Raw genomic sequence first — 288358 nt, 5'->3', positions numbered from 1 at the left:
TGGTGCCCATTGGCAAGGGTTTGTATCTCTGGAGGAGTACTACACATAGGCACCTGAACAATTTCAGGAAACTACATTTCCATTGAAGCCACAGAGCACTCACAATGTCTGAACTACTGCCTTTTTGAAGATATCAAATATAAGCTTTGTCCTGGTCCATGGTGTCCTCACTAGGCAATGAAGAAGCTGTTGGTGACAAAGCACGTTACCAGGCCTTAGCAATACCCAGGAGATTGTATTATTTCTATTTGCAAGCATGCAAGGAACTTAATCATATTTCGGGAAGAAATTGTAATCGTTTAAAGTACTGTTTCAGAGATAACCTTATATGTTTTATTGTATTCGGATAGAAGCTACATGAGGACTGAAATGTATTTTATATCCTTGAAAGACCATTGATATTTACATGATGCATATATTTGGCCTCATTTATGAGGCTGTGCGTCACTTTTACGCTGCTGGTGCGTCACTGTTTGTGACGCACCAGTGGCGTAAAAAATGCGCCTTTTGCGCCATATTTAGAAAGTGACGCATCTAGCTAGATGCGTCACTTTGTAAACCCCTGCGCCACATTGTACCTGTGCCAGGTATAATGTATGCACGGGGGGGCGTATTGGCGCAAGGAAGGGTCGTAGAAGTGACGCAGTGAAATCTATGAGATTTCACTGCGTCACTTTTAGGACACCATTGCGTCAAAATCTTGCGCCTGCCTCACAGCAGGCGTAAGACTGACGCAGGCCCTTTCACATGGGGCTTGCCCCATGTGAAAGGAAGCATTGCTGGAGTAGCGTCACTTTTGTGACACACTCCAGCAATGCGCCACTTTTGCACTTACAGATACGTCAGAAATACTGATGTATCTGTAACTCCTTGCCACATGATGCGTCATACATTAAATATGACGCATCAGGAATGTCGCAAGGAGTGCGCACTGAGAAGTGACGCATCGCTGCTTTCACGCAGCGATGCGTCATTTCCTATAAATGAGGCCCATTGTATTTACGGTACTTGCATGTGCTTAGACAAGTGATTCATTGATAACTGAGTGAACTATATATTCCTGATGAATGTCTGCTTGTATTTCAATTTAAAAAAACCTTGAATGTATCTCAGAACCAGATAGCGTCTACTCACAAAAAACAGAAAGTGATGCCTTATCAAAAATGTGGGTGCAGTTACAGCAAAACTTAAGCAATATCGATCACATATATATTACCTATGTTTTCAGTTTCAGTAAACCAGAGAGTCTAAGGCAATAAGATACTTTAGAGGTAGATTGTTTGTTATAGCAAGTGTTAAATGATTCTCAACAAGAGAAAATATATTTAAGTTGTCAGTCTGTAGATGTCTAATACGCTCTCTCAAACACCAGCACCCACCAGAGTGACAAGCCAGTAACTCTCTTTTCTCTCATATCCCACTCCTCTTTCCCTGGGTCTACTTGCTAACCAACATGTTCAGTTCCTTTTGTATATGGCTAGTTGAGTATATGGAGAAGTGCAGCAAATGTCATCACTCCTGATAGAGCAGAAATTGCATTTACAAGAAAAGCTGAACATGACACTTTCTGAGAAAAAAGTAATAAACGTGCACCAACTACAGGTTCACAAAAACATGATCAAGAAAATAATTTTTAGTCACTGCATCATAAAAGCATACATAAAGAGATACAGATTAGATGATACATTTGTTTATAATATAGATTGTGATTTATTAAACTGACAAAGTATTTTGTTTTATTAATGCGTGCTAACAGAAAAGAATAACTAAAAGAATAACTAATGAGATGTATTAAATATTATGATTAATCTTGATTTTGATAATTAATTTTTAAATTTACCATTCGTGTGTGAAAATGTGTTTACCTAAAATGACAAAAGATGCATTTGTGAAACCTTTAGAGACTGTTCTTCACAAATGTGCCAATATTTGTTTTTGAAATGAAAATTTAAATATACTATATTAATGTTTACTTCTTAATGCAATCTATTGATGCACTTATTTTTCTAAAGATTTGATAAACTAATTTATATTAACCAAATTGACTTCATGATTTATCCCAATCAAGGTGAATAAGCATTCTCGATTCAAAGTTTTCTAATGACCAAAGAAGATCGGTTTAGAGAAGTTTCAGAATATCAGATACTAATGTTATCAATCTATATTGCTTTATTTGAACTCTTGGTGTGCATAATTTTAGATTGCTTACGTTTCTTCAGGAGATTTAGGCCTGCAGTGATAATTCTTTACTTTTACATGATTGTGTTCAGAGTAATTAACATGGGTTTGATTTCACATTTGTAGTCCAGTTATCCAATTCCTGGTCCTCATTGGATGACTTGGAATCCTTTTTATCCGAAGCCTCTCAGCACACAGCAAGGTCCATCTGAGGCCCAAGAGAGTGGAATGACAAAATTTTACAGATCATCCTAGTTCATTTTCTTGTTTCGGGGCACAGCAAATGTTAAAGCACTCCAGTGGGATCCGAAATTCAGGTTAGTGCATTCTGACATTAATTTGGAAATAGTTGAGACACATGGTGCCCCAGTCGAAGTCATGAACCAATGGCTGCCTGGAGCAGGATGTATCATTTTGCATCATAGTACACGCAGTGCACAATTTGTATTCCCCTCTGTGTTGACTGTAGTGTCAACACTACAGTCAACACTAAGGGGATCGCCCTAAGGGTTGACTGTAGTGTTAGCACTACAGTCAATACTGAGGGGAGCACAAATTGTAACAGGATGCAAAGGAGCAAACGTTTCTGGGATAAGATGTAGTGTCCGGTCACACCCTTTTCCCTGCCCAAACTGATTTTGATGACCTCCTCTACCATTTATCACACATTCCCAATGTTCCCTGAGGTCAAAATTGTATTCTGGCCCATTGATTACACTTCATCCGTGTAAGCCGATGAGTACGGCCCAGGTGCAGAGATTCCGGTCCGACTGTGGATGTAAAGATACGACTCGAAAATGATCTCTGTGAATACCAAAAGTCGTAAAGTTAGACCTTTGTGAATCGGTTCCCATGTGTTTGGATTTCTTTCTAGTCTTTTCTTCTGAGTTCTAGTTAGAATTTTTGCATTACATTTTACTTTGGTTGCCTTCCTATTTTAGATTGTGTTTTTTCTTAGAGTTTTGTTTCCACGTCTTTTTTGCTTTTTCATCTCTTAGCCAGCTCTATTTTGTCTCTGCCATCCTACATAGCTTTCTTAGTGAATTGCTTGGAGTCTCTTCACCTTCCTCTCAGTGAATCTGGAGGACAGTGGTGAGATTTATGAGGGGGGGTCGTCTTTTTTATTCCTTTCTCAAGAAGGAGGAGAAGGCGAAAGAAGTGTTACATGCCATTCACAGTAATACACTTTAAATACAATTTTCAAAAAAATTATTCTCCACTTGAGAATGTACCATTGCCATGCTGAAGCATATGGGTGATAATTCAGCCAGAGGATGATCTTTTGCTGAAAATTGTGGCAATTTCTGTGTCAGAGAATCCTCTGGTGGAAATTACACTTAGAAAGGAAATGATAGTGCTACTGTGTTCTGTTGTATTATAACTAGCCATCTTTCTTTAAATCAGACCCTAGGTTTTAATGTGTATTTATCCATGTATATACTGTATCAAAAGCACAAAGGAATAGAGCTGTGAGTCCGTTTATGCAACTACATGCTTCACATAAATAAGTAAATTATACAATGAGCAAAAAAACTGTTTCAAGCGAAAACAAAGAAAACAAAAAATAAAGACCCGTGGACACCATAGATGAGAATCCCAATGAGGTCTATGGGCCTCATTTATGAGAAATGACGCATCGCTGCGTGAAAGCAGCGATTCGTCACTTCTCAGTGCGCACTCCTTGCGACATGATTGATGCATCATATTTATAATATGGTGCATCATGTCGCAAGAACTTACAGATACTTCAGTATTTCTGACGTATCTGTAGGCGCAAAAGTGACGCATTGCTGGAGTGTGTCACAAAAGTGACGCAACTCCAGCAATGTGTACTTTCACATGGGCAAGTCCCATGTCGTTAGTGCCTGCATCAGTCTTACGCCTGCCATGAAGCAGGCATAAGAATTTGAGGCATTAGCGGCCAAGGATTGGCGCAGTGAAATCTCACTGCTTCACTTCCATGACCCTTTCTTGCGTCAGAACGCCCTCCTTGCATATATTATACCTGGTGCAGGTATAATGTGGCGCAGGGGTTTACAAAGTGACGCATCTACCTAGATGCGTCACTTTGTAAATATGGCGCAACAAGGCACATTTTTCACGCCACTGGTGCATCACAAAAAGTGACGCACCGGTGGCGTAAAAGTGATGCATAGCCTCATAAATGAGGCCCTATATACTTTTGAATCTTTTCTTTTACTTTACACAGTATAACATAACGGATGCACAACCAGCAAAAAAAGTAATAGGGAAATAAATGCATTTTTACATATATTTATATTTGCATTAAACATATAACCATGGTTTCATCATACATTACATTAACAATGTCAGTGCACATCACATTTTGAAAGATGGCACAAAGACTGTGTTATCTTGTTCAGAGCCTTGTACACAACTCTTGAAAACTTATGGCTGGCTCTAAGCTCAGGGTCATGGTCGAGTTTCAACTTTAAATGCCTCCTTCGCCTCCAAGCATCACCTTTTTAAAGACCATTAAAATTAATAGCATCGGTAAAGGCTGTTCTTTGTCTACATGCTCAGCAGACAGCAAAGATGAAAAATTCAGAGCAGCTCGCCCCATGCTGCATCTGCCCCCACTAATTGGGGATTTGAGGAGGCCCCCCTAAGGAGTGAGACAGTAGGCCCTGTCTCCGTGTCCATTTAATCTCAGCCTCCTCTACTCTGAGCGCCCACCGGCGTGCCAATTACTGACAATTATATGAGTGGAGATAGCAACATGTTACCTGCACTATGGGAATTGCACTGACACTACTAATTTATTTTACACACTGTACAACACCGAATAGACAGCAGATAATAATGAACACGTCTTTTGTTTCACATTTTTACAGCACAATGGAATACATGGCTGCTCCGTGCCCGGCCGCGGTAGAGTTCATGCGCGTGCCTACAGTCCGGTGATTTGCCCGGGTTGCCATCAAGAGCAAGCATGGTATTATTTGCTATAAAAATGGAAATCTTCGGCATTCCCTAGCCACTAACCTCACTAAAGCGCCGTCTCATTTTCAGGATTTATTAAATCTACGGACCCCATTACAAGTTCCCCGTTATCCGTGGAGTGGTGTGGCTTACTGGTTAGAGGCAGCAGACCCAGAAGCAGAGAACGGCCCGGGACCAGGGTTCAATTCCTTACGCGGCAGGGTCGTGGACCAGGGTCAACGGACGCGATAATTCTCGCCTCGCCTCGGGGCCTACTCTAACCAGGGATCACACTCTACAACTCTGGGCATTAGCTTGCCTCATCTCCACAACGGCCCCCCACATACGCCGGAGAGGCCTGGTTTCACCTTGGAGATACCCAGTAGGGACCATCTCACAGGGATAGCCAGGACGGGTTCCCCAGTGGTCTACAGCGCCACGACGCCTCAGGGCAGCAGTACGCTTTACAAGACACATTACATTACATCTCCATGGCTGGAGGCCGGGACCGGAATTAACAATACTGGGCGGTATCTCCCTGTGGGTTATGAGTGTTTACATGTAATTTCCCCTAGAATGGGGAATAATCTGCAGACCTGGTAATATAACACCCATTTCACGTGTTCTCCTAACCTGGGAAAATTAATGCTTGAAGCTGGTGTAAATGCCACTTACTAGGAGCAGGTGGTGAATGTTGTGGGGGCTTTTTCTGTTGTTTGTGGAAGAGAGATCGTGGGGGGCGCAGGAGGGCAGGTTCCTTTTTACTTCAGTTTAGGAGAGCTCTTCTATTACCCAGAGCTGAAGGATGTGGGTGTGCGGGGATTGGGTGGGTCCCACAACCCCTGCAGCTTCTAAGGGAAGTATGGTCCAAGAGACTAGGGGGCATTTTTACGAGCCGACTGCACTGCCTAAGGGTCGCAGAACGAACCACCAAATCATATTAATGGGGCAGGTTGTGTGGCTTTGAATTGCCTCATTGACAGGGAGTAAGGCAAGGCAGCCTCTCTTCATTGTTTTACTCTGCACTACGGTGGCATTCCGTGGGCGATGCCGTGGGTGTTCCCACACAACACCCATGGATTTTGACATTTCCCCAGATTTACAGGATCATGTAAACCTCATTCTGCAGCACACGTAGAAAGAGGAACAAGCCCCCTAAGATTGTTTTTGTGCAGGAAGGGGCCCATTCCTAAACGAAAAAAAATCCTGCATTCAACGCAGGCACCCTTGCACCGTGGTCCTGCATTGGCACTGGGCTGCCAGCAAAGTGGGAAAGGACAGGAATGTGTCGTATAACTTAGATACTTAGGGGCCCATTAGGATGGCGAGCGGATTGTCCCCGCCAGGCTGGCGGTAGCCACTGCCGGCCTGGTGGGGCAATCCACCTGCCATCCTCACCTAAATGCCCCCCCACCATAATATTATGGCGGAGGGACCGCGGTGGATGGAAAGACAGTCTGCCGCTTTGACGGAAAAGGTCTAACATGGTGGCGGTGTCTATTAGACACCACCAGCCTTATTAGGATGGGCCAGAACAGATGCCTTTCCGGGGCGGCATCGCGGCCACAGAAAGGCATGCGGTCTTTACTTCGGGGGCCCCCCTGCGGGACCCCGGAGTGAAGGAGAGGAGGGGGGTTTACACTGTGTGGCCATTTGCATTAACAAAGCGGCAGGCACTGCGTGGTGCCTGCCTCTTTGGTAATGCAAATGCATTTGTGCATTGTTAGCATTGTGGCGGGCGATGCTGAGAGCACCGCCCGCCACAATGCTAACAATGCAGGATGTGCTCGCCGCAGTGGCGGGCGCATCCTAATATCCCCCACGGGACCGCGCCCTTGTGGCGGACGGTCTCAATGACCGATAGGATGGCGGGTGGACTTTGTCCACCCGCCATCCTAATGGACCCCTTAGAGTTATGAGGTCCCTTGCAGCGTCAGAACATCACTTTTTGTGACATTCTGTGGCGCAGGAGCCTGCTCCATATTTACAAGGCACAACTAAGCCACTTTTTTGGCTGAATATTGCCGTGTAAATATTGTCCCCGTTAACGCACTATTCTGTGTTAAAGTGACTTGCAATGGGTGTTGCTGGGGGCGTTCCCAGCAACATCCATGGCATTTTGACACTGCCCCAGATTTATGAGAACTCGTAAATCAGGGGAGGCGTAAAGGAGATACAACGAGGAGAAATATCTTTGTTTCTCTTTATTTCTCCTTGTTTTTCCTTTACCTATGTGTGCAGCACACATAGAAAAAGGAAAAAACCTCTTGTAATTGTTTTTGTGCAGGGAGATTCCCCTTACTGCACAAAAATAATTATTTCCTCAATGTAGGCACCCTTGCACCATGGTGCAAAGGCGCCCGCATTGGTGCATGACAACCCATTGTGCGTCCGGTCAAAGGACAGGAATGCACTGTATCTCATAGATACAGCGCATTCCTGCTCTTTTCGTTTCCTGTAGGGCAGCGCAGCAGGGAGGCCTGCGGTGCTGGCCTACGGTAAAACTTCATAAATTAGGCCCCCTGTATTTCTGCCCTTCCACTTCAACGCAGCGCAGCAAGGTAAATCCCCCTAAATATTTCCCTAGTTGCTCAGAGTGGTATCGCGTAAAGGGATAATGCTCCATGCAACTCATAATGGAACCCTAAGAGGGTGGCCTTTGCTATAGTGTTTAACCGCATCATTGCTACAGCAATTCCCGTGCTGTGCTGCAATTTTAAAAATCCCTTGTTATGTGACAAGGTCAACTCGTCAAACGCACAGCGCAGGTAACACCCATGACGAGTTGACCTTGTCACAAGCATCAAAGGGGTTAAAAAAATTAAGGGGCATATTATCAAGGGGGTTTATCTCCGCTTTTTTGGCTTTAAAAGCCAAGAAAGCGGAGATAAAATGATGGGGCATATTATCAAGGGGGTTTATCTCCTCTTTTTTGGCTTTAAAAGCCAAGAAAGCGGAGATAAAATTATGTCCCTATTACCTAGCTGTCGCTAACACCAGTTAGCGACAGCTTTTAGGAGATAGCGACCATCTTGGGCCCCACTTTGCATGTCAGTGATATTTATCACTAATGACATGCAAAGTGGGCGTGCCAAGATGTTAGCGACTGGAAACAGTCGCTAACATCGCTATCTCCTATTACCAACTTTTGGAGATATTCGCGCTAAGCGCGAATATCTCCAAAAGCTAACACCTGCCATGAGCAGTTCTTAGCCATGTTATCCAATGGGAGGTGGATAACATGGCTAAGAGCATTAGCTCGGTAATGCATGAATATCGCTGACTTCTCAGCGATATTCATGCATTTCGGCCGATTTTTATCGCATTTGCGATACACCTTGTTAATACCAAGGTTTATCTGTGATAAAAATCGCTGCAGCTCAGCTGTAAATTTTTGTCTCTAACCAAGCAATAGCGATAATTATCGCTATTGCTTGGTAATATGCCCCTTAATCATGTAGGATAAAAGGACCTCATTCATAATCTAAATTTACTTATATAATTGTGTGTTATTTATAATTGCAGCTTAGAATCGTTTTTTAAACACTATTAGGGAACTTGCATTATACTCTCTGGTCCACGAAGCTGCAGAGAGAGTCTTCTCTACACTGTCTTTAAACACCGAAAAGACTGAAGTTTTCGTTTTTTGGAAAATCAGTTGTATTGTCCTCTAGCTGGTGGCAAAGCTCTTTTGACACTCTTTTTACATCAACTCAGCACGAAATTTGATTTTCAACTCAAATCTTTCTTTCTGACCGCATATCCTCAAACTTTCAGCAGCATTCTTTATGCTGAAAGTACGTGAAAAAATCAATTTACTCTTAATATTTTACTCTAGAATTTATTTTTTGTTCAGTCAATACTACTACTGTAACTCTCTACACATTGGCTTCCCTGTTACATTGGATAGGAGCTTCAACTTATACAAAATGCTTCTGCAAGTCTTGTTTACAGTGCACCACAATTTCCACAAGTAATGCCGCTGCTTCTAACCTTACATTGGCTTCCAATCTTTAAACGAATCACCTTCAAAGCCCTCTGCAGCTGTCCTAAGGCCTTGTTCACAACTCAAACCCAAATCTTACAGGACAACTTTGTTTGGTTTCTATAAACCCACCCGCAATCTTAGAAATTTTAATTCCATTTTAGTTACCGTCCCATGTTTTAAAAAATCTTGCACGGGATTTTCAGAAGGAAATGAGACAAAACGTATAGAATCAACTTTACCACATCCAAATTCTTCGAATATTCCCTGATTCTGACCAGAGTTTCCTTATCCTTCTAGGTAACACGATGTCAGCCATGGGGTCTAGTAGTTTCTTTCATCTGTCATTATGAATGATGGTTGTATGAAAAAACAGCATTGAACAATTTAAACAACTTGAACAATTTATATGTATCCACCACAGCGCTCAGCGCAGCCCCCGTGTGAATCTGTGAAGGATCCGTGGATTCAGATGCCAATTAAAAATAGGCCCACTTACACACTCACTCACACACCAATTTACACACCCACACACCCACTCACACATCCTTACAGCCACTTAAACACCCACACAAAGACCCAGAACACCACTCACACACCCAGTCACACACCAATACAGCCACTTACACAACCACTCAGAGACCCAGAGAACCAGGTACACACCCACTCACAGTCCCAGACACTCACACACCCACACAACCACTCACACATCTGTGCAGCCACTCAGACAGCCACGCAGAGACCCACAAAACCACTCACACACCCACTCACTGACCTGTAGTCAGTCACACACACACACACACACATTCATACACCGACTCACACAGTCACACACCCATACAGCCACTCGCACACCTACTCACAGACCCACACAGCCAGTCACGCATGCACTGGAACACCCACCAAACACTCACACACCCATTTACACACCCACACAACCACTCACATACCCACTCATACACCAAGGTTACAGGAACGTTATAGTTATGAAATAATATTAAAAAAACATAGAATTTCACTGAAGAAAACAAAGGTTACAGGGACATTATAGTTATAAAATAGAATTTTAAAAATCCTTAGAAATTCACTAAAAACCAAAGTTTACTGGGACGTTATAATTAGGTTAACATTTTACACACACAAAGCCATATAAATCAGCAGTTATAGTTATCTCAAGCAACTATAACTCATGCTCTAAGGTAACTATAACTCATGCCCTCGCCATGCACTGCTAATTATCCCACGTGTTACATCACTCATGACATCTTCTATGACATCCTTGAAAAAAATCACTGCAACATTTGTATTGAAATTATTGATGAGAAAACTGTGTTATAGTTACTTCAGATAACTTTAACTGTTGAATATCTATGGTTTTGTTAAATCTGAACCTAACTTTAACGTCTCTGTAACCTTTGTATTTTTAGTGTATAGACATTTTTCACTGATGCTGCATCCTTGGATAAAAAGGCGACTGACAGAGCCACACCAACCGACTTGGGAGACAAGGATTTTATTTTCAGCGGGTCGGTCCATTATTATTCAATTCATTTCATGACGCATTTCAGCCTCTTGCACGTCTTGTTCGTATGATTCTACCCATAGTCAGTTACTTTTGAGATTTGAATATATAACCAACATCAATGACGGACAACTTCGTAAGAACCCACCTGGTCGTAAAGTCACAGCGGTGATATTCACATACAATACCATAATGCCCGTATTGATAACAGAAATCAATGTAATTTGTGTTCCTGAATAGTTACTATTGTATGTTCTTCATTAAAAATACAGGCACAGTGATTCTTCCTCAGATCGTCACAACTGTGTTACATAGTTCACTACAATAACCACAAACCTTTGTGATTATGGCACTCGCTGTTTCCTTTCCATTTCAAATACCGTTATCATAGTTTGACTGAAAAGAGATGCAACACTTTTCATAAAGGAGGCCCGTAGTGTGCTCCCTGTAACACACAGCTGGCACAGTGATGAGCGAGACATCATTGCTACAATAAAAGGGCGTAAAGCAGGTTTGAGTGTCAGTCTGGAGCAATTACTTGATGTGGTTGGATCACTGACATCATATCGACTACAACAATATTGACCTACCAGAATATTGTGTCAAGAATATTGATGCACAAAATATCGACATCCTATCTCTACAAAGGTAAATACAAAAATATCAAAATCAAAATATCGTTGTTCCAAATATCTTTTTTTAATTGTCTTAAAAATAATACAAAATAAAATAAATCATGAATATAATTAATAAAAACATAGTTAGAATTATTTAAACATGTTAAAAAGTATAAATAATAAATGTAATATAAAAATGAATGAAACATACATATAAAAAAAAATATATAAATATTCACGTAATAATATTAATAAATAATTATTTTATTAAATTATAACACGTTACCAACGTATTAAACATTATAAATACAGATATATATATATATATACATAAACCTGTAAGATAAATATAAAAAGAAATGATATATATAATAAAATAAAATATTAAAATAAACATTTATCTTTAAAACAAAATGTTACACTACATTAAGTAATACAGTAGGGAAAATATTAGATAGCGCAGGGCATAAAATTACTATTGCCACTCCAAGGAATGCAAAGCAGAGAGGAATAATTTACTACTCCCACTCCAGCAAGTGCAACAGTAGGGAAAGTGTTGGAAAGCGGAGGGGAATAATTTATTAATCCCACTCCACAGTGTGCAACAGTAGGGAAAGTGTTGGATAGCGGAGGGAAATAATTTACTCTGCCCACTCCAGGGAATGTAACAGTAGGAAAACTATTGGATAGCAGAGGGGAATAATTTACTATTCCAACTCCAGGGAGTGCAACAGTAGGGAAAGTGTGGATAGCGTAAGGGATAAAATTACTATTCCCACTCCACTGAGTGCAATAGTCGGAAAAGTGTTGGATAGCGGAGGGGAATAGTTTACTATTCCCACTCCACAGAGTGCAACAGTAGGGAAAGTGTTGGATAGTGGAGGGGATAATATTACTATCGTCACTCCAACAATTGCAAAAATAGGGAAAGTGTTGGATAGCGGAGGTGAATAGTTTACTATTCCCAATCCAGCAAAATAATACACATTAATTAATAAATACTTTAATACTAAAAAATATGTTACCTCTCACCAAATACCACTATAAATAACACCACCACTACTGTAAAACATGACAAAATTAACATAAGTGCTTAACAATTAATTAACTAACTAATAACAATAATATTAAAAACAATTAGTAATACATTAATTCATGCTAAGACTATAAAATAGCAATAAATAAATATTATCTGAAAAAAATGAAAAATATATTAATGTTTAATTACTTGCCAAACTACTCCCCTCTAAATACACAACTTGCTTATAAAAAATTGACGCAATTTACATATTTACCAATTAATAATAAATAACCAATTAAAATTAATACATAACACATTATTTAACACAAGTAACAATATGAATTATTAAATACACACATATGAATTATTAAACATTATTAATTAATGAATTATAGTTAAATTACTTCCCACTCTACTCCCCTTCAAACCCACAACCCCTTCTTTAAAAAATAACACAATTAAAATATTTACCAATTAATTATTAATGATTAATATCCAATTAATAACTAATTATTAACAACATATTTAACACAATTACCAACATAAGATAAAAAATACATAAATATTAATTAATACAATTATTATTCAATTAATCATAATTAAATTACTGCCCACCCTACTCCCCTATAAACCCACAACCCGCTCCTGAAAAAGGACACAATTAACATATTTACCAATTAATAATTAATAATTAATAACCAATTAATAACGAATTAATAACTAATTCATTAACACAATTAACAATATAAATATTAACTACAAAAATATTAATTAACATTATGAATTACTTCCCACACTATTACCCTATAATCCCACAATCCACTACGAACTAAAATACACAAAAATTACTCAACATAAAATTAATTACTTCTAAAAATTTCAAACATAGATTAGAAAAATAAACTATACATATACTAAAATACAGAACACTAAGATATTGACTAACAATATGACTAACTTTGATATTAACAAAATCGATATTTCTTACCTGCATATTGATATTCTGGCTAACGATATTCTTGCAGGTCGATATTGTGTCTCATCGATATTTAAACATCAATATTAAGGCTTACCGATATTTAAACATCAATATTATGACTTTATACCGGTGTGGTTGTCGTTTCCCTGTGCCTCTGACCTGTGGCTCCACAGAGAGACAGCCAAGTAGCCCCATATGTACCATGCCTTCTAATGTTTTTCAGCTGACCTTTTCATTTGACCACCCTTCAGCTTTCATATTATCTACACTCACTCCTGTATACTCAAACCTGCATGGGACCTAGAGTCCAAGGGCTGGATGACTTTTTGTCTGTTTTTTTTTTCTGGAGTTTTATATAGCGCCAACTTAACCTGAAGATATCAGACCACTTCACATGAGCACCAGTTGCATCACAGATATACATATTCTTTTTTTGTTTTTTTGTTAGGCACAGGGAGATTAAGTGATTTGGCCATCATCACTGGATGTTGAGTGTCCCTGCCGAGACTCGAATCCGGTTCCCCATCGTTGGGGTCGATCGCTCTAGCCATAAGGCTACATCCTCGACCTGTTGTTAATAAAGTCCATGGTGGTAAGTAAGGCATTCCTAGGTTCAAACACCATTTTATGTCACATTATGAAATGTAGGTTCGTGGAGGAGGTAACATGTGACCAGATTGCTTGCGCTCATTTGTTGTGTTGCATGTTGTTGTGATGAATATGTTGCATATTTTTTTGTGCCACTGTGTTTTTGTGTTGATTTATTTCATCATGCCGCATTATTGCATTGTTTTGTTGTGCTATGTCGTGTTATTATTTTATTGTGTTGCCATTTTGATTTGTATTTTTGTATTGTGCTGTGTTCTGTTGTTTTCCTTTGAAGAAACTGCATATGCTGCTACATTAGAGGCAAAAGAAGCACATTCATTTAAAATGATATTGACAAATAATTATTTACCACTCTCTAAGTTGAATATTTACAGCTACTTGAGTTCAGGGGGCCCATTAGGATGGCGGGCGGATTGCCCCCGCCGGGCCGGCAGTGGTACCCCCCGGCCCCGCGTGGGCAATCCGCCTGCCATCCCTGTAGGAAAGACCCCCAGCCATAATATTATGGCTGGGGGGTCCGCGTCGGATGGAAAGACCGTCCGCCGAATTTCAGCCCCGGTCGACTTGCAACCGGGCCGAAAAGGCTGCAATATGGTGGCGGTGTCTGTTTGACACCGCCAGCCATATTACAATGTGGTTTGAGGAATGTCTTTCTGTGGCGGCATTGCTGCCATGGAAAGGCATGCAGAGTCTTCTAAGGGGGGCCCATTGCCTGCCCCCAGGGACTCCGGGGGGGTGGGGGGTGCACATGGGGGGTACCTATGGTACCCCCCAGCATTTCCATGCACAACATGGCAGGCACTGCGCGGTGCCTGCCATGTTGGGCATGGAAGTGCAAAACATGCCTCCCTAACATTGTGGTGGGCGGTGCTGAGTGCACCGCCCGCCACAATGTTAGGGATGCAGGATGCGCCCGCCACTGTGGCGGGCGCATCCTAATGGCACCCATGGGACCCCTGCCCTTATGGCAGGCGGTCCATTTACACGACAGGATGGCGGGCGGACAAAGTTCGCCCGCCACCCTTATGAGCCCCCAAGTATTTAAGGGACAGGTAATCCTTAAACTGTGGTTAATATTTGTTTTAAAATGAGCACTTTCAGTGCTCACTTTATGCGACATGGCCCTTGTCTCTCACCCCCATCCCATTTGACTGCCCTGTTGCAGCACCAAACTTTGCTACTTCAGCTCAGTGTAGAAGAAGGGATGTCTGGGAAGAGGAGAGTGGGATTGAATGTGAGTCAGGAGATTGGGCAATTTGGATCGAAGCTGGTATGTGTAATACTTTTTTGGTTGAAAGTGTATACCAACGATGTCCATCAAGGTGTCATTTGTCTGAATATTTAGTCCTTTGAGTGGTAGAATTGATACATCATAAAGCATTCAATGGTTGTAAATGACCACGAAGACAAAAATAATCTGGAAACACTTATTTTAAAAGTTTGTTTTAAAAGACATAGGCAGTCAAAAACACACGAGGGTCCCTGAAAATAACTGCTATGGGGAGGAGGCAGGGACAGAAGACATAGGGCCATATGTATCAAAAAAGAGTTTTGCGATTCTTAAATTGCGATTTTTAGCGAATCGCAATTAGAGAATCGCAAAATGCAATGTATGTAGGATTTGCTCAAAATGTTGCGAATCCTACATATTCCTTATTTGCGAATCGCAAATTGAGATTCGCAATTAAGAAAAACTGTCTCATTCATTCTTATGGGCTAGGAGCCCCATAGGAATGAATAGGAAGACATTATCAATTTGCAATTACCAATTATAGAATCGCAAATTGCGAATGCAATTTCAAGGTTTCAAGGATGTCAAAAGGACACCCTGTTGCACCCCAGAAATATGCATGTGTGCACATTTTGCACACATACATGCCCTAAGGGCATGTATGTAAGACATATGGCACTTTTAAAAAATCAAAAATTCGCTTTTTTAAAGAAAATCGCAAATTACCACTAACTTGAAGTTGGTGGAAATTTGCAATTCCTTAAGGCCAAATTGCAAATTTCTGGTGCTTCCAGAATTGCATTTAAGGAATCGCAATTTGCAATTCCTTAATTGCATTCACAAAATAGAGAATTCCAAATTTTGCAAATCTCTATTTTGCCATGGCGTTTTGGATTTTTCATCCCAAAAGGCTTTTCCAATACGCAAACGGGCCGATTCTGAGAATCGCCCGTTTGGAAACGGGAAAAAGGCTTGATACATATGGCCAATAGACAAATATCAAACAATTGTCAATTAGACATATATGTGCTCAGTGCAAGAGGACGACACACAGTGCTGGTTAAAAACAAACATAGGCCAAAATGTAATCAAGCAAGAAGGATGATGACCAATTGCATATATATTACTTGAAGCACGTTCAATAGTTTATACTCTACTTATTTCAGTTTCCATATTATACATTAAGAAATTCCAAAATGTTTCTCTGACCTTATATATTGACAGGTTTCCATCCCTTGCAATTGTTTAAAGGGTCATCAACAGGATAAGAAAATTGAGCTTAGCACAGGTGATGTCTATGGGCCAGATGTATGGAACTATTTTGCGTTTGCAGACGGTGCGTATCGCAAAATTCTGTAGTTTGTGAATGCAAAATGGCCTTTCCTTATGTTTGAAAGGCTTTTTATTTGCAATTTGGTAATCACAATTTTTTGCAATTATCTAAATTGCAAATGCAAATAGGGAATCGCAATTTGGGAATCCCTAATGCACATGTAAGAAGCCTTTCCTAAATGCGAACTGTGCTTTTAGAAAATGCTAATTACAATCAACTTAAAGTTGATGGCAACCATGTGCAAACTTTGAAAAATGCCTAAAACAGTATTTTTCAAAGTGCCATGTGGCGAAGTGTGCTTTACATATGCACACTTCTTTTTTTGGGGTGCATCAGGGGAGCCTTTCGCCCCAAGGCACTCTTGGCTTTGCCATTAGCTAATTTTCTTTTACCAATTAGGTAATCACAAATTATCTAATGCAAAACCTTCCGCACCTATGGGCCTTACGGCTCTTAGAAATGACTGGAGTAAAATTACCTAAGGCTGACAGTCAATGGAAGACTGATATGGGTTTTTTAAGTCTGCATTAGCGAAGACTTTTGATTTCACTAAAACTATATGTATAAAAAGTTGCCTATAAGGGTTTTCAAACAGACTTTCTCCATTAGTCTGTGGTTCTGTCATTCATATTTTTCTAATACCCACTCTAGAATGCTTCAAGGAGCAATGTGTAAACCCACTTCAGCCGTTGTCTGACTTCACTGTGAGTAACGTCTTGCTGCCCTTTCACAAGGAGCACATCAACACACAAAGGGCCTGATTCTGATGCGGGTTGGAAAGCTTCCCAACCGAATCGGTTTGGAAATGGTTTCCACCCGACTAGGATAGGGAGAGTCCGACCTACGGAGTATGATGCACCCGGATGCTTCCAGATACGATTTGGTTGGACTCCCACTGACTTCAATTGGAGCATATGTTCCTAATCGCATTATAATTGGGCCTTGGGTCAGGAAGACACGTTCCCGATCTGATCTGGAAGGAGCAAATGCTATTAGGAGGCCTTCCTAACCACATCAGAATCAGGTCCTAGGTGGGAATGCTTACCTAACCGCATCAGAATGAGGCCCTTAGTAGTTTCATTCAGTGCCAGGGAATACTATGGCAATGTGTGCTTTTTTGAAACCGAAACTAAATTTTTGCCTTTAGCCAATGTTTTTATTTAGATGATAAGGGCCCAAAAGTTTCCCAAGCAATAAAGTTTTGCAAAAGCCATGGCAAAACAAAAGAAGAATTGCCAAAAGGCTGGTGGCCAAAGTCAGACCTATTGGCTTTGCCAATGCATGTTTTACTTTATTTCAGAGTTTTTTATTTTTAGTTACTGAAGTTATATTGTCCCCTACACCAGTTTGTCATTTTGAGAACCACATACTTGATCCAGGTTAATCATTTTTTTAATCAAGTTTACAAATTAACATCAGCTTTTCATTTTCTACAAAAATACACATATTTTGTCTCCAAATACTTCCTTTTTTATTTAGGATTCTAACTTACCATTGTGTCACATGCCCATATGCAGCCTCGTGTTCTCATTAACTGTCTGATATGCCAGAAAAAAACTATATTCAACTTGATTCTTACATGCCTATTTACGGATTCATTTCCCCACTTTTCTTCCTATAAGCCCATGAACAACAGTTACATGAAAAGAAAAGCTTAATGTTCCAAAATTACACCTCCCGTTCCCACGTACAGTCTAAAAAGCCCAAGTAATTTATTTTCACTTGCCCGAGTAGTCTTATTACATGCAGAGAATAATCATATGGCACATTTACAGCTTGACTTGCGCACACGTCACCGTGTATATCCAATACCACCTCATAAGCCAGGAGAATATTCAAATGCTCATCATTATCTTCCTATGCCTAAAATCAGTCTCTATTGTTATACGCTCGGATACCAAAAATATGCCTTGGACCACTATCTTATGCCATGAACCGTTAAAAATGTAAAGTTAAGAATCAATGTGTGTCTTGTCGCATGAAGCTGACGATGATGCTCTGGTACTCAACACAGAGGAGGTACCACAGTGCTCTTCTAATTTAGGGGCCCATTAGCATGGCGGGCGAATCGCCACCGCCCAACCGCCGTGGCGATCCACCGGCCAAAACACCCCGCCGGACGCCCATTTACCCCGCCACATTAGCATGGCGGAAGGTACCGTGGCGGACAGAAAGACCGTCCACCGCTTTTCCGCTGGTAGGCAATCGTCATGATTGCCTATCGAGCGGAAGGCCCATAATATGGTGGCGGTACCTTGCAGGTACCCATGGGAACCCCCTACATTGTCATTCACAAGGTGGCAGGCACCGCGCAGTGCCTGACACGTTGTGCATGCCAATGCACAACATGCATTTTCAACATTGTGTTGGGTGCTGCTTACAGCACCGCCCGCCACAATGTTGAAAATGCAGGATGCGACCGCCACCTAGTTGGCATTGCGGGACAGCCGCACCACTGGCGACCGGTCCCAGCACCACTTGCGTGGCGGGTGAACTGAAGTCCGCCCGCCATCCTAATTGGGGCCCTAGTCAGGATAAAAATCTGCAGGTGGCAACAGCACATACAGGTAAATGCAAAAGGGCAGAGAATCATTCATAGAACTTTGAGACAGACTGAAGGACTGGGTTCTGTAGGACCCAGCGGTGCCAGGGCACAACACCTGAAACCTTCGTGGGTAACCTGCTCCGGCGTACGAATCACAGAGACACGGGACACTTCCTTCGACGTCAAAGATTCAAGGTTTATTTACTGCAGGGAACACAGAAGTCACGACAAGTACACCACGTGCAGCTTGGGGAGACTGCTTCAAATTGGTTCTGTGGATCGCTCCTTTTATACAGTTTTTACCCATAGGACAACATGGTACACAAAAGTTTACAACCCGGTTCTCACCATCATCCCCCAGAGGGGTCGCTTTGGTCACTTTGAAACACATAAGGTCCGGAACATAAGTGCGGAAACATTTGGCGGTTCCCAACTGTAAAAACCCATCTTCCCACCATTAGCAAATTCCAATCAGCAGTAAAACAGATCGAAGTAGGAACAAAGACAGGTGCGGGGGAAGACGGAGACAATGGGGAGATCGGAAAGGGTGTAAAAGGGGAGGTATCGGGAAACACGAGATACAGGCATCAAAGGGACGTGCCTAATGAGATGCACGGCTGAGACAATAAGTCCGTGCGGCAAGATGAGCCTCGAGCGGCGCCATCTGCCTTACAGTAGTAACCCCCTCGTCATAAAGACACTTACAAAGAACATGTGTCTTCCGCAAATATCTTGGGAGTCCCAGGGTCGCGAAGCGGACAGCGTCCGTTCGCTGGCTACTTGAGGGCAAGAGACAAAATGGATGCCGTATCTAAGATGGAACCCGTGGGTACAGATAAAAAAAACCACATAACAAACGAACGGTTTAAGCTAGCACAGCAAAACTGCGCACACTTACTAAACTCGTCATTTGCGGTTCATAGATACCAGACTCGACCATATTCGTGCGAGTCGAAAGCGCCACTTACGATTGTCACGGAACCTCAGACGCTCCTTTTGCCCTCATGTAGGCAAGCACTAGTCGGAATCATATTCGATATTCATCAAACCATCGAGATGTTGCTGTAGCATAGCTCTGTCCAATCGAGTCCCCTTGGTAACAGGTGGTTGTCTTATACACGTTGTAGCACAGAGGCCACATAAGGCAGGACCACACTGCACACAAAGGCAACACGTGAACAGAAACACTACAACGACTCCGATGATCATCAGAATTTTCCAACCCCAAGTCGACATCAGGCCCCAAAACCATCCAAGTAACGTCCAATCCCCTACATCCACGTGTATGGATTCGGAGATCTTATGCAACCTCGAGATGGCTTGATAGACAGTAGGAGCATTATCTGGAATAAAAATGCAGCAGCTCGAATGGATCACCTTACATACCCCACCTCGATCTGCTAAGATGACATCTAAAACCATACGGTTTTGTAACGTCATAAGTCTCTCCGCCTGAAGTTCAGTGGTGATATTACCAAGAGCACTGGCAGTAATATTAGCTGTTGATTCCACCACTCGAGTCAACTGTCTCAGGTTCCTACTATTAACCATAGGTCCCCAAAACGGGAGGAAACCCTTGAAAAAGTCTCCTGCCTCTTGACCGGCAGTATCCTCTTCGCTAATTACGCCTCTCACAACTCTAGTCTTATGATAATCGGCATCTACGGTAAACGTCGGAGGCAACAGATTTGCAATGAAACATGAGCCCATGAAGTCGGCGGGCAACCATGCATATGCACGATCATAGCAGATAAAGTATGTACCCTTGGCAGCCAGGAACACAGGGGACGAGAACATTGGCAGAATGTAATTTTCAGTGCAAGCACTTGCTCCAAGTCGGGCTTGCGATCGTCGGCCACGACCCATGAGACAAAAATTACCAGTGTGGGGTACGACCCATATCGGAGGCGAGCTTTTAAGCTGCTTTTCGCTAGTGAACGCACTATATTCACCTCTACTTAGGACCCTATAGGCTTGTATCTCTTCTTCAGGAATAAGCGAGGGATCATAGATATCACTATCTAAATCCTCTATTGCTATCGACAAAGGTTTTTGATACGAGGTAGGACCAGAGTAGGGGGAACGTGGTTCTCGAATGGGGTGGAAACCCAGTGCGCTTCGAAACATTGTTTGAAATGCTCGAGCTGACCCTTGGGAACTATACGGTAACACCAGATATGGAATTCCCTTATCCGTAGTATGTGGCATCAACCCACACACCCAACAATTAGTAGTGTTAACCACTAACTGATGCTGATGAAGGAGCTGAATAAAGGAATTGTTGCGGAATTCTACACGTCTAGCCTGCTCGTGTTCCGGTAACATATGAAAGGAATGGGGAGAAACAGTAGAGGTAAGATTAGGGTCAGGAGTAGGAGTAGGTGTAGCAGGTAAGAAGTAAGACATCGTGTAATACACCCCACCCGCCAATAATGCTGAAACAGTCAAAAACAATACAAACAGTTGGAATATGAAACATTTGGTACGACTGAGTTGCTGCAGCTTGAATCGATGAACCTGAGCTCCCTCCAAATCATTCAGCTTCGAGAATGCCATTCCCTACGACCGTCCGCAACGTTTCTTGACGCACTTCGTTCTGTGTAGCAATAGTCAATCCCTAGGAGTTCCCAGGAACCGACGGCCTTTAACCTAGCGTCAAGACCTACTATCCAGAAGGAAGTACGCGCGCGGCCCTACGGCCTTCAATACACAATATGTATGTATGCAAAAACAAAGTCTCTCAGCTGTGGAAGCAAAAAGTACAAGGAATGAAGCTCAATATATATACATACAGGAATAATTACAGTAATACGAATGTTCAAAACCGATCACGGAAAACGGGATAATGCAGTTGTCAATTCAGCAAAGCAAAATATTTTATTTGTCCTTAGTGCGAGATCGCAAAAAGTATCGGGTTTTCCCAGGACGTGTCTGCTCGTCAAACAAAGGATCCGTTGAAGAGACAGCGTCCTGCTGATCAGTTGGGTGTTCTGGTCTTGAGTCCTTTGATGCTAATTGTTCGTCAGTGTCTTTCTGCTGCGCCGAGGATTCTCCAACAGGCTGTGCGTCGCTAAAAGGTACAAACGCCGGCAATGTTTCTGTTTCCGTTGACGCAATGCCTCTCCTTACCCACGGGTCTGCCGGCAAAGGAATAGGGACTCGTTTAGTGTGGGTGGCATGCACCCAATTCTTACGTCCCTCGAGACGAACGGCAGTCCTCGTGGCCAGGAGTACTTGATAGGGTCCGGTGAACCTCGGGTCTAGGTTGTTTTTGCGTGAAAAATTTCTCGTCACCACCCAGTCTCCGGGCTGGAGCTGGTGGCCTGGACCCTCTGTCTGCGTCGGCAGTGCGTCGTAAACCTGTTGGTGAATTAACCTCAGTTTAGCAGTCAAGTCATGTAGATAATCGATCAACATTGGGTACTCAAGATCAGAAAACATTCCTGGCCTAGGAACCCCCCACACATTAGCAGGACGGCCGAACACTATTTCATAGGGACTAAGCCCTACTCGGGAGTGTACAGTCGCCCTAGTTGACAGTAATGCTAAAGGTAAAGCGTCAGGCCACGAAAGACCAGTCGTAGCCTGAATCTTCGCTAGCTTTAGTTTAAGGGTGCCGTTGTACCCCTCAACCAATCCAGCTGACTGGGGATGATTGGCGCTATGGAATTTCTGATTAATTCCAAGGCCCTTACACACACTCTTCATTACACTACCCACAAACTCACTTCCGTTATCTGACCACACGACTCTAGGCATTCCATACCGAGGAAAATATTCCTTCAGTAGGATTTTCGCAGTAGACAAAGCAGTATTGTCTTTGAGAGGATAGGCCTCGATCCATCGAGAGAATGCGCAAACCACCACTAAAACGTATTTCAGGTTGTTGCATCTCTCCATATGGATGAAGTCCAATTGAATCACCTCAAAGGGATACGAAGGGGGAGCAAAACTGCCAGGGGGAGTTGGGGTTCCTTTGCCAGGATTGTACATCATGCACACCATACAATTCTTCACCAAACGTTCAGCACATTTCGTAATGCCATCATTCTTCCACACCGGAGACAACAATTTACAAATACCTTTCACGCTGATATGTGCTAACCCATGCGCCATTGTCACAACGGCCAGCACATACGCATCAGGCAACAACCATCTTTTCTGATCCGACAAATCAATCCAACAACCATTCGCATCCAACTTTCCCGTGCTTTCTTTCCACTTCGCCTTTTCAGTCTCGGTGGCCTCGTTCTGAATTTCTTTCACACTTTCGATAGTGTCCTCACACATGCTCGATTCTGTAGGCCACCTAACCGAACTCGTCACATACATTCGAGTGCTAAGGTTTCGGGCAGTCTCCTTAGCGATCTCGTCTGCAAACGCATTACCACGACCAACATCATCCGTCACCTTACGATGCGCACTACATTTAACAATCGCTACTTGCTTAGGCAACGTCAATGCATCCAAAAGATCATTCACGAGCTGGCCATGCTGAATCTTCGTACCATGCGACGTCAAGAAACCTCTCTCTCTCCACAATCGTCCAAAGCTGTGAGCAACTCCAAACGCGTACTGGCTGTCAGTAAACACATTCACACGTTTCCCTTTCGCTAACACACATGCTCTAGTAAGAGCAATCAATTCTGCAGCTTGGGCAGAATTTTGATTCAACCTCGCGGTCTCAACAACAGTATTCAACGTTACAACAGCATAAGCAGTAGTCACATCGCCATTCGGCAATTTAAAACATGACCCATCCACATACAATGTGGCATCCGGATCTTCCAATGGGGTGTTTTTAAGGTCCACTCGACCTTTTGTTTCCTCTTCAGTCCTCAAGTAGCAATCATGTTCTGCTACTTCATCTGACTCTGTGCTAATTGGTAACAAAGTTGCCGGGTTCAGAACATTACAACGTTTTATCTGAATGTGGCTTGCCAACAACGTCAACTCGTACCCAGACAACCTCGCACTCGTCAAGTGCTGAGTTTTCGTTCGATTCAAAAGGGTATCGACTGCATGCGGAACCATCACCGTAAGCATATTATCCATGACCAATCCTGCTGATTGTCGGATGGAGACCGCAGCTGCCGCAGTTGCTCTTAAACAACTCGGCAATGCTCTAGCTACTGGGTCCAAGGTCGAGGAAAAATATGCGCATGGACGCTGCTTACCACCAAAAGGTTGCGTCAAGACACTCAAAGCACAACCTTCCCTCTCGTGAACATATAATGTAAACGGCTTACTGTAGTCAGGAGTACCTAACACAGGAGCCGAACACAATGAATCACGCAGTTCAGAAAAACTTTTCTGACATTCTTCCGTCCATGGTAAAGGAGTTGAAACATCCTTGCACGTAAGAGCCACCAATGGTTTCGCTAGCAATGAAAAATTAGGAATCCATTGCCTGCAATACGACGTGATACCTAGAAAGGCACGCACATCTCTTTGGGTTGTTGGCACAGTCATTCGTGCAATCGCTGCAATTCTCTCTGGGGTCAACCTCCTTCCCTCCTTTGACAATAAGTGACCTAGATAGGTTACTTCTTGACAACAATATTGGAGTTTAGTAGGTGACACCTTGTGATTCAACTCACAGAGATGTTGCAGCAACGACACCGTAGCAATTTTGCAAATGTCCTGAGTATCGGCCGCCACCAATAAGTCGTCGACGTATTGGATTAAGGCCGCACCGACCGGCAATTGAAACGCATCCAGTTGACCCTTCAAGGCTTGACTGTAAATCGATGGACTTTCACAGTAGCCCTGAGGAGCGCGTTTGAACCGGAAGCTACGTCCACCGAGAGAGAAACCGAAAAGGTCCCTGCTCTCTTCGGCAATCGGGATGCTGAAAAACGCATTTTTCAAATCAATCACCGAAAACCACGATGCAGAAGCCGGAATCAGAGTCAGTAGCGCCGTGATGTCAGGCACAACAGGGAATTGAGGTACCACAATTTTATTCACCTCCCGTAAATCGATAACAAAACGATAAACAGGTGGTTTTGAAGGATCAGTACGTTTAAGAATAGGCAGCACAGGGCTGTTGCACACGTTACCCCGAGTCTCTTCAATAACATCTTTCTCAATCAGATCATAGATGATCGCTAACAATGCTCGTTCACCATCAAGGGAGATACGATACTGGGGAATACGTGGCAAACGCACATTAGATTTCAACTGAACAACATAGGGCGAGATATCAAGTAGGCCCACGTCATTCGGACCCGTTGCCCACAAAGACGCAGGAAGAGAACTCAATTCCGGTGGGAGCTTGTCGAGAGACAAGTACATGGGAGAGACAACCCTTTCTCCTAACGTAAGCTGTACACCTGCAGGAGAACAATACAAAGTTGCGTACAAACGTTTAAGCAAATCCAGGCCCAAAAGATTTTCACCACAACCTGTGGTTAGAATCAATGGAGCTTTTAGCTCACGTGGCCCAATTTTAAGGGGCAAAGGGCGTGAAACTGGATTGCTAACGGGGGCGCCAGAGAATCCTACGGAAACATTTGTTAAGCCAGACAAAGGTGCGCCAGGGAGTTTCGAATGCTGAATAGAACTTTTCGCTGCACCAGTGTCCAACAGAAAAGGCTCAACGACGCCCGATGTAGCAACTGCGACGTAAGGCCCTCTCTGATCAACCGGAACTGATACCACTCCCTCTCCTTGTCTTTGGCTGTCCTAGTAATTACTGTCGTCAGTCCCCTGATCGACGTAATAATCGTCTACATTGTACTGCGCAGATCGCCCTTGCGAGGATCCACGTTGATCGAAACAATTATTATTATTAGAGGAGTTATCAGAACGATCGTTCTGAGTACCACGACCTCTACCACGTGATGCCTGCTGCGAACCACCACGACCTCCTCTAGAGGAGTTACCACTATTACGTTCATTCAAAACAGGGCAATTGAATTTAATATGTCCCTCCTGTCTACAATAAGCACATTGATTGTACCCCAACGATGATCTTTGGGAGGAGGAATCATTACGCGGCTGCGATCGATTCGATTGCGGCTGCGATCTATTCTGCTGGGGTGCATTCTGATTTGAACGCGGGGGATATGCTTGTTGAAGCAACACTTTAGTTTTTAGCTCTTTCGTCTTTTTATCAGCACGGTCGTTCTCTTCTTTCTCTCTATTCTCATAATATTGTGCCGTAGCCAATATCTGAGCAGAGGTAGAAACGGCCCATGCACTTTCCGAATTCTTTAATTTATTGCTCAAATCGGGCAGTAAGTTCGAAACAAATTTATCCACAAACAATCGCTGACCACCCTCGGTACCCATATCCTGTCCGCTATGGTCAATGAATGCTTCCTCGAACCTCGTAAAGAAGTCGGAAACACTCTCATCTTTCTTTTGCTTGCAAGCTGACAATTTGTCCCAGTTTACTCTCATAGCTGGCATAAGCGTTTTCATGAATGTAATTATTCTTTGGGGAAGAGCAGCAATCAACTGTTCAGGCTTAGCACCACCAACTTGCAACCCATCTGCCGCTACGATGGCCGTCCAATCACCACCTACTTCAGTCGCGTGATTTTCCTGACGAATCTTAGCCCATACCGGTTGCGGTACAACATTGCCAAACAACATATCGATATCGGCAAGATTCATTACCGTAGCATCTACGAGCTGCGATAATTCTTTGTAATACCCTGCAGGATTTTTGCGAGGGTCAGGCAAAGATTGCTTCACCTGTAACACTTCCGATCTTTTCCATGGGAGATGTATCCATACTCTCTGGAAATGCGGGGGAATAACAGGATTAGCTGTAGCATCACCTGGCATCCACACTGGTGGAACTTCACGCATGGGAAACTGACCAGACTCATCTGGCAGTCTTTCAATATCCTCGATAAACAATGCATGAGGGATCGGAGCGGGGCGAAGAGATAGCAACCGCTCAATAGCACGTCGAACGTTAGTATCTACTATCAGTCCATTTGCGAACTGAAGCTGAAGCTCAGACAGGGCGGTCAGCACCTCGTCAGGCGCATCGGCCACTATCTGATCATGAAGGAACTTGCACATTTCATTAAACACATATCTCTGGGTTGGTATATTAAACTGACAGAACGTTTCAAGGACAACACGAGGTGGATTTCTAAGAGGGTTTACCATCCAACCCATCGCCATATTATATAGCGCAACACGTTCTCTGTTTCCAGGAAGCTGACTACGTCTCTGAGGACCATCAGAACCAGCGGACCCATGAACAGGTCTGAGCGAATGAAAGAAGCTTGCCGCAAGAGGAGAATTTCGAGAACGAGTAGAAGGAGAAGCATACGATACAGGACTAACAAGAGAAGGAGTAGAAACAGTAGCAACAGCAGGAGTTAACAAAACAGGAGCAGCAGCGGGAGCAGGAGTATGTGGAAGTGGAGGAGCAGTAGGGATAGAAACAGGCAAAGGAGCAGGAACAGTCGGAAGAGCGGGTGCAGGCTGAGGAACAGGCTGAGGAAGAATAGGCGGAAGAATAGGTACGGCAGGAACCACAGGAGCTGCAACTGCGGTACCCTGTACGTACGGAGGTGGCGACTTCATGAGATAAGACATTAAAGGATCCTCGACTGGCTCTTCCTTCTTTTCTGACTCCGTAGGCAAAGCGGGATAACATTTATCTACGGTCATACGCTGTAGTCTGTCAAACACTTCCTTATCCTTAACCTCCTTATCATGCTGAAATTGCTCTGCTTTCTTTACTATAGTAGCAACATTATCTCGATAATTACGTTTATTTTGTCTGATTTCTTTCTGTCGGGCTTCTTTGCGCCACAACCGGAAGGCATCAAACATGGCCGGCCTTGATTTTCGTTCAAACAATTTAATCTCTAGATTATCTAAGATCGGGGCCTCGAAGCTACCATGAGGTGGCCAACGAAGGTCGCCGTCCTTCTTTGTATATTTAATCCAATAATCATTAAAGGTAATCGGACCTAGTCCATGTTTACTATATAGTTCATAAGTGGGAGTTCCAACCGGAGGTATCGGACACGAGTCCTCCAGTCGGGAATCCATACCACAAGGTCTGAAACAACTAAACAAAGTACTACGAGCAGGCATCTTGCACACTAGCCGAGTTTCACAAACTTCAAGGGTTACGGGATTTACCAAGTCCCAGCAAAGAACAAAACCCTCGGTCTTTGGCGGCTGCAGTCGTCAAACAACACAACAAAGTACGCTAGCAAAGTGTCACCGACAAAAACACTCACACAGCGTTAATAACAAAAACACTCGCTAAAGTGTCAACAACCAAGAACTCTGGGAGCGACCCACAAATACTTAACTCAAAGATCAATGGCGTCACCAGGAAGGCCCGTCTATCGTCTCGCTATACCAAGGTCTACGCCAGGCGCCAAAACAGGTCTACAGTCAGGGCAGCAGTCCGTCGCAGCCGTCCGGAGGCGGGAATCTTCGCGGGAAAAGTCTTCGGGCCACTTATTTCGACAACTGGATCGATGAAGCGGAGTGCACCTTCCCTCGGAGATTTCACACGAAGTTCCTCACGATCGTCGGGCTTGGACCGGTACCACTGATGCAGCCCCACGTTGGGCGCCAACTGAAGGACTGGGTTCTGTAGGACCCAGCGGTGCCAGGGCACAACACCTGAAACCTTCGTGGGTAACCTGCTCCGGCGTACGAATCACAGAGACACGGGACACTTCCTTCGACGTCAAAGATTCAAGGTTTATTTACTGCAGGGAACACAGAAGTCACGACAAGTACACCACGTGCAGCTTGGGGAGACTGCTTCAAATTGGTTCTGTGGATCGCTCCTTTTATACAGTTTTTACCCATAGGACAACATGGTACACAAAAGTTTACAACCCGGTTCTCACCATCATCCCCCAGAGGGGTCGCTTTGGTCACTTTGAAACACATAAGGTCCGGAACATAAGTGCGGAAACATTTGGCGGTTCCCAACTGTAAAAACCCATCTTCCCACCATTAGCAAATTCCAATCAGCAGTAAAACAGATCGAAGTAGGAACAAAGACAGGTGCGGGGGAAGACGGAGACAATGGGGAGATCGGAAAGGGTGTAAAAGGGGAGGTATCGGGAAACACGAGATACAGGCATCAAAGGGACGTGCCTAATGAGATGCACGGCTGAGACAATAAGTCCGTGCGGCAAGATGAGCCTCGAGCGGCGCCATCTGCCTTACAGTAGTAACCCCCTCGTCATAAAGACACTTACAAAGAACATGTGTCTTCCGCAAATATCTTGGGAGTCCCAGGGTCGCGAAGCGGACAGCGTCCGTTCGCTGGCTACTTGAGGGCAAGAGACAAAATGGATGCCGTATCTAAGATGGAACCCGTGGGTACAGATAAAAAAACCCACATAACAAACGAACGGTTTAAGCTAGCACAGCAAAACTGCGCACACTTACTAAACTCGTCATTTGCGGTTCATAGATACCAGACTCGACCATATTCGTGCGAGTCGAAAGCGCCACTTACGATTGTCACGGAACCTCAAGCCCCTCAGGAGACGTTTTAGCTACCTTACTGATAACTAGTAGTAAAAACCATTGGTTGAGTAAAAATGGAATTTGAAAAATAGGGCTACGCGAATGTTGTTTTATTCAGTCTGAAAGATTGGAATTGTGGATAAATTTAAAATCTGAGACATCTGTCGATTTACCACACTGCAATTTAGTACAGTTTACAGATTTTAAATGTGCGAATTGTAAACTCATTCTTGAAGCAATTAATTGTTTTGTGGAATCAATTGGTTTTGTTTAAAAATCATGTTGTTTTGTTACAGATCTACTAGAATTTCTTATGGAATCACAGATGTAGGGCCAGCTTTAGCACAGATTGTGACCAGTGTGACAATATTTTAGGGCGCCACCTACTGACCTGTTTCTCCATGGATTCTCTCACTGCCACGCTCCAACAGTGCCTCTCATCTCTCCATAGCCCCTCTCTGACATGTATTATATTTATTTGATGGTGCTACTCATACCAGTGCAGGGTATCAGATGAGCACTTTACATCAAATGCACACACACACATTAAAGAGAGCCAATGGATCATACGCATGTAAATCAGCCTATAGGAAATGTTAAATAAGGCAATAAGGATTACATAGTGTAGAAATCCCATTTCATCCAGACTAGTGGCAGTATATTTTAAACGTACCACAGTGGTTAGGGTTGGCTTTACAAATAAGAATGTATTTCTACCCAAATTCATGCTTTTTAGCAACATTAGGATAATGAAAAACTGGGGCGGGACTCAGAAAATTTATCAAAGCTCCTCTGAACTGCCGTTTGTTTCTCCTCATTGTGCCCGTGACCAAAAACACAGGAGTGTTTGAAATGCGTAGGGCTATGTATTTGCTGAGGGGGAGTATGCAGGCTTGCTGAACTGTGTTTGCCTCAAATAAAAGGTGCTAATCTCCCGTCTTCTGGCGTCTCCTCTGAGGGCAACCTTCTTATGTTGGATGTAATGTGGCCGAGCCTAGGTCGCGGAGATGCCCTGCTGCAACCAATGCGGATCTGGTGTCTTGAAATTTCTAACACCGAGGAACAGGAGGGTCAAGTTGAGTGTCTGGTGAAAAACAGTATGGCATGATGTGCAGCTCCCGCCCAACCCACTTGGGGAACAATTTTTAATTAATTTTTGTGGAAGAATGCGGCACCCACTTGGGATATTAATTGAAGGGAACCACGAGCACCAGCATGCCGTTAGGCACACGCCCACTGGGGCGGGACTCAGAATATTTATCAAGGCTCCTCTGAACTGCCGTTTGTTTCTCTTCATTGTGCCCGTGACCCAGAACACAGGAGTGTTCGAAACGCGTAGGGCTATGTATTTGCTGAGGGGGAGTATGCAGGCTTGCTGAACAGTGTTTGCCTCAAATAATAGGTGCTAACCTCCTGTCTAGTGGCGTCTCCTCTGAGGGCAACCTTGTTTTGTTGGATATATATATATATATATATATATATATATATATATATATATATATATATATATATATATATATATATATATATATATATATATATATACATATATATCTATACTACTATTATAAAGAGAGAACACAAACCTTTGAGCCAGGTAAACTCGAAAAGTACACCACCAATCAAAACACCCAAGACATCTTTGAAAACCTCAGGGCAAGCAGAAGGACATAGGCTATTAAAAATAAAAAATATATGTTGTTTAAAAAATTTCAAAATAAAAATAAAGTAGTCACTTGCAAGTAGCGCCGGCCGTGACGTCTGCGTGATGACATCATTTGCGTTTGCGCTCCCTGGCAACACTTCCGGAAATGGTGCCGAAGATCGCGACCTGCTGGGAGGACTGCCGCGGCCCTGCTTGCTGCTGGGCGAAGTGGCGGCCTGTGCGGGCGGGGCGCATGGAGAGTGGCGGCCTGTGCGGGCGGGGCGCCTCGAGAGTGGCGGCCTGTGCGGGCGGGGCGCCTGGAGAGTGGCGGCCTGTGCGGGTGGGGCGCCTGGAGAGTGGCAGCCTGTGCAGGTGGGGCGCCTGGAGCGGGACCGGCGGCTCAGGTAAGGATCAGGTGGGAGGGGGGGCTGGGACGGGGCAGGAGTGGGCCGGGGGCAGAAGTGCATGCAAGCCTCAAATGCTGCCCCCAGCCCCTTTCTGCCCCAGTCAACGCTGGGGCGGGCTGCTAGTATATATATATATATATACTAATATAATAAAGAGAGAGCCCAAACCTTTGAGGCGGGTAATCTCAGGAACCAAAGTACCAATCACAACACCCAATACAGCGTTGGAATGGGCAGTTGCAGCAGAAGGACATAGGCTATGCAGACACCCACCATATACATTTAAAAGGTAAAAGAACCGTGCCAGCAAAGTAGTCCCTTGTGGGCATGTCTGCGTGTGCTGTGGGCGTGTGCTGGGCGTGACAAACACTGGGGGCGTGTGGTACGTTCCGCCCTTCATGCCAGGTCTCAAATCGTGTGCTGTGGGCGTGTGCTGGGGGCGTGGCCGTGTGCGGGGCACGGGATTACGGAAAAAAGCGAGCTTTGTGCCCAATATTTCATTGTTTTTTCTTCCCAGGTTCTGTACATTCCAGCTCCGGGTGTCCACCCTGATCCCTTTAAATACCCATGCACCCCATATTCATAACCCACCCTTACTCCTTAAGATACCCCAACACCCTTAAACACTAACCCATCTTAACCATATAAATATACCCTGTACCCCAAAACCCAAACCTATCCCTAAACCCTAAAAATACCCCTGTACCCCAAAACCCAAACCTAGCCCTGAACCCTATAAATACCCCTGTACCTCAAAACCCAAACCTACCCCATAACCCTAAAAATACCCCTGCACCCCAAAACCCAAACCTAGCCCTGAACCCTAAAAATACCCCTGTACCCCAAAACCCAAACCTACCCCTGAACCCTAAAACACCCCTGTACCCCAAAACACACACCTAGCCCTGAACCCTTAAAATACCCCTGAACCCCAAAACCCAAACCTACCCCTGAACCCTAAAAATACCCCGTTCCCCAAACCCCAAACCTAGCCCTGAACCATAAAAATAACCCTGTAGCCCAAAACCCAAACCTAGCCCTGAACCCTAAAAATACCCCTGTACCCCAAAACCCAAACCTAGCCCTGAACCCTAAAATACCCCTGTACCCCAAAACCCAAACCTAGCCATGAACCCTAAAAATACCACTGTACCCAAAAAACCAAACCTAGCCCTGAACCCTTAAAATACCCCTGTACCCCAAAACCCAAACCTACCCCTGAACCCTAAAAATACCCCTATACCCCAGAACCCAAACCTAGCCTTGAACCCTAAAAATACCCCTATACCCTAAAACCCAAACCTAGCCCTAAAACTACCCCTGTACCCCATAACCCAAAACGATATATGGACCCTTAAAATACCCAAACACCCCAAAACATATACCTCAGTACCCCAAAACATATACCCCTATACACATACTTACCTTATCCAAACATGCTTTTACCATTCATGCATTTACAACGAATTTCGTTGTAAATGTATGCGTGGTAAAAGCATATAAAATGTAATGCCATGTGTTATAATGGCATTGCAGAGTCATGGTACTTTCGTAATGAAATCATGCGGAGTGATGGTATGCGGAAAGAAAGTTGCGGAATAATGGGTGTTTACCCTCCCCGGTCAGTACATTGGTGGCACGGCGGCCCACATCTCCAGCAACATACTCTTATTTTTTCACCACCTATTTGAAAAATGCACAGGTCTCTCTCATTGATGGCCAGCACCGACATACACTTTTAGACAAACCTCCCGCCACAAGTTCTAGAATTGCAAACTTTAGAGCTGGGGAGCTACGTTCGAATCTTAGCATCAGCTCAACATCCTGTGATTCCAGGCAAATCGCTTTGTCTCCCAGTGCCTACCACAAATGAATGTGTTCTTCTGTAATGCAAATTGTGCTCATGCCATGTTGTCGAGTTCGCGCTATATAATATTGCAAGGAAAAATAAAGTAGGGAAACTCGAGTCCATACACTACTGAACGTGCACTCTTAAGTGCATCAGCAGTGCACTGCGAATCGGAGCGTTTCACAGGCATGTCACAGATAAGAAATGCTATCAAAACGAAATCCTACAAAACAATATACTACTGGCCGGCAGCAATTCATTCCCGGACAATGTCGGGACGGGCTGCTAGTATATATATATATATATATATATATATATATATGTATATATATATATATGGACGCTCCTTCTTCGCCCGTTTGGGTGAATAAAGCACTCACAGGGGTATTGGCGTTTCAGCAAATTTTATTTCTCAGATCCTAGCAGCCACAACATGACGCGTTGCAGCTACTGCCTTACTCAAATGTTGTTCAGTTCTCTAGCGCGCAAAGCGCCATTTTTAAAAACCAATGTCATAAGGTCACATGTTGCACTTAGTTACAGAAAACTAAGGAAGGACTGTAGGTTCACCACATCGTGGGCGCCATCTTAACATGTCTCAATACAGTTCATTTATATACTTTCAATAGTGAAATGAAAAATCGTTTGACATATCAGCATTCAATCAAACATTAAATCATTAAATCACATTTCCTAAACTCCATATGTATGTTTTTTACACAACAGAGTCTAAAGTCTAATAGTTATACAAATTAATATAGAACTGTGTAATCATGAAGCCGTGTATCGGCATGACTTCAAATTTCTGAGTTAATCTGGCCGTGTATCGGCTGAACCAGTCTATTCCTCAAAGTGCTTTTGTGACCACAAAAATACATGTTTATATAAACTAGGCATGTTCCCCAAATATCTTAACAGAAATTTCATCATTTACAATTATGAATTGTCCAGTATTTTTAGTCTCCCAGATGTTTTGACAATTCTTCCCCCATATTAATCCCCCTGGGGGCCTTAGTCCCAAGGTCGATGATGTATCTTGACTCAAGCCTGCGTAATTTCCTTATCCTGTCTCCTCCTCTGGTATCCACAGGTACTGTGTCAATACCATAATACCTTAGGTGCTCCCTGTTACTGTCGTGTTGTTCTGCAAAATGCCTCGCGACCGGGTAGGTCGGGTCCTTCTTGGCTATAGCTCTAAGATGTTCCAGGACTCTCATTTTGATGCAATTAATCGTGCTTCCTATGTATTTTAACCCACAGGGGCACTCCAAGCAATAAACCACATAAGTAGTACTGCACGTGATGAACTTCTTTATGAGCCGGGGTTCCTTAAGTCCTATGACTTCATATTTGAGAGTTCGCCTGCTGCCTGCACAAGCCTTGCATTTCCCGCAAGGATAAAACCCTCTAAGGTCCCTTAGAGTGTTACTTGTGATAGGAATTGCTTCAAAATGGCTCTGGACTAGGTTATCCCTAAGCGATCTAGCTTTTCTATATGTAATAGAAGGGACCACCGGTATATCCGAACCAATGATTTCATCGGCTTTTAGGATATTCCAATGCTTTCTCATGATCTTATTAATTGCATTGGCATCCTTGGAGTATGTGGTTATCATCCTGAATTTGTTATCAATATCCTTAGTTTTCTCCTTAGTCCTCTCTCTTAAGAGACCTTCTCGTGGAATTCTTTCTACCCTTTTAAGGGTTGTTTCCAGAAAGTCTTGGTTGTACCCTCTATTCTCAAACCTTCCCAGGCTGGCTATGGCTGCGGTCTTAAAGTCAGCCTCTAGTGTACAATTACGTTTTAATCGTAAAAGTTCCCCATACGGGATGCTCTTAACCAATTTGGGTGGATGATTACTGTCCGCATGGAGTACCGAATTTCCAGCCGTGGGTTTACGGTACAATGACACACTGGGTTTGTTGTCAATAACACTCACTTTCAAATCCAGATAGTTCACTGAGCTAGAGCTAACCTTCCTCCTCAAGATACATCATCGACCTTGGGACTAAGGCCCCCAGGGGGATGAATATGGGGGAAGAATTGTCAATACATCTGGGAGACTAAAAATACTGGACAATTCATAATTGTAAATGATGAAATTTCTGTTAAGATATTTGGGGAACATGCCTAGTTTATATAAAGATATGTATTTTTGTGGTCACAAAAGCACTTTGAGGAATAGACTGGTTCAGCCGATACACGGCCAGATTAACTCAGAAATTTGAGGTCATGCCGATACACGGCTTCATGATTACACAGTTCTATACTAATTTATATAACTATTAGACTTTAGACTCTGTTGTGTAAAAAACATACATATGGAGTTTAGGAAATGTGATTTAATGATTTAATGTTTGATTGAATGCTGATATGTCAAACGATTTTTCATTTCACTATTGAAAGTATATAAATGAACTGTATTGAGACATGTTAAGATGGCGCCCACGATGTGGTGAGCTTACAGTCCTTCCTTAGTTTTCTGTAACTAAGTGCAACATGTGACCTTATGACATTAGTTTTTAAAAATGGCGCTTTGCGCGCTAGAGAACTGAACAACATTTGAGTAAGGCAGTAGCCGAAACGCGTCATGTTGTGGCTGCTAGCATCTGAGAAATAAAATTTGCTGAAACGCCAATACCCCTGTGAGTGCTTTATTCACCCAAACGGGTGAAGAAGGAGCGTCAATTTTACAGCGGTTTGCATTTCCACGTCCCAAAGCACCCGTTCGTGAACGCACAGCGAAGCAAATGCAAGTGGAGCTTTTATATATATATATATATATATATATATATATATATATATATATATATATATATATATATATATATATATATATATTACCTACTGGCGGTCGCCAGTAGGTATATATAGTTAGGATTTTTTCCCTATGGGATTTCTGAAAATTCTATGTCTAATAACTTTGGCGTTTGTGGACAGAATCGGCTGAAATTTTCAGGAAAATGGCACATTTTGTTTCTGAGCAGCTCCTGGAAATTTGGGGGGGGTTCGTCAAGGGGGGGCCGAGAAAAAAGGGGGGTCCCAAAACGCGTTTTTCCCATGTTAATTTCCATAGGGCGGTTGGACTCACTTTTAGCCCGAACGGCTGAATGGATTTTCACGAAACTTGGCAAAATTGTAGGGACTGTTAGCCCGATGTGCCTTTGCTAGGTCTCAATATATGTGCTTCAGTGGATTTTGAGAAATTAACGTTTAAATCAAGATATATATCTGTAACAGCGCTCCGGGCAGCGATCCGGTTAGCGAACCTTTCGCGTATCGGAACTTTGCGATGCGAAGCTGATTGGCCCTCCGGTGTCTGTCAACATTCTAAACAGTCCGGAGCGGCCGCCATCTTGTCTCTCGGTAGGATCGAGAGACAAGAGGAGGCCAAAACAAAGGGGGAAATTACCATAAGGGGGCATAGTAGATCCTCGTCGACCCCCTAGGTTTTATGTGGAGGTTTTAAAAGGGCCTAGGAGGGTCCAAAAAAAAAAAAAAAAAAAATTTTTTTTTTGCGTGGTAAGCGCCAAGTTCGCGAACCGGAAAGCGTTCTGGGCAGCGAACTTTATGGATAAAAGAATGAAAGACTTTTCTAATACTGTATGTTAATTATTTGTTGGTTTTGTTGTTTATTTTTTAATTTTTTTATTTTTAAGCAATTATTTATTATTGTGATTGTGTTTCAAAATTTAATAACATTTCTAACATTTAACTAGTTTATGAATTACATATAAAAATGATTAAAGACTCAAACAATTTTTTAATATTACATACAATTTTATTTTTCGGATTGTTTTTCAAAATTTAATACAACGTCTAGCATTTCACTGTCTGATATGTGTTCTTGTTCAGTGAACATAAGTTCCAACATTTGACCGTCATCATAATGCAGTAAATGATCCACAGATTCTACACATTGAACTAATTCATGGTCCCGTGATTCATCCATGAAATTTGAGTCATCATTGTCCTCAATAACTTTTTCTGTGTTGTTCTCCAGAACAATTTCGAAGGAAACATTTTGCTCACCTTCCATTTTATTGCTGTAATTTGCATAAAAAATAAATATATCAGTAGAGATAGGGCACTGTTGGGTTTAAGTTCAGACAGGCACTTGTGAGTAATCTATGGGCACTGTATGGTTTCAGGCGTGAAGTAGTACTATTAAAAAGTGCCTGTGAAGAAGCCTAAGTAAATTCATAATTATACCACAGAAACCTAAATCAGTCCATAATTATAATAAAGAAGCCTTTCTCAATGTCTAACTCTTACAGAGGGATAGTATATAACTATCTGAAAAAGTTTACCATATTTACTTATAGTGCACAATATACTTCAGTTTTAAAAATAACAACTTACCTTTAGAAACAAGTTGATGTTATTAGTGATATTCTAAATGATATATACAACAACAAGTAGTAGTCAAAATGGCTGTGTTTCCTTCTCTTCCTTTATATATATTCAGGTATATAACCAATCAAATGTCAGGTAATAAAAGTAGAAAATGAAAGTAACATTTTCATTGGTTGTCAATTCCAACACTTCAGATGTGTTTTGTGAAGTAATTTACCTCACGGTACTTAGAGAGGTCTACAGGCTTCATGGCTAAATGGAATTTCAATCAAATTTGTGAAAATGAAAGGGATTGTTATGTAGTATGAGCTAATCTATATTTGGTGAGAGTGACTCTAGTCGTTTTTCTGTAAATTACTTTCCCACCTTTTTTTTGGACCGCTTTCCGGGAAGCGGCCCGGTTCGCGAACCTTAAGCGTCACGGGAGTCCACCATTTTGTGTTTCGGTCGCATTAAGATACAAGATGGAGGACAAATAATGTTTAGAATGGGTAGAAGGGGTCATGGTAGACTTACCTTGACCCTCTAGGTTTTCTGAGGGTGGCTGAGGAGGTTTATATGTGCGGAAAAAAACATTTTTTTTAAAAATTCCGCGAGGTTAGCTTTCGGTTCGCGAACCGGGTAGCGCCCCGGGGAGCGAATTTTGTGGAAAATTAATGAAAAAAGTTAGAAAAAAATAATAATTGTGAGTGATCAGATGAAGGGTAGCTCTGAGAAGAGCTTTTGGGTTTATGGTACATTTAGGTACTTATAAGTAGGTACCAATGCACAGTCTTAAATTCAGAATGAAAATTCTGTTGCCCTCATCTGAGAAGTGAACTCCATCTCCTCTGTAGATATCTTGCATGTAGTAACGCAAGTTATTGTTGTACAGAGAGCCCATTCCATGGTCTCTCATGAAAGCTGAAACAGATTTGTTTACATGCTTCCTCGCTTTCTCAATTTGTGGACAAAATTGGTTGGACCACCTCCATTTCTGTCTTTGGAATATATTGGAATATACCAAGGCAGTTTGAGGAAAAAGTGCCATTAATTGCTCAAAGGTGTCCTTTAAAAGCATTTCCAGACCTACCCCTGTCAAAGTGCCCAAATCATTACCTCCACAGTGCACAATTAACAGGTCAGGTTTTGGCAAATGCATAAAGGTTTTCACCAATGGTATCAATTGGTGACATTTTAATCCTCTTTGGCCCAACCACTTAATTTCCACATCTTGTAAATTGAGGTTAGGTAAATTTCTGTTTTCAGCATACCTTTGAGCCCAGTGGATGTAACTATGTCCAACAATCCAGACCTTAAACATGGTGGGAGAAGGTTGTTCTGCAGTCAGATGAAGTGTGGTAATGAAAGGGCAGTTGAAACAGTAGGAGTTTGTAAAAGAAAAAAAACGGTGGTTTTCAATGCTAATGAATCATTAGCAGTGATTTCTGAAAACAGAAAGTTAGGGTGCATGGATGTGTTCTTTGAAAGATGTAATTTGAATGGTCAAGGAAGAAACATTTAATGAAAGATTGCACTGGATACGCAGGTGCACTGAGAGTTCAGAGTTCAATTGAAACATTGTTGTGTGAATTTGCAAACATGAGAGGTCTTCCAGGAGGTGGTTGCTATGGAAACAAGGCAGACAGGGCAGAGGGGGGAAGGGTTTTGATTTGAAAAAAGTGAGGGAAGAGGTATGATTGGCTAATATGAGAGATATGTGAAATGAATATCTGTATTTCTGTGCTTTCAATAGCTGCAGCCTTTGGAGTGCATCCTTTTTCTTCTGCTGAAGACAATTTGGTGTATTTCTTAGACTGTTTTGAAAACTCAAAAAATATTTGCTAAGGTGAGAAAAAATTTATTTAATTTAGATAGAGAATAGTATGATTTAAGGAGAAAATGATGAAGAAAGCTGTGTTTTTAAAATGTGGTTTTGTCTCTAGTGATATAGTAATAGAATTAGTTTCATAGAGAAATTGTAACTGCATATTTGGTGTAACATTCTGGCATGCAGTAACACAAGTTATTGTGGTACATGGAGCCCATTCCATGGTCTGTTATGTAAGCTGAAACAGATATGTTGCTTTTAAAAACGATTTAAGAAATCAATTACATTTCTGGATATGTACTGCTAGAGCTTCATAGGTTGTTTTGAGCCATATTTATAAGGTATTTGAGTGTCTAAGATGTTATGTTTTCCTTTTAAAATGTAAAGTGTTCCTCATGGGGCAAGTGTCTTGTAAATACGCTCCCACTTGTGCTTGGCAAATTTAGATTTTGATTATGGGAGTTACCTAGCCATGTTAATAGTGTCCCAAAAATGGTGCTAGGGAATTGCAGAAAACACTTTCATGTGTCTCAAGGACATTTTTAGTCATTTCTTCATGAATGCAGGTATACAATTGATTTATATGCTGTGTTTAAAAACGAATTTTGAAATCAATTAAATTTCAGGATATGTACTGTTAGAGCTTCATAGGTTGTTTGGGGTCATATTTAGAAGGCATTTTAGTGTCTTTGATGTTATTTTTCCCTTTTTAAATGGAAAGCGTTCCTCATGGGGCCCTGAGCAGTTCTTAGCCATGTTATTTAATAGGAAGTGGATAACATGGCTAAGAGCATTTGCTGGAAAATGCATGAATATCGCTGACTTTTCTGCGATGTTATGTTTACCTTTTTAAATGGAAAGCGTTCCTCTTGGGGCAAGTGTCTTGTAAATACGCTCCCACTTGCGCTTGGCAAATTTAGATTTTGATTATGGGAGTTACCTAGCCATGTTAATAGTGTCTCAAAAATGGTGCTAGGGCATTCCAGAAAACACTTTCATGTGTCTCAAGGACATTTTTAGTCATTTGTTCATGAATGCAGGTATACAATTGATTTATATGCTGTGTTTAAAAACGAATTTTGAAATCAATTAAATTTCAGGATATGTACTGTTAGAGCTTCATAGGTTGTTTGGGGTCATATTTAGAAGGCATTTTAGTGTCTTTGATGTTATTTTTCCCTTTTTAAATGGAAAGCGTTCCTCATGGGGCCCTGAGCAGTTCTTAGCCATGTTATTTAATAGGAAGTGGATAACATGGCTAAGAGCATTTGCTGGAAAATGCATGAATATCGCTGACTTTTCTGCGATATTCATGTATTGCGGCCGTTTTTTTTCGCATTTGCGAGCAGTTCTTAGCCATGTTATCCAATGGGAGGTGGATAACATGGCTAAGAGCATTTGCTGGATAATGCATGAATATCGTTGACTTTTCAGCGATATTCATGCATTGCGGCTGTTTTTAATCGCATTTGCGATAAACAATTACATTTCTTGATATGTACTTTTAGAGCTTCATAGGTTGTTTGGGGCCATATTTAGAAGGCATTTTAGTGTCTTTGATGTTATGTTTACCTTTTTAAATGGAAAGCGTTCCTCTTGGGGCAAGTGTCTTGTAAATACGCTCCCACTTGCGCTTGGCAAATTTAGATTTTGATTATGGGAGTTACCTAGCCATGTTAATAGTGTCTCAAAAATGGTGCTAGGGCATTCCAGAAAACACTTTCATGTGTCTCAAGGACATTTTTAGTCATTTCTTCATGAATGCAGGTATACAATTGATTTATATGCTGTGTTTAAAAACGAATTTTGAAATCAATTAAATTTCAGGATATGTACTGTTAGAGCTTCATAGGTTGTTTGGGGTCATATTTAGAAGGCATTTTAGTGTCTTTGATGTTATTTTTCCCTTTTTAAATGGAAAGCGTTCCTCATGGGGCCCTGAGCAGTTCTTAGCCATGTTATTTAATAGGAAGTGGATAACATGGCTAAGAGCATTTGCTGGAAAATGCATGAATATCGCTGACTTTTCTGCGATATTCATGTATTGCGGCCGTTTTTTTTCGCATTTGCGAGCAGTTCTTAGCCATGTTATCCAATGGGAGGTGGATAACATGGCTAAGAGCATTTGCTTCAAAGGTTGTTTGGGGTTATACACCATTTTTGGGAAATTATTAACATGCCTGTCTAACTCCCATAATCAAAATCTAAATTTGCCAACCGCAGGTGGGAGCGTATTTACAATAAATTTGCACCATGAAGAACGTAAAATAGCATACTAGACACTCAAATGCCTTATAAATATGACCCAAAACATCTTATGAAGCACTAGTAGTGCATATTTCCAGAAATGTATTGGTTTTCATTTAATGATTTACTTCATTGGTAGGCCTTCACATGTTTTTTTACCTTGGTTTTTTTCAGTGATAATCTTATCTGCAACCATGTGTTGGCCTCACCTCAAATAAACAAAACAGGTGATGGACTGAATGTGGATCAATGACACACATTCACCCCAGTCTAAAGATCTGGGCCTAAACAAATCTTTAGATAGGCTACATCTTATCGTCATCCTGAATTAATGATTTAAAATATTAGGGAGTGATTTATGAGTGTTGTATGCCTGTTTTGTACCATTGAGTGTCATTTTTGTGATGCAGTGCTGGTGGAAAATATTTGCTATGTTAAATAATTAGTACGGCATTAAGTTTTAGATGACTGTTATTTATTTACTGTTTGGTAATAGTGGTTAATAACATTTTATATTATATTTTTCCACAGATTCAACTGCAGATTCTTTCATAGTTTGTAAAATGCCTTCCAAAAGTAGAATAAGAAAGGCTAGAAAACGTCAAAGACAGCAGGATGATGTTTTATTGCAGCAGTCCTCTTCCCCAAATACTTGTCAAAACACCAAGAAAGGTCCGGGTAAGAGCACGAAATCATTCTTAAGAAATATTTGTAGTAAAAAAAGTTTTGCTCAAAAAAATGTTTCAGTTCACAAAAAGAAAAGTAATTTAAATGGAAAGGAGAGACCCATCACAAATGTTACTGGTAGAGGAAGAGATAACTCTGTGCATGATAGTAGAAGGAAACAACAGTTTAGGGACATTCGAAATCGAATGTTCCGTAATAGGATATTAGTTAATTTATTGAAAAATATTAAAAAGAAAGGCCAACAGAAAGCGGCATTTTATAAGAAGAAGAAAAATGTAGAGAAAATTATTGATCATGCTTTTGAAATTAAGCGAAAGTTGTTTATTTTGGTAATCAATAGAATTAGGAAACTAAGCAAGGTAATTTCTGATTTAAAAACAAAAAGTAGATGGAAGAGAGTAGTAAATCGTACTAACTTTTGTGAAGTGTTTTCCGGAGAATGGATGCATAGTTCAAGTTCTGAGGCATTTTTTAATGAGGAGACTTATTTTCAGGATAATGATTTGGTGCATGCAGTTGACATCAGTGGTCGAGCTTATGAAGTGAAGGATGGTTGTCCAGTTGAAAAAGAACAACTTGTGACAACAGAGACAGAAGAGGCGCTAAGTGATGAGGTTTTAGGAAGACGTCCTAAGGGTCCTGTGTACATTTGGAAGTGTAGTTCTATTTGCAGTGTGCAACAGGTTTCCATCAATTTGCTTTCTGATTTTATACGGACATTTAATAAGAAAAGTTTGAAGCAGAAAATGAAGTTGTTGCAAGATTTAGATCCTTGCAGAGTGAGACAAATGACAGGTTTGCGTGGTCATTCACTGGCTTGTCTTTCCAGGAGAGTATGCCAGAGTGTTTTTCATCATTTCAGGATGCTAGCAGTGCATCATAATAAAGTGAGAAAATTAGTGAGAATGTTGTATTATGCTAAGAGTCCAGCAATTATGCTTAAACAATTATGTGCTGCTCTTTTGCATGGTTCTGAAATAGATGTGAAGAATATTTGTGAAGAAATTGAGTTTTGTTACTTTGGTAGTAAAGATGAGAATGTTCAAATTGACCCTGTAGTAGAGGGTAATGTGGAAGATAATGTACAGGTTTCCAGTACAGATAATTTTCAGAAGGAAATTGCCACGTTTCAGATGAAATCAAGTGAGAGGCCTAATTTCACTTGTTTATGTTGTCGACGCACTTATTATAAGAATCAGACTAAGGTAGTGGATTTATATGCAAAAAGTGAAAGGGAAAATAATAGTGAATGGAAGGATTTTGCCACATACTTGATGGTAGAGAATTATTTTGATTTGGGATCGGATCAACGTGTGTGTACTTATTGTTGTAATAAATTAAACCAAAACCAGATGCCTGCTAGGGCAGTTCATAATAATCTGGAATTGGTTGAGATTCCTTCTGAATTGAAGGATTTAAATACTTATGAATCTATTTTGATTCAAAGTATCCATCCCTTTCAGGCTATTGTAAGAATGGAGCCAAAGACAGGGAATTTGCCTCCAGCAGATTTACAGAGAGGATTAAAGGGAAGAGTTGTTTATTTGCCTCTAGATTTGAACAAAAACATTAACACAATTGGAATAGAAAAAGTGGAAGAGGAACCTCTGGTTATCTTGGTTAATGGGGTTCCGACAAAGAATAAGAAAATATGGCAAGATTTAGTGGATGTTAGGAAAGTCAAAAAGGCAACAGTGTATTTGAAGAAAAATAATAAGTACTATAAGAATGTATATGTTGCAGAAGAGGAAGTAAGTGATGAAGAGGATAGCGATTTGTGTGCTGGCCAAATTGAGAAAGTAGAGACCTCTAAAAGTGAAGAAATATATGAACATTATAGTGTTCATCTTTTGCATTCCAAGGAAGTCATGGGGAATGCTATTGAGTTGTTTCAAATGAAACAAGCCAAAGGGAGTCCCATTAGTGTTTGGGAGGAAAGTTTGGAAGCTCGGTGTTTCCCACAGCTATTTCCCACAGGTCAAGGAGGAAGATATGATGAGCGACCTCATCAAATTCCTGCGTCTGAATACCGGACTTCACGATTGTATGCAGAAGATCCTAGGTTTCGGCAATGCATTCCCTATTTGTTTCATCTCCTGTTTGAAAGCGATCTGTCTGGACTGTCATATGCAGTGAACCACATCTTGAAAAGTGGTATACAGATGCGAAACATCTCGGCAAGTGACTTTATGCATAAAGTCAATGTCCAAGACAGTATTTTGGATTCTCACTTAATTAATCTCATGGCGTGTCAGCGTGGTACTAATGAGTACTGGTACCGTCGTCATGGTGATTTAAAATGTATGCTGAGGAACTTAGGAACTCCAACATGGTTCCTCACTCTGAGCTGTGCCGAGTATGGCTGGGAAGACTTACTTGAATTTCTACGAGAGGCAAATGGAAATATTGAAAACATTGAATTCAAGACACCTGGAGAACTGTGTTCTTTGGATCCAGTGAATGTATGCAGGTACTTCAATCATAGATTTGAAGCTATGATGTCTTTCATCACAAATAAAAAGAATCCACCTCTTGGAGAGGTGTTGGATTTCTTCTGGAGAAAGGAGTACCAAGCAAGAGGTGCCCCTCATATACATATGTTGTTGTGGATCAAGGATGCACCTAAATTTGGAACAGATCCGGATGAGTTAGTGATGAATTTCATCGAACAGTATTCTACGTGTGCTGTTCCAAACGCAACGGAGAAGAAAAGTCTAAGAGAACAAGTTCTACGTTTCCAAAGCCATCGTTGTGGAAAGTACTGTCGTCGTAAATTCAGAAACAAGGACAAGTTCTACACCAAATGTCGTTTCAACTTTCCACGACCGGTGATTTCTAAAGGAAGAGTGAACAGTTTGATGTCTTCGCTGCGACATAATGTGACGAGAAAATCACCCAAGAATACATACAATTTGAAAAGGAACGAAGAGTCCAAGTACATCAATGACTACAACCCAGTGATTTTGTCCATGTGGAATGCTAACATGGATATACAGTTTGTGGCTGACAACTGTATGGCTGTGGCTCGGTATGTGACATCTTACATCACCAAAAAAGAAAAGACCGAACTGAAGGATATGTGGGAGGACATTTCCCATGAAAAGAGCCTCAGCAAGAAGTTGTACAGTTTCAGTCTGAAGATGTTGTCGCATCGAGAAATCGGAGCTTACGAATGTTCTGACCGATTGTCTTCAGCAAGTCTCTATGCCAAATCCAGGAGTCTCGTTTGGGCGAGTCTTGGTCTTGCTGCAACGCGAAATCGAGTTCTAAAACCTGTCCGGGAAATTGAGTATTTGGCAGAAAAGGAACCAAACAGTACCGACATTTTGAAGACCAACATGTTGGATACATATTATCCAAATCGAAGCAGTCACCTTGAGAATGTTTGTCTATATGAGGTTCTCCAAAATTATATATTCAAGAGGAACATCAAAGAAGATATTGAGAAAGGAGTGTATGCTGTAATTGGAAGTGAGGGATGCCTGGTCAAGCAAAGAAAATGCCAATTAGTAAACCATCGAAAATTGAGTGGTGAATCTCCAGAAAAAAAGGAGTTTTTTTATTTAGCACTTTTGCAACTTTTCAAGCCTTGGCGTGCAGAAGAGGAACTGCTTGGAGATTTCCTCTGTTACGAAGACTCTTTCAATGCAGCCAAGGAGTCCATAGAATGTCCTGCTTTTTCTAAATATCAAGAAATGCTAACTTTGGAAATTGAGCAGGAAGCAACGATTGCAGCCGAGATTGCCAGAGACAGTTCTCAGGACAGTCAGAGTTCTGTTTCATTGAGTCAAGATCCACTTGGAGGACCTATTATCGAAAATGAAGTTGCCACTGCTATGAATGAAGTGGAAAGAGCCATGGCACATGCTCAGGAGGATTCAGTTAACTTAGAAGACTTGGAAAAACAACTCAACGTTGAGCAGAGGAAAATATATGATGAAGTTACCAAGGAAATTGAGCACGGATTAAGTCATGAGAAGAACAAGTGCTCATGTACATCGTTGAAGCCTGTCCGACTGTACGTGAGTGGAGAAGCGGGAACTGGAAAAAGTTTCCTCATTAAAGCAATCTCTTGTTATTTGCAGGAAAGGACTGAGTCATCGCTGTCTTGTGTTGTCACCGCTCCTACTGGACAGGCAGCACATAACATTAAAGGTATTACTTTGCATCGTCTACTGATGCTGCCGGTGGAGCATGACAACAAATTACAATACAACAAGTTATCTGGAGATGCTTGCTGTGAAGTTTCAAGAGTCTTGAGGAAAATGAAACTACTTATCATTGACGAAGTAAGCATGGTTTCCAATGTCATGCTTGCCTTTGTGCATTTGAGAATGCAAGAAGTACTTAAAACTGAATATGATGTGTTATTTGGTGGGAAACACATCATTGTTTTCGGAGATCTTCTGCAGCTGACACCAGTAAAAGGTCAACCTGTGTTCAAAATACTCACGCATGAAGATACCAGGAAGTGCCTAGGGAGCATTGGCAACGTCAATATATGGTTAAACTTCAATTATGCAGAACTGCATCAAAATATGCGTCAGGCAAAGGATGAAGATTACAAGAATATTCTACAAGATATTAGAATTGGAAAAGTGACTGAGCATGGGAAAGAAGCTTTAAATGCACGATTACTGTCAAATTTATATCCCAAACAAGAGATTGTGCCTGAGAATATTTTTCAGAAAATTACTGAGAAGAAATCCGGGATATGTCTCATGCCAACTCTTGCAGAATGTGCCATCTTCAACAACAAAATGTTGAATTTAGAAAAGCAAGAGATTGTGAAACTTGAAGCTATCGACAAATTAGAGCATATGGGATCAACAATTATTTTGTCAGACAATTTGAAATCAAAATTGGATTCATTAGAGAAGACTATATCTAAAACAGCGGGTTTTGAAAAGACTTTGAATGTGTGTTTAAATTGCCGAATTATTTTGAGAAGGAATTTACATGTAGGAAGAGGTCTGGTAAATGGATCAATGGGTAATGTTGTTGATTTTGAGAAATACAGAAATAGAGATGGAATAGAATTTTTAAGAATTAAATTTGATGGCATTGAGGAAGTACAGCAAATTGGTCGTTGTTCTGCTAGGTTTTTGCTTGTTAAAGATTTATATGTTCGCCGTAAACAGTTTCCTGTTTGCTTGGCATATGCGGTGACAATCCATAAATCGCAAGGTTTAAGTGTAGACTGTGCATTGGTGAATATTGGCAGTTCTGTGTTCAAGGAGGGTATGGCATATGTGGCATTGTCACGAGTTAGAACTTTATCGGGATTGTACTTGATTGACTGTGATGTCACAAACATTTGTGCGGATCTAGATTGTGTTAAGGAATACAATAGGTTAAGAAGAGAGTATGCGCCACATTTGCCTCAATATCCTTTGTTTGAGAAACGTGTGGTAGGCCGCAAACGTAGAAATAGCAGTAATAGTAGGGAGGTTGTTGCAAAAAGACTAAAAGTCAATGAACCGAAAATTGTTAGCAGAAAGAAAGTGGATTCTGTTGAAGATGTTGTCGGTTTTCAATTTGAAAACAGTTCTGGTGTCAACTGCTATGCAAATGTAGTGGTTAATGTTCTCTTTTCACTAGAGAGTTTAAAAGAACAGATTCTGTTGAATTCTGAACAAATTTTATGCTGTTTGTTGAATTCTGTTTTCGAGAAATGTAGCACTGATCGAACAAAAGTAGAAAGTGTGTCTGAAGTTCGTTATCTGTTAGATGAATGTTCAGGTCAAACAGACTTCTCTGAAAATAATCAGCAAGATTGTCAGGAGTTTTTAATGTATATGCTTGATATATTGCAAGTTGAGGGTGTAGATGTAGATCACCTGTTTGGGCTTTCTTATCAATGGCAGCATGACTGCGAGAATTGTAGGGTATCAAGTACTACTAGTGTAGACTCAGAAAGATTTATATATTTAACTTTGCCAGACAGTAAATCAGTCTCCTTTAATAAGCTAGTAAATGCAGCGGATCACAACATGGAGTGTAGCCAATGTAAATCTGAAATGATGTCAACATTACTTATACGTAGATATGGACAGTATGTCATTTTAATGATGCAACGATGTAGGCCTGATGGATCAAAATTGTCAACTTTAATAAAAAATGTTGTGGCTTCTCAGCTTTCAATATCAGGAAGGACTTTTGTAACTGTAGCAATTATCTATCACGATGGTCCTTCAACAACTTCAGGACATTATACAGCTTATTTAAAGTCTCGAAACGGCTGGTCATTCTGCAATGATTCCGTTGTAAGTTTCAAAAAAAAATTGCCGTTTGACCTTAAAAATTCTTACCTGGTGTTTTTAAAACCAAAATTTTAAAGAAAGAATCTCGAGATTTCCTGTGAAGAATTGGAAAAGGTTCATCAAGTGAAGGGAATGTAAGTCTGCAATGCTGTCTAGATTATTGGTCCAAAACTTTTAATTATAATGTTATTTTGTAAAATCCGACTATATAAACCTGATGCAAGTAAGTCTGCTTCATAGTAAGCAGTATCAGTGTCATAGGAAAAGGAGAACATGAGTGACAAAGAAGAGTAAGATATTAGTAGTCCAGGATTGTGAAAATAATCTCAAATGTTTTCTTTTTGCAAGTTGCGAAAATAGAAAATGTCGGTATTTGATTGGAAGAATTACAAGACTTGCGAATCGCGGCAACATGATTTGGCCTAGTGGAAACATGTGATAGAATGAGAGAAGTCTTTTTTTCTATGTAACATATTTTTCGTATCGATGGAGGTTTTCTTTCAGAAAGTTGCGGGCTGAAAATATTTATAGCACAACAGAGTGGATGCTGTTCATAGGAGATCCTTCGACGTCATTGAAAGTAAGTTAATTTTAAGGAGTTTTGAAATCAGATTTCTTAGGTTGTATGGGTTTTTTAAACACAGTCATTTTGATTGTGTTTTTTTTTCCCCGCTGTTACATGATGAATATCTTCAAGTCACTGATTTAAGTGAAATTTGATACATTCTGAGAACAGCAAAAATAAACCATTTAACATGTATAATTAATGTTATGCTTTTTGTACTTATGATATACATTTAGAAATGTGAGGTAGATATGGAGAAGCTGATTTTCTGTAAGTGTCAATTTTAATGCTTACAGTGCTGTACTTCTGGGTACTGTTTTTTTTAAAAAAAAAAGAAATAGGCCTCACCTCAAAGAAAGCTCTTGAAAGTACACATCTTATTTGCATCCTAAAACAATCATTTAAAATGTTAGACACAATTTTATGATGGCTTTACATCTTTTTTGCGCTGCATTTGCATCACTATTGTGAGACATTAGCAGTGCAAAAAAAGCACCATGTTCCAAAATAGGCCTCAGTTATTCAACATCAAGATACAGTTTTTTGTAAAATATATATATTTAGGATTGTGTAGGGGACGTAGAGAAGCAGAGACTTCTGTAAATGTCAAAGTTGTTGAAAAACTGTTTGTTCTTGAACCTTTTCCCTTGTCTTTTCTAATTTTTAAGTACATGTTTTAATATTTTTGGAAATGTTTGTTCTCTGTTTCACAGATTGAAAGTATGAAAAAATATTTTAAAAAGGTAACAAGAATTATAAGGTAAATGTTTTCTACTCTTTTTACCCGCAATGCACTGCTGATGATGTCACTGACACTATCTCTCATTTACTCTTTATAGCTGTCTTTCTTTTTACATTATTCTCTGTTTACTTCCCTTATACTAACTCTTCTTTTTTTTAAAAAATATTTTTTTAGTTCGCTTAAAGTTCGCGAACCGGTCAGCGAACTTGAAGCGAACCAAAAGAAATAGAGCTTGCCAGAGTGATAAACATTCTAGCAATTTTATTTGAAAGGGGAGGTAGTTCTGAAAAGAACTTTTTTTTTTTGTTTTTGTTGTTTTATATTTTTTTTTTTTTTTTCTGAACATTTTTTGATTTTTTTGTATTTTTAGAACAGTTTTATGTTTTTTTGTGTTTTTTATGGAGGGGAAACAACAAAAAAACAGGCATTGAAAACGGCTCAACAGGAGCAAAAAAAAAATTACTTCTTGGGTGCATTAGGGCACTTATGGTTTTCGAACACCATATTAATCAAGTTGATGCTCATGTTCCCATACGACAACATTGCACCGCAATATATACAAGTAAACCTCATATGTTGGAAATTTGGTTGAATATTTGGCACAGTTTCCTGTGCCTCTCTTCCTGACAAAGACATTGATGAGGTAGATCTGGCCACAGGAGTTGTCGGGGGATTGTCTTGTAGGTCCCTTAACTCAGCCCGGCTGTAGTTCAAGGGATGCCACCTAGTCATATGTCGATGCATAGTATAGTTGCCCATACTATATTTCTTCTCTGTGCCTCTTGACAATCTGTAATCACAGATGAGGCAGGTGGCATATTTCGCATTCACCTTCTTCTCCCCTGGAGGGATGGAAAAAAACTGCCAGATGAAACTAGTTTTTCTCTTTGAAACACGGGGCAACTCTGGGATAAATTGTTGTTGATCTGGATCCTCTTCTTCTTCTTCCTCCTCTTCCTGCTCTCTGTTGGAGGTAAATTGACTGGGTGGTCCTCTCTTCTTATGAGGAGGTTGAGGTGGTGGTGGGGGTCCACCAGCTGCAGCAAGTACAGAAGCCATTGCTCAATTGTAGGTAAATGGTCTTTCTCTCACCAAGATGAAAGTCAGAGTGAGGAAATAAGGAGGGGTTTACATGATTTGGGAAAAGCAAAAGTTCTGAACCAATGAAAAGTGTTATTTTTAGGTCACATGACCTAGTCATACATCATTTGGAAACCAAAAGTGAAATGAACCAATGAAAAGTTTGATAAACAAGTCACATGACCTGTTCCGCTTACGTTACGCGGTGCGCGCCGCGTCCTGGATCGCTTCCGGTTCGCGGTCCGGAGCACTTCCGGGAGCGCTAACGCGGCGCGTCATTAGACGTATTACGCGACAACGTGATACGTCGCGCTTCCGCGACGCGTCACAGTTCCGCTAACGTAACGTTGACCGGTTCGCGGACTAGGTCGCGGCATCAAGATGAGCTAACGGAAAGCTTCCCGGTTCGCGAACTAGAAGCGAAGGAAAAAAAATATTAAAAAAAAAATTATTAATAAACATCTAAAATATATTTTAAGATTTAAAGAAGAATACATTTTACAGTTACAGATGTTAGCTTTTAAAAAACCAATGAAATTCACAGAAAAAACCATAGGTTATAGACCATATATAGTTAGGAATTTGCATTTACAAAACCTTGAAAATTCAGTGAAAAAACCATAGGTTATAGACCATATATAGTTAGGGATTTGCATTTACAAAACCTTATTTTACTCGCATAAAACCATTGAAATTCCATATATAGTTAGTTGCGCTAACTATATATCGCGCACCCGCAATCCACTGCTGATGATGTCACATATTACATCATTCATGACATGGTCAGTGACATCACTGATGACATCACTGATGACAACATCCAGTGACTGTATGTTTCTGTAAAGTGTAAATATGTCTTACATATTGAAGAATGAGTGGATGTATAAGTGTCTGGATGAAGGATTTAGTAGGTGCATGACTGACTGTATGAGTGAGTGATTAAATATGTCTCACTGAGTGCATGGGTTAGTGACTAAACTGTCTTAATTTGTGCATCATTATGTCTGTTGTTCTGTAAACTGCTGCATGTGTTGATAAGTAGCTATATGAGTAACTATATGGGTTATTGATTGGTAGCCCAGGTATTTGTATGGGAGACTGAGTGTGTGTGTGGGTGGCTGGGAGGTGTATGACTCTGTGCATAGATGTGTGAGCAGTGGATTCACTAGATGTATGGGTTCAAAAGTGCATGTGGAAACAGCTGTATGGGCGGTTGACTGTGTGCATGAGTGTATTGGTGAGTGAATGGATATCTCAGTGCTACATGTCAAAGTAAGTACATATGTAAACACAGTACATGTGAGAGTTGACATATATAAATTACTGTGCATAAGAGCCAGTGAATGTGTGAGTGGCTGTATGGATCATTGAGAACTTGTATCAGTGATTGTATAAGAGAGTAAATATGTGTTCGAATATGTTTGAATAAGTAAGGTGTGTATAAATGTATAGTTGAGGAAATGGAGGTGTGATTGATTCTTTGCATGACTGACTAGGTGTGTGAGTAACTCCATGAATGAGTGACAGTCTGTAAGTGTCTGTTTACACTGAGTATATCTAAGGTTATATTAGAGTCTGAAGAGGTTCATCGTATTATCATATGAATGATGTCATCAGTGATGTGATCAGTCATGTCAAATGAGATGTCATCAGTGATTTCATCAGTGATGTCATTTGAGATGTCATTTGAGATGTCATCAGTGATGTCATCAGTGATGTCACTGACCATGTCATGAATGATGTAATATGTGACATCATCAGCAGTGGATTGCGGGTGCGCGATATATAGTTAGCGCAACTAACTATATATGGAATTTCAATGGTTTTATGCGAGTAAAATAAGGTTTTGTAAATGCAAATCCCTAACTATATATGGTCTATAACCTATGGTTTTTTCACTGAATATATATATATATATATATATATATATATATATATATATATATATATTACCTACTGGCGGTCGCCAGTAGGTAGTTATAGTTAGGATTTTTTTCAATGCAAAACCTAAAAATTCTATTTGGAATAACTTTGGCGCCGGTTGACGAATCTGCCTGAAAATGTCCTCATATTTGCCTCGCGGACCTCTGGTACTTCCTTATGGGGGGATTCGTCAAGCAGGGGCCGAGATAAAAGGGGGGTCCTAAAACGTGTTTTCCCCATGTTAATTTCCATAGGGTGGTCAAACTCACTTTTAGGCTGAATGGATTTCCACCAAACTTGGCAAAATTGTAGGGACTGGTAGCCCGATGTGCCTTTGCTATGTCTCAAGATATGTGCTCCAGTGGATTTTGAGTAATTTAGGTTAAAAAAATATATATATATCTATGGCAGCGCCCCGGTATGCGCACCATGGAGCGCTCCGGGCGCGCCACGTGAGGTGAGCACGGAAAGCTGATTGGCTTTCGGGTGTCTGTAAACATTCGAAACAGCCCGGAGCGGGCGCCATCTTGTGTCTCGGTAGGATCGAGACACAAGAGGTGGCAAAAAAGGGGGGAAATGACTATAAGGGGGCAGGGTAGACCCCCCCTGACCCCCTAGGTTTGATATCGGGGCTATAATAGGGTCCCGCGGGGCAAAAAAAAAATGTTTCGATTTGCGCGGGGGGAGCGCCCGGTACGCGCACCGGGGAGCGGACCGGGGAGCGAAGCATGGGGAAAACTCAGTTTATTCACTGTGTCAGCTCTACGACCCTTTCTTGCGTCAATACGTCCCTTTTGCATACATTACACCTGACGTAGGAATAATGTGGCGCAGGGGCTTACAAAGTGACGCATCTACCTAGATACGTCACTTTGTAAATATGACTGAATAAGGTGCATTTTTTACAGCACTGGTACGTCACAAAAAGTGATGCTCCGGTGGCGTTAAAGTGACGCATGGCCTCATAAATGAGGCCTTCAGTCTTCTACTCATGCGTCATATTAAATTTATGACGTATTATGTTGGAAGTTCTTACAGATACGTCAGTATTTCAGACGTATCTGTAAGCGCAAAAGTGATGCATTGCTGGAGTGTGTCTCAAAAATGAAGCAACTCCAGCAATGCATCCTTTCACATGGGGCCAGGCCCCATGTGGAAGGGCCTGCACGCCTGCTGCGAAAAATGGGTAATATTTGGAAGCAACAGCGTCATAAAAGTGACGCAGTGATATTTCATAGATTTCACTTCGTCACCTCTACGACCCTTTCTTGCGTCAATACGTCCCTTTTGCATACATTACACCTTACGTAGGAATAATGAGGCACAGGGGCTTACAAAGTGACGCATCTACCTAGATGCGTCACTTTGTAAATATGACTGAATAAGGTGCATTTTTTACAGCACTGGTGCGTCACAAAAAGTGACGCCCCGGTGGCGCTAAAGTGACGCATGGCCTCATAAATGAGGCCTTCAGTATTCTACTCATGCGTCATATTAAATTTATGACGTATTATGTTGGAAGTTCTTACAGATACGTCAGTATTTCAGACGTATCTGTAAGCGCAAAAGTGATGCATTGCTGGCGTGTGTCTCAAAAATGAAGCAACCCCAGCAATGCATCCTTTCACATGGGGCCAGGCCCCATGTGAAAGGGCCTGCACGCCTACTGTGAAACAGGCATAATATTTGGAAGCAACAGCGTCATAAAAGTGACGCAGTGATATCTCATAGATTTCACTGCGTCACCTCTACGACCCTTTCTTGCATCAATACGTCCCTTTTGCATACATTACACCTGACGTAGGTATAATGTGGCGCAGGGGCTAACAAAGTGACACATCTACCTAGATGCGTCACTTTGTAAATATGACTGAATAAGGTGCATTATTTACAGCACTGGTGAGTCACAAAAAGTGACGCGCCGGTGGCGTTAAAGTGACGCATGGCCTCATAAATGAGGCCTTCAGTCTTCTACTCATGCGTCATATTAAATTTATGACGTATTATGTTGGAAGTTCTTACAGATACGTCAGTATTTCAGACGTATCTGTAAGCGCAAAAGTGATGCATTGCTGGAGTGTGTCTCAAAAATGAAGCAACTCCAGCAATGCATCCTTTCACATGGGGCCAGGCCCCATGTGAAAGGGCCTGCACGCCTGCTGTGAAACAGGCGTAATATTTGGAAGCAACAGCGTCATAAAAGTGACGAAGTGATATCTCATAGATTTCACTGCGTCACCTCTACGACCTTTTCTTGCGTCAATACGTCCCTTTTGCATACATTACACCTGACGTAGGTATAATGTGGCGCAGGGGCTAGCAAAGTGACACATCTACCTAGATGCGTGACTTTGTAAATATGAATGAATAAGGTGCATTTTTTACAGCACTGGTGCGTCACAAAAAGTGACGCTCCGGTGGCGTTAAAGTGACGCATGGCTTCATGAATGAGGCCTTCAGTCTTCTACTCATGCGTCATATTAAATTTATGACGTATTATGTTGGAAGTTCTTACAGATACGTCGGTATTTCAGACGTATCTGTAAGCGCAAAAGTGATGCATTGCTGGAGTGTGTCTCAAAAATGAAGCAACTCCAGCAATGCATCCTTTCACATGGGGCCAGGCCCCATGTGAAAGGGCCTGCACGCCTGCTGTGAAACAAGCGTAATATTTGGACGCAACAGCGTCATAAAAGTGACGCAATGATATCTCATAGATTTCACTGCGTCACCTCTACGACCCTTTCCTGCGTCAATACGTCCCTTTTGCCTACATTATACCTGACGTAGGAATAATATGGCGCAGGGGCTTACAAAGTGACGCATCTACCTAGATGCGTCACTTTGTAAATATGACTGAATAAAGTGCATTTTTTACAGCACTGGTGCGTCACAACAAGTGACGCTCCGGTGGCGTTAAAGTGACGCATGGCCTCATAAATGAGGCCTTCAGTCTTCTACTCATGCGTCATATTAAATTTATGACGTATTATGTTGGAAGTTCTTACAGATACGTCAGTATTTCAGACGTATCTGTAAGCGCAAAAATGATGCATTGCTGGAGTGTGTCTCAAAAATGAAGCAACTCCAGCAATGCATCCTTTCACATGGGGCCAGGCCCATGTGAAGTAAATGAGGCCTTCAGTCTTCAACTCCTGCAAGGCATCTTTTCTTACCCTTCCACACCCCCGTTCCTTTTCAACATTTTCTTTGAATATCCACATTCCCCATATTCACTCTCCTTCTCCTAACTTTCCTTCCCAACACTCACCTTCTTTCAGTCCCCCTACTTCACTTCCTTTCTCCTCTCATACCTTTCTGTTCTTTCTTACTCATTTTCCTTTCCATTATCAATGCACTCCAATTCACTTACTCTTTTTCATTTTTTTAAGAATATAGGGGCATATTATCAAGGGGGTTTATCTCCGCTTTTTTTGCTTTAAAAGCCAAGAAAGCGGAGATAAAATTAGCTCCCTATTACCTAGCTGCCGCTAACACCAGTTAGCGACAGCTAGTAGGAGATAGCGACCTTCTTGGGCCCCACTTTGCATGTCAGTGATATTTATCACTAATGACATGCAAAGTGGGCATGCCAAGATGTTAGCGACTGAAAACAGTCGCTAACATCGCTATCTCCTATTACCAACTTTTGGAGATGTTCGCGCTAAGCGCGAATATCTCCAAAAGCTAACACCTGCCCTGAGCAGTTCTTAGCCATGTTATCCAATGGGAGGTGGATAACATGGCTAAGAGCATTAGCTCGGTAATGCATGAATATCGCTGACTTTTCAGCGATATTCATGCATTGCAGCGATTTTTATCGCATTTGCGATAAACCTTGGTAATACCAAGGTTTAGTTGCGGTAAAAATCGCTGCAGCTCAGCGGAAAATTTTTCACGCTAACCAAGCAATAGCGATAATTATCGCTATTGCTTGGTAATATGCCCCCTAGCTCTTTGATGAGAATTGGAGGTAGTTCTGAAAAGAACTTTTTTTTTCTTCTTTTTTTTTAAGAACAGAAACAAAAACAGGGAATAGAAACTGCTCAACAGGAGCAAAAAAACTAAAAAAATTAGGGCTGGGAACGGCAGTGATGGTTCTCCAATGCTCGAACCATGAGCAGGACACTTTGCTCCCCAAAGGTAAGGAGTTGATCCCAGTATCTGCATTTCAGGACACCTTTATTGAATGCAGGTTGAATGTTTGGAACCAGCTCTTGCGATCGCCCCCTCACTGAAGTAGTTGCTCCTCCGGTGAATGTAGAGGCCCCATCACTGGGAACCTCTTGTGCCAGAGCCCTGACACTTTCCAGGGCAAAATTCTATGGGTGCCTCCTCTCCACATGGCGTATCATTGTGAAGTTCCCAAAATAATATTTCTTTTTGGGGTCACCCCGTGACAGGACTTTTTTGAAGATCCTGCACTCCACTTTTGGAGCATTCACCTTTTTCTGGTCAGCTGGTATTGAAAAAAATTTCCAAATGAAATGCTCCTTCACCTTTGGCTGAGGAGGCTGTTCATCGATGAATTCAGGCTCATCTTCACTGCTGGATGGTCTGGCAGCCATGATTAACTCAGAAAGATGCAAGAGCAAAAAGGCAGGTCTTTCAGTTACAAAAGTGAAAGAAGAAGTGAAGGAAATGGGTGGGGATTTCATTCTTTGTAAAAAAAACTGTTAGCAACCAATGAAAAGTGTTATTTTAAGGTCACATGACTTGACGCGCTGACGCTGCGCGCACCAGAGCAGTTCCGGGGGCGCATACGCGGCGCGAACGTAGGCGCTTCCGGGGCGCTTACGCGGCGTGAACGTAGGCGCTTCCGGGGCGCTTATGCGGCGCGAACGTAGGCGCTTCCGGGGGCGCTTACGCGGCGCGCCGAAGTGACGTTTTTATAGTTTCACGGAAATGCAAAATCATTTTCATTTCCTAAAAAAAAAAAACCTGCTTTTATATGTATGGTACTAAATGTCTTGCGTTAATATTTACTTTTCATTCATATTTTTTTTCCACGAACGAAAGTAGCGCTCTGGGTGCGCTTTCCAGAGAGCTTACCGGAGCGCGCACCCAGAGTGCCCCATAAAAAATTATTTAAAAAAATAATAATAATAATAATCATTAATACTTACACAAAACAGCAAATTTATAAAAAAAATCGTAGGTTAGAAACTCGATATAGAAAGGAATTAGCATTTAAAAAACCTATTAAATTCACTGAAAACCATAGGTTTCACACCAGTTATAGTTACCTGGAAATTTTACTGACATAAAACCATTGAAATTCCATGTTATAGTTAGTTGGACTCACTATAACTTGCGCGCCTGCAATGCACTGCTGATGACGTCACATATTACATCACTCATGACATGGTCAGTGACATCACTCATGACATCACTGATGACACCATCCAGTGAATGTGTGTCTTTCTGAATAATAAATATGTTTTCTATATGTATATGAAAAATAAACTATTGAATATCCATTTATTTGCATATAGAACTATACACACACTACCACTTTACTTCTATGGACATTTACACATACTTACTCTCTTAAACAATCACTTATAGAAACACACACATACTAATTTAAACAGGAACTCTTACAATCTCTCGCTCTGACATATACTCACTTATATACATCAATACTGACATATACTAGATTAAAACATATGTAGTTACTGATAAAGACACTAGTGAGACATTCATTCACTCACTAACACACACATATACACACTCATCCACCCATACAGTCCTGCACATATGCTGTCTTCAAAACACATACAAACAGTGAGTCAGTCACCAACCCATGCAGCCACTTATACACAAAGTGAAACACTGATACATATATTTCAATATTTTAAAGTTACTCGCTAATATATGTATTCACTAAGATACACTTAATAAGGCAGTTAACAAATCATTTTTTTAGAAAAAAAACATCCATTTAGACACTTACTTAAACATTTATTCTTCCATCGACCTTTTTCATATACATATAGAAAACATATTTATTATTCAGAAAGACACACATTCACTGGATGGTGTCATCAGTGATGTCATGAGTGATGTCACTGACCATGTCATGAGTGATGTAATATGTGACGTAATCAGCAGTGCATTGCAGGTGCGCAAGTTATAGTGAGTCCAACTAACTATAACGTGGAATTTCAATGGTTTTATGTCAGTATAATTTCCAGGTAACTATTACTGGTGTGAAACCTATGGTTTTTTCAGTGAATATATATATATATATATATATATATATATATATATATATATATATATATATATATATATATATATATATATATATATATATATATATATATATATATATTCCCCTTTAGCTCTGTGGCACGAGCACTGCGGGAGAGAGGGGTAGTCTGCATGAGTAATGAAAGGTGGGTGTTGGACTGTGGGCAAGTGTCTTTCAATGTAATTACCAAGCCGTAAATTAAGTAAGGAACAAAAAAAAAGGTGCAATGCTAAAGAAAACTGCTGGATGAGAATAATCTATATTAATGAATGAATGTGGCTTACCGATCATCATGGGTGGTAGGTAAGGAGCAACGGGTCTGTCAGCACAAATTGGAACATGGATGGGGCCCTAATCTGGGTGTCCCTCAAGAGCACCAGCCAGCATCAATCAATCAATCAATCAATCAATCAGGGAATTGTAAGGGTGCTATTCACCATGAGGGTCACAAGGTGCTGGGTGGGAGGGAAGCAGCTCTGTTCAGTCATAGAGTCAGGTCTTGAGTGTCTTCCTGAAGATGTTCAGAGAGGGGGCACCGTCTGATGTCGACCAGGAGCTTTTTCCAGGTCTTGGCCACGATGTAAAAGGCCCTTTTGCTTGTTTTGGCTCTGCGGATATGCTGGGTTTTAGCGAGGTCAGCGGACCGGAGGTTTCTCCTGGGTACGTGGAAGGAGATTCTCTTGTTGAGAAATTGAGGTCTAGTGTTGTGGAGGCATTTGTAGGAAGGGGTAACTATCTTGAAGGTTATTCTCTTCTCAACAGGGAGCCAGATGAGGTCTCACAGGTGTTGGGTGATGTTCTCTTGCTGAGGGATGCCATGGACGAGTCTAGCTACTGTGTTCTGTATGGGCTTTAGTTTGTTGAGTAGAGTCTTGTTGATTCTGGCATACAGGGCATTTCCGTAGTCTAGTCTGCTGGTTATGAGTGCGTGGGTGAGGGCTTTTCTTGATTCGGTTGGAACCATTGGAAGCTCTTTCGGAGGATGTGGAGAGTGTTGAAGTAGGAGGAGGTGATGGTGTTAACCTGACGGGTTGTGGAAAAGGAAGAGGAGAGTATGATGTCAAGGTTCTTGGCTTGGTCGGTGGGGGTGGGCAGTCTGCCGAGGGCGGTCGGCCACCAGGTGCTGTCTCAGGCAGTTGGAGAGGGTCGGAGAACGAGGACCTCTGTCTTCTCCGAGTTGAGCTTCAGGCAGCTGCTGCACATCCAGGATGCAACATACTTCATACCTTCCTGAAAGCTGAGTCTGGTGGTGACAGGGTCTTTGGTGCGGGAGAGGATGAGCTGGGTGTTGTCAGTGTAGGAGACTATGTTGAATCCGAGCTGTCTGACGATGGTGGCGAGGGGGGCCATGTAGATGTTGCAGAGCATTGGGCTGAGTGATGATCCTTGGGGCACTCCTCAGTTGATCTCTGTGGGTTGTGAGAGGAAGGGTGGTAGCCTGATTCTTTGGGTCCTGCCGGATAGGCAGTAGTCGGGGAAGGTGCCGGTTTTGAAGGTGGTGTTGATGGTGTGTTGTAGTTCTGGTGCAATGGCGGCGGCAGCTTTGTGGAATATGTATGAAGGACAAGGGTCTGTGGGTGCTCCAGAGTGGTTGCATTTCATGGTTGATTCGGTGTCTTCGGTGGAGGTTTGGGTCCAGGCAGAGATGGTGGGTTGGTTGGCGTTGTTGGAGGGGGGGTGGATTTGGAGTCCCGGGTTTGTTTTTTGAAATTGTTGTATAGGGACTTGATTTTCAGGTGGAAGTAGGAGCTGAGCTTGTTGCAGAGGTCCTGGGAAGGGGTGATGACTGTGGCCTTGCAAGGGGGTTTGGTGAATTCTTGATGATGTTGAAGAGTTTTTTTGAGTTGCTGGCGTTGGTGGAGATCTTGTTCTGGATGAGGGTTCGTGTGGTGGATCTGATGTGATGGTGGTATTCTGTCATGGTGTTTTTTGTATGTGGTGTGGTCTTCTGGCATTTTTCTGTTTCGCCAAATCTTCTCTAGATGTCTGCAGGTGCACCTAGATTCCTGGAGATCGGCGGTGAACCAGGTGGCATTCCTGGGACTTAGACTGTTGGGATTGCAGAGGGGGGGCGAGTTCATCTGCCCAGTTGGAGATCAACCTGTGTAGTTCTTTGTCAGCGAGGTTAGTGTTGGTTGAGGTGGGGGGGCAATGTGGGTGAGGGTGGAGTTGAGGTGTTCCTCAGTCACTTTGCTTCAGTTCCTACGCAGTGGGTGGGGTGCAGGTTTGGGGGGGTTTGTTGACATGGAAGTATACGCAGTGGTGGTACATCCAGAGGGGTTGCATGGTGTGGCTGAAGTGGATGTTGCTACCTCCTGCGAAGATGGGGTTGAGGGTGTGTCTGCCGTTGTGGGTGGGAGTGGTGATGAGCTGTTTCAGTCTGTGGTTTGTGAGGTTTTCCAGGAGGGTGGAGGAGTTGTGGTCTCTGAGGTTGTCGAGGTAGAAGTTGAGGTCTCCAAAGAGTTTGTAGACAGTTGACGTGATGGTGTGTAGTGCGATGTGTTCGGCGATGGTAGTGGTGAACGCAGTTCATGGTCCGGGGGCTTTTGGGTGACTCTGCCGTGCAGTGTGGATCTGAGGCTGGTCTTTATCTTGAAGTGGAGGTGCTCGGTGGTGGATGGTGAGTCGCTCTTGGCAGAGGTGCTGTGTCGGCGAGAGCTCTTGTGTGCGATGGCGAGTCCTCCTCCTGGGCGTTTGGGGAGGTCCTTTCTCTGGATCTTGTACCAATCAGGGATGTCAGGGAGGAGGCGGCATTGGTCCAGGTTTCTGTGAAGAAGGCGACATCTGGTGAGAGGGTGTTGAGGAGGTCCCAGATCTCTACGGCATGTTTGTGCAGGGAGTGCGCTTTAAGGAGAATGCATTTCAGGGCTTCGGTGGTGCTGACATCCGATGCGGGGGTAGTGTCCATGGGAGTTCAGAGGGTGGTGAAAGTCTGGTGGCAGTGACACAGGAGAACTGGCTGTGGGTGGAGTTAGGCATGGACAGCTCGCAGTTGTTGTTCCCCCCTGCAGCTCTGGCCATCCATCTCATCTCTCTGGGTTTATCTCCGGGGTCATCAGAAGCTCCCAAGTCTGAACCTGAGGTGTTTCCGGGATGCTCTCAGCACCCGATGATTTCAGTCCAGAAACCTGCTAACGGGCGTCTCCTGATCCATCTGGCATCTCCCTATGAAAATATGAAAAACCCTCCTCTATTCTTCTGCTCTGTAAATACCATCTTGTTTCCATGTGCCAAATCTGGTGCTTCCCACTGATTTCTAAACCATTGCTATCCTACGTTTGGCTATTGCCAGTGCCAGGTCCTAAAACCTAATACCCACTTTGCCCTTCTTAGATCTAGAAAACCTTCCCAGTAGGCAGGGCTATATTTGGCATGAAATAGTGTGCCCTAGTGTGAGTTGAAGTCTATTGAGGACCACATTCCAAAACACCATAATGGTGGGGCAATTCCATGTCATATGGCCAAATTCAGCATCAAAGAGATCTCCTTAGGGGCAACTCCGTGGTTTCCCTTATAAATCACCTGCAATCTATTGTGTTTAAGATATGTCATATGTAAGAGACTGAATTGGGTATATTTACATTTTGTGTTGCTTGAAACCTATTTTGAATAGGCCATTATTTTGTTCCAAGACAGTCTCCCATATAGCCTTCAAACCAGTCAGCGGCCTCCACATACCACCCAGGGAGGCGTCGATCCATGTAACCAGACGGCAGGTGGAACCCATCGTGAGTATGAGTTGGAGTGTAACGTAAGGGGAGGGTTCACCTCATCCATTATCCCACAGTTCCATGAAGGTCTGCATTAACTCCTCTTAATTTAGGAACTGCCCTGTAGCTAAAGTATACTGTTCAGATAATTCCTCGAATGGTATCAACATGGCCAGTGAAAAGAAGACCCCTACCGTCCGGAGTCCCGCCTTGCTCCAATCCAACAACTGGGCTGAAGGAAAACAAGTGACAGGGCTCCCATGTGGAAGCAGTGAGTCCCTTCTTCTCCGGCACGGATTTCATGGATTAAGAAAAAGCTGTATGCTCACTGTATCGCGATCTCCGCCGCTGCCTGTATGGACGCCGCCGTTTCACATTCAGTCTGTGATTTTGTCAGTTTTTTCAATAAGCCTCTATTTCTGGTGCACTGGGTTCTTTAATTGGGCCTGCTTCTAGCCTGCCATTTTTCCCGCGGTTGTCGAAATGTTGCTGCCAAAGGGGGTTCCCATTTTATAAGTCTTCAGTCAATTCCATGCCTCTTCTGGCTCACTACAGAAGTGAGTATTGCCATTGAGCGTCATTTTCAACTTGGCTGGAAACATTAAGGAATACATGAGTTCTTCCTCCCTCAGCACTCACTTCACTTTGAGGAATGAAGCTCTTTGGGCCTGGAATGTTGATGTGTAGCCTGGACACATGGAGATTCTACTATTGCCAACTTGGTAAGGGCCATAAGTGTGGACTCTTTGTAAGAAGGCATGTTATGTTATGTTATGTTAGTATGAATTTGTAGAGCGCACATTCACCCCAGGGTTTCTTGGCGCTGTGTGCCGCTGGGGAACCCGTCCTGGCTTTCCCTGTGAGATGGTCCCTATTGGGCATCCCCAAGGTGAGCCAGGCATCCCCGGCAGCGAGGGGGCCGTTGTGGAGATTAAGCAAGCTATTGCCTATATCCCTAGCTCAGAAGTGAAGGAACTGGATGCGGCTGGTGGCCAGGAGCCGGAGAGTGGGCCATACACCCTCTGCACTTGGTCCAGTGCAGAAAAGGGTGTAAGGTGAACCGGCTTTCATCCAAGCCTCAAATTAGTCATGTAGTCTCCCTCCACTCCCTCCATGAGGCACCAACGCAAATGTTATTTCACCTATTACGGCCATCTGCATCTTCCCATCATTGCTCTACCACTCGCATGCTGTCAGACAATGCTGCCACCTGTCGGGGGAGGTCCAAATGAGCCGGGCAGAGTTCTTCGATCCCAACTCCTGTCTCTGGCATTCTGTAGACTAGTTTGTGATGCTCCGCTCTCAGCAGGTCAAGGCCTACGGAGGCTGTACTTATGTCCTGTTGGAAGACCGCAGGTCAAGAGCCTAGGCACTCCAGCTTTTCTTCCCAGCAGCTCATGCAGGCCTCTGGGCACCGCCTGCCTGATCACGCACCATGGGGTGGGGTCACTGCTCCCTCACAGCTGAAAGGTGCCAGAGGTCACCAGATGCATCCTCACTGGCTCACTGGCCGAACTCTGCAGATCGCCAGCAGGCCTCTCGCCATGAGTCACTCGGTTGCCCTAGAATGCCATCTTCAGTGCTTCGCAGCGCAGTCGCCCCTTACCCACGTGTGTGCCACCTGCCTCCTCAGGCGCTCCGCTCATAGCTGCGGTCCCACCTTGCAGCCAGTCCCCGTCGAAGCGCAGGGGTGGAATGGGTGCCACTACCTCTCTGTTCATCCCTGCATGGGCCCCAGGGCATCTCCAACTACCGATTCGGTCCAATAGCCGCAACCTCCACATGGCGGGTTCCTCACCGCCCCAATTCGGTGTGGCACACCAGGCCAGGCACTGTCAAGGGCCTATAAGCGCACCTCCCCTGACAGATGGGCACATATTGTCGCTAGTTAGCAGGATAAAACCACGTGCCAGAGAGCATCCTCAGAATCACAAGTCTGCCATCTTTGGCTACCATGCCACGCCCCAGTTGCTGCGTCCTTTACAATAGCATAGCACTTATGAATCTTTCAATAGTAGAGGCATGCCAACTCCATTTTTAAAAAGCCTCATCTTTACACATTATGCAGTAAAGCCTTTTGGCTCCAAGGCATTACTTGCAAGTGACTAAGCTACTGTTAAAAACTGGCTTTATATAAGCAAAAAGAGTTTATCCAGACATGCGCTGACCACCGCTTTTGTCTACAGCTGTTCTGGCAGTCCAGCAACCATGCGTTTTAAGTCACTAATTCTACTTTCATGCCGCTGGTGCAATTTGTATGCCATATTATTGTGGCCTTAACTAAAAGTCAGATATGCTAACTGGGCTTAGCCATTTATGTAGCATGTTTAGGAATTGCAGTGCAAAACTGGGATTTGCAGCCCCCCAATGGTATACACCCGTTACAACGCAACTTTTACTCCGCACTACCATTACAACGCAGGCATTACAACGCATGACATTACAACGCATTGCGCTGGGGGGCGCTCTAGGATAAGAGGTAAGTTTAATTTACTATCCAACACCTTCCCTAGGGTCCACGGGGACTGGAGTTAGAATAGTAAATTATACTTACCACTATCCAGCACCTCAAAGCGCTATGCGTTGTAATGGTATGCGTTGTAAAAACCGCGTTGTAATGGTATGCGGAGTAAAAGTATGCGTTGTAACGACATACATCCCCTCCCAATGGCTAAAATCCCAAAATACCACAAACACAGTAGACAAAAGGGGTAACCACACATAAATATGTACTTTGCTATAAATACCATTGTGGATTGGAATTCACAGGACGGCACACATGGAAGAGGTGAATTAAAATTCTAATTTTCCATGACCTCTGACCCCGAGTTGATTAACAGCCTTGGACCTGGGAAGCAAATCCTTAGTGCAGTCCACTAGAATATCACACAGGAAGTTGATATAGATGGAGAGAAAGTAATTCAAAGCAGAAGCTTTGCTTACGCAGTTTCCAAGGGAGCTCGCTGTCAGTGTCTCATTTCTCTCATGCAGAAACCATTGGCAGTGGCCTCAATACCAGCTTGTAATTAGAAAATGAAAGGCAGGTCTTGAACATGAAATTACATGTCTCCCAATATTATTACCTATTAAGAATCTTCAGGCAAGTCAGTTTTACTTTACTTACAGACCACAAATTGCTGAGACCGTCACCATAGTAACCCATTGGTATATATAAAGTCCCGATGGGCTATGCTCCATAAGCTTGGAACATTAGCAGATGCTGTGATTAAATACTCAAATTCACAAATCTCCCAATAGTGAAAACAGTGTCAAATGCAGTCACTACTTAGTGTAAGGTGAAAATAATAATTATAAAAATATCATATGGCTTCCTGAGTCTAACAGCCTGATAGGCCTTTAAGGTGCTCATTCTCTTGTGCTCTGAACAATCAAAATCTGGATGGAGCTTTTTTAGCTAATAAGTATATCTTTTCCTTTTGTGAGCATACCATTCTTTTTAGTTCTTGCAGACGAGAACTTCTGCCTAATGCTTGTACAACAAAGGGTCTGATATGCAAGTAGCTGCAAACAAAACTTGCTCCAGGTTGCTAGCTCCTGGTGTTTGTTCTTGGCTTGCCCCCTTTATTGGTGGGATAGTCTGAATGTATGTTTCAGCATCTGAGCAGTTCTGCATTTCATTAGCGCTTGGCAATGTACATGTTGAGTTTTGTATAATAGTGATGCTCCTATGTCCATTCTCTAGATCCAAAGAAGAACAACCTAATCAAACAGTAGGATCTGCTCTTTTTAACAGGTGGTGGGGCGGGTGGTGATGAGGTGTGGTGGTAGGGTTTAACACCTTCGGCGCTCATGACGAGCTGAGCTCATCATAACAGCCGTGGAACGTCCACGTGGGGCTAATTCCCCTGCTGTGCTGGGCGTTCCATTAAGTGGGCGGAGTTGTGACGAGCTCAGCTCGTCATGAGCACAGCTCCACTGTGCAGCATGACGAGCTGCGCACATCACAAGCACCACGGAGCCACGCGCGGACCCCCTCCCCCCGCACCGTGGGGGAATTAGCCCCACGGGGAAGGGGTTAAGTAACAAAGTGCTTCTTCTGCTCCAGTCGGACTCCGATTCCTCAGGGGCCAGTGCAGAATGCCAGGCTCCTAGACGCCAATCACAGTGCTGCTCTCATCCTGTTAATACAGCATGAGAGAGCAGCGTCATGATTGGCCTGAACGGGCTTGTTTAACACTCATTCAGGCCCTAGGAGTCTGAGCCTCTTCTTCACCCGGCTGTACAACACATCTCGGGTGGAGAGAGATCAACGTGCTCTAAAGCCGGCCAAACCGCCATGCGCACTTAACGTGTGCACTACTCCTTCCTCTACACTCGTCATGGCCCGTCCAGAAGTGGCTTGCTGGCTCAAGCATGTAAAGAAAAATAAAATGTGTTAGAAATGTGGTAGCATGGTGCAGAGCTGGCGGGCCAAACTCCAGAGGAAATGTGTAAAGCATCCACGCAGTACCCACAGGCGACACACAAGGCGCACTACAAAAAGAGACCACACCAGTTTGGGTGAAAAACAGTATGTGTATTCTAAGATCAATACATCAGAAGGAAATAACAGGTGCAGATAAACTGTGCCAGCCGGCACTAGGTAATAATTCAAATGGGACTATTTACAAGGCAGGGCCAATCGGGCCGCTGCCAGAACCATCGTAATTACACAGGAGCAATAGATGTAAAGTCCATCCGCTTTAGTCCTAGGGGAAAAACATTATCAGCAGGACTGAAACAACATTAACACCACAGTATTATCATAAGGCCTGAACCTGTGGCCTAAATCTCATTAGCATGACGCATTAGGCAGGAACATGCATTAGCATCAACAGGGAACGTAGAGCCGCCCGTACCTACAGGTGAATACCAGAGCTCAGCTCAGCACAGTGGCATGAACCCCATTGGGCATAACAGCGGCGGCATGAGGCATAAACATGTGAACATAGGCATCACAGTAGGCATATAAAGGCGTTCTGCATAACCAACATAAGTCCCATTGGCCATAATCATCTCCGTATGGGGCAATACTTCCGATAGGGATGACGGTAGCAGTAGGCCTAACAAAACATATTCTGCACCAATCCTGGGGAATAAAACATATTAGGCATGAATTACATCCTGCATAAGAACCCCATTGGCATAGTTGCATTAAACACGAATGATATTTAGGCTTAAGAGCATCAGGCCTAAATTAAAACATCCTATTAGGCCTTGCATTAGCATAAACAACATTAACAGTAGGCATACCCAGAAACATCCTGGGAATACCGTGGGGCGACTCCCCATTAGGCACCATTAGGGGCATCAGACACATGATGCAGGGCAGTAGGCATTATCACAGGCATCAATCCCATCATGTAGTACCTTGGGCCTAATCATACTAGCATAGGGCACATTCACCTGCTGTGTAAGCATTAGGGCCTTACAATGGGCACACGACAACCTCAATACATCTGGGCCTCAACCTCAGACCTATATCCAGTCAGCTTTAGGTAACCTTAGAGTAGGTATCCTTGCGGGCCTAAACAACATTGGCAGGGCACTTTAGGTGAATACACCTGGGCATGGAGGCATCATTGATATGTGGAATCCTCACTAAACCACAAGTCATCAGTGAAAGCATCAGACGACCAGAGTGACCCTCAACCCTGTGCAGATTGGGCCTAATGTAGCAGAATAGCTGTTGGCGCCACTGCGCAGTCCCCAAAGGGTCACTAGGTTCACAAATGCCCCAACATGTGGCAGCTGCCCACTTTTCGGCGGGGCAGCTGGGGGACAAACAACCACGGGCTCCACGGTCCACAGATGTGAGCCCTTGAGGGAATTGGCAAGGTCTCTGGGGCTTTCTATTTACACCTTTGTCCCCCAATGTTGGAGCCCCCCCCCCCGGGGACTCAGTGATTGAAGAAATGTGTCCCACAACGTAGCAGCTCCCCGTGCTCTAGCAGGATGGTTGTGAAACCGGCATGGGCCCCAGTGGGCCCTCAGTGTAGCCACAGGGGGAGGGCAGCAACAATGTGCCCCGTCTCCACCCCCCCACCAGTAAAACCTGAGCCCCACTCACTGGGACGCCTCTTGTGGCCTCCGCTGGTCACCGGACCCCTTTGATGGCTGCAGGGCTCTCTCACCACACGGAGCCCTGCAGGTGTCGCGCTGCTTCCTCTTCTCGGGCCTCAGGAAATCCTGTAGCTCCTCAGCAAAGTGCAAGCACGTGGCTCTCCTCCCCTCCTGGGAGCCCCGACCGCCGCCGCACCTCTCCTGGCTTCACCCGGGCCCCCTCCTGGGACCCGGGACTTCGGCACGGAGTCCGCGAGGCTCTGATGTCATCCAAGCCCCACCCACTTCCAGGCAAGGCTTGCAGGTCGCCGCGGGCAGTGCGGTGGCCCTCAGCGCTCTCCAGCAAAACTCTGCCCGGGCTGGCAGCGGTGATTACCGGACAGATTAAAGTGCAGGGTGGGCTCCCGCTAGCATGACAATAAACCAGCGAGGAGGGTGCCCGCTGGGTTTTTAAGTATAACGCGCGGCACACACGCGCGGGGGCGGCAATGATGCTGGGTAGGCTCCCGCTGTAATTTTAGGACAGCAGAGCACTGACTCCTCTCTTCTCCTGAGCAGTACCCGTAAATCACTTTACTTGTGCAGGAGTGCAGGCAGGGAGTTCAGGCACTTCAACTGGGGGAATATAGCGCTCTCGCAGCGCTGCAGGTGTCAGCTCCTCACCTCCTGGCCATGTAGGGAATGGTGCCCACGCTCCTCCTCTCCTGGGCAATCAGTATAGAGCGCCACCCTCACCAAGCGCTAGATAGCAGGCAGGGAAGCACGGCCATCCCAGTTTAGCGCTCCTTCCTTTCCAGGAGCTAGGTAGCAGAGCAGCAGGCACTACTGGGCAAGATCAGCAGTCAGTGGGCACTCATGAGAACAGGGCTGTAGGTCCTAGGAACCATCATCCTCTATAACCTGGCACTCCTCCTGATACAGCAGCCTTTACCTTAAACAGCGGGCTCTCACTAGCCCTGTGGAAAGTAGAGGGGTTACAGTTGGGCACAGGGGCCAGCACACAGGCCCAAGTGGCGGTACCTCTGGCAGTAGGTCCCCTCTCTCTCAGGTCCACGCTCTGACTGAGCACATGGTGGCACAGCCCCCCTATTTATACGCCCCTCACCCCACCTACCACACAGTGCCAGATGCTTCTAAAAGCGTCTGGGGAAACCGGTCCTGACTGGCTCAGGGGGAGGAGTAGAGCACCCTGGGTGCCATATTTCCCTCCAAAAGCTGGGATGGTTGGTAAACGAACAACTAGACTGGTAACCCACCTCAGTCAGGCGGCACCACACACAGCCATGGCATCCATTTTAAAAGTAACATTTTACCAAGGTGCATTCTTACAATGGGGGAATTACAGGCGCGTACACCATTGCATCACATTTAACATTGGCATTTCAGATTCATCAACATGACATGTTGATTCCCACAAAAGCGAAAAAATGTAGGGAAAAAAGGGCGAAGTTCCACAAAATGTTTTTTTAATCATTTTATTTTTACCTCCCTCAGCTGGCTCTCAGCTCCTTGGCCAAAGCGAAGGAGACACCGCTGAAAGCAAATAGCACTTCATCCCAGGACAGTACCCCACCATATTGTGCTGAGGCCTAGGCAAACAAACGCTCCTCACTGAAACCGGAGGGTTTAAATCCACAAAACAACACCTTGTGAATGTTAACACACTCCATTCCAAAGACACATGCGCACCATGCAGCAGCTCAGGAGCACCTGCCCACCTTGCGGCAGCTAGGGGGCACCTGTCCACTGAGGTATACTCCATCCTATTAACACTAGCCCATCATACTTCACCATTTGTTTTTAAAATGTTGTGTTAAAAATAAAAATTATAGGCGATCCCAAAACTGTCACTTGTAACCCAATATTATTGATCAATAAATTACACTTAATAGAGACACTATTACCCAGACCAACTGCTAGAACAACATGCATTGCACTTTGAGTCACTTTATCCTTGTCTCCCAGTAAACTACTCTCATGAAACACTCACTTTGAAAAGCTTTTCCCAAGTGTTCTATTTTCTTGCATTCTTGCATTTTCTAGCCAGGATATCCGAGATTACAATTAACATGCATCTATGAACCACTCTATACCCCTCTCCATGTTCCTACTCAGACTTCTTACTTCTTTCTTCACATTTACTTTAATTGTGTTCACTTTTTTTTTTACATCACTTTATCCAACAACACTGAATGCTCCACCCCTTCAGTAACAGTTTCCTCCACAATGAGATTTCTGGAATATAATATATGTATTATTGTATATTTTTTACTATTGCACATCACTTTTGGCTTGTCTCCTATATACTGTTCTGTCGAACAACCTTCAAATTCACAAGTAGCCTTAGTGTGCTCAAAACGAAATACTCTTTGACACAATTGTATGTAATTTGTAGCCTTGACAAAAATGTATGTGGTTCCACAACAATGTTAGGTTGTTACCTTACATATACTTACCATGCGTGGCAAAGATAAGCGTGAGAATCACATGCGCTGTAAAGTCATACAGTCCTGCAATATACTCATCCCACTTTCCAGTTCTCTGAAATGAATATGGACACAACATTTATGACATCTGCAACGGCATTATACTTTTTATTAAGAAGTAACCTAAATAGAGCCCTGAAGACGTCTGTGAGGACTAAATGCTTTGGTTACAGTTTTAAGACGATTGTTAAAGAGGAAAATGAATAAAGTATTTTCCTCTAAACACATTTGAAGGATATTTTGTATCATGTATTGTAATTAATGGGTCCTGTTTGTGAGAATATCATAAGAAATGTGCTGAACTACTACTACTCAATTAGAGTTATATACTTTGGTAAACATGGGGAGCTTAACCACCAAGGATTGATTTTGTAAAAATGTGCTAGATAGTACCACATTCTGGGCCTCATTACGATGGCGGGCAGGCTACCCCAACAGGCCGTCGGTGACGTTCCGCCCGACATACAGGCCATCAGACCGACCGCCAGACTACGATACCGGCAGTTGGAGCACAGAGGTCAGGAGAGAGACTGCTGCCTCTGACAGGATCCAAGATCCAGTCGGGAGGGTGGTTGGAATCCTATCTCTACAATGGAGGCGGTGACTGCACAGGCCCTTCGTTAGGGAGTAGGATGTCCCTTTCCGACTGCCTTTTCACTGCCATTAAACAGCAGACAGAAACAGACTTTGGGAGCCTCAAGAAGGTCACCCATCCCCATGGTCCACTGCTAAGTAGCTTGGGGGGCACATGTAGTGCCCCCCCACACATCCATGCACAGTGTGCCAGGCACCAAATGGGGCTTGGCACACAGTGCATGGGTCTGCACAAAGGGTTTTTGTCCACTGCAGCTTGTGCTGTGGCCATTTGCCTGGGATCCAGTACAAGCTGCAGAAGAAAAAGGCACTTTCCGATTTCCTGCACGGCGGTCTAATTGTAATAGGCTGGGTGGGACTGCTGACTCATTGTTGAACGGTCACCTACCCGATACGACGGCGGTCGCCGGTCCGACCAACCGCTAACCTACTGAGGGCCTCTTTGTGGTGTAAAACAGTCTAATGTCTAAGGCTAATGTTTCTTAATAAACAAAAATGTAGGAACATCAGTAAAGCTTAGCAGGGTGACTAAACTGACACAGTATAGTTACTAGAAGGTGCATATATTGGTTCTTAAAGATTTGAAAATGAGATCTCAATCACTATTTTATTCAAAAAACACAACATGCACTGAGAAATACCTCATTTCCAAAGCCACAGCACAAAGCAGTACCTTATCATAATAATGCTGACTCCAACATGACTTCCAGGGTCTCATGTATGTAATGATCCAAAGATATGGAGTCTGAGAAGTCATATTGCCAATGCTCTGAATTAAATATACTGAGGAAATCAAAAGAGTGATGAGTGGAATACTTGAATTAATCTCAGCTGCTTGTAATTACTCAGGCTACATCTCAGTCCACCCATTTTGTCCACCATAGCATCTCAGACAGGAACTAGCATATGCAAATCAGTCGTAGTCCTGCTCCAGTAGACACAGTCCAACCCAAACTGCCAGGGCAGGCTCCCTCTGACAGGGAACACAAGTATACTCAACTGAAACAAAGTTAGCTACCATTCCAACATGTTCTGTGTGATGATCTAAAGGAGGTTTCTACAAAGTCGGTCCTGGAGTGCCACTCCAAGCCAGATTTTTAGCATATCCCCATTTAGATAAATGTAGTGATCTTAAAATCTGTCATGGATCTGGCCCTCCAGGACCGACTTTAGAGAACCCTGATCTAAAGTGTTGCAATTGCCAAAGCTGTACAGACAGCACTGTGCCTGAATACTGCACGACAGACAAGCACTGTTCCAAACTGTAACTGACCTCAATGTGTCAATGTGAAATATCATCTGCTTTTGTCAAAATGTCTGTGATGTTCAGACCACAGACTCTAACAGATGCTAACGCTGCCCCTTCCCCTTTCAGCAAGTCAATTGCGGTATCAAGCACCTGTTCTTAAAAAGGCTGAGTAAAGAGTTAAAAGGGCAAAGAACAGAGGGAGAAAAACAATGTTCAATTCTGGGATATAATATATGTTATTGTATATTTTTTACTATTGCACATCACTTTTGGCTCGTCTCCTATATACTGATCTGTCAAACAATCTTCAAATTCACAAGTAGCCTTAGTGTGCTCAAAACTAAATACTCTTTGACACAATTGTATGTAATTTGTAGCCTTGACAAAAATGTATGTGGTTCCACAACAATGTTAGGTTGTTAGCTTACATATACTTACCATGCGTGGCAAAGATAAACAATTAATGTAATGAATGTAAAAAATAACAAAACATTATTTTGACTAAAATCACATCAGACCCAGTACAATAATTAGTTAAAATAAATATGTGTTTTTTATTGTTGTATATAAAATGAACTTGGCCCAAAACCATTAGAGAACTTTCCATGAGCCCCAGAGTACATTACACAAGACCAGATTGTTTCTAAGGCACAGGACAATTAAGTGATTTACCCAGTATTACCAGATGTTGAGCCAGTTCCAAAGCCAGTGTTTTGGCGATTGACCCATCCAACTCAATTAATATATAAAAAAGATTTTTTAACATTTACATAACAAAATACTATTATTAAATATTGTATCGATTAAAAAAGTATGAGCCCGTAGCAGAGGCTGCAAGAGGACGGGCCCCTGCTAGGACCCCCAAAATCCATTTCCTTCAGCCTTTCAATGGTGGTCAGACTGCCATTGAAAGACTGTCTGAAATGGACATCGTAATCCCTTCCGCAGTGCGTGAGCATGCATGGACCCTAATGTAGGGTATTAAGTTCTGACCGACGGTCAGACGGGCTCCATGAACCCATCGGAAGCGTCAGTCCGTCCCTGTGCCCCCTGCTTCCAACCGCCCGTATCATAATGCAGCAGTCAGACCACGGAACCAGATGTCGGTCCGACTGCAACCGACTGCCAGTCAGTTGCGATCCGACTGACATCGTAATGAGGCCCGTCATTCTGTAAGTGTATTAACAAAACAAAATAAGCTACTTTAAACAAGTATATACAAATAATTAACAATTAAATAATATGAAGAACAATTAGGCACTGTACTCAAAAATGATAATGAAAGCATTAATAATTACTTCAATATCTTTACCAAGAAAAGAAAATGATGTTCTAACCTGCCAATTATGTTCCACTATATTGTAGACATTACAATTTTTAACAACACTAAGAAAGATCAACAATGCTTTTGAAATGATATTTAGGTGAATCACCATTTCTGACAATTTTCAATGGTAGTCCCCGATGGAAAGATGCAGGGTAGCAGAAGAACCTGTACCAGTGGCAAGAGAATAAATCTCATTTCCACCGGAAAGGTGCAGGGAATAAGATCTTGTTCCTCCACCAAGGACACCAAATACCAAAATCAGCTGGCATCAGTACATCACATGAGTGTAATCGAAGAAAAGTGAGAAAATCAAATTGCACATTGCAAGGTATTCTCCATCTAAGCACCAATGTGTGATGATGTAATGCAAATATTCGTAGATGAAATTAGTAAAGAAGGGCATGTTTAACCATAAATTACAATACCTACACATAGTGCATCCTATTACAAGTAGCAGCAAACTTAAACAGAAGAAGAAATACTGGAACCGTGCGATTATGGCACCAAAACGGTTGCATTGAACAAGACAGGACTGAGAGCACAATGGGCATTAAGATGACTTCCTTGAGCAACTAAAATACCAGAAACAATCATGGAGAACTACGTTATTTTTTAAATGGAGGATGGTTGGATTACATCACTAGCTGGATATTCAAGGCAACACTGTGGTCAGCTAGGCCTGCGGAGGAAGCTGGGCATGGATAATGGAAGAAGGACTAGACTCCGGTCCAATATGGTTTGATGGGGTCAGCAAGGCTGATAGCTTCATTACAGAAGGTTAGGAAAGTTGGATTCATCCTCATTTTAGGAAGAGAATCCAGGCGTGAACTCAGTTGTGGTGCTGGGTTGCCCCACATGTCCCTCTGGATCAGGTGGAGTACAGCCAGTCACTTATAAAAACTAGACACACATAAGAACCCTTAGGAAGGGCCTTTCTCTCTCTTCTATTCTTGCTGGACAACTAGAGAGGAGGAGAACCGATTCATTCTGCTGCAGGAACTTTGTGGTCCAGCAAAGTCCACCGTGAGTGACTCAGCCACTGGCCTAGTAGCATCAGTGGTTAAACCCTCGAGATGAAGCTCCTCAGGGAAGTGTACTTCAGCATTCCTCACATATCTTCATCACTGGTTCCTATATAACACCAATACCTTAACCAGGAGACAAGTAAAAGTGTTCTCCTTCACTAACTAATTCATCTTACTAGCATTAGGATTACTGTGCCATGCTCAAATGTAACTGTTGGTGCTATTTCCTATCAAGACCAATTTCCCAAAGAAATGACCACGTCTAGAAGAACTGAAAAGTCAGAGTTCTTGGTGATCATTTCTTTGTTTTTTTTATGGAAGACTACAATTGAAAACATATATTTTCCTCTGAAAAATAAGACTGTAAAACCTACCTGGTGAAGCATAGAATGTAGGCTATTGTATCCTGACTGCACTCCTTAATATCTGGAGTCTGTTGTCCACATTTCTGTTATAGCCTACAGTTGATACCAGAAATAAATTCCATCCAGAAAACTTCGAAATTGTACATAATTGTGTTGTTTCCCTGTATCAAAAGGATTATTTAGGAAGCCACATCCTACCAAAATTCATTCTTTCAAACAAACATTTGGCTTGTCATCAGAAAACAGCTCAATTGTACACTAAAAATGTAATAAATATAGCCTGTTATATTTGCCAGTCCCAAATGGAAACATCTGAGTACTCACATCAAACATGTATGCATAATGCTATAAAAGACCACCTAAAACACTGGTAGGCCAGTGCCTTAGATTTAAAAGAAGAGATACCAACACTGCAGTAAGGTAGGTGTAAGCCTGGTATTTATAATCCAGCATTTTGTGGAGGCAGCAACTGTTTTAAGAGTGACTTTGATCCTAGAGTTTTTAGCAGCTCGGTTTCTATCTACCTTAGGTTGTATTTACAGCTGCATTACTCCACGCTCTCGCTTCTGGTACCGTCAATTTCGTGTTCTGTCTAGCATTCAATTGTAGCACTGTTGGGCTTAGAATTGTAGCGCTGTGAAGCATCCAATTATAGCGCTGTTGTGCATAGAATTATAGCGCTGTTGTCCATTCAATTGTAGCGCTGTTGTGCATAGGATTGTAGCGCTGTGAAGCATCCAATTATAGCGCTGTTGTGCATTCAATTGTAGCGCTGTTGTGCACAGAATTGTAGCGCTGTTTAGCATTCCATTGTAGCGCCGCTGCTTTGATTGATTTCTTTAGCGCGACTTCGCTCAGGCTGCTGCGCTCGCTTATCCAGTATTTATGTAATAATTTCAGAGAACTGCTCACTCGACGCATTTTTACATTTGTTGTCCCTGTCTGGCTTTCCCTTTGACCCTCCATTTTGTTATTGGTATCCCCTGACCTGCCCCTCACCCACACTACCGCCTCCCTGCTGCCCCTCCCACCCACGTTTACCGAGCCTTCCATTGCCCTGGCCAAACTGTGACCACCTGGACTCTCTCCAGAACGGCCGCTCACCCTCGCTCCTCCTCACTTACAGCTGCATTACTCCACGCTCTCGCTTCTGGTACCGTCAATTTCGTGTTCTGTCTAGCATTCAATTGTAGCACTGTTGGGCTTAGAATTGTAGCGCTGTGAAGCATCCAATTATAGCGCTGTTGTGCATAGAATTATAGCGCTGTTGTCCATTCAATTGTAGCGCTGTTGTGCATAGGATTGTAGCGCTGTGAAGCATCCAATTATAGCGCTGTTGTGCATTCAATTGTAGCGCTGTTGTGCACAGAATTGTAGCGCTGTTTAGCATTCCATTGTAGCGCCGCTGCTTTGATTGATTTCTTTAGCGCGACTTCGCTCAGGCTGCTGCGCTCGCTTATCCAGTATTTATGTAATAATTTCAGAGAACTGCTCACTCGACGCATTTTTACATTTGTTGTCCCTGTCTGGCTTTCCCTTTGACCCTCCATTTTGTTATTGGTATCCCCTGACCCGCCCCTCACCCACACTACCGCCTCCCTGCTGCCCCTCCCACGCTCCGCCCCCTCCACTCTCCATTTATGTTAGATGTCCACACGCGCAGCGTCCACGCGCTACGGCCACGCCGAAGGCGCGCCAAAGGTAAGCCCGTCTACGCCCGTCCGCGCCTGGACCGCGCCCAGCGCCATACCCCCTGGCCCCCGTCCCTCCCAGCCCTCCCGCATTACCTACGATGCCGCAACCCTCCTAGCCCTTAACCCCGGTCGCGCCCCCAACTGCGTCCAAGCAGCTCCTGGACACACCCATGGACCTTTCTCCTGCTACTCCTGCAAATTCAGCGGCACCGACAACTACTCCGCTACGACCGCTCCACAGACTCCCGACCCCAACCACCTACAATGCATCCTTCTCAACACCCGCTCGGTCCACAGACACGCCATTGACCTATGGAATCTACTAGACACCATCTCTCCAGACGTCGCCTTCCTAACAGAAACATGGATGAACGCTTCCTCCGCCCCAGACATCACCATTGCCATCCCTGAAGACTATAAGATCACACGCAAGGACCGTACCGGCCACACAGGAGGAGGAATCGCTATCGTCCATAAGAAGTCAATCCGCATCTCAACCAGCTCTGACGCCAACCTCGCCAACTCTGAACACCTTCACTTCCAGATCCACATCGACCCCAAGACCACACTCAGAGGCACCCTCCTCTACAGACCACCAGGACCCCGCGCAAAATTCAGTGAAGACATCACGGACTTCATCACTCCACACGCGCTCCCCTCCAAAGACTACATCCTTCTGGGAGACCTCAACTTTCACCTTGAAAAGATCAACGACCACAACACCACCACCCTCTTGGACAACCTCGCCAACCTCGGACTTAAACAACTGGTCACTTCCCCCACCCACATCGCAGGTCACACACTCGACCCCATCTTCACCTCCAGCAATCATGTCTCCTTCAGCCACACTACGGATCTCCTCTGGACTGACCACAGCTGCGTTCACTTCACCTACAACAAGCCAAAACCCACCAACCACCTCCAACCAACTCTGCAAAGAAACTGGAACAAAATCACCACCGACCAGATCTCCACATCGCTCCTTCTAAACACCCCAGCCCACTCTTCTAACCCAAACCAAGCCGCCGCCAACCTCACCCTATGGTTATCCAACACCGCCGACACCTTAGCACCACTGAAAAAACGTCAAAGCAAACCTGGCAGCAAGAAGGCCTCATGGTTCAACGATGATCTTAAGAAGTCCAAGAAACTCTGCCGCTCCCTTGAAAAGGCCTGGAAAAAAGACCCAACCACCAGCAACAAGGACGCCTTCAAAAACGCCACCCGCACTCACCACCAACTAATCCGAAAGGCCAAGAAAACAGCATTCAAGGATCGACTTGACAACAACGCCCACAACAGCAAGGAACTTTTCAACATCGTCAAGGAATTTTCCAATCCCTCGGCCAACTCCAACGACATCACCCCCTCTCAAGCCCTCTGCGACTCCCTAGCCTCATTCTTCCACAACAAGATTGCAGACATCCACAACAGCTTCGACAACCAACCCGGAGACCAACCCACCCAACCATTTGCTGAACATTCTCCCCCCGTGAACACCCTTAACGACTGGAACCCAATCTCCACTGAGGACACCATCCGCCTGATGAAGTCCATCCACTCAGGATCCCCCACAGACCCATGTCCTCACCACATCTTCAACAAAGCAGACTCCGTCATAGCACCGCACCTCCGAGACGTCATCAACTGCTCCTTCAACTCCGCCACCTTCCCGGAAGACTGGAAACACGCTGAACTCACCGCCCTTCTGAAAAAACCCACAGCGGACCCCACCGAACTCAAAAATTACCGCCCCATTTCGCTCCTTCCATTCCCGGCCAAAGTCATCGAGAAAGCTGTCAACAACCAGCTCGCCGCTTTCCTCGAAGCCAACAAATCCCTCGACTCCTCACAATCTGGCTTCCGAGCAAAACACAGCACTGAGACCGCCCTCATCGCAGCAACAGACGACATTCGAACTCTACTAGACAATGGAGACACAGTCGCCCTCATCCTCCTCGACCTCTCTGCAGCATTCGACACAGTCTGCCACAGCACCCTTTTACAACGCCTCAATAACATCGGAATACAAGGAAAAGCACTTGAATGGATCACCTCGTTCCTCACCGGAAGAACCCAGAGAGTCCGCCTTCCACCATTCAAGTCCGAGGCCACTGAAGTCATCTGTGGCGTACCACAAGGATCCTCACTCAGCCCCACCCTCTTCAACGTATACATGAGCCCCCTCGCGGCCATCGCCCGCCAACACAACCTCAACATCATCTCTTACGCGGATGACACTCAACTAATCCTTTCTCTTACCAATGACCCCAGCACCGCCAAAACTAACCTACACGAAGGAATGAAAGAAGTCGCCGAATGGATGAAACAAAGCCGTCTGAAACTGAACTCAGACAAAACAGAAGTCCTCATCTTAGGTACATCCCCCTCTGCATGGGACGACTCTTGGTGGCCGGAAGCCCTTGGAAAAGCACCCATCCCGACAGACCACGCACGGAACCTAGGCGTCATCCTGGATTCTTCACTCTCAATGAACAGACAAGTCAGCGCCGTATCCTCATCCTGCTTCAACATTCTTCGCATGCTCAAAAAAACATTTCGCTGGATCCCCACCGAAACCAGGAAAACAGTCACCCATGCTCTGGTCACGAGCCGACTGGACTACGGAAACACCCTCTATGCAGGTACTACCGCTAAACTCCAGAAGAAACTCCAACGAATCCAAAACGCCTCAGCCAGGATCATATTAGACATCCCGCGCAACGAACACATCTCTGGTCACCTGAAAGACCTCCACTGGCTACCCGTCAATAAGAGAATCACTTTCCGACTGCTAACCCACGCACACAAATCACTCTACGACATCGGACCAGAATGCCTCAACTCACGACTGTCCTTCTACACCCCCTCCCGCCAACTACGTTCTTCCAGCCAAGCCCTCGCCACTGTACCTCGCATCAACAAGACCACCATGGGAGGCAGATCCTTCTCATACCTGGCTGCTAAAACATGGAACTCACTCCCCGCTTACCTGCGCCTCACCCAGAACCACCTAGCATTCAGAAAGCAACTTAAAACGTGGATATTTGACAAGTAATCTTCCTCCCCTTCCTAAGCGCCTTGAGACCCTCTGGGTATGTAGTGCGCTATATAAATTCTCTGACTTGACTTGACTTGACTTTTTGATGCCAGATTCACCTGAGAACTCTTGCCTCTTTGTTAACTTTGTAGAGCAATCACATTTCATGCTGCTTCTGTGGAAAGTTGCAGTGGGATTTGTAGCATGTCAGGGGCTCGCATGGCACCATCCCGAGAACCAGTAAATACCCTTATTTCGGAATCAAGACCTTGCCTCGGAGAAGGAGGAGGAGACTGAAAAGTGAAATAAGCAGGAGTTGTAATGCAATCTACCATTATTATTAATCTTTCTTGAATGGTGTTAGATTCAGAGTTAAAAGTAGCAGGTAATTGTAAGTTGTGATATGCTTCATACCATTGAATGTTCTGCAAATTTGCAAAAAAGTCTTAACTTATTTAACCAGTATAGAGAAATTATGAGAGGTGAGGATTTGTAGCACCTTTTTCAGAAGCTCGAAAACAATACATTGGTGATGCTGTGTTTGCTTAGTATGTAAGTCTGTATGTGGAATTTGTTTTGTTGAAACCTAGCCAAAAGGTAGCGCAGCACTGTACAAGGTCAAAGGCAAAACGAATGTAAACAAATTATAAAGAGGTAGCTGGGATCTGGAAGCGGAAGTGGACTGTTACTGTATCATGATGTAATGTTCCTTAAAAAGATTAATCTTCAGCACTTTTGTAAAATATAGTATGGTTGGGCAATCCTGATTGTTTAGGGCTGTTGTTGCAGATCAAGGCTGCTTAGACTTAGAAATCCTGTTGCCATGTTTCTTTTTCTTTTTTTTCCGTCCGTCCATCCCTCCTGCCTAATGGTGTTCTGGATGTAGTTGATCCTAGTTTATGGAATTGAGCTTCAGGTAGGTGCTGGACTTCAAAGTGTGGATGAGGTACAGACAGTCTGGGAAGCATTGGATGTCTAGAGTGGAGACGTTTTTCAAGTAGGTATGTATTATCAGCATATTAGCAACTTTTTATGGCATTAGCAGTGATTAGAGGTTGAAGATGATGGGGACCAGATGTAGCCTTGGCGAACTCTTCAGGGGAGATAAGTATCTCTTTAGACCTGGAGGTGCCCATATGAACAAACTGATGTTGGTTGTAAAGGTAGAAGGAAAGCCATTGAAAGGAATTGCCATTGAATTCCATGGAAGACTTTAGATTGTTGGTGCAGATGGTATGGTCGATGTTGTAAAAGGCAGCTTAGAGGTCTAGCAATATCAGGAGCAGAAGTCATCTTCATCTGTAAAATACATCATCTACAAATTGTAAGGTAGTTTTCTCGGTTCTGTAGCATGGCCAGAACCCAGATTTGCAGTTGTGCAGGAGATGGCTGGGGCTGATGTGACACTGGAGTTAAGCGTAGATTGTTTTCCCAAAAACCTCTCCATTGATGGGTTGGTGACTGATGAGCCAGAAGTTGACAAAGTCAACAAGGTCTAGTGAGGGTCTCTTCAGGAGGATCGGGTATGTCTTGAAAGATTCTGGGAAGACGCTTTGAGTGAGGGAGTTTCTAATGATGGTGAGGTGGTGTGGGGGAGCTGTTCTAGAGAGAGCTTTGGCGAGTTTAGTAGAGTGCCTATCTTGCTTATAACTGCACAGGATCGCTGTGATAAAGACATCATGTCACGTTAGTTTATAATTAGTGTAAAAGTTCACAGTTTAACAGCTCATTGCATTGTACTGCACCTGGAATTATTTTATTAGTGTAACGCACTACAAGGTTTAACCCCTTCGGTGCTCATGGCGAGCTCAGCTCGTCATGAGGCACGGTGCTCGTGTGCTCATGATGAGCTGAGCTCGTCATGACCACACTCATTATCATTATGGCCCAGCACAGAAGAGGAATATCCTGCGCAGCCAAGGTGTTAATGGAACCTCTAGTGCCTCTCCTAGTATTTGCATGCACACTACACACTTCTTACATTATGCATACTTATTTGCAATTCTTAATCTTGTATGCAGATTTAATATGGTATATGATTTTCTTATTCCTCAATTTAAAATGAATGCACCATTTAATTGGTCAAATACTTCATGCCGATTAAGGTGATCTTTCCAGGCAGTGCACCACAAAATCTATGGGTCTCACGACTATTAGGGGTTCCAGATATCACTCGTGCCCCAGGATTATTTTTAATTTAAGCTGTGTTTTTTTAAAATGTTTTTCATATAAAGTTCCGAGCTCCTCTGGTTCAGGCTGGGCTGCGGGAAAGAGCTTAAGACTGGGAATTACCTTTAGGAATGACCTGTAATAACTTTCCACAGTAACCTACTTTCAAATTTAGGGTCCAACCTATACTTTAAAATAATATTTTGATCACACATGCTTTTGAAAATCCCCTACCTTTCAAAATCTCTCTGTGAATGTTGAGATTATTGTGATCCCTACTGAAAAGATCTATACTTAGTCATTTCAACCATCTTCATTGAAACTAGGGGAGTTCAACTAATTCTACACAAATATCACATAAGTACATTTACCAACCAAAATGTGCATACCGCTTGCAAGATTGATCATCCAAATGTCATATGAGCTATTAACATCTACTCAGTACCTTAGAATTGTGCAAAATATATCACATTGAAACACACCACACATATGTCAGCCAAACATAAAAACATATTTTCTAATTTAAAAATCAATGGCATTCATAATGAATGCCATCAGCTTTCTTACCATGTAGCGCAATTATGCACAAGCTTTACTGCATTAGGCTCTTGCATAAGTAATAAATAATCTCTAGCACTACTATGGGGGACTTCATATTGATGAAAAGGTTTGGTATTGTGATGCTTAATTACATGTCAAACTCAATTTATTAGAGAAGAACTTCTTAATTGCCACAATTTCTTTCTAAGGATTACAGTTTAAAGCATACACATAAAATTAATATAAATATTTATATAAGCGTTTGTGTTTTGCCATCATTTTTTTTTGCACTGCCTCAGGCAACTCAGATCTCCATGGCTTTTGAGTCACTAATCTGTTTTAAATAGATTTTATGCTTTCTGTACGCTTGCCATCAACCGGCATCAATTAAGTGCAAAGAGGAAATAGGTTCAATTCTCCTGAAGTGTTCACATGTTTTACGAGGACAGTACGACGAGGTCTTGTTGAGCTCTGAGTTAAACGTGCACAACAACAAAAATTTGTTAATAACACAGAAACTAATGAAAGCAGTGTGCTGGTGAATTCGTTATTACAAAGAACTGTCTCATGCATTAATTGAGTGTAATTTCTTTGAAAAACACATGAATTGATGTCATTTTAATCTGCATAATTGGATGGAAAGGTAGGCTTTGATTGTCTCTGTTTGATTCGGCCCTGTATGGTTCCCAGTTGCCAAATGCACGTTTTGGCATTGTGTTCGTGGAGTCTTTCAGAGACAAAACGTTTGAACCCAATTTGTTTCATGTGTCCAGATGAAACCAATCCTGATGGTAATTTTTCACTGGCGATTTCACCAGAAGCATCAATGTTTTTCTGTTGAAAAACGTTGTGGTCTTTCTTCTCTGTCATCTTCTCCTTATATGTATTTCAAACTTCTGGAATTCTCTCCCCCTTGATGTTAAAAATTCTCAGAATCTTCTGTAATTCAGGAAAGCCTTGAAAATATGGCTTTGTAATCAATAGTGGTCCTCAACTCTTCTTAGATACGTGTTCCCTTCCCAAGGCAGCGCCAAGACACCTTCGGGTATTCAAGCACTATACAAAATCCAATATTATAACATGACTTGTTTGCAGCAGAATATTGGGTACAGTCATCTAGCAAGTTGGCACTCATTTTAGCTCTCTCCAAGTAGCAGAGAGTATAAGGCATCTGGGATCTCTCCTATCACGGCTAACCACTGGATTTGGCGCTGTGCTTGGTTTCCTCACCCAGCACTGAGAGTCATTCACATCACCTGTTCCCCAGAAAAGAAACAGGTCAGGATCTTGTGCTTGCACACCTGGGTCTGGGAGGCAAGTATACATTTTGTTTATATAGATGTTATATTTACATGTTTCCACAGATTACAACTCAGAATTTCTCCATTCAATTACTTCCTTTCCTTGTTGGTAATCCTTATTTATGCACCATAGAGGGTCACATCTTTGTCAATTGGCCTTCTTTTCTTTCAGTATTTGAGGAATCTTCTCAGTGACCAAGTGGATGCTCAATTCTTCAGTTCCATGGAAACAAACAACATCCTTAGGAATAATAGGAATATTGTTTCAACTGTAAACACTCCACCGGGAAATGTGGCCTCTCAACATGAGGAAGGTAACTGGTTAAGGCATCAAGTACTGGGATTTTAAAAAATTGAGCAGGGTAGTCGCTGTCCTCTATTAGACCAATGAATATACCTCCATTACTTTCATTTCCTCCTTAAACATATTGTCAATTGGAATGTGTTAGAAATGGGGTTTCTGGTTGGCTAGGGTAGGCACCTAAGTCAGGCAGAACCCAATACTCAGGTAAGGGAGTTACACACCCAAGATAACCCCTGCTAACTCCCTTGGTAGCTTGGCACGAGCAGTCAGGCTTATCCCAGAGGCAGTGTGTAAAGCATTTGCGCAACACACACACACACCAGTGACATAATAAATACACCACAAAAGAGACACCCCACAGTAGTATATCAAAATACATATCTGTATTGCATATAAACATAGACCAAAACCACATAAAATAATACTCACATTGCCAACTAGGCAATTATCATAACATCACAGTTAGTGCGATAAAGTAAAGCATTATATGTTGCACATTTCATAACAACACCATCACTGCAAATGTGAATCCTGGAATAATGCTAGTTATCAGAACAATGCACAGTAAAAACTTAATATATTAGATAACATCAAGGCATGAAATGTAGGATATAACATACATAAACCATAACTGCTAGGCATACTATGCAAGTCCTCACAATGTAAGGAAAAGCAACATACGTCATAATATCAGGGCCTGACATGCAGCACTTTGGAGGAAAAAACGTAAATCACCAGATACACCTTAGTACCGACAATCTCACCCTTAAGCTATAGGGCATAGTGCTCCTGTGCTCCTGTTCGGTATTTTACGGTAACTTGGCATGAAAACGTGGGCATAAAAATCTTGGTTCCTCCACTTCCAGCAATATGGTAATCAAAGCACAAGTGAAGGCTCAGAGGCACCCACATGCCTATCACTAGTAATATGGTAGCTGAAAGGATTTCCTTCAGGCATAAAATGGGGGCCTCCGTTAAGGTTAACCCCTTGGCTGCTGCAGTCCGCGAACGGTTGTCGCATGCACTAGCTTGGTATTGCTGCACACGTCCGTTGGCCGACGCTGCCCCACACGTTTTTCGAACGTTCAGCACTGGAGCTGAATGTTCGACGCAGCCAAGGTGTTAAACCTTGTCCTGCCATGCTAATCAAGTACCCCTGAGGTACGTGTTCCCCGATACAATGATGGGGAGACACACAATCTGCAGGTTTAAGCGGGGAGGCTTCGCAGGCCTCCGCATGTAAAATGACAAATGGGCAGCTGCCCGCAAGCGCGCGATGCAGCTGCCAAGCCCAGTAACTTTTTGGCACCACTGAGGTCTTTCCCGACCCGGATGCGACATGCTCTGAGGCAAGGAGGGACTCCGGTGCAGTGCTAGTGGCATCTTTGCTGGGCCGGCAAGCACAGGCGGGCTCTTCAGGGGAACACCCCACGCCGACACTCTTCAATCTGGAGTACAGTTTGAGGAGTACGCTTGATTCAGGGTGGGATGTGGCTTACGATGTTGGTGCACGGAGCGTGAGCCTTCCTAGTGCTGTAGGTTTAGAGTGTCCTGCACATTGTTCAGAGGTGTGATGCAGTGCTACCCACATGGTAGTGGTTTTACGGCAAAAGGGGCGCTTCTGTGTCCTGCAGACACAGAAGGATACTCAACCCTGCTGGTTCCAAGATCAACACCCATCGCTCACCACGCGCTGGCCGCTCCCAACTTGAATTTCAGTAGAGCACAGTGCTCATCCTCAGCTGCTCTGCAAAGGGGGAAAGCACTCAGCACACGCTAAGATTTTAGTAACACAGGGCAGGCCACCACACCCAGGGAGATTACTGGGGGCACCAAAGCAGGAGTGTGGCACCAAAGCATGAGTGTAGGCAGAAGTCCAGCACACCTGGTCCTTTGAAGGTCTAGAGAAAGTACTTCTCAGCAGGTCAGCACAACAGAGCAAAGTCCAAGTTGTGGTTTCACCTGACAGCCCAGACAGTTCCCTCTGACCATGTGCAGAATGTTGAGCCAGCAGCGTCTGGTTGCAAGTCCCCTGCAGTGTCTAAAAACATGGGGCTAGAGCCCCTGTACTTAATAATCAAAATGTCTTTGCTGTTGAGGTAACTTCAAACTAACTTTAGAAAAGCACAGCACCCCCATTCAATCCCAGCCCTGGGTCCAGACACACAGCAGGAGGGTGGAGACAGCTGTGTTAGAGGACAGGCATAGCCCTATTCAGGTGTCAGTTGCAACTCCTCCCACCACTCTCGCTCAGGAAGACCCATCAGCCTGGCGATGGGACATCAGGAGATGCAGGGCACACCACAGCTCCTATTGTGTGACTGTCTAGAGTGAATGCACAAACAGCCCCTGTCAGTCTAAACCAGACATTTATTGGAGTCAGGCTGCAAAGCACAAAGAGGCATAAGCACATAGAAATGCCCACTTTCTAAAAATTGTGTTTCTAAAATAGTAATGAAAATCCATCCTCACCAATAACCAGGATTTATTACACCTATTCCAAATATACCGAACATGGCAATGCTACTTCTTTCAGGGAATTCCCAATGCAAACCTGTGAGAGGAGCAGGCCTCAGAGCAGTGAGAAACCAAATAGACTGTTTGTCACTACCAGGGCATACCACATAACAAAGACACATGTCCTACCTTTTACCTTCAGAGCACCCTTCCCATAAGGACTTTAAATAGGGAGTTGCTGTGGTAGTACGCTGTGCACACAGCTCTGCAGTGGCAGGAGCCTGAGATAAGTTTGAAAGGCTACTTCTGTGAATGGCGCAAGCAGTGCTGCAGGCCGACTAGTAGTATTTAAATTACAGGCCCTGGGTATATAGCATACCACCGTACAAGGGACTTACAGGTAAATGAAATATGCTAAACAGGTGTAGTCCTGTCTTACCAGGTTTAAAGGAGAGTGCACATGCACTTTAGCACTGAATAGCAGTGGTTAAGTTCCCAGGGCCAGATGTACGACAGCCAAAACTCACCTAGCAAATTGCAATTTGAGATGCGCTATTTAGGATGTACAGCAGTGTGTAACACGCTGTTAGCGATTCCCAATTGGGTCGCAAATAGAGAGGCTCATGAATATTAATGAGCCTCTCACAATTTGTGATCCCATTGGGAATGGCAGACCCTCCCAGGTATGGTGGCCTGCTCGGATCAGCAGACCACCATTTCTGGGACTGCTTTTACATAAAGCAGTTCTTTTTGGAAAACGGGATGCTTTAAAAAAAGAAAAAAATGTAACGTTTTAGTTTCATTTTTTAAGGGCAGGCAGTGGCCCCTGGGACCACTGCCTGCCCTTAAAAAATATTTTACCCTGCGTTTGCAAAGGGGAAGGGGTCCCTTGGGGACCCCTTGCCTTTTGCGAACCCATTAACACCCTCTTGAAGAGGGAGGTAATTTGCGAGTGTTTTGCACCCGCAATTGCAGACACAAAACATTCTTACATAGGGTTGCACTCGCTATTAGGAAGGGACCACCCCTTCCGAATAGCGAGTCGCAAAAACCTATTTTGCAAGTCCCAAAAAATTGTGACTCGCAAAATAGGGTTTGTTCATTACCCATGCTATTTTTGCATGTGCAAACGGGTTTGCAAACCCGTTTGCGCATGCAAAACTGGTCGTAAATCTGGCTTCCAGAGTCCTAAAGTCAACAAAAAACAGGTACAAAAATATAGGAGGACACCAAAACATTTGGGGATAACCCTGCAAAAAGGTCCAGGTCCAACAGCATGTATAATATTTTCCCAGGAATTTGATTGACTGGACAATCTAGGTCACTCCCACACACACACACATACCGATTAATCCAGACGTCTTTCTCTCATAGTGTACCCCATCACCTTTTTTACAGAAATGTAGAACCTTACAAGTCCCCCTGGGATTTTAGTAAGATTTGCCAAAAGGAAATCAGCTGTATAAAGCACACATTTGCATAATTCAGTGCCTGATCTGGCATGTGAAAAGAATCTGGTGGTTTTGGGGTGACTGGCCGTTGATTCATCCTAGGTTCACTGGGGGGTGGTTCACTGCCAATGATTTTGAATGTTACATCCTATACAGAAACTACACAAGATTTTACATAATCCAAAATGCATGAAATGACTTATTGGATATGCTTGTCATTTCCAAATAACCGATTCCAATAGCTTCAGTGGGAATGGCACTAACTTTGCTTTATTTGGAATTCTTCCCTTTGAAGGGATACTGATTAAATTCAGATACTCTATTAAACTTTAACCGTAATACTTCTCTAATGACACTTCTTTCTTTACCTGATTCAATAGGAGCCATCACAGCCTTAACACCTTTCCAAAAAGGTACTTGGAGAAGAGGTTTGCATCCTCCATTACAATCTTGACCAATCTCATCCCATGTGGTTCCTAAGCATGAATTTTTAGTCTCATATTTAGGATTTTCTGTTAGCATTCGGATCCTCAAAATATTATTTTGCAATTCATTGTCCCCTGCTCAGAATCACTCCATTTAACAACTATACACCAAACTGAGAAAGACTTCAGTGTGAATTGATTATTATGTGAAATCATTGTGATGTCATGATTTTTACAATTCTTAACTCAATTGCAAACATATAAGATTTTCTCTGAACTGACTTTGCCTGACTTTTATGCTACGGGCTCCTAAACCTTTCCAACCTCTTCTAGACAATAGGTGCTTTTGTATTAGATCTTAATTGTAATTAGATGTGATTCTTACAGTCAATGGTGGGGGGCAGTCTTTTTAGAACATCTGATCAAATCAAAAAATCTGAATCTGTAAATTGAACAATGATATACTTTAGCAGTGTGAATCTTCCAAATATAATTAGTATCTGGCTTACCCCTATAATGGCCAATGACTTACCTCATAGTTGGTTTCAGTTCCTTTCATTCCTCTCATGATTTATTCTGCAGTGCCTTGTAATTCTTTATTTAATTTGTTACATTTGTGGAAAAATATTAGGGTAGACGTACTCCCTGTATCAATCAAAGCCTCGACCTGTACTTGCTTGACAACTACAATAAAAGGAGCATAATACCTGTTCCTTTTGTCAGTGGGTTAGTCAAAATTGTTGTTTCTAAATCTTCCATTTCTGAGTATCGAGAATGTTCCTGCTATAAGGATCATTTGACATGTTTACTTTCACTTTCTTTTCCATTTCCGAAGTTAAAATGTAGGGTATCTCCCATGATCAACTTTGGGACTTTAAGCAGTCAGAAGATTCTTCTAAGTAATTCTCATCAGAGGTTTCTCCACAGTTAGATACCTAAAGGAATTAAATCACATTCACCTGATCTTAAAACCCAAAGAGGCCCTATTGTATTTAATCTTTATCCTCAATAAAATGGGTTTGAGGACTAAGGGGTTCATTCCGCCATCACCAAGCATATTACCCACTGCCAAATTAGGATGGCCGTGGGTACCGCGGCGGTGCGTCCGCCGCTTCACCGGCAAAGGTGGTGCAAGGCCTCCACAATGGTGGCGGTGCCTAGCAGGCCTCATCGACCAAATTAGACATGGAAATGCTGGTGGGGATTGGGTTTTGGGGCTTATGGCACCGCGTGGTGCCTGCCACAATAGTGCAGAGAAATTCAGTGCATGCCCTTTTAACATTGCATACGGTGCTGCAGCCGGCAGCACCGCCCACAATGTTAAAAGCCCTGGATGCGCCCGGGCGCATCCTAATCGCAGTGGTGGGACCGCCGCATGTCTGGCTGGTGGTCACAAACACCGCTACAATGGTGGGCAGACCTCGTCCGCCCGCCATCGTAATCAGCCCCAAAGAGTTCCCTCCCACCCTGTAACAGTGTTTTGGGGTATAACTTTTCTCAGTTCATGCGGAATTATTATTTATCTTAATATTTTTTATTTATGCTTTCAGTGCAGATATCCCTGAGATATGCCCTTTTCCCAAAGTTCCTTTTTGCCCAGTCTTGCCCAAAACAAGTCAGTACTTTCTAAATCTTTTGGATAATTGAATGTCTATCTGTGACTTATGAATCTTGGCATTTGATCTTCACAGATTAAATATTGAATCTTCAGCATTCTAAAGAATGTAGATTAATAACGGCTACTCAAAATATTGTTTAAAAAATGGCTCATTTGGAGGTACATTGGAATTTACCAATATTTTTTTTGTTATTTATATTCGGTGTTAATTTTTTATCTTTTTATTTATTTGTTTACATGATTTAAGCTATTTAGTACATTTTAATTTGGGGCTACAGGTCTTATTGGGGAATTGGGTGTCTAGTGTTCAAGTAAAATACACATACATTGATTAATGTATTAGCTATGCTATTTTTATATATAAATATGTTTATCTATATGTTTCATTATTTTAAATTTATAAAAATGCTTGTGTATATATGGGTACGTAAAACTATTACTTTATGTACTTTTTATAGATAGTGGTCTTTATTGGGTTTGGGTGGGTGTTGTGGTTTACAAACTGTACATTAATTATTGTTTCTTGTTTAATGCTAAACAAAATTTATGTTTTGAGAATTATTTGTTATTAATTCAATTTCGATTTTTTTGGTAACAAGAGTGCATTGGGGAATGACTGGGTAGTGTTTTTATCTAAATATTAGTAAAAGCACAATTTAACATAAATTAACAGACATTTTATCATTACAGATTATAGTTAAATGTGTTTTTTTGTGTTATGTTGGCGTGTGATTTTGGATACTTTTAGAAATACTTTTTTATTATAAAAAAATAACAGTGCAGTTCTCATATATTTGTTATTTTTATAATTAATGTAATTTTTTTATTTTTTAGGATTTTTTATCTTTTTATTTACACATATGAAATAAATGTTAATGTTTATTTATAAGTGTTGAATTTTACTGCTCCAACTGTATTCATTTTCCCCAGTGTTTGTTAGACTCATGTTAGAATAGTACATTTGCCCCCCTTTTTTTAACTTTGCTTGTTATAAATGAGTTAGAATAGTTTATCTGACCCGCTGTATCCACCGTCTTCAATGTTTGTTAGAATTAATTTAAAATAATAAAGCTGACCTCCTCACTGTAAGCTCAGTTGTTTGTTAGGCTGGAGTTAGAATATTTAGAGGCTTATTACGATATCAGTCAGAAAGGCTTATCCGTGTAGGAACCTATGTTTCCGACCAACTCAGAAACATTTCCGATCATTCGATTACGATGGAAAGACAAAAGTTTGGTCTTTCCGACTCGGTTCTTACTCCGAGTCAGTTTGAGCCTAATCGTTCAGGTCTATGGACTGCGTTTCCGACCAACGTATTACGATGTCGGATTTGAGCAGCCTTTCTGAATCGGTCTGTCCGACACTAAACGGCTATCAGAAACTGACTTTGGGGGCCCGTAGCAGGTCCCCCTTCACCCGGAGGTCTCCGGTTGGGGCCTGTGGAGGTACCCATGGGACCCCTCTTTACAACCATGCACAGTATGGCAGGCACCATGGGGTGGTGCCTGGCCAAGGTACAAGGTTTTCCGCCACCACCCCTTTTTTCAAGGGGAGCCTGTGTTGTCGGTCAGAACACAGGCTCCCATTGAAGTCAATGAGAGTCTGATCAAACGATGTTCAGAAACATCATAATCAGTCAGTTGGACTCCCCGAAGCCGAGTCGGTTGGAATCGATTCCGATAAGGAGTCAGTCAGAATGTTTTCCGCACAACATCTACATGAGGCCCTTAAGGTAACCTCCAACTTCAAATGTATATACTTACCCCAATGTTTGCTAGATTGGAATGACAATAGCAAATCTGACCTCCCTGTCCCAATGTATGCACTTCCTCCAATTATTGCTAGAATAGTGTTTGTTAATTGTTTTTTTTATTTGTTTTTTTAATTAATTTTGAATTAGATTTAGGTTACTACATATTTACATTTTTGGATTTTTTTATTATAGTTTTATACCTGCATTTAAAATTATACATATTTTTACAATATTTTCTTTGTTAATTAATTTACTAACTTTTTTTATTATGTACTATGTTTCATTTTTCAGTATTCTAAAAATATCTGCTTGTTACACATTTATAAATAATTTATAATGTTTGAATACAATTACGATATGTTTTAATGTTTTAATGTTTTTTTAAATTAGCATTTATATGCTTATGTGGTACTTTATTAATTCACATAAATTACACATATGTTTCATGTAAAAATTATTTTTTTACATGATACATTTAAAGTAATGTACAATTAATTATTATTACTTTATATTTTTCATTAATGTTAAATATTATATAAATGCACATGTATTTTTATAATCAAACATTAATAACATGATATTTTTATGTTTTTATATTGCATATAGATGTTTTAACTATATTAACCAATATTTTGGGTCTTTTCATTTAACCGCATCGCTGCTGCGGTTATTTTTGCGCTGTGCGGCTGTTTTCAATTAACCGGGATACATGACGAGCTCAGCTCGTCATCCGCACACGTCACCCGTGGCTGATGACGAGCTGAGCTCGTCATCAGCATCGAAGGGGTTAAAGTATACAAAGTAATTTTTTTTGGCCATTGTTTTTAACATGATATTTGTATACACTATAGTTTTTTGGTCTACATATTGTCATATAATTACAAAGTGCAGCTCCCTTAATAGAACTGTTATATACATAATGTTATACATCAATAAACATCTTTGTCCATCATAGTAAGTGACGTGACCATCTACCTTCCCCATCAGTGATTGCTTGCAAGTCTGCTGTTATCATACCCCAAATTTTTGCTCCATCTCTTGGTGGAGATTGAGTCATACTATGTCAGAAATTATCGTCTACAAGCCCTACAATTGCCTGTGATAACATTACATTTAATTGATGCTGTGTCCAGGTGTATAGAGCAGACTACAATCAGATTTTCTATGAGATGAGGTTCACACAAGTCTGAAAAAAGTCCACCAGCTGGAGCTCTCACATGAAAAAAGATACGTACTGAGGACTTTCACTCACTTTGCTCTATCGGTGAATCGAATAGCACAATTGATAGATTTGCTTCTGCCTTTCAGTTGAGGGACTGATAATGTGAAACAAGTTACAGAAAGTGTTATCCAGATTATACCTATAAGCACTCTGTCAAGTGGCACATCCGTGGACTCATCAACATTCTGTGCTAAGTGTATAATGATAGTTAAATCGTTTTAGCCCCGCCCCCTATTGCATTGCAGGTGATAAAGGGTTTCATGGCAGATCCTCCTGTCATGATAACCACCTAAATGGGTTACTTGTCAAGAAAAATCACAGTTGCTGTCCTCTTCAAATTACTCTATCTACCTAGTAAATATTTCTGCTAAAATCTATAGTGATTAGACAAATTTATTCCAGATTTGAAATCTCCTTAGCAGTATAGTTGAGTCCCTGACCGTGATACCATCACACATATGGATATGGCTGTTTCACTAGCCGACTGAGCTGAATTGACCACCCCCCAGTCTGTGCCCATTATATTTTGGGCCGCTGAAAAGTCACAAGTGTGTGTGGAATGCCTCATGTGTGATTGGTACTAGCCTATATTTGGAAATAAAAAATATTTCTTAATTTTCTTTTTTCAAAATATGTTAAGGTCCAGCATTGGACACAGCAGATTTGCTATCTGTAACGGATGGTGTATGCCTTGTGGATGCTGCCATATATTTGCCATTTACTCAAATCTTGTCACATTCCTTTCAAATGCATAGATTACAAGATCAGGGTGATGATATGAGAGTGTAACTCACTCACTATGGCGGCATTTTTCATTGTTGGTTTTTTCTCCAAATTAGTCTGAGTTATTTCAGAATTTGTTTTGGCATGACCAATGATTCTTGCCGCTGCCTTTGCCACATAAGGGTTAGGCCATTCTAAAATGAAGCTTTACTATTGGTCGCCATGGAAAAAATGTTGGTGATATTCATGCAACCAGATTTTTTCATATGTGGAATAATATCTTCTTCAGTACACCACATGTGTCCACTCTTCGACATTTGTGAATTCAAAGCATGTTTAAATAAATAATGTCTGATCACCTAGCTAGCACAGTTTCAGATGGGGGTGGTAATACAATTCTGCAAAGTGCCTAGGATTAACTGAAGGATGTAACTTTCGGATAAATCTTCTTTCCACACCATTTTTATTGGTACATCTGGGTGCAAACTTCTCTTTCAAATATATTTCCCTACTATATCAGAAGGGTTTTTTAACTCATTAAAACATTCAAGAAACATATTTTAATCTGTACTATGATTTATTTCATTCTTGCAGATTTAGATCTCTTTTCAAAATCATCAGTTGATACCTAGAACAAAGCAATTCACCAAGTAGCAAATGTAACCTTGATACTGTCAACAATGTGCAAGTTTTTTTAATAGGAAACATGAGAGAAGACCAAGACACATGGGTAGAAAAATGATTGGCTTTGCCTCCAAGAACTGTCTCAACTAAATGCATTTCAAAATCCATTCAGAAGGGCTACTTACTTCCCGCACAATTAAACAATAAGGACCAGCGTCATACAACTATATTTGATGTCTGTAACACATCAAACAAAGGGCCTGATTTAAAATGTGGCAGTTTTACCGTCCTCTGCTAAGGCGACAAAGTAAATTGCTCAATCACCCTGTCGACGATCCTGATGACCAAATTTTGAAATGTCCATTGAGTCAGCAGACATTTCAAGCATTGACAGGAACCACCTTCAAGGCGGTTCCTGACAATGTAATTTAACTTTGCCATCAAATATGATGGAGCCGTACAACCAAGTTAAAAAAAATTATTTTCAAAAAACAAAACCCAAAGAGGAATTTTGCTTTTGAGAATAAAAAAATACAATGCCTCCCTCACCATGATAGTTATCTCTCCTTGCGAGAGGCGCATTTTTGTAGCTCACTGCCTTTCCTTGTGGTGATGGGCAGTGAAAACTGACCTATCTGTCCCCTCATCTAAGCTAGGAGGGCGGACATACTGGTCAACCCCGTGGCCCATAATCTGTGACAATCGTATGGGTGTAACCATTGTGGAGACGGAGTAGTTTCTGTCATCTTTACACCAAAGGTCCAGACGAATTTAAATCAGGTGGACGGACCATTATGTTGGCGGAAAGTGTATTCCATCGCCATTGATGACAAAACTAGACAAAATACCATCCATCTTGTTCTTTTTTGTCCTCTTTATAAGGAACCAAGAATTAGGTTTATTAAGCCTATTCTAAAAAAACGGCGACCATGTAATTATAAAGAGGGTTATGATTATTTGTTGTCATTATCCTCACCTGGAGTATGTTCTGCCATGCTAAATTTTATACGATTGTCATTGCAACTTAGGAAATGGTATTGTTAGTCTATCTGGTTAATATTTTCCTTTTTTTGCTATTTGTATAACATGAAATACAACTTCATCCTTTGGTATAGGGTGTGATCATTTGTCAAATGTGTATGACATTTTTTATCCTTAGTTTTTAAAATGTGTAAACTGTAATATGATTTATTTTTGATTTATTGATGTTAATATGCTCTTTCTTAAACTAAGGTCTGTATACTTTTATGATTCTATTATTTTGAATCGAATAAAGTTTATGAATCGAATCAACAGTGTACTCTTTCTGCTGTCAAATAAATTAGGCCCACAAGTAAGAGCTGGTGCCACGGGGTGATGATGACTTGCTTCATGTGGCAGGATAGTGTTTTTGATATGACATTTATGCTTGCTGAATGGTCCCCATTTGTAAAGCCAATTAGATTAATCATTGCAATTTATTTTAAGAATGTATTCCATAAATGAAACAAATTGTTTAATACTTGAAGTGGAACAGGGCGAGTCACCTTTCAAGTCAGTCGTTTAGTTGTGAACACCCACTGAATGAGTGGATTAATCCCAGAGGTGATGGGATTTTCAACACTCACACATCAATACTTAAGATTAATTTCAGCAAAATGTTGTCACAATTTGATCCTGTCATGTGGCTTAGTGATATATGCAGACAGATGATCCTGGGTGTTTTACTCTCATTCTAGGTTGTGACGTCAGTATGCGCCTGATTTTGTCCAGCATCTTCTACCATATTTCCTGTTAATAAAAAACAAATAAATAAATGATGGTTAGACAGAACAATGTGATGCTTCTTTGAGATTGGTTTCATTGCTTCTGATAGAAAGCTCTGCTGTTGGCAGGCTTACTCTGGATTTAATTTCAATAACATCTTATATCCCTCTCGAATTGTTTGCAACGTTCAATATAAAATAAAGATGGTGTTTGGAGTGAGTATGGTCTTGAAATTACACTTAAGGCTTAATTGTGTTCTGTGTTACTGCCACCAGTGAGGTGTCCTAAAGTTGTTACTTTGTCTGGAAAGGAAATGCACTGACATACATACACTGACGTTTAGTGTGTTGGTTTGTTTGAAGTTCGCAGAGATTGTGCGCAATTTGACAGCTGCAGCCCGTGTAGGTAAGACCGGTGGGGTGGTGAAGCTCGGTGGGGGGATTTCGACGGACGATGACAAGGGTAATTTATTTATTCTTCTGATTTTCCCTCGTCATCGTCCGTCGAAATTCCCCCCCACCCCAACAGTCTTACCTGCACGGGCCGCTGCTGTAATTTGATGGGGACCAAGGATGCATTTCTGGTTACGTTCTAGTGTCCTTGACAGGGCATACTTTGGCACAAGTGGTGGTGAATGGAAGTTGTGAAGGTCAGTCACACAGGACATGAAGTAAAGGTTGAAAATGAAGGAAAGTGATGGCACTTTTGGGCTCGACTGTGAGTACGCTATGGGAATGATAATATTTAATGCACCCTAAAAATACCAATACCCAATAATCGGAATTTATGGGATGATAAATATCACCAATTATATGATAAACCCTACAAAATGGGGCATAGCCTGAAGATTTGAGATATTTCAACACCAATGTCTTCATGTACTGATATTTACTAGACCTTTTCACCTGTTGAATTTCAGCAGGGTTGAGCTGCTAAAATTATCAGTCAAAAAAACCTAAGGTGCAACAAAAAGTTGGATTGTGGAGATGTACTGTGTCAAGGTGGGAATTAACACATTTGCTGTTAAGAACTGTGTAGAAATAAAAGACGTCTCGTAGACAGCTCTTGTAGCTGGTAGTTTATTCTTCAAGTTATATTTTAGTAAGCCCCACCAGAAGCAGCCTCCTTGCTACTCAGCCCATCTTCTCCAACTGCCCTTTCATCAGTACAAACATTCATCACATTCCAAATGACATCATACTGTAAGAGCATCAGGCAGGGAAAGATGCATTACTTAATCAAAGCAGATTACTACAAATTGTAAGTGGGGTGTACAGTAGACAGGTGAGGGCATTGGGTTTTGCAGTGCCTGACAGCAGTAAGAAGGACATATGGAGCTTGAAGGCTTGCAATTTTGTGGGGGCCATGTTACAATTCCCGATTCAGTTATATGGTAAAATGACAGGCCAGGTCTCAAAAAGTGTCTTTTGGGGGCTTCAGTAATTGGGTCTATCCTTGAGTAATCTAGAGCAGTGATGTGCATGAATTGCTTCTTAACACAAGATTATTTGCATAATTTCACATTATGTTTATAACTAATAATTCTATTAAATCTATATGTATGTATTTAGTTATATGTTTCCTAGAGCGATAGTTGCTGGAATATTAAAACACTTCAATTCATTGCCATTTTTGTAATTATGAGCAGGATGTTCAACTAAATTCATTGACGCAGATTCTAGTGTAACAAATGCACTTTAGCACACCTGGGCCTTATAATACATACAGAGCACTTTCCCGGTTAGAACCACAGCACACCCTCCAAAGAGGTGTGCCGTGTGCAAACTGGGAAAGTGTGCTGTAATACAGTGAATGTACTGCCCCCAGGTAAGTCACGAACTCGCATCAAGTTAAGCATGGAGCGACTGCTTCAAAGCCGCTCTGTGTACTTTAAAGACGGGGGAGAGAGATATCCTTGCAGGTGTGTACAGTTAGTGACTGCACTGTAAGGGGATGTCTCGGGGTTTCATGGCATGCCCTTTCTCCCCTCCAAAGGGCTGCCTTTGGGAGGTGAACTGAAAGTACACCACCTTTTTGAAGTGCACTTTCAATGTTCCTCCTGAAGGCATGTTTGCCTCTGCGCTTGTGTCCATAATACGGCGTGGGTGCAGAGGCAAAGTGATTCCTTACGTCCTCTAATGATAGCGCCGATTTTGTACGTGCACTGCACTTTAAAGCACACATACAAAGAGGGAAAAGGGTAAAAGTAAGTCTACGCATACCCTTCCAGTGCAAAACCTATGCTAGCCTTATGCAGACACCTTTGCACCATGGCGCAAAGGTGTCTCCGTGGCGCACGGCAGCTGATTTCAGCGCCGGCGCTAGGTAGAGGGGAGGAGAGTGCCATATTTCTGTCAATATGGCACTCTCCTCCTCTCTCCTTTTCACGCTGCGTTTGCGGTTGCTGCACTGCACTGCGTGAATAAATGGTAAATCTGCCCCAAAATGTAGACGCGGCAGGTGTGAGCGGTGAAGGCTTGCACAGCACTGCACAGCAAAATCCCCTCCTCCCTGAGCTTCCATGCGCCTCTCAGAGACTGTGGCAAATTATTGAAAAAAAATCAAATATCAGATGGAACAGAGCAGGATTTAGCAATTTCATAAGGTGCGGGGAGCTTTGCGCACAGAGACAGTAATACAAATAAAGGTTTGTTTGAACGGCTTCCTGTCCTCGGGTTACACGTGGCTCGGGTATCACTAATCTTCCTCAGAAGATGAGCCGTGCCTACGCAGCCTGGAAACCGACCCGCCTTTGCTATTCATTAACTACAAAATGCATCTCCGGAGAAACGAGAAAATATTAACAAAGAGCTCGACTTCTCTTACATTTCTTTTCTGCCTGATTGCTATTAAAAACACACTTTCTCATTTAAATGGCTGCCGTGGTAGACGCTGTCCTTCGCATTCTTTGTCCCAGGCAGGATTTTTTTAATTTAGCACTTTAGCAACGCATACCATCGGTTTTAGAAAAGAAATAGGAAAAGAAATAGGAATATACGGTGTTGAAGGTCAAAACAATCGCAATGGACGTTCGTCAGCTAAGAATGTTTCAAAATAGAACGTTCATATGCAGATTATTTCAGAGGAGCGTTTTCAGTGGTAGGGGATGAGCCACTCAGCTCTGGAATATCCAGTTACTCAATAGCTTATAGGTGTATATTCAAAATGGCGTCACCTACTCCGCTCTCTGCCTTCCTCTCCCCACTCTCCCAGCCCCTGGAAAATGTAAAAACTACGAGCACTATTGAGAGATTAACAGACAGGATACCCAGTGCTTTATTTGTAAATAAATAAGTGCCAGGGCTCTCGTCAAGAGACCACTGCAGCTTGCACCACACATTGCCCCTGCCATGCTGCACGTGATAATAACAACAAACAACTAACCATCACACTCCTACAAGTGTGACAATTCAGACTATTCCAGACCCCGAAAGCTCTAAGAATGGCTTGGGTGGCAAGTAATAGTCATTTTTAATGCATATTGAATTAATAATTGATTGTTGTGGTGGTCACCTGAGACAGCCCCTCCTTGTGGGAGACTGTCACAAGTGCCGGTTTTGACAATTAAGTGCTGGTGCCGAGCACCGGAAACCACCTTCTCAAATTAAGCACTGAGGATACACCATCAAAACATAGTAACTCTTCCGTCTGCCATATAACTAGTGCAATCGACCAGAGCTGCTGACTTTGGAAATAGGGGACTAGGTTTGAGTCTCGGTGTTGGCTCAACTTCCTGGGATTCTAGGCAAATCACCTAATCTCCCCTTGCCTTCGAAGAAATCAATGTGTCCTTGTGTGATGTTAACTGGTGCTCATGTAAAGCGATCCAATACCAATGGGTTGGGTTTGCGCGATATAAAGCTGCAAAAACAAAATAAAGTAATTGTAATGCAGAAGATGGGACTTTTGTGATGGAGAATCCTGTCCGCCACATTCTAAGTCCCTACGTTTTCGCTTTATGGTGATTTGTTTCTTCACCATCAAAATCACCAGTTCCCACCTCTCCTTGCAACTCACCTCTTAAAAAATAATCATCAGGCAGCATCATTAGGAAACCCAATCTGTGGCACATTGTGCGTGCTGGGGCATTGATGTCTCGCTCCCACGGCCCAGCAGACGTGCTGATGCCACCATCTGTCTGCTCTGAATAAAGTTCCAGAGGTAATTGCAGTTTTGTAAAACCAAAAGGTGTGCTGCATTTACAGAGAGTTTGTACCATATTCCTACATGAGCAACGCCAGCACAATTCTTTACATCAGTTTCAATATAGCGACATGTTTGAGGGGCGGCTCCTTCATAGAGGCTGAGGAGCATTGCCCCACTGCTTTGTGAGCAGGTGAAAAAGGTAAAATAAAAATGATAATAATGCATTGTTATTATCATTTTATATTTCTGTCGTTGCTCAGCTGGTTAGGGGTGGGGCTGGTCTGTATCAGAGGAGCAGTGGGAGGAGTGGTGACACTCTGTAAGTGCGCATGACAGTCTGGCCGGCCGTCTAGGGTCGGCCAAACAGTCATGCGTACTTCGCATGTTCTCCACCGGGCTGTGTTGCACAGCCTACGTGGAGAATATGTCCAGGCTCCCAGTCCCTCCCTGAGTGCCGAACCACGGCACTCAAACCAATCAGCAACGTCGTGATTGGCTAGGGGAGTCTGGAAGCCTGGGTGCTTCCTGTTCCTGCTCACGGAGTATTAGAAGTGGGTGAAGAGGCAGCGGCTGACAGGTACGTGATTCTGCAACCAACACCATTTTCAACAATGCGCTTTGAAAAGGGGTATCATGATGCCAATGCAAATCAGAGCACTTCGCAACTTGCTAGCAGTACGAAGTTCTGTACAAACGTGACAATACAAAATAATACAGCACTCTCTCAAATAGCCTTCATTGCAGTAAGGCAGACAACATTGCGTCTCAGAGGCTGCTATTTGGCATTATGGACGATACCACTAAGGCCTATCTATAATATTGAATGAGAGCCTGATGTGGATCTAGCTATTCGAAGATGGGAAACAGCCTTTACAACCAGGTCTTAAGCACGCGTGCCATTTCCCTGCAAGCTGAACAACGCTTTTCTTAACCACGCATATACCTTAGCCACGTATAAGTGTGGTTAAGGCAGTCTGCATTATTGCTGTCTAAGCGGGCTGGGAGGGGAGCTGGAAGGAAGGGTCGCTGCAGGAAGGTCCGGCAAGCGGAGAGGTAAGGTGGGCTGGAGCTGGGGCTGGCCAATAGGTTTTAGGGGAGTGGCTGGGGTCAGGGTAGGTTTTAGAGCAAGGGGGCTGAGTTTTAGGGCTCAGGGCAGGGGGAAGGGGCAGGTTTCAGGGCAGGGGCAATTTTTAGGGCTCAGGGCAAGGGGGTTGTGGGTAGTTTATTTAATGGGGGCAGGGTTAAAAGCCTCAGACCAGTGGAAGGAATAGGGGTTGTTTTAAGGACAGCTTTAGGGCTCTGGAAGGGGGAATGGGTTCGGGCAGTTTTTGGTAGTGGCAGTGTTTTAGGCCTCAGGGCAGGAGAGGGAAATGGGTAGTTTTAAGGGCAGAGCAGGGTAGGTTTTAGCCCTCAGGGCGGGAGGAGGGTGGCGAGGTAGGGAAATAGAATTTTAAGGCTTTGGGCCGAGAAGGGGGGTCGGGGAAGTGGTAATCTTTTCCACACATATCCCTTAAGCAATCATACCTTTACCACGAAATTGCGTGGTAAAGGCATGCGTGGTAAAGAAATGATGGTAAAGGAATGCGTGGTTTAGACGCATTAGTGGTTAGGGCAGCTTAATGGAGGAATGCGTGGTTCAGCCATGCACACCTCTGTCATACAACCTTCAAAGATGGGCCAGACCATATGTGCATGGAGATGTTATTTGGTGAAAATGTTTGCTGAATCTTTAACAGGCTGGGATATTTCACAGCCGTGTCACTGTGGACAACAACGATACATGGTGCATGGAGGCACAGGCTACCCACACCTATTCTGCTAGGATGCTAGCGGCCATCATAATGGTCCTTAAACAGGCACACATATTTTAATTGTTTACAAGGGTGGCAAATGAGAATTGGTGACACACCCATTCTTAGAGGTCACTCGTTCAAACACTGAAATATAGGTCCTTTGTAAGGTTTTTTTTTTTTTTAAAAAGAAAGCGTATTGCAATAATTGAAAAAAAAAGTATTGGGAAAAACATCCCCGGTAAAAATTGATGTATGTGTACAAATATTTGTAAGGATCAAGATGACAGTGAGTAGTTGTCATAAATGTGCAAGTAAATATTAATTCCTAGTAGAACAAAGAGAGAGGAAAAGAGTGAAAGAAAACAACGAGAAGGGGAAGAGAAATACAAGAGAAAATGGGAGAAATAAAGATTCAATTAATGTAATGAGGTTAAAAGTAACATAATATGGAGACTGTATATTTCTATAATAGGAGAAAATACAACACCAAACTTTTTATCGCTATATAAGTAAGTCAAAAGTGTGCAGAGCTGTAAAAACTACAGTGATAGTTTATAGGATATAATGAATGAATGAATGAATGAATGAATGAAATTATTTGTAAAGCGCGCGATGGCCAAACGGCTTCCTGGCGCTGGGAGCTCTAGAGAGCCGGACAGACAGGGCCAGGAGGTTTAGCGGGGGTAGGCCTGGGCAAACAGGAAAGTTTTTAGCGCTTTACGAAAGTGTGAAAAGATAGGGATCGAACGCATAGAAAGAGGAAGGGAGTTCCAGAACCGGGGAGCAAGAACAGAAAAACGGGTTCCACCAGTGCGAGATTTGCGAAAGCGGGGAACAGTGAGGAGGGCAGAAGATGATGAACGGAGGGTGCGAGCAGGGGTGTGAAGGGAAATCAGAGAATTGATGAAAGCCGGTCCAGAGTGATCAAGGGCCCGATAAACAAGGCACCCTAATTTGAACAGGGATCTCTGCAAAATGGGCAACCAGTGAAGGGATTTAAGGACGGGAGTGATGTGATGGGTTTTGGGCAAGTGAAAGATGAGACGGGCAGCCTGATTCTGGATAGCTTGTAAGCGGCGGGTTTCATAGGCAGGAATGCCAGCGAACAAGCTATTGCCATAATCAAGGCGGGAGGTGATAAGGGCAGAAATAATAATTTTGAGGGAGTCAAGAGAAAAGAAACGAGAGATTTTCCGGATCATCCGGAGGGAGAGAAAACAGGAGGACACCACGGCACTGACCTGGCCGTGCATGGACAGGTCCTGTCTGACCTTGATGCCCAAAGTTTTAACGGAGGGAACGGGGGTGGGGGAAGGGCCAAGGATGGGAGGCCAGAAAGCAGAGGACCAGGGGCTGGATGAGCCGCCAATCAGGACAAGCTCAGTCTTATCTGGATTGAGCTTGAGGTGGTTGGCGCTCATCCACCCAGAAATAAAAACCATGGTGGAATGAAAAAAGGATAAAGCGTGAGAAGAAGAGGAAAGGTCAAAGACGAGCTGGAGGTCGTCAGCGTAGTTATACACAGAGACCCCCCAGCTCAAGAAGGGAAGAGATAAGAGGGTGAATGTAGAGATTGAAAAGAAGGGGAGAAAGGGAGGAACCTTGGGGGACCCCACAGGGCACCGGGAGGGGGGAAGCAGAAAAGCCGGGAAGGTGAACAGCTTGAGAACGACCTGTCAAAAAGGAGGTGATCCAGGAGAGGACAGTGCCTCGTATGCCCGCTGCGCTGACACGGTCCAAAAGAATGTTATGGTCGACCGTGTCAAACGCAGCGGACAAGTCGAGGAGGATCAAAGCTTGGGGAGAGTTGACGTCGGCCTTGGCTTTAAGCTCGTCAAGGACGGCTAACACCACGGTTTCGGTCGAATGACCTGAACGGAAACCGGCCTGGTGAGAGGCCAGAAGCTGGTTCCGTTCAACATAAGCAGAAAGACAGGAAGTAACATAAGATTCGAGAATTTTAGCAAGGTAGGGAAGAAGAGAGATAGGTCTAAAGTTAGAGGGAAGGGAAGAATCGAGACCAGGTTTTTTAAGAATGGGAGAAACAATAGCAGATTTAAATGAAGAGGGGACCAATCCAGTGGAAAGAGAAGCATTAAGAAGAGAGAGAGGGGTATCAGGACAGGAAGAAAAAAGGGTTTTGAGAATGCGGGCAGGGGCACAGTCAGTGGGGGAGCCAGACTTGATTTTAGTGAGCAGAGCTAGAAAAGCGTCCAAGGAGAGGGGAGGAAAAGAAGAAAAAGAAGATTTAGGCACAGAGGGGACAGAGTGAAGAGGAGTAAAAGGAGTGACCAGGATGTTAGATTTAATTTTAACAATCTTCTCAATGAAGAAGTTGTTAAGAGAAGAGCAAAGGGCCTGGGAGGGAGTGAAGTGAGGGCAAGCACGATCAGAAGTGGCCAAGTTCTTAACCAAAGAGAAGATTTCTTTGGATTTATTAGCCGAGAGCGCCACTTGTTCGGAGAAGTATTTGGTCTTAGTGGCCAAGATGGCCTTCTTATACTCCCTAAGAAGTAATTTATATTTGGCCTTGTGGTCAGGGCAGTAGCCACGGCGCCAAAGGCGCTCTGAGCGTCTAAGCTCCAATTTGAGAGTCTTGAGCTCCGGGCTAAACCAACGGTGAGCCTCATGAGGGCGAATGGACTTGACTAACTTGAGGGGGGCCACTAAATCACATGCAGAGGAGAGCCAATTACCAACTGCAATGGCCTGAGAGTCAAGGGGAATGTCAGTGAGGTCTGGGGAAGAAGAAGCAAGGGAGTGAGAGAGGGAGGCCAAGTCAACATGATTCCAGCTACGGGTGAAGACATTCTTGGGACGAAGGGGCTTGTGAGGGGGGCCAGTAGTAATAGAAAAGGAAATGAGAGAGTGATCAGACCATGTACATGGGAGGATGCTGGGGGGGGAAACTATGTCCTGAGATGACCAAACTTGGTCCAGGATGTGTCCAAGATTGTGGGTGGGTACCAGAACATGGGACTTCAGGTTGAGGCAGAGGAGAGTGGCCGTGAAGTCCTTGGATGCTGAGTCCTCCCTGGGGTCGCCAGGCCAGTAGTTAAAGTCCCCAAGCAGGAGAACAGAGGAGTTATTAACCACCAGCATGGCGAGGAGTTCCTGCAGGGAGGCCACAAACAGGGGCATGTTCAGGGGAGGGCGGTAAACAAGGACAACAGTGAGAGGTGCAGGCAGATTGGAGGAGCGAGCGACCAGGAAGTCCACTCCAGCGATGGGTGCTTGGGGGAGAAGCTGAAATTGAATAGTGGATCGGACAATCATGGCAACACCCCCCCCAATCTTGTCCGCGGGGCGGTCGGCCCGGAGGACATAATAAGAATGGGGAAGGATAGCAAGGATGTCGGGGAGGGAAGCCTCCGAAAACCATGTTTCCGTTAGGAACAGAAAATCTGGGGAGTCTGTGGTTAGAAGGTTAAACAGGTCAAGTTGGTGTTTGCCTGCCGAGCGAGTATTGAGGAGATAGGCAGAAGCAGTGTGAGGGGGAGATGAAGGACCAATGGGGAGGGAGTCGATGTCCGGCGTAGGCAAGGGAGTAATTGGATGTGGCAGCACAACATGGCCAGAATGGGGGACATAGATATCTAATGCAACAAGATGCTGCATAAGAGTGTGGGAAAGAGGCACCTCAGTGGAGCAGGCGAGGAGTTGTGCAGGCGTATATGACAACAAAGGAGCAGGGGGTGTGGCCCCTGGTCCCGGCCCGTCGCGGACGGGCGCAGACGGGCTTAACTTAGGCGCAACTTCGGCGCGCCTTCGTCGCGCCCGCTGCGCTCGTCCGCTGCGCGGCCGGGATAATAGTGCCATAAGTAGGGAACCGGAAACAGTAGGGCGTGGCAGGGGGTGGAGGGACAGAGGAGCTGCCCCGCCAACCAGAGAGCAGCCCAAGATGTGAGACACGCCCGTTCCCGCCCTCGTGACCTGCCCGTCAGAGGGGGAGGGAACGCTCAGCGTGGCGCGCTCTGGTGGCGGCAAACAAGGAAGTCCAGGGAGGACAAGGGGTGCGCGGTGTCCTCAGCGCAGCCCCTGAACGAGGAGCAGGTAAGTAAAAAGTGTCCAAGCACAAATAAAATGAACGTTGCGCCGCACCTCGGCAGCGTTGTTGCTCCTGGCGAAGCCTCGGGAGGTCTGACGATTCAGGAGAGCTAAGGCGGGACTCGCCCGGCAGGTAGAAATTGCCAGGGGGGGAGGGACAGAGGAGCTGCCCCGCCAACCAGAGAGCAGCCCAAGATGTGAGACACGCCCGTCCCCGCCCTCGTGACCTGCCCGTCAGAGGGGGAGGGAACGCTCAGCGTGGGGCGCTCTGGTGGCGGCAAACAAGGAAGTCCCAGGAGGACAAGGGGTGCGCGGTGTCCTCAGCGCAGCCCCTGAACGAGGAGCAGGTAAGTAAAAAGTGTCCAAGCACAAATAAAATGAACGTTGCGCCGCACCTCGGCAGCGTTGTTGCTCCCGGCGAAGCCTCGGGAGGTCTGACGATTCAGGAGAGCTAAGGCGGGACTCGCCCGGCAGGTAGAAATTGCCAGGGGGGGAGGGACAGAGGAGCTGCCCCGCCAACCAGAGAGCAGCCCAAGATGTGAGACACGCCCGTCCCCGCCCTCGTGACCTGCCCGTCAGAGGGAGAGGGAACGCTCAGCGTGGGGCGCTCTGGTGGCGGCAAACAAGGAAGTCCCAGGAGGACAAGGGGTGCGCGGTGTCCTCAGCGCAGCCCCTGAACGAGGAGCAGGTAAGTAAAAAGTGTCCAAGCACAAATAAAATGAACGTTGCGCCGCACCTCGGCAGCGTTGTTGCTCCCGACGAAGCCTCGGGAGGTCTGACGATTTGTATATTTGTATATTTAATAAACCTTCGGTTGAAGGAGGCTTGTAGACATCTTCAGATAATTGTGGATGAGTAACATAAAACTTGGAAGAACTGTTAAGAAAAATAGTTATAAGAGTCCAATATAGTCTATTTTGAAGGGAAATGAAATAGATGACCCTTATGTCTAGCGGGTTCTGGTTGTAATGTAAATCATATAACAAATCTTGGAAAGATGGGGGACATGTCTTGCAACCACAGATTGTGGCCACATCCTAAAAACTCTCTCTGCTAGCTGTTCTGTTTTTCCCACCCTGCTGCTTGGCAGAGAAGCGTTTGGGTACTGGACCTCCCTTCAGTGAGCGGAGTCCCCCTGGGGGTGTAGACGTGTTACCCCGGTGGTACTAGAGAGCTGGGGTGCAGCAGTCCCTGAACAAGAAGATGGCGACAGCCATGGGCGTAGGAACTGAGGGGGACGCGGGGATATATCCATCCATAATTTGGAGTGGGGGGGACACGGGAGACAAGGGTGAGGGGGGGCGAGGGGGCAAATAAAATCTCTGTCACAGGGCCATTAGCTCGCAAAAGCGCTACCTATAATGGCCCTGCACCTGACCTGCTGACCTGCCTCAGTGACCAATCTGCTGGTCACAGAATGATGGTGAGTCAGGAGGCCATCCACGTCATGAGCCCTTTTTTGTGCTATTTACTGCTGCCCTCGTTCTGGGTGTGGCAGAACAAAGAGAGGGTGGAAGTGAAAGGGGAAACAACACTTACAACGCACCTTTTACAACGCACTACCTTTACAACAAAACTTTTACAACACAACATCCATTACAACGCATACCATTACAACACATGTCATTACAATGCAGTAATTACAACGCATACCATTACAACGCATACCTACACTATCCAACACTTACCCTACTGTTGCACCCCCTGGAGTTAGAATAGTAATTTTTACCCCTACACTATCCAATACTTACCCTACTGTTACACCCCCTGGAGTTAGAATAGTAATTTTTACCCCTACACTATCCAACACTTACCCTACTGCTGCACCCCCTGGAGTTAGAATAGTAATTTTTACCCCTACACTATCCAATGCTTACCATACATGCAATGTAATGGTATGCGTTGGAATGGTATGCGTTGTAAATGTAGTATGCGTTGTAGTGGAATGCGTCGTAAAGGTAGTTTCAAAGAATTCGTTGTAATGGCATGCGTTGTAATGGAATGCGTTGTAATGGATGTTGCGGTGTAAAAAATGTGTTGTAAAGGTATGCGTTGTAAAAGTATGCGTTGTAACGACATACATCCAAGTGAAAGCAATGCTTGCTTGATTGCTGTCTCCATCCTGCTGCCCTGCCGCCGTCTGCCCTACCCCCACCTGTTGCTTTGAAGAAGAGCCCTGCAGGGCAATGAGAAAGATCTAAAGGGGGAGGAGTCCTATTCAGCCAGATACCTGCAGGCTAAAAAGGAGTCTCCTTGAAATACAACATTGTCTAGGATCACACCTTTTGGTGAAACAGGAAAGCCAAGATTGGGCCCAGATTATACATTCTCACACGCACAATTTGGCTTCTAGAAGTGTATCTCTTTCTGCCATATACTCTTAGGGGCTCATTAGGATGACGGGCGGCTTTGTCCGCCTGCCATCCTGTTGGAATTCGGGACCGTCCGCCATTAGGGCTTGGGTCCCATGGGGGGTATTAGGATGTGCCCACCACAGTGGCGGGCACATCCTGCATTTATGGCATTGTGGCGGGCGGTGCTCTCTGCACCGCCCGCCACAATGTTATAAATGCATTAATGCATTTGCATAAACAAAGCGGCATGCACTGCGCCGTGCCTGCCACTTTGTTTATGCAAATGAAGGGGGGTACCACGTGTGCAGCCCCCACCTCTCCTTCACTCTCGGGGCCCCCAGGGGCCCCCCAGAGTGAAGACCGCATGCCTTTCCGTGGCAGCATCGCTGCCACGGAAAGACATCACCAGAAGCCCATTGTAATATGGCTGGCGGTGTCTGAAAGACACCACCACCATATTAATCCTTTTCCCTCCCGGCCGAAGGGCGACCGGGGCAGAAAAGCGGCGGACGGTCTTTCTGTCCGCCGCGGTCCCCCCGTCATTCTAATATGGCAGGGGGAATTCTGGAGAGGATGTCGGGCGGATTGCCCCGGCCAGGCCAGCGGTGGCTACCGCACGCCTGGCGGGGGCAATCCGCCCGACATCCTAATGGGCCCCTTAATGTTTTTCACCTGATTAATGACAGGTTAGATTACAGCGTAGGTGACAGGGGAGAAGCCACATTTTATTTTGGGCGGTTTTGCCTAGTATTATTATTTATGTTCTTATCATTACATACTTGTGCATATTGAAGCATATTGTGATCTTTTCTGTTTTTAATATTCTTTTTTGACTTGACTATCTTGGCTGTCCAGCGGCTCCCATCGAGAGTGGTACCTACTGTGGGAGAGGGGGTTGTAGCCCTAGCTTGACCACCACGGTGGTGACGTTTGCAGTGGTGCAGCTGAAGTGCCGTCCTGGCTGTACCACTGAAGGGGATTTCGGTGCTGGCTTAGGAGGCTAACGGACCTGCAGCAACGCCTGGCTGATGCTGGGCTTGCTGGCCATGAGTATACACTCAAAATATCGAGTAAAAAATATAGAATTGCACTAATATCGAGTAAAAAATATAGAATGGACAGAATATCGAATGGACAGAATATAGACAACAAAAATATCGAATGTAATGGACAAAATATCAAATGGACAGAATATAGGCTACAAAAATATCGATTTTGAGGTACGTAAGTTAATATCGATTTACATAAATATAGATAGTCAAAATATCGAAGTATATATTATAGATGTTAAATATATCGATTTTTCAATAATATCGAATTTTTTAAAGTGTTTTTTATGTTAGTATATGTGTGAAAAGTGTATATTTGTTTTATAATTTATTTTAAGTAATGAATTTTATGGTATTTAATTTTTGCGTAATTTAATTCTGTAGCGGGTTGTGGATTTATACGGTGGGAATTAATTTAATTATAATTGATTAAATGTTTTAATTTATTTATTGGTATTTACCTTGAATTAATTGGTAATTAATTTTTAATTGGTAATTAATTAAATTTTAATTGGTCATTAATTTTTATTAATTGATTAATTGATAATTATGTTAATTTTGTTAATTACTTTACTGTAGCGGGTTGTGGGTTTATAGGGAAATAGGGTGGGAAGTAATTTAATTGTAATTATTTAAATTTTAAAATATATTTATTGGTATTTATTTTTAATTAATTGTTAATTATTTTTCAATTGTTAATTAATTAATTGTAAATTGGTAATTAATTTGTATTAATAGGTAATGATTTTTAATAAATATGTTTTATTTGTATTTTTAATTGAGTAATTATTATATTATATTAAATTGGTAATTATTTTTAATTAATATATGAAGTATTTACTTTCCCTACAGTTGCACTCACTGGAGTGAAAATAGTAATTTTTACCCCTACGCTATCCAACGCTTTCCCTACTGTTGCACTCACTGGAGTGGGAATAGTAATTTTTACCCTACGCTATTCAACGCTTTCCCTACTGTTACACTCTCTGGAGTGTGAATAGTAATTTTTACCCCTACGCTATCCAACACTTTCCCTACTGTTGCACTCACTGGAGAGGGAATAGTAATTTTTACCCCTACGCTATCCAACGCTTTCCCTACTGTTGCACTCTTTGGAGTGGGAATAGTCATTTTTACCCCTAAGCTATCCAACGCTTTCCCTACTGTTGCACTCACTGGAGTGGGAATAGTAATTTTTACCCCCACGCTATCCAACGCTTTCCCTACTGTTGCACTCACTGGAGTGGGAATAATAATTTTTACCCCTACGCTATCCAACGCTTTTCCTACTGTTGCACTCTCTGGAGTGGGAATAGTAATTTTGACCCTCCCACTATCCAAAGCTTTCCCTACTGTTGCACTCTCTGGAGTGGGAATAGTAATTTTTACCCCTACGCTATCTAACGCTTTACCTACTGTTGCACTCTCTGGAGTGGGAATAGTCATTTTTTCCCCTATGCTATCCAACGCTTTCCCTACTGTTGCACTCTCTGAAGTGGGAATAGTAATTTTTACCCCTACGCTATCCAATGCTTTCCCTACTGTTGCACTCACTGGAGTGGGAATAGTAATTTTTACCCTTCCACTATCCAACGCTTTCCCTACTGTTGCACTCTCTGGAGTGGGAATAGTAATTTTTACCCCTACGCTATCCAACGCTTTCCCTACTGTTGCACTCTCTGGAGTGGGAGTAGTCATTTTTACCCCAATGCTATCCAACGCTTTCCCTACTGTTGCACTCTCTGGAGTGGGAATAGTAATTTTGACCTCTATGCTATCCAACACTTTCCCTACTGTTGCACTCTCTGGAGTGGGAATAGTAGTTTTTACCCTCCCGCTATTCAATGCTTTCCCCACTGATGCACTCTCTGAAGTGGGAATAGTAATTTTTACCCCTACGCTATTCAAAGCTTTCCCTACTGTTGCACTCTCTGGAGTGGGAATAGTAATTTTTACCCCTACGCTATCCAACGCTTTCCCTACTGTTGCACTCACTGGAGTGGGAATAGTAATTCTTACCCTCCCGCTACCCAACGCTTTCCCTACTGTTGCTCTCACTGGAGTGTGAATAATAATTTTTACCCCTACGCTATCCAACGCTTTCTCTACTGTTGCACTCACTGGAGTGGTAATAGTACATTTTACCCTTTTCGCTATCCTACGGTAAAAATGTTTTATATTTTTTAATAATATTACATTCAAATATATATATATGTATTAATAAATCAATTTGTATGTTTTTTTACTTACATAAATTATTTATTAATTTTAAGGTTATTTAAGTATTTTAAGTATGTTTAAGTTAATTATATTTATTATTTCATAAATTTTTAATTACTTTAAAGCATTTAAAAAATAATGATATTTTGACTAACTATATTTTTTACATCCATATATTTGATTCGATATTTTTGTACTTACCTGTTTGGAGATAGGAAGTCGATAGTTTGGCATTCTATATTTTTTACCCAATATTATGGTAGTTCTATATTTTTGTAATCAATATTGTTTCTGTGATCCCTGGCCATGGGTTGCACTAGGGCACAATCGGAGTCCATCATGGCTTCTTGAACTTTTACAAAGTCAGCCTCACCCTGGAGCGTGTCCCCTAGGGGAAAAGAGGAAGGCCCTCAGAGGTTCCTGCTGGGGAGCCTGCTGAAATCACCTTGGCACAGATTCTGGAGGCCATTAACAAATACAGAGACTTCCTGGAGCAGAAGATTGAGTTGCTGACGGTGGACCAATTAATCCTGCAAGACAGCCACCGCAAACTAAGCGGCAGGGTAGCAGAGATTGATGCGGCCTCCGCGACAGCTCTGCCTTGACTAGAGCAGCCTGAGACCCAAGTGTCTGAACTCACTAAGAGGGTGGACAAACTAGTTAAAGATGCAGAATGCTGTAGTCGGTGGAATAATGTGTGGATAGGGCAGCTAAAGGAAAAGTGGAAGGCCAGGACATGGTTCGCTACTTGGAGGTCTGGCTTGGGAGGTTGGTGGTCCCACAAGGTCTTTCCAAATTCTTTGCCCTGGTGAGGACGCAACAGGTCCTGGCTCAACCTCCACCTCCGGGGTGGTCTGCTGTCCCCAGTGGTGGCGTGCCTCCTGCACTAACATGATAGGTACCTCTTCTTGCACCGTTCTTGGTAGGTGGGTATATTTCAAGTGGACAATCCAGCAAGTATATACAATAAAGGGCCAGCATTTGTCGATGTGACAAAAGATCCCTTTTTTTGATAACCCTACAGCTGCCTGGGAATGGCTGGAACTATACAGAGCAGATGCGAATGGAGCTCTGTGGCGAAGACTGCGTGGCCAAAAAGAGAGAGATGCAGACACCGCTGGCGGCTAAGGGTGGTTAAGCGCTCAAAAGATCAGACCATAAGGGTCCGGCAGGACGCCCTCAAGACCGCAAACTAATTTGCAGCATTGTGACACTCAGGTACTATCAACTGTACATCTGGGTCGAGCTGGGTCATCACAGACTTGGAGGAAGAGTGGGATGTTGAACCGTCTTGACCGGCAATCACACCATGCAAGCGAATGAACTCTAGAATACCGCCTAATGGAGGAGATGCCTGTGAACATTTTGTGCCCTACGTGAAGTCCACCTATAAGGTATTATCTGACTGTGCTAATGGTGCATACATAGGGAAAAGCAAGACTGGCAAATGGAGATCTGTCTGCTGATGGCCCCTGACACTGGTTCTGCAAATATTAGCGATCAATTGCTATGGGGTGGGAGCGGGGAGTCAGGCAGGTGACCACTGGCTGTGCAGTCGAATGCCACCCCATACTTTCTCCCCCATAATGGTGGAGTACATTGAGCATGATTGCTCAACACCATCAACAGCAACTGCTGTTGATGGTGGTTGATAGGGTCCGAAAGGGTGGCCATTGTCAAACTGCCTTGGGGAACGGGAGTTTGGGACATTTGACTCAGTTGGCAAGGGACGAATATCAGTACACTGGATTCTGCTTCACTATGTTGCATAGTACATCCTAAACTCTAATTAGCTGGAATGTGTGTTCTGCTTCCAGAGACGCACCTTCTAAGTGTGGAGGTGGTATATATTGAGGCGGAGATAGAGGGGGTCAGATATATGCCTTATCCTTTTCATCAAACACTTAGGGCATACTGATGTGGATTAGGCTGGGGATCACCCCTGTACATTATCGACAGAGAGGGGAGGTAGGTCCTGGGGAGGTAGGTCCTCCTTGGGGGACGTCTAAATGCAACGGACATAATGCTGGGCAGTACATTTGCACCACACATTCACCAAACTGCTCACTCGTGTACCAGACATACTGATCCTCATGAGGGGAGTCTGCAACATCACTGCAGATCCGGACCTGGATAGATTTGCCCCATCGCCCTCAGACTCCTCAATGATTAAACTATTGGTTCAGTTTTGGGGATGTTGTTCACATTTTGTTGTTAGACATATGGCGGGAAACACATGCACACCTGAAGGAATACACTTATTACGCCCTGGTTTACGATCTGCACATCTGCCTGGATGGCTGGCTTTGCAGTCCAGTAGTTCATAGGGTTGTCACCAGGGTGAAGCACTTAGCACACATGCTGTCTGACCATAACCCAGAACTTCTTTATTTGGCATGGGGAGACGTAACTCGGCAATACCCACATGGAGACAGGCAGCCTCCTCCCTCTTGGAACACACTTTCAGAGAGCCCCTAGCGGTCGCCATCAGTAATTACATTGATCATAATGAGGGATCAATGGGGAATATGGCCACTGAATGGGAGGACTTCAAGGTAGTGATCTGGGGTTTCAGCAGTGGCCAGTGGGTAGGACTGCTGAGTAACTGGCTTACAGTGCTGGAAAACGGCCTGGGGGGCATGGAGTGCTCTCCTACTTCAGACTCAACAGTACACCCTAGATTATTGGTGCATAGAGAGGAGATTGCAGTAGTCACAGAGCAGCTGCGTTCCCTCAGCTGGAGGGAATATATGGAAAGCTTTCACAGTGAGGGTGGGCGGGCAGGAAGGCTTTTGGCCTTGTTGGTCCAAAAAGACCAGCGTTAGCCGTGCTACCACACAAATTAAGCCTAAACAGGGGCACGTAGTGTACTTGCAGCTTGAAATACTTGATGCGTTCCCAACACTCTACCTGGACTTGTATGGGGGACAACTGGAGCCCTCCGCTTCGGGCCTAGATGGCCTCTTGAACAGAGCACAGATCTTGCGTCTGAGCATAGAGGACCATGAGGCCCTGGAGGCCCCATCCTAGAGGAAGAGATCAATGCTGCTATTGAGGACCTAGTTAGGGGCAAAACAGGCTTATGCTGGAGTCTTGACCAACAGGCTTGCTGCACTTTAAGCCTACTCACTGGAAGTGGGGCACCTACAGGCCACCACAAACAGGCCCTTATTGTTTGATTGCCTAAGCCAGGAGGTAAACATTCCAAAGTGGGATCATACAGACCTTTATCGATGTTAAACATCAATTACAAATTACTGAGCAAAATATTGGTAGGGCTGCTGCATGAACACATTGCTACACTTGTTCACCATGACAAGAATGGCTTAATTCCACAGTGCAACACCTCTTGCAATATTCACAGATTGTTCCGCCTAATGGATGATACACAGAGGGAATAATTCGGGGAAGGATTGGCCCTCTTAGTGGATTTGCACAAGGCCTTTGACATGCTTGGCTGCTGTTACTTGCAGGAGGTGATGCCGAGAATAAATCTGGGACCCCACTAGGACCGATGGGCTGCCCTGCCTTACGCAGATGTGCAGGCTCGAGTGAAGGTGGGTGGCTGTATCTTCCAATTCTTTGGGGTCTACAGGGTGATACGCCAGGGTTGCCTCCTCTCCCCAGTGCTCTTTGTGTTGATGATGAAACCTTTTGCTAGCATGAGAGTTGAGGGAATACCCTGGGGGATACCATTAAGAGATGAACTGCATATTGTGTTCCTAAACGCGGATGATCTGCATATATGTCTGCATCACCCAGACCTCGGTATTCGCTGGTGCATGTCTGTACTGAAGGAGTTGAATGCAGTCTCAGGCCTCAAAACCAATCGGGAGAAGACATTTGCCTTCCCACTGATCTCTGGTTGGGTAGACACACATCAAATGGGCGTAACTCAGCTGAAATATTTGGGGGTGCATGTATTCCACAGTGAGGAGGACACAAGGGAAGCAAATCGGGGGACGTGCTAAGACACTTGGAGGCAACAATACATTCTGGTGGTATATTAAACTCCCAATCATGACTAGAGTTGCTCTAACCAAGATGGTGGTCCTTCCTAGCATCTTATACTACTTTACTAACCTATCGGTTTGGATCCCGAAGAGTTGGTTTCAGGTCAAGGATGCTGCACTGTGGGTACTGGAGTAGGATAGGGGCGAAATTGGGTGTCCCTTGTTACTCTGCACAGACCTACCTGAAAGGGTGGCTTAGGTGTTCCTGACATGGACCAATACTCCCTCATGATGCAGCTGTATCTGCCAACCAGATGGCTGGCGGGAAGGGATACACAGGACCTACGAGGCTATGCTGAACTCCAACGCAATGGTGCTGTAGTAGCTGGATTCTGGGACAAGTCATGCTATGTCCTCGACCTTTGCCACTTTTGAAGTTCACAATGAGGTGTTAGAAGGCCATGGCTGCTAGATTGCATCACCCATCGCTCTATGCCTCGGCGATTTCTCTGGTGGGGCTTTGCAGACCAGTAACTTGAGCAATGGGTTGAGGTGGGCTTAGAGACCATGAAGCAGTGGGTTGAGGTGGGCTTAGAGACAGTGGGGGACTGCTATGTGGAAGGTTCATTGCACACACTGGACTCCCTGATGGAGAAGAGTGGTCTCTCAGGCACCAATTTCTCACATATGAGGAGATAGGTGTGGCCATTTGGTGTTTATGGGCTGGGAGCCCGACGGAGCCCCAGACTCATGAGTTACTGCAGGTCCGTTTAATTTTTAGGCATTGGCGTAAGTTAATATTGTGATTATATAAAATAGCACTGGACATGGCCATGGATGATCTGCCATGCAGACATGAGTGGTGGGAAGCTGCCTTGGGTAGCCGGCTTCAGGATAAGGAATGGAAGCTGGCTATGGAACAGGTCCACAAGATCTCACCCAACGCTCGCTTTAAATACACACAATTTAATTATAAACACACCGCCTATCTGACTCCCCACAGGATAAATATAATGCATCAGACAGACCCCATGCAGTGCCCAAGATGTGCCCTGAGAGATGCTGGGTTCATATATATGGTATGGGAATGCTCTGTGATTAAGCGCTATTTGAGTGCAGTAGTAGCAGATGTAGAGTGTACACTGGGTAAGAGGGTTGTCGGCACCAACAATGTTTGTCTGCTGGACATCTACCAATGAAACAGGAAGCAGAGTTGGTACTAGATTTCTGTACCTAACCAACGATTATGGCATAAAGGGGAATTGCAGTCCATTGGAAGTCGCGAGAGAGCCCCCCACATACTTGTTGGCGCTCCTCTGGAACTGTGGGCCAGAGCAGAGACTACAGCACTGTGGAATGAGGAGAGGCGGGGTTGTGAAGGCAGCCTATTGTGGGGCTCTGGGTGGATGTGCCAGAGGCATTCCCCACCCTGGACGAAGAAGAAATCCACACCCCAGAACAAGATAGTGACTGAGTGTCCGAAAGAGGAGCGCACTAAGGTTATGTTTTTGTGTACCAACACACGCTACTAGAGCACACCTATAGCAAGTGAATACTTCAGTGGGTTCTATACCACTCCCCTCCCTGCCCATTGGAGAGGAGAACACTGCTCCTGTACACCCCTCTGCTGATTCTAGTGCATACATGTTGTCAAGGCACTTCCTTTGCCTGCCAGGTTATGAGTCACGGTTTTACACTTATCTAGGTTTAGTTACAGGTCAAATTCTAAACAGGCTTGGGCTGAGACACTGGCATCCACCATGGTTGAAACTGAGACGATGGTGAATGCTATGTCCCTGTGATTTAATGTCTTTGCAATTTCCCTGATTGTGGGTGGTGAAGTGGCCGGTCAAGTTTGAATGCTACTCTTGCTGATATTATTGTATGTACATCACGGGCGTTGCAGCTTGTACCTCCACTGTGCTGGAAGAAATGTTAATAAAGAAGTATTTTACAAAAACAACAAAAAAACTTGGGAAGATAAATTCTTAGCATCCTTCCAAAATCAACTGCAAGCATCTGGTCTGTAAAATGAACATTCAGAAAACATTATTCCAATCTTCAGAAAGACTTCCTAGATATGTTTGCATAACTAAAGGGAACATTTGTAGCAAAAAACAGAGTTTATCTGTTTCCAACCTTTCAATAAGAAATCCTAGGTATATTGGCAAGTAAAAAATACATGCTTCATCATTGCAAGTCAAACAGTAAGTTAGAATCCATTGTATTCAACAGCCTTGGGGGTCATCATAAGACTATTGTATATGAAAAAAAAGTTTGGGTAGCATTTGTGGCACAAGAATGTTTTCTGCCAAATCTTGTTGCACAAATGTGATTACGAAGAAAAGTGAAATAATGCCCCCTTTGCCATTCTACTTTTGATTGGTGTCTAGCAGCATTGGACATTCTAAATGCTCTTTAAATTGCGGATGCCTTTTAAAATGAAGTCAATAACAGTAGAAGGTGATTGCTTTGCGCACACTATAATCTTTTTTTCACATAAAACTGGTAAATTGAAGTGACACTGCGTCTCCTGAAAGGAAAGCAACCCATTGTGTGTAGTACGCTGGCTTACCCACATAAGGTGTTTGATTCCCCACAAATTCCCAAATATTGATCTACTTTTTAATTTGATATATTTATTGTGCTGCACCGACGAAAAAGAAAGTTGCTCTTTCTCCCCAAGATGAATGAATAGCAAATGTTTTAACTATCTACAAACATTTGTAAGTGTACAAAGAGACAGATACATCAGTTTTTGTGAAAAAGACAGAAATTCTTTAAAAGAAAAAGGATCAATAAAAGATTTACTACATCCACCGAGAGAGGAGCAGAATTAGTGTTACTGTATAATAGCTAATGTGAGGGTTGTATTAAGAATAATGCATTATGATACACAATGAAGTCTGGAAAATGAACACCTCCATCTTCTTTACTTCGTTTCTAAACAACATATGAGGAAGTTTCTTTTTCACTAAAAATGGGGAAAGCAAGCAGTGCATATTTAAAAAAAATATATATGATGGAATGTTTTTAAGGAACACAGAAAGGGATTTAGAATATTAGCAAACAGCATTATCTTAATGGAATCCATCCGACTCCATCCTGATAAAAGCAAAGGTTTTCACTGAGTAGTCAAGGATGAAATTCTTTCAATGGTATGAACTAAATCCTTTTTAACTGTTTTTTTTTATAGAATTTGTAAACTATTGCACAAAGTATTTCATTTTGAGTGGGTTTCATGTAAATTCAGAGGTAAATAAACTATTTGTTAAGTTATAATTTATTAATTGAGAGAATCTCACATTTATCAGCATTTAGCTTATATCCTGAAACTGCCAAAAAACTATTCACTTCATCCATGAATAAAGGTAATGATGACTCTAGATTTCATAAGACTAAGAGAATATCGTCTGCATAGACCGACTTTTTTATTTGCTTCTCACCAAATGTAAACCCATGTATATCATTATTTTGCCTTAGTCATTATAGGAAGAGCTCTAAAGCTATAAAGAACTCCAATGAGGATAATGGGCAGCCTGTCTCATTCCGCTATGTTATTTGAAAGGCAAAGAAACTAAACGGTTGACAAAAATAGCAACTTGAACATATGAGGTTAAATATTTTAATAAATTAATAATTTTAGAGCCAAAACCAAACCACTTGAAATTCTGAAAAATAAAATCTAAATCCATACGTTCAAATCTTTCTCCATGTCAAGTGTTATCTCCGCTTAAGAGTGTTTATATACACCAGGCTTAGTAAGAATATTGAAGAAAAGACTGGTATTATCTGGTATTTGTACAAAATATTGAGTTTTAAATATCGATTCACAGAAAAAAATATTATATTCCAAAAATATTGTGATGCAAAAATATTGTTAACAAAACAGGTGATGGACCGAATGTGGATCAATGTCACACATTCACCCCAGTCCAAAGATCTGGGCCCAAATCCATCGTTTTTTTGCACTCCACACCCCCCTGGGTTAGACAATGGCGATATGCAAATCAGCTCTGACCCTATGCCCCATGGGAACAGTCCAGTCCGAACTACAAAAGCCATGTCCTTCCCAGAACGGAATCAAGCATCCGAGGACCGGACCGGTTTCGAGGTAACACCTCTCATCAGCCCGGCTAGCTTGACTCCAGTGGTGTGGAGTGCCTGGGACCCACGTCTGAGCATCCCCAGTGCACTTATGGCGAATTTGCAAACAAAACAGGTGATGGACCGAATGTGAATGTGGTGGTGTGGAGTGCAAAAAAGCGATGGATTTGGGCCCAGATCTTTGGACTGGCGTGAATGTGTGACATTGATCCACATTCGGTCCATCACCTGTTTTGTTTGCAAATACTTGGGCAACCAATCAATAACCCATATAGTTACTCATATAGCTACTTATCAACACATGCAACAGTTTACAGAACAACAGACATAATGATGCACAAATTAAGACAGTTTAGTCACTAACCCATGCACTCAGTGAGACACATTTAATCACTCACTCATACAGTCAGTCATGCACCTACTAAATCCTTCATCCAGACACTTATACATCCACTCATTCTTCAATATGTAAGACATATTTTAACTTTACAGAAACATACAGTCACTGGATGTTGTCATCAGTGATGTCATTTGAGATGTCATCAGTGATGTCATCAGTGATGTCACTGACCATGTCATGAATGATGTAATATGTGACATCATCAGCAGTGGATTGCGGGTGCGCGATATATAGTTAGCGCAACTAACTATATATGGAATTTCAATGGTTTTATGCGAGTAAAATAAGGTTTTGTAAATGCAAATCCCTAACTATATATGGTCTATAACCTATGGTTTTTTCAGTGAATTTTCAAGGTTTTGTAAATGCAAATTCCTAACTATATATGGTCTATAACCTATGGTTTTTTCTGTGAATTTCATTGGTTTTTTAAAAGCTAACATCTGTAGCTGTAAAATGTATTCTTCTTTAAATCTTAAAATATATTTTAGATATTTATTAATAATTTTTTTTTAATATTTTTTTTCTTCGCTTCCAGTTCGCGAACCGGGAAGCTTTCCGTTAGCTCATCTTGATGCCGCGACCTAGTCCGCGAACCGGTAAACGTTACGTTAGCGCAACTGTGACGCGTCGCGGAAGCGCGACGTATCACGTTGTCGCGTAATGCGTCGAATGACGCGCCGCGTTAGCGCTCCCGGAAGTGCTCCGGACCGCGAACCGGAAGCGATCCGGGACGCGGCGCGCACCGCGTAACGTAAGCGGAACAGGTCATGTGACTTGTTTATCAAACTTTTCATTGGTTCATTTCACTTTTGGTTTCCAAATGATGTATGACTAGGTCATGTGACCTAAAAATAACACTTTTCATTGGTTCAGAACTTTTGCTTTTCCCAAATCATGTAAACCCCTCCTTCTTTCCTCACTCTGACTTTCATCTTGGTGAGAGAAAGACCATTTTCCTGGAGTTCAGCAATGGCTTCTATACTTGCTGCAGCTGGTGCACCCCCACCACCACCTCCACCTCCTCATAAGAAGAGAGGACCACCAAGTCAATTCATCTCCAACAGAGAGGAGGAAGAGGAGGAACAAGAAGAAGAGGATAGAGATGAACAAGAATTTATACAGGAGTTGCCCCGTGTTTCTAAAAGGAAAACAAGTTTCATATGGCAGTTTTTTTCCATCCCTCCAGGGGACAAGAAGGTCAATGCTAAATATGCCACCTGCCTCATCTGTAAATACAGATTGTCTAGAGGCACAGAGAAAAAATATAGTATGGGCAACTATACTATGCATCGCCATATGGCCAGGTGGCATCCCTTAAACTACAGCCGGGCCGAGTTAAGGGACCTACAAGATAATCCCCCGACAACTCCTGTGGCCAGATCTACGTCAACAATATCTTTGACAGGAAGAGAGGCACAGGAAACTGTGCCAAACATTCAGCCAAACTTTAAACATATGAAGTTTACCTGTATATATTGTGGTGCTATGCTCTCGTATGGGAACATGAGCGTGAACTTGATCAATATGGTGTACGAAAACCATAAGTGCCCTAACCCACCCAAGCAGTAATTTTTTTTTTGCTCCTGTTGAGCCCTTTTCTAAGCCTGTTTTTTTGTTGTTTCCCCTCCATAAAAAACACAAAAAAACATAAAACTGTTCTAAAAATACAAAAAAATCAAAAAATGTTCAGAAAAAAAATAAATAAATAAAACAACAAAAACAACAAAAAAAAGTTATTTTCAGAACTACCTCCCCTTTCAAATAAAATTGCTAGAATGTTTATCACTCTGGCAAGCTCTATTTCTTTTGGTTCGCTTTCCCGTTCGCTGCCCGGTTCGCGAACTTGAAGCGAACCAAAAAAATATTTTTTTAAAAAAAAGAAGAGTTAGTATAAGGGAAGTAAACAGAGAGTAATGTTAAAAGAAAGACAGCTATAGGGAGTAAACCAGAGATACTGTTTAATAGATCTATTTATTAATTCAGGATGACGATAAGGTGTGATCTGTCCTGAGGTTTGTTTAAGGTGAGACCTACTCAGGGTTACAGATCAATTTTACACTTGTTGAAGAATACAGAGCAGATAATGTATGTGAAGACCTACCAATGAAGTTAGTCATGTCCTCTTATTACATCATTCATGACATGGTCAGTGCCATCATCAGCAGTGCATTGCGGGTAAAAAGAGTAGAAAACATTTACCTTATAATTCTTGTTACCTTTTTAAAATATTTTTTCATACTTTCAATCTGTAAAAGAGAGAACAAACATTTCCAAAAATATTAAAACATGTATTTAAAAATTAGAAAAGACAAGGGAAAAGGTTCAAGAACAAACAGTTTTTCAACAACTTTGACATTTACAGAAGCCTCTGCTTCTCTACGTCCCCTACACAATCCTAAACATATATATTTTAAACAAACTGTATCTTGATGTTGATGAACTGAGGCCTATTTTGGAACATGGTGCTTCTTTTGCACTGCTAATGTCTCACAATAGTGATGCAATAGCAGCGCAAAAAAGATGTAAAGCCATCATAAAATTGTGTCTAACATTTTAAATGATTGTTTCAGGATGCAAATAAGATGTGTGCTTTCAAGAGCTTTCTTTGAGGTGAGGCCTATTCATTTTTTTTTTTTAAAAAACAGTACCCAGAAGTACAGCACTGTAAGCATTAAAATTGACACTTACAGAAGACTCAGTTTCTCCATATCTACCTCACATTTCTAAATGTATATCATAAGTACAAAAAGCAGAACATTAATTATACATGTTAAATGGTTTATTTTTGCTGTTCTCAGAATGTATCAAATTTCACTTAAATCAGTGACTTGAAGGTATTCATCATGTAACAGCGGGGAAAAAAAAACACAATCAAAATGATTGTGTTTAAAAAACCCATTCAACATAAGAAATCTGAATTCAAAACTCCTTAAAATTAACTTACTTTCAATGACGTCGAAGGATGTCCTATGAACAGCGTCCACTGTGTTGTGCTATAAATATTGTCAGCCCGCCACTTTCTGAAAGAAAACCTCCAACGATTCGAAAAATATGTTACATACAAGAAAAGACTTCTCACATTCTACCACATGTTTCCACTTGGCCAAATCATGTTGCAGCTATTCACAAGTCTTGTAATTCTTCCAATCAAATCCCGTCATTTTCTATTTTCGCAACTTTCAAAAAGAAAACATTTAAGATAATTTTCACAATCCTGGACTACTAATATCTTACCCTTCTTTGTCACTCATGTTCTCCTTTTCCTATGACACTGATACTGCTTACTATGAAGCAGACTTACTTGCATCAGGTTTATATAGTCGGATTTTACAAAATGACATTATAATTAAAAGTTTTGGACCAATAATCTAGACAGCATTGCAGACTTACATTCCCTCAACTTGATGAACCTTTTGCAATTCTTCACAGGAAATCCCGAGATTCTTTCTTTAAAATTTTGGTTTTAAAAACACCAGGTAAGAATTTTTAAGGTCAAACGGAAATTTTTTTTTGAAAGTTACAACGGAATCATTGCAGAATGACCAGCCGTTTCGAGACTTTAAATAAGCTGTATAATGTCCTGAAGTTGTTGAAGGGCCATCGTGATAGATAATTGCTACAGTTACAAAAGTCCTTCCTGATATTGAAAGCTGAGAAGCCACAAATTTTTTTATTAAAGTTGACAATTTTGATCCATCAGGCCTACATCGTTGCATCATTAAAATGACATACTGTCCATATCTACGTATAAGTAATGTTGACATCATTTCAGATTTACATTGGCTACACTCCATGTTGTGATCCGCTGCATTTACTAGCTTATTAAAGGAGACTGATTTACTGTCTGGCAAAGTTAAATATATAAATCTTTCTGAGTCTACACTAGTAGTACTTGATACCCTACAATTCTCGCAGTCATGCTGCCATTGATAAGAAAGCCCAAACAGGTGATCTACATCTACACCCTCATCTTGCAATATATCAAGCATATACATTAAAAACTCCTGACAATCTTGCTGATTATTTTCAGAGAAGTCTGTTTGACCTGAACATTCATCTAACAGATAACGAACTTCAGACACACTTTCTACTTTTGTTCGATCAGTGCTACATTTCTCGAAAACAGAATTCAACAAACAGCATAAAATTTGTTCTGAATTCAACAGAATCTGTTCTTTTAAACTCCCTAGTGAAAAGAGAACATTAACCACTACATTTGCATAGCAGTTGACACCAGAACTGTTTTCAAATTGAAAACCGACAACATCTTCAACAGAATCCACTTTCTTTCTGCTAACAATTTTCGGTTCATTGACTTTTAGTCTTTTTGCAACAACCTCCCTACTATTACTGCTATTTCTACGTTTCCGGCCTACTACACGTTTCTCAAACAAAGGATATTGAGGCAAATGTGGCGCATACTCTCTTCTTAACCTATTGTATTCCTTAACACAATCTAGATCCGCACAAATGTTTGTGACATCACAGTCAATTAAGTACAATCCCGATAAAGTTCTAACTCGTGACAATGCCACATATGCCATAACCTCCTTGAACACAGAACTGCCAATATTCACCAATGCACAGTCTACACTTAAACCTTGCGATTTATGGATTGTCACCGCATATGCCAAGCAAACAGGAAACTGTTTACGGCGAACATATAAGTCTTTAACAAGCAAAAACCTAGCAGAACAACGACCAATTTGCTGTACTTCCTCAATGCCATCAAATTTAATTCTTAAAAATTCTATTCCATCTCTATTTCTGTATTTCTCAAAATCAACAACATTACCCATTGATCCATTTACCAGACCTCTTTCTACATGTAAATTCCTTCTCAAAATGATTCGGCAATTTAAACACACATTCAAAGTCTTTTCAAAACCCGCGGTTTTAGATATAGTCTTCTCTAATGAATCCAATTTTGATTTCAAATTGTCTGACAAAATAATTGTTGATCCCATATGCTCTAATTTGTCGATAGCTTCAAGTTTCACAATCTCTTGCTTTTCTAAATTCAACATTTTGTTGTTGAAGATGGCACATTCTGCAAGAGTTGGCATGAGACATATCCCGGATTTCTTCTCAGTAATTTTCTGAAAAATATTCTCAGGCACAATCTCTTGTTTGGGATATAAATTTGACAGTAATCGTGCATTTAAAGCTTCTTTCCCATGCTCGGTCACTTTTCCAATTCTAATATCTTGTAGAATATTCTTGTAATCTTCATCCTTTGCCTGACGCATATTTTGATGCAGTTCTGCATAATTGAAGTTTAACCATATATTGACGTTGCCAATGCTCCCTAGGCACTTCCTGGTATCTTCATGCGTGAGTATTTTGAACACAGGTTGACCTTTTACTGGTGTCAGCTGCAGAAGATCTCCGAAAACAATGATGTGTTTCCCACCAAATAACACATCATATTCAGTTTTAAGTACTTCTTGCATTCTCAAATGCACAAAGGCAAGCATGACATTGGAAACCATGCTTACTTCGTCAATGATAAGTAGTTTCATTTTCCTCAAGACTCTTGAAACTTCACAGCAAGCATCTCCAGATAACTTGTTGTATTGTAATTTGTTGTCATGCTCCACCGGCAGCATCAGTAGACGATGCAAAGTAATACCTTTAATGTTATGTGCTGCCAGTCCAGTAGGAGCGGTGACAACACAAGACAGCGATGACTCAGTCCTTTCCTGCAAATAACAAGAGATTGCTTTAATGAGGAAACTTTTTCCAGTTCCCGCTTCTCCACTCACGTACAGTCGGACAGGCTTCAACGATGTACATGAGCACTTGTTTTTCTCATGACTTAATCCGTGCTCAATTTCCTTGGTAACTTCATCATATATTTTCCTCTGCTCAACGTTGAGTTGTTTTTCCAAGTCTTCTAAGTTAACTGAATCCTCCTGAGCATGTGCCATGGCTCTTTCTACTTCATTCATAGCAGTGGCAGCTTCATTTTCGATAATAGGTCCTCCAAGTGGATCTTGACTCAATGAAACAGAACTCTGACTGTCCTGAGAACTGTCTCTGGCAATCTCGGCTGCAATCGTTGCTTCCTGCTCAATTTCCAAAGTTAGCATTTCTTGATATTTAGAAAAAGCAGGACATTCTATGGACTCCTTGGCTGCATTGAAAGAGTCTTCGTAACAGAGGAAATCTCCAAGCAGTTCCTCTTCTGCACGCCAAGGCTTGAAAAGTTGCAAAAGTGCTAAATAAAAAAACTCCTTTTTTTCTGGAGATTCACCACTCAATTTTCGATGGTTTACTAATTGGCATTTTCTTTGCTTGACCAGGCATCCCTCACTTCCAATTACAGCATACACTCCTTTCTCAATATCTTCTTTGATGTTCCTCTTGAATATATAATTTTGGAGAACCTCATATAGACAAACATTCTCAAGGTGACTGCTTCGATTTGGATAATATGTATCCAACATGTTGGTCTTCAAAATGTCGGTACTGTTTGGTTCCTTTTCTGCCAAATACTCAATTTCCCGGACAGGTTTTAGAACTCGATTTCGCGTTGCAGCAAGACCAAGACTCGCCCAAACGAGACTCCTGGATTTGGCATAGAGACTTGCTGAAGACAATCGATCAGAACATTCGTAAGCTCCGATTTCTCGATGCGACAACATCTTCAGACTGAAACTGTACAACTTCTTGCTGAGGCTCTTTTCATGGGAAATGTCCTCCCACATATCCTTCAGTTCGGTCTTTTCTTTTTTGGTGATGTAAGATGTCACATACCGAGCCACAGCCATACAGTTGTCAGCCACAAACTGTATATCCATGTTAGCATTCCACATGGACAAAATCACTGGGTTGTAGTCATTGATGTACTTGGACTCTTCGTTCCTTTTCAAATTGTATGTATTCTTGGGTGATTTCCTCGTCACATTATGTCGCAGCGAAGACATCAAACTGTTCACTCTTCCTTTAGAAATCACCGGTCGTGGAAAGTTGAAACGACATTTGGTGTAGAACTTGTCCTTGTTTCTGAATTTACGACGACAGTACTTTCCACAACGATGGCTTTGGAAACGTAGAACTTGTTCTCTTAGACTTTTCTTCTCCGTTGCGTTTGGAACAGCACACGTAGAATACTGTTCGATGAAATTCATCACTAAGTCATCCGGATCTGTTCCAAATTTAGGTGCATCCTTGATCCACAACAACATATGTATATGAGGGGCACCTCTTGCTTGGTACTCCTTTCTCCAGAAGAAATCCAACACCTCTCCAAGAGGTGGATTCTTTTTATTTGTGATGAAAGACATCATAGCTTCAAATCTATGATTGAAGTACCTGCATACATTCACTGGATCCAAAGAACACAGTTCTCCAGGTGTCTTGAATTCAATGTTTTCAATATTTCCATTTGCCTCTCGTAGAAATTCAAGTAAGTCTTCCCAGCCATACTCGGCACAGCTCAGAGTGAGGAATCATGTTGGAGTTCCTAAGTTCCTCAGCATACATTTTAAATCACCATGACGACGGTACCAGTACTCATTAGTACCACGCTGACACGCCATGAGATTAATTAAGTGAGAATCCAAAATACTGTCTTGGACATTGACTTTATGCATAAAGTCACTTGCCGAGATGTTTCGCATCTGTATACCACTTTTTAAGATGTGGTTCACTGCATATGACAGTCCAGACAGATCGCTTTCAAACAGGAGATGAAACAAATAGGGAATGCATTGCCGAAACCTAGGATCTTCTGCATACAATCGTAAAGTCCGGTATTCAGACGCAGGAATTTGATGAGGTTGCTCATCATATCTTCCTCCTTGACCTGTGGGAAATAGCTGTGGGAAACACCGAGCTTCCAAACTTTCCTCCCAAACACTAATGGGACTCCCTTTGGCTTGTTTCATTTGAAACAACTCAATAGCATTCCCCATGACTTCCTTGGAATGCAAAGGATGAACACTATAATGTTCATATATTTCTTCACTTTTAGAGGCCTCTACTTTCTCAATTTGGCCAGCACACAAATCGCTATCCTCTTCATCACTTACTTCCTCTTCTGCAACATATACATTCTTATAGTACTTATTATTTTTCTTCAAATACACTGTTGCCTTTTTGACTTTCCTAACATCCACTAAATCTTGCCATATTATCTTATTCTTTGTCGGAACCCCATTAACCAAGATAACCAGAGGTTCCTCTTCCACTTTTTCTATTCCAATTGTGTTAATGTTTTTGTTCAAATCTAGAGGCAAATAAACAACTCTTCCCTTTAATCCTCTCTGTAAATCTGCTGGAGGCAACTTCCCTGTCTTTGGCTCCATTCTTACAATAGCCTGAAAGGGATGGATACTTTGAATCAAAATAGATTCATAAGTATTTAAATCCTTCAATTCAGAAGGAATCTCAACCAATTCCAGATTATTATGAACTGCCCTAGCAGGCATCTGGTTTTGGTTTAATTTATTACAACAATAAGTACACACACGTTGATCCGATCCCAAATCAAAATAATTTTCTACCATCAAGTATGTGGCAAAATCCTTCCATTCACTATTATTTTCCCTTTCACTTTTTGCATATAAATCCACTACCTTAGTCTGATTCTTATAATAAGTGCGTCGACAACATACACAAGTGAAATTAGGCCTCTCACTTGATTTCATCTGAAACGTGGCAATTTCCTTCTGAAAATTATCTGTACTGGAAACCTGTACATTATCTTCCACATTACCCTCTACTTCAGGGTCAATTTGAACATTCTCATCTTTACTACCAAAGTAACAAAACTCAATTTCTTCACAAATATTCTTCACATCTATTTCAGAACCATGCAAAAGAGCAGCACATAATTGTTTAAGCATAATTGCTGGACTCTTAGCATAATACAACATTCTCACTAATTTTCTCACTTTATTATGATGCACTGCTAGCATCCTGAAATGATGAAAAACACTCTGGCATACTCTCCTGGAAAGACAAGCCAGTGAATGACCACGCAAACCTGTCATTTGTCTCACTCTGCAAGGATCTAAATCTTGCAACAACTTCATTTTCTGCTTCAAACTTTTCTTATTAAATGTCCGTATAAAATCACAAAGCAAATTGATGGAAACCTGTCGCACACTGCAAATAGAACTACACTTCCAAATGTACACAGGACCCTTAGGACGTCTTCCTAAAACCTCATCACTTAGCGCCTCTTCTGTCTCTGTTGTCACAAGTTGTTCTTTTTCAACTGGACAACCATCCTTCACTTCATAAGCTCGACCACTGGTGTCAACTGCAAACACCAAATCATTATCCTGAAAATAACTCTCCTCATTAAAAAATGCCTCACAACTTGAACTATGCATCCATTCTCCGGAAAAAACTTCACAAAAGTTAGTACGATTTACTACTCTCTTCCATCTACTTTTTGTTTTGAAATCAGAAATTACCTTGCTTAGTTTCCTAATTCTATTGATTACCAAAATAAACAACTTTCGCTTAATTTCAAAAGCATGATCAATAATTTTCTCTACATTTTTCTTCTTCTTATAAAATGCCGCTTTCTGTTGGCCTTTCTTTTTAATATTTTTCAATAAATTAACTAATATCCTATTACGGAACATTCGATTTCGAATGTCCCTAAACTGTTGTTTCCTTCTACTATCATGCACAGAGTTATCTCTTCCTCTACCAGTAACATTTGTGATGGGTCTCTCCTTTCCATTTAAATTACTTTTCTTTTTGTGGACTGAAACATTTTTTTGAGCAAAACTTTTTTTACTACAAATATTTCTTAAGAATGATTTCGTGCTCTTACCCGGACCTTTCTTGGTGTTTTGACAAGTATTTGGGGAAGAGGACTGCTGCAATAAAACATCATCCTGCTGTCTTTGACGTTTTCTAGCCTTTCTTATTCTACTTTTTGTAGGCATTTTCCAAACTATGAAAGAATCTGCAGTTGAATCTGTGGAAAAATATAATATAAAATGTTATTAACCACTATTACCAAACAGTAAATAAATAACAGTCATCTAAAACTTAATGCCGTACTAATTATTTAACATAGCAAATGTTTTCCACCAGCACTGCATCACATAAATGACACTCAATGGTACAAAACAGGCATACAACAATCATAAATCACTCCCTAATATTTTAAATGATTAATTCAGGATGACGATAAGATGTGGCCTATCTAAAGATTTGTTTAGGCCCAGATCTTTAGACTGGGGTGAATGTGTGTCATTGATCCACATTCAGTCCATCACCTGTTTTGTTTATTTGAGGTGAGGCCAACACATGGTTGCAGATTAGATTTTCACTGAAAAAAACCAAGGTAAAGAAACATGTGAAGGCCTACCAATGAAGTAAATCATTAAATGAAAACCAATACATTTCTGGAAATATGCACTGCTAGTGCTTCATAAGATGTTTTGGGTCATATTTATAAGGCATTTGAGTGTCTATTATGCTATTTTACGTTCTTCATGGTGCAAATTTATTGTAAATACGCTCCCACCTGCGGTTGGCAAATTTAGATTTTGATTATGGGAGTTACATAGGCATGTTAATAATTTCCCAAAAATGGTGTATGACCCCAAACAACCTTTGAAGCAAATGCTCTTAGCCATGTTATCCACCTCCCATTGGATAACATGGCTAAGAAGTGCTTGCAAATGGGAAAAAAAACGGCCGCAATGCATGAATATCGCAGAAAAGTCAGCGATATTCATGCATTTTCCAGCAAATGCTCTTAGCCATGTTATCCACTTCCTTTTAAATAACATGGCTAAGAACTGCTCAGGGCCCCATGAGGAACGCTTTCCATTTAAAAAGGGAAAAATAACATCAAAGACACTAAAATGCCTTCTAAATATGACCCCAAACAACCTATGAAGCTCTAACAGTACATATCAAGAAATGTAATTGTTTATCACAAATGCGATTAAAAACGGCCGCAATGCATGAATATCGCTGAAAAGTCAACGATATTCATGCATTATCCAGCAAATGCTCTTAGCCATGTTATCCACCTCCCATTGGATAACATGGCTAAGAACTGCTCGCAAATGCGAAAAAAAACGGCCGCAATGCATGAATATCGCAGAAAAGTCAGCGATATTCATGCATTTTCCAGCAAATGCTCTTAGCCATGTTATCCACTTCCTATTAAATAACATGGCTAAGAACTGCTCAGGGCCCCATGAGGAACGCTTTCCATTTAAAAAGGGAAACATAACATCAAAGACACTAAAATGCCTTCTAAATATGACCCCAAACAACCTATGAAGCTCTAACAGTACATATCAAGAAATGTAATTGATTTGAAAATTCGTTTTTAAACACAGCATATAAATCAATTGTATACCTGCATTCAAGAGGAAAGGACTGAAAATGTCCTAGAGACACAGAAAAACGTTTTCTTGCATGCCCTACCACCATTGTTTGGACATTATTAACATGGCTATGTAACTCCCATAATCAAAATCTAAATTTGCAAAGCACAAGTGGGAGCGTATTTACAAGACACTTGCCCCATGAGGAACACTTTACATTTTAAAAGGAAAACATAACATCAAAGACACTCAAATGCCTTATAAATATGGCTCAAAACAACCTATGAAGCTCTAGCAGTACATACCCAGAAATGTAATTGATTTCTTAAATCGTTTTTAAAAACAACATATCTGTTTCAGCTTACATAACAGACCATGGAATGGGCTCCATGTACCACAATAACTTGTGTTACTGCATGCCAGAATGCTACACCAAATATGCAATTACAATTTCTCTATGAAACTAATTCTATTAGTATATCACTAGAGACAAAACCACATTTTAAAAACACAGCTTTCTTCATCATTTTCTCCTTAAATCATACTATTCTCTATCTAAATTAAATAAATCTTTTCTCACCTTAGCAAATATTTTTTGAGTTTTGAAAACAGTCTCAGAAATACACCAAATTGTCTTCAGCAGAAGAAAAAGGATGCACTCCAAAGGCTGCAGCTATTGAAAGCACAGAAATACAGATATTCATTTCACATATCTCTCATATTAGCCAATCATACCTCTTCCCTCACTTTTTTCAAATCAAAACCCTTCCCCCCTCTGCCCTCTCTGCCTTGTTTCCATAGCAACCACCTACTGGAAGACCTCTCATGTTTGCAAATTCACACAACAATGTTTCAATTGAACTCTGAACTCTCAGTGCACCTGCGTATCCAGTGCAATCTTTCATTAAATGTTTCTTCCTTGACCATTCAAATTACATGTTTCAAAGAACACATCCATGCACCCTAACTTTCTGTTTTCAGAAATGGAAATGCACCAATCACTGCTAATGAATCATTAGCATTGGAAATCCACAGTTTTTTTTCTTTAGAAACTCCTACTGTTTCAACTGCCCTTTCATTACCACACTTCATCTGACTGCAGAACAACCTTCTCCCACCATGTTTAAGGTCTGGATTGTTGGACATAGTTACATCCACTGGGCTCAAAGGTATGCTGAGAACAGAAATTTACCTAACCTCAATTTACAAGATGTGGAAATTAAGTGGTTGGGCCAAAGAGGATTAAAATGTCACCAATTGATACCATTGGTGAAAACCTTTATGCATTTGCCAAAACCTGACCTGTTAATAGTGCACTGTGGAGGTAATGATTTGGGCACTTTGACAGGGGTAGGTCTGGAAATGCTTTTAAAGGACACCTTTGAGCAATTAATGGCACTTTTTCCTCAAACTGCCTTAGTATATTCCAATATATGCCAAAGACAGAAATGGAGGTGGTCCAACCAATTTTGTCCACAAATTGAGAAAGCGAGGAAGCATGTAAACAAATCTGTTTCAGCTTTCATGAGAGACCATGGAATGGGCTCTCTGTACAACAATAACTTGCGTTACTACATGCAAGATATCTACAGAGGAGATGGAGTTCACTTCTCAGATGAGGGCAACAGAATTTTCATTCTGAATTTAAGACTGTGCATTGGTACCTACTTATAAGTACCTAAATGTACCATAAACCCAAAAGCTCTTCTCAGAGCTACCCTTCATCTGATCACTCACAATTATTATTTTTTTCTAACTTTTTTCACTAATTTTCCACAAAATCCGCTCCCCGGGGCGCTACCCGGTTCGCGAACCGAAAGCTAACCTCGCGGAATTTTTTTAAAAAATGTTTTTTTCCGCACATATAAGCCTCCTCAGCCACCCTCAGAAAACCTAGAGGGTCAAGATAAGTCTACCATGACCCCTTCTACCCATTCTAAACATTATTTGCCCTCCATCTTGTATCTTAATGCGACCGAAACACAAAATGGTGGACTCCCGTGACGCTTAAGGTTCGCGAACCGGGCCGCTTCCCGGAAAGCGGTCCTAAAAAAAGGTGGGAAAGTAATTTACAGAAAAACGACTAGAGACACTCTCACCAAATATAGATTAGCTCATACTACATAACAATCCCTTTCATTTTCACAAATTTGATTGAAATTCCATTTAGCCATTAAGCCTGCAGACCTCTCTAAGTACCGTGAGGTAAATTACTTCACAAAACACATCTGAAGTGTTGGAATTGACAACCAATGAAAATGTTACTTTCATTTTCAATTTTTTTTTCCTGACATTTGATTGGTTATGTACCTGAATATATATAAAGGAAGAAAAGGAAACACAGCCATTTTGACTACTACTTCCTGAACTACATTTCAAGAGCCTTTTCACCTCCCTGTAAATTAAATTGATAATTTGTAAGTGGCACTTTAAATTAATTTGTAAAAACGTTTTTTGATAATTATTTACTGTCCCCCTGCTATAGTTATAGATACAGATAGACTCCTCTGTTATATTTATTGATTGACTTACACTTCTCTGCTATAATTATGAATTTACTTACTTTAACTTCACTGTTAAAAAAACAGAATTACCTGTCTGAACTTAAACCCAACAGTGCCCTAACTCTTCTAATTTAATTATTTTTTTTATTCAATTTACAGCAAAAAAATGGAAGGGGAGCAAGAAAAAACGAATGTTTCCTTCGAGATTACATCCGAAGACATTGTAACTGAAGAAAATGTGGATGAAGATTTTATGGATCAATCTTTTGACGAACAATTTATTCAAACCTTACAAGAGACAGAAACATCCATGTTTGACGAGATACCAGATGATATAATGCTGGAAGTTTTAATGAACTATGAAAATAATAAATAATTTTTTTTTAAATCAAAATAAATAAATAAATAAAAAAACGAACAAAAACAACAAATAATTAACATACAGTATTAGAAAAGTCTATCATTCTTTTATCCATAAAGTTCGCTGCCCAGAACGCTTTCCGGTTCGCGAACTTGGCGCTTACCACGCAAAAAAAAAATTTATTTTTTTTTGGACCCTCCTAGGCCCTTTTAAAACCTCCACATAAAACCTAGGGGGTCAACGAGGATTTACTATGCCCCCTTATGGTAATTTCCCCCTTTGTTTTTGCCTCCTCTTGTCTCTCGATCCTACCGAGAGACAAGATGGCGGCCGCTCCGGACTGTTTAGAATGTTGACAGACACCGGAAGGCCAATCAGCTTCGCATCGCAAAGTTCCGATACGCGAAAGGTTCGCTAACCGGATCGCTGCCCGGAGCGCTGTTACAGATATATATCTTGATTTAAACGTTAATTTCTCAAAATCCACTGAAGCACATATATTGAGACCTAGCAAAGGCACATCGGGCTAACAGTCCCTACAATTTTGCCAAGTTTCGTGAAAATCCATTCAGCCGTTCGGGCTAAAAGTGAGTCCAACCGCCCTATGGAAATTAACATGGAAAAAACGTGTTTTGGGACCCCCCTTTTTTCTCGGCCCCCCCTCCACAAAACCCCCCCAAATTTTCAAGGGCTGCTCAGAAACAAAATGTGCCATTTTCCTGAAAATTTCAGCCAATTCCGTCCACAAACGCCAAAGTTATTAGGCATAGAATTTTCAGAAATCCCATAGGGAAAAAATCCTAACTATATATACCTACTGGCGACCGCCAGTAGGTAATATATATATATTCACTGAAAAAACCATCAGTTTCAGGGATGTTATAGTTAGTTGGACATTTCATTCGTACAAAACCAAAGTAATTCTGCAGTTAGAGTTAGTTGAGCTAACTATAACTCGTGCCCCACAATGCACTGCTGATGACGTCACATATTACATCATTCATGACATGATCAGTGACATCACTGATGACATCATCCAGTGACCGTGTTTCTGTAAAGTTTAAATATGTTTCATATATATAATGCCAAGTTGTACTGAAGAATAAGTGGATGTATGAGTGTCTGAATGGATAATTTAATAGGTACATGACTGACTGTATAAGTGAGTGATTAAATGTGTCTGGAATGAATACATGGGTTAGTGAGTAAACTGTGTGAATGTTTGTATCAGGCTGTTAGTTGGTGTGTAAGTGGCTGCATGGGTTGGTGAGTAGCTACATGAGTGTCTCTATGGGTAATTGATTGGTTGTCTGAGTGTCTGTATGGGTGCCTGAGTGTCTGTGTGGGTGGGTGGGGGTGTGGGACTGTGCATAGATGTGTGAGTGGGTGATTAACTTGGTGTATGGGTTCTAGAGTGCATCTGTGAAGGGCTGTATGGGTGGGTGGGTGGGTGTATGGGTGTGTTGGTGAGTGAATGAATGTCTCAGTGGTACATGTGTGAGTAACTGCATATGGGAAAGACAGTATATGTGAGTGTTAGAGTATATAAAGCACTATATGTGAGAGTGAGTGATTGTGAGAGTGGATGTATGGATGAGTGTGTGCTTGTATCAGTGATTGTATAAGAGAGTAAGTATGTGTTAGTATCTGTATGAATAAGTGAGGTGGTGTATGTATAACTGTATAGGTGAGGAAATGGGAGTGTGATTGATTCTTTGCATGACTGACTAGGTGTGTGAGTAACTCTATGGTTGATTGGGGGTGTGAGTGTCTGTATAGGTATATGAGTGCATATGATAGTGCTGTATTTATGAGTGACTGCATGTTTGAGTTACCGTATGGGTGAATGAGTGGATGAGTAAGTAAACCTAGAAAAAAGTGAGATGATATGTAGTAACTGGTATTGGTGTGTCTATTGTTTCGAAAATGGTAGTCTGTATTTTAGAGTGTGTGTATCAAAGGTTATATTAGACTGTGAGGAGGTGCATCAGATTATCACGTGAATGATGTCTTCAGTGATGTCATTTGAGATGTCATCAGTGATGTCACTGACCATGTCATGAATGATGTAATATGTGACGTCATCAGCAGTACATTGCAGGGGCGTGAGTTATAGTTAGCTCAACTAACTATAACGTCCGAATTTCTCTGGTTTTGTACAAGTGAAATGTCCAACTAACTATAACGTCCCTGAAACATGTGTTTTTTTTAGTGAATTTCTAAGGTTTTTTTAAATTATGATTTCTAACTATAATGTCCCTGAAACCTATGGTTTCTTCAGTGAATTTCAAAGGTTTTTTAAATGCTAATTTCTAACTATAACGTCCCTGAAACCTATGGTTTTTTCAGTGAATTTCAAAGGTTTTTTAAATAATAATTTCTAACTAGAACATCCCTGAAACCTATGGTTTCTGAGGCTGAAAGACATGCTTTACGTTTTAACACAGGAAGTAGAGCAGGCATGAGGGACAACTTAACTTATAAGCCCCGGGAAATGCTGGTACCATATACTAGGAAATGCCCTTATAGTAATGGAGTAGACTCACTCAAAGGGTGAGAGATCAGCTTAAAATCAGCGGAGTGCGCTTCGGGGGGAGCAACACCTCCTCAGCTTACATGCTGATGATGTTATTGTGGCTCTCGACAACCCTAGAGATACCCTTCCATTCCTTATGAAGAAGCTAGAAGAGTTTGGGGAGGCCTCAGACTTTAGCATGAGCCTTAATAAAGCACAAGCCCTTAACCTTACAGTCCAGCCAGAGACCATGGGTCACCTAGCCCAGGGTTACGCCCTTCAGTGGACGTAGGGTCAGTACATCACCTAGGGATTCAGTTTCAAGGACATTGGAGTGCACCAAAAATCTTAACTATCAACTCCTTGCTCAGCGCATATGAGCTGAGATGACCTGCTGTAAATTGTATCTTCAGTCCCTGCTAGGCCACGTGAGGCCCCAAAGATGACTGTTCTCCCGAGGATTTTTTTTCTATTCCAAGGTCTTCCTCTCCAACCCCACCGGGGATGGTACAATCTTTAGAGGGGGTTTTACAACGCTTCGTTTGGGCCGACAGGCGCTATCGTATGAAGCAAGATCATAGCTGGCGTCCTCCAACAGAAGGGGTGACCCGAGTCTACTCCATTACTATAATGTGGCAAAGCTCTGTTACTTGGTCGAATGGTCAAGAGTGGAGCCAGAGAAGCATTGGTTATTTAAGGATCCGGCTGTCGTGAGTACTCTGCTACGGCAGATCCAATTCTTGCGCCAGGCTAATCGACCATCAGGCCTATACCTATCCCCGATAACCAGATCAGTTTTGAAGGTTTGCGATGGACAGGGGTATGTAGAGGTCTCCCATCATTCCCTTCCCCACTAACCCAATGCTAGGAAACCCAAACTTTACGGTGGGACTCGACCCGGCCTCGTTTCAGGCTTAATACAAAGTCAAAAAAAGAGGGGGTGGCCAGGAGCTAGTTAATGGTCCAGTGCCCTTGCTCCAAACTCACCATGAAGTCAACAAAGGGAGGGTACTGTTCCAAAGTGAGTGAATCGAGAGGCCACACACTCACGCCAAGGAAGAGAAAAGGCAGGGGGAGAGGAGGGGGGGTGCTAGGTCTTGGACTCAGTGAAACGAGTGAGGGGAGGTTTGAGAAAAGACAAATCTTGTCTCTTGTTGCCCTCACACACCACGAAGGATGTCATGCTTCATCATTGGGCAGTTGCTCCTCTTCGGCTGGCGGTGCAATGGCCTACAGGTCCCCCGAACGGTCACTTTAGTGGATATCTTTTAGAGAACTGCTGTTGGGTGCGTGTGGGTGTGTGGATAGAGTCCTACGTATAGGGTGATTTTGTGCGTGCAGTTTGTGTAAAACTGCCTAAGTGTTACCAGAAGAAATTTTAATGGAAAAGTACCCTTGACAGAGTAAAAAACCCGTAGGTTCGGAGTTACCAACAAAAGGGTAATGTGCCTAGGTAACTTATAAGGTCTCTAAAAGATCTCCGCTAAAGTAACCCTTCAGGGGACCCTTTGGGCATTGCATCACCAGCCCGACGGGGAGCAACTGCCCAATGATGAAGCGTGACATCCTTTGGGGTGTGTGAGGGCAACAAGAGACAAGATTTGTCTTTTCTCAAACCTCCCCTCACTCGTTTCAATGAGTCCAAGACCTAGCACCCCTCTTTTTGCTCTCCCCTGCCTTTTCTCTTCCTTGGAGTGAGTGTGTGACCTTTCGCATCACTCACTTTGGAACAGTGCCCTTCCTTTGTTGACTACTTGTTTCAGGTTTGACAGAGGACTAGCTGCCGTTCTATTGGACATTTTTTCGATGAGGAGGGACTTATACCCTTTGATACACTATGAGAGGATTGTGCGCTTCCAGAGAGCGAGAGGCTCCACTATCTTCAAATGAGGCACTGGCTCATGCAACTCTCTGTAAAGGAAGCAGCACAGAGGCACTTGACGAATTACGAAAAATGGCTTCTCACCAAACACACTGATAAACACCTCATTACAGAGTTATAAGATATGCTGTTGCAGGACATGCCTGGACCGAGATCCCTGGAGCAGACTTGCTGGGAGGGAGATCTGGGTAGCCAATTATCCTCTAAGGAGTAGCAGGAAATATTCTATAGTGCACAGCATATAGATCGCAATACATAGAGACTGCCCCTAAAATTGTCACCTACTAGCACCTGACCCCTACCCACCTGCATATAGGGGATCCAGTATGTATTGCAGAATGCTGGAGGCAATGTGGATCACTTGGGACCCTTTTACATATCCTTTGGGAATGCCCCAGGATGGCTTCATTTAGGGAGGAGATACCGACTGATGTTGACACATCTCTACACACTCAAATACTCTGATTTCCAGCCAACACAATTCGGGGCTTCCCAATCCACTCACATATGTACTCAAATCATGCAGAGGTCGGTACATCGGCCTGGCCCTCAGAGTGACACATCAGGCAATTCTGGCACATTGGGGAACAGAATGATTGCCGATCCTATTGGAATGGCTCTATAACATCTGGCATGTGCTAGGAATGGAAAGGCTTTCACTGACACTGATCATGCAAGGGGACCCTTACCGCGAATTGTAGTATTATCGCTCTTCTCTCTCAAGAATTTGCAGAATGGGCTTGCCCTATTACCTGAGACTGCTCCTGTTGGCAGACCCGGTTTCTGCACCCCAAGGGGAGAATCCACTCAAGTAACCCCGCCTTTTCTTTGCTTGTTTCCCTACTGTTGATCGGGAAGTGAGCGCCCAGAGAGTGGGAGGAGGTCAAGGTGGGAAGGGGGACGTTGGGGTTGTTAATTGGTTGTATCTTTTACCATGACACAATATCGTAAGTGCAATAACTCTTTCATTGGCGGACTTTCTGCGTGCTTATGTTTTGCAACAATAAAAACAAATTTGAACCTAAGCTCTCAGAAAAGCAAAGATTCCTCTAGGGCTCTGCTAGTCCTTGGTCAAAACCATAAAGTTAGGGAATCTGGATAAACAGGTTTTTCACAACTTGTGGTGCCAACATCTGTGGAGATCAGGAGAACAAGGGCAATATAAACCCAGTGCCTGTCCTCTAGAGATGGTGACTTGAGGTAGCACCAACATCGGAGGTGAAGCCTGTGCTCTTAGAAGCACAGTGGTAAAAGAAGAATATTGGCAGCTAGCGGACCTGCTACTATACCACCTGAAGTATTCACTGTTTAACAGACAGAGTTGCCCAACTCAAGTAATCAGCGACCAATTGGTCATAAATTACACAAGGTATGACATAGAATGAGAGGCAACAAAAGTTAGAGTGTGAGAGCAGAGTGTTATGCAAAGAAACAAAGAAAATAAGATGATTCAGTCCTTGCTTGTAGTTTTTTTTTTAAATTTCATTCTTCTTTAAAGATTACAGACAATTGCAACCAACACCTTTGGCCTAGCCATAGGCTCCCTCAGGGAATATCATATATAACTCTGCTTTAATCACTTTTTTGAGAGGGACTATTGGGTAGATGCATCAACGTTGTCATTTGCGATTCCTTATTTGCGAAAAATAAGGAATCGCAAATAAGGAATTGCAAATGGCAATGCATCATTTATTTCGCAATTTTATTGAGATTCGGTAAAAATCGCAATTTTTACCGAATCGCAATAAAATTGCGAGTTTCAAATAGCGAATTCGCAATTCCCATTCATTCCTATGGGCTGAAATGCCCATAGGAATGAATGGGAATTGCGAATTCGCTATTTGAAATCGGAATTCAACAAAGCATTTCAAGGGTGGAGAGGGGGGTCCAAATGACCCCCCCCTGCACCCATGAAATGCACTTTTACCTGTAAGTTACATACACACATGTCCTAAGGACGTGTGTGTCTGTAACTTAACAGTTTAAAAAATGCATTTTTGTTAGTTTTTAAACAATTTTGCAAATTACCACGAGGTTCAACTTCGTGGTAATTTGCACTTGCAATTTGTAAAATCGCAAATGTTTTGAGAATGAAGCATTGCATTTAAGGAATCGCAAATTTGCGATTCCTTAAAAGCAATCGCATTTTTGGAATTCGCTAAAAATAGCGATTTTCCAAAAATGCTTGATGCATCCCAGAAACCAATTTAGGAAGTGCAAACGGCCGATTTTTGCGATTCGCATCGTTTGCACTTCCTAAAAAGGTTGATGCATCTAGGCATATGTCTTTTGGTGGGAAGATGCGACCATAACATTTAAGTGAGGCTTACACAGAGCGACACTTGACACTGTTAAACATTACGTTTGCTCCAATCAATGTTCAACAAGCATGGATGAGTGTTTGAATTGAATGCCTGAGTTTGGCTGACACATGTCCACAAATATGTCACTTTTGCTTCTGGCATTACGGTTGAATGGATGTAATCCAGGGCATGGGCCCTTCTACAGGGTCAGTAAGTCCTGTTTAAGGTGATTGTTGCTTTCATATTCACCCTGTTTTTTAATTTTGAAAGGTATACTACAAAAATGCTAAGCTTTAGTCTTAATAATTTCATCCATGTGTACAAGGACGTAGCTTCAATTGGTGCAGCAGGCGCAGTGGCACCAGGGCTCAGAAGCTTGGGGGACCAACCAAATCTTGATCATTGATATATTTTACAATTCAAACAGCAGTCAAAGGGCCCATTTCTTTTCTTGCACTAGGGTCCATGACACACTTGGCTACGCCACTGCATGTGTAAGCAGATCTGCCTAACCTTGAGTGTGCCAATACCCTGAAAAAGATTCAGAACCATCTCTGTGATGTTGAAATCAGTTTAGACAGTCTTTTTTACAACTTGTTGCCATAAGACTGGAAGAAGGACCATTGTATTTGCAGATCTGAGGCTTAAAAGATACTCTTCCGACATTGACTTCAACGCCGACATCATAGTCAATCAACTGAGGCACACGCATGAGCTACAGATGATGCAATTCTAGACACTTGAGGCGCTTCTTGGAGACATAGATGTCAATCTGCAATCTTACAGGGGACAAGATGGCTTTTGGACAATATTGCAAAAGTAACTCGATAGCGGCGAAATGCGTGAATATCGCTGAGAATACAGCGATATTCACACATTAACGCCAATAGGGTCTTAGCCCTATTATCCACCTCCCATTGGAAATAATGTCTAAGAACTGGTCTGAGCAGGAGTTAGCTTTTGGAGATATTCGCGCTTAGCGTGAATATTTCCATCGCTAAGCCTGCGTTGATAATGGGCTATAGTGATGTTAGCGACTTTAGTCGCTAACAGGATGGGTATGCCCACTTGCATGTCATTAGCAATAAATATCGCTGACATGCAAAGCGGGCCCCAAAGCGCTCGCTATCACCTAAAAGCTTTCGCTAACTGATGTTAGCGACAGCTTGCTAATAGGGCGATGAAATTAGCAGCGCTTAGCGGCCGAAAACGGCCGCTAAAGCGACATAATTTAATTTCCGCCTTGATAATATACCCCTGTATCTTTCAAAATTGCAGTGATTAACACCTCTTTTAATTGGGTAACGAAGGAGTCTATAGCCTCATTAGGCAAATGGACAGTGTTGAGAATGACGTATAACTGTAGCTTATGCTTTTTTCAGGAGCAATGGACCATTATGCTTTTCCTCAGATTTGCGTAGGGGTCTCACTCTCTTAAAACTCAAAGATAATGTCTCGGGTGTCATGATGGAGTGTATGAATAAACTGAGCAGACGTCATCAGCGCCAAACTCGAACATGTATATGTCGTATTATTCATCACACAAATTCATTACTACGTTAATCGTCTGAGTCAGATTGCAGTTTAGGGGCATACTAGGGACAGTGAGCCCCAAGGAACCCCCAGAAACAGCTGAATAGGCATGTCATGCTGCTGAGTAGAGGCACCATCGGAAAATGATGCACCCCGCAGAATGTGATAATTGAGAAAAAACTGGCGTAGTTAGAAGTGATGCAGTGTTAGCTGTGGTAGAGAGAGTTGAAATAGAGAGATGTAGAAAGAAAAAGGTAGAGAGGATAAGAGAAGGATCAAGTAGAAAAGTTGAGGTGAAGTTAAGGTGAGAGATGAGAGTGAAAGTTAGTAGAGTGAGGTAGAGGAAAGAGTGGACATTTACTGATTGATGAAGGAGAGAAAGAATTGAGGTACATGATAGAGTGGTAGAAAAAAGGGAGGTAAAGTACAGAAAGTTGAGTTCAAGAAAGAGGTAAGAGGCAGATAGAGACAATTAGAGAAAGGGAGGCAGTGTGAAGTGATAAACAGAAAAGTATAAAATGAGGTAAAGAAAGATAAATCAGGTAGTAAGAAAGAGATAATAAAAAAAGGAAATAGGTGAAGTATAGAAAGAAAGAGAGAAAATCATGAGGTATGGGTATGTCACACCTAATATAGGACCCACCCTACCCGCAACACCATTCCCTCTCCAGGATAATCAAGGCAATATCAGCAACAGAAAGTAACAAACATTAACAAATGGAATACCTTGAACAACACTCTCACAAACCCCAGTCATTCACAAAGACGTATTTGCCCTAGGTTTTGGACAGGGGGTGTGTTGTGATGCTTCTTGCACTCAGGAAAGCAGGAGACTGGAGACAGAGGCCGTGTTCAGGTAAGTTTATTGGAAGTAAGCAACCTGGCATCCGACCACCTCGACAGTGCAGGAACAACTGTCAACTCTCGAGTGTCGTGTACCAGATGTTCCACATGGAACATAGAGAAAGGGCAGAGCGAGGAGAGAATCTTAAGCACAGGTAAGATTCCAACACAACACATCCTCTACCCTAGAAGAGAGTGAAACAAAAGAAAACAATGCAAAGGAACTATAAAACATGCAATGAATAAAATGAAACCTAACATGAAAAACATGAAAACTATACAGAATCCATCCCACTTCGGTGGAGGAAAAAAAAAAAAAAAAAAAAAACGAACCAAGGCATAAAAACATTAAGAAAGTACATAATCATTGAGATAAGCAGGAGTCTTATGCACTCTGGGCCCAACAGGCAAACTCACACTTGGAGGAGGACGAACCAGGGAATCACACGAAGACTCGCGGGCACCAGAAACAGAGGGACCATAATCACAAACCGAGTCCTGAGACTGAGGGTCTCTGAAATCAGAGTCAGGCATGAACATGGCACCCGAGCACCCCTCACCACTTGAAGCAGGGATATGAAACGAACCACCCTTCTGGTAAAGAGCGACATTCCTAAGGTTCCACCTGTCACCACCTTCCAGAACCAGAGAATATTTGCTGACAGAAACAACACGAAAAGGGCCCTTGAACTTATGCAGACCAGCCTTAGTTCTGCCGGACTTGACTTTGACCCAATCGCCAACAGCGACCCTCCCAGACACAACAACGGGAGAACTTACGCCATCAGACAGTACCCAATCCTTTAACCAAGCAGGGACAGTTCTAGAACCAGGGGAACGCCCACGCATGACTTGGAAAGGAGAAATCTTGGTGACACTGTGGGGGGTAGTCCGGTAAGACCAAACCATATCTTGAACCAAACGTTTGGGGTCTAAATTGTTGGCTAAAGCAAGTTGGATGGTACCTTTAACAAGGCGATTGGACCTTTCGACCATACCATTGCCCATGGGATTGTACAAGGAAGTGCGAGAATGTTTGACACCACACTTCTCAAAGAAACACCTCATCTCGTTGGAGGTTAACTGGGTGCCATTGTCAGTCAAGACCATGTTGGGGAAACCCTCTGAAGAAAACAAATTCTCAAACACTTCAATGGTGGACTTAGTGGTGACATCTCTGAGAAACTCCACACAAAGCCACTTGGAATGGACATCAATGACCACAGCAGCAAAACGCAAATCAAGAGAAAGACCGGACAGAGGGCCGATGAAATCTAGACACAGATTATACCAGGGTTTGCCAGGATCAGAAATGTGCCCTTGATTGGCTTGGAGACCAACCTTCAACCTTTTTTCGCTCTCCTTGCAAAAAGAGCAATTCTCCACCCAAACACGAACAATATCATCCATACCCGGCCACCAAAACTCTTGCTTTATTCTCCTAATAGTCATGCCCTGGCCCAAATGTCCCCAGTGTGCCAGCTTGAAAATATGAGATCTCAGGCCAGCAGGTGGCACAAACCGATCACCCCTCATAATGATCTCTGAACCTGCCAGAGACAACTCGTCTAAGAGTTTCCAAAAGGGCCTAACAGCCACAGGCACCATGCTTTCTCTGGGGGCACCTCTCCTAATCAAAAGAATAACTTCTTGGAGGACAGAGTCCTTCTTCATCTCAGTCAACCACTGGTCTTGAGAAAAGGCACCCACCGGAGATTCGCAAACGTCCCCAACCACAGCAACGGCCTCATCCACAGTACACTTTTCAAGATCTTGATCAACTAACTTCCAGTCAACAGACAAGCGAGAAAGACAATCCGCTTGAACGTTTTTCCATCCTTGAATGAAAACAATTTCGTAAGAGTATTCCTGGAGCCTTGCAGCAAACCTTGCAAGACGAGCAGAACCTTTTCCAGCACCACCACCCGATAGATAAAATTTTCAGCAATGGCTTGTGGTCGGTCCGCAACACAAACCTTACACCCCACAGATATACACGAAAGTACTCAACACTCCAAGCAGCAGCCAAAGCTTCTCGTTCAATGACCGAGTAGTTTCTCTCAGCTTGGGTAAGTGTTCTTGAAGCAAAAGCAACGGTTCTTTCAAGACCACGCTGAAGCTGTGAGAACACCACACCGATGCCCGTAAGACTGGCATCTACGGTCAAGAAGGATAGGAGGACCTTCTTTAGCTATGTACACTTTCCCATTGACACTTCTGGATTTAAAAGCGATGACCCCAAACATGTACCCCAGAACATCAATTGGTTTTCCCTGGTATCCCACCGGATCAATGTCTTTTTCAGTGAGGGAAGTATTGTGCCACAAGGAAGAAAAGGTAGATTCCGGAATGATGGTGAACAAGGAGCCAGAATCAACCATAAGTAAGACATTTTGACCACAAATAGAAAATATAGCGGATGGTCGAGATAACCTGGGGGAGTCACTTGTGGTACTAACTAAGTCACAACTTAATTGTTGAACGACTAAAACTCTGTTGTCAATTACATTCACTTTAGATTTGGGTTTGTCAAAGGTGTCAGAAGACTTAGCTTTATCAGAACCCTCGTTCAGTTTACACATCCTAAGGTAATGACCTTTGCGACCACATTTTCGGCAAATCTGGTCAAGAGCATAGCACTTCTTAAAATCACCTGAATGGAATTGGCTTCCACAACGCCAACATTCTTTGCTCCTGCCCCTAGAAGGAAAATTGTTAGGGTTACTCTTGTTAAAACGTTTAGAGACAGCATTAACTTCATAGCCTTCCACACACTCTTCATAATCAACACTGCCAATTTGAGAGGTAGGCTTATCTTTACGCTCTAATTCTTTGATACACTTCTGAGATTCTTCAATAACCTTCGCCATATCAATTGCCTCTTTTAAGGAGGGATCTTTGGCAGCCCATAGTCTTTCCTGAACTTTCCTATGGCGGCATTGTACTATAAGCTGATCACGAACTAACTCATCAGTCATGTTACCAAAACGACATTTGATGGAAAGTTCGCGTAAACTGGACACAAATTCATCAATACTCTCGTTTTCAGCTTGAGGGTGAGTGTAAAAGCGATATCTCGCCATAACCAAGTTGACCTCCTTGGCAAATCTAGTCTCTAGTCTTTTCAGAGCCTCTTTGTATGCGTCATCCATGGGTTGACCATTGGGACCTAAAGCCACTGGTAAATACTTAAATACTCTTTGGCCTTCATTGCCAAGAGTGCTTAACAAGAGCGCTTTTTTCCTTTCAGGGTGGAAGTTTTTCCCATCAAGCGCAGTGATATAATTGTCTAACATTTCAACCCAGTCCTCCCAATCTATTGATGGTGTACCTGGAGAGGAAAGAAACATAGGAGGCATGACAATATTTGAGGCCATAGTGAAGAGAAAATGCAGACAATGTCTAAACACACTTTAAACGTAATAATAACGTAAAACTTGCAAGTAAGGGTGTGCAAATCACCGTGAAAGTGTCTGCAGAACGTTGGGTGAATCAGCGTGGTCACCGAAAAGCAGTCAGGGTGATGTCATAAAGCCCGTTAGAAGGTGAGAAAGAACTGCGGCGAAGAGCTGAAGAAAACAAAGGGAACTGTGAACGTTCGCTCCTTGCAGACGTAATAATGGAGGCTGACGATGCGTTCCAATGACGAAGAACGGGTGTCAGGAGACGTGGGAGCGTCAACACGTCGACACGCCAGAACGTCAAAACGCAAAGCGTCAGAAGCGTTGCAGCAACGTCAGATGCGGTGCAGTGACGTGGGGCAAACCGAAGAGCTTGGAACGTTGGAGTTCGACAAGCGAAAGTAATAAATCTTAAAGACAGTACCTTGAAGGTGGCCAAAACAAACGAAATCACCGTGAAGAAATCCGGAAGGCAGACGAAGGCAGCCGAAGGCAAACTTAGGGCTGCAGGAGACGTCGCGGAATTACCAGGTTGCTTCCCATACGATGAAATCGAGTGAGGCAGATCCAAGCATCAGGAAAGCGTCGCCAAAAATGTTGTGATGCTTCTTGCACTCAGGAAAGCAGGAGACTGGAGACAGAGGCCGTGTTCAGGTAAGTTTATTGGAAGTAAGCAACCTGGCATCCGACCACCTCGACAGCGCAGGAACAACTGTCAACTCTCGAGTGTCGTGTACCAGATGTTCCACACGGAACATAGAGAAAGGGCAGAGAGAGGAGAGAATCTTAAGCACAGGTAAGATTCCAACACAACAGGGTGTCTAAGCATGTACATTAGAACCTGCTTTACATTTGTTCTTACACTGATTCCTCTCTGCTTTGAGTCTTTGTAAACTTTAACAAAATCATAATTCTTTATATATATGCCTTGGCACCATCTTACTATGACTAACTGTGATACACCAGGAATTATCATAATAAAGCAATTATCAATGTTAGGTGGGCACTATTGTGGCAAGAATGGAAAGGGGCGACCACTCGGTCCCCCCGAACGTATGGTGGAGTGCCCCGATCCCCCCGGGAAGCCATTTTGGGCGGGAGGCGGGTCTCGGCTGGTATGCCCGAAGGGGCGTAGCCGGGGCGCGCCTTTTCCCGCCCAAGAGGGGTTTGTCCTAGACACCTACACCGCTGGCCACGCCCCGGAGGCGGATTGGAGGAGGGTCCACGCCCGCCCGAAGAAGGATAAAAGGAGCAACAAGCCAAGGAAGCATCCTCTTGTTCCTGTGCTCTGAAGCTGCACCTCCCCGTTGCACGTGAGCTCGAGACGGAACGAAGAGCCAATTTTGAAGGATTTAATTTGTGTGTTTCTTCTTTCAGCGAGTTCGAAGCTTCCTGACCTAGGACCTCGAGGAGTATCTGTGGACGATGCCTGGCAAGAAGGTCGGAAAGAGGGTCGGAACCGACCAGATGCTTCGTATGCTGGTGAAAGACATGGCGGATATGAAGAAGCAGATGGCGGCAATGAATGGTGCGGGTGGACCAAAGAGAGTCGTCGGACCAGCATTGCCGGGGGTGGTCCCTAACGGGAGAGGTAGAAGGGCCAAGAAGGGGGCATCGGGTGGGGAGGCCCCGGTTCCCGATTCACCTCCAGCGGACCCGGTCACCCCGATCGAGGCCCCAGTTCCGGTCCCGAACGCGGGACAACCGATCCCTGTGGTGGTCACTCCTGTGAACGGGGAAGATATGCCTCCTGAGCTGGCTGCCCAGTTGGCGGCATGGTTGGGCAGAGAGAATGAGGGGGCCACGGCTGAGGAAGCCAGGTCGATAATGAAGCAGTTGCGGCAATCGAAAGATGCCGCGAAGGCACCCTGTCCTCTTGTTTCCCCGCAGGCTCCCGTGGAACAACCAGTATCGGTCGTTGGGTCGGCAGCGACAACGGTCTCAGCTACCGGTCCAGGTAAGCAGCCATTGCCAATGGCGGGGGAGGGATCGGTACCCTCAAGGAGGGAAAAAGTCGTTCAACATATCCCAATTGATGTGAAAGAGAGGATTTGGGCAGACAAATATGTGAATATGTTTTCCTTGTTGACCGATCACTATGAGATTGAGCATGTAAAAAACCAGAAAGAGTTTTTGCATCCTAGTGTATGGCGCACAAAGATGGCGGGTTTCAGAGTAGATGAAACGATCGCCAATTGGGCCAGAGTGTTTGGAATGTTCACTGCAATTATGGGGGATCGTAGGCCCGAATTATTGGTTGAATTAGCCGTTTATCAGACACGTATCATGGAATTTTATGAAACATACGGGGGCAGTCAATGGTGTTGTTATGATAGCATATTCCGTAAGTCCAAGGAGCACGACTCATCCCTGACGTGGGATTGTTTCGACTCCATTTCCTGGCAAAAAATTGAGAGGTCAAACACGGCGAAGTCGCCATCTTTAGGCGGAAACGGGATTGAGCCTTCCCGCCATCCTTTGGGGGCGCCCTTTCGGGCGGGGACAAGCAGTGATCAGAACACAAAGAGTAATGGCAACTCGGGTAAGAAAGGGGTCTGCTGGAGCTTTAACAGAGGCAAGTGTTCCAGACCCCAAGGTTCTTGCAGGTTCAGGCATGAGTGTGCAGGGTGTGGACAGTCCTCGCACCCCGAGAGTATGTGCAGAGCCAAGACAGGTGATACGGGAGGTAGAGGAAGCGCCAAACAGGTCTAAAGTAGACCAAGGGGCGTCATTACCTACCCCGGTTGATATTATGGCAATGATCCCTTGGCTGAACGAATACCCTGATCATATCTCCGCTGGGGTGTTGCGAGACGGTTTCTCATATGGTTTCCGCATCCCGGCGGGGGATTTTCGGGGGGAAGCACAATGTAAGAACCAACTATCGGTTCAACAGAATACGGCGGTGGTGCAGGCAAAGATTGGTAAGGAAGTGGCCCGGGGTCGGGTTGCTGGACCATATGACATACCACCGGTTGGCAATTTTGTTTGTTCACCTTTAGGAGTGGTCCCCAAAAAGGACCCAGGGGAGTTCAGGTTAATACATAATTTGTCAGCTCCTAGGGGCCTTTCGGTGAACGATGCGATTGACCCAGGAGTCTGTTCGGTGCGGTACGCATCCTTTGATGAGGCCGTCGCCATTTTGAATCGCCTGGGGCCCGGAGCGCTGATGGCTAAATCAGACATCGAGTCAGCGTTCCGATTGCTCCCGGTACACCCAGATGATCAGCGTCTCCTAGGTTTTATGTTTCAGGGACGCTATTACATGGATAAATGTATGCCAATGGGTTGTTCCATCTCTTGTGCGTATTTTGAGAAATTCAGTAGTTTTTTGCAATGGGCGTTCACAAGAGCCACGGGCTTTACGCATGTTATGCATTATCTTGATGATTTTCTGTTTCTGGGGGCAGCTGGGGACACGGAATGTGCACAGGCCTTGAGTGAATTCTGTAATCTGATGAAGGAGTTTGGCGTGCCGCTGGCACCCGGTAAGACGGTAGGGCCATCTACCACACTTGAGTTTCTGGGAATTGAGCTCGATTCTGTGGAGGGTTGCTTCCGCTTGCCCAGAGAGAAGGTGACGAAGTTCAGGGCCTCGCTAGAAACATGTCTTGATGAAACAAAGGTAACTCTCCATCAGTTACAGCAGGCTGTGGGTCAGCTGAATTTTGCCCTGAGAGTTATACCGATGGCTCGCCCCTTTTCCCGTTCTATTGCACAAGCCATGGTGGGCCTCAGGGAAGGACACCACCGCACAAGACTGTCAGCAGAGGTTCGCCAGGATATGCGCATTTGGCTGGCATTTCTGGCGGATTTCAACGGTCGTGTGGTCTGGACCGAGCCACCTGTTTCCTCGGAAGAACTGGGGTTGTGGACTGACTCGGCGGGGAGTGTGGGTTTTGGCGCCATATTCGGCAATCGATGGTCGGCACGGACCTGGCCAGAGTGGTGGCACAATGATGGACTCACTGGTAATATTGGGTTTCTAGAGCTGTTTCCCATTCTGGTGGCCTTGGAAACCTGGCCTGAGGGGTTTCGTGATCGCTCTGTGGTGTTCTGGTCTGATAATATGACCGTGGTTGAGTGTATCAATAGTCAGGCAGCTCGCTGCAAATGGATCTTGAGATTGCTGAAGGAAATTGTGCTACTGTGTATGAGACTAAACGTCCACTTTAGGGCAAGACACGTGCCAGAGGTACTAAATCAGGCAGCTGATGCGCTTTCTCGTTCCCATATGCAGGCCTTCTGGGGTTTTCTGCCCTCAGCGGACCCGGTAGCGGCACCATTTCCCGAAGCCCTCTGGTCTCTCGGTGCCCCGGACTACAAAACCTCGTGGGAGAGAGTCTAGCACCCAGGACAAGGAAGGCATATGAAGGAGCGTTCCGTTCTTATTGGTCCTTTTTGGGTTCAGCTAGGGGGGAGCTTTGGGGCCAAGAGGAGTATGTCCTGAACTTTCTGTTATCGTTACATCAGGCAGGCAAATCAGTGGCTACGGCCAATAGGCACCGGGCCGCCATTTCATTCATGGCACGGGCTCATGGCATCCAGGACCCCACATCGTCCTTTCTGGTACAAAAGGCACTGCGTGGGTGGCAACGCCTAGAGGGTCGCAGAGTGGATGAGAGGCGCCCGATAGGTCTGGAAAGGTTGGCCCTGTTACTATCCGTACTCCCTGCGACATGTTCATCTCAATCAGAGACAGTGCTATTCCGGGCCGCTTTTGCATTAGCATTCCATGGGGCTATGCGGGTTAGCGAACTGGTAGCAAGGAACAAGCAGGATGCCGGGGGAGGTCTGTGCCGAGAGCACATTCAAATTAAGGGGGAGACAATGGTAGTCTCATTTGCCAGGTCCAAGACCGATCAGGGTGCGATCGGGGACAGTGTGGTTGTCCAGCGGATTCCGGGATCCCCCATGTGCCCGGTAACATGCGTTGAGGAGTATTTAGCGCAGAGGTCGGCATCATGGGGGGGAAGCTTGCTGAGGCACGCCGACGCCACCCTTCTGACTAGGTTTCAGTTCCAGCGGGTGCTAACAATGGCAATCGCAGCTGCAGGCTTGAACCCGTGCGATTTTGGGACCCACTCTTTCCGGATAGGGGCTGCTACAGAGGCTACAGCCAGGGGTTTGAGTGTGGAAAAAGTGAAACGGTTGGGACGTTGGTCCTCAAATTGTTATAAAAGGTATGTGCGGTTGCACATGTTGTGAAGCTAATGTCATGCACTCACGCTTCTTGTCTTTTGTTTGGTTTACAGTTTCGCGAGCTTACGAGGCGGACTGTGCAGTCGACCCGACACCTGGGAACCAGCGGTCAAAGATCACCGGCTGAGGAAAGAGTGGTGTGGGTCGTGGGCCACTCATACGTGAGGCGTGCCGCGGACGTATTCAAAGCAGGTGACATGGTTCACATGGCTGGGGAATACGGGTACAGGGTGACCTTCCACGGAAGGGGCGGGCTCTGTATTGACCAGTTTCAAGCTTTTATGGAGGGTTTGTTAGGGCGGACAAGGTCACCGCCATCTGTAATCATAGTGCATCTTGGGGGCAATGATTTGGTGACCACTGGTCGACGAGTACTTCTCAAATTGATATTAACCACAGTAAGTTGGTTGGCGAGAAGGGTCCCGGGATGCACGATTGCATGGTCCCATATGATTCCGCGGAAGGTATGGCGGGGGGCTAATTCTGTGTCAGCTTTAAACCATTCGGTGAAGAAAGTGAATAACAAACTTGGTAGGTTGTTCTGTACAAGTACGTTGCATTCTATTCCTCATGGATGTATCAAGGGGGACCAGATGTATCTGGAGGATGGGGTCCATTTGTCCCGGGTGGGGAATACTTTACTCATAGGAGACTTTGTAGCTTGGTTAAAGAGTTTGTGCAGCCATGACCTTTAAGTAGGAGTTTTGTGGGGGGTCCGGATAGCCGGTCAACTATCCGGCCTGTGGCGGTAAGGTCATGATCGGTGAGCAGTAATTGGAAGATCCCTAGAGGTGGGGCGTCACCCATTATGGATGGGAACGCCCGGGGGGAGGCGGCCATTGGCCCCTCAAACGGGGAGGAGGTCCTCTCTAAGGATGGGGACGCCGAAAGGGAAGGCGGTCATAGGCCCCTCCCTGGGGAGGAGGGGCTACGGGCCCCTCCTGGGAATTTCCCGGGGCCAGGACATCTGCGACGGCAGATGTGGTAAGTTGTGTGGGGTGGGAGGGGGGTCTACGCTACCTTCTAGACACCTCACACGAGTCCTCGGACGACCATTAAGATGGCGTCGAGTTAACAGGGGCCCCCGCTAAGACAAGGGAAATTGGAAGTTGGCACAGAGGTACAGTCCTCTGTGCGCCCGCCCCTCACAAGTGAGGGTGGAGTTCTGGATTAGGGATCTGACACCGGTTACGACCTTGCCGTTGGCCCGTAATGTTAGGATGTACAATTTCAATTTTGAGAAATGCATTTACAGGATGTTTAGTATCGGCTAGGAGAACCTTTGTATTAGAGATGTGTTAAGGTCAGCCAAGAACATCGTAATGTGTAAATGAAATTGTACATGATATGAAACTGTTATTTTAATGTTTTAATTTTGTTTCATATTTTAATAAATACGGCCGGAAGGGTAACTCCCTCCCGCCTTCCAAAAGTTCAGAACGGTTTCCGTTTTCCCATTCTTGGGGATCGTGTTGAGAGGGGGTGGCGGGTATCTCAGCCATATGGAAAGGGGCGACCACTCGGTCCCCCCGAACATATGGTGGAGGGCCCCGATCCCCCCGGGAAGCCATTTTGGGCGGGAGGCGAGTCTCGGCTGGTATGCCCGAAGCGGCGTAGCCGGGGCGCGCCTTTTCCCGCCAAAGAGGGGGTTGTCCTAGACACCTACACCGCTGGCCATGCCCCGGAGGCGGATTGGAGGAGGGTCCACGCCCGCCCGAAGAAGGATAAAAGGAGCAACAAGCCAAGGAAGCATCCTCTTGTTCCTGTGCTCTGAAGCTGCACCTCCCCGTTGCACGTGAGCTCGAGACGGAACGAAGAGCCAATTTTGACCCACCCACCAGCCCCTGATGACAGCGATTTGTTTGAATAAAGTCGAGTGACGTGATATTGTTTCTTTTACAGGTTGTTGTGAATAAAAGTGTAATTGGTATGTAATAAAGTGGTTACTTTTTCAGCATGTTGTTTCAGCTAAGTAGTTGCACCAGAGTTGAACAGTGATGCTTGGTAGAAGTTATACTTTGAATTGCTTAGTATAATTGTCTTTTCTCCTCTTTAGCTTAAATTGTCGTATTTATTTTTGGTCGGGCGGTAAGGTCATGATCGGTGAGCAGTAATTGGAAGATCCCTAGAGGTGGGGCGTCACCCATTATGGATGGGAGCGCCCGGGGGGAGGCGGCTATTGGCCCCTCAAACGGGGAGGCGGTCCCCTCTAAGGATGGGGACGCCGAAAGGGAAGGCGGTCATAGGCCCCTCCCTGGGGAGGAGGGGCTACGGGCCCCTCCTGGGAATTTCCCAGGGCCAGGACATCTGCGACGGCAGATGTGGTAAGTTGTGTGGGGTGGGAGGGGGGTCTACGCTACCTTCTAGACACCTCACACGAGTCCTCGGACGACCATTAAGATGGCGTCGAGTTAACAGGGGCCCCCGCTAAGACAAGGGAAATTGGAAGTTGGCACAGAGGTACAGTCCTCTGTGCGCCCGCCCCTCACAAGTGAGGGTGGAGTTCTGGATTAGGGATCTGACACCGGTTACGACCTTGCCGTTGGCCCGTAATGTTAGGATGTACAATTTCAATTTTGAGAAATGCATTTACAGGATGTTTAGTATCGGCTAGGAGAACCTTTGTATTAGAGATGTGTTAAGGTCAGCCAAGAACATCGTAATGTGTAAATGAAATTGTACATGATATGAAACTGTTATTTTAATGTTTTAATTTTGTTTCATATTTTAATAAATACGGCCGGAAGGGTAACTCCCTCCCGCCTTCCAAAAGTTCAGAACCGTTTCCGTTTTCCCATTCTTGGGGATTGTGTTGAGAGGGGGTGGTGGGTATCTCAGCCATATGGGCATAATATGTCATGGATTACCTTCCTAATGCACGACCAGAAGTATAGCAGGTGAGGATGTCATGGATGTCCCCAATATGTCAAGAATTAGCACCTGTGAGAAATTCATGTCTGGAGATCACAGGGCAAGTAGAGGTTTCTGAGCTCCATTTGTGTCAACAGGAGTCTTTTGCCTTAGGTGTCTTGTGCCCTCTAACTGAAGGCTGTCAAAGTGGGTACCAAGTACCCCTTTATCCTTTTATTCTCAGGGTAGTGAGAGAGGGCAGGCTGAGGCTGACTCTGATGGGTGTTGTGGGCTAGAAACTCAGAATTCAGCAATGTAGAAAATAACACTCAATAAATCATTGTCCAATCAGTACTTTTCTTTCACAAAAAAACACAACTGAAATCTACTCGCACAATTACAAACAATTATAAAAAAACTAATTAGAACCCCCTCTAAAGAAGCCCTGCAAACTATATGAGGTACAAAGGAATACCTTAGAAAAATGTTCCCAGTGGGTAACTAACTACCTAAACCCATATTAAGCTCAGCATCTCTGAGGCATATTTAAGGGTTTCTGCACCAGCAGACCCCAAATCACAATACTCTCATATTTTCCGACAGTGAGACACATAATGCAAAGCTACACAGTCATACAAAATCGGATCTATGGGCCTTGTTCAAGATGTTCCCAGTATTGAGGTCAGGCCTACAGCCTTTAGAGATACAAAATGTATCAACAAACCCACCAGCATGTGGTATCCCTAGGCATAATCAAAATTGGATGCTGCTATAACTGCAACAAATAGACATCAATAAACATTTCACTGCAATGTGGGTTTACCAAAAATAGACCAAAATCTAGAACGCTGCTATCAGCTTCAGGCAGAGAGAGTGAGGGGTCATCAGAGGTCAAAAAGCCTTGTGGTTTTCCTAGTAGTAGTGCTCTCCTTGCATACTACCTGCTTAATTCAGGGAGTAGTATGGGGTATGCTCAGGACCTGGCCACCTCGACCATCCACAGGACCCAGGGCCTCTCTCATAAATGGTTGGAACAGGGGTGGTTCCCAATCTCTAACTATGGGGACAAAGAACATGGTGAATGTGGTCCAAGTCCCCTACAGGAACCAACTTACCATCTGAAAAATTGCCATTTCTGCACGGGATTTCTCATTAGACACCAGTGAGCTCACTTTCGGGGCACCCACTGCAGTAGTGAAATGGCTACACATCGGCAACATATATTTTTTTTATATCTGCAGTCTTGATGGGCCAAATCACATTGGCTTTTCTGCAAAAGGATTTGATGGCACCCTTGGTGGTTGAGATTCCCTGTGACATTCTAGAGACTCTGGCACTTCTGCGTTGCTTTCACCTTCTCTAGGGCTGTAAATGCCGGGCCTTGCTAGCCTGTTCTGCCTTGTTAGTTTCCTCACTTGGACTCTTCCAGGCAATAGTACCCACAGTCCTCCTGAAAGAAGAGTGTCCTTCCCTGCAGTTCCCAAGCAGTCAGCCCTTCAGCCACTTGCATGATGCCTTTGTGACTACCAAGAGCCTGAAGTGATCACTCCTGAGGCACCTACAAACAGGACTCATTCACAGATGTCGAAGGTCACCCACTTCCTTCAGACCCCCACCTTCTACTGGTCCTGAGCAGGAATCAGGGAGCTAGACCGTTAGCTCTGGAGAAAAAGTGGGTCCACAGATATTAGGGAGTAAAAGTCCAGAGTGGAGTTCTCTGGATATAGATTCTTCAGCAGGACTTGTCCATCTTCCTTATCATGTTCATCTAATTCTCAGCATTTCTGTCTTGTGCAGGATTTTTAAAATGGAGGTGGAATTCTAGACTGTCCCTTCACCCCTGTCACTTCTGTTGTTAAGGCCACAGGCTATCCATCCCTGGTGCTTAATTTGAGCCTGTGGTTTCCAGTGCTCAGCACCGGCACTTAATTGTCAACACCACTTTTTGTGACAATTTGCCTCAAAGTGGCACTGTCTGGCTAATTTAGAGATGACCACAACAACAGTTAATTATTAATTGAATACACATTAAAAAGGACTATTACCTGCAGCCCAAACCGTTCTTATAACTTTGGGGGCATGGAATAGTCCGAATTGTCACACTTGTTGTAGCGTGATGATTGGTAGTTGTGTTGTTACTATCATTGACACCATGGCAAGGGCAATATTTGGTGTAAGGTGCAGTGGCCTCCTGACGAGAGCCCTGGTACTTATGTTTTTTAACAAATCAAGCATTGTCCACCCCCTTACGCAATATTCTGGGAAGAACTAAGCTTGGTGTGTGTATCCAAAGTTGCAGCACAACTCTACCCTGAACCAACCTTCACCTTCTCAGCTCTGGTTTCTTGCCTCCAAGACATCAAAGACGCCACCAGTGGTGTTTGGAGCCAGAGATCTTTCTGTCCTGCCTTTGTCCCATATTGGAACGTCCTTCAAGCTAGTAGACAAGGAGGCGCTATTAATCAGCTTATGGAGTTTTCACCTTATCCCTTCCACTGCTATTAGTAATCTATTCTCATTGGGAAGGGCTTGTTGATGTGGGGGGCTTTGACCTAACAGTTGGGCATCAGAGTAATTCATTTAACCAGCAGGACAATCTAACACATAAATTCCATTAAAACCGGACGAATGAAAAAAAACAGATGTATGACTCGAGAACCAAAACTTATGTAAAGCAAAATGTATTTTTAAGGTAAGTGTGTGGCCCAGGAATTAATAGGAAAGGGCACATCAATGAGCATTTTCACTTTGTTCAATCAAAAGCTACATTTTAGGCACACTTTACCCAAAGTGCAAACTGGTTTAAACAGTCTGTGGCCCAGGAATTGATAGAGGACACATCATTGACCTTTCTACCTTGTGCAAATCTAAAGGTACATTTTAGGCACATTTTACCCTAAGTGCAAACATGTTTAAATACAGGCGATGTCCACTTCAGCCAAATGGACATAGAACATTTCCTTTTGGATTCCCAATTGAATTATCAAGCTTTATGCACACACCTGTTCACGCTTGCCCTGTACATAGGCTCTTAATCCACCTTTGCCAGACGCAGACCTTATTTTAAAATATGGGCGTTTGCGTGCACAACACAAATCAATTTTACCATAGAGCTTGTAGTGGGTGACACTCCATTAGAGGGGCCCACACCACAGCATCAGTCCAACACCTAGAGATCAAAAAGCAAAAAAAACAACGGATTTTTATGGGTTACAACCCGATTCCTTATACTTTTGTGCAAACAATGCCCACAATATGACATCAATTACCACTTCAAGAATGATTATTGAATGCTCACAATATTCCAGGAGTAACCATCACTGTGCCACTATTTTATGGATGCCCACAATGTGCAAAGAATTGCCTCCCTCCTGCCAGGACTACAGTATGTCAAGAATGACCACTATTCTGTCAGGACCAGAAATATGCCAGAGATATGAACCATCATTCCATGGATACCCATAATATGCCAGGAGTTACCATCATTATGACACGGTTAGCAACCAGTCCTGTAGATAGAAGGATGCATTCACCTGCATAGCAATAGCAATAGGGTATTTGGGGGCAGATTTACAATCCCCTTGCGCCGCTTTTACGTCACCGTTGCGTCACTTTTGTGACTCAGCGGCGGCGCAAAAGATGCGCCATGGTGCGGGGTATTTACAAGGTGACGCACCTCCCAGATGCGTCACGTTGTAAAGCCCTGCGCCAGAAGAGGCGTGCCATCGCAGGGGAAGGCGTTTCGGCGCAGGAAAGCCTCCCAAAAGTGGCTGAGTGAAATCTACAAGATTTCACTCAGTCACTTTTGGGCCCATGCTACGTCAAAACCCTGCGCCTGCTAGAAGCAGAGGGAAGGACTGACACAGCATTGTGCACATAGGGCCCCCCTGATCATTGCTGGAGCTGTGTCGCGCTTGCGACGTTAAACTGGTGCTAATGTGGTGCAACCAATGCCCACAGAGTGTTACTAAATTTAAAAATGACGAGAAAAGGAAGTAATGCTATTACAAAATGTGCCGCTTTATGCCACATAATTTGCCGTTTGCTGCATAATTCACTCCGCACTGCTGCATAATTTGGTCCTCTCATGCCACATAATTCCAGTGGACCTGCGTATGAGGTAGCACTTCCTCATGCTGTCTTGAATTGCACCAACTATGCATGACAGCAAGCCCAATCTCAACAAAACAGGAGGCTGCTCACTGCTTGGTAGATTAGTTATGGCTCATCCAGCCCCACTGAGGAGAATGTGCAGGCTGTTGGACTTCTTGTCTTCCTGATCAAATGGAACCTGTTTATTTACACGCTCACGGGATGCAAGGTCAAAAGATGGTCACCAGGTGACAGTTAAAGGCATGTTGGTGATTTAAGAGCAGCCATGGCCTCAGCCAGGAGCAGGGAATTGGAATGTGCCTGTCCTGAGTCTGGTTTATGTGCAGGTATTTTAGGGTCAGATCTCTTCTTGGAATGGGGGGGGGGGCACAATTGAATAATATTGGATCTCCCCTGCACTCTCCCGCCCTTTGAGTGGGCCAGATCCCTCTGTTGACTGAAAGGTAACATATACAACTATAAAAAAACAACTAAATACATACAGAACTGCCAGGGCCGTAGCTTTTCAGGGTGAGGGTGTTACAACCCCCTAAAAATGTATTCTGTAGTAAATTGTTGTGTACAGGTGCTTTAAGTCGGGTATGGTGAGGTGTTTGTTGGATTTCAATTGTGATTTTTACTTACACCTGCAGACAAAAACCCACACACACACTCTTGTCTCTGTTTTAAAGGGCTTAAAAATTGTTATTTTACAAAATATCGAGTTGTAACTGTACCTCTCACAATTCGAACTCCTCTCCCTTTCTACTGCTCCTTAAGGCCCCCTCCTGCCCTCCTTCTCGTATAATGTATATGCGATTGTTGAGAAATCTAAAGCTCTCCCCCCCCCCCCCCAATCTTACTCACCAAGCTACACCCCTCAGAACTGTGTTACTCTCACCTTTACTCATCTCTGGCGCTCTGTGGGAGGCAGGTACCTATTGTGATACACAGAAACTATATTTGTCGCTCTTTCTCATAGACACACTGTCTCTCTTTCTATCTCACTCACTCTCTTTCATTCTTTCTTTTTTCTTTCTTTCTATCTTTCTTTTTTCCTATTCTCTCTTTCTCACCTGTGCCTGTTTTGTGAGTTTCTTTAATTCGTGAACCACTTTGTTGTTGGAGTGTGCTTTCCCTTGTGCTTGTTCTTCACAGAGACATAAATTAGGAATATTTCACCTTTCTTGCCGGCATCCTACAAGATGAAACAGCGGGAGACAGAGTGCGATGGCCCCAACGTGGGTATGGTTTGCCTCAGCAGGGTCCCGCTCCACCATGGCAGCACAACCCAGACAAAATGGCGATTTTCCAAAAGTAGACTTGAAGATGTGTAGCAATTTCATAAATGACTGTCCATCAACTGTCTGTTCTATCGGCCACATGCATCAAAGTCCGGTTTTGCGATTCCTTATTTGCAATTTTTAGGGAATCGCAAATAAGGAATCGGATTAAATGGGATGCATGATTAAAATCGCATAATATTTGCGATTCGGTAAAAATCGCAATTTTTACCGAATCGCAAATATTATGCGAATTCTAATTTGCGATTTCGCAATTCCCATTGATTCCTATGGGCCAAAAGGCCCATAGGAATCACTGGGAAGGCACTGACATTTTGCGAATTTCAATTAGCTATTCGCAAAATGTTAATGCATTCCATGGGTGCAGGGGGGGTCCGAAGGCACCCCTGAAATGTATTTTGAAGTGCATGTTTCACACACACATGTCCTAAGGACATGTGTGTCTGTAACATGACATTTTAATACATTTTCGCAAATTACCACAAGGTTACCCTCGTGGTAATTTGCACCCCCTAATTGCAAATTCGCAATTTTAAAAGTAATCATGCATTGATTTTAAGGAATCGCAAATTTGCGATTCCTTAAAAGCAATCGCATTTTTGGAATTCGCTAAAAATAGCGATTTTGCCAAAAATGTTTGATGCATCCCAAAAACCTATTTAGGAATCGCAAATGGCCGAATTTACAGATTCGCACCGTTTGCACTTCCTAAATAGGTTGATGCATGTGGCCGTTAATTTCCTCATGCAATACTACATATTTCGAAAGCATCAATCAACTTTTTTACAGTGACACCAGTCAGTTGTTTCATGGGGCACAGTAGGACCACAGAGGGCGTACTACCTTGATGCAAGTGTGACTGCAGGAGAACGCACACCCGCACAGACAATGAGGCTGCTAGCACTTTACAATTTGGTTAAATAACCTGAAATACTTCTGTGGAGAGGTAGATCCTCTCTACATACCTTCTATTGAACTCAGCAATGACTCTCTTGTAGTGTAGAGACACATAGATTTGGACCTGACGAATGCCTAAGACCATCTGGCTGACTATAGACAGAAACATGTTGGCATGAGAATGTTACCAATTCAGAGAGGAATATGGTTCATTACACCCATATGTACCTGATGGAGCGAGGTGGAAAAACAAAATTTTGTATACCCCTCATGAAGTCATTTCCTCATAACTGTAACCTTTATGAACACCTTGGCTGCTAAGGGGTTTTCCCGCTGGGTGCTGCAGTCCCAGATTTATCATTGTTCATGACAAGGTCAACTCGTCATAAGCACAGGGCAGGTAAAACCCATGACGAGTTGACCTTGTCATTAGCAGGGAAGTGGTTAATTGTGTGGGTTTGGAAAATATTAATCAACGTAGTATAGAATGCACACACAAATACACGTGGGAATACTAATCTGATTGCATGGAGAACTATAACTGACTAGTTTAGTAATGTCGTCATGTTGTTTAATATTGCAAAGCCTTAATTTAATCAAAAGCGGCATGAATGTGCTTTCTGTTCATGTGTTTTGTGGCAAAGATATGGAGATAAGTCAGTATATCATGCATATATGTTGCTTATTTGCTAGGTAACAACTAATAGGGAAACCCTTAGTACAGGGGGAGGTAAACATAAGGGCTATATTTCAATAATTAACATTTTTTTGTGTTTGTTTCTATGATAGTTCTGGTTCTAGCCCGTGAGGCCTAGTAAAAAGATGGCTGCTTCATTACCTGTGAATGGAAGATGAACTGAGCATGCGCAGCCCAAGGCCGAGATTGAATGTGAGCTGCCTGTGCCTGAATGAAAGCAGTTCGAGGACGACTTGCCCTGGAAGTCCTGTTGACTGCCAAAAAGAATGAACATTTGAGTTACTGATCGTGGGAAAGGATCATGTAGTAGCTAGTTGAGGATGTGACTAGGCCAAAGACTTTCTCAAACAAAGGACTCTTTAAAATTCAGCTGATGCTACGGAAATTGAACATTAGAATGATGAGGTGATGCTCATCCACCCTCAAATTGTCCAATCAGAACTTGAGTTTGGGCTGATGGTTACTTTTGTAGATAGATAAAGTTAGTGAAAAAGGTATAAAAAGTCTTGATTTTCTTTAAGAGAAAACTCTCTTCCGTATTCCTCCTGAGATGCTGTCGGTATGCTGATTTTCCTGAGATGTAAGAATTCTTGAATAACTGTTTTATTTACTTTGAGTGAGACCTGAGCTTTAGATGAGGTTATTAGTTAGGGAAGTTAGGAGAAAATGAATTTTGGGAACTATCTGTCTTTTGCTAATATTTGTGTCCTGAAATCTAAATAATAATGTCTATTTCTGAAATCTCTGAAATAAATGAATATAACTGTTTGAGATAAAACTTTTACTCCTTTAAAGTTATTTTTGAATAAAGAAATAAATAAGGCGAATAAACTGTTAGACATGCTAAATTCTGTTTTTAATAAAAATGAGATAAATGGAGAATTAAGCTGGTCTTGTATTTTCCTACGCCTAATCTTTTACTAGCAGATTCATCGACTGTAATGGTGGTGTGTCTGAATAAAATGTCATGTTATTAAAAACCATGGCGAACTCATTTAAACTGCAGGTGTAAATAGTATAAATATTTAGTTTTAATTTAGACACTCCGCTATGATACAGCAGCTCTCCTTTGAATCTCCCCAATCCATGAAGTAGGATGGAAGTATTTTGTGAGTAACTCGCAATGTTATGGGCCCCACTGATGAGTAGATGTATGATTTGGTACTTCAGGGAAAGGTGATATGGTTTTAGAAAATATTTCCAGAGTAGCGCTGCATCAGTTATTAGCTTGGTAGCAGAGCATTGTTTGCTTTAGAATTAGCTAGGATTATGTATAGAGTGATATATAAGGGTTTTGATGTACAGAATTTTGACTAACATCTGTTGAGTTCTTATTACGTTATATGTAGTCCTGAGAAGGCTTTCGAGGATTGCGTAAAGCTGGTGCCTCTGTCTGCAGGCAGAGGAAGTGTGGCAAGTGAAGTCGCACATCGCATAGTCTGTTTCATAAAGTAGTATTGTTGTATACTACAGTGGTATCATCGTATATCACAAGTGGTGTTGTAGTACATCACAAGTTTAGGGACTTTACGTGTGAAAGGATAAATGCATAGCGAGGGCAGTTTATAAAATCTTAGCCTTCAAGTACAGGGATCATTGCGTATCCTGATCTAAAACTTACTGCTGAGAGAGTAATAGAGCTTAACCCGAGCTTGTGAGAAGGGTAAAGGAAAAGGTAAGCCCTGCTTTATCAGCGAATGTAAAATTCTGTGGTAGAGAAGAGGTAAGCACTGTTTACTGGAAATACAGAATACTTGTGTGATTGAGAAAATGCTATCACTTTATTTAGCGAAACAGACGAATGGAGTTCATTTGTGTAAGTTACTAACCGATTCAGTTGTATATCTTGTAAATACGACTTCTCGATAAACCTTGTAAAGGAGGGGACAGTCGAAGCTGCAGAAGCCGGAGCAGAGCTGACGTCAAAAGTGTCGCACAGGGATTGGTCCTCATGACCAAGACAGAGTAAGGGCTGATTGGTGCATCACGGAAAACAGTGAAAACTATTGGTTAAGTACTAAGGAGATGTATATTGTTCTAATTGGTACGCTAGTGTAAACCGCGCTGTGATAGGTTGGTGTTACGGAACAGCAACAGAGAAGTACGCAATCTTTTGAAAGACAGGGAATTTACAGAAAAATGGATTATTATTACGAAGAAGAAAAGAAGAAACCTTCATGGTTTAAGAAATTGAAAAATGAGTTTGTAAAGGATAAGGCGATAGTAACAAGAGAGGGAAAATTACCTCCTCCGCCAAAAACGCCTGCTTCGTATATGTTGTCAAAATATGGTTACGATACATGTGTTTGGTTAGAAAATTGGGCAAGGTATACCAGAAACAATGGTACGTTAGCTTTCCCAGAAGTCGGATCTTTTAATTTGGCAGTTTTGAGAAACTTGAAAGAGAGGATGATGAAGCTTGAGCCAAGACCTAGACCGACTCAATTTGAAGCTCTAGTAGAATGGGAAGATGAGATGCATGAAATGGAACGAGAATGGTCAGAAATACATCTCAGACCGAGAGGTAGATTACGTGGATTATGGGGAGAGACACATGAGAGTAGAATGCGCAGATGGTATCCAGTCAGACTAGTGGATGAATATGAAGGGCAGAAATGTACAGAGAAGAGGAAAAATATGGAAACAGGGAAAGAAAGTTATGGTGATGGTGAATCGGAGGATGCTGTACTGGAAGAAATATTAAATAGGAGACCACCACCATATCAACCAGTTTCTTTATGGACCACACCTAATGCTAAACCAGTAGAAGATAGAGTTAATGAAACCCCAAGGCAATTTTCAAATTTTAGAGATATACCAGAAAGAGTAGAAATTAGATATAATCCAAATGCCTCAATAGCAGAAACAAGACTTACCGGTACTCCCAAACAAAATAATAAAAGAGGAAGTGTAAATAGAGTAGAAAAACGAATTGAAGAACAAACAAGTACTGCTGAATGTATACGATCTACAAATGTATTGAAAGAAAAGATACAAGAGCTTACGAAAAACATAGAAGCAGTAACAGTCCCAGTAACGATAGGACCTGTAATTTCGGTGTTTGAAAACCAAAGAATAAAAGAGCCAAGTTTGACAATCCCTTTACAGCAAAGTTTGCAAAAGGTAAAAGAAAATATTTATCCAGATTTGTCAGAAATTAAGCGAGCAAATAATGTAAATCCACCTGACTTAACTTTCAATCAGAGTTTACCTTTAAGTATGCAACCGGAGCAGAATCTGACTCTGCTACATCTGAGAAGAGTATAGAGAAAATAGATTTAACACAGACTTGGACCATCGGATCAAGAATGAAGTGATTGGAATAAAACTTTGAAATTAAAAGAACATAAACCTAAAGTATTAGATGTGGCAAGAATAAAATTCGATATGGAAGAATTAATTAATGGAACAATTGGAACAGACAGATTAAAAACGTACCAAGATGATGAACTTATGTTCATGTGCAAGAGCATAACATGGAAAGCGAAGTCTGTACATGATCAATTAGAAGGATTAGCAAATTAATTTGAAGTAGAATTCTCAAAGAATAAAACATTGCAAAAATCCTATAGAGTAGACTTTTCAGAAAAGGATTTTGAAAATATGAATACTGCAGGAAGGCTTTCCCAGATCAAAGAATTGATTGTACTACTAAGGAGTTGGGCAGATGTGAATAAGTGGAGAATAAAAAGGGCAAAGAAAAAAGAAAAGGCCAGTGATAGATCTACATTAGCGTTCCCTGCGAGAGAAAAGGAAATAGTTGCAAATGAATTCCCTATGAGAGAAATACCTGGAGGAGGTTATGTACATGTTCCTTGGAGCAGACAGGATATATTATCCTTTACAAATGATTTCCCCAGATTGAGAGAAAAACCAGTAGAATGGTATCGACAAGTAGATCAATTTGTGAAAGTTTCAAAAGTATTATGGGTTGATCTGGATGGAATATTTGACATAGTTGTACCAGCAGATCTGTGGACTGAGTGCAAGATAACTGTAAATTGGGCAAAGGAGGAATATCCTCGAGATAAAATAACAGGTGCTCCGTCACCTGAAGTCATGAGAAAGTACGAACAAGTAATAGTGTTTTTGAAGAATACAATTCCACCAAAAGAAACAGATTGGGTTAAAATAGACAGAACTATACAGGAATTGAAGGAATCTGTACATGCATTTTATGAAAGACTGCTGTTGGTGTTTAAACAATACAGTGGATATGAGGAAATGAGTGAAAAAGACATGAGTCATTTCGTATATCGATTTGTATATGGTTTAAGACCAGAAATTGAAGACATGATTAGGCATAGTTTAATAGGATGGCAATCGAGCACAGTGGATTAGGTATTGAGACAGGCTAATTACTATAGTGATGAAATTGAAGCTAAACAAAAGAAGCTAAAGGAAATGGCTATGTGGGCACAAGTGAAGGTAGCAGAACACCAAGTAGCAAAATTGGAGAATAAAAATACAGATGGTCAAGGAAAATTTAAATGAAATTTTAACAAAACAAAATTGGTAGGAAATATAGAAGAGCTTAAGAAAAAGTTCCCTTGTCATAATTGCGGCAGGATCGGGCATTGGAAGAAAGAATGTAAGTATCCACCAAGAGTTAATCCCGAAAATACATAATTGAATCCACAGGTGCAGCATGAGGTAATTCAACAGCAATCGCAACAGCAGCAGATAGTTACTCAGCAAAGTCAGGTGCCACAACCGCCACTTCCACACAGTTTAAATATACAGAGATACAGTGCAAAGACAGGATTCAGCGGAGGCGAGAAGGTAAACCGATCGCCCAGAGTGAATGTGAGTCCCCAGTATTGGTTACAAGAGGAAGGTGGGAGTGATTCGGATGAAAGTTTCTGACGGTGCCTGAGAGAGGGAGAAGAGTGTGTGCTTGGAGCCACTCTTGAGGTAAATCAGTCTGGTCCATTTGTGAACGGAAAGGTGAATGATGTAGAAATAACTTTCCTAGTGGACACTGGTGCTACCCGTTCAACTGTTAGATCAGTGGAAGTCCAAAATCTTCCTCTCTCGGGACAAAGCATCCAAGTTGTAGGTGTAGCTAATAGACAGATTAAAACCTCCTTAACATAACCAGTTGAAGTAGAAATTGGAAATTTCAAAGACATGCACCGATTTGTGGTGTGTGATAGTAGCCCCGTAAATTTGTTAGACGAGACATTTTGCGTAAAATGAACTGTGCCGTATACTGTTCACGAGATGGAATAGAACTGCAAATCCCTGATGAAGATAGCCTGTATAAAATGACCATGCTCATGATTGAGGCAGAGAAAAATAAGTTGTTTCCTGTGTTTGACCGAGAAAAGATACCCGATGAATTGAAAAAGGTAGTGAAGGAGAAGGTGTGGGATTTCACAGGAGAAGATATTGGATTAATGAAAGACGTAGATCCTGTAAAAGTCTCTATAAAAGAAGGTGTAAGTTACCCGAATGTTCCCCAATACAAAATGACAGCAGAGATAATTAACGGAATAACTCCAGTAATAAACAAAATGATTGATCAAGGCATTTTGAGAGAGATAGAAAATAGTCCTTGTAATTCACCGATAATGGGATTGAAAAAGCCAAACGGAACATTTAGGATTGTGCAAGACCTTAGAAAGGTTAATAAAATAGTTGTCCTATATTGTCCAACTGTACCAAATCCAGCAGTGATTTTATATCAAATTACCCATTATGCAGAATGGTACACTGTGATCGATCTGTGTAATGCGTTCTTTACTGTTCCATTACACCCAGAAAGCCAGTCTATAGTTGCATTCCGGTTCGGAGATCGTATTTAGGCATGGTGCCGAATTCCTCAAGGGTTTACTGAAAGTCCATCTATCTTTAATCAGTTGCTAAAGAAATCCCTAGAAAGTTTGAGCATGCCTGGAGAGTCTGTATTGGTTCAGTACATTGACGATCTCCTAGTAGCATCAAAGACAAAAGATTCATGTGTAACAGAAACCGTTGCATTGCTGAATCATTTGGCAGAAGAGGGACAAAGTGTCTCCATCTAAATTACAATTTTGTCAGAAAGTAGTGCAATACTTAGGTCATAGGAGTGCCAAAGGAAACAGACAAGTCACTGCAGAAAGAATCAATATGATACAAGGAATGCAACCACCAAAGACTCAAAGACAAGTAAGAATGTTCTTGGGAATGGTAGGTTACTGTAGTCAATGGATTAGTGGATTTTCACTGATAGCAAAACCATTACAGAGATTAACCAGAGCAGATATCAGAGACCCTATATTATTGACCAAGACTGAGATGGAAGCATTTGAAAAGTTAAAAACAAGCTTATGTGAAGCACCAGCTTTAGGGATGCCTGACTATGAAAAAGAGTTTGAACTGTACTGCAGTGAATGAGAAGGATGTGCATTGTCAGTACTAATTCAGAGACATGGAAAACTGAGAAAGCCAATTGCATATTTCTCAGCTGTTTTGGACCCAGTTGCAAAGGCGTTGCCAGGATGTCTAAAAGCAGTAGCAGCTACAAGCATGAGTCTAGAACAAAGTGAAGGAATAGTGATGGGATTTCCTGTGAGGGTGTATGTACCTCATTCTGTGGAGATACTCCTCACTAGGACAGTATCTCACCAACAATAGGATGACGAAATACGAGAAAATAATTCTGGGATCAGAAAATGTGACAATCTCTAGATGTGTAAATATCAAGCCTTCTACGCTATTGCCTGATACCATGGAAACGGAAGTAAGAAATGAGGTTGATCATAAATGCTTAGATGTTCTTGAATACTGTACCAAACCGAGACCAGACATCAGAGATGAGCCATTGCCTGAATCTGATTATGTAATGTTTGTTGATGGTTCGTGTCTGAGAACAAATGAAGGTGTTCTGAGTGCTGCATATGCAGTCTGCACAGTAGCAGATGTATTGGAAGCATATTGTCTGAAAGGAATTCGTTCTGCTCAAATAGCGGAATTGATTGCTTTGATTCGAGCATGTGAGTTGGGAAAAGAAATCAAGGTTACCATAGTGACTGATAGTTAGTATGGATTTGGGGTTGTCCATGACTACGGACAACTTTGGTCCCAAAGAGGTTATTTAACTTCTGCAGGATCCCCCATAAGTAATGCCGAATTTGTGAGAATGTTGATTGACGCAATTCAATTGCCTGATAAAATTGCAGTAGGAAAATGTGCAGCCCATAAAAAAGGAGATGACTACATAACTCGAGGTAACAGGTATGTAGATTCCATTGCAAATATTGTGCCAGAAATCCTGCATCCATAAATCGGGACAGAAGCAAAGAGCATGTTTCAAGTCCTTCAATGCTAACCACAGTAGTTGAGACTTGGCAGGAAGTGAGGAAAATGGAGGAAGAAGTTGATGAGGAAGAGAAGAATTTCTGGTTAAAGGCAGGATGTAGGCAAAGAGAAGAAGATGAAATTTGGGTTTACAAAGATGAAAGACCAGTAATGCCCGATAGCATGATCTCAAATATGACCCGAATGTATCATGGTCAAGCTCATGTCGGAAGAGATGCCATGCTTCGTCTATTTAGACAAACGTGGTACAATCCCAAGTTCATGATGATTGCTGAAAGCTTGTGCCAAAGATGTTTTGTGTGTCAGCAATTTAATCCAAACAGAAAAACAATTGTGAGTCTGGGAACTATTGGACAGGAAGGAGGTCCATTTACAAGAATGCATTTGGATTTCATAGAACTTTCACCTTGTAATAGGCTCAGGTATGTTTTAGGGATCATTTGTCTGTTCTCTCGATGGGTGGAGGCTTTCCCCACGAGGAGAAATGATGGACTAACTGTTGCAAAGTTTCTTTTACGTGAAATAATCCCAAGATTTGGATTTCCAGTAACGATTGAAACTGATCGTGGAACGCATTTCCAAAATGAACTTATGCAAATGATCTGTGAAGCCCTGGAAATTCGCCAGAAATTGCATTGTGCCTACATACTTGAGGCTTCAGGGGTAGTTAAACAAGTGAATGGAACAATAAAAAACAGGATTGTAAAAATGTGTTTGGCAACAGGACTAAAGTGGCCAGACGCCTTACCACTTGTTTTGATGACAATAAGAAGTATTCCTGACAAAAAGACTGGATTGAGTCCACATGAGATTTTAATGGGCAAAGTGATGAGACAAGCATGTGTACCAGTTGATAAACTGTTAACTATTAATGATGACATCATACTGGATTACTGCAAAAACTTGTCTGACGTGGTGACTTCTGTGTTCCATCTGGTGGGAACCGAATCAAACACGAAAGTGAAATATCCAGCTCATGATCTAGTTCCTGGAGATTGGGTTCGGATAAAGGTACATCGCAGAAGAAACTGTTTGGTGCCTCGCTGGCAGAGACCAAGACAGGTCATATTGGTCAGCACCACTGCAGTTAAATCTGCCGGAGTAAAGAGATGGGTGCATGCAAGCCACACCATCTGTGTGCGTGAACCTGAGAATCCAAACGAGGAAGTTAAAGCACAACTGATTCTGATTCTGAAGCTGAACAAGAAAGAAATCCAGATACTGAAGCTCGACATCTGGAAGTATCAGATGCTAGCTCTGCGTCTGAAGGAGAAGAAGAAATTGTCAAATTACCGAATTCTGAAGATCAATCTGGGGATCTGAAGATCGAGATTTGGTAGACATTGACACCAGTAAGGACACTGAGCAATGTGGAGACAAAATCTGGTGATCAAGAGAATACTGAAGAACAGTCTGGAAGCTCTGAAGGCAGGAACCAGAATCCTGACACTGGGAAAGAGGAAATAACTCACAATAATGATGAGATTCCAAGTACCAGCTATGGAGATGTTCCTAAGAGAGTGAAAGAACTATCAAAAGAGAAAACTGACTTTGAAAAAGAAAAATACGTCATAAAGTTTGTCATAAATGAAACTGTCGAAGAGACTGAGAGTGGAACTGACGACAGTGCAGATGAAACTCCATTGAGAAAGAGTTCAAGAAAAAGGGCTTGGAGAGTGGAACATAATATCACGGAGCCTGAAACAAAAAGAGTTTGTAAAGGAGATAATTGGCCTAAAGAGACTGATGGGCTGAGATTTAAACTGGTTAACAAAGCAAGAAATCCAGAAGATCAAGTAAATGAAATAACCAGTCAAAAGGAGTTGTTGGGAAAAAGAATAGAAGTTGTTCAAAGGCCAAAAAGAGTGAGTAGACCAAACCAAAAATACAAGTCACCTGAATTGACATATATTGTTTTACCTCCTATTGAAGAGGTAAATAGTAGCCAAGAGAACTTATATTGCCCAAAGTCAATTGGAAAAAGTGAGTAAAAGAACTGAATCACAAAGAAAAGTGATAATTGATCAAAGGTATAAGGTAAAGACAAAACCCGAAGTCCTGATATAAGGAGAACATTGTAAGTGAAAGGTGAAAGCCTATAGATGACAAAGGTGTGAGAGAATTATAAAAGCTGATCGTGTAGAAAAACAAAATGGCTAACAATGATCATAAAACGAAATGTTCTATCTTTAGAAAATGGTGTAGAATGTGTTTGATATGTACAGGACTATTAATATTGATATGGATAATTTTAGCTATTGTCATTCCTTTTCAGGATAACTTAGTGAAGTAAAAACATAATGTGAGTTCAAATGAACAAAATGTCGAATCAAAGTCTAACAAACAGCATGTATATAGAAAAATGCATCAAGATAGATCAATTAGTAACTATACCAATAATACATTTTCAAGGTTGTTGTTTGAGTATGTTAAGACCATGGATGCTAGGGACTGTTATGTCTGTGTGAAATTACCTGCTTCTGTTTCAGAAGGGGTGACGTACCACCATCTTCCACTTACATATGGTGTCACGTGTAGTGTGATTGAAAGTTTGTTTTATCAAACAGGAAAACTAGAATAATATTATCCCAATTCAGATGACGTATTTGCAAAGTTAAAAGTAATTAATGCTATGAATAAAGCAAAGCCAGCTAAAGTAATTGGGGAATTCTTTTTGGAAATGGATGAATTGAGCCACGAATACGCTTTTAAAAATAATTTGACATGTAAAATGAGAATTGAGGAGAAGGCATTTTTAGATATGGTTGAAGAGAGAAGAATTGCTTATAAACGTAGTGAAAAAGTAAAACATGAGAAATCCAAATATTGGACATTTGAAGATGAAAATCTGGATGATAGAAATGTAAATGTGGCCATAAATATAGACACTCCTTTGTTAGGGAAATTCTGAATTAGAAGAGACAACACTGTGTATGACAATTATTTTTTGGGAGCGAGTCAATGTAAAGACACCTATAGAATCATAGGGGCTTGGGGATTTAAAGGTGGGAAAGATCCAATTTTCCCTGGTATATAATTCATATGTGGAAACAAAGCTTATTATAGATTACCGGACCACTGGTATGGGACATGTTACGTGGGTCTGGTCTTTCCTAAAATCTTTTATGTAGATAGAGATACTAATGGAATACATGAGATAGGTAAACCTTTAAGTCGTAGAAAAAGAGAGAGTGTAATTGAAATAATAGGTGATATTTTTGGAGCACTGATACCAGCAGTGGGAATATCTTTTAATGCGAACAGAATTCGAAAAGTGTCAACGATAGTAGATCGTTTGTCAACAGACACAGCAGGAGGATTCTTAATGGTAAATACTGAAATGGTTGCTATGAGAGCTATGGTGATGCAAAATCGTCTTGCTCTAGATATAATATTGGCAAAAGAAGGAGGAGTTTGTGGAATTTTGAAGGTGCAGCACTGTTGTACCTACAATCCAGACAAAAGTCAAAATACTGAAAAGTACATTACAAACATTACAGAGTTGCATAAGGAAATTGAACCACTGGAGGTTGATGGTGTTCTTGAATGACTTGGTAAAAGTCTTTCAGCAGTTAAACATTGGTTTCAAGAAATAGGTAGTTCAATTATAGGTGAGATACTAATACCAGTAACAATAATAGGATTAATGTCTTTGATGTTAAGATTATGTTGCATATATAGAAAAAGAAGGAATACTAGAAAGTCAATAAAGAAAGCAACTCAAGAAAAACGAGAAAGAGAAAGAGAAAACTATGATATAGAAATGAAAGAATTTCGAGAAAAGGTCTTTGAAGAAACCAGAGAAGACGATACTAGAGTATACATTGTACTAATCTGAAGAACTTGAAACATGTTCGGATAAAATTTTCAACATTTTCGGAGATATTTGGTGATAAGATCACCAAAGGAGGGAGTTGATGGAGCGAGGTGGAAAAACAATTTTTTTATACCCCTCGTGAAGTCATTTCCTCATAACTGTAACCTTTATTAATTGTGTGGGTTTGGAAAATATTAATCAACGTCGTATGGAATGCATACACAAATACATGTGGGAATACTAATCTGCTTGCATGGAGAACTATAACTGACTAATTTAGTAATGTCGCCATGTTGTTTATTAATGCAAAGCTTTAATTTAATCAAAAGCAGCATAAATGTGCTTTCTGTTTGATGGAGCAAGGATTCGCACATAAAGCGACTTGCTCGTACTCATGCACCTCGAATAACCCTAGCTATGTAATCAACATGTTTGTCTTACTAATTTGTCCCTTATTCTTTCCCCATTTGGGTGTCCGAGTGAAGCTTGCTTATGTGTTTTCTAATCCTAATACGCTTGCATATTAAATGGCTGCTGCTACGCGGTAATCTCTACTGCGCATGCGTCTGTCATACCCACGTGACATGACGTACTCGCAGTTCTGGAGGGAACCCTTTCACATCCGCGCACTAGTGCTAAAATGGCTGTTCTATGTTCTCACATGCGAGAAGCTTGCATTGCTGCTTTCGCTAAGCTGTTCGTTCTGCTTAATCCTAATGCTGTAGTTTATATTGAAGTAATGGGTATAGTATAGAGATTCATGGTATACAGTGTAATCATTTATTACTGTGTTCTAAATTGTTTCCTTTTACTTTTCATGTATCGTACTCTTTGGGCCTGGGAGGTGCTTCCTACTCCATTTTGGAAGTCCCTCCTACACATGGCAGAAAAGGAGGGAACATGAACTTCGCAGCATTGGAACCCAGCCAGATGGCAGCAACAGCCAAGATGCGTCTGGGAACCCGAACTGTGACCAGGCTAGAAGAAGCTGAACTGTACTGAAAATTGTTACAATTGTATTCAATGTTATATTTACCATTGTTAACCAAAGGCATATGTCATGAGAACCTGGAATTTAAGGGGCGTGAAAGGAATCTGAATAAAGAGCCTGAGAAAGTCTAGAAAATAGGTGTTGTGATGACCTGTCCTCCTCCTTTGTCCAATCAAAATTGGGGATCCTTACACTTGCAACATTGGGAGGTGGTACACTGACCTGAAAAACAGTATAATTAGCGGAGGTTTAGCCAGAGAAATTGTCCGACTTGTCTGATTAGCTGACCTGTCACTGACCCTAAGCACTCAATAGGTGACTGAAAGCAGAGAGCTGCAGAGCACTCTGTTGGGAGGTTCGAGAACCCAATATGGGTATTTGGGAAGTGAAAGTGCTGGCGAAGCACTTTGCTGATAAAATTTATAACCCAGTCGGGGTTTTGGCAGATTCCTTGCAGAGAGGGAGTAGCACAGGCGTTGCAACCGAAGCTGCAGGTGTTGGTCTTAACCTTTGGTGAACCGGTCCTGATCCAAATCCTGGGGTTATCCTGTCCTGATTGTCCATGAGATGCACCTGCTTGCCTACTGGCACTGAAGTCCTTGGGGTTCCTCCTGTCCTTTCCAACTGACCCGTGGCCAGGGTTGGTCTTCACTCTATCCTAGGTAAATATAAGTCTATGTGGGGGTTTGTAGATAAATGTTCCTTTTTTCCCGTCCCTTGGTAAATGAGATATTCGTGTATTACTGACTATTAGCATGTTCCACTTTTCAACCCACCTTTAGTCAATGCTAAATCATTTCTATATAGTATATGTTCCTTTTTCTTACCCTCCCTTTAGGAAATAAGTTGAATCTATAGAATGGTCCAACTCTTACCTTCCCTATAGTTTAATTGTGCTGAAATCGAATTCTCGAATTACATATTTGCATTTCTCCTCTTTCAAACTGTTAGTGTATTGCGAAAGTCTTTGGGTTTAGTATGTTCCCTTTCTTTACACTCCTTTAATCAAGATACGAAAGATTGTTATCTAAAATTAGCATGTTCCTTGTTTTCCCTTGCCCTTTTACTTTAAGTCTCTAAATGCTTAGCATACTCTATCTTATTCATGGCTATACACTGTTTTTGATATTAGTTATTGATAGTCTTATCACCTTCAACTTTTTGATCATGACATATGATGATGATGATGATTAGATAAAGAGTTTGAACCTACCCTGACTCTGTGGTTATTATAATTGCAAATGTTATGATATTTGAGTGCCTTACTTTTGACTCAACTCCCTGATCCATTGTGTGATGGTATCGAGTGTCAAAGATTTGTAGGATACTGGTATAGGAATCAGTAATAGAAAATCATAATATACTGGTAGTAGAGCGCGAGTTACCCAAACAAAAGTTAAAGCATGTTATTTTAGAATTATGGGCCCAGGTGAGTATCTGTATAAATTTTAGTTGGGTGAACTGCGCGCTCTATCATGTTCATGTGTTTTGTGGCAAAGACTTGGAGATAAGTGAGTATATCATGCATATATGTTGCTTATTTGCTAGGTAACAACTAATAGGAACACTTTTAGTATGGGGGGAGATAAACATAAGGGCTGTATTTCAATAATTAACATTTATTTGTGTTTGTTTCTATGATAGTTCCCGTTCTGGCCCGTGAGGCCTAGTAAAAAGATGGCTGCTTCATTAACTGTGAATGGAAGATGAAGTGAGCATGTGCAGCCCAAGGCTGAGATTGAATGTGTGCTGCCTGTGCCTGAATGAAAGCAGTTCAAGGACAACTTGCCCTGGAAGTCCTGATGACTGCCAAAAAGAATGAACATTTGAGTTACTGATCGTGGGAAAGGATCATGTAGTATCTAGTTGAGGATGTGACTAGGCCAAAGACTTTCTCGAACAAAGGACTCCTTAAAATTCAGCTGATGCTACGGAAATTGAATATTAGAATGATGAGGTGATGCTCATCCACCCTCAAACTGTCCAATCAGAACTTGAGTTTGGGCTGATAGTTACTTTTGTAGATAGATAAAGTTAGTGAAAAAGGTATAAAAAGTCTTGATTTTCTTTAAGAGGTAACTCTCTTCCGATTTCCTCCTGAGATGCTGTTGGTATGCTGATTTTCCTGAGATGTAAGAATTCTTGAATAAATGTTTTATTTTCTTTGAGTGAGAGCTGAGCTTTAGATGAGGTTATTAGTTAGCGAAGTTAGGAGAAAATGAATTTTGGGAACTATCTGTCTTTTGCTAATATTTGTGTCCTGAAATCTAAATAATAATGTCTATTTCTGAAATCTCTGAAAAAAATTAATATAACTGTTTGATATAAAACTTTTATTCCTTTAAAGTTATTTTTGAATAAAGAAATAAATAAGGCGAATAAACTGTTAGACATGCAAAATTTTGTTTTTAATAAAAATTTGATGAATGGAGAATTAAGCTCATCTTGTATTTTACTACGCCTAATTTTTTACTAGCAGATTCATCGACTATAATGGTGGTGTGTCTGAATAAAATGTCTTGTTATTAAAAACCATGGTAAAACTCATTTAAACTGCAGGTGTAAATAGTATAAATATTTAGTTTTAATTTAGACACTCCGCTATGATACACCAGCTCTCCTTTGAAACTCACGGATCCATGAAGTAGGATGGAAGTGTTTTTTGAGTAACTCGCAGTGTTATGGGCCCCACTGATGAGTAGATGGATGATTTGGTACTTCAGGGAAAGGTGATATGGTTTTAGAAAATATTTCCGGAGTAGCGCTGCATCATACCCTCTGATAATAGCTTTTGGTGTTTTTAAATAAGCCTAGGATACAACCTGAATAATGGATATTTTGTGGTTTAGCCTAAGGCTTGTTTAACCTTCAAACTGAATCAGAGTATTTTATCCAGAAAAAAAAAATATAGGGGCATATCAACAAGATGTGCGTTAAAAAATGCACTTCGCGCATTTCACTATCGCCGGCTATCGCCGGATTTTTTCGCCGTGTTAGCACGTTATTATCAACGCGTAACACGTAGGCGATAGTAAATCCTGCGATAGCCGGCGATAGTAAACATTAGCGCATGAAAACAAGCGTTGTTTTCACGCGCTAATGTGTGCCTTGATAATATGGGGGGGTGGATTCAGCGTTATGATCCACACCCCCATGTTATCAATGCCCTAACACCTGGTCAGAGCAGGCGTTGGGAGACCTGCGATAAACAAGTTTATCGCAGGTCTCCCTCTCCCAACGCCTGCCTTGGTGATAGGGTGTTCCCACCTCCAACCACATTTTACATGTGGTTGGGTGTGGGAACGCCCAATTTGCATGTCATTAGCGATGTTTCTCGCTGACATGCAAAGTGGGCTTGTTAATAGGGTGCTGGAAGTATCGCCGCTTTCTCTGCACAATTCGCCGAAAAAGCGGCAATACTTCAGCTTGTTAATATGCCCTTCTAAGAACTCCCTCAGGAAAACCCCCACCATCTCCACCCAGGGGTGAGCCGTAATCTTGTAAATAAGGTGCATCCCTGCATTTTCAAAATGTCAGAGCACAGAACTGCCAAATTTGGCGCAGATCCGGGCTTCAACATTTTTTGTGAATATACCCCTCAGTGTCCTTACCTCATTTGGAAGTGGCTGCATTTCACAGTTTTCAAAGGTGGAGAAATTACTGAGTCTGATTCACAAAGGTAAACTTACACTTTTGAGTAAGTTCACATTTTTTTGCAATTCATAAAGCAATTTTACAAGTAGCATATTTTGACTACCTATCTTTTTATGTGTGGGGTCTCCTCCACAAGTGTGGAGACTCAGCAGTCGTAAAGATGCCACTCGTAAACTTCTTTGTGAATTGCACACTTTTGTGTAAGTGTACCTTTGCGATTCAGGCCCACTGTGTTTACATCGGTGGCATCTCAGCTGGCTCTGCCATCAGAAACCCTTGGCCTGTCAAGTGACAGTAGTGTTCACCCCTCCCTACTTTTGGCAAGGCTAGTCCCACTGAATTTCCCTGCCTGGGAAGGGAAAACAAACAATGTCCCCCAAGCTCAGCGAGAAACCCCCTTTCATGTCAGGGCCATTGTTAGTTTTTCGAAAGCAAAATCCCAGGAGTATGCTTGTGGAAAATAAAACAGAATGCAGAGTGGGCCAAAAGATGTCAGCTTGCTCAGCATTCACCTGTGCATGGACTGCATCAGCTTCATGGAAGAATGGACTTAAAGCCCAGCGATCCCAGCCACACAGGCAGGAATCTCTAAATAGGGTAAGCTATTGGGATAATTGACCCCCTCCGATATCCAACTATGGGATTTACTTCAACCACCAAGTGTCATTGAATGTACTATTTGTGCTCAGCCGGAGCCAAACAAAATCCCAAATACTGGAATGCATTAGCATCTTAAATAAACCAATAGGACTTGATACATTTTGTCAGTGCTTAATTAAAAAAAATACGTACCAGGTCTCTCTTTAGAAGGCCACTGCAGCTTGCACCTTACATTGCCTCTGTCATGCTACCAATGATAGTAACAACACAGCTACTAACCACCACACTCCTACAAGTGTGACAATTTGGACTAATTCAAGCCTCAAAACTGTAAGAATGGCTTGGGCGGTAGGTAACAGTAATTTTAAATGTATATTGACTAAATAATGAACTGTTGTTGTGGTCATCTCTAAATAACCCAGTCAGCCCCACCTTATGGCAGATTGTCACAAGTGCTGGTGATTATGTGCTGGTGCCGAGCCACGGAAAACACCAGCTCAAATTAAGCACTTCTTTTCTCATGGAACAGTATGGAAGCTTTATGACTACTTTACCGGAAAAGGGAGACATCTCCTGTCTAGGAATTTTTTAATTGTTGTGGAAAATGCTGCATTTTTATTGTCAATTGGCCCAGTAATACTTTTCGAAACTGATAAATCATAAAGATCAATTAGAGTGCTTTGAAAGGTTTCAAACTGAGGACATCTTTGGAAATGCATAAAATGATACATTAACCTTCCATTCCTCTTCTCCTAGGTGTGCCAGGCAACTCCATGTCATGAAGGTTGAGAAACTTCAGTCCTGAGTTTTAAAACGAATGCCTCATAGGATTCGTAATCCTGGTTTATGCAATTTGCTTCAGTCGAACACAAAATAACAATGGGTAAAAGAAATGCCCAGGATAGGGACATGGACTGCTTGGTGACAAGTAGATTTCTGGTAACCCTATGTTTCTCGTCACAGTCCCAACAGAAATGGCCAGGAAAGATAATCTAGGGTAAAACAGTGCTCTGAGGTTTCCCACGCTCATGCAACAGTAGGCAACTACTTCAGTTTATCTTTACATTATATCAAGCATTTTCCTGAACTAATAATGGAATAAGCAGGATTGCAAGTACCAGAATGTAATGAACAAAACCTTTCCTGAGCTGTACGAGTCTACAAGGTCACGTTTTTAAACTATATTTTTGCTGGTGCCCACTAACTCCTTTCCCACTCGAGCTGGAGGCATCCAGTTGAGGGAACCTGTCTCACGTTCATTTAAGATTGACTTGCTATCACTTAGGGGTCGATTCCGATTCGGGAAAAAAAAAACGTCCGTATGATTTGTATCCGGAGCCCTCTCCGTACAAATCGTACCCATCCGTCCGAGTCGCATAGTACGAGTCGTATTCCGTGAATCCGTCCGAATCGTCGCGATCCGTAAGTATTGCAAGGCCGAAACCGTGAACCGTATGACTCGTACACATGCCGTATGACTCATACACATGCTGTACGACTCGCACACATGCCGTACGGCCCGACGAGTACGATTCGGACCGGGGTATGAGGACGCGATTCGTACGATCCACGTCAGGTAAGGGCCAGTCTTATGGAAAAGCACACATACACACCGTAGGGTCCGTACCCCCCATGATCGCAGGGGTACGCACCGTACCCCTGCGATCATGGGGTGTACGAGCCGTACCCCATGTACGATGGGTGTACGAGCCGTACCCCATGTAGCCGTACCCCATGTACGATGGGTGTACGAGCCGTACCCCATGTATGATGGGTGTACGAGCCGTATCCCATGTTCGATGGGTGTACGAGCCGTACCCCATGTACGATGGGTACACCCATCATACATGGGGTACGGCTCGTACACCTATCGTACATGGGGTACGGCTCGTACACCCATTGTACATGCGGTACGGCTCGTTCACCCATCGTACATGGGGTATGGCTCGTACACCCATCCTACATGGGGTACGGCTCGTACACCCATCGTACATGGAGTGCGGCTCGTACAACCCATGATCGCAGGGGTACGGTGCGTACCCCTGTGATCATGGGGGGTATACACCGTACCCGGGGTGGCCGTTCCATACCTGTTTCGGTGCGAACTCTGCTTTTACGGCTGTTTTCAGCTCCCGTAGAAAAAAGGGTCGTACGGTGCTGGGTCGTAAAAACCAGCCGCGAACCGTACAGATGTTGCGTACAGCGGGTTCCGAGGGAGAACCGTACGGAGATTAGAGTCGTACGGTCTCTGTACAACTTGTACGGAGTACGGCTCCTGGTACGAATCGTACTTCGTTGTACATACGGGGTACGTTGCAGGGTACGATTTGTACGGGAAAAACGCTCCGAATGGCTATTCGGAGCGTTTTTTCCCAAATCGGAATCGGCCCCTTATTGTTTGTTTCTGCAAAACAAACCAACCCTCACAATCCCCACCCCCCCATTTTCAAAGTACCACTTTGGTGTTCCCAGCTTTGTATGCATGTGATCAGTGCCAGTAAAGCATTGTGCGTGCGCCCCTATCACCAGACAACAATGCAGAAGTAATCTTACATTTCTTACCACCTATAGCACAATGTAAATTAGAACATTTGGAATATTGGGAGCTCCATTGAAAACAAAAGAGTGCTTCGGGCTTCTAATAGATGGAAGAATCCCGAGCTCCATTGAAAACAATGTAGTGCTCCAGGCTTCTAGTAGCTGGTAGAAGCCTGGACCTCCAACATTCCAATGTTTGTTCACAGCTGTTTCTGTGAACAAAGGCCTCAGGAGCCCGAGGGGATTTCAATCCCCTCGAGCTCCGTGAGGCCTTTTATTTTATTTGTTAGAACATTCTGCCAACTACTGGCATTAAAGTCATGCTCCCTTGTTAAAGGCCTGAGCTGAATTACCGGTATAGCCTGCTACAGCGGTCTTTAAGGCTATAGTAGAGATCACGGGTTCTTACCTAACCTGAGTTGAGCTCACAGAAACATCAGACAGAGACAAAAAACATGCATGCTTGGTAAGATAAGGACAGCTTTCCAAATCTCTTTCTTCAGTAACTAAGAAAAGCTGTTTCAACTTGCAAGTCAGTTAATGTAGCTGACCACAGTCTGTACACTAGTGCATGCACTGTGAGAATGACTGGTCCTGCTGCCCGCCCTCCTCATCCTTGCACAACACATCAGTGCCTCGTGCAGATCTAATCAGCAAATGAGCGGTGGTTGATGTCCCTCCAACAGCCTGGTCAGTCACCGTTGGCCACACGAACAATGGGGCTTCATATTTCTTATATTTTATTGCGGGTGAGAAAGGTACATTTTTTGTTGTGTGGGTGTTTACACGTGAGCTGGGGAGGAGATGTGGCCTAACAACTAGGACTGCTCACTTTGGAACATGGTGAAGGAGGTTCACATCAATAGCCGTAGCGCAACATCCTTTATTCCGGCCAAATTATTTAGGGAGAGATTTACTTGCATTTCACGCAATGTAGGGCAACAAGCAAAGTTGTGACGATGCGTTGGGTGACAAAGAGACAAAAAGAATGCACCATATAATTTAAGATATCACACATTTAAGCTGGCTACTAGCGCTGGTGCACTGTGTGCAACCTACCTCCAACGCAGGTCCTGTGGTGCAAAAGTGTCTGAGTTACATGTAGTATTGGTTTTGTGCATGAAGGGACACCTTCATGCACCAAAACAATCCTTAATGGTGTTTTTCTCTTTCTATATGTGCTGCAAACTGCAGCACATATAGAAAGAGGAATTGGTCTAATTTTGCATTACGCAAAATTCGCTAATTATTTTGAATCTCACCAGCGTAAATAAAATTTCCCCCAGGGCGGGTCATGATGTCTGGTGGGAAATAGATAGGGCATGGGAGAGTGGCAGGTGCTACATTAAAGGAAATTGTCTTGCTTCTGCTCTGAGGTACAATCACAGCATTGACCGAACAGCCGTTCAGTGGCGAGTGGCTGTGAGACACTGCGAGATCGGTGCCAGAAAGAATGCAGAGAGTAAAAGTAGAAAATGTGAGAAAGATTTAGATATCCTCTACCTAGAAATGATAGTAAAATTACATGGGAAGTGTTGGTTACTAATCGAAGAGTCGCGTAGTTAAAAGAGGAGGGGACCCAAGGATCAACCAGGACTTAGTCTTGTAGGAACCGCGAGCTGTAGCGGCAAAGGGGTGGAGAATATATATATGTAAAGTTGTAAGCACCTTTCTAAAATGTGTTTTTAAACATAGACTAAATCTCCAAAATAATAATTTTTCATCATCTTGATTAAGTAACAGTGACACAAATTTTAAATGAATTGAATACGTATTAGTCCTGTTAAAATGTATGTAAATGAAATGTATAAATGCTTTTATCGTTTTTCATGTAAAACTGAAACCGAATAAAGATTTTACTTACTTACTTGTAGGAACCGCGAGCTGTAGCGGCAAAGGGGTGGAGAGTAGGAAGTAACAAGAGACTGAAAAAGATAGGTCTATGAGATAGGATGAGAATCAGTTGAGTGGATCTTCTTGCCCCTAAAGTTGGCTAAGGTGGGTAATACAGTGGGATGATCAGGGTGTAATAAAGAGGGGACAGGACTGCTTTTTTTTAGCAGATTTATATAGCGCAAACTCAACCCGAAGGTATTGGAGCCCTTTACATGAGCACCAGTTATATTACACAAGGACACATTCATTTTTTGGTAGGCATGGGGAGATTAAGCGAGTAGCCCAGAATCACAGGAAGCTGAGCCGAGGCTTGAGCCTGGTTCCCCAACTCCAAAGTCGGCAGCTCTGGCCGTAAGGCCACAACCTCTCTACCTTGCTTCACAATATCATACAGATGTGAAATTGATTATCCAAAGCTTGGGGGATTGCAAAATGTAAACAGCTACAGCAGCAATGTTTGAGTTAAACTATGGCAATTTGTTTCTGCGATGAAACAGTCGAGCTGTAAAAGACAACCATTTAATACCCGTATTATATATTTAATAACTGTCTTATATACCACCTCCAAGAAATGCAATTTCAAACTCACATCTTTTTACATAATATGTGAATCAAGCTTTGGTTTTAGTGTAAAATGTTAACAGCTATGTGTTCAGCCTGATCAGGTTACTAGATTGGTAAATATGTTGTCTTAAACCCAGTCATTTATTCATTGCCTCTATGCACATTTCCATCGTGTCAGTCACCCCATCTCTTTCATCATCACTGAAGCACACGAGATGTCAGTCTTGTAAGCTCGCACCTTCATAGAACAGACTTAAACCTTGTCTTCAGTTGCTTTATGCAGCCCGCGCTCTGCAAAGATGTCTTGCCTGCGAATACATTGGTTCTGCAGGCAGGGGGAAGGCAGGGCCGTGGATATGATCTTCAGATGAGTGTGCAGCCAACCATTGCTTCCTGCAAACTGCTACAGAGCAAGGGGAGCAGGATTCAGCGGCCCTGTCAGATCTGCCACTCCTTAACTCAATTTCTTCCTCCAATGCCCCTTATAACTTCTGACCGTCGTTTGTTTTTACTTCAGACTATTCTAGTTGTCATAGCTACCTGTTTTTCTTGCTTTTTCATTTTATTCCAAGCTGTTGTAGTTAGTTGTCAACATTATCTGTTTTTCTTGTTTTTTGATACTACAACTGAGTACGACCTATTGTTATTACCAAGTCTTTCAAATATAGAGAGGGCTTTCGACCCCAACTCATGCTATTTGCTGTTTGGTTTAACATTCCCCTGCCTGTGGAATAATTCCATTGCAATGCATAAGTGATTAATGTACATATCAAGACAACACTGACTCATAGTAAATTTAGGTCTTTATCTCATGAGTGCATTGTGACAGAACTCCATTTTGTTTTCCACTGCAGTAGGCTTTTCTTTTATGCTTTTGTAGGGACTAAAATGCAGGTCAAACGTATTGGCTTTGCCAGTGCTTGTTTTTCATACTGGCAGCCCTAGGGTTCTGTGAGTTTGCAGAGCTATCACCTATCAAGGAGCACACTCCTCAAGTCCATTGCACCATCTTCTGGCTCATCTACTGAAGCATTAAGCATGGAGCTAACAATTCCATATAGTGGAAATCATGACTAAAATAGCCCACTAGCTTTTGTGTATATATTTACAAATCAATGACTCATATTTTAATCATCACAAACTTTCAATTGAGCCAAATGAAAATAATTATTTCATCATTTTCTACACTTTTGTGTTCTTTATTTGAACCAACAATTACATTTTAAATTTAATTCATAAATAAGTTATTGTACCGCGAAACACATGTTGGCTGTGGCTTAAGTGAACATGAAGTGAACTGCTGTGGAATCAATTTTAGCTAATGTTATACATCAGAAATATTGTTGATAAACGTGGTAATACTGGCTTCCATGCCACTAATCACGTTACAATATTGATTGTTATGAATTTAAATTAAGATGTAATTTTTGGTTCACATAAAGAGCACAAATGGGTAGAAAATGATGAAATACATTTGATTTTTTAACTCCCTACAAAAGATTTTGATGTATTATAAAGTATCTGTCAAAAGGGTTTTTGACAGCAGGGGGTCGAAGCCAGCGCATGGATTTATGCATTTTGGACCCAATACATTTTTGAATGTTTCATATTTTAATCAGTTGATTGCAAAACAACAGTGGAAACATTTGTAAATAATGATATTAAACTCTCTGCTCTAGCTTCAATCGAAATCTCTTAAAAGTTGATTGCTGTTTGTTCCTTATTTATAAAATTGTAATACAATTAATAATTGTTCTGAAGGTTTTAAAATTGATCTTTTTAAACTGCTGCACCAAACCACACGGAACTATACAAAAACGAATAAATCTCTGCAGTGATACAAAAAGACTCAATAAGTACTTGCAAATATTGAGGAAAATGTTCCCAATATAGATATGTTATTTCTAACGATTCATGTAAGTAATGCCATATTCCTTACATTAAACATATTTTCAGTCTCACGTTAATAGGTAAATATCTTGTTTAGTGCAAGTAGATGAATTATGTGTTGATTAGTGGGTCTTTGATGCAACAGTACACGTCTGTGATGTCTACCGGATGACTTTGTAAGTCCTTGTGCTATAAGTTTAGGAATTGGTACCAGCCAATAGTCCAGTACAATATGTTATCCACATCCTGCTAAGATCAGCACCTGCTGATTGCACACTGTGAAGCTCCTGCTCTGACCCCGGGCACCACAGACCCACATTGGCAGCTAAATCAATATCACGTATCTGGTTCACGTTCTGTATTTTAACTTAACAGCCTGACAACACATCTACTGTGAGTTTTTTGCAGGTCTAATTTTTAATCAGAATTTTGTGATTTTTAATCAGTTGCACTCAGGATATTGTAGCATACTGCCCCTTCCCCGGGAGATATCTGATTTTTTTAATATATTTTAATATATTTTGAGTTTTTTATATATTTTCATTTTGCCTGAAAAGTAACGGCTTTTAGGCAAGTGCATGGTATTTGGTGTCTTGTGCAAAATCAATAACCTGATCAGCAATGTTTTCTTATGGTAAATTGCAGCTATCATGGTATATTTGTTCATTCTTTCTCTACTGTTTTTCTTTCCAACTCCCGGATCCAGTTAAAGAGTTGACTGCACTCTTTAGATGGATGCTGTGGCATGGTGTCCACTTGCACCTAAAAGTAATTTCTTTATGAGCTGCATGCAGAGTCTTTTTCTTCCCTTAGATCAATATAGCTCCTTTTAGTTCCCAAAGCAGATAGCTTTATCTGTCTTCCAGAGTCTTTGTAAGGATACCAAAAAAATGTAATTATATATTATGAGGCTTAGGTTCTGCTACTTTCGGCTACTGGGTGGTTTGAAGTGCCACTCATCTATTTGAACCTCCCACAGGTGAGCCAATTGATGGTGTAAGTGTTAGCAAATGATATATGCAATTATAGTACGTCTGTTTATAGCAGCTGTAAATAGCTGACATTAATATTACTTTGCCTTTTTGAGGTCTCTTGTTACCCATTTGCCTCCTTCACGCCATTGCTTTGATGGAAATACATTCACATTTTAGATCATCCCAGGGTATGCCATCATGGTGATTAAGAGCTGGCATAATAATGCAGCGGAAAGCCCTCATCATTGGTCAATTTGAGCCAGTGGTTTCAGGCGCTCGGCATCGGCACTTAATTGTCCACACCAACACTTATGACAGTCTGCCACATGATGGTGCTGTCTATTTAACTTAGAGATGAGCGAAACAACAGGTGTTTATTAATTCAATATACATTAACTCTTCGAGTGCTCATGACGGCTCCCGGCCATCCTGAGTCACAGTAGGTGTCTGCTCATGATGGACGGGAGCAGGCCGAACGTTGACGCTCCGCCCGCGCGGTATTAATTCCGCCTGTGCGAGAGAATTGGTCAGTTGGCGGAGTTCGGACGGCTCCCGGCCGTCATGAGTACACGCCCACCGTGATTTATGACGGCCAGAAGCCGTCCTGAGTATGGGAACGCCACACCCAACCCAGTCCCCCCTCGAACCGTGGAGGAATTTGCCTTTTGGCGAAGGGGTTAAAAATGACTAGTGCCTGCCGCTCAAGCCATTCTTAGAGGGAGATTTACTAAGCTCTTGCACCGCGTTTGTGTTACAAAAGTGACACAAAACGGTGCAAAATCTTTTTTTCCTAATTTACTTTCCAGCGCTAAACTTGGTTGTTGATGCTGACTTCTCCGCTGGAGGGCCATGATTTAGTCTCCGCATTGGTTCAACATTCGTGATTCTGGGCAAATCATTTAATCTCCTGTGCCTACCATAAATGAATGTGTCCTTAAATGGTGCTCATGAAAAGAGCCAGTGCCAGTGCTGGGCACCGGATACCACAGGCTTAAATTAAGCACTTTGGTGCCCTCTCCTGCCTCTGCTCCACTCAATGTTTTTCTTCAAGGGACAACCCTGGCAGTATACCTCATACCCTGCACCACACATCTTTCTGGGGAGGAGGCTGCAGGATACCTGAAGTGACCGTCATCCAAGTGTGCATCGCTCACTGAAGAATTCCATGTAGGGTACACTGACAGGCAGTGTAAGTGTAGGGGCTGAGGGAGGTAGGATTGTAGCGTTGCTATCTAATTTTCTTCATTAGGTGGCAGTGACATCTTGTAAGAAAGCTGTTGTGCACTTCAATGAGGGCTCCAAAATCTTGTTCAAATAAAATGGGCAAGGCAACTTTGCCTGCAGGGTTCACGGACAGAATATCGACAACTAAAATATCCCCGTACCACAATATCAAGTAATCAAGTAATAAATAGCGATGTAAAAAATATTGGCATCCTATATTTATAATAATAAGTACAAATATCTTGGAAAAAATATCGATGTCCTAAATAGTTTTTATACATATATAAAATAAATGAATAAATATTTAATGTATTAAACAATAAAATAATTTTTTTTAGATTTAATATACATTTAAAAAAAATATAACAAACTTTATTTAAAAAAGTTAAACACATATATAATAATATATATATATATATATATATATATATATATATATATATATATACATATATATATATATATATATATATATATATATATATATATATATATATATATATATATATATATATATATATATATATATATATATATTTCCACCAGATTCGGGTGTTGCATCCACCGGCAGGAGCCCCAAGCCGGTTATTTTATTATCCAACAACAAATCCAAGTTAAGATGCACTCTCTGAATCCTTCTGTTTTAACACAAAAAGTTTATTTCATGAAAGCCGCTACGCGTTTCGACACGGAAAGTGTCTTGATCACACAAAAGTTACAGCAATGTTCGTATGTGCATAAATGAACAAACAAAATAGATGAGGTACTCAATCTGCCCTCCTCCTCATGACGTCAACTTTGGCCGCCATCTTGGAGCGATACATTCAGTTGTATGAATACTTACATATATACAAAATATCATGTTTCTTATTGGTATAGTCAGAAAATTCGATGCGGTTTTCGATTTTTCAATTCACTGTGACAAAACATGATTCTGGCATAAAATAATGTCATAATCAATTTATCTGAAGCTTATGCCACCTTTAGTATTTAAAATCATACCCACGGTGGATTGCTTCAGAAAGATCTCACTATGCATATTTCTAGTGATATTTCTCAAATGCCAGATGGCTGTCAGCGCATTCACACGTTACATCTATCCGCCTTAAGTCACATTTGTGAAATTATTTACTCCACAATTAGCAAAGTACAACTTATTCGTACTGAGTACTATAACTTGGACTAGTGCCTGTTTGTGTAGACTTAATGAACAACAGAGTCAAAAGTGAGGAGGAAAATTCCATGCCAAGTGGCTGTAAACCGAGGCCTCATCCTATGTTTGTGGAAAAATTGTCACCAACTCCAAAAATCATATTGCTAAAAAGTGTACAATTATTATCAAAATAGTCTCTTATCTCAATGGAAGTGCAGTATCCTTGTTCCGAAGAAACGGGTAGGGAACCCGTGAAGTTTCCAGAAAAGTAAAAGTGAAGGGTCCCTTCCTTTCCTCCTATGAAAAAATCAAGATAAGACACATAGTTAAAAACAAGTTATCTAAAAGCAATTATACAAAACTCTTACAATGCTACAGTCATAACAGTTGTACACAAGTCAAAAAGCTACACCAATTCAATCTTCATGTAAATGAGTGGCTAGCTCTTCATCCAGGTTATGCTCACCCAGGAATCTAGTCTCGAGTTTAATAATACATTTGGATTCTCTCTTTCTTTCTTTCTTTTCCATTGCACACGGGCCAGGTACACGCCGCCCACGATCCCCTGTTATGAACCGCTATAAGCGCTGTCAGCAACATAACCTCACCCGCATTACATTATCCCTAGGGCCACCCACGTATTCTTCGGTCCTGTGTGAAGAAAGCCAACTTCCCTAATTGGGTAAAGTATTTCGAACATCGTGAACTTGCATGACAAATATGTATGATCGAATATAGTGAATCTATACAACTGGAACAATACCTTTTAATTGCTAATTGAGTTGATGCAATTGAGACTAACTTCTGTTTGATGCATGTGTTGTGTTTATATATATATACACAGTCGGATTTTGACGCAAAGTGTTAGAATACGATTAAATCGCCACTGGGACTTTAATTCTGTCACATGATCCACAGTATGTTACGGAAGAATGTATCTGAGTGGCACAAGTAGGGTTGGACACCTCTATACAGGCGTGCACTACAATTCTGGTGCATTCTCACATAAGTGCACACAATCCTGACCACTCGTTTTATACACAGAGAAAGAATTTTGCCTGCAAATATGTGTTTAATGTCGTTTGTCTATGTCTTCCTTTCCAGATGGAGCCTGGCAGTTGACACACACTGCATTTTACACTAATGAGGAGTAGCTACTCCGCCCTCATAACACTGTTAGGATAGCGAATCCCCTCCTTTTCTCCCTCACATAGGGGGCTTGCTAGCCATGAAGAAAGTCCCGGACCTTTATGGCCACTGTGGACTGAAACATGTCGGCACCAGGGTCTTAGGACCATAATATCCTGATAAGACCCACTTGTATATATTTTATAATATTTTAACAACCCAGACAGACCCCAATAATAAAGGGATACCGGGGATCTATCTGAGGTGTTTTATTTTAGAGCCCCCTCTCTTCGTACATATCAGAAGAGCTTCCCAACACTGTGGTCGAGCCCACCCTGACTTGTAGGGGTCGGGGTGACCTGTTGAAGAAGCATGACACCATTAGGGTGTGTGAGGGTAATATAAACAAACTAGTTTCTTCCCCGGCATTGATGGTTGGGTTAGACACAACCTTACACTAGGCAGTCCCCCCTACCTCCCCAGTTCTCTACCTCGGGTACAGTTTTAATTCTCACTCAACTGACCATTACGCGGTCAATTGGAGTATTTTTTCGAGTTTTGCATTTTTTAGGGAGGACATACTCCGGTTATTACCTCTCTAACCCTCCAGGCGTCTGGATCGTCCAGTGCTCACACGTGTTAATTTGATTTGCATATGGCCATGTCTGAAATGGGGTGGTGTGGAGTGCAAAAAACGATGGATTTAGGCCAAGATCTCTGTACTGGGGTGAATGTATGACATTGTTCTGCATTCAGTGTATCAACTGTTGTTTTTGCAATTGTCACCCCGAGTGGGATGGGTATGCTCAGACGTGAGTCCCATGCTCTCCACACCACTGGAGTCAAGCTATCTTGGCTGAAGATGGCTGATAGCCAGAAACCGGTCCTAGGATGCTTGATTCCGGTCCAGGAAAGACATGGCTTGGCAGTTCGGGCTGGCCTGTTCACATGAGGCACAGGGTCAATGAGGATTTGCATATGGCCATGTCTGAACTGGGGTGGTGTGGAGTGCAAAAAAACGATGGATTTAGGCCCAGATCTCTGTACTGGGGTGAATGTATGACATTGTTCTGCATTCTGTCCATCAACTGTTGTTTTTGCAATTGTCACCCCGAGTGGGATGGGTATGCTCAGACGTGAGGCCCATGCTCTCCACACCACTGGAGTCAAGCTATCCTGGCTGAAGACGGCTGATAGTCAGAAACCGGTCCTAGGATGCTTGATTCCAGTCTGGGAGAGACATGGCTTGGCAGTTCGGGCTGGACTGTTTCCATGAGGCACAGGGTCAAGGCTGATTTGCATATGGTCATGTCTGAACTGGGGTGGTGTGGAGTGCAAAAAAATGACAGATTTAGGCCCAGATCTCTGTACTGGGGTGAATGTATGACATTGTTCTGCATTCTGTCCATCAACTGTTGTGTTTGCAATTGTGGATATTTCTATGTCACAATATTTAAAACTCAATATTAATGTAAGTCAACATTTTGCACTCAATATTTTGATTGAATACCTCCAGCAGCACATGTTTAAGGGTGTCTCAACCTTTGGTAGCATCATGTCATAAACTGCTCTCACATGCTTCATCTGAGTCCTTGGTATGAAAACATCCATCCACCTAATCAACCATCCATTCACGGACTGACTGATCTATGCATGCATTCAATGCCTCATCTTTTCTCTACCCTTGCCTCATATGTTGCCCTTTCTCCCACCCTGCTCCCAAAACGCAATCACACCTAAGCATGGGCGGAAAATCCGTTCCGCTCGCAGATTTTGCGGATTTTCGGTAAATTCGCAATCCGCGAACGCTCGCGAATTTACCGAAAATCCGCAAATTCGCACGCAGCGGATTTTTTTTTCTTGGTGATACAATTTTGCGGCGTGCCGTGTAAGTTCGCAATTGCGAACATGTAGGTGCGGCGGGTAGCAACAATCTTGCACTCGCGAAATTACAAAAATTGCAATTCTGCACAAGAAATCTACTAGCAAGCAGCATAGACCTTCTGAAAATAATGATTTTTATCAGAATAACTCCTCAGGTTGACATTTGCCTGCACTTTTTTGGATTTGAGGCCTTTTGATTTTCTTTGGATAACTTTTGGATTAGAAATCAACTTTCTCATATAAGCTTGTTTGGGGCATTACAGTTGCTGTAATGCTGTTCTGCAGAAAAACGAGTTTAGCAAAAGTGAAAGCAGGTTCAAAAGTTCAAACTCATCATTAGTAACCATTCCCTGTAGTGCTTCCTGACAAGGGCCCCTCCAGAGTTCAGTTGCTAGTTGCAACAATTGTATGACCCTGCTCTGACCCTCACAGCAGGCTCATAGAATAGCTACAAGTAGGCCACAAAGGTCCTGGAAAAAAAAATTGCACTGCAACAGAAAGCAAATTACAGATAAGGAAGCAGGTGCCAGACTGGAATTTTAAAACAGTGACACATTAATAAATCAACCCCAAATTAATTCATGTCAGTTGAAGCAGGCATGTGTGCTTGCTTTTTCCCCCTATAATCTACAGTGATGATGAACCAGAGGGTGGCATTGATGTACCAGAGGGTGGCATGGGTGAAACAGAGGGTGGCAGGGGTGAAACAGAGGGTGCTGGGAACCTGTGATGATGAACCAGACGTAGAAACAACATAATCGTGACCGTTGCGAGCCGACATGTAAGTTCGCAATTGCGAACTGGTACAAAACCCTCGCGAACTGGCAGAAATCCTCGCGAACTGGCAGAAATCCTTGCGAACACAAAAAAAAACGCAAATTCGCGGGAATTCATGGATTTTGCAGATTGCGAGTTCGCAAATTCGCAAAATTCGCGAACGCCAGATTCGCAAAATTCGCCCATGCTTACCACCCACTTGCTGTCTTTGCCTCCAAGGACTTCAGTTGCACCCGTCATCCTTTCATGCACTAACTCAATATTCTAGTCTTCCACATGCTAGTATTTTTGAAAAATATGGAGTACAAAGATATCGACGTGCATAAATGATGTGACCAAAATATTTTAAAAAACAGCACATTCTGAGCATATTTTGGAAAAAATGTACATCTACTATTATTACTGTCACATCTACTTACATTGAACATAAATCTATCTATATATATTTAATGAAAAAAACGAAGGTTAAAGTAACATTATAGTTCGCGAATTTTTCACTTACAGTATGGAGAGAGGATGTAGCTTTACAGCTAGAGCGTTCGACCTCGAAGCTGGGAACCAGGTTCAAGTCTCTACAATGATGCTCAACCTCGGTAGCCACCGCCGGCCTGGTGGGGGCGATCCGCCTGCCATCCTACCCGGAAGGATCCCCCGCCATATTAGTATGGCGGAGGGGGACCCCGGCAGACGGAAAGACTATCCGCCGCTATTGACATGGGCATTTTCCAATGCCTTTCCGAAAGGCATGCGGAGACACCCTGTGGGGGCCCGTTGCGGGCAACCAGGGACTCCGGGGGGGTTGGGGGTGCACGTGGGGGGTACCTATGGTACCTCCCAGCATTGCAAAGTACAATGTGGCAGGCACCGCGCGGAGCCTGTCACGTTGTGCTTGGTAATGCACAGCATGGATCTTTAGCATTGCAGCGGGCGGTGCTTTCAGCACCGCCCGCCGCAATGCTAAAGATACAGGATGCGCCTGCCACTGTGGCGGGTGCATCCTAATACCCAAAACGGAACCCCCGCACTTATGGCGGGCAGTCCCTACATGTGACAGGATGGCGGGCAGACAAAGTCCGCCGTCATCCTAATCGGCCCCATAATCTCTCTGTGCCTACCAAAAATGGATGTGTCCATCTGTAACGAAACTGATGCTCATGTAAAGCGCTCTGATATCTTCGGGTCTATTTTGTGCTATATAAAACAAAAACAAAAATGATGTTTAAAACTAATTAAAAAAAACACAGAAATTCACCACTTATGGTTAGCAGTGCTAACTTGTGCCCCTACATGCCATTTGAAATGTCATAGAACAAGTCATAAGTGACGTCATACGTGAGGTCGTGCATGGCGTGAGCACAAGTTCTAGTTAGTTAGTTAGTGCTGCTAACCATAACTTATGGATTTCTGTGTTTTTTTAGTTCAAAACGTTAATGTTGTCACTAAGACATTCATCAAAGTTTAACCTTAGTTTTTTCAGTGAATTTCTAGGTTTTTTTAATAACATAAAGTGATATTAAATTACGATACATAAATCCAACCACTGCCATGCATGGCCGAAGGCCGTGAGCGGCAGGGGGTTGATGCATGGCCTGGTCTTCAGCCAACCCCCACATGCAGGCAATTCCAAGCTGCACACAGCCAAAGGAAGCAGGGGTTGGCCACAGGGCATGGCATTGAGGACCTCATCCCTCCAGGGTCTTTTTTTTTAAAGAGGAGGGGAGCAGGGCAGTCCCCCTCCCCAAGCCTCTTTAGACCCTGGGTACCCAATCCCCCAAGGCCGTTCATGTAAGTTAAAGAGTGATTGGGCCCTGTGGACCCCTCCCTGAGCCTCTCTAGGCCCTGTGAATCCCCCAGGTGGTGTATATTTTTTAAGGGAGGTGGACTCCCAAGCTCCCTCCCATGGCTGTTTTCGGCCCAATCCCCTGAGGCAACCTATTTAAATAAAGGGGTGGGGAGCGCAAGACCCTGCTGCTTGAGCCTTGTTAAGCCCTGGGGACCCCATCCCCCAGGGCCACTCTTTTAAATAAAGAGGAGGGATGCACGTGGCTCCCCCTCACCGGGCCAATTTCTGCCTTGTGCATCCCATCTCCAGGGGCCCTGCATTCTTTTGAGGGGGAGAATGGCAGGCAGCCACCCTCCCTGACATGACTTCAGGCCCAGGGACCCTATCCCCCAGCCCTGGTGTTATTTTTAGGAGGGAAATCGACCCCGTTTACCCATCCCCCAGGGCCTGGATTTATTTTTAGAGGGAGGTGGCGTGCATTGCCCCCTCCCTGCCCAATTTCAGCTCCAGGGACCCTATCCCCTGGGGCCCTGCACAGTTGAAGGTAACTACCCTGGTGCCCACCCAGGACACCCACCATACATTCATTGGGGGCCGGTGGGAGCCTCAAGGCCCCCAAGACCCATACCAGCTCCCCGCATACACTCGGAGCCGGCAGTGCTCCCACCCACAGGGAGCAGCTACTAACGCTGCTCCCTGGTGGTAAGAGCCATATTGTGATTTGTTTCCCTGCCAGCAGGGAAACAGAGCAAAAGTCTGCTCACGGCTGGTGGGACCATTTTTAAAGCTCCTCTCACCCCCGTTGTTCACTCCCCTACCCTTTCGTCTGATGCTTCCTTCTGCCTTAATCCATTTTCGGGCTTTTATGTACTTATTATTCAAAAGGGGGCTGTTCTACAATTTTTTAGGTTTCAACTGGTGGCTGTCATTTACCATCGGTCCGCTTCGTAGCACTCTGATACCTTTGGGTTAAGTTTGCGCTTTATGCTTCTTTTTATTTTATTAAAATGTCCTTCTCCTCAGTGACTCCTCTGCCCACTCCCCATTGCTCCTCTCTCCGCAAGACTTCACTTCCCCACCTTTTCGTCTGTTGCTTCCTTCTTCCTTCCTCCGTTTTCAGGCTTTTATTTAATAATTTTTAAAAAGGAGGTTGTTTTAAATTTTTCGTAGTTTTAACTGTTGTCTGCCGTTTACTGCTGGCAGTTCCAAAATGCTCTCTCATACCTTCGGGTCGAGTTTGTGCTATATAAAACTGCAAGAAACAAAAAGCATTTGCAATGCAAAAAGTGGTGGACAAAGGGGGCTTGGTCTCAGACAACCTCTAAGCAATCACACTTTTTGAGGATTACTGGAGGTAACATAAGGTCTTGTTGGCCCCTAAGAACACTCAGAAGTCAAGGGGACTTCTTCCCCCAACCAGTAGAGCACCAGGAGGCGCGTTTGCAGAGTAGTGGAAAAGGGGGGAGGGGCCTCCCGCATCTTGCCAGCTTTAAAAAAAAAACCTTTACGGGGTAGCGAGGGAATGTAAGGTTCAGGGATTATACCATCAAGGGGTTGTTTGTGACTTTTATGGTTCAGGGAAGGGTAGCATGTAGGTGTAGTAAAGGTTTTTTTTATGGTTCAGGGAAGGGATGCATTAAAGGGTGGTTCAGAGTTTTTAGCCCTTATGGTTAGTTAGTGCTAAGGGGTAGTAAGGGTTTTTAGGGTTTGTAAATGGTAGCAATAAGGGGGCTTAAGGGGTTTTTATGTTCAGGGAGGAGTAGCATTAAGGTGTTGAAGGTGGGTTTTGTGGCCCAGGCAAAGGCAATAAGGGTTTTTTAGGGTCAGTGAAGGGTAGCATTGAGGGGTAGTAAGGGATTTTTAGGATTCAGGGAAGGGTGCATAAAGCAGTAGTAATGTTCATAGCTACTCCCCATTTATGATAGGGAACACGCAGCTCGGACCTCATTACAAGTTCAAGTCTTAGAAGTCCCAATCCTTTTACCGTCCCTCCTGCCCACTGCTGGCCTAAAACATAGCAGTGACCATCCTGTGAAAGCAGTAGAAATCTCTGGCCCTGGTCTGGGAAGACAGACACTAGCCTGCACCAGCGAGAGGTGCAGAGGTCGAGTACAGGACCCCGTTGGATGAATGGGCCACCGTCGGAGCCAGAAGCTCAGGCGAGGCCCGTGGAGCACGGCCCTCAACACACAGCCGGGAATTGGAGGCTGGGGGCAGCAAAGGCGGCAGCGGGAGTCGACAACGGCCTGAGGTGAAACCTGCAGCTGACGGCGAGGCAGCTGAGGCACTCTTAAAAATAAAATATATTTCCCGCACTGGTATGAGTGGCGCTATAAAACAAATGAAAAACATATGAGACACGGGCCGTGGAGAGATGATGGGTACTGTTGAACAGTGGCAATGAGGGAATCTGTGGATAAGCAGGTCATTGGAGGGGTACCAAAAAAGAGTATTGCACAAGGCTCCACCAGTGCTAAAGCCAGTCTTGACGTAGAGCGGCAATCTTGTCATGGCCAGCAAAGCAGTTGGTTATTTGCAGCACTCGTGAGATGAAGCGGTAAGTTCATCTGATCCAGCTGGTGAATAGGGGTGGTCGCTCAGCTTCAAATGCCTCCGAAGAGGTTCCAAACAGACGGGTCAACACTGTCATGAAACCACCTTCCCACAAACTCCATTTGATCTTGGATATCCCTTATAGAAACCCACCCCTGTCCCGTGCAACCAGCACTCCCATAAACCTGGAAAAATACAAAGGGTTAATAAGTATGAAGAGTAATGTTTCACTTTGGGTCTTTGTCATTTGCTTATATGTCACTTGTGAATAGCAGCATTGATGTATGGAAATAGAATGCTTAGAGGAACGTTTGTGCAGCTTGTCCTGCAACTGCAGCTGAAGAGAAAAAAAAAGACGCGCGTTTAAAAAATGACACGCATTGTTTTGGTGCGCAGCGAAGGTCTGACTCATCGCTCTCTCACGGAGCATACGGCGGCTCAGGGCGTGGCACGCAGCGGTTCAGAACGGGGGTGTGGCTGGTCTATAAAAGCCACACCCAGGGTTCTAGAAGATGCTTAGTCTTCAGAGCATCTTAGGGACATCACAAGCATCGGAGCTCTTCCGGATCTACGCTGAAGGTGCCGGTTCTTTCAAGCCAAACCACAGGAACTTATCTGATGAATCAAGAAAAGAAGAGCTAAGTACTTACATTAGCCAAGGCGCCCAACGCTAGCTTTTGGACAATTTTTGGACACTTTTTATTATTAGAAATCTCGGATTATTCTTAGATAGTTTCTAGTTTTACAGCTTAGCATATGCATGAATCAATATGATGTTTTAATGCGGGTTGTATACAATGAAGGTGATGTTTTAGTGTATGATCCGTAAATTTAAGAAGTTTTAGCAACAAGATCAAGAAAGGTTTTGGAAGTGATTTAAACTCTAGAATCTTCACAGAGAAGTCGTCTAGATCTACGAGAGAGTGAAAAGAAGTGAGTAAGTTAACCCTTAGATTATTTGCAGGGAAAAAGAAAGGTCTAAGGAAAGTGCAAATAAAGTGTTGTTTAATTTTTTAGAATTCAATAACAAAGTTTGGGGGCGGACAAACCAACCACCTTCGACAGAAAAGCAACAATCCTTCGCTTGACACATCTAGATGACGACTTCCAGGACGCGAAGCCCAGACTGGTAGATCGCAGGTAGGAGATTGCTTCAAAAAACAAAGAAATTGTGAAAAGAGTCAGAAGTGGAAGTAAGGGACAAGGATAGGAACACTTGTTTAAGGAACTTCTTGTATTTTCGCAGGTCGACTACAAGAACACAAGTAGCGTCAGATCCGGCCTCCTTCCCTGACTGCTATCCATCATCCTAGTGTATGTACAAGAACCACAGGTTGTAAGGTAGGGTTCTGGGAGATTGGTCCATAGTGTCTCTGCAAAACCGATCAAGCACCTTACAGGTAAGGTTGGTGTTCAACTCAGGTAAGAGTGCTTGGTCACATCTGACAGAAGACTAAGCCCACGAAAGAAGGCTTTGCCCAGACGCTATGGAAGAATCTCAGCAGATCACTTTGCAGGATTTAGCTACAGTGCTATTAGAAATTAGGGCAGAAAATGCAGACTTAAGAAAAGATTTAACTGCGATCCAGAATAGATTACAAGCACCGAGTCCTCAAACCTGGACCTTTAATTCTGATAAAAAATCTTATTTAAAGCCACCAGTCTTTCAACCGACTATGCACACTTTGTATAGTGGTGAAGCTGCCTCAAACACTTCAGCTAGTACTCAAATTCAAGTGGTCACTCCAGTAGCTGTACCTTTAGCACCTCCCGAGAGATTTTATGGGGATTGTAACAAGTTCACGATATTTCTAAATCAGGGTCAATTACATTTTGTGGCAAAACCTACAGTGTTTCCCGATGACTCATCTAAGGTTGCGTTTATCTTGTCCTATCTAGGCGGTGACGCAGCCTTGTGGTCACTGCTTTATGTGGAAAGAAATGATCCAATGTTAACTGATCTAAGACGTTTTAAAAGAGCTATGAAGAAACTGTTCGCTAAACATGTTTTCGTGCAATATGCAGACCATGAGTTGTTAAATTTAAAGCAAGGGTCTTCAGATCTTTTGCATTATATTTCCATCTTTAATAGGTTGGTCATTGAAGCAGAGTGGCCAGAGGAGAAACGTGTGTCGCTATTTTATCGTGGTTTACGCGAAGATTTAAAAGATATGGTAACACAGATTCTAGATCCACCTACGGATTGTGAAGAGTTCATAGATCTAGTAGTAAAATTAAATCATAGAATTTCGGAAAGAAAAAGAGAAAGGGGAAAGCCAGAATTTAAAATGATGGTCTTCAAAGAGAGGGGAAATTTAAGAACCGAATCTTCTCCTGCTAAATTAGATCCAGTAGAGCCAATGCAAATAGGCACCCTTAGAGGACCTCTCACTAAGGATGAGAGAGAAAAGCGCCAAAAATTGAATCAGTGTATGTACTGTGGAAAAACCGGACATTTTATAAAAGATTGCCCAACATGTCCTGTAAGACCTAAAATCAAAACTTCAGAGGTAGCAATGATGCAACAGTCGGAAAACTAGCTCTCTCGGTAGATAAAGAGGTCGATCTATCGAGTTCACCTATCACTTTGGCCTCCTTAACTCCAACTGCCTCTCATTGTCATCTCAGCATGCGTATTCTTCTCCAGTCCCAAGTGAATAAGGATCGGTCTTGGTCCATTGATGCTTTGATAGATTCCGGGGCTACTGGTAATTTTATTGATACTAAATTATTCCAGAAGTTAGGTTTACAACAAGTAGTCAAAGACTCCCCAGAAGTAGTCAGAGCAGTGGACGGTAAGGAACTCACTTCTGGTCTCATACAGTATCACAATGAAATCCTAAAAATGACTTGTGCTGAAAAACACGTGGAAAACATAACATTTGACATAATTGATGCTCCTCAATTCGGTTTAATTTTGGGGATCCCTTGGTTAGTTTTACATAATCCTTATATTGATTGGACTAACAGGAGTATTTTATTTAAATCTGATTATTGTCCTGCTAAATGTTTTCAACAATTCCCGGGTTCTGAGTTGTTAATCCAAGGTTATGATTTCCCAAAAAAATTCCAAAAGTGTTTTAGTAGTTGCAGGAGTACCGGAAGAGTATCAGGATTTTGTAGACGTTTTTGACAAGAAAAAGGCCAATACCTTACCTCCTGACAGAGATTTTGATTGTCAGATAGATTTAGTTCCCGGAGCGTCTTTGCCTTGTAGCCGAATTTACGCTCTAACAGAGAAGGAAAACGAACATCTACGTAATTACCTGGATGAATACTTGGCCAATGGGTTTATTCGACATTCCAAGTCTCCTGTCTCTTCTCCTCTTTTATTTATCCCATAGAAGGGAGGAGAATTGCGCACTTGTATTGACTATCGTGCCATCAACAATGTAACGGTGAAGAATCGATATCCCTTACCTTTAATTCCAACCTTACTTGATCAAATCAAAGATGCTACCATTTATACAAAACTGGATCTGCGAGGGGCTTATCATTTGGTGCGAGTCCGAGAGGGTGACGAATGGAAGACAGCATTCAGAACCAAATTTGGATTATATGAATACCAGGTAATGCCTTTCGGACTTTGCAATGCTCCAGCAGCATTCCAGTTTTTTATAAATGAAGTACTAAGAGACTTTTTGGATATTTGCTGTATAGTCTACATTGATGATATCCTCATTTATTCAAAGGATAAATCTGAGCATGTAAAGCAAGTACAAGCCATTCTTCAACAACTTTTACAAAATTCCTTATTCGTAAAGCTCGAAAAAAGTTTATTTCATGTAACCACAGTAGAATTTTTGGGATATATCCTTAGTCCGGCTGGAATTGAAATGGACCCAAAAAAGGTTCAGGCAATAATTGAATGGCCCAGTCCCTCCTCTGTGAAACAAATCCAGAGCTTCTTGGGATTTGCAAATTTTTACAGGCGCTTCATTAGAGACTTTTCACAAAAAGTTACGCCCATCACTAAATTATTGCGCAAAAATACAAAATTTGAATGGACCCCAGAAACTGAATTAGCTTTTCAGGCTTTAAAAAATCAATTTGTGACAGCTCCAGTTCTAAAACATCCTGATCCTTCTCAGCCTTTTATAGTAGAAGCCGATGCCTCACAATTTGCTATAGGGGGGATTTTGTCTCAGAGAAGTACTAATACTGGACAATTGCACCCAATTGCATATTATTCTAGGAAATTATCTCCTCCAGAACAAAATTATGCAATAGCTGACCTAGAACTATTGGCCATAAAAGCTGTATTCAAAGAATGGCGACACTACTTGCTAGGAGCTCGACATCCTGTGACTATATACACGGATCATAGGAATTTACAGACACTTAGATCCGCTAAAGCTTTGACTCCTCGCCAATTACGTTGGACTTTGTTTTTCAATGACTATGATTTCATCATAACCTACCGCCCAGGAAAAGAAAACAACAAAGCCGATGCTTTGTCTAGAATAGGTTTAAGTGATGATTTGAATTTGCGAAAAGAAACTTTACATCCTATCATTTCAGAGGAACGTTTTCAGATTGGTCTTATCAACTCTGATGTTTTGGTTGATATTGAGAAAGCTCTGCAAGATCATACAAAGGAAGAATGGAATAAGCTTTTTCCTTTGTTACAATGGAAAGAAAATATGTTGTTTATGAATGACCAAGTATTCGTACCTAATGAAACTTTACAGGAAAAGGTATTACAGAATTATCATGATTCCATGTTGTCAATCCACCCAGGGGTTACAAAAATGTATCAACTCATAAAAAGGTGCTTTTGGTGGCAGAACATGTTAACTGACATCCAAAAATATGTGCAAACATGCACGGTCTGTAGTAGAAACAAAGCAGTTCATAAGTCCCCATCTGGTTTACTTATGCCTTTGCCAGTTCCTCCTCAGCCTTGGCATACTGTGTCTTTAGATTTCATTGTGGAGTTACCTCGTACCACTTCAGGCTTCACCACCATTCTCACAGTCGTGGATCACTTTTCTAGATATGCTCATTTCATTCCTTTAAAGAAACTTCCTTCAGCTTTGGATTTAGCACACATTTTTGTCACACACATAGTTAAACTGCATGGGATACCGTCTGTGGTACTCTCGGATAGGGGCTCACAGTTTGTGTCACATTTTTGGCAAAATCTAGGCAAATCTTTAAAAATGGAAGTGCGCATGTCATCCAGCTATCATCCACAAACTGATGGACTAACAGAACGCACAAATCAGACAGTAGAACAATTTTTACGATGTTTGTTAACCACCTATGAGCAGGAATGGTCAGAAATTTTATGGGCTGCTGAGTTTGCTTACAACAATGAAGATCATTCCTCAATTGGTATGTCACCTTTTTTCTGTGTTCATGGTTTCCATCCAAAAGATATGTTGGGTATTGATAGAAAGGTATTAGACACGCCAGCAGTCACTGAATATGTAGATAATTTGTTTTCTATTCAACAAAAGGCTCAACAACATTTAGTTCTTGCAAAAGAAACTCAGAAGAAATTTGCTGACAAACATCGTTCTGAACAGCCCACCTATTCTGTGGGTGATGATGTTTGGTTGACCACTAAAAACTTAAGATTGAAAAGTCATAAAGCTTTTCGCCCCCGATTCATAGGACCTTTCACTATAGAAAAAGTTGTCAATCCTGTCTGTATGAGGTTGAAATTACCAAGCTCGTATCGAATCCACCCAGTTTTTCATGTCTCACTGCTAAAACCTTGTGATCCTGAAACCCGAAAAGTTACTCATCCTCCTGAAATTGAGGTTGATGGTGATTTAGAATATGAGGTAAAAGCAGTTTTAGATTCCAAGAGGATGAAAGGCAAGTTACACTACTTGGTGGATTGGAAGGGTTACGGTCCAGAGGACCGTTCGTGGGAACCTCTTGAAAACTTAAGAAACTCCCCCAAAGTCCTGAAAACTTTTCATAATCGATTTCCAGAAAAACCAAAGCCAGTCCCAACAGTATTGGGGGGGATTCTACGGGGAGGGTACTGTCATGAAACCATCTTCCCACAAACTCCATTTGATCTTGGATATCCCTCATAGAAACCCACCCCTGTCCCGTGCAACCAGCACTCCCATAAACCTGGAAAAATACAAAGGGTTAATAAGTATGAAGAGTAATGTTTCACTTTGGGTCTTTGTCATTTGCTTATATGTCACTTGTGAATAGCAGCATTGATGTATGGAAATAGAATGCTTAGAGGAACGTTTGTGCAGCTTGTCCTGCAACTGCAGCTGAAGAGAAAAAAAAAGACGCGCGTTTAAAAAATGACACGCATTGTTTTGGTGCGCAGCGAAGGTCTGACTTATCGCTCTCTCATGGAGCATACGGCGGCTCAGGGCGTGGCACGCAGCGGTTCAGAACGTCCCGGGGTGTGGCTGGTCTATAAAAGCCACACCCAGGGTTCTAGAAGATGCTTAGTCTTCAGAGCATCTCAGGGACATCACAAGCATCGGAGCTCTTCCGGATCTACGCTGAAGGTGCCGGTTCTTTCAAGCCAAACCACAGGAACTTATCTGATGAATCAAGAAAAGAAGAGCTAAGTACTTACATTAGCCAAGGCGCCCAACGCTAGCTTTTGGACAATTTTTGGACATTTTTTATTATTAGAAATCTCGGATTATTCTTAGATAGTTTCTAGTTTTACAGCTTAGCATATGCATGAATCAATATGATGTTTTAATGCGGGTTGTATACAATGAAGGTGATGTTTTAGTGTATGATCCGTAAATTTAAGAAGTTTTAGCAACAAGATCAAGAAAGGTTTTGGAAGTGATTTAAACTCTAGAATCTTCACAGAGAAGTCGTCTAGATCTACGAGAGAGTGAAAAGAAGTGAGTAAGTTAACCCTTAGATTATTTGCAGGGAAAAAGAAAGGTCTAAGGAAAGTGCAAATAAAGTGTTGTTTAATTTTTTAGAATTCAATAACAAAGTTTGGGGGCGGACAAACCAACCACCTTCGACAGAAAAGCAACAATCCTTCTCTTGACACATCTAGATGACGACTTCCAGGACGCGAAGCCCAGACTGGTAGATCGCAGGTAGGAGATTGCTTCAAAAAACAAAGAAATTGTGAAAAGAGTCAGAAGTGGAAGTAAGGGACAAGGATAGGAACACTTGTTTAAGGAACTTCTGGTATTTTCGCAGGTCGACTACAAGAACACAAGTAGCGTCAGATCCGGCCTCTCTCCCTGACTGCTATCCATCATCCTAGTGTATGTACAAGAACCACAGGTTGTAAGGTAGGGTTCTGGGAGATTGGTCCATAGTGTCTCTGCAAAACCGATCAAGCACCTTACAAGTAAGGTTGGTGTTCAACTCAGGTAAGAGTGCTTGGTCACAGCTGACAGAAGACTAAGCCCACGAAAGAAGGCTTTGCCCAGACGCTATGGAAGAATCTCAGCAGATCACTTTGCAGGATTTAGCTACAGTGCTATTAGAAATTACGGCAGAAAATGCAGACTTAAGAAAAGATTTAACTGCGATCCAGAATAGATTACAAGCACCGAGTCCTCAAACCTGGACCTTTAATTCTGATAAAAAATCTTATTTAAAGCCACCAGTCTTTCAACCGACTATGCACACTTTGTATAGTGGTGAAGCTGCCTCAAACACTTCAGCTAGTACTCAAATTCAAGTGGTCACTCCAGTAGCTGTACCTTTAGCACCTCCCGAGAGATTTTATGGGGATTGTAACAAGTTCACGATATTTCTAAATCAGTGTCAATTACATTTTGTGGCAAAACCTACAGTGTTTCCCGATGACTCATCTAAGGTTGCGTTTATCTTGTCCTATCTAGGCGGTGACGCAGCCTTGTGATCAGTGCTTTATGTGGAAAGAAATGATCCAATGTTAACTGATCTAAGACGTTTTAAAAGAGCTATGAAGAAACTGTTCGCTAAACATGTTTTCGTGCAATCTGCAGACCATGAGTTGTTAAATTTAAAGCAAGGGTCTTCAGATCTTTTGCATTATATTTCCATCTTTAATAGGTTGGTCATTGAAGCAGAGTGGCCAGAGGAGAAACGTGTGTCGCTATTTTATCGTGGTTTACGCGAAGATTTAAAAGATATGGTAACACAGATTCTAGATCCACCTACGGATTGTGAAGAGTTCATAGATCTAGTAGTAAAATTAAATCATAGAATTTCGGAAAGAAAAAGAGAAAGGGGAAAGCCAGAATTTAAAATGATGGTCTTCAAAGAGAGGGGAAATTTAAGAACCGAATCTTCTCCTGCTAAATTAGATCCAGTAGAGCCAATGCAAATAGGCACCGTTAGAGGACCTCTCACTAAGGATGAGAGAGAAAAGCGCCAAAAATTGAATCAGTGTATGTACTGTGGAAAAACCGGACATTTTATAAAAGATTGCCCAACATGTCCTGTAAGACCTAAAATCAAAACTTCAGAGGTAGCAATGATGCAACAGTCGGAAAACTAGCTCTCTCGGTAGATAAAGAGGTCGATCTATCGAGTTCACCTATCACTTTGGCCTCCTTAACTCCAACTGCCTCTCATTGTCATCTCAGCATGCGTATTCTTCTCCAGTCCCAAGTGAATAAGGATCGGTCTTGGTCCATTGATGCTTTGATAGATTCCGGGGCTACTGGTAATTTTATTGATACTAAATTATTCCAGAAGTTAGGTTTACAACAAGTAGTCAAAGACTCCCCAGAAGTAGTCAGAGCAGTGGACGGTAAGGAACTCACTTCTGGTCTCATACAGTATCACACTGAAATCCTAAAAATGACTTGTGCTGAAAAACACGTGGAAAACATAACATTTGACATAATTGATGCTCCTCAATTCGGTTTAATTTTGGGGATCCCTTGGTTAGTTTTACATAATCCTTATATTGATTGGACTAACAGGAGTATTTTATTTAAATCTGATTATTGTCATGCTAAATGTTTTCAACAATTCCCGGGTTCTGAGTTGTTAATCCAAGGTTATGATTTCCCAAAAAATTCCAAAAGTGTTTTAGTAGTTGCAGGAGTACCGGAAGAGTATCAGGATTTGGTAGACGTTTTTGACAAGAAAAAGGCCAATACCTTACCTCCTGACAGAGATTTTGATTGTCAGATAGATTTAGTTCCCGGAGCGTCTTTGCCTTGTAGCCGAATTTACGCTCTAACAGAGAAGGAAAACGAACATCTACGTAATTACCTGGATGAATACTTGGCCAATGGGTTTATTCGACATTCCAAGTCTCCTGTCTCTTCTCCTCTTTTATTTATCCCATAGAAGGGAGGAGAATTGCGCTCTTGTATTGACTATCGTGCCATCAACAATGTAACGGTGAAGAATCGATATCCCTTACCTTTAATTCCAACCTTACTTGATCAAATCAAAGATGCTACCATTTATACAAAACTGGATCTGCGAGGGGCTTATCATTTGGTGCGAGTCCGAGAGGGTGACGAATGGAAGACAGCATTCAGAACCAAATTTGGATTATATGAATACCAGGTAATGCCTTTCGGACTTTGCAATGCTCCAGCAGCATTCCAGTTTTTTATAAATGAAGTACTAAGAGACTTTTTGGATATTTGCTGTATAGTCTACATTGATGATATCCTCATTTATTCAAAGGATAAATCTGAGCATGTAAAGCAAGTACAAGCCATTCTTCAACAACTTTTACAAAATTCCTTATTCGTAAAGCTCGAAAAAAGTTTATTTCATGTAACCACAGTAGAATTTTTGGGATATATCCTTAGTCCGGCTGGAATTGAAATGGACCCAAAAAAGGTTCAGGCAATAATTGAATGGCCCAGTCCCTCCTCTGTGAAACAAATCCAGAGCTTCTTGGGATTTGCAAATTTTTACAGGCGCTTCATTAGAGACTTTTCACAAAAAGTTACGCCCATCACTAAATTATTGCGCAAAAATACAAAATTTGAATGGACCCCAGAAACTGAATTAGCTTTTCAGGCTTTAAAAAATCAATTTGTGACAGCTCCAGTTCTAAAACATCCTGATCCTTCTCAGCCTTTTATAGTAGAAGCCGATGCCTCACAATTTTCTATATGGGGGATTTTGTCTCAGAGAAGTACTAATACTGGACAATTGCACCCAATTGCATATTATTCTAGGAAATTATCTCCTCCAGAACAAAATTATGCAATAGCTGACCGAGAACTATTGGCCATAAAAGCTGTATTCAAAGAATGGCGACACTACTTGCTAGGAGGTCGACATCCTGTGACTATATACACGGATCATAGGAATTTACAGACACTTAGATCCGCTAAAGCTTTGACTCCTCGCCAATTACGTTGGACTTTGTTTTTCAATGACTATGATTTCATCATAACCTACCGCCCAGGAAAAGAAAACAACAAAGCCGATGCTTTGTCTAGAATAGGTTTAAGTGATGATTTGAATTTGCGAAAAGAAACTTTACATCCTATCATTTCAGAGGAACGTTTTCAGATTGGTCTTATCAACTCTAATGTTTTGGTTGATATTGAGAAAGCTCTGCAAGATCATACAAAGGAAGAATGGAATAAGCTTTTTCCTTTGTTACAATGGAAAGAAAATATGTTGTTTATGAATGACCAAGTATTCGTACCTAATGAAACTTTACAGGAAAAGGTATTACAGAATTATCATGATTCCGTGTTGTCAATCCACCCAGGGGTTACAAAAATGTATCAACTCATAAAAAGGCGCTTTTGGTGGAAGAACATGTTAACTGACATCCAAAAATATGTGCAAACATGCACGGTCTGTAGTAGAAACAAAGCAGTTCATAAGTCCCCATCTGGTTTACTTATGCCTTTGCCAGTTCCTCCTCAGCCTTGGCATACTGTGTCTTTAGATTTCATTGTGGAGTTACCTCGTACCACTTCAGGCTTCACCACCATTCTCACAGTCGTGGATCACTTTTCTAGATATGCTCATTTCATTCCTTTAAAGAAACTTCCTTCAGCTTTGGATTTAGCACACATTTTTGTCACACACATAGTTAAACTGCATGGGATACCGTCTGTGGTACTCTCGGATAGGGGCTCACAGTTTGTGTCACATTTTTGGCAAAATCTAGGCAAATCTTTAAAAATGGAAGTGCGCATGTCATCCAGCTATCATCCACAAACTGATGGACTAACAGAACGCACGAATCAGACAGTAGAACAATTTTTACGATGTTTGTTAACCACCTATGAGCAGGAATGGTCAGAAATGTTATGGGCTGCTGAGTTTGCTTACAACAATGAAGATCATTCCTCAATTGGTATGTCACCTTTTTTCTGTGTTCATGGTTTCCATCCAAAAGATATGTTGGGTATAGATAGAAAGGTATTAGACACGCCAGCAGTCACTGAATATGTAGATAATTTGTTTTCTATTCAACAAAAGGCTCAACAACATTTAGTTCTTGCAAAAGAAACTCAGAAGAAATTTGCTGACAAACATCGTTCTGAACAGCCCACCTATTCTGTGGGTGATGATGTTTGGTTGACCACTAAAAACTTAAGATTGAAAAGTCATAAAGCTTTTCGCCCCCGATTCATCGGACCTTTCACTATAGAAAAAGTTGTCAATCCTGTCTGTATGAGGTTGAAATTACCAAGCTCGTATCGAATCCACCCAGTTTTTCATGTCTCACTGCTAAAACCTTGTGATCCTGAAACCCGAAAAGTTACTCATCCTCCTGAAATTGAGGTTGATGGTGATTTAGAATATGAGGTAAAAGCAGTTCTAGATTCCAAGAGGATGAAAGGCAAGTTACACTACTTGGTGGATTGGAAGGGTTACGGTCCAGAGGACCGTTCGTGGGAACCTCTTGAAAACTTAAGAAACTCCCCCAAAGTCCTGAAAACTTTTCATAATCGATTTCCAGAAAAACCAAAGCCAGTCCCAACAGTATTGGGGGGGATTCTACGTGGAGGGTACTGTCATGAAACCACCTTCCCACAAACTCCATTTGATCTTCGATATCCCTCATAGAAACCCACCCCTGTCCCGTGCAACCAGCACTCCCATAAACCTGGAAAAATACAAAGGGTTAATAAGTATGAAGAGTAATGTTTCACTTTGGGTCTTTGTCATTTGCTTATATGTCACTTGTGAATAGCAGCATTGATGTATGGAAATAGAATGCTTAGAGGAACGTTTGTGCAGCTTGTCCTGCAACTGCAGCTGAAGAGAAAAAAAAGACGCGCGTTTAAAAAATGACACGCATTGTTTTGGTGCGCAGCGAAGGTCTGACTCATCGCTCTCTCACGGAGCATACGGCGGCTCTGGGCGTGGCACGCAGCGGTTCAGAACGTCCCGGGGTGTGGCTGGTCTATAAAAGCCACACCCAGGGTTCTAGAAGATGCTTAGTCTTCAGAGCATCTCAGGGACATCACAAGCATCGGAGCTCTTCCGGATCTACGCTGAAGGTGCCGGTTCTTTCAAGCCAAACCACAGGAACTTATCTGATGAATCAAGAAAAGAAGAGCTAAGTACTTACATTAGCCAAGGCGCCCAACGCTAGCTTTTGGACAATTTTTGGACACTTTTTATTATTAGAAATCTCGGATTATTCTTAGATAGTTTCTAGTTTTACAGCTTAGCATATGCATGAATCAATATGATGTTTTAATGCGGGTTGTATACAATGAAGGTGATGTTTTAGTGTATGATCCGTAAATTTAAGAAGTTTTAGCAACAAGATCAAGAAAGGTTTTGGAAGTGATTTAAACTCTAGAATCTTCACAGAGAAGTCGTGTAGATCTACGAGAGAGTGAAAAGAAGTGAGTAAGTTAACCCTTAGATTATTTGCAGGGAAAAAGAAAGGTCTAAGGAAAGTGCAAATAAAGTGTTGTTTAATTTTTTAGAATTCAATAACAAAGTTTTGGGGCGGACAAACCAACCACCTTCGACAGAAAAGCAACAATCCTTCGCTTGACACATCTAGATGACGACTTCCAGGACGCGAAGCCCAGACTGGTAGATCGCAGGTAGGAGATTGCTTCAAAAAACAAAGAAATTGTGAAAAGAGTCAGAAGTGGAAGTAAGGGACAAGGATAGGAACACTTGTTTAAGTAACTTCTTGTATTTTCGCAGGTCGACTACAAGAACACAAGTAGCGTCAGATCCGGCCTCTCTCCCTGACTGCTATCCATCATCCTAGTGTATGTACAAGAACCACAGGTTGTAAGGTAGGGTTCTGGGAGATTGGTCCATAGTGTCTCTGCAAAACCGATCAAGCACCTTACAGGTAAGGTTGGTGTTCAACTCAGGTAAGAGTGCTTGGTCACATCTGACAGAAGACTAAGCCCACGAAAGAAGGCTTTGCCCAGACGCTATGGAAGAATCTCAGCAGATCACTTTGCAGGATTTAGCTACAGTGCTATTAGAAATTAGGGCAGAAAATGCAGACTTAAGAAAAGATTTAACTGCGATCCAGAATAGATTACAAGCACCGAGTCCTCAAACCTGGACCTTTAATTCTGATAAAAAATCTTATTTAAAGCCACCAGTCTTTCAACCGACTATGCACACTTTGTATAGTGGTGAAGCTGCCTCAAACACTTCAGCTAGTACTCAAATTCAAGTGGTCACTCCAGTAGCTGTACCTTTAGCACCTCCCGAGAGATTTTATGGGATTGTAACAAGTTCACGATATTTCTAAATCAGTGTCAATTACATTTTGTGGCAAAACCTACAGTGTTTCCCGATGACTCATCTAAGGTTGCGTTTATCTTGTCCTATCTAGGCGGTGACGCAGCCTTGTGATCAGTGCTTTATGTGGAAAGAAATGATCCAATGTTAACTGATCTAAGACGTTTTAAAAGAGATATGAAGAAACTGTTCGCTAAACATGTTTTCGTGCAATCTGCAGACCATGAGTTGTTAAATTTAAAGCAAGGGTCTTCAGATCTTTTGCATTATATTTCCATCTTTAATAGGTTGGTCATTGAAGCAGAGTGGCCAGAGGAGAAACGTGTGTCGCTATTTTATCGTGGTTTACGCGAAGATTTAAAAGATATGGTAACACAGATTCTAGATCCACCTACGGATTGTGAAGAGTTCATAGATCTAGTAGTAAAATTAAATCATAGAATTTCGGAAAGAAAAAGAGAAAGGGGAAAGCCAGAATTTAAAATGATGGTCTTCAAAGAGAGGGGAAATTTAAGAACCGAATCTTCTCCTGCTAAATTAGATCCAGTAGAGCCAATGCAAATAGGCACCGTTAGAGGACCTCTCACTAAGGATGAGAGAGAAAAGCGCCAAAAATTTAATCAGTGTATGTACTGTGGAAAAACCGGACATTTTATAAAAGATTGCCCAACATGTCCTGTAAGACCTAAAATCAAAACTTCAGAGGTAGCAATGATGCAACAGTCGGAAAACTAGCTCTCTCGGTAGATAAAGAGGTCGATCTATCGAGTTCACCTATCACTTTGGCCTCCTTAACTCCAACTGCCTCTCATTGTCATCTCAGCATGCGTATTCTTCTCCAGTCCCAAGTGAATAAGGATCGGTCTTGGTCCATTGATGCTTTGATAGATTCCGGGGCTACTGGTAATTTTATTGATACTAAATTATTCCAGAAGTTAGGTTTACAACAAGTAGTCAAAGACTCCCCAGAGGAAGTCAGAGCAGTGGATGGTAAGGAACTCACTTCTGGTCTCATACAGTATCACACTGAAATCCTAAAAATGACTTGTGCTTAAAAACATGTGGAAAACATAACATTTGACATAATTGATGCTCCTCAATTCGGTTTAATTTTGGGGATCCCTTGGTTAGTTTTACATAATCCTTATATTGATTGGACTAACAGGAGTATTTTATTTAAATCTGATTATTGTCATGCTAAATGTTTTCAACAATTCCCGGGTTCTGAGTTGTTAATCCAAGGTTATGATTTCCCAAAAAATTCCAAAAGTGTTTTAGTAGTTGCAGGAGTACCGGAAGAGTATCAGGATTTGGTAAACGTTTTTGACAAGAAAAAGGCCAATACCTTACCTCCTCACAGAGATTTTGATTGTAAGATAGATTTAGTTCCCGGAGCGTCTTTGCCTTGTAGCCGAATTTACGCTCTAACAGAGAAGGAAAACGAACATCTACGTAATTACCTGGATGAATACTTGGCCAATGGGTTTATTCGACATTCCAAGTCTCCTGTCTCTTCTCCTCTTTTATTTATCCCATAGAAGGGAGGAGAATTGCGCTCTTGTATTGACTATCGTGCCATCAACAATGTAACAATGTAACGGTGAAGAATCGATATCCCTTACCTTTAATTCCAACCTTACTTGATCAAATCAAAGATGCTACCATTTATACAAAACTGGATCCGCGAGGGGCTTATCATTTGGTGCGAGTCCGAGAGGGTGACGAATGGAAGACAGCATTCAGAACCAAATTTGGATTATATGAATACCAGGTAATGCCTTTCGGACTTTGCAATGCTCCAGCAGCATTCCAGTTTTTTATAAATGAAGTACTAAGAGACTTTTTGGATATTTGCTGTATAGTCTACATTGATGATATCCTCATTTATTCAAAGGATAAATCTGAGCATGTAAAGCAAGTACAAGCCATTCTTCAACAACTTTTACAAAATTCCTTATTCGTAAAGCTCGAAAAAAGTTTATTTCATGTAACCACAGTAGAATTTTTGGGATATATCCTTAGTCCGGCTGGAATTGAAATGGACCCAAAAAAGGTTCAGGCAATAATTGAATGGCCCAGTCCCTCCTCTGTGAAACAAATCCAGAGCTTCTTGGGATTTGCAAATTTTTACAGGCGCTTCATTAGAGACTTTTCACAAAAAGTTACGCCCATCACTAAATTATTGCGCAAAAATACAAAATTTGAATGGACCCCAGAAACTGAATTAGCTTTTCAGGCTTTAAAAAATCAATTTGTGACAGCTCCAGTTCTAAAACATCCTGATCCTTCTCAGCCTTTTATAGTAGAAGCCGATGCCTCACAATTTGCTATAGGGGGGATTTTGTCTCAGAGAAGTACTAATACTGGACAATTGCACCCAATTGCATATTATTCTAGGAAATTATCTCCTCCAGAACAAAATTATGCAATAGCTGACCGAGAACTATTGGCCATAAAAGCTGTATTCAAAGAATGGCGACACTACTTGCTAGGAGCTCGACATCCTGTGACTATATACACGGATCATAGGAATTTACAGACACTTAGATCCGCTAAAGCTTTGACTCCTCGCTCTCTCCCTGACTGCTATCCATCACCCTAGTGTATGTACAAGAACCACAGGTTGTAAGGTAGGGTTCTGGGAGATTGGTCCATAGCGTCTATGCATAACCGATCAAGCACCTTACAGGTAAGGTTGGTGTTCAACTCAGGTAAGAGTGCTTGGTCACATCTGACAAACACTTGCAGGTCATCATGATCTCATATTGATCTCAGTGGCAGCCCTCTATTTTGACAGATGGTTCAACGAGGGCAACAGTCCATACTCTTCATGGCCTCCCTCTTTTTGGCACATGGGGTTGCTGAATTTTGACAGCACACAGGCAGCAGCAGGGTCAATGTGGCAACAGCTGTCTTTGTGGCAGCCTCCCTAATATCCAGGGTCACCAACTTTGTTCAGCACACAGGCGACAGCCTAATTAGTGTTACAGAATTTTTCTTCATGGTAATTCAGGGTTGTCAACTCAGCACATGGGTGGGCCACCTAATGCAACAGCAGTTTTGATTTGTGGTGGCCCACCCTTCCATATAGGGTTACCGACTTATTTCAACCAGGGGCGGCTCTAATCTCATGGCGGCCCTGGGCAGGGAACGTAGGTTGGGGGCCCCGCAAGAGGGGGTCTGGGCGGGGCGGAGTGCAGAGGCCAGTGAAGAGGGGGGGTCAGGGTGTTTGGAAGTGGAACAGAGCCGGAGGCCGCCAAATCCCTGCCAGGGGCTGCCACGCAAATATGTATCCACCCTCAGAGGATTATTATATTAAGGATATATATTGGCATGGTGGCCCCTGGGGTTTGGTGGCCCTGTGCAGGTGAACAGCTTGCACATGCCTAAGGCAGCCCCTATTTCAACACATGAGCAGATGACCCAAACTGTGCAATCACAATCCTCTCACAACTCGCTGTGGCAATCCATTTGCCAAGAAACTTCCCTGGATCCTGCTTCCTCCAGTCACTATCTCATCTTCATGCAGTGTTCCTCTGGTATCAATAGGCAGGTTGACGCTGATGCTCTAAGCTCAAGAGCAAACACAAGGGGATGATTGACGGAGCGCTGAAACTTTACAGACATTCACCTCCAGTTACAGATCTGGGTTTAATCCATCATCGTTCTTTATCTCACTTTGTCACCCCAGTTCAGACCCAGCTATATGCAAATCAGTCATGCCCCTGTGCCTCATGGGAACAGTCCAGCCCGAACTGCGAAGCCAGGTCTTTCCTGGACCGGAAACAAGCATCCTGGGACCGGTTTCGGGGTAACACACCTCACCAGCCAGGCTTGATTGAATTAAGTAGCAAATTGAGCAAGGGACCGACATCTGGGTATACCCTGCCACCTTAGGGCAAACAAAACAAACACAAGGAGATGATGGACGGAGCGCTGAAATGTTTCAGACACTCACTCCCAGTCACAGATCTGTGTTGAATCCCTCATCGTTCTTTAGCTCACTTCGCCACCCCAGTTCAGACCCAGCTATTTGCAAATCAGTCTTGACCCTGTGCCTGGTGGGAACAGTCCAGCCTGAACTGCCAAGCCAGGTCTTCCCTGGACTGGAAACAAGCATCCTGGGACCTGTTTCGGGGTAACACCCCACATCAACCAGTCTAGCTTGAATCCAGTGGCAAAGTGAGCAAGCGATCCACGTCTGGGCATTCCCTGCCAATATAGGGCGAACAAAGCAAGCACAAGGAGATGATGGATGGACCGCTGAAACTTTTCAGACACTCAACCCCATTCACAGATCTGGGTTGAATCCAGAGCATGTCGTTTTGAGTAACCTGGATGATGTGCCTTCACCCAGCTGGGAGAGTGGCAGACCTTGATCCCCAGTCCTGGTCACACAAGACAGAGCTCCTTCTGAGCTTCTACACCGCAAAGTATAGCCACGGCTGGTTGCTTGATGGTTGACCATTTGGGAGCTTCACGCTTTACTTTTAAATTTCATTTCCAGACACAAATGTGATTTAGTGTCTCAGTGTTTGCAGTTAGAGCTGGGGCTGCATCCTTCGAAGAGCCGACTCCTCTGTGCTATCCTTTGACCCAGAAAGGAGTCTGTCACAGCAGGAGTACCTCCAATCCAGATATCCTCAGAACACTGGCCTTGGGAGGGTCTCATGGGTCACACCTGAATGTCCGCCTCATTGATCTTTGCCCAACAAAAGGTTACCAAAGGGTCCCATCTCTCCTCTTTATGCTTCTTTTATCAGCCCCATCGCCTTCCTGCCCAAGCCTACCTGAACAGTGACCTCTTTAGGAATCAAAGAGCCCTATTGAAGAGTGCCGAAGAGTCTGGCTATTCCTCTAGTGTGAGTGTCCAGCACAGCTCTCAGGAATGTAACAATCCACAAATTTGTCTGGGGGTTTCTCCAGCTTCACATGTTTCTCCAAAATGTTATGAGTTCCAATATGGAACCCACAGACTTCCATGTATTGTGCCAGTCATAGAAACACATAAATCCCGGGGCGCACACACAAAACATGCGTGCAGGCTCCCATGTATTACATGGGAAACATCCTTTTACCCCAATGGCCTGCCTTTACAACGCAATCACTACCCTGACTGCGACATTACAACAAGTACCTTTAACCCGCTAGTTGTTACAATGACTTGCTTTAGGGGGTATGTTCTTGGACTGCAGCTCGACTTTAAGTCAAACACTTTCCCTTCTGTTGCATCGACTGAAGTTGGAATAGTCGTTTATACTATTCCAAAGTAAAGCACCTCCCTAAGGCAAGCCATTGTAACAACTTGTGTTGTAAAGTGATGCATAGTTAAGCTGCAGTCGGGTAGTGATTGCGTTGTAAAGGCATGCAGGGTAAATGCATGTGGGGTACCGTCATACAACCATATCGCATCCCTTACAGGAACAAATACTTCTCAACCCATGCAGGCAGGTGTGCTCTGGCTTTCCAGTATTTCACCACTCATGGTACACATACATCCCAGTATGCACACCAAGACCCACACACTGACTTCCCTTTATAGCATCATTCACGGTGCCCATGCACACCAGTGTACACATGCAGAGCACACACACACACTGTTCAGCTTTACATCCAACTCGATGTAGGCCACGGGTGACTTAAGCACAAAACAGTAGGCCCCACTCCATTTGCACAAGTAAAGCTCTAATGATCACTATTACCTAAAACACATTATGCTACACCACCACATTTGTGCTACTTAACTCTTGGTGAAAAACAGTCTTTCATCACACAAGGTTAACGCTTTGGGATGCCTTCCTGGTCTAAGCAATCTGTGAGACTGGCTTAGTTCATGGCACACACCTGTGATCCGTGTTTGCCCATGACAAAGAATTAGCACCTGGGATCTAGATATTAAAGCAGCTGGGCACTCAGGCCAGGGGTTCACATCACTTACCATACAAGGGACTTTTTCGTCCCTACAGCTGGTGGTCTTTAGGGTTCAGAGAAGGGTAGCATTAAGTGGCAATAAGTGTTTTAAGTTTCAGGGAAGGGTAGCATTTAGGGTTACGTTGCGGTTTAAGGGTTTCAGGACGGGAGGCATTGAGAGGTACAGTTAGCCAAATTAGATAATGAATGTAATAAAAATGAATTTCAAAATCCAGCATTTTTGGAATTGTCACAGGTAATAATGAAAGACCAACAATTGAAACTGATTTCAATATTTAACTATATACACATCGAGAGGTAGGGATATTAAATATCACACTTTTTGGGCGCAATTCACAGAACTAACTTAAGACAAAATCCTAAACTTACAACCATTTTGGTATTCACAGAAGGCACTTACTCATTTTGGTATTCACAGAAGGCACTTACTCATCAATGAGTAAGTGCCTTCGGTGAATACAAAAATGAGTAAGTGCCTTCTGGGAATACCAAAATGAGTAAATGGTAGTAAGTTTAGGATTTTGTCTTAAGTTAGTTCTGTGAATCGGGCCCATTAAGTTTAAGTGGCATGTGTCAGATGTGAAAAAAACTGCCCTCTCCCACAAGTTGTGGCATGCTTTATCATATGGCTTGCTAACTGACACCCCTGTGCAGACCAACGCCTGGGGTGGAGCAAAGGGTAGGGGGAGACAATACAAACATGAAATTAAAGGGATCAAAAAATTAAATGTGCAGAATGTGATATCTAAAACTAGCTCGGATATATTCGCTACTCAATATATAACTAGACATTTTAAAAGTCAGCTTTATTACATAAAAAACAATTTGTCATTTAGCTTTCCTATTTTCCACTTCTACTCGGATGTCTCAAGTGCTCAGGACATGTTGTCTTCCGGTGTCTCATGCACAGCACATTGTGCTAAACCTACTGCTGCCGAATAAAGTTTGTTCCGGTGAGTAATATTTATAGAAATACACAATCCTTGATTGAACAGCTAGGCTACGATTTTGCCTCTGCGTTCAGGTGCCATTTGTGACTTTTATGAAGTTGGCGGCTCCCTTCTATTTGAGTCTTGCTGGCATTCAAGGTACGCGTATTCTGCCTTTGGACAGGGCTGACAGGTAGCACACGTATCAGGGTTCTCCCAGAATGGCGCGCGCTCTCTGCAGTGGCAACCGTTACCGAGCATTCACGCGGGAGAGAGAGGCTCCTCAAACAAACAGGCTTCATATATTTCATGTCAGATCAGATCATAAAGGTGCTCGGTGTGAGGTACATTGCAGGTTATAGTCATGGGGCTTCTGTAACAGAAACGTGTTCGTTTCTTACATTTCAGCCATTTTAACTGTCCGCCTTACAGTACTTTCTAAAGCAAAATAATTGCCCTACGGGGACTAAGAGCAGAGAGCTCTTATCGGTCGGTAATTTGCCATTTACGTCAGTTGACTTTCCATGGTGATGATAATTGTGTACTGCTTCCTGTAGTTCATGATCGAGCCGGGTATGTAAGTGGTCTGCCTTTAAAGCAGGTTAATGAAATGTGTTCATTTTTTACACGCGCCATCATACTGTCCTGTGCGCTGGCCTATTGGTGAAGACAAATTGTATTGCGCCTGAGGTATGTAACCTTTTCTGCTTAGCTTTTACTTCTAAATAACGCTGGGCTGAATTGTATGTTGCAACGGCATTGTGGTGTATTGGCCTAAGGCCTAGCACTTCCTAGAAATGGCACTCGGGAGACGTGGTTACATTAGTGGCCAGCTAGGGACTGCCACGCCCAGCGACCCCCGGGCTATTTATTTGCTTAGGTCACGTTGTGCTGGCGCACACTCAGCCGACCCATTCTGCATTACGTTGCGGGGTAGGGGGGGGGGGGGGAGTGGTCAACAGGACCACCCCTAACTCGAAGGGAGACATGGACTCTTCCAGTCTCCCGACACTACATTCCTCCTTTAACAGGAAGGACATGTCAACTGAAAAACAAAACCATGAGTCCCAGCACATGTAAAACACAGTATGAAGAAACAGTTCTAGAAAAAACGACCCACCACCCGAAGGTGGGGTGCCATTGGAACAGTCTTACTAGGTGTGTTCTGGCTTCAGTGCCCACCAGGCTGCAACTCGAACTAGTGTAGCCTACCAGCCTCAGGATACAAAGTCTCTGAACTTCTGGGATGGCTTCGGACACGGCCTCAGGCTGTATCGGCAGTGGCCATTACATGCAGAAAGCGTAGGAGGTTCTCCCACAGGGCTACTACAACCGGATGGACTCTCAGCTCCGTTGTGGTCCTGATCTTGGGTTGGTGCACCCTGAGGACTGGGGCTCTCATCATCTGTAGTAGGTTGGCTGAGTGCGTCCTCTCCAGCAGTAGCATCAGACAGTTCAGCATAGGGGGTTCTCTGTGGCGTTTCGGCCATCGGATTGTCGAAATCATCACCTCCAGGGACTCTTTTGAAGAAGGATACAATGCGTGTCACAGTCTTGTGTCCTCTCTGGGCCGTCACCATGGTACCTTTTATCGCTGTGACTAGCCAGGGGTGAAGCTCGAAGGGTAAGCGGAATTTCCCCCCAGGATGGCGACCTCGTACCAGTACCCGATCGCCCACAGCAATCAGACTCTCTTTAGCGTCTCTCTTTGCAGATGCCGCTTGATTGTTCAGTTCATGTCGGCGGTCTGACTGGATCGGGGGATTAGGTGTTTCCGCCCAAGTTGGGTGATGTGGAATGGAGTTAGTCATGGCTCGTCCAAAGCACAGTCGACTTGGGGAGATACCTGTGGTGCAATGTGGCGTGAGCCGGTATTCACGGGGAAACTGGTATACTGCCTGCTCCAGGTTCACTCCGTCTGCTTAGACAATTTGTATGGTCTTATTCAAAGAGCGCAATAGCCGTTCCACTTCCCCATTGGCTTGCGGCCATCCCGGCGTAATCCTTCGGTGTTTCACTTTATGGGACGCCAGGTAGTCCGTCAGCTCAGCACTGGTAAACGGTGGACCGTTGTCCGTCCGGATTTCTCCAAAGAGCCCGTGGGTCGCCATCAGTTTTTCAAGTTTCGGGATTATTTCAGCCGCTGCCGTTGACATGACAAATTCTACTTCAGGATAACGGGAGAAGTCATCTACCACCACAAACATGTACTTGCCGCCAGGTAGGCTGCTAAAGTCAGCGCTCACCCTTTCCCACGGGGAGCTTGGGGCTGGTTCTGATATGACAGGCGCTGGTCTGTCAGGCATGCTTGTTGCGAGGCACACCGGGCAGTGTTGAACAATGTCTTCTATCAGTTGATCTAGACCTGGGAACCAGACCTTGCTACGGAGCCTGTTCTTTGATTTCACCATCCCCTGGTGACTGAGCGCCATGCACAAGAAGAGCTGCTTGTTTTGTCAGACTCGCCGGCAGGACAAGGCGAGGACCTCAAAGCAGGTAGCCTTCGGTGGATAACGATAGTTTGTGTCAGACTTGGTGAAGAGCTTTCAGAGTGGACCGAGCTGCCTCCGTTCTTCGAGGTGACAGGCTCTGCAGGAGTCTCCAGTCACCTGAGTTGACTGCTTGGATGGCCATCTGGAGGCACTCATCATCATTAGTGGCTGCGATGACCTCTTGTAGGGACATTGGCAAAGGCCGGAACCGTTCCACCACCAGCCTCATGTACTCTTCTGTGGCAACCGCTTCAGCGGCTTCTGGGATAGTGGCTGGTCGGGAGTGTCGAGATAAAAAGTCGGCTGGGTTCCTGGTGCCGGGCCAGTATTCCACTGTGAGTTGGAACTCTTGAAGTTGCAGGATCCATTTCTCAATTCGCGGAGGTGGGCGAGATGATGATCCCTGGAATAGCGGAATCAGAGGTTTGTGATCCGTGATGACGGTGAATGGGTGGCCGTACAGGTAAATGTGGAAATGGCGGCACCCCCACAAGATCGCAATAGCCTCTTTTTTGATTTGCAAATACCTCTACGCGGTAGACGTGAGGGTACGGCTTCCATAAGCGACAGGTGCCCACTCGCCACAGTCTTGTTGTTGTGCTAGGACCGCGCCGAGGCCGGTGGGACTGGCGTTGACCACCAACTGGGAGTCATGTTGCTGGTCAAAGTAGACAAGCCTGGTGTCCGCTGACAGCGTGGCCTTAGTTTGCTTGAACGCCATCTCTTGCTCTAAACCCCAGGTCAACTACGGACACCAGACACGGACGTGGGGGCTGGTGCATCCTGGACGTCTTTCACTTTTGTTGGATCCGGCCCAATGCCTTGGTCCGAGAAGCGATGCCCAAAGAAGCTGATGTCGCGTCATAAGAATTCGCATTTCTCTCGGTGCAACGTCAAGCCACACTCCCAGAGGCGTGTGAACACTGCTGTCAGGTGAACTATGTGCTCTTCCAGGGATGGAGTGTGAACCAGTATATCGTCACTCACGTTGAGCACCCCTTCAAGCCCTTGCAGGACAGTCTTAACGATGTTCTGTAATACTTCCGCTGCGGTCGATATTCCGAAATTGATGCGGGTGTAGCGCCAGAGGCCGGCATGTGTGGAGAAGGTGGTGATCGAGCGAGATTCTGGGTGCAGGGGAATCTGGTGGTACCTGGACCGCAGGTCCATTTTTGAGAACCATTTGGACCTTGCTAGCTCGCCGATGATGTCATCTATAGTGGGTGTCAAATGGCGCTCGCGCTTGATGGCGAGGTTCGTGACTCGCATATCCACACAGATGCGGACGGTGTCAGGCTGCTTTGGTTTCATCACGACCACAATGGGGGATACCCACGGAGTGGGGCCCTGCACTCGCTCAATAATCCCCGCTGCTTCCATCAGACGGAGCTCCGCTTCAACTTTGGGACAGAGGTGAAGGCGATCCTTCTATGCCAGAGGGCGATCGGGCCACCGACTTGTCTATGTGTAGCTTGACCGCTGGCCCTTTGAGGCATCCAATCTCTTCAAACAGGGGCGTAAAGTCAGATAGCAGGCGTTCTAGGCCGTGGGCCATCACGGTGAAAGCAAAGTGGATGAGGTGGAGGTCTTGGGAGGTGCGGCAACTGAGCAAGAATCCGGCTCCTTCTTGTGAGACGTAGATTTTGGTTCTCTGACTGATCTGGTCGTGAGATAGAGTGGTCTGAAAGACACCACAGATCCGGAGCGGTGTGTGTGTACCTAAGGTATACACCTGGACATTGGTGTTGCAGAGGGCCGGACGGTTGGGCAAGAGCCTGTAGACGCTGGCAGCCATTAAGTTGATAGTCGCGCCGATGTCGATAAGTGCTGCCACCGGGTGGTCTTGCACTTTGATGGTGCACATTGGAGCAGTCCGTGGAGAGCTCGAGAGGGCATGTAACATGTGTACCACATGCACAGTGGCGGCCTCATCTTCGTCCATGTCGCCGCTTGAGGAATCATCCTGGACTGGCTCCAGTGTTCGCACGTGGCGCGTGGCGCCTTGCGGTTGCTTCTGCAGTCTTGAGCAGCAGACTTTGAAAAAATGATTGAGTTTTCCGCATGTGCTACAGGGTTTTCCTTGGGCGGGACAGGTGCCATCATGTGGAAGGGGGCCACCACACCACCCGCAGAGATGAGGTTTCGTGCCCTGTTTGGAGCTGTGGGCTGAAGGTCTTCTGGGCTGACGACGAGAGTCACGGGTATCAGTGCGGACAGCGCAGAACGGCTCCTCCTTGACGACCGCAGAGGATTTTGTCTCCATATGGGCTGCTCTGGCCTTGGACAATTCTTTGGAGCGTCCCAGAGTAAGGATACCCCTCATTGGCATATTGTGTTATTGTAGGACCCGCTCGTGCAGCATAGTCGAGGCGCAGCCTTGAATGAATTGCGCCTGGACTTCGTCATCCTCATCAGGATGGGTGCAGGTACTGGCAAGTTCTTTAAGGTGGGCGTAAAACATATCTACGGATTCGTCCGGAAGTTGTTTCGCGTGTCAAAGAAGGAAGCGTTCATAATCTGGGCTGGCCTAAGGCTCGAAATGCGCGTTAATGGCGGCACGCAGAGTGGCGTAGTTCCGCGGGGGCCCTGCTTCGCGGACAGTCTTCGAAATTTTGTGTATCTCCTCGCCACCCAGGTGGAGGAGCATGGATCTCCGACGCGGGGCTGGGATGTCCGCTGCATCAAAAAAAGTCTCTAATCTTTCCACCCAGGCCTTCCACCGTGCAGCTTGAGAAGGCGGCGGCCCGGTGATGGTGAAAGGTTCCAGTGGTGGAATGGACAACATGCTTGCCAACTCTAGGGAGGCTGCTGGAAGCTACAGGCAGGCGCAGTCACAGGCCATGAAAACAAGGAAGAAACAACCGTGGCGCGGGCGCACCCGCGTGATTCAGGTGGCCAGAAGGAGATGATGGAGTCCAGAGACAGGCCACAGAGTCCTGGTGATAGGGCACTGGGCCACCCGCACAGCAGAGGGACAGACAGCGTGAGCAGACAGCCAGGGGTGCACCTGTAGAGCAGCAGGGCCAGGTTGAGGCACGGACTCCAGGGGTGCAGAACTAGAGCGTAGATCCGGCGATGTAGCGGGTGACCGGGCTGGCAACTTGTAGCAACAGGTGAGGCAGTGCAGCAGGGCCTTAGCGGCGGCAGGCCACGTTCACAGAGGCCATTGGCGGCGGAGCGCGAGTGAGCATGCTCAGATCAGGGTTCCAGGAGATGTGCGGCAGGCCGGTAGGCGGGGCAGCAGCAGGGCGTAACATGCGCCTTACCAGACTTTTGTAGACCGTCGCCGGAGACAGCAACCGGAGCGAGCACAGCAGGCACACGCGGGCGGATGCCCGGTACACTCCCGCGTGTGTGCACGCTCAAGCTTCAGCCGCACAACGTCGCGGCCAGGATCAAGCTGCGGGCCCGAGGCAGATTTCCGGCCAACAGCAGGCCGCCAGGGGGTCCAGCAACTAGGGAGCGAGCGACCGCCTCGGCGAGGATTCAGGCCGGGTCGTGGAGGTGTAGCGCGGCTGGGGCGCTCACGCCAGCAGCGTCTGGAAGCACGGTGGGTGAGAGGGGGTGGGCGGTAGACAGCCGCGCCATCCTCGTCGCCAGTGTGGTGTATTGGTCTAAGGCCTAGCACTTCCTAGAAATGACACTCGGGAGACGTGGTTACATTAGTGGCCAGCTAGGGACTGCCACGCCCAGCGACCCCCGTGCTACTTATTTGCTTAGGTCACGTCGTGCTGGTGCACACTCAGCCGACCCATTCTGCATTATGTTGCGGGGTAGGGGGGAGTGGTCAACAGGACCACCCCTAACTCGAAGGGAGACATGGACTCTTCCAGTCTCCCGACACTACAAGCATGCAGTGAAAGTGTTTCCTTAACTTAGGCTATGTTTAACGGGTGGCCATAGAAAGTCAGCTGCGTTAGGCAACAGAGAGCCTGATGTATATCTTGGCGGAAAGGATACTCGTTTGAAAAAATAATGGTCCACCTGAACGAGTGTGGCTAAAGTGCGGGACGGGCTGGAGGAGGAAGGTTGGCAGGAGGTTCTGGGGACAAAAAAAGCAAATAAAAAATAAATAACTTACCTTGAACGCCGCCGCCGCCGTCTCTGCCCACCGCATCACGCTCTTATTTCTTCTGTTTCAAACAACAAGGTGTCTGGGTGTGTGGTTTAGATTAGTGACACTTATACAAAAACCACCTCAACTACTAAAGGGGTTTGTTGTTTTTACTACACCTTCACGAGTTGATCACATTTTGTCATACACTTTCAACATTTAAATCCTGTCAAGACTAAGAAAAACAATTAATTCAAGATAATGAACAGAACATAAATAGCAACAGCACAATTGACTTTAGACTACTGAGAAAACAATAATACACAGCACATGACATTGCAAACAAAATTAAATGACCAGTCCTTCAATTATACAAAAAAAGATGGCGGCACAGATTATTTACAATTCTCAAAACTGGAACCTGCCAACAGCAGCTGGTCATGTATATTATAATTACGCCAGGCTGATTGCCCTGTTTGCACACTGTGTTACTCAGTGGCTCAAATAGGGATTGTGACTAGCTGGATCTGGTCAACGCGTTTCGGAACCCCTATTTTCTTTAAGGGTTCTCCTCAGGACCGGGACTAGGTCGAGCACATTCAAGATTGTAAGGTGAGCACGGAGGTGGTGGCCCAAGGATGGCACAAATGCCCGCTTTATTATTAGGAATATCTTGAGTGAAGATAATTAGAACGCCATCGGGCATGCGCAATTTCTGTAGATGCGGGCCGTATCATAGTAAATGTTTCTGAAGCCGCAGGGGTGGTGCAAATGTGCAGTTGGGTCCGACTGTTTGTATTTGTTTGATGGGTGCTTCTGATGGAGGGAAGCTGTAAGTCTCTTGTGCTCTGTGGGGCAACTTTTTAAGTCGACGACCGTGTTCAGCTTGGAGCGTACCGGTGAAGGATTATTAAGACAATTCCAGGTTTTTGGGCAGCTTGAGTGATTGCAGCGTCCCTCGCACCATTCACGACTCTGGCATCTCAAAAATGCACAGGCTCCTAGACTGCACAGGGGTCAATCCTGACACTGCATGAAAGCAGCATCAGGATTGGCCTGAGCACTGGAAACTCGGGATCCCAGGCAGACTGGGAGCCTATACCTGCTCTCTCCAGCCACAGCAGCTCAGCTGGGGCTTGGGAGAACTTTGCTGTGAATGACGGTTTGGCTGGGCTGAGACAGCCAGCCAAATACTCATGAGCAGTGAAGGGAGTGCACTACCAATCCCCCACAAGCAGTGTCATCCCATGGACCCGCCCCAAGACTCATCAGAGTCCTGGGAGCAGGTCCAGGGGTATTAAAATAAAACAGGTTTAAAACCCATTTTATTATTGTTTTTTTTATTGTGGTGGCGGGGGTAGCGCTCCTCTGCCTTAAAGGAGGGGCCGCCACTGGGTGGACCGTAATTTAGCCTCAGTAGAGAGTCTCTGCCATGGCCCCGCCGGAGTAAGAGGCGCCAGATAATTGACTATATGTTCACCCACCTAATTTAGATGGGCCGACATATATTGTTCTTGACTGCCTGTCACAGCCAGGCAAACCTTGGGTGTATGGGCATGGGACAAGGGGGCTTTTTTCATTTGTTTGTGATTCCTAGTATCAGTGCACCTTTAAGATACTAATTGCAAACATTTACGGCCCACAGCAAGCGCCTGCTGCGCAGTGGTGTTAGAAAATGATGCATTTCATTTTAATAAGTAATCCAATATCTCTCCGCTCCCTTGTCCCCTGGGATTTGCTGCAATTACAGATTTCAAAGACTGCCCTAAGGAACGTAGCACATGCATTTGAATCAGGACATGGGCTACACAAACTATATGGAGTGCTGCGATGTGGGAAATGGAATTATTACTTTTAAACTAGAGAACAGGATATTAAGTGGTTAATGGTGCAGCAATTGTGGAACTCTGAAAAGGGCCTTGCGGCAAGTTTCATCCTCTTCAGACTCTTGCACGCATAAAACTTTCAGACAGGATTTTCCCCTCTTACTTTCTGTGCTGTAGCCCGCCCATTGTCTTTTACCTTTGATCATATTTCATACTTGAAACAGGGGGGAGAAGGGGGCATAGACATTGAAAAGAGGGGTGGGGTGATGTAACGCTCCCCCCCCCCAAAAAAAAAACTGCTGGGGGAGGCAGTTCATTTTGTGTGACTCAGAGAGGCTACGCAGCTTCTCCAAGTTGTTTACATTTTGGGGCTCATTACGATGTCGGGCAGAAAGTCTACGCCCGAAGTCGGAAGCTTTCCGACCGCGTCAGAGCCTTTCTGACCGACTCGTCGGTTTACAGTCCGACCGCCCGATTACGATGTTTGCGGTCTGAACGTAAACTGGCCAGTCATTCTGACTCGGTTTCAACCGACTCGCAGAGTATTCCTGTTGGTTGGAACCGCACCGTAAACCCCTATGGATGACAATTCCGCCATCAGGATTACAATGTCGGTTTCCAACAGCCTTTCCGTGACGGCCTTTTCGACACAGTTGGCAGTCGCAGGGGGTACCCATGGACTACCCCTGTAAAACCCTGCACTGTGTGGCAGGCACTACAAAATGCATGCGACAGGGTGCAGGGGTTTACACACACACACCATTTCCTATAGGGGCCTGTGTTACGGCCGGTTCTTGGGCATAACGCAAGCTCCCATAGGAAACAATGGGAATCCGACCAAACAGTGTTCGGTTGCATCGTAATCCAGCAGTCGGAACCGCTGACCGCAAGTCGCTCGGTCGGTCCTGAGTCCAAAACAGTCCGACCGACATCGTAATGAGCCCCTTTGTGTATGCGGATGGGTATTGTTGAATTTAAAAATGGCGAACCCAATTTTGAGTCAGGTGTGCAGTGTTACGAACAGATCTAACTTACAGTGGTCATCTGCGAAGTGTGGTAGCAAGGAAATTGGGTCCATCGTCCCATAGTTTGAATGTAAAAAAAAATATTTATTGGGGCAAAGTGGGCCAAGAATATCCCTGGGCCTAGGTGTCATTGCATCTGCTGCACTGTTGACATCAACTTGCTCGAATTAGAGGTAAAGGGCCAGTAGAAACTCCAGATTGTGAAATGCATGAAGGATGCGGTTAACAGAGTATAAGGTAAGCAATCTAGGGCTGAACTTAGCGAGTCACAAAATAGTTAAATCCAGTAAAGTTTTCAGGCTATCCAAAATGAATATATGAGGCCAATTTACATCTAATGAATTTCAATGGAAAAGATCAGCATATTTCTTAGTGATTCTGAAAGCACGACTGGATTTTATTAAGTGGCTCATGAGCTCAAACCTAAAATAATATGTGGACTGTGTAGAGCTGTGAGAGCTCGCCGGGTGGAATGTCTAAGGTGAGTGAAGTGAGGTCTCATAACATTATGTGAAGAGGGTTTGAGCCAACACTAAACTTGGTTATTAAAGTTCCGATTCATAAAAGCGGAAAAATGTACTTTCGGTGGCATAATACTCCTAGATTTTGAGCAAATGTACGACTTCCTTTGAATTCATAAATACATGCCAGGAGAAGTCCTTCGAAGTTTGGCTGTCTCAGCTTCACAGGCGTACTCATGTGTCAACCTCTATGCGTACAAGAATGCCATAGATGTACGTTTGTGTATGGGTAAATTTAATGTATTTATGTGTTTGCAATGTCGAACATTTTTATCCCTCTATGGAGTATCTATCTTCCCCTTTAGAAAAACTCCATTCCCAATGTCCCACTAGTTTTGGGATGCTAATTCCTCTTTCTCACCCAAAAGTAGATGTACTCCCTACAGATAAAGGAGTAAGGGCCAGATGTAGGTCTCCCAATACCGGTCGGTAACCGCCGAAATTACTGAATTTCGTCCGTTACCGACCGGTATTCGGCTTTCCAGATGTAGGTGGCATTTTTTAAGGATTCGGTATTTTACCGAATCGGTAATTTAAGGATTCGGTAAAATACCGAATTCTTAACATACCGATTCGGTAAAATACCGAATCCAGGATGTAGAATGCACTCAAGTTAGTGCATTCCTCAGTTAAGGATTCGTTATTTACCACCAACTACAAGTTGGTGGTAAATAATGAAAACCTTGAAAAAAGCATTTTGTTTGCTTTTCCGACAGTGCCACGTTGCAGACATACATGCCCTTAGGGCATGTATGTATGCACCATGTGCACCCATACACAATTGAGGGGTGCAACAGGGTGTCAAAGTGACACCCTGCCACCCTTTAATGTTTCCCCCTTTTACCGAATCAGTAAATACCGATTCGGTAAATGGCATTCATTCCTATGGGCCTTCAGGCCCATAGGAATGAATGGCAATTACCGAATCGGTATTTACCGATTAGGTAATTACCGAAACTTACCGATTTGGTTATTTTTTCGGTAAAAATACCTACATCCCATTTGCCTGTTCTTAAATACCGAATCGGTATGATTCGGTATTTAAGAATCGGTAATCTGGGATTACCTACATCGGGCCCTAAATCTCTGATGGTTTTCAGCATTGAAAACTGCCTCACAAGTTTTTTCCATACCCACACACTTGCAAGTTATTAGGTGTTTGCTGCCTTTTGCAGTTCTCTTTCTTGAACGTTCACATCCTACACATGCCAGATGTATATATGACACAATTTAACATGTAAGTGAGTGTTAGATCTAGGGGTCTCTAGTTGGCAGAGGTAGGTATCAATGCCCAAATAGGGACCCTTGCTTCTAGTCAGGGTAAGGGGATACACTCTTTGGATAACCCCTGCTCACCCCCTTGGTAGCTTGGCACGAACAGACAGGCTTATCAAAGGCAATGTGTAAAGAATTTGTACCAAAACTCACAGTAACAAAGTGAAAACACCACAAATGGACTCCACACCAGTTAAGAAAAATAAAGTATCTTTATCTAAACTTACACAAGACCAAAACGACAAAAATCCGACATGCACTGTTCCAAAATAAGTCTTTAAAAAGAGTTCAAAGGTTTGCACCAAAATATTCCACAGTTGCGTCACTTTTAGCCCAAAGTACCTGTTGATGCTACAAAAGTTTCAAACGATAGCTGCAGCTTCAGCGTCAGAACAAGTGATGTGTCACTCCTGAGACCTTGGGGAGGTGATGCGACAACCCCGCTGCACGCAGCGGGCAGGTTACCTTGAATCCGGTCTGTATGGAGAGCGATGCAATACCTTGTTTGGATTCCGGTTTGCAGGTTCTCCGGTAGGAAGCATCTCGCACATTCATGACGTGAACGATCTTCGGGGCGGCGACGATCTTCGGTGCAGTGGGGATGAGCGGCACGCATTGATCCTCTTCTGTAGCGACTCTTCGATGCGTTTTCGCTGGACTCTGCGACAATGCTCGCAGCGACGGGATGCGGTCCGCAGGCAAGCAGTGCAATGAGTCTCAACGACAACAGGCTCTGCGACGATATTCGCAGCGACACAAATCTTTCCGCACCGGGGCGATGCGCTCCGCAAGAGACGCGTCGGGTCTTGCAGCGGCAACAGGCGCTGCGACGATCTTAGCGGTGACGGGAATCTTCTCACACTGTCGACGATACGCTCTGCAAGCGAGGGATGCATGCAAAATTGGAGATCATCTTCTCCTCAAACAACAGAAAACAACCTCCAGAGGCCCCACAACTGGCTCAAGCACTCTAGGCAGGTCAGAACTCACACAGCAGAGTTCAGGGGGAAAGCTGGGGGTGAAGTCCTTTTTTTCCTGGGACTTCTTAACAGGAGGCCAGCTCTCCTCAGGCCCTTGGAGATCTCTTCAAGCAGGAGACACAGCAACAGCAAAGTCCTCTGCCTCTCCTTGGCAGAATAGCAACTGCAGGTCAGCCTACAAACACACAGCAGGGCAGTCCTTCCTCTTCAGTCTTCCAGATTTTCTCCTTGGCAGAGGTTCCTTCTTGAGTCCAGCATGATCTAAAGTTCGGGGGTATGGGTATCACTTTATATACCAATATTTTCTTTGTTCTATGAAGGCTGAGAGGCCTTTGCCTAGTCCAAACTAGTTCTGGTCAGTCCTGGAGCACTCTGTTTACAGGACTCTTTTCCTGTGAGAGAGAGGAGCAGGCTCGTCATCCACCCAGCAGGAGGTAGAGCCAGCGTAGTGGAAGGTAGGCACAGTCCTATTCAGGCCCAAGTGCTATCCCCTCCCACCACTCAAGCTGCAGATGGAGCTATTCAGACCAGTGCTGACTATTCCAGCCTCCTGGAGCCACCCCAGCCCCTGTCACTCACAAGCAAGACAGTCAATTCACAAACAGAGGCACACAGAAAGGTTAGACAAGAAAACAGCCACTTTCTAAAAGTGCTGTTTTTAAACACAGGATTTAAAAACCATCCTTCCTAAAAGATGGGTTATTAAATTCTGAGTTCAGGGATACAGACTTCAATTTTCTATCTTGCTCCTATGGAAATATATGCAGGTAAACACTATTCACAGCATTCCCCATTCTAGCCTATGGGCAAGATAGCCTTTCAATAGTGAAAAACGAAATTGGCAGTATTTCACTATCAGAGCACGTCACCCACACTAGTATCTGCTCTACCTTTCACATACACTGCACCCTGCCCAGGGGGGTACCTTGGGCCTTCCGGAGGGGTGTCCAACGTGTACAAAAAGTGAAGGGCTAGGCCCGGCCAGTGGGGACACTGGTCAGGTCAGCATGGCAGTTAGCACTGCGGTGGAAGGCCTGAGACACCATTTTAGGGCTTCTCATGTGGGTGGCTCAATCAATGCTGCAGGCCCACTAGTAGCATTTGAATCACCAGCCCTGGCAAACTCAGTGCACTTTACTAGGGACCTACTGATGAAAGAAATCTGCCAATCATAGGTGTTAATTAGACTTCTTTTATGCCAGAGAGATTTGTGGATTTCTCAGGTGAAATAGTTAGCTAAATGAACAAGCATAAACAATGTTTTGCTGAGGCGTAATTCCCTTGCAAGGAAATGTTCACACAGATAAATTATTTGCCCACAGAGGACTGGTCCATACAGAAGTCAATCTCAGGAGAGATTTTCTCTAGAAACCAGTCTTATCCTGGTTTTTACAGTAACATTTGAAAATGAGTTATGCTTTTCCGGCTCCGCGTCGGGTACACAGACATCTTTGTGGATTTGAGCCTAAATTCTCACCCCCTGTTTAAAGCTCTAGAATTCTTCAGAGCAGTGACAGCTGTGTCTGTTAACTGTGAACAGGTATAATCTTTGGCTCGAATTCCAGAGAGCAAGCTTGACTTCTCAGTGGATTAGGGAGTGCTCACTTAGTTCCACTCTGACTACCTCACTATCATTCGATCTCATTCTCACTCTGACTCACTCACCTAATCTCACTCATTCTCAGTCAGTTTTACTCATCCTCACTCAATCTCATTCAGTCTCACTCAGACCCACTCAATATTACCCAATCATTTCACTCTTACTCACCTATCACTCAATCTCACTCTGACTCCTCTTGTCTCACTCAGTCTCACTCCTTTCCACTTAGTCCCACTCATTCTGGCCCACTCAGTCTCACTCATTCTCTGACTCGCTCAGTCTCACTTACTCTCTGACTCACTCAGGATGTGACTCAATCAGACTCACTCACTAGCTCAATCTCAGTCAGCCTCACCCAGTCCCACTCATTTTCAGCCAATCAATTTTACTCTGATTCATTCAGTCTCAGTGACTCACTTGGTCACAATCATTCTTCCTCATTCAAACTCACTCTGACAAAATCAGTATCACTGATTCTCACTCATTCTGACTTGCTCAGACTATGGCTCACTCAATCTTCCACACAGTAGCACTCACTGTCATACTCCCTTATAGTTACACTCACTAGCATTAACTCACAGTAACACTCATTTTCATTCTACCTCGCAGTTACACTCACAGTCCCCTTCTCCCTCACAGTAACACTCACTGTCTTCCCTCACAGTACATTAGGTGTCATTCTATCTCACTCACTCTCCTTCCTTTTTGCTCATACTCATTCTTCCTGTCGCTCATTCTACGTCACTGACTCCTTGCACTGATTCACTCACTTTTAATCACACACAGACATACATCATAAATGAACGTGCTCTTTCTCACAGATACGCTCTTACCTGCAAACACACATTCTTACCTATCTATATGCAGAGCAGACAACATTTAAAATCTTTAAACCATTTTTTTACTTATCTTGCTGAAGTTCAGCTTGGATTCTTGCTTCTGCAATGGGGCATGACATTAAAACCTCAAACCTGTGCAGTCCTTGCTTTTTCACTCCACCCTTTCCCAACTCTGTAGCACGCTGGGAAAGGGTTGGGTGAAAGGCTGATGGGCATGTAGCTATGAGATCCATACACAGTTTGATATCAAGATAGTCAGTCAGAAAAAAACAGTGAATAGTTAAAATAAAGTTCAAAGTTCAATTACTACATGAAGATTTTAAGTTAAAATTATAATAATTGTATTAATTGGTTTTGCATTTTTATGCTTGTTTGTATTAATTGTACCTCGGATAAAGTAGAAATACTTTCTCTATCTTTTTATCTTTTTTTGTAATGTACTGTATTGATTGTGGTTTATTACATTAGTGAGAATTGTAAACACAATTTAATAAAAATGTAAGAACTTTTATTTTAACTATTCTCTGTTTTTTCTGACTGACTCTCTTGATATCAAACTGTGTATGGATCTCATAGCTGCCTTGGTTTCTACATACCTTTATTCCCTGTCCTAGGAACTAAATTATGTCAAATTCAGGGGGCCCTTGTTAACTCCCTACAATGATGAGCATGTAGCACCAGACACTGCAGTGCTTAATCCTGCAGCGTCTATGTCTACCTGTAGCTGTGACGCTTTGAACATCACAAATGGGGGTGGCACATAGGCGTGCCAGGGCCCCAAAAGCAGGGATGCAATTTCTACAACCCTAGTAATCGCTCAATGAAGGCTGGTGTTGCCACCTTTGTGCACCTGTGCCAGGCAACAGACGGAGACTGTTGCTGGACAAGGAGTTTAGCAATTGTATTATAGCAAGATTGAGTAATAGATTATTATTCCCTCTTGGTGTAATAAAAATAAACAGGCCAGAAAACAAGGTGAGGTATAGCCCCTGAGCCCTTTAGGAGGAGCCACCACTGCTTCAAATGAATTATTTGTGCATATCCACAAACTTGAAATTGAGCATGTGTTCACTGCCTTCTTCAGGTGTTCTCTCTTTTTGATGAGCACATCCCATCGCTGTGAGTTGTGATTTTACCTGTAAGTAATTATAAGTGTGAATTAGGCCTCACAAATTTTTTTAAACCTGTGAATTTTGTGAAATTTATTTGGTGCAAACTGTTTAAAATCCATGGGCATAAAAAAATATTTGCTGATGGCTAACTTACAAAAACATTACCTGAAGTAACATTTTTTGCCCACAGCAGACTGGATATATATCTTGGAAGACATTCTCTTCTCAAATCACTGTACAGATTTTTTTTATTGTCTTTTGAGCACAATGTTTGCTCTTCCATTTAAAGGTCATGAAATATAGCAGCAATTGAATTTTGGGAAATATCACGTAATGTTCATGAAATTTCACCAGGGAATTTACAGTTTCACGTAACTGATGCTATGTGCTCTCTTAAGTGTGAGTTGGTACACATATACCTTTGTAGTTCAGCCCATAAGTGATCAACTGCCCTCATAAAACCTCTAGCATGCTTAAATGGAATATTTTGTGTATGTCCACAAACTTCCAAGTTTGTGGGTTTTTACAATCTTTTGCAAATGTTCCCAACAATGTGAGATTAATTTCGTCCTAATTTCTTATGTAAATACATCAATTTATTTGTGGGCAGTAGGCTGCAGTGATTTTTTTTAATGGCTACAAATTTTACAAATTAGACTACTGCAAAATATAAAAAAATTCGGGGAGATACAAAATTATAGGGATCTAATTCACACTTGTAAATAGGTTGATTTGCAGGTAAGGATAGTAGTGGACTATTTTAAGCAACAAATCTGTTTTGGGAGACATTTTATGTAAATATATCAATTTATTTGTAGGCAGTAGGCTGCAGTGATTTTTTTAATGGCTGCACATTTTACAAAATTTACTACTGCAAAATATAACAAAATTCGGGGGCTTACAAAATTACAGAGATCTTATTCACACTTGTGAATAGGTTGATTTGCAGGTAAGGATAGTAGTGGACTATTTTAGGCAACAAATCTGTTTTGGGAGACATTTTATTCTTATACCAGTCACCTGCGGTTTTCAACTGGCTTTCGAATGGGAGTTATGCCTTGTGTTTAATTTTCGCACAAGATATAGGTAATCGAATTTTGGGAAGTTTCATATCATTTTCATTGTTAGGTGTACACATATATTTATGGGTCAGGCCATAAAACACCCTGGGCTTCATTTATGAGAAATGACGCATTGCTGCGTGAAAGCAGCGATGCGTCACTTCTCAGTGCGCACTCCTTGCGTCATGATTGATGCGTCATATTTATAATATGACGCATCATGTTGCAAGGAGTTACAAATACGTCAGTATTTCTGACGTATCTGTAGGCGCAAAAGTGACGCATTGCTGGAGTGTGTCACAAAGTGACGCAACTCCAGCAATGTGTACTTTCACATGGGCAAGTCCCATGCTGTTAGTGCCTGCTACAGTCTTACGCCTGCCATGAAGAAAGCGTTAGATTTGGACACATTAGCGGCCAAGAAATGGCGCAGTAAAATCTTATAGATTACACTGCGTCACTTCCATGACCCATTCTTGCGTCAAAACGCCCCCCTTGCATACATTATACCTCGCGCAGGTATAATGTGGTACAGGGGTTTACAAAGTGAAGCATCTACCTAGATCTGTCACTTTGTAAATATGGCGCAACAAGGGGCATTTTTTATGCCACTGGTGAGTCACAAAAAGTGACGCACCAGAGGCGTAAAAGTGACGCACAGCCTCATAAATGAGGCCCACCGTTTTTAACAGCTCTAGTATTTATTTTCGAAATTATAAAGATGATTTGGTCATGCCTGTTTCTACCTGGTAATGTGTCTCTGAGAGGTGGTGTCAGTGAAGTGCCACATAAAGGGGTGATTTTAGTTGCTGTTCTGTTCCACTGTGACCAAATAGTCCAATATGGTGTAGGTGATGCTGGCGGTGTGTCTTGGCAGCACAGATGTGTTTCAATCCAGGTTTCAAAACTGGAGGTGGCTTTACACCCCCAAAAGTTCAAACCTGGTGGTGTTTCTTTGCCTATAATGTCATTCAGCCCCAGTAAATAATTGGCTGTCATCAGACGATGTGGGGAAAGGCCATCTGGCAGCACTGCTGAACAATCGTGGAAGAGACAGATTCTGAATCACTCAAAGAAAGGGAGGATTTCTGGGGGTTCTGATGGGTGTCAGTCAGAATATCAGATATCAGAATATTTTTGTTAGAAATGGGGTGAAGCTGGGCCTGCACTGCACGGTTCCCACTAGGGGCCGCGTGAATCACCAGTGTGGTCCTGGGCCGTTGACCCGCACCTGCCCTCTTCAGCATGTCTCACCCTGGTAAGGCCCATGAGGCATCCCCCACACTGAGGGGAGTGGAGCAATTCAATGGGTAGCATGACCTGTGTCACAATAGACATCTCCCTATAAATTAATTAGATATATAAGGGATTGAGGCAAAAAGCTACCGCACCTACCATAGCAGTAGGGGCGGTTAAATATTGGTATGGTGCACAGAACCAGAAGTTCAACCCCTTTCAACTCCTAAAGGGAAAATATAGTTGATGATGTCCAATTGATGATGGACAAAGTGCTGGTATTGCTATTCTTATAGCATCCCGTGGTGTGGTTTGAAGTCTTCAAAAGGACACCATCAACTATATTGGAACTATAAATTTGAATACTGGATATCATGATATTATTGAGAACACGTTTGAATTACTGATTCGATACGGTAATTACTGAGATTCACTTCTTGATTGAGATTATGATATCAGCTGGTCTTACAAACAAAACACGTACAAAACGATAGATGGTGACATGGTTTGCATATTTTAGGGTGCTGCACCATTGTAGATTGATCTTCCTGTAAATGGTTTTCATTGTGTGAGCAGAATGGAGCCTCGGGCCACACTCCAGACCTCCTTTCTTCTCCCCATCAGTGTGCCTGCAAGACCTGCCATGCTTAACTGATCTGTTACGGTGGACCATATGTATGAGACCTCTACAGGAAGTGCAGGAGCTTGTTACTCTCTTAACTGCCCATCACCAGTACAGAGAACTGCACTTTCTCCTGCCCCTCTAGAAAGCCAGTGGGGAAGGTTGTTATCATCACTCTGCTGCAGCCCCACCGAAAGCAAATACAGCAATAACTCAACACATACATGAAGAGCAACACCCTGTGGCTTCTGGCCATCATGGTGCGGGGGGACCCTGAGCAACTTAAACTTCCATTAGAAATATCTCGAGCTACCAGACACCCAGACCCACATCAGATGTGGAGGAGGGAACATCGACCCTCAGTAAATGACAGGTACAGCGGCCATAATGGTGGAACTTCGTGCAGGTTTCTGCTCTATAAACACCCACTTCAACACTATTGCAGGCAGAAATGACTGCATGGGCAAACGCCCGAACCGTCCGGGCTTGCGGTTAAACTGGCAGGGGAAGGCATATCGGGCCTAGAGGATGGTGCTTTGACATTTGCCAAATGACTTGGTAATCTGGAACATCTCCGAAAATCTGTAGTAGTGAAAAATGATGACCTAGAAGTGCGTTCCCACAGAAATAATATCTGTATTGTGGCATAGCGGAATCCACTGACATGGGCCAGCTAGGCCACTTTGTGGAACATCTTCTTGCCGACCTCTTTGACTGACAACATTTCCCTTCCACCTTCTTGGTTGAGAGGGCAAATCAATCTCTAGCCCCACGCCCACCTCCTGGAGCTGAGCCTCGGTCCCTCATAGCCCACTATCTTAACGACAGAGAGCGGGACATGACACTCTGCCTAGAATTAGAAAACAGTCTGTTGCATTACCAGGGCTCTCCAATATCCTTTGTTCCCCAACTTCACGCTGGGAGTGCAGAAGTCAGCTGTTTACTGACACTAAGAATTTTTTGCGCAAGCAAACACTGAAGTATGGCATGCTCTATCGTCTCCAGGTGGAACTCAACCAGAAAGATGTTGTGATATTTAATTGGGATTGTTTTTTTTTTATTTGAGGTTTTTGTTAAAATGTTTTTTTAGAAAATGTTATAAATACAATTATGTTTTGGTTGAAGGTGTTTTAGAGGAAGATATTTATAATTTATACAGAATTTGATGATTAGAGATTGTAGGTAAAGAGCATTTTAAAATAAGGATTTATGAAGTTAATTACAATTTGAAATATTATTTTATTTATTTATTTAATCAGTAATTAAAAAATAGTTTTTCTTATTCTGGATTTTGGATTTGGGACTTTATAGGGTTTTGGAATGGAAGTGTTTTCATTTTAAAATGTATAACATTTTAAAATATGATAATTTTTTATTTTAAATGATTTTTTGAGTTTATTATTATTTTTTTTTTTAAGTTCCAAAAACCTTTATTGCATATAGTGAAATTACATACATTTTCACACGAGGCAACTTGTTCTGTAATGCATCTCCTCTTACAAATTTACATTCTGTATCTTAATCCCCCCTCAACTCCCACCTTCAACTCCCAGTTCCCTCCCCGCACACTTGGGATAGCAAAGTTCGACAAGTCAGATGTGTCCTTCAGCCAATGTTCAGGAGTCCACTCGCAATGCGAGATAATGTCTCTAGGTGTTCTACCATTTGCCTCTTTTTGGGCCTCTCCTCCTCCTTCCGCTCCTTCCTCTCCCGTCGTCCTCCTACCTCCCTTCACTCAGATATCCGTATACCAGTCACACGGTCACCGCCATTCATTCCTCCTGCATGCTGCCATCAGGTCCCTCCTCATTACTGCTCTACTGCAGTAGATAGTTAATTAAGGGCCCCCATATGTTACGAGGCCTCGACTTCAGTGGTAGTTGTTCTCCATATGCCTGTAGGTATTCCTGCCAAACGGACATGTCCTGAAGCCAGTCCTTAAACTCGTGGGCTCTGCCCCTACCCCATCTGCAAGCTATCTGTCGCCTCGCTAGTAGGACACCTAGCGCCAGAAATGTTTGTGTGGTGTTTTTATGTCTCCCACCAATCCCAGTAGAGCTCTGCAGAGAGTCGGAGTCAGCGTTATGCCAATCATATTAGTTATTCCAGCGAATACTTCCTCCCAGAAGATAGCTACTCGCGGGCATCTCTAAGGCACATCCTATGCAGTCTCGCTGGGGTACAGTATAGTCGGTGAAAGAACTTCTAGTGTACCAACCTAAGCCTGCAGCTACTAGATATAGCCTCCGTTTGGCGACAAGCCGCTTTCCACTGTTCATCCGTTAGGGGGCTGTCCAGGTCTGCATCCCATTCCTGGCGAGCTCGAACAGAATGAGCAAGAGGGGCGCAACGTGCACGCTTGTATAGCAGGGAAACAACATATGTTGGGGCCTCGGGCTGCAACATTAAATGTAGGGACGTAAATGTCTCCGGCTCCTGTGGAAACTCTGGAGTTAGGGCTCTGACACTTTGCCAAATGCGCGTGTACAGGAACAGATCCATGAAAGAGTATGCCCGATCACAAAAAAACTGCTCTCTCGTGCGGAATTCCCCCCCCAGGTATAGATCTCCCCATGTCCCCAGCTTCAGCCTGTCAAGCATACGATGGCAGATTTTTTAAATGGGCAATGGCGCAGTGGCACTCTAGGGAAGTACATCAGTTGTACACCCTCCGTTTTTGCTAACCAATTCCATGCTCGGACTGTGCAGTCCACCATAGAGGGGTCTGCTTTCCGCATCTTAGAAGGCGTGTACACATACTCAGCCATCGGGACAGGGGCCATGTATCCGTCCTCAACTTCAAGGTGGGGCATATACCGGGGCAGGTGAAACTAGTACATCACGAAGTGCGCCTGTGCACTGTAAAAATACTGCTCAAAGTTAGGGACATCAAACCCTCCCAGTCGGTACGGGAGCATTAGTGTAGTCAACTTCCGCCGTGCTTGCTTGCACCACATATAAAGCGTACCAACTGTGAATGGAGCGACTGAAAGAAAAAATCTCCCGGGTGGTATGGGATGTTAATAACTAAGTATAAGAAATTCCGAAGTATGTTAATTTTAATCAGCGATATTCTCCCTGCCATACAGAGGGGTAGTCTGATCCACTTGGAGATGTTATCTGTCACCTTATCCATGGCCTGTCCGTAATTAAGCCTCATTAAGGCGTCCCTATCCCTGGTGACCTGAATGCCCAGATACTTAAAATGATGTGAATCCCACGTCAGGGGGTAATCCAGCTGGTGAGGTCGGGTGTGGTCAGTCAAAGGGAATATCACTGACTTACTCCAGTTTATTTGCACTCCAGCCACTGCCCCAAACTTAGTAAATTCCCGCAGTATAGGGTTGAGATTATCTTGTGGCTTATGGACATACAACGTGATATCGTTAGCATAGAGCGACACTAGTAGCTGTCTTGTCGGGTATATGAGGCTTCTGTGGTTATGATGCTGCCGGATCTTCGCAGCAAGGGGCTCTATCCCTAAGGCGAATAAGACTGGGGAGAGTGGACACCCTTGCCTTGTGCCCCTGGCCACTGAAAACCTCGCAGACCTAGAACCGTTAAGGAGGACTCTGGCACATGGCTGAGAGTATAGTAGCTGAATCCAGTTGACAAAGGAGAAGGGCATCCCCATATGGAGTAATACCCCCAGCAGGCAGTCCCATTCAACAGAGTCGAACGCTTTGGTAGCGTCCAAAAAGACCGCCACCGCCGCGCTCTTGGGATCAATATCCTGCAGGACTGAGAAGAGAGTACGCAAATTGTGAGCTGTCGCCCGATGGGGCACAAAGCACTCCTGGTCAGGTAATACTAGCTTTTCTAAAAGTAAATTAAGTCTTGTTGCCAGTACTTTGGCCAGGATTTTTGTGTTGGTATTGAGGAGTGATAGAGGTCTATACGAATCACACATGAGCGGTGTCTTGCCAGGCTTTAATAGCGACATTATCTGAGCCTCCCTCATGGTGGTCGGTAGACAGCCATCTTCCAGAGCCTCATAGAATACAGCTTCAAGTATGGGTGCAAGGGTAGGCGCAAACGCCTTGTAAAAATCCACAGGAAGTCCATCCGATCCCGGTGCTTTACCGGATGACAGGGTCATAATGGCTTCCGTAATCTCATCGACTTCCAGATCATGTGCCAAGAACTTCGGCTGTGCGTCTCCAAGCCACTCTAGAGCTATATCTTCCAGATAGCCTCTAAGATCTAATGAAGCACCTCTATGCAACGCGGAAAGCTTAGTATAAAATCTTACCATGATATCCATTTGGCCTGGGAGATCCCTCTGCACAGTTTCCTGTTCGTCTTCCAGTTCTATTACATAATTCTGAAACCTAGGGGCTCGTATCGCGCCAGCCAGTGCTTTACCCGGCCTATCCCCCTCCCCATAGACCCGAGCCACGTGATGTTTCCCTCGACATCTGCTCTCTCTATCCGCTGCTACCTCAAATTCAGATATTTTCTCTCTCAATTTAGCACGCAGTTCCCCTGAGTGTCTGCCAGCTCCAATTTCCCTTTTCAGTGTTTTCAGTTCCACCTCCAGTTTTTGCAGATCCCGCCTGAGGTCTCTAAGTATTCCCCCCCCCCTTTGGCGATGCACCACCCACGGACTGTCACTTTAAATGCCTCCCACACCGTCGTTAAGCTGTCCACCGAGTCAATGTTTCTAGCAAAAAAGTCCTTAATATCCTGTTCCTACTCCGCTTTGAACATAGCATCTTGCAAATGACGCAGATTCAATCGCCAGTCTAAAAAGGGGGAAAGGTCAACCGGAGGATTCAGTGTCACAATTACCGGGGAATGGTCTGAGAACGTTCGGGCCAGGTGCACTGCTTTGCCTACCCGATGTACCATACCATTGGCCACAAGCACATAGTCAAGTCTAGTCCATGTATTGTGCACTGCAGAGTAGTGCGTACCCTCTCTTTCAGCAATTTCAGCAGGGTGGATGTGTTGTCAAGTGTTCAATAAATACTCTGCCTCCAACACGTCCTGCAACATGCGTTGTGCAATGGTGTAGTGTGCTGGTACTGCGTTGGAACGGTCACGAGTAGGGTCCATAACAGTATTAAAGTCACCCCCCGATATCACATAGTGGTTTCCCAGCGTGGTAAGCTTGCCTCTCAATTCAAAAAGGGAGTGTACATCATCTACATTGGGGCCATAATAATTCTTGAGAGTTCAATCTCCCCCAAAGTAAGCAGTATCGTCCCTTGGGATCAGTGTCCATTCCGCCCTGCACAAACCTTACCCCCTTTCTTACAAGGATGGCCACCCCTCTGGAGTAGCTAGAGTAGGAAGCAAAACATCTGTGAGAGGCCCAGCGTGCGGCATATGGATAGGTCCCTCCACGGGGGAGGTGCGTCTGCTGCAACAAGGCTATGTGGACTTCATGGTTCTCTATATAATTCAATACCTGCCTCCGCTTCCTAGGGTCATTGAGCCCCCTAACATTCCATGTCATTACATGCAGTTCGGTCTGACGGTCATTACTATGAGCCATGTGTCATACACCACTCTGTCAGCCAATCGCTATTATCATACCCGTCCTGCTCAATCCACTTGTGTGCCTGTGCCATCCCTTGCCCCCCGCCCACACTGGCTCCCCCCAACTCTTCTTCTCCTGTCCCTCCCCACATCACCCACACCGGCTACCCCAACTCACCAGGAACAAACAGCCCTCGCCCCCCCACTACCCTCCCCGAAACAGAGTGTCTGCACTCTCAACCATTGAACCATCTAAAAAGAAACCAACTGGGGAGAATGCCCTCAATAGGGGGCCACTAGAGGCTCCCGCCATTGCCACTCATCCTCACTATATCACCCATCCGCAGCCTCCTGGAACACAAGGGTCGGTCTGATGGGACAGAGGTGAGCGGCCAGGCGACCATCTGTGCCATCGCATCAATAATTGAGTTCATACATCACCAGTCTGCAAAGAGTCCTATAATTGCCCGGAGGCACGCCGCTGAACTCTTGGCTCCAGGCTCTCCACAATCCTCAGGAGGTACTCCTCTGCCTGTTGTGATGTGTTAAAGATATGTTAACGTCCTCTGTGATGAATCGGTAGCCTCGCCGGATACAGCATTGCGTACTGGATGCTACGGGATTGTAGCTGCTTTTTCACAGCTAAGAACTTACGTCTGGCTTCCTGCACTGCTTGGGTGAAATCAGGATAGAATGAGAGGGTGGTGTATGTTCTCGTACCTCACTTCTACTTTTTCTCTCGCTAGCCTCAGCAGTGTGTCCCTGTCACGATAGTTTAGGAACCGCATTATCACCAGGCGCGGTGAGGCACCCGGGGGAGGCCTCGTCGCCAATGAGCGGTGTGCTCTTTCGATACCCAGCTGCGCGGAGAATGAGTCCTTCCCAAACAGTTCAATCAGTAAGTGTTCCAAAAAATCTTCCAGCCTCCCCGTATTGATAGGCTCGGCCAGGCCTAGCATACGAACGTTATTTCTCCTAGAGCGGGATTCCAACTCCTCGTTCTTTTCAGCAATGACCTTTAAAAGTTTGTCCTTTTGTAGCATGTGCTGCTTGCTCGACCCCGCTCCATCTTCCAGATCCGACACCCTCTGTTCCGCCTCCTTCAGCCGCTCTTCGTGGTTATCAAGCTTCGCTACGACGTTGTCAAGCCTGTGGCTCATAGAATCTATCTTTGAGTCTATGGAGGTGAGACTTTGCTGCATGCCCACCAGCAGGGCCTTCCATCCTTCTTCCCTCGTCTCCGGAGGGTCATCTCCCCCCTGGCCCTTGGCAGCCGAGCTGGGTGTTCTGCGGGTGTCGAACTGCAATTTCGACTGCTGTGGTTCCGTCCTTCCCTTGTCGACCGGGTGTTTGCAGCTTGGGCACGGCTGATGAAAGGGGCGTAGTCCCGGTGTCCCCCAGCAGGGTACTTGCAGGCAGCCCGAAATCACCCGGGAGTTGCAGCCTCTACACAGTCCCAGTCCTCAGGCCAGGCCAAAGTAATGACAATATCCCCCGTGGCTCAGGTCCAGTCAAGTGTAAAGTGTCCTCGGCACCCAGGCAGCCCGCACTGGTCACAGGGAACCTGCGGATCTCAAGCGCCTCGGCCTCTCTGGCGTGGGGACTCTATTATCTCCTGGGGCCGGCGTCACTCCCGTTTCCAAAATGGCGGCCCTCTCTTTCCCTCCAGGATGCCCCCGTGGCACCAACCTGGCTCCAATATGCATAGCGGGGGGAGAGGTCTCCTCTGAATGCCAGTAGTCCCACTTCTGCCGCTGGGGTCCAGCTTAGCGTCAGGTTATAAAATGGCGGCCTCTGCTCGATGTCTCGCCGCTATCTGCCCTCTCTATAGGCCTCCCCCTCCAAGTGCCACCACGCCAGCTCAGTCTGTTCCTGGGCCCCTCCGCTGTCGCAGAGCCTCCACTCGTACTGCCTCCGTCTGCCCTCACCTTCTTACACTGTCAGGGCCAGAGCCTCTCTGCCACCTTTCAGCTGCCTGTATCCCAGCTTGGGGGCACCACCAGAGTGCAGGGGAGCCCACAATGCCACATTCGATGCTGCGCCAGGTGCCAGATCAACGCGGGCGACCTCCGCTGGGGTGGATAGGCAGGCCTCCAGGTCTCACGGCCTCACTTGGGATCTTCTGTTGTGTCGCATTCAGGCCCGTGCAGCAGCGGCCTCGGGTGATCCTTGTGGCCTCAGCAGCCCTCCAGCGCGGTCAGCCCACTTCGCCCGCCGCGCCTTTCACCAGCGCATAACTTCAGCGAGGCTCGGTGCGTCGGTCTCAAATTTGCTCCGCTGCCGCAGTAGACTGTCTGGGGTCTATCGGTAATGGTTGCGGTTCAACATTTAGTGGCAGGTTGAGGATTATGAAGATTAATTTGCCGGTTCGTCGGGAGATCTACACCAGTGCGGCCATCGCAGTCTGGTGCCACCTAGCGCCCTCCTTTTGAGTTTATTATTAAGGTTTTCTTTGGGAAGTTGGAATTAATAAGGGTTTCAGATAGGGAGTGTTTTAAAAAAGTGCTTTTTTAAAGTATTTTAATGTGATAATGTTAAAAAATATTCATTATTTGAAATAATATTTTGGTTTGCTTTTTCCAGGCTGATGTATTTTTTTGTAGTGGTTTTGGTAGTGCATTTATTTTATTTATTTTAATTGGGAGAGCTAGGCATTAATAGTTATAATTATTGAACTAATGAATTAAACATTGAAAAATAATTATGTTTATATATCAATTGGTTAGTGGGTTTATATCCCAGTGCCATATATGTGTTGGTGTCATGAGCATGGATGTTTGTAGAATTGGCTGTCCATAATAACGAGGCCACCAACCCTTATTTGCGTTCTGGCAAACAATTTTAGGGTTATTGGCAAGGTTGCGAAGGGTTGCTTTTTCTTTGACAGTCATGTTGGAATGTTTGGATTTATGTTGACATTTTAATAAAGAGAGGTCTCTTTTCACCAAGTTTTCAAAAAGATCCAAGCTTTTGTGACTTATTGGAGGTAAGAATGTACTTTTGGGTCTTAATCCTTTGAGGAGATGGTCATCATCAGGCTCAGCCACCATTACAACATTTTCAAAATAATTCTTTAATCGTAGGTTCCTCATGCATTTGAAGAAACTAATTTCGAGTTCCAGGGTATTGGATGATGTAGTTGGAACAAATGATTGTCCCTTTTGTAAGGTGCGTATTTCAAAAGTTGACAATTGTTGAGAGGAAATATTGATGACCAGATTGTCTTGATCTCCAGGGACTGAAAATCTTTTGGTTTCCTCCTTATGGATCTCTGCCTCACGACCTGCAGATAATATTAGGTGGCAACCAGTGTACTAACTCATTAGGTAGCCAGTCAAATACTTCAGGGTTGTCAACGCAACTGCCGTAGATTGAACATAATGTGAAGGAAGAGAAATCAGAAGACCTACACCCAACAATAACCCAGCGACCTAAAGGATCATCCTGAATTTGATAAAATTGTAGCTTATTGTGATGGGCTAAAATTGCGACCCCCGTGTACGGGTCCCTTGTGTCATACCCCCAATTAATCTATGGCCTAAATTCTTTAACAGACCCTTTCGTGCCTCCTCTATATGAAACAGATGATATCGGCATGCAGCAATTGAAGTCCTTGAGAAACCTTTTGTCTTTTCTTAGAATCGTTAAGCCCGCAAATATGTAATGTGGTGATTTGTAATTTCCCCCTTCCTGTTATTCTACCCACAATAGTCCCTTTGGCTCAATACAATTCTGCCATTTATTGACAAGCCCTATAACTTGGCAGAAAAGCTGACAATAACAAATCATGTGATCCTTCAATCAAAAACAAGTCCTTGTGTGTCATCATCCCACCCCCTACCCGGAACCAAACCACACCACCCTCTAGCCCTCAACAACTAGGCAACTAGGCAATGCCTGAATGATGGGGATTTGACCAACCCCCACCACCCCCATGCCAGTGAGAGAAAAAAAAACCTTGATAAAAAACACTAAATGCGTGATAAACAAATCACCATTATGAATTTCATTTAGATAGGCTGCTACTACCTTCTCCATGATCAAGTTCTTTTAAGTATTCCTGCGCTTGGATCTCAGAAGTGAAACTGCGCATTTGCCCATTGACAATAACTTTTAATCCGGCAGGATTTTGAAGAAAGACCACTGACCCTATTTTTTGAAAAGGGGACTATAGTTGTCGGAGACGCCATCTTCGCTGCACTGTTGCGTGCGCAAAAGAAATCAGGTTTAACAAAAAACAACACTTCCTCATGCTAGTTTTTAGCATTTGGGTGAGCTTGATCATAGACAAATTGCTGCAGCATTAAATTACTAAAGTACACCAGCATTGTTCTAGATCTTTCAGTTTCACTCCTGGGATTTTTCATCTGCATTAGGGGAAACCAGTGAGCCCTTTGTATTTCCATATCCAAGTCCCATTTAATCTGGTCTGGAAATGCTGCCTTTAGCAGATTCACCATAAAAGGTCCTGGTATTGCCCCCTCCACCCCTTCCAGAATTTTCAAAAATAACAAAAAACTCAGAATATCAGCATCATTTGGATCGAGAAACCTTAGCTGGGTGGCCAAATAATCCCATTTCAGTTGTTGACTGTAACTTTCTTTGTTCCCTTTCTTCTTTCTTCACATATATCTCTTTAGCTGCGTTAATCATAGATTCTCCATTAAGTTACTACCATTAGTGTCTGAGAGGTCATCATTGCTTAATGAGGTGTTGTCATGACTGGAGGAATCTAACCCATCAGTTAATGAAAATATTCTTTCGCCGGGCAGATTGGGGGAGAGGGCTCCTCCTTGTTGAAGGCCATCAAATAGAGGCCTAGAGCTACTGGGAGTGATCGATTTCAATCTACCAGTGTCCTTATTTTCATCCCTTACCACCATCGCTCCCTGAAAGGGGTCTTCGGTCAGGGAATCACCAGACGTTGCATCTGTGCTGTTTTTAGAATTATCCTGCAATACATCCAGTGATCCTTGTGTCAGGGGGATTACCAGGGGACGGTTCCAGACTTACTTCTGGGATGTTACTGCAGCTGATATTCCCTACTCCATCACAAATCCCACTCATGGGGGTCTTAGTTCCACCCTTGTCATCCGCCCCAGCCTCATGCATATTATTTTGGAGATCTATTACAGGGGGGATTGCGAATATGGTTGCGATAGAAGTTTGTAAAGACCCATCTGCTGTGTCATGTCTTGTCCTTGCGGATGTTTTTTTTGCCACGTATCTCCTGTTTGCCTTTATAGAGACCATCTCGCTGGTTACTTATTTTTTAGGGCTCAGTTGCCTTCAATGGCGGGTTTCCTGCTGCCACATCCTATGGTGGCGGCAGCCCTGCTAATAGTATAACCAGTGACCGGAAGACCTGCTCATGCGTCTTCGATGATTTGGTGCCCCAGCCCATCATACCCACGGTAGGGCAAGGTCTCCTACTCTGTGATGCCCACCAACAGTAGCAGGCAGTGAGGCAATACAGCCAAGCCGTGATGCCAGCAACCTGTCAGAACAACCCAGAGTGCTCAATCCAGTGATACAGTGCGGTGCAGCCCATGCCGGGTAGTCGAGGTTCGTATTGCCGAGTCATGGGTGGCGCGGTCCACACCTCCTTCTTATGCTATATTATGCTATGCATATTTTAAAATCTGCTAATAATATTTAATTTTCTAAACAATCGCTGATCTCTGTGTGAGGTTCACAACTTGGTTAGGGGATATAATTGTTGTAGGTAATTTCAACTATGTCATGACTAACTCTGAAAAAAGATCACTCAAGCTATACTTCTTATCCTGCTGTTCATAAACATTATCGTAGTGGTGATATGGTTCTGGCACCACAGAAATCATTTCTAATGTTAATGTCCCGAAACAATGTCAGACCACAACACCTGTTGTATGACTACTAAGGAGAAATTGATGTATGATAGATCCCGGAGATGGATGTTTGAGTGCTGCTTGAGGAAGTTGTGGAAGAGCAGGGCCTGTGCCAACACCCCCTGTGACAGTTCTCCTGTCCAGATTGCCCGGAGTCTGCTACCCTCTGCTACCTGTCTACCTGCTTCCCTTTTTTGTGCCTCCCCTGCTCGTTTTTTTCTCAGTTTTGACTTTTCTGCTCATTTTTCTGCCCCCTGTTTTGCCTTTTCTTATCGTTTTTCTGCCTTCTGTTTTGTCTTTCTGCTCTTTTTTTCTGTCTTCCATTTTACCCCTTTCTGCTGTTTTGCCTTTCTTGCTCCTTTTTCTGCTCTCCGTTTTGCCTTTTCTGCTTATTTTTCTGGCCTCAGTTTTCCCCTCTTCAACTCTGTTTTGTATTTGCTGCTTGTTTTTCTGTCTTCTGTTTCTGCCCTCTGTTTTTGCCTTTTCTGGAAATATTTCTGCCTTCTGTTTTGCCCTCTACTGCTCTGTTTTGCCTTGTCTGCTTGTTTTTCTGCCATCTGTTTTCCCTTTTTCTGCTTGTTTCTTCCCTCTTCCCACCGTTTCCCTCCCCCTGCAATTTCCCCCTTCCCATCCCCCAGCGTCCCTCCCCCCCAGGACCTACTAAATAGAGGCTGCACCATGACCACATTGTGCAAGTCATCATGCCAGCTCCCTCTGCGACAGTTCTACTGTTCACTTTTTTTTTGTCCTCATTTAAAGATAATATGCTTCCATAAAAAACAAGAAAGATAGTTCTTTTCTGACCCCTTCAAGTGTCTGAAGGGTGAACTTTTAATTACTGGTCCGGTTTCAACCCCACAGAGGAGAAAGGATACTATGTATCTCCTTCAACCATTTCTTTAGGGTTTCAGAACCTCAAACTTGAAAAGGAAAGCGGCCCTTATATTCTCACTTGCCAGTGAGTGGCCCTTTTCAGACTAGTCCCCGGGACCATATCTGAAGCATATTATTAATCATAGGACCCAGAAACACAGAGATCTACTTAACAATTAAAGAAACGTAAACCATAAAGTAGACTATTTAAAACCCAGTTCCTCATAATATATGTCGAGCCCCTGTCTCAACCCACTTTTCCCAGATTTCCCAATATTTGGGCTTTTTTGTAAAATTGCCTGCTTGATCCAGACGTGGTGTCCTCTGAATGGAATAGATCCATTCATTCTCTGTGGGAGGGCATGCTAATATCCATTTATACATCATTCCCTTCGAGCTTGAAGAATCAGGGTAAAAAACAAAGCTTTATGCTTCTTTGTTAGTATTAAATCACCCCCCCCCCCAACTAGGAGGTATCCCAAAAATTACTGATTTAGAAATTAGTTTTATTTCCATGCCCATAACATCTGATATGGTCTTACCCACTTTGTTCCAGAATTCAAATATTACCGGACAGCTCCAAAACATATGGACCTCGTTAGCGTTATCTTCTCCACATTTGGGGCATTTCTTGATCTCCCAATGTCCCATCTTTGAGATTTTCTGCGGGGTCCAATATGCTTTATGAGCTGTAAAAAGGTGAATCTTTTCTAATGGTGCGGCATTTTTCTGTACATGACCAGAGAAGTGACATTGATACTTGCCCCATAGATTCGAGATCTTCATCTGGCAGGTCCTTCTTCCAAATTTCCATAATTGAGGCCTGCTCCTCTTCTCCATTTTGTACCAATAGCCAGTACCAATCTGCCACCTCCTTTCCCTTATTGCTTTTAGAGCAAATCTTTAGTGGTAAATACGAATTGCCTTTCAGATCTTTTCCAACTGCCTTTATCCAACTTGTTAATTGGTAGTATTTAAACTTTGAAATCAAGTTTACAGTTACAGCTGATAAATGCGGCCCCAAGAGAAAATTCCACAGTTTCTCAGAGGTAGCACCAATGCATCTGTTAAGCATGCTGGTATCCCCGGAGAATTCCAAATCGGGGTTATATCATTATAATATGGAATTTTTAAGAGGCGACTTGCAACCAAAGTTTTACAGATGTCAGCAGAATCTTCAATGTAACTTTTTTTTTAATTTAGGGTTACCAAATTTTAGAAGAAAACCATCAGCTTGTTGAGATAGTGCCCATGTAAGTGCTTTAAAAAGGGGGGAGAGCGCACTGTGTTCCAGCATTAATTGTCAGAATTTTTTTAACTGAAATGCACACATATGCAAATAAATATCCGGGCTAGCAATTCCACCATACTCTTTTTTCTTTCTAAGTTTTTTCTGGGAAATCCTAGGACTCTTATTTCCCCATATAAACTTTGTAAAAAGGCCCTGCGCCTTCTTAAACCAAATTTTTCGGAACTCAAGGGGAATAGTATTAAATGAAAAGGTGTATTTAGGGAGAATCAACATGTTTATTAAATTGGATTTGCCCAGAAAAGAAAGAGATATAGCCCCCCAGGAATTTAGGAGTCAACTTACTTCTTTTGTTATCTTGTCGAAATTAACTTGAGTAATTTTGTCTATGTTGTGGGTATTTGAATTCCCAGGTATCTTATCTCTTTCCTTTCGTAGGTGCTTACAAATTCTGTATTCCATTTCATTAACTCTGTTTTTGTTGGTTTAACAGATATCCTGAGACCTTTCCAAACCTCTCTATCTCCAGCCATATTTCTGGGTAAGATTTTTCTATATCCCCCGTGTATACAATAAGGTCGTCAGCATACAACCCTATTTTTTTCCCATCTGTTATAGCTAAACGGGATGATATTTCGCGATTTTCTTAATTTAAAAGCTAAGGGCTCGATATACATGTTAAAAAGTAACGGGGAAAGAGGGCACCCCTGTTTGGTCCCTCTTTTAATTTGTATTGCTCAAGTTATGTTCCCATTAACCAGGATTTTAGCGGAGGGTTTTCTGTAGATGTATTTAATTGCTGCTAAGCAATTCTCCCCCAAATCAAAACGCTGTATTACTTTAAATAAGAAGTTCCAATAAACTCGATCAAACGCCTTGGTGGCATTGAATGTCATTACCGCCAGAGGGGACTTGTATGTTTGTGACACATCTATAGCACCAATAAGATCCTGAGTCAGCTCACTTAATTGTCTCCCCTTCATGAACCCTTTTTGGCCCGAATGTATAAGTGACCCTAATACTTTGTCTAATCGTTGTGTTATAACCTACGTGTAGATTTTATGGTCGCAGTTCAACAGCGAGATTGGACGGTTAGATTCACAATCTCGCGGATTTTTGTTAAGTTTTAAAAGGATTATTATTGTTGCTTCTGCCCAAGTTACTGGAGGGCTCTTTCCTTCTATGAAAGAGGAGTTAAATAGTTGTAGTAGGAAAGGTGTTAATTCATCCTTTAAGATCTTATAGATCTCATTAGGGATAGAATCTGGGCCGGCAGCTTTCCCCTTTTTTAAGGTAAACGTCGTTTACAACGCTGTGTTTACACCGCATGACCTTAACCACGCTGCTATTACAACGCAAGTTGGTTAAGGAATATTGTAATTTTATATTCCAACACCTTCCCCACTGATACGTGGACTGGTGTTGGAATATAAAATTATAATATTCCACAATCCGCGCCCTCCAACGCAAGTCGTTGTAACGACTTGCGTTGTAATCACCGCGTTGTAAAGTACCGCGATCTAAAAGATCGCGTTGTACTGACGTACATACTTTTTTAAGGAGTTAACTACTTGGTGTAGTTCCTCCAGTGAAAAGGGGCCATTTATGACTTCTCTGTCGTCGGAGAGTGGGGAGATCCATCTCTAATAGAAATTCTTCCATGCAGGCTTCATCTATGATCTCATCTTCTGTGAACAATTTATAAAAAAAAACACTTTCTGTGACTACCCTACCATTATTAGGAAGTCGTATGTCTTTTATCCAGTTTCTTGTTTGTTCTGTCTTTGTTTTCCACGTGAGAATCTTGCGACACCCTACGCCGTACTCATGGTGTGCCAGTCCCACTTGTGGGACACCCCCGCGCCGCACGGCCACCAGCTGCTGCGTGTGCCCCATTGCCTGCCGCTACTGACTCGCTGCCTGCCTCGCTGCCGTTGACCACGCCCCCTCCTCCGAGCGGCGTGGTCCGTGCTTGCCTGCCGGTTTTCCTTTACTGCTCTTAGTTTTTGCTCTTGTTTTTATCCCTATTTGTGCCTTGTTTCTCGGTTTTTGTGCCCGTGTTTATCGTTTTCCTTCCTGTTTGCCCGCCTACCTCGCCGCCCTCCGCTCCCCCTCCCCGCTTCCCGCCACCGCCGCTTACCCCGCCCCTTTTTCTCTTCTGTACCCTCCCCGCTCCCGCCTCCCAGCTGCTCCGCCCACCCGCGCACCTCGCCTTATATGGCGACCGTGCCAACGTGCAGCGGTCACGCGCAGCGGGCGCGCCGATTGTGCGCCGAAGGCGTGCCATAGGTAAGCCCGTCTATGCCCGTCCGCGCCTGGACCGCGCCCAGTGCCAGGACCCCTGGCCCTCGAAGACCCCGACCGACCCGCCTGACGTACACCGCCGCCACCCTCATCGCACTCAACACCGACCGAGTCCCAGGATGCTGCAGAGCCACCCCACGACGCGTCCACGGACCCTTCAGCTGCAACACCTGCAAGTTCACCTGCATCCGGACCTGCCCGACACCAGCACCTACCATGCCGAACACCAGCAGCAACCACCTCAAGTGCATCCTGCTCAACACCCGCTCTGTCCACAGACACGCCATCGAACTCTGGAACCTCCTCGACACCACAGCCCCTGACGTTGCCTTCATCACGGAGACCTGGATGAACGCCTCCTCAGCGCCCGACATCGCCATCGCCATCCCAGAAGGATACAAGATCACCCGGAAGGACCGCAACGCCAACCAGGTGGGAGGAGGCATCGCCATCATCCACAGGAACACCATCCGCATCACGACCAGCACCGACAACACCCCACCCTCCGCCGAACACCTGCACTTCCAGATCCACACCGACCCGAAGACCACCCTCAGAGGCACCCTGATCTACCGACCTCCGGGACCACGCACTCAATTCAGCGAGGACATCACCGACTTCGTCAGCCCGCACGCCCTCCCCTCCGCTGACTACATCCTCCTGGGGGACTTCAACTTCCACCTGGAGAACAACAACGACTGCAACACCAGCACCCTGCTCGACAACCTCGCCAACGTTGGACTCAAGCAGCTGGTGTCCACCCCCACCCACCTCGCCGGACACACTCTCGACGCCATCTTCTCATCCAGCAAAGACATCGCCTTCAGCCACGCCACAGAACTCCACTGGACAGATCACAGATGCATCCACTTCACCTTCAGAAGAATGACGACCCACCACCACCAGCAACAGGTTGCCCGAAGAAGCTGGAACAAGATCACGGCCGACCAGCTCGCCGCCTCCCTGAGCCAGCACCGTCCGGCCAGCGCAGCGAACCCCAGCCAGGCCGCCGACAACCTCACGAAGTGGATCATCAACTGCGCGGACGAACTCGCCCCACTGAGGACCCCGCCCAGCAGACCCGGCAGCAAGAAGGCCCCATGGTTCACCGACGAACTCAAGAGCTCCAAGAAGAACTGCCGAGCCCTCGAGAAAGCCTGGAGAAGGGAACCCACGCCGGACAACAGGACCACCCTCAAGCTCGCCACCCGGAAACACCACCAACTGATCCGCATCGCCAAGAAAACGGCTTTCAAAAACCGACTGGACAACAACGCACACAACTGCAAGGAACTCTTCAACATCGTGAAAGAGCTCTCCAACCCCAACGCCGGAAACAACGACATCACCCCTTCGCAAGACCTCTGCAACTCCCTCGCCTCCTACTTCCACAACAAGATCGCGGACATACACTACAGCTTCAGCACTCAACCGACGCACGCCACGACCGCAGCAACGCCACCCACCACCACCCTCCGCGCCTGGACCCCGGTCAACACCGAAGACACCGTCCACACGATGAACTCCGTCCACTCCGGATCTCCGACCGACCCCTGCCCTCACCACGTCTTCAACAAAGCCGACGCTATCATCGCACCCCACCTGCGGGACATCATCAACACCTCATTCGACTCCGCCACCTTCCCTGAGAGCTGGAAGCACGCCGAGCTCAGCGCTCTACTGAAGAAACCTACAGCAGACCCCACCGAACTCAAGAATTACCGCCCCATCTCTCTACTCCCGTTTCCAGCCAAAGTCATCGAGAAGACCGTCAACAAACAGCTGGCCACCTTCCTCGAGACGAATGGATCCCTCGACCCATCGCAGTCCGGATTCCGGGCCAACCACAGCACCGAGACCGCCCTCATTGCCGCCACTGACGACATCCGAGCCCTGATGGACAACGGGGAAACAGCAGCCCTCATCCTCCTAGACCTCTCCGCGGCTTTCGACGCGGTCTGCCACCGCACCCTAGTGCAGCGCCTCAGCAACGTCGGAATCCAGGAGAAGGCGCTGGAATGGATCGTCTCCTTTCTCGACGGAAGAACACAAAGAGTCCGCCTACCATCGTACATGTCAGAGGCCACCAAAGTCATCTGCGGCGTCCCTCAAGGATCCTCACTGAGCCCGACTCTCTTCAACGTCTACATGAGCCCCCTCGCGGCCATCGCACGCCAACACAACCTCAACATAATCTCCTACGCCGACGACACCCAGCTGATCCTCTCCCTGACCAACGACCCCGCCGCCGCCAGAGCCAACCTGCACGAAGGGATGAGAGAGGTAGCCGAGTGGATGACGACGAGCCGCCTGAAGCTGAACACAGACAAGACGGAGGTCCTCATCCTAGGCTCCTCACCCTCCACCTGGGACGACTCCTGGTGGCCCCCCGCCCTGGGCACCGCTCCCAAACCAACGGACCACGCACGCAACCTGGGTTTCATCCTGGACTCCTCCCTCTCCATGACCAGGCAAGTCAACGCCGTCTCCTCGTCGTGCTTCAACATCCTGCGCATGCTTCGGAAGATCTTCTGGTGGATCCCCACAGAGAGCAGGAAGACCGTCACCCAGGCCCTCGTCACCAGCCGACTGGACTACGGCAACGCACTCTACGCCGGAACCACCGGCAAGATCCAGAAGAGACTCCAGCGCATCCAGAACGCCTCAGCCAGACTCATCCTCGACATCCCACGACACAGCCACATCTCCGGACACCTAAGAGACCTGCACTGGCTCCCGGTCAACAAGAGAATCACCTTCCGCCTCCTTACCCACGCACACAAAGCTCTCCACGACCAAGGCCCGAGCTACCTCAACAACCGAATCAACTTCTACGCTCCCAAACGCCACCTCCGATCCACCAGCCACGCCCTCGCCGCCGTCCCACGCATCCGCAGAGCCACCACAGGAGGAAGATCCTTCTCCTACCTGGCCGCCAAGACCTGGAACTCCCTCCCGGCCGACCTGCGCCTGACCCAAGACCACCTCTCCTTCAGGAAGAAGCTCAAGACCTGGCTGTTCGAGCAGTAGCAGCACCCCCCCCCCCCCCAAGCGCCTCGAGACCCTACGGGTAGGTAGTGCGCTCTATAAATGTCCTTTATTGATTGATTGAGTTTACTGGCATCCCATTTTTTTTAAGTATAGCTTCTAGATAGTTAGCTAGTTTACATTTAGCAAATGTTAAGTTGTTTGTAGTAGTCAAATTCTCCCTATCCCCCTCCAAACTATCAGACAGTCTCTGTATCTCAATTTCCAGTTTTTCAGTCTCCTCTTTTATTTTCTTTGCTTGTGCCCAGGATATACTTGTTAACACCCCCCTCAGAACTGCTTTATATGTATCCCATACAGTTTTAATAGGTGCAGTATGTAAGTTTAGATCAAAACATTCTTTAGTTTCGGCTTTCAACCTTTCGATTATGTCTTGCTCCAATAATAATACTCGATTAATAGTATACCTTCTATATGACTGGGTCTTACAGACAGCTATTTTCAAACTTACAGTCGAATGGTCGGACATATGCTCAGGGACATGGCTAACTTGACTAATGTTTTGTCTTGCTTTTATCCTGACCAAGAAAAAGTCGATCCTCGGCCTATGCCCATATTTTTTATTATAAAAGGTGAATTTCCCACCCTTAACTTTAGATTTATTGACCAAGTCACTCCAGATGTCTATTAAGCCTAAATCGAGCATTACCTGCTTTAAAGTTTTTCTCATTTTTTGTGTGTTGGAAATAGCTCTGAGAGAGGTCGAGTCCTTGCTTAGATTGAGCACCAGGTTAAAATCCCCTCCTAAGATTATGTAATTATCAACTTCTACTAAATGAGGTATCAAGGCATACAGGGGGGCTGGATCATCAATATTGGGACCATAATAGCTTGCTAACGTAAATCCAACTCCACTGATCTTTATTTTAGCAACTGCCCATCTTCCTCCTGGGTCCACTATACCCTCTTCGACTACAGCAGCAGCTGATTTTTTACTTAGGATAGCAACTCCTTTAGTTATACATGTCTGATTTGTACATATAAAATGTTACACCCAATTCTGTTGACTTAAAATTGAGACCCATTCTTCTTTTATTAGATGGGATTCTTGAATAAGGAAGATTTTGCTCTCTGATAATCTCAAATATTCCAAAATCGTATTTCTTCTCCGTGGGACCCTCAAACCATTTACATTCCAGGTCGTTATTTCTAATTCCTTTACTCTAACGTTAGACATAGAAAGGATGTTTGCTTCCTTTATATCTTATGTTTACAAAAGTGGCCAGAAATTTACTTACATCTTCAAATGAGGATATTCTTTTTTATTTTTTTCCCACATGCTCACCATCCTTGGGAAAAAGAAAATGTTTTACTTTTTTGAAAGAGGGGCCACCCCCCACCCCATGGGGAAACCTCCCCTTCTACTATTAGAGGAAACCTCCAGTTTCAGGCTCTATTTCTATCCAGGGTTTTTTCAAAAGTGCCTATGAGGATGAAGTGCTCTTTATTTTACTTAACTGGGTGTTTGCTTCGACAGGATCTCTAAATGTGTACATTTAGTTGTCCCACATAACTTTGAGGGAGGCTGGAAATCGTAAGTTTGCTGTTGTTCCTAACTTTTTTAATTCCTGCATAGCCTTTCCTAGCTCCCATTCTTTTTCTTGGGTTATGTGGGATATGTCCGATCTAATACGGAATGACCATGCGTTTCTCTTGTATTACCCTGCTTTTAAACCTCCAGCCAGAATCTTCTCCTTTAACGTATATGTCCTGACATTAACCAGGATCTTCCTGGGGTTTTTCTTACCAGGCTTTTTCCTATATGGATCACGATGTACTCACTCTATATCTTCCTCCAGGTTTTTCTTGTTAATATCGGGATGTAACTCTAGGAGAAGGTTAATTATAAAAGCTTTTACATCTTCATCTTCTGCATCTTCTGGTATATTTAAAAATCTGATGTTATTTCTTCTGGCAGCATTTTCTAGACTTTCCAGCTTATCTTTCAGGGTTCTATCTTCACTTCTTAATGCCTGAATCTCTTGTGTATTTTTGTCTACTTGTTTTGTTAGACTCTCAACCATTTCTTCCATGGCGCCCACTCTGTTAGAGATTGCAGTCATCTTGGTCTCAAGAATTTCACAAGCAGATTGTATTTTTAATTGGTTATTCTCAGAGACTGCAAATGTATCCCTCAGTAAGTGAGGTCGCTCCCTTATCCTTTGCTATATCTGTGGTATTTAACGGCATCTGAACAGCTACTACGTTTCCATTTTTCACTCATGGTAGGGACTTCCATATTAACCTGAGCAGGTAGGGATGCAGGTAGTGGTAAAGGTGGCGAATCTACTGTCTCGTCATTCATCTCTTGCGACAAGAGCTCATACCTATTCTCCAACAGAACGGGCTCCATCGTCTCCTTATTAGCACACCCTAAATGAGTGTGATAAGGACTAGTCAAATTTTTCTCTACTGCTACTGCCACTATTGGGTCTACCAAGTCCCTTACTGCTAATGGCTGTATGTTCTGCATCTTAAAGAAGGATCTTAATGATGGAGTGACTCTTGTACCGCTTGTTCCGCTCGTTTTATATTTAGTAAAAAAAAATTTCTTTTTTTGAAGGAGTATTATTGTAAGTGCTTGCAGATTTTGTTTTTACTTTCCTGTTGGAGTTAGAATTTTTATCCACTTTCGCCTCTTTTATCTCTTTTACCGTTAGTTGGTCTCCTGCCGTAGTTTTATACTCTGATTCTGCAGACTTATAGGAAGAGCTCTCTGCCCCCCAAATTTCCCTACTCCTAAGAGTTTACCTGTTAGGTTTACTCTTCTCTGATTCCGACAGTAAGTTCCTAGCGTGGTCTTCCTGTGAACCACTCTCCCTCTCGTAGTGTAGTTTTGGCCCCCAGTCTCTCCTCTTTTGTATTACTCAAATCAAATATAAACTTTATTCGGATTATTACGATCCATAAAAGCATTACAATTACAATTTAAAAAGTCTTTCAAAGAGGTCTAGTTTACAAGTTAAAAAAGCAGAAAATGAATTACAGTACTGTTTAAAGGTTTTTCCGATGTCTATAAATACATTTCAGAAAATTAAGGACATGGTAACATGTGGCTTCGGTGTCCAAAAGCTGCAAACTTAGCATGGCTGCTCTGCATTGTCTAAGACCCCAAGATTTTAAAAGGGTCAGTAGCCAGAGTTTGCGGTGTTCCTGATAAAATTTGCAAAATAGGACTGTGTGAATAGAAGATTGACTTGATGTCCCATCACATGGGCATGGGGGTGGATTTGACTCCCACACGTTTGGCGTTGGAAAGGCCACCAGTTTATGAAATATGTTCAATCTAAATCTTATCAGGAGAAAGCGTTCAAAGGTACCAATATCAAGTTTTAAGTACGGCTGCATTGAAAGAGTAGATTGGACCAGCGTAGCATGCTGCACCGACTGTTTTCCAGCTTCTGCCTGAAGTCTCATGTTTGTCAAATGATCCAACGCTCGCTTCTTTAAATTATCGTTTGCGAGTTCTCCGATTTTTTCGGGATTACGATAATATTTTTCCAATCCAAGGTCGCCAAGAAAGGTCCGGATATAGGCCAGCCATTTGATTTTAAAAGCATAGTGCAGAGACATTGCATCCGTCAATATTGTTTTTGTGATGTCGTTTGTGTCTGAAACCCAAATACGTCGCCAGAGTAGAAGTGGTTGGATTTTGGCAAGATCTTCAATATATGGTGCCCCTAATTCTAAGTGGCAGGCGTAAACGGAGGATGTTTTGGGGGCAGATAGGATAAATCTAAAAAACTTATTTTCTGCGGTTTGCAGAGAAGTAACGTCCGTGTATCCCCATAGTCCTGCTCCATATAGGGCTGTAGATTGGCACTTGGCTCTATATATGGTTAGCAGTTCTCTGGGTGGACGTTTTCCTAATTTTTGGGAAAACGACACCAAAGCTGCTAGTGCTCTTTTAAAACAATGCTTTCTAGCTTCTATTGCTGGTTTCCAGGAAAGTTTATTGTCTATCGTGACCCCCAGATAACAATAATCGTTTGTTGAGGCAATTTTTTGGCTGTCGAGGTAGATGGATGTTTGCTGATTTTTCCCGACCCCAGCCTTCATTACGAAAGTTTTTTTCACATTTATGTGGAGGTCGAGAGTTTTCATATACTGGGAATATCTGTTTAGGGACCTTTGGAGTTCACGGGGAGTTTGTGCAAGGAGGACGGCGTCATCCGCATACAGCAGGGCGGGGATCGGGCGGTGTTTGGCCCTTGGGAGGTCACAGGCACCCTTTAGTAGCTCAACCTCCAAGTTGTTGGTGTAGAGGGAGAAAAGAAAGGGTGCCAGGACGCATCCCTGTCTGACTCCCCGCTCTACTGTGAAGGTCTCCGTCAGTTCTCCCTTTGTCCCGAAGCGAACTCTTGCGGATGGGTTGGAGTAGAGTTCCCTTAAAAAGTTCAGGAGTGGTTGGTCTACCCGCATCTGTGCTAGAAGGGACCACAATTTTGTGTGGGAGACGCAGTCAAAAGCCGCGGATAGATCTACGTAAGTCATATAAAGTTTTGCGTTCTTTGCGTGCACATATTTACCGACAATTATTGATAGATTTAAGGCTTGCTCAACAGTGCCTAATCCTTTTCTGAATCCAAATTGGAGATCGGATAGGACACCTTTTTCTTCCGCCCAGTCCTGTAATCTTTCTAGTATCACCCTTCCTGCTATTTTCCCCAGCGAATCCAACAGGGAGATTGGGCGATAGCAGGCGGGGTCCATACGATTACCTTTTTTAAAAATCGGGACCATTATGGATTTGGTCCAGGACTCTAAAATTCCTACTTTTGCCGTAGCGCTACAAACCCTTGTTAAAATTGGTGCCCAGAGGTCTGTCTGGTGTTTAAAAAGGTCTGCTGGGACGCCTTTTGTATTACTGTAGACATTGAAGTCTGCAATACATTTTGTTCACTATTTACTGGGGACAGCCGTACCAAACATGCAGGAGCTGAGCCAGTACGTAGTTCCACTCTAGCCGAAATTCCCCTTCTAATTGCTAGTCCTGCAGCTGCCTCAGACCAGCGTCCTCCGCCAGGCGTTAGATCTTCCCCTGCCGCCACTTCTCCACGCCAGAATGAGCTAGGCGCCCTGGAGCCAGCGCCCTTATTTGCAGTAACCTTTAGCTGCCTAAACCTCCGAAAGACTGCGGGGAAAACCGCCTAAAAGGAGGACACCACCAGAAACTTCACAATCAGCCACGTACTATAAAACTAATATGCTTGCAATTTAATGTCCATTTATATCCTTAGTTCTGAAGGAGAGAGAAATTTGGCGCCTTTTTTACTGAAGCCCAAAGAGATTATACTGTCACCATGGACTTTGAGGTCAAAATTATGGAGGAAACGAAGCACACTGTAGAGCCCCCAGGAGTATGTTTAAATTGTACCCAAATTCACCATGGGATTCGAGTCAATAAACGTTTTGCCCAGGAGGACTTACGAAAATAATAGTCACTCTTCAGTCCCTGGGTTATACCCTCAACAAGCTTCACCGCCAATGCAGGAAAAGCTACAAGCTACCCGCGGGAGACGGGTAGGAACCGCCTGCCACTGAAGGACACACACTCCAAATCTCTCAAAGCGCTTGCCTCAATCTTCCCTCACAAAGACTTCCGCATTCGCCTCCGCGTCTCGGTCCAAACAGATGGCGCAGGGCGACGACTCAGGCGGCCGAATGCTCCCGAACACTCCCGAGGCCAGAGCCTGGAGCCCAGAGCACGCCGGCACCGCAGATCCTCCCAGCCAATCAGAAACGCAAAAAAGCGCCGTAAGTGGGATTTTCTACATTTAGATGGTCATTCTTCATGTAATTTTCTATAACATCATACCGCCCTTTTGCTTCTTTACTTGCACTGGGGAACATCCTTTACGACGCAGATGTTACCCCGCAGTACCTTTACAACGTGTATTTTAGAACACAAGTCGTAACCACGACTTTCGCTGGAGGGCGCTAAAGGACAGGGAATAGTAGATTTACTATTCCAACACCTTCCCTACTGTACGTAGGCTGGTGTTGGAATAGTACATTAAACTATTCCTAAGTCCGCACCCCTACAGCGCAAGTCGTGGTAACGACTTGCGTTGTAAAATACGCGTTGTAATGGTACGCGTGGTAATACCACGCGTCATAACAACGTACATCCCTTGCACTTCATCCCTTCATATCCTCGAGCATTCCCCTGGATGTACTGCTGAGCCTGCGACTGCTACTAGCTAGCAGCCGCCATTTTCCCCCTGCTCAGGGTGCCAAAACGTAAACTTCCTGTTCATCTGTGTCTGGCGCCCTTCTCCAAAGTGGACAGTTCTTCTGTTCACTTTGCCCGCAGTCCGTTACTCTCTGCTTTCTGTCTACCTGCTGTCCTCTGTTTGTGCTTCCTCTGCTCATATTTTGCTCTGTTTTGCCTTTTCTGCTCATTTTTGTGCCCTCCATTTTACCTTTTCTGCTGGTTCTTCCCTCTATTTTGCCCTCTTTTGCTCTGTTCTGCTATTTCTTTTAATTTTTCTGCCCTCTGGTTTGCCCTTTTCTGCTCATTTTTCTGCCCTCTGTTTAGCCTTTTCTTCCCTCTGTTTTCCCTCTTCTGCTCTGTTTTGCTTTTCTGCTTGTTTTTTCTGCCCTCTGTTTTGCCTTTTCTGCTTGTTTTTTCTGCCCTCTGTTTTGTATTTTATTGCGTGCTCATTTTTCTGCTTTCTTGTTTTTCCTTTTTTTCTGCTAGTTTCTTCCTTTTTCCCACGGTTTCCGATGGAGACCTCACACCCCAGCCCCCAAAAACTCCCAGGGGTGACAGTGGCACACTCTACAAATGCTAATTGATTGATTAATTACTTTGATGTGACGCACCACCATGTCTACAAAGATATGATGCTGTTTTTCTCCCCCTCCCCCTCCACTGGTTCATTTTAGGCTGCCAGGCACTGACGCACACACCTTTGTACCATAATGCAAATGGTGTGTGCGTTCTGTCAAGCATAAGTTTTGTACTAAATGGGGTGTCCTCCAGTCCAAAACCTATGCTTTAATACTTTTCCCGGTACAAAAGGGGGTGGTGATGGACGGAGCATCTGAATCAATCAAACACTCACACCCAGTTAAAAGATCTGGGTTTCATCCATCACCATTCTTTAGCCCAATCTGCCACCCCAGTTCAGACAAGGCTATATGCAAATCAGTCTGACCCTGTGCCTCATGGGAACAGTCCAGCCCGAACTGCCAAGCCATGTCTTTCCTGGACCGGAAAGAAGCTTCTGAAAAACAGTTTCTGGCATTCCAGCCGTGTTCAGCCCGGCCCGGTTGAATCCAGTGGCAAAGCGAGCAAGGGACTCACGTCTGAGCATACCCTGCCACACTTATGGTGGCCAAAAGCGGTACAAAAGTGGGTGGTGATGAACGGAGCATCTGAATCAATCAAACACTCACACCCAGTCAAAAGATCTGGGTTTAATCCATCACGTTCTTTAGCCCACTCTGCCACCCCAGTTCAGACATGGCTATATGCAAATCAGTCTGACCCTGTGCCTCATGGGAACAGTCCAGCCCGAACTGCCAAGCCATGTCTTCCCTGACTGGGTGTGAGTGTTTGATTGATTCAGATGCTCCGTCCATCACCACCCCCTTTTGTACCGCGTTAATACTTTTCCCATTTTGTATGTGTGCTTATGCCTGCCACCAGGAGGGCAGAAGGTTTTCATGCAAATTCCTGTCTATAATTGTTAGCAGTGGTTGCATAGAAACAACCCATGGAATACCCACTTGACGCAAAGAGACATATCACTACTTTGCAACACTTTGGCAAACGTTTCAATGCAAATCCTGATTTGAGGTGGAAAGTAAATAGCACCACAATTATTTGCACAGGATTTGCATTTCAAAAGTAATGCAAAACCGTCGCAAAATATTAGTAAATCGGAGTCATGGCATCTTGAAACATGAAACAAAGAACTCCAGGTTTGATAATAATAATAATACTCGAATTTCTATAGCGAGGCTAATCACCCGTGAGGGTCTCAAGGCGCTGCTCCAAGACACAGGGGTATTAAGTCATTTGCCCAGAACCACTGGATGTTGAGCTGACGCTGAGTCTTGAACCTGGATACCCAGCTCCAAAACCGGCAGCTCTGACCATTACGCCACACCCCACCCTCCTTGCATGTCCTATTCGCCACAAGTTGAGGTCTTGCTCTGCACAAGCCACCGACCATCTGCCTGGGTGTCCTCAGAAATGCCGAGATGGTCTGAGGAGAGAAGCAAGACATGGCTTCCCATGCACTGAGCCCGGGGACCAAAGATGAGCTGCCTCACCACCCGCAGAGCTTGGATGCCAGGAATACTCTGTCTTCTCATAATTGGATGTCGCTGCCTGAGGTTAGTTACAGAAAGATGTAACAACAGTATGCTTTATAAACACCAAGATGCTGTAACTGGATGCTTTAAACTACCCCTTAAGACATCATTTGAAATACTCTGCTAAACCAGGCATGAAATTCCAAAGCACCACTGTCAATTGGACCATTTGGGCAATGAGGTGTTGTTGTCCTTTACACAACATTCAGCACAGACAATGGGTACAGAAGAAAATTATTTTTGCACCCATGATTTGGGAGAATAGCGAGTGCAGTGCTGTGTTTTAGCACCAGACTATAGCTGATGATAAAACCAAGTGCTATAACAGAGCGAGAGTGCACAATTCGTCCTCAGCTCTTAATTGGGGGTATTGTTCAGCTTGGGTGTAAAAATTACTTCTTCACATATGAATACAGTTTGGACTTTACCTGAGCAGGAGGTGATATCCACACTGGTAATTAAATGATACACTAATGAGGATGTGGTTTTCTGAATGTGATCTGACCTTTGACCTTTTAATTAATGAATTCCGCATTTGTAAGGCACAAACGTATCACCTCCTAAGGGTATCCAGGTGCTGGGGGCCATCAGAGAGATATGGGGGCAGATTTACAAGCCCCATGCGCCACATTTACGCCGCCATTGCGTCACTTCTGTAACGCAGCAGCGGCATAAACCATGCACCAGGTTCCGCCTTATTTACAGCGTGACGCTTTTAGGCAGATGCCTCCCGTTATAAAGCCCCACATCAAACATGCGTTAGGTTTCATGTGGGCGTTCCGGAGCAGGGTGGGCGTTCCGTTGCAGGAACGCCTCGTAAAAGTGACGCAGTGAAATCTACAAAATTTCAGTGAGTCACTTTTACGTCCATGCTACGTCAAAACCCTGCGCCTGCTTGAAACAGGCGCAAGGAATGGCACACACAACAGGTGATGGACCGAATGTGGATCAATGTCACACACTCAACCCAGTCCGAAGATCTGGGCCCAAATCCATCGTTTTTTTGCACTCCACACCACCCCGGGTTAGACAATGGCGATATGCAAATCAGCTCTGACCCTGTGCCCCATGGGAACAGTCCAGTCCGAACTACAAAAGCCATGTCCTTCCCAGAACGGAATCAAGCATCCGAGGACCGGATCGGTTTCGAAGTAACACCTCTCATCAGCCCGGCTAGCTTGACTCCAGTGGTGTGGAGTGCCTGGGACCCACGTCTGGGCATCCCCAGCGCACTTAGGGCGGAATTTGCAAACACAACAGGTGATGGACCGAATGTGGATCAATGTCACACACTCACCCCAGTCCGAAGATCTGGGCCCAAATCCATCGTTTTTTTGCACTCCACATCACCCCAGGTTAGACACTGGCGATATGCAAATCAGATCAGACCCTGTGCCCCATGGGAACAGTCCAGTCCGAACTACAAAAGCCATGTCCTTCCCAGAACGGAATCAAGCATCCGAGGACCGGACCGGTTTCGAGGTAACACCGCTCATCAGCCCAGCTAGCTTGACTCCAGTGGTGTGGAGTGCCTGGGACCCACGTCTGGGCATCCCCAGCGCACTTAGGGCGGAATTTTCAAACACAACAGGTGATGGACCGAATGTGGATCAATGTCACACACTCACCCCAGTCCGAAGATCTGGGCCCAAATCCATCGTTTTTTTGCACTCCACACCACCCCGGGTTAGACAATGGCGATATGCAAATCAGCTCTGACCCTGTGCCCCATGGGAACAGTCCAGTCCGAACTACAAAAGCCATGTCCTTCCCAGAATGGAATCAAGCATCCGAGGACCGGACCGGTTTCGAGGTAACACCTCTCATCAGCCCGGCTAGCTTGACTCCAGTGGTGTGGAGTGCCTGGGACCCACGTCTGGGCATCCCCAGCGCACTTAGGGCGGAATTTGCAAACACAACAGGTGATGGACCGAATGTGGATCAATGTCACACACTCACCCCAGTCCGAAGATCTGGGCCCAAAGGAATGGCACAGCATGTTAGGCATAGGGTGCCCCTGAGCATTGCTGGAGCCGTGTCTCCCTTGCGACACAACTCCTTACGCCACAGAATGCGACACACATCGCCCTATCCTTCGCTCCACTGTGTGCCGCATTGTAAATGAGACACATTCGAGGTGGCGCAGGAAGGGAATTGAGTGTCACATCTTTTCTGGCGCATACCTGCTGATTTTCAGAGATGAGCCAGAACTCGCAAATCTGTCCCATGGTGAGCTATTGCCCAGAGTCACATGATGCTGAGTTTACCTGGCGATTGAACCGTGAGCCCCGCGCTTGGGTACCAGCCACTTTGGCCGCTACACCTCACATGGACATGTTTATTTGGCACATTCAAAATAAGCATATGACAATTCCAATATGATTGATCGTTATAGTATTCTATGGACAGAGAAATTCAGAAGGCAATATGGACATGCTTGCACATAGCACCAGACACAAAAAAAATAATAATGCAATGCAGTTTTAAAAGGAGCATATTGGAAATAGAAGCAGTGTGTATTCCGCTGAAAAAAAATGAGGTCTGGTGGTCTGCTAGTATGGTGGAGAACTCTGCCTCACTCCCAGTGGAGGACCATCAGCCATATTTTAAGGTACTCGACTTGTAGGATGGGCTCATTTCGCCAAAAGTGAGTGCTTCTGCTGATGTAACAACCAGAGTTTCAATCGGGTGCCTTGTCTTGCGCTGGGCCCCATTTGATTTCTTTGCCAGAACACAACCCCAAAGAAGAAGTTTATTTCTGCAGGACAAAAAAATAATGTCATATATTCATATATGGTGGACATTGATAACACACCAGACACTTTTACACTGTTAACCCAGCGCAGAGCGACCACGGGGGAGGGCGGGTAGGAGGCTGTTTTGGTGGGATGTTGGGGTACCGAAATTTGGGGAGGGGGAGGGGTGAAAACCACAAAAGCATTCCAGGGTTATTTGCTTGATGAAGCGGTCGGACATTGTAAGGAGCGACAAGAAACGGGCAGAGATGAGGTCACCCGCGCCAAGGTCGAGATGCAACCCCCGGATGGATATCGACTGGATCACACTAAGCCTGTACATGATTTGTTTTTGATACTAAGTATATTGTCTGTACATTTCTATGGGTGATGCAATAAAAAAGATGTAAAAAAAAAAAAAAAAAAAATGGTGGACATTGATGCTCTTCCTTGCTCTAGTATGGCTGACCAAGGGAGGGGAAATCTGTGTCAGGCGTCCTGTTATAGATAGAGTGGCCTTTCTGGTGCAGCAAAGACTGTAGTATCTAGTTAGGCTAAAACCAAGACAATATCAGCCTGTTGTAACTGAAAACTGCCAGAAGTGGAAGACATTTCATGCTTTTTTGTGCTCTGTAGACAGTGTAATTCCTCATCTTTGAGGAATTAGGGGCCAAGTGCCAGATGTACGAACACATTTTCCCATAGTCACAGAATAGATGCAACTGCTTGATACATCTGGCCACTGGTGTTTTAATTCAACTTACAAGGATTTCTGTGTCTTGTTACTAGTTAAGTCCATTCGCACCAATACGATTGAATAGTGTTTTGTGTGTGTGTATAGAGCTTTAAAAGCTATCTATTTCATGTAGACTGGCATTGCTATCTCAAAAGAAAAACTCGGCCACTAAATGATTGATCTATCTTTATTTATATATTCAAAATATGGAGGAATAGGTCTGAAACAATCTGGCACATTCATGCAGACAGTTCCATCTTCAATAGAACTTGGCTTGAAATAATGCCCAAGCCCCTAAATAATTGTGTTCCATCACCATTGAAGCGATGAATGCATAGGATGTATGAGAGCAAAAGTTTGCATTAGTGATATTAGCAGAAATTTCACAGAAATCCTTGTTGTGAAATCTCCTGAAAAAGAACACTGTGAGGTATTTTATGAGACATGACAGTTCACATGGAACAGGTGCAATTTATTGGTAGTGATTTTTAGATTTTTGGAGGCCTTTTCAGACAAGAATTGTTGAAGAATGTGTTGCTTTCAGAATCTTATGTTCTAGAGCTGAGCAGGTCCTTACTGAAGACAGCAGCCTGTGCCACTAACTATGGCGTGCTTTTCTTGTCGGGAGTCTAGCTGCATTGGGGAATGTGGCCTTGCTGGTCCCACAAACTGCTTGGAAGAGTGAGCAGACGTCATTGGGGGGCAAGCCCGGAGAGTTCACACGTTGGGTAACTGTAGGTGGTCTTATCAGTGAGTCTCTAAAATGACAATCACTTTTGTCTGTTGTATGTCTATATGGGGTACTAGTATGTCATGAGGGTGACCCGTCAATTGGATGATCGTCAATGGACCATTTTGTGTAGTACGTTTTGGCCAGATTTAGGGCCATATTATCAAGATCGGGGCAAACATTATCACCGCTTTAGCGACAGGAAACTGCTGCTAAAGTGGCGATAAGGGGATTGATAACATGCCCTAGAGAATTCCAATAGAAACCCAGGTTCTGGTGTCAAGGACATCAAACTTGGACTTCTATTGGAATTCTCTAGGGCATATTATCAAGCCCCTTATCGCCACTTTAGCTGCAGTTTCCTGCCGCTAAAGCGGCGATAATGTTTGCACCATTCTTGATAATATCGCCCTTATTGTCTCATCCACTGTGTAGAGCTCCTTTGTGATGGTGTGTTTTTTATCCTATGTAGGACGTGCATCTAAATTGGTGATTTTGAGCTCAGGGTAGGATTTAGAATCAGCTAAAAAATACAACAGGGGCTTTCTGTTTGGTTCTTTAGTGGCCATGATCCAATTTTCGAACAATGCGACAATCCACGATGCCGCCTTGACAAGGTGAAGATGGTTTGAATAAAAGAGTATTTTTGGTGTATTTTGTTTTAGGTAATGTTGTGTCTTAAAACTGCGCTCTTCCTAGTTTGTTTCTTTTTCCCCTCACTCTTCCATTGCCTAACAGTCTCTCTGCTCTGCTCGTTTTCTCTAATGTTTGGGAATGTTGGACTGAGGCGTTGCTTGGTCAGTAAGTTTGGGGGGGGGGGGGGAGGCTTCACATTTCCCAACAATCATGCTGGTATACTATGGTAATATTCATTATTTGAGAAGAAGAGCATGAGAGGGCTTGAGGGGCAGTGGGAAGGGATAGTAGTGAGGAATGTTAGGGTTACTTGAACAAAAGTATGTTGTAAAATCACTAACCCCCAGATTCATCAAGAACACATTTTGCGATTCCTTAATAGCGAAAAATACCGATTCCCTATTAAGGAATAGCAAAATGCTATTCATCAAGAAATCCATTCAAAAGCGATTTCTAATAATTCCTTAATTGCGACTCGCAAATTGCGAGTCACAATTAAGGAATATCTCCCCATTCATTCCTATGGGCCTAGAGGCCCATAGGAATGAATGGGAAGACCAACCCAATTCGCTAATCGCATTTAGCGATTCGCAAATTGAGATTGCGATTTCAAGGGTGCAGGGGTGTCCAAAGGACACCCTGTTGCACCCCTGAAATTGATGTGTGCACATATGTTGCGCACACACATGCCCTTAGGGCATGTGTGTGCGCAACATGAAACTTTGAAAAATGCACTTTAGTGCATTTTTCAAAGTTTTTGCTATTTACCACGTAGTTAGACTTCGCGGTAAATAGCGGCCCCAGATTGCGAACTCGCAATTTTTAAATGGTTCATGAATAGCAATTAAGGAATCTCAAATTGAGATTCCTTAAAAGCAATTCATCGCAATTTAGCGATTTCTATATTTGCGATTTTTGCATTTGGGATGATGAATCCCAAATGCAAAAATAGCGCTCGCAAAGGGCCAGATTCTCAGATTCTGGCCCTTTGCGAGCCGATTTCGGCTTCATGAATCTACCAGTAATAGTTTTAAGACCTTCAAAACAGAGAGGAGAGAGAGAGAGTGTGTCTGTGTGTGTGTTTTTGTCAGTATGTGCATGTGAAAAATCCCGGGTGAAATCTGACAGCCACTTCGCCATACCGGGCTCAAAGCCCCTTTACCCAACTATTTACTTGAGAATACATTTATTAGAGCTGGGTACCACCCCAAACACTCCCCCTGCAGCTATGCCCTGCTGGTGAATGAGCTGTTAGCTAATGGTCCACTTTATCTCCCCCAGTATTAGCCCCCTTTAGGCTGCCTTGTGCTGGCGCACACACACCTGCACCATAGTGCAATGGTGTGTAAGTCATGTCAAGCACAGGTTTTGTACTGGAAGCATGCCTTTGCAGTGCAAAATACTATGCTTAAACAAGGTTAACTCCTTCGCTGCGGCGGCTATTCCGCCGCATCGCTAACGGTTGCGGGCGGGCGTGCGGCTCACCTGCGCTGGTGACAGAACCGTTCCGTCACGGCTCGCGGGTGAGCTGTACTTGTGACGGAACGGTTCCATCACGGCCCCGTCCGCTTAATGAAACCCGCCCCGCAGGCGCGAAATCAGTGCCGCGCAGGCCCGGCAGCCGGGCCGTGACGGAACCGTTCCGTCATGAGTACAGCCCACCCGAGGGGCGTGACGGAACGGTTCCGTCAGTAGCGTCGAAGTAGTTAAATCATTTCCCCACTTTGTATCTGTGCTGTAATTGCAGCACACTTGCACATTTTTTAAACGTTTTGAGAAAAGAAAAATGTCCTCAAAACTTATGACTGCCCCTACGAGTGAAAGTCTTGTTTACCTTTTTTAGAAGATAGGGCTTTGCTTCAAAATCCATGGGTGATTGCATAGGAATACACATGCATTAACACCCATATGATGCAAAGTATCGGTTTGCATGACATTAGAGCTAGTTGGCAATGCAAATGAGGATTTACGCTGGAAAGTAAATACCAAAACAAATTTTGCACCAGTTAGCGTCACTTTTGTGACACAAACCTGGCAGAAAGCGTTAGCAAATCTGCGGATTAATTTGCCTTGCAATTTACTCATAGGCATTGCCGCGCAATGTCATTGGGTGGTTTATGAGACTTTGCCTGTTACAAACTTCAGCTCAATGTGACTTCAACTGCCATAGAGACAGATGGCACCAGGACTCCCTGCCACATACATCTGGACTGCTTCATAACGCGGCTTTGATTGTCATGTACTTCTCCACAGGGACTCCACTCCACGTTCAGCGCCGAAAAGTCCAACATCTGAAATGTAGAAGGAGATTAAATCCAATCCCCCCAGATCCGATTAAAATACATCACACAATGTATATGTAGGATAGATACATATATCATTACAAAAAAGCCTACCAATGCTTAAAAGATTTGTGGCGACGCAGCTGCGCACCCTGGTGGTGGGGGTGAGAGCGAGGAGAAAAAAACATGGTAAGAAATTCTGATGAAAAATGATGTCCCTGGAGGCGAGGTAAAATTCTTAAGGATTATTGTAATGATATTTAATACTTAATTTGAAGGCAAACTGTGACAAACATCACCCCCTGCTGGCACAGGTGGCGTGGCAAGAGCATTATAGGCTTTAACACCGTGGAAAGATTCACAGCCGCCATGATTCAACCGGAACTGATCAAATTGTCAGGGGAATTGACATTTGTTAGAAATCATGCTCCTGTTTCTTCCACATGCTGTGACATGCACATCATAAATACCATATTTATTACATGAACAGGGATGTAAAATATTGTCATAAGAAAATGAGAAGCTGCAGCCAATTGGCATCTGATCACATAATAGGCGCATGGATCATCAGTGCATTGGCATAGTGATCAAACGGAGCATTCGCATTTTCTGGATATAATTTGTAATGATCATCAAACGATTTCTCCAGCGCAAACATGAAAATAATATTTGCAGAGGTATGCATTGATAGGGAAAATTAATAGAAACGTCCATAATGTTGTAGCCTAGCGATGGCTATCAATATGCCCCGACAGCCTAATGTGATTCGTATTACAAAAGGAAATGTCTTGTTTTCTTTCCCAGACAGTGGAGCATATGAAGAGGATGCTATTCCCTCTGGAGCACATCTGGCAGAATGGTGGTGTTAATCACGAACATATTGTTGTAGATGCTGATTTACACCTACTTTATGGAATGTGGATGTTTGCATGCGGCAACCGACGCGGGCTTGTAATACCAACTCGTTCATTATTGTCATGTACGCAGTTTTCCAATAGGTGACATTTGTTTTAATATAAAGGATAATGATGAAATATATCACAGAGGCAATGAGGACAGTTATGATGCACTGATCTTGCTTATTTAGCAGAAGCAATTGCATCTGCATTCGGCATCATTCTTGCGTTAAGTCCAGCAATTGCTTCTGTATTCAGCATCATTCTTACATTAAGTCCAACACAGTGCTACTTCACACCCCAAATAGAAGCAGCTTTGTTCTGCATCCCTAAAGCGTGCCACCATATTATTCTAACTGCTTCTCACAACACATACTTACACGCGCAGAGGCACAGCTTGCATAGACAAGATTGGAGGACATTTATGGACCTCACACACAACAACAATGACGCCTTCCTAGGCCGTACTACAACCATGGACCCTAACAACCATGCGCGTGGGTGCCAACTTTGACCAATGTGGTCGAGGCAAGTGTGGAGGACATCTATGGACCTCACACACATCAACAATCAATCAATCAATCAGACATTTATTAAGAGCACTACATACCCGCGAGTGTCTCTAGGCGTGGGGGAGGAGGTGGGGGCGGCTACTGATCGAACAGCCAGGTCTTTAGTATCCTCCTGAAGGTCAGCAGGTCTTGGGTCTGTCCAATCTGTCGTAGGCTCAGTGGGAGGGTGTTCCATGTCTTGGCGGCGAGGTTGGAGAAGGATCTCCCGTCGGTGGTTGTTCTTCGGATGCGCGGGACGGTGGCGAGTGAGAGGTCAGCGGAGCGGAGCTGGCAATTGGGGCTGTAGAAGGAGAGCCGTCGTTTGAGATAGGCTGGGCCGGTCTTGTGGAATGCCTTGTGTGCGTGGATGAGGAGCTTGAAGATTATCCTCTTGTTGACAGGCAGCCAGTGGAGGTTTCCCAGGTGGGAGGTGATGTGGCCGTGTCGTGGTACATCGAGGATCAGTCGTGCCGAGGCGTTTTGGATGCGTTGTAGTCGATTGATGAGCTTGATCGGGGCTCCTGCGTAGAGACCTTTTTAGGCCGTACTACAACCATGGACTCTAACCACTACGCACACGTGTGCCAAATTTGACCAATGTGGTTGACGTAAGTGTGCAAGTAAAGGTTCTGCTTGTACTAATCAGAGAAGGATGCTTTGGAAGCAGGTTCACCATGCACCATACTGGACAAAGCAACGACTCAAGCCAGCACTAGCCTGCTCCTCATTTGGAAAGGATGTCTACAGTTACACATCCGAGCAATAACACTACAAGAAGCATGGAAATACAATTTACTTAAGGGAGAGTTACCCAAACAAAACAGAAATCCTAAGGAATGCCAGAAGGCAATGGATCTCAATTGTTTTTGGAGCACGACTCAAAAAGGTGAAGAACATTTTTTTATAAACTTGCAAAATAATTTCACGCTTAATTTCGCTCTAGCAACCACGGACTCCTGGTGGTGCCGAAGATCAAAAGAGCAAGAAGTGAAGTCTGTTCCTTTGCATTTCATAATCCTAGGGTCTGGAAACGCTCTTCCAGCTTTCTTTAGAAATCTGCTTTCAGAGGCTTGCTTTAGGAACATGCTGAAGACCCACCAATTCTGCAGTGGTTTAGGAAATGCTCAGTTACATTTAGTGGAAGGGTTGCGCGAGGCCGTTGGGGTAGCTATGCGTGATATAAATACAACTGAATTAGTTTTGCCATCTGATTTTAAATTATGGTTGCCTAATTTCTGGTTTGACAAAGAATTTTAAAGTCAGTTCCAAGCTGTTATTTTTTTAATTTAGGACATCACTACTTTTTGTCCTTCTACTTTCATATCCAGTGTAAAGCAGCAAAGGTTTATAATTGTGTCAGGCCACATATGGTTGAAAACCACCATCTAACAATTTAGTGGGATCATTAGTTAGAAAGAAGATTAAATTATCTGAATAATGGGAGCAACTGAAATATTAAATAACAATGTGGACACAGTGCTTCCAACATCAAGGGCGAGATTTACTGAGATGTTACACCGTTTTTGTCTAATACAAGCGAATCGGCGCAAAATCTTTTTTCCCGATTTACTTTCCAGTGCTAAACTTGTTTAGCGCTGGAAATAATGGGAAAGTTATGCGAAGCAGTGCAAAGTGCATTACTTAGCCCCAAGGGGGCGTACCATGGGTGGAGCATGGGCGTTCCTATGCAACCACCCAAGGTTTCTCATGCTAAACCCAATTTACTGAACAAAGTAAACAGGGTTTCACGTTTGAAAACTGCGCCCTTTCATTTCTCCTTCCTTTTCCTACTTTGCATGTGTGCTGCACTGTACAGCACACATACAAAGTGGGGAAAGGCTTCAGGTTAGTCTAAGCAGAGTCATTTTGCTGAAAGGATTCCCTTCCAGTACAAAACATGTGCCAGGCTCACTTGCACCCTGGTGCAAAGGTGTCTCCGTGGTGCACAGCAGCTGATTTCGGCGCCTGAGCAAGATAGAGGGGAGGAGAGTGCCTTATTTTAATAAATTGGGGCTAGATGTAGGTAATTCCGATTTACCTACTCTTAAATACCGAATTTTACAGATTCGGTATTTAAGAGTAGGTAAATAGGAAGGAGGCAGATGTAGGTAATTTTTATTCAACAATTACCGAATCTGTAAGATTCGGTATTTACCGATTCGGTAAATACCGAATCGGTATTTCCCATTGATTCCTATGGGCCTTGAAGCCCATAGGAATCAATCAGAAATACCGATTCGGTATTTACCGAATAGGTAAATTTACAGATTCTGTAACTTTACCGAATCAGTAAAATGTAGGCCCCCTACATTAGAAAACCCTAATACCGGTCGGTAACGGCCGAATTTGGCCGTTACCGACTGGTATTAGGGCTCCTACATCTGGCCCCTAGGCACTCACCTACTCTCCCCTTTTCTCACAACGCAGCATTTGTGGCTGCTGCAGTGCGCTTTGTGAAAACATGGTAAATCCCCCCCAACTCTGTTATCACATATAGCAACTCTGCAAGGGTGTGTGCAATTAAACATGAGGCTGCGGGGTTTCAACGTTACTGCCAATCAAATATTAGTTTTAAATACATGTTTTTAGTTTCATTAAATAGCCCTCAGTGCAATAGTGACAGGCATATAATACAGATCACTAATAGTTTGCCCTACATATACAATAATTTGGTTTAAAAAGAAGATCTACACAGATAAATATAATGAATAGATTAAAAAAGAAAAATACCCAGATAATTATGCTGTCAATCAAATGATGATAAACATGACATAAGGAAAATTCACAAATCTATTTTAGCCTAAAGGAACCCCAGTGGACGATGGAGCTTTTACTCCATCGTCCATTGAACATTTATGAATCGGCTGCAGATTCACTAGCTGGCCATGTGCAGTGGGTGTAGTTCACCCATAATCAGTTGGGCACAGGGCTTGGCCACAGACTGCCAAACCCTCCTACGCATGGCTGAAGCCTGTGCGAAGCTCTGATCAGCCAATCACAGCAGGTTGTGTGCAAGATCTCGTCAAATGCCTATCCCTTCATAACATGTCCATGTACAGTAGAGTATGGAATACTTTCATTGCAGTTGAATGTAGTACATGATCAGAAACACACTGAAAAGACCATACTAAAAGAGAAGTAATGGTTAGTATGTGTTCTAAAACCAATATATAGTTTAAAAAAACTATGACATTCGCATAAATACAGTTTATAATAATATGAATTAAAACTTATTTAAAACTTTAAAAACTGCAGAAATGTACACATAATTTTTAGGTTTGCAATCTATAACTTGCAAAACACCCATGCAAACTATAATTTGCACACCCAATGCATTAGTTATGACCTAACAATATTTCTACTGATAAGTAGCATCACTGTAAAGAACAGTGTCGTAAAATAACAACCCATGATCGAACTAAAAAAATAATTATATAGTCATAGCTGTTTCATTGATAGTGTTAATGTAACATGCAATCAGAAAGATCAGATATGCCATTTGTAGTTGTATCTGTTACATAAAGGGTGAGATCTTGAACATTGCATTTCATGCGTGATTTATGATTTGAATGACTGTTTGCAAGTTATGCATTGCAGTGGTTTCTTGTAAACATACATTAAGATTACCAACTGGCAGTCACCCGTAGATTGTTATAGTTAGGGCCTAGTTTCCATAGGAAGATCATTTTTCCATTTGCCAATAACTTTGGATTTGTGCAAAGAATCCTTGTGAACTTTTCAAAACTAGTAGGACACTCAATTCAGCTGCTGTCTAGAAAGTTTTGTGGTGAACTGTTTAGCGGGGGCCAAGAAAAGGGGAGGGTCTGCTGAACGGAATGACACCAAATTTGGCAGAAATATAGATATTGGTCTAGGGAAGTGCCTTTATGTGATTTGGTCTAAATCTGTTCAGTAGATATTAACAAAAATACAAATCTGTATATATAGGGTACTTGGATTTTTTAAACATCTCACAGTCCCCATGCTCAAAACTGATTGGCTGCCAACACTTCAATCAGGAAGCCATCTTGGGACTTGGCTTCTACAGAGTCTCACAAAAAATTTATTTTTAAAACAAAAAGGGGCAGGGTAGGAATACCCCGACTCTCTAGATGTGGAGGTGGGCTCCACGAGGCACCCTACCATGGCAAAAAAGCATTAAAAAAAATACTTCTGATGGTTCTGCCGACATTTTTTAAAAATAAAGACGTGCAGGCTCCAGCGCATCGCTAATGTTTAACCCCTGGGTGAGCCAGGTCTCGGGGGCATGAGTAATTATATGATGGAGGGGGTGCGCACTGGCCCCTCCACCTAGGGCTTTTGAAAGAAGTCCCGGGGACTGCCACCTACCCAGGGCACTGTATAATATGTGAGACACAACCTGTGCACACACAATAATATTAACAGTTAATAACTGTTAGAACCGGCTGTCTCTAGTTGGCAGAGGTATACACTTCTGACAAATAGGGACACACCTTTTCCAGTCAGGGCAAGGGGATCACACCCTTTGATAACCCCTGCTCACCCCCTTGGTAGCTTGGCAGAGCAGACAGGCTTATCTCAGAGGCTGTGTGTTAAGCATTTATGACCACGTACAGTAATAAAGTGAATACACTACAATAACGTTTTGGTATTGTTAGAGACAATGAGGAAGTCTGTGTCGTGTAGTATACAGTTGTGTCACCTTTCAATTTTTAGAATAATATTTAGATGTTCCCTTGTACGCCAGTTGCTTTTACGTACACTTTTTCTTAATAGCATTTTCAGTCACCATTCTCCACCACACAACTCTTTTACTAATTTTTTGTGTCGGACTTACAACCAGTATTACCGATACTCTCAATAAAGTATAACTCTCCTATTGCAATTCTGACAATACCACATCCACTTCCGGCAGCATATCTTTTGGATGGCCGTAAGTCGCAGAGACGGTCTAGTCGCCCTCGTTTTTCCTCAATTTTGAGGTCCCGCCCTACCTAGGCGTTAGCGGGAGTACTTGACATTCGTAGATGCACCCATCACCAGACCGAGGACGCCGGTACGAGCTCCGGGGACCACCAACGAGGTAATCATTCGATCACTGTTTCCAGGCTTCACACTCACGGCGATCCCCGTTTATTTTGGGGTCCCGTTCAGTCGTATTTAATTAATATCCTTGTGGAAAAGTGCTGGTGGCATTGTTTCTCACGTGTTTAGGATTTTCAGCAGAGCTGAGCACCCATTGTGGTAGCGTTTCCCGTCCCAACTTGAACATTATTTGTCATGTGAGTATTAGAATAGCAGGCACAATGAATAATCAGATTGTATGTATATATTTTTTCAGTTCCACTAAATCATGTTTACATCAGTGTCAACGGATATCTCTGACAACAGATACAAGTAGATTGTGCGACCATTATTCAACGTAAGTGGAGGTATTCCTCTTGGGCTATATAGTATTCTTGTTTGTAACATTCAGTCCCACAAACACCCCCTTTTGTATATTCTTTGTTCTTAGCTTCTATTGAGTTCTGCCCTCATCGGTCCCGGCCTATTACCAGCGCTAGACCCGTCGTTGTGGAGTCTCGCCACAGCTGTGTACATTATGTTGGAGTATTTGGGTGGGCAATACTAGATTAGACACCCGTATTCGAGGCTGTATAACAGCATTAGTTCTTTCTTGGTCATTGGCCCAGTATACCAGTTTCATGATTTCCCATTTTTCAACTTTTAATCAATTTGATTTATTTTTGGTGTGTATTAAATCAGGCTTTAAGAAGCAGTCTTGGGCTATTAACTATACTCAAGCACTCCCAGCACCCGTATTCTCTGAAATTGGTCTTTCGACCTAGATCAGAGTTGTTATCTGATTGCAAGCTTTTCTGAAGACCAGAATCATGTTTCTGAATTGGCCTGAATATCTTTCATTAAACATTGGGCCACCACACTAAGGGGGTCATTATGATTGTGGTTTTTCCGCATCCTCGGGGTCGGCGGAAGCCACCGCCGGCCCCGAGGATGCGGAAAAACCGCAGCGGACTGACCAAAGACCCACCGCCAGATTAGGATGGCTGGTGGGTCCTGGTTTCCGTCCGCAGCTTTTCCGCCGCGGTCGGATTACAACTGCGGCGGAAAAGCTTTAATATGGTGACGTGTCTTCCAGACACCGTCCACCATATTAGGATGGCCATTAAATTATGCTTTTCCGCGGTGGGTTTTCCGCCGTGGAAAAGCATACGGAACTTCACTGCGGGGGCCCGTTGTGGGCCCCCTAGGTGAAGGGGGGGTGGGGGGTGCACATGGGGGGTACCTATGGTACCCCCCTACATTTGCATGCAGAAAGCGGCAGGCACCGCGCGGAGCCTGCCTCTTTCTGCATGCAAATGCAATGCGTGCATTTTTAACATTGCCGCGGGTGCAGCTTGAAGCTGCACCCGCCGCAATGTTAAAAATAGAGGATGTGACCGCCAGGGTGGCGGTCACATCCTAATTGCACAGGAGGGAACTCCGCATGCCATGCGGAGGTTCCCTCCTGCTCTGGGGTCGCGGACGGACGCAAGTCCGTCCACGATCCTAATCGACCCCTAACTGTGTACTTTCTCCCAACTCCACATATGTGACCTAGCCTGCTGCAGCGCGTCCTGAATCACCCGGTATATCCACAGAAAAATCTAACGACACCCTGAATGGGTCGGAATTGTCACCAGTCGTGGGGTAAGATTGAGACCGATTTTTCGCTAGCATCGTCTTCACCATTCTAGGTTATACATTTTCTAATAAACCGAGAGTTACAACCACTTCTTATTTGTCTATTCACTTCTGTAGGGATTATCCTCCTCGTCCATTAGGATCTAGGTATGTAACTTGCATGCCAATTTTATGGTGTGGAAGACGAGACTTTCATCCTTTCCTTCCTGTCTCCTCTCTCTCTCATCAGGGTGGCCATTAGAACTTTTGGGATGACACCAGAATGTTTGAGTCTTTTTTGCATTGGGAACTGTGGGTCCCTTCTGCCCACCCCTTTTTCCCTTCTCACGTGTGTGGGTGGTAACTATCACCAGCTGAATTGTAAATATATAATGATCAAAGGCAACAACACCTCAATTTCAATTTGAATTATGTTTAGAATAAATTCTTAAATCTCTCATTTATTAACACCAGTATGTATTAAAATCCAATATTACTCAGTATACTATGTCATTGAATCCTGTGGTTGCTAACATGTGTTAAAGGCTCACACTTCGTCATTGAAGCGCTGTATTGGTCACTACTATTATTCTTGCCTATACACTCACAAAATGGGTCTTGTGCGTGTGGATTCATGATCGGTTTTCTCTTAAGTTTTCCTGTACTAAGTAACCATCAGCAGTTATATGTACTGCACATGTCACTTTGAAGTTTTAATATTTGTAACATTATGTATAATATTTTGTCTTTTAATGTGTAGCACTTGTAGGTGGCTTTCACTCTATATCCATTGGATTAGAGCTGTAACTAACATTCTGGCTAACTCAGCCAGCTAAGGTTCCTTTCCTTTCTGTTTTTTCCAGCCCTGAAGATTTGAGGTGTACTCCACTCCAATGAAACACGTGTCGGCTGGCGAAATAAAAACAAGTGCAACATATTTCGACTGACCTTCCTCATTGTCTCTAACAATACCAAAAAGTTATTAACTGTTAATATTATAGTGTGTGCACAGGTTGTGTCTCTCAAATTGTAAATGTATGCCTAGCTATACATAGTCAAGGGGTTGTTAGGGTCATCCTTAGCACCACATCAATTAAACAAGTCCTTTTTAATCTAACCAAATATCCGGTGGAGCGCAACTATTCCCTTAGACTTAAGTGCCCTTGTCATTGTGAACACTGTATAATATGTATGTGGGAGGCCCCAGAGCCACCACCTATCCAGGCAAACAGATGAGGCCTCAGAGCCACCACCTATCCAGGCAAACAGATGTAAATAAATGCGTGGGGCAAGCACAGCCCCCCTGCAGCCCAGGGGACAGTCATCTACCCAGGGGCACTGTATAATTTGTATGTGGGCAGGACTGCCACCTCCCCAGGGCAAACAATGTAAAACAAATGCAGGGAGCCTCTTGCCTCTCTCAAAGGCTCGGAGAATGCCACCTCCTTTGGGTACTGTATAATATGTATATGCAGCCGGTTCTGCTGGGCACCGCCACCTCCCTGGGGGCAAAGAATGTAAAAGAAATGCATGGGGTCAGCATGGCCTTGGCAACCCCAGGGGCCGCCACCTCACAGGGGCTCAAAGAAAAAAATTAAGGGGGTCCATTGCGGCCCCCTGGCCCCAAGGACCGCCACCTCCCCTGGGCTTAAATAAATATTGGAGGAGGGCTGTGCGGCTCAGCCTTGTAGAAAAATTTGTGGCCCTGGGGACCTCCAGCCCTGTGACTGGCTCCTGTTACCTCCCAAGGTGCCCACCCCTGGGAGGTAGCTGTTTGATTTTGCTTGGTGGGAGCTAACAGCTCCCACTCAGCAACAGCAAACATAACTCCACTTTCTGCAAGCCAGAGTTGAAAGTGGAGTTTTCGTTTGTTTCCCTGCACATAAATATGCATGCAGGGAAACAGAGGAAAACATATGCTCTGACAGATAGGGTGCTACCTTTCAGCAGCTCCCGGTCTGTCACAGCAATGCAGGCTCCCATAGGAGGTGGGGAGCCAGCAGGGACCGTGGGGGCCTTGCGGCTCTTGAGGCTCCCCCTCTCGTCCCTACTTGAGGTCACTGGGTGCCCAGGGGGGGGCACACCAAATATAAAAGATGGGCCCTGGTGGATGAGGACCCAGGGGCCAAAATCGTCCCACCTCCCCAGAGTATAATGGATGTGCCCGGGAGATGGGGTCCCTGGGATGAATTCAGCTCAGGGATTGAGGCCACACAGCACCACTCCCCTAATAAAAAATAAGGGATTACTGAGAGGTCATTGGAGGCCACAGCCCCTTTCTCTACTACTTTGCAAACCCAACTCCTGGCATACTACTGGTTGGGGGTTGAAGTCCCTTTGAATGCTAAGGGTCCTTGGATGCCAGTGACCCCTCCTGTTACCTCTAGTCAGTCCCACAAAGCAGGATTGTTGAGAGGTGATTGGAGGTCCCACCCCCTCTCTTCACCACTCTACAAACGCTCCTGCTGCCACACTACTGTTTGGGGATGGAGTTCATTGGATGCTGAGGGTCCTTCAAGGTCAATAACCCCTCCTGTTACCTCCAGTAAGCCCCACACAGGGGGATTGTTGATAGGTCATCGAAGTCCCCATCCTCTTTTTTCACCACTCTGCAAATTCACCTCCTGGTGCACTACTGGTTGGGGGTGAAGTTCCTATGATGCTGAGGGTCCTTGGGGGCCAACATCCCCTCCTGTCACCTCCAGTAAATCCCACACAGCAGTATTACTGAGAGCTCATCTTAGGCCCCACCCCTTTCTCCACCACTCTGCAAATGCACCTCCTGGTGCACTACTGGTTGGAGGATAAAGTCCCCATGGGTGCTGAGGGTCCTTGGGGGACAAGACCCCCTGCTGTTACCTCCAGTAAGTCCTACACAGCGGGCTTGATAAGAGCTCATCGGAGCCTCTGCCCCCTTTCTCCATCACTCTGCAAATGCGCCTCCTGGTGCACTACTGGTTGGGTGGTGAAGTCCCCTCATAATCTGAGGGTCCTTGGGGCCAAGAACCCCTCCTGTTACCTCCAGTTATTCCCACACAGTGGGATTGCTGAGAGTTCGTCAGAGGCCACACCCCCTTTCTCCAACACTCTGCAAATGTGCCTCCTTGTGCACTACTAGTTGGGGAATGAAATTCCATTGGATGCTGAGGGTCCTTGGGGGCCAATAGCCCCTCCTGTTTCCTCTAGTAAGTCCCACACAGCAGGATTGCTCAGAGCTCATCCGCTGTCCTGTCCCATTTCTCCACCACTCTGCAACCACACCTCCTGGTAGACTACTGGTTGGGAGATGAACTCTCCTTGGATCCTGAGGGTCCTTGGGGGCCACAAACCCCTCATGTTACTTCCAGTAAGTCCCAGACAGTGGGATTGCTGGAAGTTTGTCATAGGCACACCCCCTTTCTCCACCACTCTTGCAACCATGCCTCCTGGCACACTACTTGTTGGGGGATAAAGTATCCTTTGATGCTGAGATTCCTTAGGTGCCAAGAACCCTTTCTGTTACCAGCAGTAAGTCCCACACAGCGGTTTTGCTGAAAGCTTGTGGGAGGGCTCGTCCACTTTCTCCACTAGTTAGGAAATAGAATTAAAAAACCTTAGAAATTCAAAGAAACAACTAAAGGTTACAAGGACATTAAAATTAGGAATTAAGATAAAAAAACATTAGAAATTCACTAAAAAAAACAAAGGTTACAATGACGCTATAGTTAGGAAATAGAATTAAAAAAACGTTATCAATTCACTGAAAAAACCAAAGCTTACGGGGATGTTATAGTTAAGCTCTGATTACATTCGTACAAAGCCACAGAAATTCAGCAGCTATAGTTACCTGAGCTAACCTTAACTTTCGCCTGCGCAATGCAGTGCTTATGACCTCGCATATTACATCACTCATGACATGGTCTTGACATCACTGATGTATTCATCCACAGAACCACTCATACACCCACTCATATCCCCTACAGTCTCTCATACACTCACTCACTCACTCACACACCCACAGAACCATTCACATACCTATTAACATATCCAAACACCCATTCACTCATTCATGCAAACACTCAGATACCCACTTACTCACTCATACAGCTACTCACACAACCACTCACTCACTCATACAGTTACTCACATAACCATTTACTCACCCATACAACAACTTACACAGCCATACAATCACCCATACAACTACTCACACACCCACAGAATCAATCATAAATCACCCAGACAGACAGCCACTCACCCATATAGCATCTCAACAAACCCATGGGCACACCCATACAACTACTCACACACCCACTCACACACTCTCACTAACACTTACATACCCATTCACTCATCCCTATAAGTACTCAGATGACCACTCAGATGACCACTCACTCACCCATACAGCTACTCACAAAGACACTCTCAAATACAGCCATTCACACACCCACTAAGTTAACCAAACACCCACTCAAACAGCTACTCACTCACTCACCCATAAGCCACTCAGACATCCACCCACTCACTGATACAGACAGTCAGACAGCCACTCAGATGAGATATTTTAGAAATAGCATGACTAATTACTATTACCGAAAGAATAGTTATTTAATTTATTCTGTAGTTTTGTATATATCTTTAGGTCTCAGAAATGTTTACGAAATACTTATAGTCATAGGGTGATGTCATCAGTGATGCTATCAGTGTGTCATTTGAGATGTCATCAGTGATGTACCTGACTATGTCATGAGTGATGTAATATATGAGGTCATAAGCAGTGCATTGTGGGTGCATACGTTATAGTTAGCCCTGGTAACTATAACTACTGAATATTTATGATTTTCTATGAGTAAAATCTGAGCCTAACTATAACATCCCTGTTATATTATTTGTGTGTGAATATATATAGGTATATGTGTGTGCATAAATATATGTATGCATATATGTATGTATATCTAAAATGTACATATGTATGTATATATGTATGTATATATATGTATATGTATACATATGTGTGCAATTATATGTGTGTGTATATGTGTGCATATATATGTGTGTATGTGTGGGGTGGGATTGTGTGTTTGTAGAGTTGGCCATGTTAGAAGAGACCAATGTCACCAAAGAGGGGCAAGTATAACTGAGTTAGAGAAAGAAGTGACAAGTGTGTGGATGCTTTTCGTCCTCTACTTAGGCAATGGTAATATGGCAGGAGTGTAATTACACTCCTGCCCTATTACCATTGCATAAATAGAAATTCCTTTTGAAATTCATAGAAATAAACAGTCTCTCTGCTTCGATAATGGTTATGCTGTATGATAGATCCCTGCTACAGCAATTATGCCCCACACATTTTTACTCTTCACCTAATCAATAACAGTGCTTTTCTTTGGCAAAGTACCCAGGCTGAATATGTACAAGGGAATTTAATTACATATTAGACAGGAAATTGAATTGTTAAAGGATGGTGTGTTAGATGCTGTGAAATGAATCTGTGACTTTGCTCAACCTCCAAAGTAATACAATTCATTAGAGATAAGGAGGATATATCGCTCTTCAAAGTGAGAATAGAGTTTTCAATCAATTTCACATGCTCCTTTAGTTTAACGTATTGTATCTTTCTTAAAAGCGATCAAAAAATGTGGTATCAAGAGCAAACTATATAATTCAGTTGATATTTTACCAAACTCTTCTGCTGATTACTACACAGGAGGTTGACAGCATGTCTCTTAAGGTGACATGCAGGTAAGGAGTCAGGGCACTGCTAGTTAACAAATTACAAAACTTAATACAGGATCATTGGGCAATGAAGGTCCATTTTGTGAGCTTGGTGTTTTAGTTGGTGTATTGGGTGTGACAAACATTGACTATAAGTTTAAGAAACTTTGTTGCTGACTCAGAAAAGACAAACGGTCCAAACTGTACTTTGGAAAGCGAAATTGATGATAGGAAATCAAATATATTTTATGCCTTTGTTATATTAGATAAACACAACTAAGGCATGTTGGTTGCTCACAGACACTTGTGAGAAAGCAGGGTGACTTTTAGACCACTTGGGTATGTGGGACCTGAGCAATTTTAGCGATCCAGAATCAAGGAGAGTGGTGGCTTGTCCATGTGAGTTTGAGGAGGCACAGGATCACAAAATGTCACTGATGACAGTCAGGAGGATAAAAAGTGTGAGAACATAGTATCACAACAATCAAGTTCTTGTAAGTGACAGGAAGTCATCAAACTGATCAGTGCATGTTTGATGAGTGTTTGTATATGAATATTTGGGGGGTTGAGATGTTGGTGTATAGATGCATATTTACCATTGATTACAATCTAATCACTTACTTTTAAGATCATGAACACTGGTTGTACCCAGGGAGGGGGCTCGGGGCAAACAGTGAACCCTCCACCATCATTGTCACTGAGATCAATGACTGATACCACTAAACATTAGATGGGAAATCAATACCTGCATAAACCATTTGGTAAAGAAAATAAACAGAGTTAAAACAACGTTGTTGAGAAGAGACATAGATAGCTTTGATTTATCACACTACTTTTACGCTAAATCATTATCTGGAAATTGAGTGCTGGCAAAAAGTCTATAGTCACAGGCATAATCTGTGAAGTGGACGGAAAATGTCATTCCGCTTGTGCAATTAGTGATTTGTGTTCACACCATGTTACTCTTTAACGCAGAGTTCCAGCCAAAATTCCGCTGGGTGGCAAAATGTTTCTCCCGTACGAACAATGTGATGACAACAGGAAGAACACGAGGATCCAGCCAGTGAGTTGGTGAGCACGAGTGAGAGTTGATGCCTCCTTGTGCAATTTCAAGTCGATAGGAAGCCTTCGCAATTTTCCGATGCGGACGGTCACAAAAGGTTGCGCTCAGAGGGCTGCTTCTCAAGTTGATCTCCTACTCGAGAAGCAGCAAAACCAACTTGAAACTGGATTTTTGTGTAACTATTCCACTTTTACAGTTCAGGTAATTTTTAGAACAAAACACATTTTAAATTTTACTTTCTTTTAACATGAAGGAAGTGCCACAGAGGCCCTACCTTCCTCTTCCTGTTTAGAAGGCTCCTCTCAGTGCTTTGTCCATCTCTTAGTCCTTATTTGGATTTTGAAGTGAAAGGATCACTCTCTTCTTTGTGTGGAATCCTTGCTAAAATGCCATTGGATTTTCAAGGATTTTATTTGAGTATTCAACTAAGTTAGAGAACGTTGGATACATTTGTTGTTTGATGGAGAGCATGCACCAATATTTTTTGACCTCTTACCTTTTATGTTTTTTCTTCCATTTATTACTTTGATTGTGAACGGCCACAAGTTACAGTAGGGGCCTATTTTGCATAGAATGTTTATTTTTTTTTTAAAGAGGAAGAGTTTGTGTAGGTTTGGGAGAGCTACGGTCCTGCTTTCAAAATTTTAAAGTACTTTTTCTCCATTTTCTTATGTGTTTTGCATTATTATTTTGCTCATTTTCCTGTGGGGCCATATTACTAAGCATTGGGTATGTAGATATATATATATAAGGAGGAGGCATTTTTCGCTCATATATATATATATATATATTGGTAAGTTAGTTGGGCCATACACGTTTCGGGCTTCCCAGCCCTTGATCACTGTCAATAACCTGTTTGAGAGTGCGTCATTGTTTGGGACAAACTTTGGATGCATGTCTGAATATATATATATATATGCATCTATAGATATATATATACATATATATTTTATTTAATTTTCATTTTTTTAACTATGTGAACAAGGGCACTTGTTGCCCGAAACGCGTCATGCTGGATGTGAGAACAAGGGATAATAAACCTACCTGTTGAATCCAGACTGCCTGGTGGCCCGTTGATTTCTGTGCTGCCGTTTGGAGAGACAGGAAGTCGATGCATATATATATATATATTCAATGAAAAAACCATAGGTTATAGACCATATATAGTTAGGAATTCGCATTTACAAAACCTTATTTTACTCGCACAAAACCATTGAAATTCCATATATAGTTAGTTGCACTAACTATATATCGCGCACCCGCAATCCACTGCTGATGATGTCACATATTACATCATTCATGACATGGTCAGTGACATCACTGATGACAACTCAAATGACATCACTGATGACATCACTGATGACATCTCATTTGACATTACTGATCACATCACTGATGATATCATTCATGTGATAATACGATGAACCTCTTCAGACTCTAATATAACCTTAGATACAATCAGTGTAAACAGACACTCACAGACTGTCACTCATCCATGGAGTTACTCACACACCTAGTCAGTCATGCAAAGAATCAATCACACCTCCATTTCCTCAACTATACAGTTATACAAACTTTACTTATTCAAACATATACTAACACATATTTACTCTCTTATACAATCCCTGATACAAGTTCACAATGATCCATACAGCCACTCACACATTCACTGGCTCTTATGCACAGTTATTTATATATGTCAACTCTCACATGTACTGTGTTTTACATATGTACTTACTTTGACATGTAGCACTGAGATATCCATTCACTCACCAATACACTCATGCACAGAGTCAACCGCCCATACAGCTGTTTCCACATGCACTTTTGAAACCATACATCTAGTGAATCAACTGCTCACACATCTATGCACAGTCATACACCTCCCAGCCACCCACACACACACTCAGTCTCCCATACAAATACTTGGGCAACCAATCAATAACCCATATAGTTACTCATATAGCTACTTATCAACACATGCAACAGTTTACAGAACAACAGACATAATGATGCACAAATTAAGACAGTTTAGTCACTAACCCATGCACTCAGTGAGACACATTTAATCACTCACTCATACAGTCAGTCATGCACCTACTAAATCCTTCATCCAGACACTTATACATCCACTCATTCTTCAATATGTAAGACATATTTTAACTTTACAGAAACATACAGTCACTGGATGTTGTCATCAGTGATGTCATCAGTGATGTCATTTGAGATGTCATCAGTGATGTCATCAGTGATGTCACTGACCATGTCATGAATGATGTAATATGTGACATCATCAGCAGTGGATTGCGGGTGCGCGATATATAGTTAGTGCAACTAACTATATATGGAATTTCAATGGTTTTGTGCGAGTAAAATAAGGTTTTGTAAATGCGAATTCCTAACTATATATGGTCTATAACCTATGG

This window comes from Lissotriton vulgaris, chromosome 10, assembly GCF_964263255.1.
Source record: "Lissotriton vulgaris chromosome 10, aLisVul1.2, whole genome shotgun sequence".
NCBI classification, from domain to species: domain Eukaryota; kingdom Metazoa; phylum Chordata; class Amphibia; order Caudata; family Salamandridae; genus Lissotriton; species Lissotriton vulgaris.
The sequence above is the reverse complement of the archived record's forward strand: the minus strand, read 5'-3'. Positions refer to the sequence as shown.